At 38.9% G+C, this 288,358-nt stretch overlaps 4 protein-coding genes across 8 annotated transcripts; 2 read left to right on the top strand and 2 right to left on the bottom strand.

Annotated features, from left to right (window-relative positions):
* The first annotated feature begins 74,352 nt into the window (after positions 1-74,352).
* C4H3orf80 (chromosome 4 C3orf80 homolog) lies at positions 74,353-75,272 on the top strand. The gene has a single exon (XM_020915411.2). It carries the CDS (start codon positions 74,437-74,439, stop codon positions 75,178-75,180), a length of 744 nt encoding a protein of 247 aa, XP_020771070.2. The 5' UTR covers positions 74,353-74,436; the 3' UTR covers positions 75,181-75,272.
* A 24,081-nt stretch (positions 75,273-99,353) lies between these two features.
* IFT80 (intraflagellar transport 80) lies at positions 99,354-213,258 on the bottom strand. Of its 3 annotated transcripts, none has more exons than XM_070466504.1 (20): positions 212,884-213,257; positions 199,823-199,906; positions 197,199-197,421; positions 187,277-187,387; positions 185,451-185,519; positions 175,745-175,854; positions 172,038-172,127; positions 171,150-171,287; positions 148,232-148,411; positions 138,723-138,841; positions 135,857-135,931; positions 130,168-130,331; positions 126,202-126,266; positions 124,397-124,532; positions 123,867-124,014; positions 122,643-122,763; positions 121,585-121,674; positions 121,312-121,484; positions 107,506-107,629; positions 99,354-100,864 (listed from the first exon to the last, which is right to left on the bottom strand). In XM_070466504.1, the coding sequence occupies exons 2-20, from the start codon at positions 199,856-199,858 to the stop codon at positions 100,754-100,756; spliced, it is 2,283 nt and encodes a 760-aa protein (XP_070322605.1). In that variant the 5' UTR covers positions 199,859-199,906; positions 212,884-213,257; the 3' UTR covers positions 99,354-100,753. The 3 variants fall into 3 exon arrangements, with proteins under 3 accessions (XP_070322605.1, XP_070322604.1, XP_070322606.1); XM_070466503.1 differs by having other exon boundaries at positions 122,592-122,763; positions 212,884-213,256; XM_070466505.1 differs by lacking the exon at positions 107,506-107,629 and having other exon boundaries at positions 100,773-100,864; positions 122,592-122,763; positions 212,884-213,258.
* A 111-nt stretch (positions 213,259-213,369) lies between these two features.
* On the top strand, positions 213,370-246,112 carry SMC4 (structural maintenance of chromosomes 4). 2 transcript variants are annotated; one of them, XM_070466501.1, is made up of 24 exons: positions 213,370-213,488; positions 214,596-214,739; positions 215,572-215,750; positions 216,204-216,395; positions 217,881-218,057; positions 224,329-224,493; positions 224,743-224,870; positions 225,320-225,460; positions 226,140-226,290; positions 227,682-227,846; positions 229,316-229,549; positions 231,036-231,221; positions 232,663-232,824; positions 234,643-234,868; positions 234,954-235,033; positions 235,937-236,089; positions 237,190-237,316; positions 240,942-241,131; positions 242,179-242,323; positions 242,582-242,755; positions 243,373-243,555; positions 243,696-243,928; positions 244,444-244,627; positions 245,092-246,112. In XM_070466501.1, exons 2-24 carry the CDS (start codon positions 214,601-214,603, stop codon positions 245,242-245,244), a joined length of 3,867 nt encoding a protein of 1,288 aa, XP_070322602.1. In that variant the 5' UTR covers positions 213,370-213,488; positions 214,596-214,600; the 3' UTR covers positions 245,245-246,112. The 2 variants fall into 2 exon arrangements, with proteins under 2 accessions (XP_070322602.1, XP_070322603.1); XM_070466502.1 differs by lacking the exons at positions 214,596-214,739; positions 245,092-246,112 and having other exon boundaries at positions 244,444-245,005.
* Positions 246,113-247,508: 1,396 nt separating this feature from the next.
* TRIM59 (tripartite motif containing 59) lies at positions 247,509-261,474 on the bottom strand. Of its 2 annotated transcripts, none has more exons than XM_020914845.2 (3): positions 261,235-261,474; positions 260,264-260,337; positions 247,509-249,318 (listed from the first exon to the last, which is right to left on the bottom strand). In XM_020914845.2, the coding sequence occupies exon 3, from the start codon at positions 249,313-249,315 to the stop codon at positions 248,107-248,109; it is 1,209 nt and encodes a 402-aa protein (XP_020770504.1). In that variant the 5' UTR covers positions 249,316-249,318; positions 260,264-260,337; positions 261,235-261,474; the 3' UTR covers positions 247,509-248,106. The 2 variants fall into 2 exon arrangements, with proteins under 2 accessions (XP_020770504.1, XP_020770560.1); XM_020914901.2 differs by lacking the exon at positions 261,235-261,474 and adding an exon at positions 260,435-260,523.
* Between the last annotated feature and the right edge of the window lie 26,884 nt (positions 261,475-288,358).

Genomic DNA, 288,358 nt, shown 5'->3' with positions numbered 1-288,358 from the left:
TTATGATCAGTTTTAAGGAATTACAGAAAAAGAAGAAACAGCTCATGCTTTTAATTTATTCATGAATGTAACTTTTGTTCCCCCAGGGGTTATCCCAGCTGTGGAGGAAAATCACAGATGTGGATTCTAATCACAGCAGAATTGGCTTCCAGTTCCAACCGCATGTGTTCCTGGAACCCTCACTCTTCCTGCTACCATCACTGTCCCCTGGGGATGCCGCCAGCCCCTGCCATGTCACCCAAGCGTCCCAGAGGACATACTGCCAACAGCGGTCCCACACAGGAGAAAGCCAGACCCCCATCCCCAAGCATCACAGGTCTTTCAACCAAACTGTGGCCAGCTGGTCTTGTTTGGGCAGTGGGAGGGGCCAGTTCAGCTGAGAGACTCCTCTCCAACAGTGAAACTAGGTTTATATAAAGCAAATCAATAGAGACAGGAAATAGACCAGTGTTTGCCTGGGGCTGGAGGTGGGAATAGATATTGACTACAAGTGGAAAGAGTGTGCTGTTGTAGCATTAGAAAAAAAATTTTTAATATTTACTTATTTATTTGGCTATGCCAGGTCTTAGTTGCAACAAACGGAATCTTTAGTTGCAGCCTGCAAACTCTTAGTTGTGGCATGTAGGATCTAGTTCCCTGATCAAAGATCGAACCCAGGCCCCCTGCACTGGGAGTGCAGTAGTCTTTCTGCTGGACCACCAAGGAAATTCCAGAAGTGTTTTAAAATTGAATTTTTGTGACAGTTACACAGATCTATAAAGTTAGTTAAAGGAATTGATCTCCATACTTAAAATGAATGAATTTTATGCTATGGAAATTAAAATTCAATAACACTATTTAAAAAAAATTTTTTTTTTAAGAAACCAAGTCTAGAAACAGGGCCATATCTTTGACTTTCTCTTGCTTCTACAGAATTTTCCCTTTCGTTAGTCTCCTAAGGATCCCAGGGCCTGAGGCAGCCATTGTTTATTTTTCTTCATCTCAGTGCTGACTGTAAATTCCAATGCCCACTTACCTGTTATCCTAAGGAGTCCTCATACAGCTAGGAATTCTGGGTGGTAGTTGCTTTGTGTGTGTTTTAGTCACTAAGTTGTGTCCAACTCTTGCAACCCCATGGCCTGTAGCCTGCTCGGCTTCTTATGAGATTTTCTAGGCAAGAATACTGGAGTGTGTTGCCATTTCCTTCTCCAGATGGTTGCTTTGCAGTCCCCTAAAAGTGTGCAGATTTCCACTACCTCCAACTCTCTAACCAGAGAATAATCAACCTAAATTCAGTCACACTGAAAGCTAACTATTGCAAATGTGGCTAAAGAAGGATTTTCTTTTCTCAGACACACTGTCTATGGATGGGGAAATTTGTCTAGATATTAAACACTCCATGCTTCGGGGACTAATGGAAGCTAATAGACCTTATGTGAAAGATCCTTAGTTTTGGCACTTCATAATTTCATATGGCTTCCAACCCCTCCCCCAGAATCAGCAGCTCTCCTGAATGTTTTGGAAAAGATCCCCAAGGTCATCAGTTTCGTGACTTAGCTCAGAATGGATGGGGAGGTGGTGCCGCAGAAACAGTAGGTCTTGGTTTGTTATACACTGCCTTGGTCTTAGGCAGCTGTACTTTAAGGCAGTGGTTCCAAAACTGTGAGCCAAGGATCTTTTGACTTGGAGCATTAATCTCCACAGTATGTACTTTAGGGGCATGAATTAATAATTAAGCTGTGATCAATTTTCTTCTGATAGCCCTTCTTGGTGTCTCATCAGGAACACCACCACCCATCAGGAGAGCCTTTCTGTATCCACAAATAGGAGATTTGAGGGAGACTGGAAGGGGGAGAAAAGAAAAAGGAGCAGTCCATAGACTTAAAATGTTTAGAGAGACCTGTGACCCAGTGTGCTACACTGAATGCTAAGGCCTCATTTAGAGAATGTTCTAGGGTCATTCCTGGGGCTGGGTTCTGCAGGATTCACCACAGGCAAACCATTTTCCCAGCCTTGTTAAAAAACTTGGAAATAGCCACCATTTGGAAAATAACCACCATAATAATCACTGCAGTCCAGAATCATCAAAGGATGATAAAATCAGTGGACAGAAGTGTGACAAGAACCATCATATTTACGTATTCCTATAAGATGCTTGCTAATTACAATCAGCGTGGAGTGGGGGTACTTGCCAGAACCACCTTAACCAGGTGATAGGCATAAGAACATCATTAACAGCACATGTGGACATCGTGCATCTTCTGATGCAATGCACTGAGAAGGGTATTATTGGAAGAAATATAAGACCTGAACATAAGCAAGAGGAGACATTACACAGACCCATTTTGAAAGGCATTCTACAAAATAACTGGCCAGTATCTTTACAAAATGTCAAAGTCATGAAAAATATAGGCTAAGGAACTACCTAGACTCAAAAGCACTAAGGAGATCTTAGGCGACCTAGTATCATGTGCGATCCTGGATTTGGATCCTCATTCAGAAGATGGACATTAATGGGACAATTGATAAATTTGAATAGGTTCTGTAGATTGATTGTACTGTATCAGTGTTTACTTCCTGGTTCTGATCAATGTTCTATAGTTATGTAAGATGCTTACATTTGGGGAATCTGATTAAAGAGTATATGAGAATTCTTTCCACTATTTTTACAACTTTATTGAAAGTCTGAAACTACTTCAAAGTGAAAAGTTAAAAATAATTTTTAGGGAATTCCCTGACAATCCAGTTGTTAGGTCACTATGCTTTCAATGCAGGTGGTACAGGTTTGATCCCTGGTCAGAGAGCTGGGATCCCACATGCCTCATGGTCAAAAAACCAAAACATAAAACAGAAGCAATATAACAAATTCAATAAAGACAAAAAATGGTTCACATAAAAAAAAAGAATAATCTTAAACACAGACGAAGTATAGGAAAATAACCATCAGGGCAAATTTGATCAACAAGTGAAGATTTGAAATAGCACAGATATTCTTTTATTCAACAGACTAAGTGCCAACTAGGCCAGGGGCTGTATTTGGTGCTGGGATTCAATGAGAAAGAGAGTCTGCTATCCATGAGGCCTCAGTCTGGACTAGGAAGATACAGACAGTAAAGTTGTGATGAGTGTTATATTATAAACATGAACCAAGTATTATGGGAACACAGAGGAAAAGAAGTAATAAATTAGGGTGTGTTTTAAATGAACAAAAGCCAGCCTGAAGACATTACAAAAGCATGGGAAAAGAGTGATGCTGTGGAAGGGAAGAATGAGTGAAACAGGAGAAGAATCAGGGAGGCACAGAGGGTAGGGGAGAGTGGGAAGAGAAGCAGCAGGTTGGCAAGAGAACAGCAGAAGGATGTGGGAGAAGCTGGAGAGAGGATGGTGAGAGGGTTTGCAGGTAGTGCGACAGGCGGTGATTGGAGTGGGCAGCGACAGTGGAACAGGAAGAGCTTATCCCTTGGCATGGAGAAGCGAGGGAGTTTCTTCATTGGATTGCTAGGCTCGGGAAGAGATCCTGTGGGAAACAGGTACACCATGAGGCCACAGAGCTTGTGAGAGTGGGAGACTGGCAATTTCTTGGAAGGCAGAGAAGGGTAGCTCCCTCTCAGGCAGAATCAGTTAACTGTTGCCCTGCTAACAAGAAGGCCGAAGGGGGTAAAGAGGCTGACACCTTTGATGTAGAAAGGCAAAGGCAGGCTCTTTTTCAGCATCACCTTCTCTTCCTCTTGCCATGCTGACCTGAGCCACTGTCCTAAGCCATTCCCCTGCAACCTGTAGCAATGAGGGCTGCATGCCTGGTCGGTCTGACTCTTTGTGACCCCCATGGACTGAAGCTCACCAGGCTCCTATGTCAATAGAATTCTGCAGGCAAGAATACTGGAGTGGGTTGCCATTTCCTCCTCCGGGGGAGTCTTCTCAACCCAGGGATCAAACCTACATTTCTTGAGTCTTCTGCTTTGGCAGGCAGATTCTTTTACCACTGAGCCAGCAGGGAAGCCCTAAAGGACACATCCCTGGGTGGACTCAAACCACCACCCTCCCAGTTAACCTCCGAACTCGCCAGCCGATTGAGTCACAGAGAAAGAGCAGAATCTGGATTGCCACTTTCCTGCACCTCATGGAAAGCTCTGGTGAAATTCACTGGTCTCAGAAAGTTCAAGACTCAAAAGTCAAGACCTAGAGTTGTGATCGTGATTCAGTCTGAGATGACTTAGTTCCAGATGGAAGGTAACTAGAACTCTCCCCAAGCGCTCCTGTATCAGCTCTTCTTACATTTCCAAGCATGGAATGACCAATTAAGAGATTTGATTTTCCTGTTTAGCATTAATGATGGCTAGGAATACAATGCATGTGAGTTACATACCAGGCCTGTTGGTTCTTGTGGGTGAATTCACTGAGTCTTAAGAAGGAAAACAGGAAACCATTAGTGATAATCTCCTTCTTGGGACAAAGATCCAAGACTTGGGAGGCTAAGCCTCTGGGACAATCAAGCCAGAAAGGAAGGAAAACATGTCCAGCCTGCATTTAAGACAAGTCTAAATTCTAAACTGAAAAGAAATGTTTGCCTCAACTAAAAAAGTGTACGAACAATGAGCCAGCACTATGTGACAGGATGATGGTTGTTAGAGTGTGTTGTGGGTGGGTGAAGAAGAGAGAGGAAAGTGGTGTGCTCCCTGATGAAAAGATTCTACAAGTCACGGTAGATGCAAAATGAGATATTTCTTCTTCCACAACCATATTTGGACAGCCTTTTATTTTTAATTTCTGAGTGTGGCCAGCAGATGGGGATAGCTCTTTATTGGTAGGTAATACAGTACGTCCCCTACATACAAACAAGTTCTGTTCTGAGAACGTATTTGTAAGTCCGATTTGCCCATAAGTCCAACAGAGTTAGCCTAGTTACCCTACTAACACAATCGACTGTACAGTACTTACTGTGATAGGCTTGTAATGCTTTTCACACAAATAATATGGACATAAAAAACAAACACAAAAATAAGCATTTTCAATCTCACAGGACTGTACCTTGAAAAGTACAGTAGTACAGTACAACAGCTGACACACGGGTTGACATTGAGTGAACCCACAAGAAGAGTTACTAACTGGATGATGGAGAGGAGGTGGGAGATGGTAGAGCTGATAGATCATCAGCAATGGGAGATGGAGGGCAAGCTGCAATGTCTCTCATGCCTGATCTGCCCTCTTGAAAAAAATGATCAGTGATGTCTGGATAGTAGCCTGTTCCCATCTTTGAAAGTCTGAAACTTAAAGGTTCATATGTAGAGGACTCACTGTAATCAATCTCACCAATAGCCTATTTTGTAACTTTCTAGGATGAACCGAACAGAGAAATCAATTTAGCACTCTTAGGCCTAGATATTTCTTAGATAAAACCAAAAGGATACAAGATAAGTATACTCAAGTAATAATCACACTTATCCTTCTCTAAATATTTATTGGACACTATGTGCCAGGCACTGTATTAAACACTTTAGCCCTTGGAAGAGCCCTGAAATGTTAGATGCTCGGTCATGCCCGACCCTTTGTGACCCCATGGACTGTAGCCTGCCAGGCTCCTCTGCCCATGGAATTCTCCAGGCAAGAATACTGGAGTAGGTTGCCATCTTCTCCTCCAGGGTATCTTCCCAACCCAGGGATCAAACCTAGATCTCCTGCATTGCTGGCAGATTCTTTACTGTCTGAGCCACCAGGAAAGCCCATGAGTACATAATATACCAATTTAATTATCTAAAATGAGAGAGCTAGTGTGTGGCGGAGTTGGGATTTTATCTGTGTGGCTCCAGAGTCTATACTCTCACCCAATTAGATCCTGCTGAAGTGCAATTTGGGATCTGATGTCAGATAAATAAAGGTTGAGTCTGCTGGGGGCTAGAGGAAGGAATATAACAAAATATAGATTAAGGGCTCATAGCAAAGGAAGAATCACTCCAGAAACTGAAGAAAATGTCAGACAAGTACTTCTTCAAACTTTCAAAGATATTAGAGAAGATATGGACTCTTTGGGAAAAAATAAAACTCAAAGAAATTGGAGAGATCACATAAGATAACAACATTAGTTTAAAAATGAGAGTAGAGATTAGGAGAATAAAAGAAAAATAAAGAAGTAAACATAAAAATGGAAGACACATTTAAAGGAACAAGAATAGACATTGCTGGAAACAGGAAAAAATTTAATATAATATTAATGGTTTGCAGGAATATGATAGAGACATAAATAAGAAAGTGAAGAAAAAATAAAAATTCTACAAGGCTTCTCTGGTGGCTCAGATGATAAAGAATCTGCCTGCAATGCAGGAGACCCAGGTTCGATCCCTGGGCCGGGAAGATCTCCTGGAGAAGGGAATGACAACCCACTTCAGTATTCTTGCCTGGGAAATTCCATGGACAGAGGAACCTGGAGCACCACACTCCAAGGGATCACAAAGAGTCAGACGTGACTGAGCAACTAACACTACCACTACTATACAGATATTCAGGCAGAGAAAGCAAGTCACTCGAGAAAGGCCGAGTCAGGCCAGTTTCAGACTTGTCCGCACTATACTGCGATGTCCAGTGTCAGAAAACAAGGAACCAGTGTGTGTAGAATTCTGAGTGAAAATGTGATCTAGGAATTTTAAACATGCTGCATATGTCATTCACATTGAAGAAGTAAAAAGTAGACATTCTCAAATATGCAAGAACTTAAGACAAATGGCATCTATGAAGTTTTGTAGAAAAAGCTGTTCAGTGATGAAATCCAGCCTGCTGGTGGTATTGAGAGCATGTAAATACAATGTTAAATTCATTTCTATACCATCCCTGGAATAGTCAGAATAAAGTATATTTAAAAATCCAAAAAAGAAAGTATGAAGTAATATAGTTAGCATTACAAAATCAGTGAGGAAAGATGAGTTAACTAAGTCAAATTAGAACAACTAGTTACATATTGGAAAAATAAATCAGCTCATCTTCTAAGTCCTTACATTAAAATAAATTATAAGTAAATCAAACAGCTGAATGTTAAAATATTTAAAAGTTGTAAAAAGACTAGCATATATATATACACATCTTGATATTGAAGAGATTGCTAAGCCTGACTCCAAAATCCAGGAGCCATAAAGACATGATTGATAAGCTTAACTACACACAACATTTAAAATTCTTCATGGGCAAAACATAAACAGTTAAGGAAAATGACAATCTAGGGGAAATAGCTGTGACAAGTAGAACAGACAGAGATATATTCTTGACATAGGAGCTCTTAGAAATCAAAAGAAAAGGAGAAAACAAAAAAAGGAAGGGTATGAAAAAATGGCCAAAGGACATGAATATGAAGTTCTTTAAAATAAGTAATATGAATTGAAATAAGCATGTGAAAAGATGCTCCATCACATTCTAATCCAAAAATGCAAAATAAGAGGATGAAGGCTTCTGTTTTCAGTATGACCAGGAAGCTTTTTCTGGACCAAATTTCCCTCAAGCAACAACTATAAACCCTGGAGGAAATCACACACACACACACACACACACACACACACACACATCTGAAGGTGCTGGATAGTGAATAAAAGTTGATATGTTCTGGGCTTCCCTGGTGGTTCAGTGGTAAAGAATCTGCCTGCCAACGCAAGAGACGCAGGTTCGATACCTGTTCCGGGAAGATGTCACAGGCCCTGGAGCCACTAAGCCCAGGTCCTGCAACTGTTGAGCCTGTGCTCTAGAGTCTGGGAGCCACGACAACTGAAGCCCGAGCGCCCCAGAGCCTGCGCTCTTCAATGACAGGAGCCATTACAATGAAAAGCGTGCGCCCCACAGCTAGAGAGGAGCTCCCACTCACCGCAGCTAGAGAAAAGCCAGAGCTGCAGCAGACACCCGCCACAGCCAAAAGTAAAGAAAGAGAGAAAATTATTTTGAAAAGCTTATATATTCTGAAGGAAAATTAAAACTCAGGAGAAGGAAATAGCAAGTGTCTGTTTTTATGGCTTTAAGTCTGAGATTAGGCTGAAGTTGGTGTTAACACACGGAGAAGGCAAAGGCAACCCACTCCAGTGTTCTTGCCTGGAGAATCCCATGGATGGAGGAGCCTGGTGGGCTGCGGTCCATGGGGTCACGAAGAGTCGGACACGACTGAGCGACTTCACTTTCACTTTTCACTTTCACGCATTGGAGAAGGAAATGGCAACCCACTCCAGTGTTCTTGCCTGGAGAATCCCGGGATGGCGGAGCCTGGTGGGCTGCCGTCTATGGGGTCGCACAGAGTCGGACACGACTGAAGTGACTCAGCAGCAGCAGCAGCAGTGTTACATAGGGTGACTGAAACTCTGATAGAAAAAAAAAACCCACAGTCTTTTGGGGCTGAAGAAGCAAAGGACAGAGTTGAGAGCAACTGCGGACATTGAAAAATGAGATGGAAATTCAGAGAGAGTCTTAGTGGAAGGGGCCCCAAATTCTTGAGTGTAAAGTATACCTTGTTATCTGCATGAATGAGGTAGATTTAGATAGCCCCTGTAAAGATTCCACCTGCAATTCAAGAGACACAGGAGATGCAGATTTGGTCCCTGGGTCGGGAAGACCCCCTGGAGGAGGAAATGGCGACCCACTCCAGTATTCTTGCCTGGAAAATTCCATGGACAGAGGAGCCTGTGGGCTACAGTCCAGAGTCACAAAGAGCCAGACGTGCCTGAGCAGCTGAGGACCTGGGCCCAAGCACAAATAAGGACGGAGAGCTGAGCTGAGATTTGAGCTGCCAATCAAAACAGAGTTTGCAGCTCAAGTCCAGTAGGACAATAGATTAATTGAAATTTTTAATAAAAGAACTAGAGGAAATTCTAGAACCCCAAACAACAATACCTGATGTGAAAAATTCACTAGCAGAGATAAAAGTTTAAATTAAAACTAAAAATATATATCAGAATGCTTATGACAATGAAAAGTCAATAAGCTTGGATATAAATCAATCAAAATTATCCATTGTAGAGAACAGAAAAAATAGAAAACTTCAAAAGGTAAAAGTTAAGGAATCTATGAGACAATATTTAAAAAGTCAAATAAATATACCTTTGGAGTCCCAAAAGCAAAGGCTAGAATGGGACAGAAAAAATATTTGAAGGTGCAACTGATGAAAATTTTTCTAAATTTGGTGGAAAACATAAATTAACAGATTAATTTCAGTGAACTTCACAAAAGATAAATATGGAAAAACTACACCTAGGCACAACATAATAAAATTGCTGGAAACCAAAGATAAAAACAAAGAAAAGTAGCACATTTCAGGAAAACAATGATTCAAATGCTTAAGGATTTGAATCCTAAATTATGAGGGCCAGAGAAGGCAGTGGAATAACATTTTTATAGTATTAAAAGAAAAAAAAAAAACTAACCTAGAATTCTATATCCCAGAAAAATATCCTTCAAGATTGTAGGCAAAATACAGTTTTAGGTGTAAAAGCAAAACAGAACAAGATAATTTGTCACCAGCTACACTACTCCATGAAGTGCTGGAAGAAAATAATACCAGAAGAAAACTAAGATTACTGGGAAGGAACAAAGAGCATTGAAAATGGTAAATATGTGAGTAAATATAAAAGACTATTTTCCCCTTTCTTAGCCCCTTTGTACACTGTAATATTTAAAGCAAAAACCACAAAGTTAATTATAATAGTAAGGGTTTATAAGTATAGATATAATACATATACCCACTAGAATAAAAGCATGTAAATAAACCTCTATGATTGTGAAATGTTTACATTTTACACAAAGTGATGCAATATTAACTCTAGAAAGACTGTGCAAAGTTAAGGCTAGGTAGTATAATCTTTAGAACAATCACTGAAAAAAAAAAATACAAAGAGTTAACTGCTAAAAAAAACTGTAAAAACAACAGTTTTCCATAGAATTTGGCAAATTAATCCCACAAATCCCACATCTGAAAGAGCAGATCTCCAAGAAGAACCAGGACAAATTTGAGGGGCAGTATATTCATAAAGAAGGAAACCCAAATGGCCAAGAAATATTTGAGGAGTTTTTGAGACTTGGGAAAATGAAAATTAAGCCATGTAACCCATTTCCTGCTCAGCAGACTGGCAAAACAAGAGTCTGACAATGCCATGGTTGTAAAAGATGTGGGAAGATGGGAATTTGTATAATTGCAGGTGGAAGTATAAACTAAAACAACTGCCTGGATGAGCAAGGTGGTGGTTCCTAGTAAAACTGAAGATTGAAAGTGATTATGGTAAAACATTAACATGTATTTAATCCCAGTAGTGTGCACATGGTTCTGTATTAAATCTCTTGTATACTATCCAAAAAAAGCAGTAAAACAAGATTTATGCTCAAGGATGTTTTTGGAAGCAATGTTTTTAAGGCAAAAAAAAAAAAAAACCCTGGAAACCTTTTTCACATATAACAATAGGAAACTGGTTAAATAGACATGGTGCTATAAAATGTATGCAGCAGAGTGGGGTAATTTATACGTGTATGAAAAACACATCAAGTGTATTACTAATGGAAAAAAAGGTGGAGGGGATACTTTCCTGGTCCAGTGGTTAGGACTCCAGGCTTCCACTGCAGGAGGCATTTGTTCAGTCCCTCATTGGGGAACTGAGATCTTGTAAACCACAGTGGTGCAGCCAAAAAAAGTATTGCTACAGGATAAAACCAAGCTCAAAAGCAATAATACTCCCATCTACTTGTTTAAAAGCTAAATAAGGTATATGCTTGTACATGCACAAGCTGAGAGGATGCCCAAAAAACTGTTGATAGTTGTTACCATTGGGAATAAGCCTCGGAGGCAGACTCTTATTTTTCACTTTATGCTCTTCTAATAGATTATTTGAATTATTTTTCTTTACAATGAGCATGTATTGCTTTTGTATTTTTTTAAAAACACCTTTTAAATTTTTAATTTTGTTTCTAATAACAGGCTACTAGTTGATTCGCTGAGTCATTCCAGCTACAGGATTTTTAAAAATACTTTCCTCAGGTTTGAACTAGTGGAAGGAACATAAGGTTTTACCACCACTGTTCATCTCATTATGCCTTTATCCCCATTCATGTCTCCACAAGAATCCAAGACTCCAGGTCACCCCCACTTCCCGCACTCTGAATTGCACACAGCTCGGCATGGCCTGACCCACCAATCCCAAGCTCCTGACATCTCTCCCTGGGTCCCCAGGAAATCACAGCCTTCAGCAAAAAGCCCCTCTTCCTGCAGCTTCGTGGGCTTGCTCTCTTCTAGGAACCCCAACGTCCCCTGAGGACACTGCTGCTCCCCTGCAGCACCCCCCTCACATCATGCAGCCTCTCCCCCTCCTCTTAACTGCCTCCTTCTCCCCTCCTCACCGCCTACACTGCATCCCCCACCCCAGCATCTTTGAATCTCAAGTCATCAGCAGGACCACCCATACCTCTCCTTGTTACTGTCATCTACCAGTGCTGGGGGGCTTCCCTGGTGGTTCAACTGGTCAAGAATCTGCCTGCAATACAGGAGACCTGGGTTCAATCCCTGGGTTGGGAAGATCCCCTGGAGAAGGGAACAGCTACCCACTCCAGTATTCTGGCCTGGAGAATCCCACGGACTATACAGTCCAGGGGGGGTCACAGAGAGTCCGACGTGACTGAGCAACTTTCACCTTCACTTCCTTTCACCAGTGCTGGGACACTGAAGACTACCACTTCTGGCTTACTGCCACTCTCTTCAACTCTGCTCCTGCCTTAATTCTTGGCAACTTCAACATCCCTTCTGATAATCATCCCAAAGCCCTGGCCTCGTGCTTCCTGTCTTCTCATCCACCAGTCCTGTTATCTGCCCTACATTGGCCACCCAGGTTCAGCGTCACATTCCAGTCCTGTCATTAGCAACAACCACGACCCTCCCTCATCTACTCTCAGTCCCACCCTCTTCTTTCCATCTCACTGGTTCCAATTCCTCAGTTCAGTTCAGTCGCTCAGTCGTGTCCGACTCTTTGCGACCCCATGAATCGCAGCACGCCAGTCCTCCCTGTCCATCAGCAACTCCCGAAATTTACTCAAACTCATGTCCATCGAGTCGGTGATGCCATCCAGCATCTCACCCATCTATGTCTTGCCTTCCATTTGTTCCGCAGACGCCTCTTCCCCTCACTTCTCTATTTATCACAGCCTTAATTCCATGACCAGTCTCAACTCAGCGCACTCAATCTGTGCCCACACAGCTGAGTGAGTCTGGAGAAGACACACAAGACTTCCAGGAATTGAGTGCGTGGACCCTGTGATATCTGGAGAAAGAATATCCCAGAAACTAGGAACCGCATGTGCAAAGGCCCTGAGGCATGAACACGCACAGAAGCGTTAAAGAATAAAAGACGACCAGGCAGCTGAGCAGAGAGAAAATGACCAGTAGCTAGCCAGGTCATGGTTAAGACTACCTTTCCTCTCAGGGAGACAGGGAGCCCACGGAAGATTTTTGAGAAAATCGTGACATCAACTGACTTCATTTGCAGAGTGTCTTGTGGCTGAAGTGCTGAGAATGGATTATAGGGAGCAAGGGCAAGAGCAGGGAGACCACACAGGAGGCTGTTGTAATCATCCAGGTAGGAGACGGTGGTGGCTTCAGTCCATCTGGCAGCTGTGCTGATCCTGAAGAATGGTCTGATCCTGGATGTGATTCAAAGATAAACAGTTTATGGTGACTGATTGGATGTGGGGTATGAGCAACTAAGAGAGATTATTCTACATTGTTCATTTGTATCTGTTTCTTTGCCTTTTTTTTTTTTTTGCTGGCATAACTGATAAGGTAGCAATGCCATCAACTGGGATGAAGTGACTGTGGGTGGGTGGAGCAGGGTCTGTTTTGGGAGACAGTCTCAGGCAAAGTTAAATCTCAATAAGGCCCTTCTTGATCACCCTGTTTTCAATTATACTCCCACCCCAGCACTCTCCATCTCTGTATTTTTTTTCACGCATGGGCAGAGGCAAGTCTGCCTGACCCAGTGCCCCCTTCCCCCACCCTAGACTTGAAAGAACAGAGCACCTGGTTTTCTGTCTCTCAGACATGCAGTGGAAAATGAGTATCCCTAGAGGAAATGAAGGTGATGCTACCAGGAGCGTAAGCAGGAGCTGGGTGGGTAAATAAAAACAGATGTCCTTTACACAGCTGTAAACAGAAATCATTCCCTCTCCATTTACTTCTTTTTAAAATCAGTTACAGCTGCAGGAACAATACTTTCCCTTCCCTATCAAAGATTTAAACCTGAACCTCATATTGTGAGGTACTTGGATGCCACTACCACATCCTTTTCCTGCTTTCTCCTGAGACAGGTGACCTTAGCAAATTGGCCTCTTCCAGAACAGCAGGCTCCCTGCCTGAGGTGTGACTTGGCAAGAGGCCAATCGATGTGGTCTGGCCTTAATTTCATTTTGACCTTAAGAACACCAATTGGACCAAATGAATACTTTGCTCCATTAAGAATGATCTCAGGTCATGTATCTGTTCATTGTTTTAGGCATTCATCTCTCCGGAGACATCAGACAATGCTTTTTCACAATTAATATCCATGTAAGTATCTGCCTTTTGCAAACTGAGGCAACAAGTTACTCGGTTCTTCTGAGGCTGAATCTCAGCTCACCCTTTTTGACTCTATGTGCCTACCTGTCAACAGGGCTTCCCTGGTGGCACAGACAGTAAAGAATTTGCCTGCAGTGTGGATGACCTGGGTTCGATCTCTGGGTTGGGAAGATACCCTGGAGAAGGGAATGGCTACCCACTCCAGTATTCTGGCCTGGAGAATTCCATGGACAGAGGAGCCTGGTGGGCTACAGTCCTTGCGGTTGCAAAGAGTCAGACATGACTGAGCAACTTTCACACCTGTCAACACACCCAGCCCTAAAGGGGAAAGGACCCAAAAATGAATAACATTTTGAGGCCTTAAGCCAGTATATCCTCATTCTTCAGTTCAGTTCAGTTGCTCAGTCGTGTCCAACTCTGCGACCCCATGAATCGCAGCACACCAGGCCTCCCTGTCCATCACCAACTCCCAGAGTTTACTCAAACTCATGTCCATCAAGTCGGTGATGCCTTCCAGCCATCTCATCCTCTGTCATCCCCTTCTCCTCCTGCCCCCAATCCCTCCCAGCATCAGGGTCTTTTCCAATGAGTCGACTCTTCACATGAGGTGGCCAAAATACTGGAGTTTCAGCTTTAGCATTAGTCCTTCCAATGAACACCCAGGACTGATCTCCTTTAGGATGGACTGGTTGGATATCCTTGCAGTCCAAGGGACTCTCAAGAGTCTTCTCCAACACCACAGTTCAAAAGCATCAAGTTTTCGGCACTCAGCTTTCTTCACAGTCCAACTCTCACATCTATACATGACCACTGGAAAAACCATAGCCTTGATTAGACGGACCTTTGTTGGCAAAGTAATGTCTCTGCTTTTTAATATGCTGTCTAGGTTGGTCATAACTTTCCTTCTGAGGAGTAAGCGTCTTTTAATTTCATGGCTGCAATCACCATTTGCAGTGATTTTGGAGCCCCCAAAGATTAAAGTCTGAAACTGTTTCCCCTGTTTCCCCATCTATTTCCCATGAAGTGATGGGACCAGATGCCATGATCTTAGTTTTCTGAATGTTGAGCTTTAAGCCAACTTTTTCACTCTCCTCCTTCACTTTCATCAAGAGGCTTTTTAGTTCCTCTTCACTTTCTGCCATATGGGTGGTGTCATCTGCATATCTGAGGTTATTGATATTTCTCCAGGCAATCTTGGTTCCAACTGTGCTTCTTCCAGCCCAGTGTTTCTCATGATGTAATCTGCATATAAGTTAAATAAGCAGGGTGACAATATACAGCCTTGACGTACTCCTTTTCCTATTTGGAACCAGTCTGTTGGTCCATGTCTAGTTCTAACTGTTGCTTCCTGACCTGCATACAGGTTTCTCAAGAGGCAGGTCAGGTGGTCTGGTATTCCCATCTCTTTCAGAATTTTCCACAGTTTATTGAGATCCACACAGTCAAAGGCTTTGGCATAGTCAATAAAGCAGAAATAGATGTTTTTCTGGAACTCTCTTGCTTTTTTGATGATCCAGCAGATGTTGGCAACTTGATCTCTGTTTCCTCTGCCTTTTCTAAAACCAACTTGAACATCTGGAAGTTCACGGTTCACGTATTCCTCATTCGTAGTCATCTCTAAAAAAACACGTCTGGTTGACTCAGAGCATCGAGATTTCCCTTAATCCCTGGCAGAGGCTGGGATTGGGACAAAAGCCACCATGTTTGAGAACTTTGCAACCGGAGGCAAATGACCGAGCTGGACACTGCAAGCATGTGCTAGCTTGAGGCCTCAGGGAACCCAGCTGAGCCGTTGCTCCTTTGCATGTACACTCTCAGGACCCGTCCAGGGCAGACAGTCAGCAACAGACGCCACCAAGGACGCAGAGGACACAGGTGAACCTAGCATCCTCTTACCCGTAGCTTACCACTCAGTCAGCTAAGCCTCCATTGTCCCTGATACCACTTGGAAAAAGAATCAGGGCTTCCCCCCGGGAGGTATATTACTTATTTTATTAATCAGGGTTCTCCAGATAGAACCAATAGGAGATAATTACATATATTGTTGTTGTTGTCGCTATTTAGTTGTCTGACTCTTTGAGGATCCCATTGTAGCCCACCAGGCTCCTCTATCCATGGGATTCTCCAGGCAAGAATACTGGAATGGGCCGCCATTTCCTTCTCCAGAGGATCTTCCTGACCCAGGGGTCGAAGCAGCATCTCCTGCATTGCAGGTGGATTGTTTATCACTTAGCCACCTGGGAAGCCCCATATATGTACATGCTGTGCTGCGCTTAGTCACTCAGTCTTGTCCAACTCTTGTGACCCCCTGGACTGTAGCCCGCCAGGCTTCTCTGTTCATGGGGATTCTTCAGGCAAGAATACTGGAGTGGGTTGCCATACCCTCCTCCAGGGAGTCTTCCCAACCCAGGCATTGAACCCAGGTCTCCTGCATTGCAGGCGGATTCTTTACTGTCTGAGCCACAAGGGGAGCCCATATATGTATATACATATGCACAGAGAGATTTATTACAAGAACTTCAACCGCATCATTATGGAGACTGACAAGTCTGGAGAACTGCAGTTTGCAGGCTGGAGACCCAGGAGGACAGCTGCTATAGTTCCAGCCTGAGTCCAAAGGCCTGAGAATTAGGAGACCTAGTGCTGTGAGTTCTGGCTTCCTCAGTAGCTCAGTGGTAAAGAATCTGCCCGTAATGTAGGAGACACGGATTCTATCCCTGGATTGGGGAGAGTCCCTGGAGGAGGGCATGTCAACCCATGCCAGTATTCTTGCCTGGAGAATCCCATGGGTAGAGGAGCCTAGTGGGCTACAATCTACAGGGTCGCAAAGAATCAGACACAACAGAAGCTACTGAGCACACACACAGTGGTGTGAGTTCTAGTTTGAAAGCCTAGTCTCAAGACCCAGGAAGAGTTGATGTTTCAGGTTGAGTCTGAAGGCAGGAAAATGTCAGTGTCCCAGGTCCTCACATGTACTTATCTGCAGGAGACAGAGTCTTCCCTAGTTATTTTAAATGGAAGAAATGGTGATGCTTTTAATCGGCAAGTTAAAACTTGAGTTGCAGTGTGTGAAAAAATTTTCCATGGTACAGGGAGAAGGAAATACAAGCCTGTAGGAGGCCTATCACTCAAATGTTTGGTCAAACTTGACAGCAGAACAAAAGCTATAAGGGGAATAACGAGATGGCTGCTGCTTTTCCTTGTGTTAATGTCTCCGTCTGCTGGGGCTGCCATAGACTGGGTAGTTAAAACAGCAGAAGTCACTTTTCTCACAGTTCTGGAGGATGGAAGTCTAAGATCAGGGTACAAGCATGTTAGAGTTCTGGGGAGAGCTCTCTTCCTGACTTGCAGACAGCAACCTTCTCTTCCTGTGTTCACTTGGCCTTTCTCAGCGTGCATTCATGTTTTTTGCTGCTCAGTGGCTAAGTCGTGTCTGAGTCTTTGTGAACCCATGGACTGCAGCACACCAGGCCTCCCTGTCCTTCACTATCTCTCAGAGTTTGCTCAAACTCATGTCCATTGAGTCGGTGATGACATCCAACCATCTCATCCTCTGTCATCCCCTTCTCATCCCACCTTCAATCTTTCCCAGCATTATGGTCTTTTCCAATGAGTTGGCTCTTTGCATCAGGTGGCCAAAGAATTGGAATGTCAGCTTCAGCATCAGTCCTTCCAATGAATATTCAGGGTTGATTTCCTTTAGGATTGACTGGGTTGATCTCCTTGCAGTCCACAGTTCGAAAGCATCAGTTCTTCAGCACTCAACCTTCTTTATGGTCCAACTCTCACATCTATACATAACTACTGGAAAAATCGTAGCTTTGACTATACGGATCTTTGTCAGCAAAGATGTCTCAGCTTTTTAATATGCTGTCTAGGTTTGTCATAGCTTTTCTTTCAAGGAGCAAGCATCTTTTAATTTTGTGGCTACAGTCATCATCCACAGTGATTTTGGAACCCAAGAAAATAAAGCCTGTCACTGTTGCCATTTTATCCCCATCTGTTTGCTTATGAAGTGATGGGGCTGGATGCCATGATCTTAGTTTTTTGAATGTTGAGTGTGTTCATGGGGAGAGAGAGAGAAAGTAAGAAAGAAAGATAGATAGATAGATAGATAGATAGATAAATCTTTGCTATCTTATAAGGCCACTAATGTTATTGGATTAGGACCAAATCCCTATGACCTCATTTAACCCTAACTACTTCCTAAAAGCCCTATTGAAACTGTACATCTCAGGTTGGGACATTTAATGGTGATCACACACCTGGTCTCAGGACTTAATGAAGCTCAGGTTCTTGATATCTCATCACAGAGAGAATTCATTGAAAGACAAAGTGATAAGAAGTGGATTTAGTTAGAAACACACTTCACAAAGTGGGAGCCATCGGCAAAAGCAGCACCAGGGTATGGGGTTGTCATTTTTATAGGGGTGGGTAATTTCATAGGCTAATGAGTAAGAAGAGTACTCCATCTATTTTGGGGAAGGAGTGGGAATTTCCAGAAATGGGGCCATTGCCTACTTTTTGATCTTTATGGTCAGCCTTATAACTGTCATGGCACTTATGTATGTGTCACTTAACATATGCTAATGTATTACATATTTACTGAGGTTCAAGTTCTAGTGGAAGTCAACTCGTCCATCCACCATCTTGCAATTTGGTCCTAACCAGTTTATGTCATGTCCTCAGTTGTGTCATTCTTCTAAAGGTTGTGCCCTGCCCCCCTTCCCTTTTGTTTCACTATCTCCAAATATAGTTACATTGGGAGTTAAAGTGTCAACATATGAATCTGAGGGGGCAAGGAAACAATTATCTCTTCACAGCTTTCTTGAGGCAATTCCAGATATGTTATTTAAATAACAACAGACCAGCCTTACCAGACTACTGCACAAGGAAAATTTATTGTTTATTTCAAAAAACTCTTCCCTGAGATTATTTGGCTGATATACCAGGGACTTTTTGGGAAAGAATAAATTTGGATTTTCCCAGCTTTCCTCATCCACATTTTCATATTCCTGAGGTTTCTATTACCCCCAAACAATGCTCATTAGTTAGCAAGAGTTTGCTTTTCCAGGGCAGTCGGGTTCCAAAATGTTCCCTTATTTGTAAACTGGAGCCAAGATTTTATTAAACTCTGCCACTCTTTCAAAGCCAGCTCAAACCGAATCTCTTTTCTTAAACTCTTCTTGACTCTCTTGCCTTGAACTGGCCTCTCCATCTCCAAAGTTCAGAAGCAGTTATAGTGTAAACCTCAGAATTTAACACATAACCACATAATACAGATCAGAACATCCCTCTCTCAGTGATAACTCCCACTCACTCTTCTTTGGTCAATTCTATCCCCTTGGGATCCTAAGAGGGCCAAGAATTATAGGAATTCTTCTACTCTCCTCCCCTGAACCTCCAAATTTATCTTTAATTATCCTTTCTGCTTCTGCTTCCTGCCATAAAAGAAGCTATTGTCATGATTCCTTTGTAGGTAAATAACCCCCCTAGCTTTCTTGATCTTCTTCCTTCTGCCTCTTTCAGAAATTCAGGGTATCAGTTGTGTTCCTTCTCATATCTTTAGTCCCTTCTTCTCCACTCAATCTCCACTGTTTTAGATTACAAACCTGCTTAAAAACTTTGTGTTCTAGGAAGGAAAGAAAGAAGAAAGGAAGGGGAGAATGGAAAGGGAGACAAAAGAAAAGGAGTCACATCCTGTTTTGTGCCCTTCAACTCAGGCTTATGCCTCATCCTGTTCTTCCACTTCACTATCACTCCTCTTAAAAAATAATTTGCCACTTAATAACACCTTTCACCCATTGTGCATGCATGAAGCATGTCCAACTCTTTATGACCCTACAGGCCGTAGCCCACCAGGCTCCTCTGTCCATGGGATTCTCCAAACAGGAATACTGGAATGAGTTACCATGCTCTCCTCCAGGGGATCTTCCTTACACAGGAATTGGACTCATGTCTCCTTCAGCTCCTGCACTGGAGGCAGACTGTTTACCGCTGAGCCACCAGGAAGTCCTTTTCAACCTTCATCCTACTACAATCTTGCTTCTACTCCCATCAATCATTTGAAACTACCATTTGTTACCTCCTCCATTCCCTCCCACTTACCCAAGGCAGTGGCTTACTTTCAGCTCTGATTCTGCCCGCCACATGAAATGACTGATCACCCTCTCCTCTTTGAAATGCCTCTGTTGGCTTCAGCAACTCCCCCACCACCACCGTTTCCCAGGGCTTCTTTCTCCTTCTCTGACTGTGCTTTCCTGGGCTCATTTGTTGGCCCCTCTCCTGCCCATTCTTCCCCTCTGGGTAAGGTTGTCCTCGGGGCCAGTCTTGTGCCTCTCTCTTCTTTTCACCCAACAGGGTATCTCTCTGCACAAACTCCTCGTCTTTGCCCCTTGAGTGCAGATGAGTGATAAATCTAAATCACCAGCTCAGACTCCGCTGGTAAACTCAGGATAGGCAACCACATACTGGGTTTTCATATGTCCCAAATTCAAAAAGAACCACATCCTTCCCCAAACCAATGCCTCCCCTTAGGTTCTCTTTTTCAGGTAATGGCACCACAGTAGTGAATTTGTGGGAAGCTCAAGTGAGCAACTCAATGTTCTATAACAAATAGATTCTAATACACACCATCTTCTATAACAAACACATTTTACAAGCTTTGTGGACATCATGGTTAAAGGTTATGTTGTTGGAAGATTCACAAAAATCTTTTATCACTAATGGTTGAATGCCTTGAAGATCTTCTTAACCTTCTTTAAGAAAATATTATAGACAAAAAAATTTATTTTTTAATAAAAAATAAATTTAAAAATATTTATTATTATTTATCTTAATAAGAAGCAGAACATCCACAGATCTAACTTTAAATTACTGGATCACTGGACTAAATTTCTTTTTCTTTGTTCTTCTGAAGTCAATGGAGTACAAAGTGTTCCCCAACCCAGGCCAGACCCTAAAATTTGGAGTATGAATCAGTATTACAAACAAAGGTCCATATGTCACAGTCTAAATAATTAGAATTTATAAAACAAGATGACAAATTATAAAATAAAATATATCCTATCTACTTACCTTGACAAATAAAATGCCACAATAAGATTAAAAAATACATAGAAAGATATGGTTTTAATATGACTGAAATTTGGCAAAACATCAAAGATAGTCGAATTTAATTATTATTGCATAAGCCTGGATGTTCTGTGATTTGTCAGTAATATTGGAAAGAATAAAATAAACAGATAAGTAGTTCATGAAGTATTGTATGTTTTTTCCGCCAAATTTACTTGTGCCTTCATTTCAACAAAATCACCTAGTCACGTAGTGTCCTTTTCAACCCCGCCTTTCCTCAGGGCGTACCCTGTCCCCCTTCCCTTCTGGGTAGTGACCTGCTGAACAGTCTCATTCTGGAAGAGACTCTCCCACATGAAAATCTGTCGAAGTATCTTCCAATGAAGAGTGTGTGTGCGGCTGCCATGCCGTGAGCATCTTTTTCCTTGATAAACCCTCAAACTCACTTTAAGTGTCTCTCTGTTGTGTTTGTCTAATGTTTTCTCATGTTTAAACCCAAGTTATAAACATTTGGCAGAAATATCAGAGGAGCAATGCTGTGTTTTTCTCATTGTGTCATGTCAGGAGGCAAATAATGTTGATCTGAACCCTTTAAGTGAAGTGAAAGTGATTCAGTCATGTCTGACTCTTTGCAACCCCATGGACTATACAGTCCATGAAATTCTCCAGGCCAGAATACTGGAGTGGGTGGCTTTTCCTTTCTCCAGGGGATCTTCCCAACACAGGGATCGAACCCAGGTCTCCCACATTGCAGGCAGATTCTTTACCAGCTGAGCCACAAGGGAAGCCCAAGAATACTGGAGTGGGCAGCCTATCCCTTCTCCAGCAGATCTTACCGACCCAGGAATCAAACCGGGGTCTCCTGCATTGCAGGCAGATTCTTTACCAACTGAGCTCTCAGGGAAGCCTCTGAACCCTTACTTGTACTATTAACATTTATCATTTTATTAAAAGAGTGTCTGCAGATATCTTTACTGTGAAGATACTCCCTCCCCCAACTTTGTAATTAATATGTATTTGATTTGGAGCTATTTTACAACTATATAAACAAGTCATCCCTCATCCTTCTTTGGCACACTATTTTTAGCATCCACAGATGTTTCTCACTTAAATTAATAATTACTTTGATGGTTGCCACACTGTAATTTTTTTAACTCCATCATTTTTTCTGTGATTATTTATTGGCATTCCATTGTGATAAAGAACTTTCTCTTCTGCCTATTTGTTTACTCATCTGTTTAGATGCAGAGAAAGGCAAACTATGATTCATGGGTCAATCCAGCCTACCTATTTTTGTAAATAAAGTTTTATTGGAACATAGCCACTCATTCATTTATGTATTGTCCATAGCTGCTTTTGTGTTACAATGGCAAAGTTGAATAGTTGTGGCTGCATAGCTCATTAAGCCTAAAATATTTATCACCTGGCCCTTTAGAGGAAAAGGCAATTCCTAATTCATATCATGGGAACTTATGAATTCTTATTTTACTCCATTACTATCATTATTTACTTTGGGGTTCTAGATAGCCTAGATCTGGCCCTTGGAAGCCTCTTCAAGCTGACTCCTGTGTCCTTTTGACAGGTTTTCATTGTTCTTTGAACCCTTCCTTATTTTCTGGCACAACAGGATTTTCTAGGCCTTCCCTGCTTCTGCCAGGGAGTAAACCATTTCTCCAGGGAACACTAGCTCCTTTAGGTGTGTGTCTGGACACTAGGTGGTCATTGCCCTCGGAATGTTGCTAGCAGCTACAAGAAGGGTCATGGTTACAAATATAAAAGTGAAAGTTGTCGGAACTTCCTTGGTGATCCAGTGGTTAAGAATCTGCTTGCCAATTAAGGGGACACAAGTTCAAGCCTTGGTCCAGGAGGGTTCCACACGCCACAGGATAACTAAGCCCATGCACCTAGAGCCCGTTCTCTGCAACGAGAAGCCACCGCAATGAAAAGCCCAGGCAGCCCAGCGAAGGGCAGCCTCTGCTCACCACAGTAGAGAAAAGCCCACATGTAGTTAATGAAGACCCACCGCAGCCAAAAATAAATAAATATTAAAAAAAAATAAAGTTGGAAATTTTAACATATAGATGATCCAGAAACCTGTGAGATTACCAAAATCACTCAGGGAGGAGTGCAGAGAGAAGAGGACCCAGACTAAACCCAGGATCTCCAATATTATAAGAAAACAGTTTGAAAAAAGATATTTGGCCTACTGTGGTTCAGGGTTTTCATATCTATATCTACAAAGAGGTAAGTAGGTAAGAGACAACTAAGACTCCACTAAAGAGTGAAGGATCGTGTCAGACTGGCCACGTAATTAAAATGAGAATAAGTAAATCATCATGAGGAAACTGATGAATGAAATGAAAATTAAAGCAGGATACAGTTTCGGGTAGTTGTCTTGTTTGTTTTCATTTTTCAAAATTTTAGTTGGACCATTTCCATATAGTGGACGGAAGAGAATAACGAACATCTGTATACCCATCATCTAGAGTCGACATTTCTTAACATTTTGCTGCGTACTCATTTTCTTTCAACACACACACAGACACACACACACACACACACACACTTTTATTTTTTCCTGCTGAACCACTTGAAAGTAAGTTTAGACATTTCATCCCTAAATATTTCAACATGTGTCTTATAGAGGATTTTTTTAATATAAAAGTAACATTGCCACACCTCAGAAAATTAATTCCTAAAGGATTAGAAATTTTTCCAACTGTGGTTAAAAAGCACATAACAAAAATTTGCCCTCTTAACCCTTTCAAAATGTGCTGTTAAGTCGTATTAAGTACACGCACATTGTTGTGTAACAGACAGACTTCAGGACATTTCCATCTTGCAAACTGAAATTTTTATTCCTTAAACAACTCCCCACTACTCTTCCTCCTAGAAAATTAATTTTAATTCAATAGTATTAATATATCTAATATACAACCCATATTCAAATTTCCCCAGTAGTTTCCAAAAAAATGTTACATAGTCTCTAGAAACTGCCATGTCTCTTCATGTTCTCTTATTTTAGAACAGTCTTCCTGCCCTATACGGCTTTTCAAGACACCTAATTTTCTTACATAGAGGCTTCCCTGATGGCTCAGATGGTAAAGAATCTGCCTGCAATGCAGGAGACCTGGGTTCGATCCCTGGGTCAAGAAGATGTCCTGGAAAAGCGAATGGCAACCCACTCCAGTATTCTTGCCTGGAGAATCCCATGGACAGAGAAACCTGGAGGGCTACAGTCTGTGGGGTCGCAAAGAGTCGAACACAACTGAGTGATTAACACACTTTATGATCACATTCAGATTAATGTTTTTGGCAGGAATATGTCATAAGGGACATTATGTACTTATAGCATCATAGCACAGGGTTTATGCTGGTTCGTTCACTGTATGTGGTGCTAAGTTTGCTCATTTGGTTAAGGTTGTTGTCCGACCTCTCCTTTGTAAAGATACTCCCCCTTTGGAATTCACAAGTAACTGTGGCGATACTGTGAAACCATGTGAATATTCTGTTTCCCAACAACCTTTCACACAATTATTGTCAGAGGCTGCTGACTGGCTTTACAATTTGATGATTTTTTATTACCTGGCATTCTACTCCAGAGAAAATCTTCCCCTCTTTTTCCTTTCTTTTCCTTATTTGTGTATTATCATTAACTCACATGCATTTTTGTGTGCAGTATGTTATCACTCACTGCTACTATTGTTCCTTTTGATGCTCCCATTGTCAGATTTAGCTTTATGGACCACTTCAAGATGGACTTTTTTTTTTTTTTTTTGACATGATGTTAGTCTTTCTTTCTTTCTGTTTTACAGATATCTTTAAAATCTGGACCATTTTTACAATATTACCTTTGGATTTCTTTATGTCTTGGTTTTTTGGCCAAGAGGCATATGCTATCTTACCTCCCCGACCAGGAATCAAACCCTGAACCCCCTGCACTCCAAGGTGAAGCCTTAACCACTTTGTGGAGTCCTGCCCCAAGGCCACAGGTGCGAGGCCTTGTATGTACTAAGGCCGCAGAAGTGGAGCCCAGAAACAAGATCATTTCCAGAGATCACTGGTGAGCCCTGTTGTAACCACTGCCAAACCACCACCATCCCCCCGCCTCCGATCATCACCAGCAGGCTTCCTGACCCTGTATTAGGAAATACTGCCCACCCCAGGAGTCACCCTACAGTGCTAACCAATCACCTAATGCCACTCTTCCAGCAGGAATTTTGTCATGAGGCTATAAAAATTGGCTACAAACCCACAAAAAGCGTTGGCTCTCCCTTGAGCCAGCCCACTGCTCTAACAACATCGCCTCGGGGATACCCCACGTCTTCATTATCTCTGCTCTCTGCTCTTAATAAGCTCAGTCCTTTCTGAAATGCTCTGTGTCTGGAAATTCTTTTCCAATCTGAGCACAGTCCATGACACGCTGGACCACCAGGGAAGTCCCCAGTCTTTCTTATTGACACAAGAGAAGTTTTCAGGCTCACTTTATATTTTCGGTGCCCCTGACATGGAGTCAGCCATTTCCCCAAGAAACCCTATTCCTTTTTAGAGAAGAAAGGTATTCAGAAACTAAGATCTGGGCCCTAAGTGTGCTCGTATCTGCAGGTATGTATGCTTGTATCTAGGCCTTTTCAGTGTACATATTAGGAAACACACACAGGTTCATTTGATACCTCCAGTTCAAATCCAACAGCACAGTGTTCCCCAGCTTCCCTCATACCATGTTTATATTTCTCTCTTTACCTGTAATGAAGTCTGGCTCACAAAACACAAATATATTTATTGATTTGATCTGTCCCATTATATACCCAAAATTGTGCCAGAGTCACATCACCAATACTGCTACCAATTACAAAGGCACTGTGAGGTCCAAAATTTCCAAACTACCCTTTCTGTCCTTTGCATATACCCCACTAAGGATAGGCACAAGGTTTGTTTGAGCCCTCTGAGCGTCTCTGGTGGGTATGGGGTTTGATTCTAAACGCAATTTCACCCCTCCTACCGTCTTGCTGGGATTTCCCATTTGTCCTCGGAGGTGGGCTATCTCCTCAAAGTCACTCCAGCGCTGCGCAACTGCGGCTCCTGTGGCTTTATTTTGGGGGGATGCAAAATCACCGCAGATGGTGACTGCAGCCATGAAATTAAAAGACCCTTGCTCCTTGGAAGAAGAGTTATGACCAACCTAGACAGCATATTTGAAAGCAGAGACATTACTTTGCTAACAAAAGTCTGTCTAGTCAAAGCTTTGATTTTTCCAGTGGTCGTGTATGGATGTGAGAGTTGGACTATAAAGAAAGCTGAGCATGGAAGAATTGATGCTTTTGAACTGTGGTGTTGGAGAAGACTCTTGAAAGTCCCTTGGACTGCAAGGAGATCCAACCAGTGCATCCTAAAGGAAATCAGTCCCGAATATTCATTGGAAGGACTGATGCTGAAGCTGAAACTCCAATACTTTGGCCACCTGATGCAAAGAACTGACTCACTGGAAAAGATCCTGATGCTGGGAATGATTGAAGGCGGGAGGAGAAGGGGATGACAGAGGATGAGATGGTTGAATGGCATCACCGACTCAATGGACATGAGCTTGAGTAAGCTCTAGGAGTTGGTGATGGACAGAGAAGCCTGGCGTGCTGCAGTCCCTGGCATCGCAAAGAGTCGGACACAACTGAGAGACTGAACTGAACTGAACTAAAGGATATGCAGTTATAGTGCTGTCCACAAATGTTACTTGAATTTATTTTTTCTTTCCCAAGTTCTCAATATAATATGCAATTAGATTCATTTGTTTCTGTTCTTATTTAATCTTAGTGTTTATCACACCTTTAAGTTTATTTTTTGAATATGTAAAACATTCAGGAAGTTTTAACTATTGAAAAAGGAATACCTCAAACAAATCTTATTCCCATCATTTTTTCCTCCACTCTACTTACTCCTACACCCCAGAGGGAACAGTTTTAAATAATTTCTGGTTAATTCATCTGTATTTTTAAAAATAACCTGCACGCATATTTTTTCATGTGTGTGTGAAGTAACTCCATAGAGATTCCTAAAATCTTCCTCACATTAGACATTGTGCTTTAGGACCAAAAAGAACATAAAGATGAATGAGATGTGAACTGTGGGAGGGCAAGTACTTGTGATGAAAAGATTTGACATGCAAAACTTTTTTTTTAAAGTTAAAAAAATTTCTGATAAGAAAATAGATGAACCTGTAAAGATTCAGAGAAGTCTTTCAAGAAGGATGAAGTAGTCAACTGTGCCCAGTGCAGCTGAGGTCAAGGAAGATGAGGGCAAAGAACTGACCAAGATGAAGTCATTGGTGACTTGGACTAGAGGGTTGCAGAGGCTGATGGGAATGAAAGACTAATTGGAGTGGATTACAGAGGGGCTGGGAGGTAAGAGAGTGGACATTAGTACAGGCATTTCTTCTGAGGGGCATTTTCAACAAAGCAGAGCAGAGAAAGGCGGTCATGGCTGGAGACGAAAATTTTTTAAAATTAATTAATTAATCTTATTATTGCTGCACTGGGTCTTCGTTGCTGCACTAGGACTTTCTCTAGTTGAGGTGCACAGGCTTCTCATCGTAGCAGCTTCTCTTGTTGCAGGGTATAGGCTCTAGACACGCAGGCTTCAGTAGTTGTGGTACACGGACTTAGTTGCCTTGCGACATGTGGAATCTTCCTGGATCAGGGATTGAACCAATGTCCTTTGCAATGCAAGGCGGATTCTTCAGCCCTGGGCCACCAGGGAAGGCCCTGGAGGCAAACTTGATGCAAAGGAAGCTTTGTGGTTTTTTGTTTGTTTGTTTTATTTGTTTTTACAGGAGAGATACAATAGCATACTTGGATACTGATTGTGGGGCTCCTGTTGAGAAGAAATCAGTGGTGACAGAGAGAAAAAGACAGTTGCCACAGGCAAGTCTTTGAACATACAGGAGCGGGTAGGATCTAATGCACAAATGGGCCAGCGTTTAGTAGAGGCTTAACAAAAATGGTGAACAATGCACTCTTTCCTCAAGGTGATCAAGTCCAAAGTTGAGACAGTGGAGGGAAGCACTCATCAGAATACGAACAGCACCATATGAACCGTCACTTCATGAATACAAGAACTTTGAGGAAGAAGCAACACAGTCTTAATGATGAGGCTTCCCAGAGCAGGTAGCGCCTGCTGCACCTTCAAAAATGTGGAAGTGATGTGAAGGATTCTGAGGGAGAAAAACGATATCACTCCAGCCTGAGGAAACAATGCGAATAAACAAAAACAAGGAAAGATGAATTTGCATTATCCCTTCATAAAACTCTTACATTCACTACAGTCTACATCATACACAAATAAGGTTTTCTCCTAAATACTTGGAGCTAAAGTTGGATCATAAAGAAGGCTGAATGCCAAAGAATTGATACTTTTGAACTGTGGTGCTGGAGAAGACTCTTTAGAGTCCCTTGGACAGCTAGGAGATCAAACCAGTCAATCCTATAGAAAATCAACCCTGACTATTCATTGGAAGGACTGATGCTGAAGCTGAAGCTTCAAAATTTTGGCCACCTGATGCAAAGAGCCGACTCACTGGAAAAGACCCTGACATGGGGAAAGATTGAGGGCAGGAGGAGAAGGGGGCGGCAGAGGATGAGATGGTTGGATAGCATCACCAACTCAATGAACTTGAATTTGAGCAAACTCCAGGAGCCAGTGGAGGACCGAGGAGCCTGTGAGCTGCAGTCCATGGGGTCCCAAGGAGTCAGACTCAATTTAGTGACTGAACATCAACAACAAAGTTTTCGGATAGTACTCTTAACAAACAGCTGCTGGAGGAAGACCGTTGATCCTATTCCTATCTTTGTATATGTCATCAGCTGGCCTTGGAGAACTTAGTGTGGAATCTTCTCTCTGTGCTCATTTGGGATCCCTGAATTTCTTGATCGCAGTATATACAGGGAATGCTCTCATCCATCAGAGAGGGACAGCTCTTCTTTGACTGGTGGACAGAAACTTGCAGATTACTTAAACTTTTCAAAGTTTCAGCTTCCTCATATGCAAAGTGTGGCTGGCAATACCTAGCTTTTAGAGTCTGGGGAGGATTGAAGCAGACAATATATGTGAGGTGCCTACTCCACGTGTGAAACAGAATATATACTCAATAATGATTAGCAAGAAGATGTGGTACATATATACATGGAATATTACTCAGAGATAAAAAGGAATGAAATTGGGTCATTTGTAGAGATGTAGATGGACCTAGGGACTGTCATACAGAATGAAGTAAGTCATAAAGAGAAAAATATTGTATATTAATACATATATGTGGAATCTAGAAAAATAGTGTAGATGACCTTATTTGCAAAGCAGAAACAGAGACACAGACGTAGAGAATAAATGTATGGATACCAAAAAAGAAAGAGATGGGGTGGGAAGAATTGGGAGATTGGGGTTGACATTTATACACTATTAATGTTTTTGTTGTTCTTTAGTTGCTAAGTTGTGTACGACTTTTTGTGACTCTGTGGACTATAGCCCATTAGACTTCTTTGTCCATGGGATTTCCCAGGCAAGAATACTGGAGTGGGTTGCCATTTCCTTCTCCAGGAGATCTTCCTTACCCAGGGATTGAACCCACATCTCCTGCATTGGCAGGCAGATTCTTTACTGCCGAGCCACCAGCAAGCCCATACATTACTGATTCTATGTATAAAATGGACAACAGATGGGAGCATAGTGTATAGTGCAAGGAACTCTACTTAATGCATTGTGGTGTCCTAAATAGGAGGGAAATTCAAAAGAGAGAGGATGTACGTATATGTATGGTGATTCATTCTGGTCTGTGGTAGAAACTAACACAACACTGTAAAGCAACTATAATCCAATAAAAGTTAATAACCCCTCAAAAAGAAAAAAGATATGCGATTTTGAGTACTAATCACAATGATGATTACCAAAATGCTTATGATGTACCCAGTGCAGCTCTAAGTGTTTACTAGGTATTAGAAGAGCTATGATAAACCTAGACAGCACATTAAAAAGCAGAGACATTACTTTGCCGACAAAGATCTATCTAGTCCAGGCTATGGTTTTTCCAGTAGTCCTGTATGGATGTGAGAGTTGGACTATAAACAAAGCTGAGCACTGAAGAATTAAAGCTTTTGAACTGTGGTGTCAGAGAAGGCTCTTGAGAGTCCCTTGGATTGCAAGGAGATCCAACCAGTCCATCCTAAAGGAAACCAGTCCTGACTGTTCATTGGAAGGTTTGATGCTGAAGCTGAAACTCCAATACTTTGGCCACCTGATGCGAACAGCCGACACATTAGAAAAGACCCTGATGTTGGGAAAGATTGAGGGTGGGAGGAAAAGGGGACGACAGAGGATGAGATGGTTGGATGGCATCATCAACGCGATGGACATGAGTTTGAGCAAGCTCCGGGAGTTGGTGATGGACAAGGAAGCCTGGTGTGCTGCAGTCCATGGCATCACAAAGGGTTAGACACAACTGAGCGACTGAGCTGAACTGAGGTATTAATTCACTGAATCCCCATGTCATCTTAAGAAGCAGGCATTATACCTGGCCTTTGGTTTCACAGCACAGCACACTGGAAATAAGAAGCAGCAGGACTAGCATATCCGCTGAGGCAGGCTGGCCAGAGTCCTGCTTCTCATCCACTGAGCCATGTTGACTAACAATGAAAGGAATCACATCAGGCCCAGGACCAAGTCATCTGTTGTTTCAGGTCCATTTCCCTTGTTATGAATCCAGGAATTAAGACAGTGGAGTTGGGAACTGTTACATCCTTCACAAAGATGGGAGTTGGCAAGAAGCTTGAAAAATGATCTACATTTGTTACTGACATGCTTAAGTTTAACCAAATTTCCTTCACTCACCAATTATAACTCTATGATAAAAGATAACTTACTTGTCTCATTTTGCAGTTAAAAATTTACCATTATTCAAAAGCAGGCAGAAATGTGTAAGAACGTATACATCCAAAACACTTACACAAGCTTGCAAAGAAGTATGAACAAAAATATTCATTGCAGTGCTTTTTTAAAGTTCAAATACTAGAAACAAGCCTTTAGAAGTGGTTTAATTAAAGTGTGGTACAGCCATGCAAATACTTAACAAGAATGAGATAGATTTAAAGATGAGGAAAAATTCTCATATATAATGTTAAGCAGAAAAGCATGATTAAAAAAAGCATGAAAAAGCAGGCAGGACTCTGCATCTAATTTGGTTCTAAGTTTAAAAACGAATGCAAATATTAGTATTATGCAGAGAACGAAATCTAGAGAAATAATCAACAAATCCCTTAACAGTCATTGCAAGAAAAGGATAACAGGCAGCTTCTGACTTCCTCAATTATACGTTTCTGGATTGTTTGAATTATTTACAAGCACCTATTCACTTTTGATATCAGAAGAAAACAGTGTTTTGTTTAAGTAGGCAGAGAGGCAGAGCCTGTCAGAAAGGGAGCAGGAAAAGCCGTAGCCTGAAGCTGGGCTCTAATCCCGTGTCTGTTAACTGCTGCCTCATTTCCTGGCAGCAGAGTTTTATGACTGGCTGCCTCTCAACACATTCTCCTGCCAACAGGACATTGGCCAGCAGGGACATTAGAAATCTTCCTTGAGAGAACTCTAACAAAAGCCTAAGAGGCATTCAACTTGGAAATATGGCCAAAGGGAAAAATCCATTAAAAAAAACACCCATTCCCGCTGCCTCCCCCCACCCCCACATACTCACCAGCCTTTCTCTCTGGTAGGAAATGCGGCCATTAGGCCAATGAAAGGAATTAAGATCATTGTGAAATCACACTGGTTTGGCTGTGGAAAAAACAAGGACGTTAAGTGCAATCCATCTTTAAAGAACTCCCTTCCCATCAGGCCTCTGAATGTACATAACCAGAAAAGAAACAGAGATAAATACTCACTAGATAAATGTGCACTAGAATAGCTGACATTTTAACAGTGGTCCACAAATTTCAGTCTTTCACATCTATTTTATGCCACACTGTGTGTGCCCTTTCCAAAAACTCTGGGAAGCAGAATTTTCAGAAGAGGCCCTAGGAAGTGATACAGAGGAAGTAGAACCCGGGATGTCTCACAGCCACTAGCCAAGAAGATCAACCTGGAATAAACTAGAAGCATGAGTACCACTCATTTTTAAGCAAATGTATCTCTTCCTGAAAAGCTACATAAACAATGTATCCATCAAAGAAGAAAGATTGATGCACATAAACAAGGCAAAGGTGCAAAGGAAAGGGAGCCCGGAATGAAGTCTTAGGTAAAGGGGTACATTGGTCAACCTGGCTTCCCCAAGACCCTCGGGGTGCAGAGGAAATTTGTATGTGGTTACCGAGTTCTGCTGGTGACTCAATTGGGAAAGAATCCATCTGCAGGAGACCCTGTTTTGATCCTGGGTGGGAAGATACACTGGAGAAGGAAATGGCAACCCACTCCAGTATTCTTGCCTGGGAAATCCCATGGACAGAGGAGCCTGGCAGGCTGCAGTCCAGGGTGTTGCAAAGAGTCAGACACAACTTACCAACTACACCATCACCACCACGATGCTCTCCAGGGCCTCGATCCTATGGGCACTTGGCATGTGCCCAACAGAGGGCACTCTCTATTCTGGCTCCATGTCAACCATGCCACCAGCAAAAGGGACCGACCCAACATGCAGTGAGGAGAATGGGGGCTCTGGGAAAGCAGCCCCTCCCTCACTGGTCCCATCGAGAGGGCTGTGTGCTCCTCACAGGGGAGCCAAGAAGCGGGCACCATGGCCTCTGGACAGCCAATTTTGTTTCACTAAGGCAAAAATTCAGATGCAAAATCATTGTGCAAATTTCTCAAGGTGGTTCTGTGACAAAACCAACAGTAAAATTCACGTTTTCTCAACGCCACCTTCAGTGCCAGACCTCAGAATTAGACAGGAGTAAGGACCTGAGACCAGCCCACACCTCATTTTCATTCCCATTTTATATACTAGCACAAATCTTGCCACTGCTCTTTTTCTAATTCATCACCCTTTTTCACACAGAGCTGAGTTCATTACTCTGTTAAGCTAAAGAAGACAGAGGGAATAAATAGGTTGACAAAGTAAGGTTGAGAGAAAAATGATTCAAATAGTTTGCAAAATAGCTGGGCATCATACTTTAAGACAACATTGTCTCAATAATTTTAATGATTTATTATAGATACAAAAGTTTAGTTTCTAAAAACTAGCAAAATGCTTTTTAAAAATGTTTGACCTTGCTGCATGGCATGTGGGATCTTAGCTCCGTGACCAGGGATCAAACCCACACCCCCTGCATTGGAAGCTCAGCATCTTAACCACTGGACTACTAGGGGAGACCTGAAAAATATATTTTATTCTCAAATCTTTGACGGGCTCTGTACAGAGAAAAGCCTCTCCTGGGTGATGTTCTCAACTAAGGCATCAATGAATAGACAATCAGTTTGAAAACAAGAATAAAACTTATACTCAATCTATTTCTCCAAAGTGAATCCAAGTTTTTTCTTTTAATGCTTTCTTTCCAGCAACTGGGACAACCTAAAAACAGAGATACTGAGATATGCTATTCGATGAATGAGGACTAGATTCTTCCATAGTCAAAATCTATTATTTTTCCCTAACAGAGCAAGAACTATGGATCAACAAAATACTAATGTATATTTACACAAAGGAATACTACTCAGCAATAAAAAGAGAGAATACTGATAATGCTACAACATAAATGAACCTCAAAGACATTATATTAAGTGAGAGAATCCAGTCACAAAAGACCACATATTGTATGACTCCATTTATATTAAATGCATAGATAAATCTCCAGAGACCAGAGGAAGATTAACAGCTGCCTGAAGCTGGGGAAGGAATGGGAATCAACTGGAAGCAGGCATAAGAGATCTCACTCAGGATGAAAATGGACTAAAACTGGATTGTGGTGATAGTCATGCAACTTACTAACCTAAGTGAAGCCACTTCAGAGAAAATGATGTGCACGGCCTCATTTTTGTGACATTAAATGATTTCCTGAGACTTGCCACAGAAGAGACTCCAAAGCAAGTCCAAATAACAAAATTCTAAATATTTCTCATGTAGCAAAGTGGACTATCATCTTCTTACATACTTTCCCTCTGCTTACAGAAGGTGACCTTGGTTTATTTACTTTTTATGGGAAGCTTGCAATTGTCTAAATACTAGAGTTTCACTTGAAGTTGGCTGCAGAATAATTTACTTTGGGGTGGTCAGACACGATATCCAAATGTTAATCCACACAGGGTCAAATTTACTTAAGCCATGACGTTCAATCCTGTTTTCTCATTTAGCTAAAAAGGAATTTGAAGGTTCCCCCCCTCCCCCCCCCCGTCTTACAACACTTATGAATAAACCTTTCTTTGCATTTTACACGTACTTGTATTTCATAAAATCTGAGAGTCTCATTTCATCCTTTCCTTTTAAAATATCTTGCAGATGGATGTGTGTACAAGGATTTCAACCTTGTGGGTAACAACAAAATATTGCTCATAAACAGGGAACTGGTAAAATAAATTATTATACATCCAAACAGAATAAAGTATTATGTAGCTATTAAAAATATGGACCAAGGATCTGTGAGAATTGGTGTGGAGCTACCTATAAGATATATTGTTAATGAAAAAAAAATGCAGAACAGCATAATATTATGCTACCCTTTGTATTTTGTTTTTAAAAGAATATATGCATAAATGCTATATATGATTAAGTATCCAAGCACATATACACCATCTGGCAAGAGCATATTCTTTTAGGGAAGAGAATTGGGTAGCTGGGAGTTTACTGTGCTGTAGTTTTAGTCATTAAGTGGTGTCTAACTCTTCTTGAACCCTGTGGACCAGAGTAGCCCAGGAATTTCCCAGGCATGAATATTGGAGTGGGTGGCCATTTCCTTCTCCAGGGGAATCTCTCCAACCCAGGGATTGAACCCACATCTCCTACTTGGCCGGTAAACTCCTTACCACTGGGCCACCTGGGAAGCCCTTGTTCTGTTAGGGATGCTAACTTTTCAGTATATATTCTTTTAGCACCATTTGAATGTTTACCATGCATATTACCATCCATTGAAAAAAATTTCACGTTTTACAGCTTTATACTTAAATTTGGTAAACCTTCACTAAGATAATAAGTTTTTTAAAAATGGAATTAAAATATTCTAATCACTTTTGTCCAACTATAATAACAATGAAATACAATAAGAACTCTGACCAAGTTTCAATGCATAGTTAAATAAGAAAGTATTTGAAGTCTTCAGTCTCTCCATCTCTAAAACAGAGCTATTATGAAGATTGATGGAATAACTTTTGTAAGATGCAGAATCATTGAGATGGAGTTTTGCAGAAGTAACTCGCCCTTGGACAGAAGTAAAATGAAGTTCAGTTGCGAAAGCAATAGATCTCTTTGTCCTGGATATTTACTTACTCATCATTGGATCATTTAGGTTGAATTGGACTTGACTTATGGTGATCAATTATGTCATTTTGTATTACGGGACCAAATTCATTCTTGGATCCTTGGGGACCAAGTTTAGCATTAAATATGTTTGCAACAGCAACTTCATAATCCACCAGTCAATTTATTCCACTGCCTAGTCATTCTCCTGCCTGTACAATTACTTAGCTGAAGAAACAGTAATAAACATACCTTAAAATTGTGATAGCACATTTACAGTTCACTTACCACTTCTATCAACACATATTTCATCACATTCGACCCGCGACCCGCTTAGCAACCCTGTAGGGGAGGCAAGAGACATTACTATGTCTGCTTCAAACAGTCATAGTTAAATCGCCCAACCAGGAATTGGAGAACTGAGATTAGAATCTAGGTTGCCACATTCTCCTTTCACCCAGTTATACATATTTTACAGTATGTATGTAAAAGTTCAGAAAAGGGTGTGTTTGTGTATAAAATCTGTTTTGTTATATTAGAACACAAAGACAATGTGTTGACTTTATCATTTCTCAGTTGTTTTTTTCTTTTTTCTGAATGGAATTCACATGGGCATTGTTTCATCTGCTTTTCGAACTTACTTTGACAATTATATTACCTAAATTCACATGGGTAGCCGAAGAGTGTTCTTGTACAATAGGGGCCATTCATTTTCATAGTCTCATTTATGACTCATGGATTTGTGTGGGCGTTAAGAGAAACATCTAAAGAAAGAGGAATGGGAAAAGATTTCTTTCTATATTTAAACATAAGTAATAGAAAGAGGCTGAGTTAAGTTATAAATAACAGTAAAGTGCAATGTTCTCTGGAAAATCCATGGCAATAGCATTACAGCTGCCTGAGAAATTCGACCAGTTAAAACTCTGGTTTGAGAGGGATTGGGTGGAGAGGGAGGTGGGAGGGGGGACCGGGATGGGGAATACATGTAAATCCATGGCTAATTCATTTCAATGTATGACAAAAACCACTGCAATGTTGTAAAGTAATTAGCCTCCAACTAATAAAAATAAATGAAAAAAAAAAAAAGCTCTGGTTTGGAAAACTGGTTTGTTGTAAAACAAACGCTTTTTTTATTGTTATTATTCCATCAGATCATTCTCCTGAAATATTCCAGGTTTACAAGTGTAATAGTTGGTTTTATACAGTCCAGCGATTCAAGATGTGTGGTTTTTAACATGTATCATGCATGAGGAAGAGTGACTTGGGATATCATTCGGTGAGTTACCCTGGGTGGAGGTGGAGTCTTGTTATTTTTGGCAGCAAGATGTGAAGACACATTTATTATTTCAAACACTAACCAATTATTGTATGACAAAGAAAATATTATTCGGTTCAAATTGCCATCATTATTATTCTTACACACATTGATACAAGCATTAAATAGCACACTCAAGATCAGAATCTGGAAACTTGGACAATATCCACAGCACTGATGTGATTTTGTTGGAGTACATCTCAAGACTGACTGACGTTAAAAGTAAGTTAGCTCGCTTTTGGACATTATCCAACTTGTTAGCAGAAGAAATCACCTAATCTGGGAAGGAAACGGTTCACAACTTTGCGTAAGTGCTTCAATCACCTTTCTTCGGCTCACAAGGAAATACTTGCTCACAGGAAAATGTTTCACACGCCTTTTATTCAGTTCCAACTTGCAGAGTCATCTAATGGTTTCAGAGCCAGAGATGGGAGGTGGCCATGCCAGTAAGAAACTCCTCTTATCTTTGAATATGTGCCTTTTTAGAACTGGACCCCAACGGCGAACTGTGTAACTGCATTCTAAATTGTTTTGTTTCCATTAGATATATTTAGCAAGACTTAGTATCCATTTGAAGACTCCACAAGAGTTATTCTAATAATCATGCGCAGTGTTCATAAAAAACTTCCACCCCTCTGTACAGATGTTCTGAAAATACTGTCAGGAAGGCATAAAAGGACAGGTGAAGTGGGACTATTCAAATGTGAATAAACTCCTTCCACTTTTGTTTTCTCTTCTTCAAGATTGATTTAGCTAGTCCAAGCTAAAGGAAAGCTAATTATTTTGTGTTTGAGTTAATGTGAGAGCTTGAAATGTTAAGCAACATCTGGGATATTTACCAACCTATTATTGAACATATACATGTGCATATATGTATGTATAGGTATACACGTCTCTGGAGTCTTCTCATATTCTGTCCAGTCACTCAGTCGTGTCCGCCTCCTTGTGACCCCATGGACTGCAGCACACCAGGCCTCCCTGTCCATCACCAACTCCTGGAGCTTGCTCAAACTCATGTCCATCGAGTCGGTGATGCCATCCAACCATCTTATCCTCTGTTGTCCCCTTCTCCTCCCACCTTCAATATTTCCAAGCATCAGGGTCTTTTCCAATGAGCTAGTTCTTCGCATCCGGTGGCCAAAGTATTGGAGTTTCAGCTTCAGCATCAGTCTTTCCAATGAATATTCAGGACTGATTTCCTTTAGGATGCACTGGTTGGATCTCCTTGCAGTCCAAGGGACTCTCAAGAGTCTCCTCCAACACCACAGTTCAAAAGCATCAATTCTTCGGTGCTCAGCTTTGTTTATAGTCCAACTCTCACCTCCATACATGACCACTGGAAAAACCATAGCCTTGACTAGACGGACCTTTGTTGGCAAAGTAATGTCTCTGCTTTTTAATATGCTGTCTATGTTGGTCATAGCTTTTCTTCCAAGGAGCAAGAGCCTTTTTATTTCATGACTGCAGTCACCATCTGTAGTGATTTTGGAGCCCAAAAAAATAAAATCTCTCACTGTTTCCATTATTTCCTCATCCACGAATTCTTTACCACTACACCACCTGGGAGGTGCTTCCACATACATAATTATATATTGTATATAACTGTACACACTTGGCTTTTATCCTGGGAAAATGGGTTATAGTGAGCAGGACTTCTATAGGGAAGTATTAGCACTGAACAAAATTGGCAAATATTACGGAAATATAAAGGATCAGAGCCACAACATGCAAGAAATCAGAGGTAAAAGTACACATGCATAAAAGAGCATGCTAATGTAAAAACCAGGTAACAGTGGAGATCAGAAAGCTGAGTAGTTAATTCATAGTTTAAAGGGAAGTCAGGCACTAAATGTTTGAAAGTCAGGGCAGGTAGGTATGATCTAAGACCCACAGGACTAAAGCAGGGGCTGCAAATCTAATTCTGAGGGAAGATCTTCTATACACTCCCAGGAAGATGTGGACTGGACTCTCCCACGCAAAGCCTGTGATCCTTTGACTGCTGAGTAGACTTAAGTAGACCTAAATGAATTTTGTTACCAGGATAAATTGGATTACACATATAATGGCTGTTTGCCTATGATTTCTTAAGCTCAGTTCTCTGTCTTAGCTAGTAGCAAATGGGCAAACTGAAACATGGCTAAGGACAGTTGATGTCTTTAAAGGTCAGGAGAAAAGCACCCCACCCCACACCTCAGAGGTGGAACCGAGAGCCTGTGTTGCAGGAGCCTGGGGAGGTTGCTATAGCAATATGATCACATAGCTGGAATCATTTGTGTACCTAACAGAATTTGAATTTCAAAGTCCACAGGAAGCACAATTAAAAGGACATTCTTTGGCTTGCTGCATGTTTATAAGGCAGCTACTTAATGGATCAGATTGCATGTGTCTAGCCACCCCTGAGAACCAGGGTAGGGAGAAAGCTGATATTACTGGCACCCTGGTGCTTGGTCGTTATAATAAGAAGGGGACCGGGGCTCCTAACACTGAGGATGAGGGGAAGATGAGGAAGCATTTACAGACACTGAGCTCGGCCTCTCTGTGTGGGCCATCGTGGGGTTTCCATCTGTCCCGGGGGCCTGCGGTCAGAGCAGGGCTCACCCTGCGGATTCCAGATGGAGAGCTGTTGAGCACAGAGGGAAGGGAGGCTTCGTCAGTGGCTCAGCGGGTAAAGACTCTGCTTGCAACGCAGGAGACACAGGAGACGCAGATTCGATCCCCAGGTTAGGAAGAGCCCCTGCAGGAGGGCATGGCAACCCACTCTGGTACTCTTGCCTGGAGAATCCCAAAGACAGAGGAGGCTGGCAGGCTATGGTCCATGGGGTTACAGAGTTGGACACAATTAAAGCCACTGAGCACACACATGCACAAGGGAAGGGAGGGGGTTTTCAGAGTTGAAAACGAATGGGAAAGGAGTCAGAGGGTGGAAGGTAGAACAAATCCAGCATGCAGAAATCCAAAACGCAGGTGAGGTTCCCAAATCCACCTTGTAGGATAGCTTACACATCAGATGAGAGGCAGGCAAAGGTCAGGACAGAGGCAAGCAGATGTGTCAGAATCACGGTTCTGAGATGGAGCACTTGGGTCTGATCCAAGGATTGTCTCATCTCATCTCTCTGTTTATTCCCTGCCAAAGACTATTGCCTCCACATGAAGAAAGAGCCATACTCCACCAGCAAGAATGGATTCTGACATGTATCTACAGGTCTTTTGTTGTTCAGTCACTAATTTAGGTCTGACTCTTTGCAACTGCATGGACTGCGGCACACCAGGCTTCCCTGTCCTTCACTATCTCCCGGAGTTTGCTCAAACTCATGTCTATTGAGTCAGTGATGCCATCCAACCATCTCATCCTCTGTCATCCCCTTCTCTTCCCGCCTTCAATCTTTCCTAGCATCAGGGTCTTTTCCAGTGAGTCAGTTCTTCACATCAGGTGGCCAAAGTACTGGAGCTTCAGCTTTAGCATCAGTCCTTCCAATGAATATTCAGGACTGATTTCCTCTAGGATGGACTGGTTTGATTCCTTGCTGTCCAAGGGACTCTCAAGAGTCTTCTCCAACACCACAGTTTGAAAGCATCAATTCTTCTGTGCTCAGCCTTCTATACAGTAAAACTCTCACATCTGTACCTGAGTACTGGAAAAACCATAGCCTTGATTAGACGGACCTTTGTTGGCAAAGTAATGTCTCTGCTTTTTATATGCTGTCTAGGTTTGTCATAGCTTTATTGATGTCAAAATATGACCGATGCCCAGGGATTAGCTTAAGACAAAAGGGGGGAAAAAGCATGTCTGCATCCATTTCTATCAGCATCCATAGGAATTGCAGCTAAAACAGACCTTGGAAATTTCCTTAACGAGTTCTTTTTTTTTTCCCAGATGTGCAGTGTTACAGGCTGCCCCTAGCTGCATGGAAGGGTGGGAAAGCAAATATTTAGATTTTCCAGTATTTATAGCAGGCCTGGGCAGGGGAAAAGCGCTTAGAATGGGTATTGGGCCGGGCAGTCCGTGAACTTGGGACGGCAAGTGTCGGCAAGTGCTCCATGGCGCCACCTCCGTGGCAGACTAACCAGCTGCTCATCAGACGAGCTTGGATGTGGCCTCAAGACTCTTCCCCACAGAGTTTTCCATTCAAATCCTATCAATTAGTCAGTTCTGGTTCATGAGATAAAGCCTATTTGTTCTTGATTATTTTCAGCATTTATGGTAACTCTGAGGTATGACAAGAAAGCTCTTTTTTTTTAATTTTTAATTTTTTTTTAATTTTTTTTTTCATTTATTTTTATTAGTTGGAGGCTAATTACTTTACAACATTGCAGTGGTTTTTGTCATACATTGAAATGAATTAGCCATGGATTTACATGTATTCCCCACCCCGGTCCCCCCTCCCACCTCCCTCTCCACCCGATCCCTCTGGGTCTTCCCAGTGCACCAGGCCCGAGCACTTGTCTCATGCATCCAACCTGGGCTGGTGATCTGTTTCACCCTAGATAATATACATGTTTCGATGCTGTTCTCTTGAAACATCCCACCCTCGCCTTCTCCCACAGAGTCCACCAGTCTGTTCTATACATCTGAGTCTCTTTTTCTGTTTTGCATATAGGGTTATCGTTACCATCTTTCTAAATTACATATATATGTGTTAGTATACTGTAATGGTCTTTATCTTTCTGGCTTACCTCGCTCTGTATAATGGGCTCCAGTTTCATCCATCTCATTAGAACTGATTCAAATGAATTCTTTTTAATGGCTGAGTAATATTCCATGGTGTATATGTACCACAGCTTCCTCATCCATTCGCCTGCTGATGGGCATCTAGGTTGCTTCCATGTCCTGGCTATTATAAACAGTGCTGCGATGAACATTGGGGTGCACGTGTCTCTTTCAGATCTGGTTTCCTCGGTGTGTATGCCCAGAAGTGGGATTGCTGGGTCATATGGCAGTTCTATTTCCAGCTTTTTAAGAAATCTCCACACTGTTTTCCATAGTGGCTGTACTAATTTACATTCCCACCAACAGTGTAAGAGAGTTCCCTTTTCTGCACACCCTCTCCAGCATTTATTGCTTGTAGACTTTTGGATAGAAGCCATCCTGACTGGCGTGTAATGGTACCTCATTGTGGTTTTGATTTGCATTTCTCTGATAGTGAGTGATGTTGAGCATCTTTTCATGTGTTTTTTTGCCATCTGTATGTCTTCCTTGGAGAAATGTCTGTTTAGTTCTTTGGCCCATAGGAGGTTGTCTTTGGAGGGAGGGCAGTATTCATGAGGATAAGCCATTTTTCCTCCTCACCCTAAAAGGCAAAGAGAGTGGGTACTGGTTCATTACCATTCCTTGAGGACTCCTGGTTAAACACTGAAGATAAGAAAGGAGGTCCCCCAAACACTTTGTCATAAAGTTTGGGTTTTACTTCAGAAGGAAAGACTTGATGGTCTTGTTCCCTGTTTGGCTGTTGGCTGGGCCACTGGGTCCCCAGCCTCCCCATATGAAACTGACTGGTGGTGTTTTGGGGTCTCCAAAGAGATCCAGTACCATAGTCCTTTGTGTCCTAACACAGAAAGAATTCCGCTGAAGGGAAAGTTATGGATAAGAGGTGATTTATTAAAATAGGACACTCATGAGGTTTACAAGCAGGTGGATGAGTAAGCCATGACCCCAAAACTTACGGGGCTATAGTTTTATAATCAAAGGAAAAGTGGAGAGGGGGAGAACAACTTCTTTGTCTTTCTTGCATAGACATCATGTTTCCATCATCAGCTTCCCTTCCAGGTTGAACAAGGGAGTGTTCTTGTCCCTATATGGTCAAGCTAGTTCCACAAATAATTGTTTTCTGTGTGTGCAGAGAGCACGTCCTAACTTACTGGGCTCAAAGGGCAGGATGTGGGTTTCATGCCACCATTGTTTTATTGTTGGGCGCATGTCTTGTGCTTTTGTCGTATGGTTTTGTTGCAAAGCAAGACTGCTTGGTTTTGCAGTTAAGCAAAACTGCTTTCTGGAGTAATCACTAACTTACAGGGGTCTCCCATATTTTTTTCTACTTACAATCCCCTAGCGGGATTAACTATTTAATCAGTTACTTTGTCCCTTCACTCTGTCCCTATCACAAATGCTTGCCAATGGGCAAAGAACACTGGGGAGAGGAAGCATGGTAGATGGAGTAGGGGTGGGATGTGGGGGGAGGGGGGCAGGGACAAGAAAGATCTGATCCAAGCCCTCGGGCCCAAGGTTCGGAGGCTAGGGAAGACAGAGGAAATTGGAGCTGCAGGGATACGGGAACGCTGAACTTGGAGTACAGTTTACAGTTGAGGAGCATGGGAGGAGGTGTGTCTCCCAAGAGCCACCAAAACCAGGGGTGGCTCAAGTGCCTTGGGAGTGCTGACAATGGAACTGGATCAACGGTAACAATTGGGAAAGGGGACCAAACCTTGATGCATGCGCTTGCTTAAGGAAACAGCTTCCCTCCCCTGCAGAGCTCAGGATTAAGAGGTAAGCTCTGAGGAGGGCAGACCACCCCACTCCCCTACTCCAGGCTCCTACAGCCACAGGTAACCCTGAACTCAGGAAAGGAGGAAAGATTTGAATCAAACATGAGGGTGGAGTTTTTTAATTAGCAGGGCTGAGTTTTAATAACTGGGTCATGTTATTTAAATTCCTGAAATGAGGTGGATTTACAGAGTTGGACTAAGATAACATGAAGGAAGCCCTTGGGCCAGAGCAGCAGGGCATAGATGGAGACAGATATTGGGAAAGTAATGCCATTTCATGAATGCACCTGCATGGGTTGATTAACCCATCACTGAACTGGTCACACACTTAACTGGCCTTGGGGTGCAGGGGCTGGATCTCAAAGCCATGGGCGCAGTGCTGCACTGACAGCTGGGTGCCCTTCAGCATATCCTGTGAAGTCTCCTAGTTCTCAACTCTCTGTTTGGAAAGTAGGCTGCTAAGATATCTTATGTCACGAAGTTATGAGACTTACATGAAATAATATCTGTATATACTCAAAAATTAAAAGAAGTTGCTCTTTGCTGTTCGCTTTAGCCCCAGGGTTGCTGCCTCCCGGCCTGATCCTGACTGCAAAGCTCCTCCCAGCTCCCGTGTCCCTGACTGCTAATGGCATCAGGGCCTTTCCTGCCTCGGCATTCTCCCAGACCCCCCTCCACTCCACGCTGGATTTGTTTGCCCTTCAGGCCCTCAGGAGCGACCACCAGACACCTCTTCTTTTTGTCTCAACAGCTTTTCGTCTTCCCCTTGAATATCCTGGGCCCCTAGTTAGCACTGCCACTCCAGGACCCGTCCACATCCCTTAGCGGCCCTCTGGGAGGGGCCACTGCAGACCCCTACCCAGGTCGCTGACTTCTCAGCCACGTTAGCCGGGAAAGTTCGGGCCAGGTCAGCACAGAGCTCTGCTAACAGACACTTTCATTTAACTGAGATGTAGGGACTTCCCCGGTGGTCCAGTGGTTGGGAATCCACCTTCCAAATAGGGGACTCGGTTTGATCCTTGATCAGGGAACTAAGATCCCACGTCCAACAGAGCAACTAAGTCCGAGTCCTACAACTTCTGAGCCCCTGTTTCTGCACACCACAGCGAAGATTCCTCGTGCCACCACTAAGACCGAAAACAGCCAAATAAGTAATTTTTTTTTTAAACCTGAAGTATAACTTATCTAGGACCTTCCTGGTGGCTCAGCCATAAAGAATCTGCCTGCAGTGCAGCAGATGTGGGTTTGATCCCTGGGTCAGGAAGAAGGGAATGGAATGGGAGAAGGGAAGGAAGGGAATGGCTACCCACTCCAGCCTAGAGAATCCCAAGGACAGTGGAGCCTGGCAGGCTAGAGTGCTTGGGGTTTGCAGAGAGCTGGACAGGACTTAGCGACAATAACAAAATAACTTATCTGCAGTCAGGGATACAGAACATACGTGTACAGCTTGATGGACCTTCACATAGGCCAATACGCATGTAACCACTATTTAGGTCAAGATTTCTTTTAAAATTACATCACCCAAAAAAACTTCCCCATGCTCCTTCCCAGCCAACAAACTCTTCCACCAAAGGTAACCAGCATTCTGACTTCGAACAACACCACAGTTGTGTTTTGACTGTTTGCAAACTTAAAAGCTGAGCACCAAAGAATTGATGCTTTTGAACTGTGGTGTTGGAGAAGACTCTTGAGAGTCCCTTGAACTGCATGGAGATCAAAGCAGTCCATCCTGAATATTCATTGGAAGGACTGATGCTGAAGCTGAAGCTCCAATAGTTTGGCCACCTGATGCAAAGAACTGACTCGTTGGAAAAGACCCTAATGCTGGGAAAGATTGGAGGCAGGAGGAGAAGGGGATGACAGAGGATGAGATGGTTTGATAGTATCATCGACTCAGTGGACACACGTTTGAGCAAGCTCTGGGAGTTGGCGATGAACAGGGAAGCCGTGGGATCACAAAGAGTCGGATACAACTGAGCAACTGAACTAAACTGATAGTGCTCAGAACCATAATGTATATCCCCTTTAGTATCCAACTTGTTTTACTCAGCATACTGTCTCTGAGTTTCATCCATGTTGTTGCATGTACCAGTGGTTTTTTTCCTTTTCCTTGCTGAGTAGTATTCCACTGCATGAATATACTACAATGTGTGTGTCCATTCACCTTGATGGCCATTTGAGTTGGTTTCCATTTGGGGGAAGTTATGAAAAAAACTGCTAAACACATTCATATAATGTGTTTTTTGTAAGCACATGGCACTCAGTTCTCTTGAGTAAATACCCAAGAGTGAAGTTAGTGGGTCCTGCAGTGGGCTTCCCAGGTGGTGCTAGTGGTAAAGAACCCGCCTGCCAATGCAAGAGACCTAAGAGACACAGATTCCATCCCTGGGTCGGGAAGATCTCCTGGAGTAGGAAATGGCAACCCACTCCAGTAGCTTTGCCTGGAGAATCCCATGGACAGAGGAGCCTGGCAAGCTACAGTCCATGGGGTCACACAGGACTGAAGTGGCTTAGCAAGCTCCACAGTAGCTGTGTGTTTAGCTTTAGCAGAAACAGGGGCATTTAATGAATGCCATTCATTCCCATACATAAATGAATGGAAGAATGACACTTTAGTACCACAGCTAGCTTTCATACGCTAACAGAGGAATCTATGAATTTGGGGTTAAAAGGAGTTTGTCCCAAATAAAACCTTTTAGACAGGGCTGTCAGTGGTTTCAGGGCAGAGCATGAGACTTTCAGGGGCAGGAAGGGAAAGAAACTCCATTGAGAGACCCCCAGGGAGAGGCAGGTGAGAGCCCAGTGAGATGGGGGCTGGGAGGCTTTTTCACACAGAACTGAGAGCAGGGGTCTGGCACAGACGTGTGACCTACACACATCTGTGCCCACAAAGAGAGCAGTGGAATATGCTTCCAGGGATTCTCCGTCATGTTTCCTAATTGGTTGCCTTCACCTTGGGAGTCTTTAGTCATAAAACATTTAGCCGCCCAAACATTATCAATTCAGCCCTATGGGTAATGGATCAGCCATATAACCCACAATGAGTGCAGCTGTCAGTCAAGGCCGCCCTGGAGAACACAGTGGGCCCAGAGTCCTGCCCCCTCCCTCGCCGTTTCTGCCGCCCCACCTTGTTGACACCCAGGGCCTCCCTGCTTTCTCCAAACACGGCAGGCCCTGGGCTCCCTCAGTGGCAGCTGCACTCAATCCAGCTCTCTCCCACGACCAGGAATACTGGGGTATTTTCTGAATTTCAACGGGGAACTGTGGGAGGGGGTAAAGGGATTGTGATTAATGGTGGAATTTCAGACGCTGGGCAGAGGGGGAGTTGAGGAAAGAGCAAAGGAGACATACCAGTCTCCCCGGATCTCACCTGCTTTACCTTTGCAGGTGATGAATCCTGTTGATAACACATCTCTGCACTTTACGGTTAGTCTGAAATTTAACCTGCCTCTCATGGCTCTTTTTAAAATTTAATTGATTATTTATCTTTAATTTTTAACCTTTTATTTTATATTGGAATATAGCTGAGTAACAATGTTGTGATGGTTTCAGGTAGACAACAGCGTGATTCAGTTATACAGATACATGTATCTATCTCTGAGCAACAAGACTGAAGTTTACAATTTCTGTGCCCCAGTTTCCTCTTCTGCAAAATGGGAATACTAATAATTCCTATCTCACAGGATTATTGTGAAGATTAAAGAATCTAACGTGTGCAAACATTAAAGAATCTAATGTGTGCATAATCTAGGATTATAAAGATGATGAACACTTGTAAAGTCTTCGTGTACTATGATTTAAGAATGTCACTTTTGAGTCAAACAAATTTAGGTTCAAATCCCAGAGGTACGACCTTGAGGAAGTTACTCAGCTTCTTTAAGCTTCCATCTCCTCATCTGTAAAATGGGATGATAACAAGTGCCTTCCGAAGAGAGTGGTTGTGAGACCAGAGTGCTCAGTGTGGCCCTGGCATTTAGGAAGCAGCCAGAAAGTAGACATAGTTGTGGCTGAAATCATTATTGTTACACAGACCCCAAAGATTCATTACCTTGAGACCTTGAAGAGATGGCAAAAGGCTCTTTTGGAAATGTGGAACTCACACTCTGTACTGATAACAGACTCACAAGAAAAAGTATAGACAATGGCCCATAAAAGAAACATGTGCATTTAATGTTGGTTCCCGTTTCCTCCCACGAAACAGCATCCTTAGCTGGGAGGGGCTGGGTGAGCCATCCCAGCTCTGGTCCTGGCCAGCCAGCATGCAGGGAGGGCGCCTGCTGCCCTTGTGCCAAGCCAGCTGTTGACATCCTGGTTCGGAGGCCAGGGGCTGAGTCTTAGTCGTTGCTCAAGCTCCTGGTCCTCCGTTCTGGCAAAAGGTTGGGTTTTACTTGTTGACAGGGGGTAAGGGGCCTCGGAAGAGCCACTTCGTGCAGATGGTATCAGCTCCATGGCCTGCTGGCACTCTCTGCTCTCTCCCAGGATACAGGCAACATGAGATGAGCTTCAAGGCCTACCTGGGAGAGGAGGTGGCGGTGGCCTTGAGTCTGTGTGGAAAACAAGCCCCCGTTTAAGCCCAACCAGACACTCCCTGTGACTCTCATCCCACGAAACAGCCCCTCAAGGTTGCTGGTCACTGCTCCTCCCTACTTAGCTACTTCATGCCTAAGATCTAGAACAGTAGAACCCCACCTGGTCCTCCTGCAGCATGCTGAAAGACACAGGAGAGTTAGGAGGCAGCTGGAGTTCACAGGTGAGATGACAGAGGCCAGAGGATGAGCTGTGCTCAGCGTCAGCCAGTGAGTAAGCAGAGGACCTGAGCCTCAAGTCATTTTTCTAAGTCTCAGGTTAATTCTCTTTTCTCCAGGCCCTGCCTGGCATGGCCCCTGCCGACCTCCACACACACAACTCATTTCCCACTGCCACCAACCCTGGCTCCCTTACTATTCCTCAGACAAACCAGCCCTTTCCTGCCCCTGGGCCTTTTCCCTCCATGTGTTCCCTCACCTTGGCACTTCAATGTCATTGGATCTCAGCATACAGGTCACCACCTCCAAGAAGCCTTCCCTGATCACTCTAAAGTAGCATTTACCAATCACTCCGCAGCTCATCCCCCAGCTCAATGCCTTCACATCCCTTAGCCCAGTCATCTTGGTTTGTTTTTGTCTCCCTCATTAAGGCAGTTTAGGGATTGTGTTCACTGCTGCCTCTCAGCACGACCCTCAGCCTGAAGAAGCTGAAACCCTTGCACGGAGCACTGAACCAATGTCCCTGCAGCTGTGCCCTCGCCTGGGCTGAGGAGTCCACAGGGCCGAAGACATGCTCACCCGGAGCCCACTACCTCCCCTTCTAGGGGGAGCACCCAGGAGCTGGGCATTCCCCGGGCACACAGCCCTACACCCACTTCCAGGGCCTGCATGAACCTCGTCTTCTCAAAGGCAGATCACATCCCGCCTGCAAGACTCGAGGCCTGAGGGTGGCCCAGGGACAGCGTGTGCAGTTGAGGCCCCCTCAAAACACTGGGCAGATGCAGCAGGATGGGGGGGAAACCGGGGCGTCCAGCTGAGACCTGGAGGGCTGGAATAGGAGGAGCTCTCCATGCCCCTGAGTTTCAATGCACAACTCCAAGGAGCCCTAGTACTTCATTTGAACCTGTTTGTAAGGGTGTATTATTGAATAGTTTCTTAGTTTGATTTATAACTCAGAATTTAGACATAGACTCTGTGGGTCTCCGATTACTCTTTCACCCAGAGCCTGACAAATATTAGGGTGGATCTGCCAGCATATAGCAGACAACAACTAAACATCAGCTAAATAAATGTGTGAGCAGACAAAGTTTAGGCCCACACACCAGGCCTTCTAGGGCTTCCCTGGCGGCTCAGCAGTAGAGAATCCAGCTGCCAATGAGGGAGCTGCAGATTTGACCCCTGGGTCAGGAAGATCCCCTAGAGAAATGACAACCCACTCCAGTCTTCTTGCCTGGAGAATCCCATGGACAGAGGAGCCTGGCGGGCTACAGTCCATGAGGTCAGAAGAGTCAGACACAACTGAGCAACTGAACAGCAAAAACCCCCCCAGAGCTCTACCGGGGCAGCCGGGGGCGGTCTCACAGAGTGAAACTGACCCTCTGAGTCAGTCTGGATACACACAGCCCAGAGCTAGAGCCACGATGCGGCAAATCAGAAGCCTGGGGGATGACTATAGGACAGAATCAGCCTCACTAATGAACTCCAGTTAGAACTGTAGCCAAGATAACCAGCCATTTGCTAAGGTGGCTAGAAGGCAGCTTTGAGCTTTCCTATGGATTTAAGTCCTCCGCTCTGCCTTCAACCATTGACCACATACGTGTTTAAAGCAAGGCATTAAGGTACCCTCTGGCATATGGCCAGCTCCATCCTATTTTTCTAGAAACTCGGAAGCTTGTGCATAAGCCCCAGGAAGATAATAAATTAACAAAAGAAGAAAAAAAGAGTTAATTCCATAAAATGCAGAAACTGCTAAGTCAACTCCTTTGAAAACATTTTAGAGACTTTAGGTCAAGAATTAATGGTCCGCTTACTTCAAAGGAATCAATTTATTTCTCCAGCATTCACTTTCAGAATCAATCATTTTGCGTCACCTAGAGGACTTAAGAAATTGAACTTGAGAGCGCATTACTGTAAAAACACTCATCAGTCTACGTATGACTTCCAGCTACTACAAGTCTTTTTCACATAAATCCCAAAGATAGCTGATTCCGTGTTGCTTTGCTCTAAAAGTAACAGCTAGTGATAATGTGGTGCTTCAGAGGCATTCTAAACAATGGGGAGCAAAGTGAAGGGCTTGTGGGGATCAATTCAGACCCACAGACATCTAGAGAGAACCTACACAGGCCAGGCATGTGCTAGGTGCTGGCAGGCGCATTCAGTATCATTGAACCGCGCGGGCAGTCAGTTCAGGAAATGCATATAGAAATACACATTTCCTTTTCCCTCTGCTGGCTGAGTTACTCCTGCAAGATGGGTTTGTTTTGAGTCCTGAATTATTTAAAGATTTATGCTGAAAATTTAGAGGGTAATAATTATGGACCAGTGTACCTTTGGTCACATTTGTTAGGTTTCTGCTATGTAAAAATAATCAATTTAACCTAAAGGCTGGTGCTAATGACCCAAACTGCAAGGCAGAGTTTGGGTGACCTTGGACAAGTCACTCCACCTCCCCAAGCTTCTGTTTGGATGGATGATCTGTAAGGCTGCCTCTAATGCTAAGAGTCTGGAAAACGTCATGTGAATCAGCACCACCTGTTTGGCCTCAGAAGCCAGACCCTCTGGATGAACAAGGGGGCATTTACCACTGGGCTTGTTGGCAGTTACACATCCAATGAACAATGCTGGAAGCAGATTAGTAAGTGCACCTCAGATAGAGAAAGCTTTAGCAATTCAAGCTTTTAAGCATCCTATTTACAGAGAAGTGGCTCTGGATTAAATAAACATTGAAATTACACACTCATCCCAAATTGGATTTCCACGCTGAGCGTCATTACAGGAGTGGAGGAGAGACAGCTGCAGCTCAAGGTTACCTGCCTTCCTTAACCTTCAGTGCTAACTGGATCAAGGTTAAATTCCCCTAAAGTGTTACTTGCTTCAGTTGTGTCCTCCTCTTTGTGCGACCCCAAGGACTGTAGCCTGCCAGGCTCCTCCGTCCATGGGATTCTCCAGGCAAGAACACTGGAGCAGGTCGCCATTTTCTCCTCCAGGGGATCTTCCCGACCCAGGGATCGAACCCAGGTCTCCCTCACTGCAGGCAGATTCTTTACCGCTGAGCCACTAGGGAAACCCAAATTCCCCCAAACCACCACATAATTCACACGGCATTTGACTGGATGCAGCGGGAAACCCGAGTGGGCCTACTGCTCATTGCAGGGGTGGGGGTGGAGGGTCCAGTGATCTCACCCCAAATTTTCACTGACTCCATATTCGACCTTGAGAAAAGCTCATTCTGTGACCACTAAGGACCCCTCTCTAACACTTTATACAAATCTATTGCTTATTTCTAATGAGAATCAGGTCGAAATGAATGCTCCCATCAACCTCTAGAGCAGCCAAGGCAGAAATGCAGCAGTGGTTCCAGAGCTTAGCTGCAGGTAGGAATCACTTCCAGGTAGGAGCCTGACAAGTCTCGATGTTGGGTCCCACCCAGGGACTCTGATTTAATTGGTCTGAGGGTAGCCTGGGCTTTAATCTTAGGAGCTCTCCCAGCATACCAGTAGTGCACATTCAGGTTGAGAACCCCTGCTCAGGGAGAAAGTCAAATGGGGTATACTACAGACATTGTGAGCCACCCCAAAGTCATTCATGCTCCATGCCTTGTCTTCTCATAAAAAAACTAGAGGATTTATCCAGCGGTCCACAGTTAAGACTCTATGCTTCCAAGCAGGTTCCATCCCTGGTTAGGGAACTAAGATCCCAAATTCCACAAAGTGCAACCAAAACGTAAAAATCAAACAAACAGACTGAAAAACTAGCAAGATAGAGCATTTTCCTCCCCAGACTGCTTTACAGCTAAGAAGCCCATGTGACCTAATTCTAACCAAGGAGATGAAAGTAGAATTGGCTGGGTGGAGAACCCAGGAAAGCTTCTGAAGGAAGACTGCTCTTCCAGCCTCTGGCCCTTTGCTTTTTTTTCATGTCTTACTGCTAGTGATATAGATGTGACAAATGGAGCTGCAGAAGCCATGTTACAATGAAGTGGACAAGAGCCAAATGCTAAACATAAAGGTGGCAGATCAGGAAGAGGGGAGGTGCCTGAATCCCCACCACACCCCGCCTCAGCCCCTGGCATCTACCGATGTACTTTCTGACTACTCTAGGTAACTCATGTAGGCTTTTCAGGTGTAGCTAGTGGTAAAGAACCCACCTGCCAATGCAAGAGATATGGATTCAATCTCTGGGTTGGGAAGATCCCCTGGAGGAGGGCACGGCAACCCATTCCAGTATTCATGCCTGGAGAACCCCCTGGACAGAGGAGCCTGGCAGGCTATGGTCCATGAGATTGCAAAGAGTCGGACACAACTGAAGCAACTTAGCACGCATGCACAGTATTTCATGTAAGGGGACTCAAACAGTACTTGTCTGTACCTATAGACTTTAACTCTTAAACCAAGAGAAGCTATGTGTTTTTATTGCTGTAGGAGACTCTTCAAAAGGTCTGCACTTTGACAGAACCATCTGGAGAATATCTACTTGATCAAGGTGATGGCTCTCGGAACATTGTGCTAATATGTAGCTACCCTCCTGACCCAGTCAGCCTCACCAGAGATGGCTAGGTTAAAGGCCTGGTGTGCCCAAGGGTATAAGGGTAGGAGGCTGAAAACAGAGTAGTGTAGAACAGGGCTCCAAGAAACCTCAGGAGCTTTATAAAGAGATGTGACCTCAGAGGATGTGGTCCTAGTAGTCATTTACAACTGACCCAAAAGTCTACATGGCTGGGGTGGGAGTGGGGCAATTATAGCTTCTCATACTGCCTTGACAGCCTCACCTCTCTAAATCTCTACCCACACTTGCACACTAACAGTGAAGAGACAAAATATTAACGTTCTTTATGTTACCAACACCTAGCAGACCATCTGCGTCTGCTAAAGACCCAGAGTAGAGAGTAGGTGCTCACTAAATGAAGGAACATGGGTCCTCATGGTCTGCTCACTCTCGGCTACATGTACGGACCTCCTTGACCCTTTCCTGTGTGGTAAGAATTTTAAGTTGTTCTAGTTACTAAAGGCAGTCCTACTGCCTTCCCCACCCTGGTGCTGGTGTTAAGAAAGAGAAATGGGAAAGCAGCAGGGGAAACTTAGGGGCTGAGGGAGGTGGCTTTTTGTTTGTAAGCATATGTCTGTCTGCTGATGGCAGTAGTTCAGTAAAGAGGGAGAGGCTAAGGATTCAGAAGAGAAAGAGGGACCAGGTCCTGAGAGGATGAAAGGGGCCTGAGTCAGGGCATGAGTGGAGGCTGACCTTGGAGAAGAGACAGAGCCCTTCCTCCACTGACACAGGAGCTCAGATGGGCCCTGTGTCAGTAGATGTGTAAGTCTGGCTTCCATTTTCCCTATGAAAGTAGAATGTGATACCCTCAGCTGCGAATAATAGTAAGATAAGAGTACAGAAGTTTAAGAAAGAGGAGCTGGAATGAACTCACCAGGACTCTCTTCTTCTTTTTCTATTTACTTCCATGGTTCAGCCTTGTTCGTGACCTGCTGGCAGGCTTTTGATGACTGGCATGATTATTGACTTCAGCCTCCTCGGCCTGGATTGTGAGAGCTGATCAATCTCTCCAGCTGTCTTAGTTGTCGAATCCCACTCACCCAGAGAATGGGCATGGAGTCACTGTCTCAGACTGAATCACAGTAAGTTCATTCAGTTTCTCCCCTGAACCTCGGCATCACCTGTTCCTACCCTTATCCTGACAATGGCAAGGGAAGACCAAGAGGTTATTCTGGGCTGCAAAAGGTAAAATTTGGGAAATTCAGTGAAGTAAAAATAAGACCACCCAGATCCTGAAAATAGTGAAACTGACAGAAGCAAATACAAATTCTGGGGTCTCTACACATCTTTTGGCAAAGCCTCCAGTGCTTCTATTGATATAAGATATATACACACATACATATATATATATATGTGTATGCATTTCCTTTGGCCACATTGTGTGGCATGTGAAATCTTAGTTCCACAACCAGGAATCAAACCCATGCCCCCTGCAGTGGAAGCACACAGAATTCCCTTTATAAGACTTATAGTAGAAACAATAATCTTAACATCCTAAGATTATTGTAACTTTATCTTAGTTCACCTCAGCCCATTCTACACATTGACATGACTGGAGATGTCCTACAATATGGGGGTGGGAGTGTAGGACGCTGGGAAGAAAGTAGGAGGAATGAGGAGTGAGGTTTTCCTTTAGGCCACATACAGTTCTCCAGGAATAGCCCATAGAACACTGCTGGGAATCTCACTCCAGGCAGGGAAGCAGAGACCTCTGCAAAGAGGGGGTGAGTGGGAACCTTGCACCATCTTTCTAGAACCAAGAGTGGGGAGGGGCCTGAATATCCATCTAGTCCTGGAGAACCACAATTCTTGGCTTTAAACATAACCCAGAGGAAAGGCCATGAGGCTCACAACCTGTGTGCAGAACTGACAGAAAACTCTGACCAGGATCGTTCAGGAAAACCCCATGCCTCTCTCCTGCTAATTCTATGTCCACTGTAATTCCCAGCCTCTTGTCACTTTTGTTTATGTTCCTCCAGGGGCGTCTTCACCCTCCAACTCCCCACAGTCAGAGCTTGTACATCTCAATGCAAATTTCAAACGTTTGACCACACTTCTTGTTCCATCAAAGTGACTAATACTCATAGCACTAGAAATTTGGAGTTTTCCTTGAAAGAAGGTCTTGTGATGCAGGCCTTTGAAAAACAGTGACTTTAACATTATGGAATTTTACCCACAAAGAAGACTGCTATTTATTGAGGAGTTAAGATTAATGAGTTGTCATGTTCTTATGATGGGAAAGGGGATAGATGATTTTACAATCCATATTCAGCCTTCTTCCATTAAAGTATAAAATCATATGCAAGAGCATCTGGATAACCTCAAAACAGTGGGTGGCCAGAGCATCGGAAAAAATTAAAATGAGGATGTTGGAATATAGGCCTGGGTCTGTTGGAAAAAAAATTGCCTGGGTGACTTGACATGATGGGAAACATCCTACTTCATTTGGTAGGGGAAATCCAGTGTTTCCACCCAGGATAGTGAGAGAGAATTCTAAGGAATTTAAGTTATTTAAAAAAAAAAAGAGGCGGGGCAGACTTCCCTGGCAGTCCATTGGTTACGACTCCTTGCTTCCAATAGAGGGGGCACAGGTTGGGTCCCTAGTCAGGGAACTAAGATCCCACATGCCCTATGGCACAGCCAAAAAATTAAAAAAGAAAGAAAGAAAGGGAAGGTGAAAGCAGAAAGAAAGCAGCCAAGGTGTTGTAACCCTAAACATATACACCCTTGGTCACAAGTTCCTCTATCACTGGGCATCTAACCAATCTTCCCTTGTACATACATTTATCTTTGTTCACCCTTGGCTTTCTAATGATTTCCAGTGGATTTGGGTTAGAACCCTAACAGGTTTTATCCAGTGGTCTTCAGTCAGGATCACAATGGAAGACAAGCCAAAAACCCCATTTGCTTTCACTCTGTTTGAAGTACCTCCACATCAGCCCAACTTTCCACTTACTCTACTGACTTTAGACTTCTGCACGATGAACATAAGAAAGAAAGTGATTCTGTTATCAAGCATCCTACATAGCTTTTGTATCATCCCCAAGATCTGAAATCACGTGCTGTCCCATTTGTGAGCTCATTAATCTCTGTTCTCCAGTGGGAACTGTACAATTACAAAGAACTGCTCAGTGGAGGTCTGTAATAGCTGTCCAATGGTAGCATCACCAACCACAGGCATACTCGCCTGGGCAGAATGGGATTACATATTAGGGGGCAGGGAGGGCAGGTAGCAGGGGGTTTGAGCTCATCAAAGTACAGGCTTGTTTAGAATTTATTGACGTGTTGTTAAATGTGTTGCAGCTTTGCCTAGTATGATGGCTGTTTATTTATTGATTTTTCAAAAAAGCTTTCAATATTGTGGTTTGTTTATCAGGGAGCTTTGAGCTGTTAAAAGTTGACCTCAAAATTGATGTAATTAACTGATTTTAGTTTTCTCCGTTTAATTGATGTTGAATTACAGACAAAAAAAATGTGTGGGGGTGGGTGTAATTTTCTAGTTAGTTGGATGTCGGTTTTGGGTTTTATAGCCTTCTAGTTACTCAACAATAACTTTCCAAATGTTAGCTCTGCTTTGATTATTAGCTTTATGATGATTACTTTGCCATTATGCCTAATCAACAGCTGTGCGGAAACTCATTTGAATCATATTTTTCCTGCTTAGAAATTAGCAGATGAAGGATAATTACTGCTGCATAGCTCCAGAGTTCTGATTGGCTGCTTCCTGTCTAACACTGTCAAAAAATGGAAACTTAAGTGTAAAACCCTCATTTTAACTTCCTAAATAAACGATAAGGTCTTGGCCTTTTTTTGAATCCAAAAGGCTGAGAAGGAGTTGCTCATTTCTCTACCCTGAGAACAATCATCTTCCAAATCAGGGTAACTTAATTAACTAGATTATTTCAACTAGATTAAAGGTGCTCTTTACAAGACATGCCTTAAGCAGTCACGGAGTCATGAAGCATGGCAACATTTTTTAATCTCCAGAATTCAAGCATTAGACTTCTTTCCACATATTTCCAGACACATCAGAAGTTTCAATGAGGCCAGGGCTGGAATGGCCTGGAGAGACCATCTAATCCTGGGTTTGCCTGTGGACCTGGGGGTATACACATACATGGACGTATTTCTGAGAAAGAGAGTCCAACCCTCTAGAGCTTCCCAAAGGGACCATGACTCCTAAGAAGTTTAAAAGCACGGAACAAACCTGGCTCTCTCACTTTACAGAGATGGAAACCAACAGGTCTCAGAGTCAGTGATGGCAGAAAAAGGGTAAAGAAGCAAGCTGGTACCTCCCAGCACCTCCTTGCCTCTAAGAAAATCTACCACTTCCCCCAGTCTGGCATCACCGTTGCTGTTGTTCAGTCACTAAGTCACGTGGGACTCCTTGCAACCCAGTGAACTGTAGCATGCCAGGCTCCCCTGTTCTCCACTATCTCCTGGAGTTTGCTCAGCTTCATGTCCATTGAGCCATGATGTCAGTGATGCTATCCAACCATCTCTGTTAGCACCCCCCAACTGAAGGCTCAGAACCCCCTCATGGCACCGCCCTCTGCTCTGACTATAAACTTGGGTGAGACTGTGATGTACAGTGAAACCCATTGGAGAAACAGGCCCTTCTGACCCAAAACAGTGACAATAGAAGGCAATAGACAGCTGGTTGCTTCCGTGCTACAACTGCTATTGCACACAGAATCTATGAGCCATGGCTCATTCCGAAAAGAAACAGCAAGGGTATAAACCATCGAGGACCAACCATGCAGTTAAGTGCTGGTCTTTAGATTTAAATGCTTTCATGACCCCAGACAATATCATGCTATTAATAACAACAAATAACAGCTTGAAAAACTGTTGAAAATGTACCCATATAACTTCATTGAATTTATTTAGGTTTCAGATGTTATTGATATTTGATTGTGAAGTGCTCTTACAAAATTGTAATCAACATGGAAAGAATGGTTAAAATCTTCATAGTCCAGGATGCTTTACATGAGGAAAATCTACAGAGCTGATACGCTTTAAAGTACTGGTATGCCAACTTTATGTATTAGAATCACGTGGAGAGCTTGATAAAACACAGAGTTTATCATCCTGGGCCCCATCCCGGAGGTTCTCAGTCAGTAGATGTGGAAAGGGGCCTAAGAACTTACAATTCTAAGTTCCCAATGAGCCTGATGCTGTTGGTCCAGGGACCACACTCTCAGAATCATGTGTCTAAAGTTCATTCTTCACAGACATGGAGAACAGACTTGTGGTTGCCAAGAGACGGCAGGGGGAAGGGGGAGGGATAGAGTGCGAGGTCGGGGTTAGCAGATGTAAGGAGGGAGAGGTCGGGGTTAGCAGATGTAAGCTATTACATAGGAACAGAAAGATGACAAGGTCTGACTGTATAGCACCATACAGAAAACTATATTCAGTATTCTGTGATAAACCAGAATGGAAAAGAATACATGAAAAAAATATATGAAAAAAAAATATATAGGGGCTTCCCAGGTGCCACTAGTGGTAAAGAACCAGCCTGCCAATGTAGAAGACTTAAGAGACGTGGGTTCGATGCCTGGATCGGATATATATGTACATATACACACATACATATATTTATTTATATATGTGTGTATGAGTGTGCTGTGTGTGCTAAGTTGCTTCAGTCATGTCCAACTCTTTGAACCCCATGGACTGTACCCTGCCAGGCTCCTCTGTCCTCTGTCCATGGGGATTCTCCAAGCAAGAATACTGAAATGGGTTGCCATGCCCTTCTTCAAGGAGTCTTCCCAACCCAGGGATCGAATCAGAGTCTCTTATGTCTCCTGCAGTGGTAGGCAGGTTCTTTACCACTAGCATCACCTTACATACAACTGAATCACTTTGTTACATGGCAGAAATGCACACAACATTGTAAATCAACTATGCTTCAAGAAAATAAATGAAGTTCATGTTTATTAACTGTTTCTAGTTTCATAGTACCACCTTCATACTTATCTATACCACAAACCTTCAAATTAAACCATTATGAAAGGCCTCCTGTCATCCAGTGACCATCCATCTGCCTTACATTTCATTATACGCACACCTGCCCCCGCCCCTTTCTCCACCCAGCACTGTGGACTCCTTCAGGGCAGGGGCAGGGGCATGGCAGGATTGCATTCCTGTTTGTGTCTCCCACAGCATCATAAAGCTTGTTGTCTTGATTTCTAATGGAAGAAAGTTCAAAATAAGGGGGGTGGTCTACAGGACTTTAAGTTCATTCTGGCCCTTGGATTTTATGAGTTGAGGCTATCTCTTGGATCTGGCCTTTGCTGTCATCTCTATGGCAGGTACCAGCTAGCTGATCACTAAACCCATTTCCTCCCATCAATCCAGTGCACATAGCTGGGTTGCATTTCCCAGCCTGTCTTGCAGTAAGACGTCACCATGCAACTAATTGCTAGTCAATGGATGTCTATTACCTCCAGGGCTGGCCCACAAGAACCACCCACCCACGCCACCCATCCACAATCTTCCAGTCCTTTCTCCTGCCGCTGCTGCTGCGTTGCTTCAGTCATGTCCGATTCTGTGCGACCGAACAGACAGCAGCCTACCAGGCTCCTCCATCCATGGGAATTTCCAGGCAAGAGTACTGGAGTGGGTTGCCATTGCCTTCTCCGCTCCTGCCACTGGCTTTAGGCAAATCAGCAGATAAAGCGATGATGAAGGACCCTAAGGTGAAAGGAACGTGGGTTCCCAAATTACCCTTTTAGTCCTATCATCATGTAAATGGCTTCCGTTGTCATAATAAGAAATTCTGCCACCAACCTGTCACCAACAGACAACGCTTACTAGTGTTGGGCTTCCCAGGTGGTAAAGAATCCACCTGCCAATGCAGGAGGAGGAAATGGCAACCCACTCCAGTATTCTTGGCTGGAAAATTCCATGGACGGAGGAGCCTGACTGAGCGCCTAAGCACACACACACCCTGTATCATACGCAGCCCGCACCCTGTGTGTGTGCTAAGTCATTGAAGGCGTGTCCTATTCTTTGCGACCCTGTGGACTGTAGCCCACCAGGCTCCCCTGTCCGTGGGATTCTCCAGGGTGAGAATACAGGAATGGGTTGTCATTTCCTTCTCCAGGGGAATCTTCCTGATCCAGGGATCGAACCTGGGTCTCTTATGTCTCCTGCGTTAGCAGGTGGGTTCTTTACCATTACAGGCAGCCCACATCCTAGGACTAAGGAGAGATAAGAACTATCTAAGTTAAGTACCTCTTTGTACACATAACTGTTCATGAGACGCCCCCAAAATGCTTACACATGCTGAACTTCTTCAGGAGAAGGGTGACAGAGTAGTCTGGCTGCAAGTCTCTCCTGACCTGAGAGGAAGGTTCAGGCTCCCTGGGGCCCTTGTTCTGACCATGGGAGGTTGGGAGGTTTACTCGCTGCTTGTGTAAAGAAGGCCTGAGGTGCTAGGGAGAGCCTGATTGGTCTGCACTCTGAAGGGCGTCACTGAGATTTTTAGAGATCCTTGCGAGGACGAGGAACTGAAGAGGAACTAATTATTTTGCAAGTGTGCTATCTCCAGGTGCTGCAGTGGACGTTTTACATGTCTTAAAACTTCATGTAACATCACTCTTATAAGGACAATGAGATTCAGACAAAGTGAGCCTTTTACTAAGTTCTTTGGACTCCAAAACCAAGGTTTTTTCTAGCAAGCTGTTTCTGCTTAATCGCTCAGTCCTGTCCATCTCTTTTGGACAGCCCTGGGATTTCCCAGGCAAGAATATTGGAGCGGGTTGCCGTTTCCTTCTCCAGGGGCTCTTTCTGACTCAGGAATTGAACCCACATCTCCTGCTTGGCAGGTAGATTCTTTACCACTGAGCCACCTGGGAAACCCCTTTTCTAAGGAGCTTCTACTAAAGCTCCTTACAGCAAGTGCAGACACAGCTAGAATATACTTTCTGTTTCTTTATTTTGATGCACTTTTTATATTTTGCCCTTCTTTTTCTTCCTGCCTGAAATTCAGATGTGGTGTCTGGAGGTAGAGCTGATGTTTGTAACCATGAGGCATCAGGATGACATCACAGGACTGCTTACCAGTTCTGTGCTGCTTCCCACTGGATTTCTTTTACATGAGGTGATAACAACACATTTGTTTAAGCCACCATTTCTTCAGGTTTCCTATTTCTTCCAGTTAAGTGAGATTCTAAATGTGAACCAGTCTGAACTAAACTCTCTGAACCAGTCTACTACGGAAGTAGTAGTAGAATCCTGACTCCTCTCGCTAAAAATACAAATTGGATCTCTTGGCTCCTTTTGTGCCTCAAACCACATTCTCTAGAGTTTCCCTGGAGGGTCCCTAGAAGGATAGAGATTGTGGAGTACTCAGGCTGAGATCCTCTGCCCTAATGAGCACCAGCAAAAGGGTAACGTTGTCCGTGGTTTGTACCCTAAAGGGAGCTTCACTAGCTTCCCACTGCAACTGAATTCCCCTACCCCACCTCCAGCATGAAACCAGTTACATATCCAAAATGACCCAGAAAAGCACTTATATCTACATGCCTAAATCACCAAATCATGGCACATGTTATTCCTCTTTTAGGTAATGGTTTTTCATCTTCTCTCAACTAATCAAAATTCTCCAGCTCCATATGAAGTTTCCAAACGGGTCCAATGTGGTTCTAATCACACGAGTGCCCTAGCAGTAGTGACAACAGTGAGGCATTCTGAGAAGACTGTTTATGAGACGTGTTTGAAACACCCCCAGGGCTTCACCAGAAAACTGGAGTAAATTATCCCAAAACTCAGATTCCTAGGACAATAATAAGCATTTGTTACCTCGTGGTTCCTACAGGTCAGGAATTCAAATGGGGCACAGCAAAGCTGACTTGGTTCTCCTCCTCAAATTCCAGGGCCTTGGCTGGAAAACTCAGAGGCAGGGAAGTGGAATCATGGAACAATTCATTCTTTCACTTGTCTGGAGGTTGATGCTGGGAGCCCTACTAGGACCGTCAGCCAGAGAATTGACATGACGCTTCTCCAGGTGGCCTGAGTATGGTTCCAAGGGTGAGTGCTACAAGAGAGAGAGCCAGGTGGAAGTCACACCATCTTTTATGACCTACTGTTGGAAATCATCCAAAGCCACCTGTGCCACATTCTATGGGTTCAAGAGGAAGGACCATATACCCCACCTCTTGATGGAGGCATGTTAATGTCACATTATAACAGCATGTGAGATGGGAGATATGTGTGTGTGTGTGTGTATATATATATATATATATATATATATATATATGCACTTATCTTTGGAAAATATAATCTACCACAACGTTGAAATAATTTGGGTGCCTTACTTTTATACCAGAGGGTGGAAGTGGGGAGGAAAGGCAAGAGGTAGGAAAATACGGTTATTGTCATAGACCTGGGGAAAATTGAATTACCTCTCAAATTTACAGTTATATGTATTCTTAGGCTCTTGCTATCTTAGTCAGTTTAGGCTGCTATAGTGCAGCACCATAGCCTGCAGGTCTTATAAACAACAGAAATTTATTTCTCACAGCTCTGGAAGGTGGGAAGCCCAAGATCAGGGTGCCAGCATGGTCAGGTTCTAATGAAGGCCCTCTTCAGGGTGGCAGACTGCCTTCTTCTCATTTTCTCCTCATGTGGCAGAAGGAAGCCAAGAGAGCTCTCTGAGGTCCCTTTTAAAAGGCACTAACTGAAAAAAAAATTTTTCTTTTTAATTTAAAAAATAAATAAATAAAAATAAAAGGCACTAACTGTTCCATTCATGAAGGCTCTACCCTCATTACCTAATTACCTTCTAAAGGCTTTGTCTCCAATATCTTCACACTAGGCGTTAGGGGCTTCAACACATGAACTTTGGGGTGATATAAACATTTCCTCCATCACACCTGCATTTATTCTAAATCTTTAGACTGTAAGAACTGCTATACACACTTTACATTATAATGACCCACAGTTCTCAGTGTCTTTTTTTGTCCTAGCTCCTCCTTCAAGCTTCAGTTTATAATTCCCCTCCTTAGTAGAGTTAATCTCCCCTCCCCAGGGGAGTACTTCCTGATTCTACTCCTTGTCCTCCTTGCCAAGCTCACGCAATTCAAGACGTCATTTTTGTAGCAGCCAAATACTTATATGATTCCCAGTTGACAGTAGTTAATATCAAATGTTGGTGGGGCACTATTTAATATTCTATTCTCTGATGTTCTTTTAAGCATCTAGTATTTAAGTGTAAGTTTTAAATTATGTCTAGAAGTATCTATTGACTTACTGTAACTACAAACCCAAGATGTAGTAAACATGTTCAGAAGAGCTTGCCAAGATGTTACTTCTAAGAGCCTATTAAGGAGCTTTAATATTTTATTTTGGATTATGCAGATAAAGTTTATAAACAAGATTGTTAAAAAATAACAGGGATGAGAAGCCTTTCTATCTCTTTATATCTAAGTAGAGGGAATAAAATGGGAGTTTATATTTCCACCACATTGGTTGAGGACTAGGGCCATTCCTATTCTCTCCAGGTTAATATAGAGACCCATCCCCACCACACCCGCAACTACACATCACTTCTCAACAATGATCAACATCTACTGAGAGCTTATCATGCACGAGCCACTTGACATACATCATCTCACTGAATTCTCATCCTGAAGAGGACATCATTATCACGATTTCACTAATTGTGCAAACCGGTGGCAACACTTGGATTTGAACTCCTATCTGTCTAATTCTAAAACTCACGTGCTTTCAACCACCCCACACACTCTATCTACTATGCTATGGTAGGTCATGAGCTAGAGCCCTGCTAGGGTCAGCAAGGCGCGCAGCAGGCAAGCGTCATTACAGCTTCCCTACTAGGAATGGCAAGGTCAGAGTTCAAACCCTGGTTCTTTGTTTTTTTTGCAACTTTGAACAAGTCACTCTCTTCACTCTCACTTTCTTCTGTTTGAATCTATACATTATATAATATATAATGCATGCAATGAGCATTTACTCTGCACTAAGCACTTTGGATTAACTCATTTAATCTTCACATAAATTAGACCCTATTATTACTCCCATTTTATCGAGGAGGAAAAGGAGGCTCGGAGCAATTAGGTGACTTGCTCAAGGGTCCAGAACGAATGGTAGAATCAGATTTAAGTCCAGGTGTGGCTTACGTTCCTAACCATGCAGCATAATTGTCTCTGCTAGCACTTTTCTCATTTGTCTTGTTAAAATGAACAAAATAATATATGTGCAAGCATTTTTGTAAAAGTTAAGCATGAAACAAACATTGTGTTTCTGAGCTGTTTTTAATCTGGTTATGGTAGGAAAATTGTGCTGGAAGAGGGGCTCTGTGGGAATAAATGTCCCCATAAATAGAGGAATCTAGAATTCTGGCGCCAGCACCACTATACTCTCTGGAACCGAAGACAGGCAGCCAGAATGCTGTATTATTAGATAGTTCCACTTAACAGCATCCATTTTGTTCAGCTTTAAGAAAAAGTAAATCACGGTTAAATGTCTTTCCGAACCGCTTTAATTATAGATTAGCCTTGTCAATCTTAATAAAATTGTGCCTTGTGTTTGAGACTTACATATGGAAAAGTGCTCAAAAGTGATTACTTTTATTTCCCAAGCATGTCATTTAAAAAATTCTTATATTCACAGCTTGATCCCTTTAACTCTATTCTTACTCAGTTTTAATCTAACTCTTGTCTAAAACTAAATTATGGCTCCATGATACGGAACAGTTTATATGTCACATTAGTGACATGGTCATTGATTTTATATTTCTGTCCAGGTAAGTTGATTTTAAGCAGAAACAGTGAGGCCCCAGCACTAAAAAAAGACATTTACTTCCAAACAATCTGCTTTTATTATATAAGATGAATTTTTAAGAATTAAGAAATCTTCAAGATTCCTGATTCTAAAGAATGCTCTTACATTGATGGTGAACAGCCCTATTTTCTTAATTAGACTTAGACTTACTTAAAAAGTAGCACTTGCCTAACTATGTAGGGAAAATCCAGTCTATAGGAAATCAACTTATATAAGAGAATCCTAACTCCTCAAAATATTAACTGGAGTTTCAATTAAGAAGGAAAAAAAATTGCAGTGGAGAGAGTTCCTTGATTATACAAGTTGGGAAAATTATACTTTATATTGTTTCCTTCTTAGAGAATCACAATGAACCTTAATTCAGGCTCTAAAAAATCCTGAAGCAGTGAAACATAATTTTCTGTAACTAGGCATTTCCCAAACTTACTTGACCACAAAATGCTTTTTCCAAATAATAATAACATACCATAGAATTCATGCTCTGTAAGACTTTGGCAGTCTATTATAATTGATTCTGAAATAAAAATGACTGAGGCATGTTACCAAACCACTTCAACTTCCCAAGACAGGCCATGCTGAAAAGTTCAGCTACCTATAAATATAATTGTTTACCTAGAGATTAATCTCTTCATTAAAATTTATTTCATTGAAGTATAATTGATTTACAATATGTTAATTCCTTCTGTACAAAAAAGTGATTCACTTATACATATATATACATTATTTTTTCATATTCTTTTCCTTCATGGTTTATCACAGGATATTGGATATAGTTTCCTGTGCTATATAGTAGGACCTTACTGTTTATCCATTCTACATACAATAGTTTATATATACTAATCCCATACTCCCAACCCATTCCTCCTCTACCCCCTCCACCCCCCACCAGTGAATTGAGTGATGCAGAATAACATATTCAGGAAGATCCCCTGGAGAAAGGCATGGCAACCTTCTCCAGTATTCTTGCCTGAGAATCCCAAGGACCGAGGAGCCTGGTGAGCTACATTCATGGGTCGCAAAAAGTAGACATGACTGAGCAACTAACATACACACAGAATAACAAATTGATGGAAAACACACTTCAAAAACCCTACAAATTGAATTTAGTGTTATTTATAACACATCTTATTTATTTATCACATCTTATTCCAGAAAGAATTTGCTGTAACACATAACACTAATACAAATGGTGAAATATAATGGAATCAATCAAAAAATAAATTGAATGATAAAACCAAGGCCAAATTAAGTAGAAATAAATATGAGGCGGGGGGAAACAGCACAAATTATACAAGTAAACTTTAAATTTGGTTCTGAGCTCTCCAGCAACCAAAACCAAAAAGGATTCATGGCCATTTACATAATTACCATGATGAAAAAAGAGAAAGCTTTGACAGGTTCATAAGGAAAACAAGGCTTTGTTGGATTGAATTCTAAAAGGAATCATTCAAAAAGGAGAATTTCATAGAAGATATATGCTTCCAAACTGTTTTCCAAATTCAGTAACAAACTTATGTGGCTAATTCTGATAGCACTGCCAATGATAAAGCTCAGGCCAAATATTAAATTTTGTGAAGTTAATGGCTTCCATTTGCCTTTGGCTGATTCAGGAAGACAAGTTACAAATCTAATAAAGTCATGAAAATCCTACAACAAATTAGCTTTGTACTTCACCATTTTCAGAATTAAACTAACAGGCAAGAAAAGATAATGAGCTCTTTTTAGTTAAATAATAATAGTTAACACTTATATAGAGCTCTCTATGTGCCAAGCAGTGTTGTAAGCACTTTCCATGTATTCATTCATTTAATCTTCACAACTCTAGGAGGTCAATATTATTATACCATTTATTTTACAGATGAAGAAATGCAGACCCAGAGACTATGTGCCTAAGGTCACAGGGCAGTATTAACACTGTCTGCTTGTCACTTGCAATTGAGGCCAACTTTTCCATGTGGATGGAAGCCAGTCTTTGGCAACAGAGTGAAGAATACTATTCCCTTCGATCTATACAATCAGAGGAATCTTGCGATTTGTCATCTTTATGTCCCTAGAGCTGGAGAAGGTGGTTCAGTGGCACTCTTATCAGTCAAGTCCGACTGGAAAAACAAACCATTCTGGGGACTTAAAACAGAATGAAATACAAGAGACTGGTTACACGGCAACAGCTCAGAACCCTCAGGAGATGGGGAAGTAGCCTGGTGATCAGCAACAGAGGGAAGGAGGAAGTGTTCTTATGGGAGTCTGGGGGCTGGGGTTGCCCACCGCAGACCTACGGGAGCACGGAGAGCTGCCAGAGCCCCGACTCCGGCTTCTTTCAGCTGCTCTCCATCCTCCCGCTGCCTGAGCCCTGCCAGAATCCCACGAACAGGAAAAGGCACCCGCCAGGGATCAGCCCACCTATGTCACAAGGCAGCCTTCCTGTGATATAAGATGAACAATCCTGTAAATGTTGAGGAACGGACCTAAAAGCAAAAATGCCCATGACTGGCCCAGGTACTAAAGTTAACAGGTAAAAATTGTGTCTTTCAGTAGCTCAGGCTAAAGGGTTTCAGAAGGCAGGTCACTGGGTAGATACAGGCTTGTTCTCTAAATTCCTGGTCTAGAGACGCTAACAAGGGGGAAATATTCTTTTTGCTTCAAAGAATACATACGTAAAATACTCCATTCTGCAGGTAGCAAAACCATGGTGTTGTTACTCAAGAAAGGGCTACAGGTTGAAAATATAAACAGAGTCATCAGTTCAATTCAGTCGCTCAGTTGTGTCTGACTCTTTGCGACCTCATGAACCGCAGCACGCCAGGCCTCCTTGTCCATCACCAACTCCCAGAGTCCATCCAAACCCACGTCCATCGAGTCAGTGATGCCATCCAACCATCTCATCCTCTGTCGTCCCCTTCTCCAACTGATTCCATAAAAACACATTTAGCGCCTATGAGATTCAAGTTGCCAAGGCGGAGATTCCTAAATGATGTGGCCGTGGCTTTCTGGAGTGCTGAAAGCTCTTCATAGATGTGCTCCCAACTCTGACGGGTCCATTTTGTCCCAGTTGAGCCCCACGCATGCGTGGTGATGCCTGTCCCACGGAATGATGAATAGAATGGGTCCTATGACTCATGGTCAGCAGTATAAACGTTCCTGCAGGAAGTAAGAAGGGTGACCTAACAGCGAATCTCGTGACTATGGCAAGATGATGTGTTGACAGGAACAAGTGAGAACTCAGCAGCACGCAGTCAAGCAGACAGGAGCATAGCAGACACTCAAACAGCGCAGCAATGGGGGGACGGAAGTGTGTGAGCAGCGGGGACTCTTCAGGTGAGCTTCCCAAAGCACCAGTCAAAATGGCACCAGTGCACAGAGAGATGGAAAACCACGGCTCCACAGGTGCCCAGACACAAAGTCTACCGCCATGCACGGGTTTCTGAAATCCCCAGGATTAACACATGTACCCAATACCTAAAAGGAGAAGCAGAGAATGAGAATTGTCACAAATGAGAGATAATGTGAAGAGGATTCTGAGAAGAAAGAGATACTTTCCAGCTGGGGTCAGTGGATTCGGAGATGAAATGTATAAATTTTGGAGAAGAAGTGACATTGGGAGCTGTGTCTTATATGTATATTTTTAATTGGAATATAATTGGAATACAATTCACAATGAAGCGAATCAGCTATATGTGTGTGTGTGTGTGTGTGTGTGTGTATACACATATATTCCCTCCCACTTGGACCGCTCTCCTACTGACCCCCACTCCCATCCCACCCTCTAGGTCATCACAAAGCATCAGAGCTGAGCTTCCTGGGCTTTACAGCAGGTTCCCACAAGCTGTCCCTTTTACACATGGTGGTGTGTGTATGGGAATGCTAATCTCCCAATTTGACCTACAGAGATAGAAAAAGAGAATTACTGGTGGAGGGCACAGCAAAAGGAAAAAGGCAATATTGCTAAAGCAGGGGTCTGGCTGCTTGTCTCAGGCAGTCATTTATTGAAGCAAAGGGTACAGAAAGGAAAGACTGAAAAATCAAGATGAAAAGGAAATTTAAGATGACACCTAAGAGACTCTTTAAAAATTCATTGTTGCATAAATCTTCAATGAAAACTGTTAACAGCAATTTTGGATATTTGATTACATTCACTATATTTTAAGGCAAGTCTCGTTGAAGAGTTATCCCATGCCATTTTACATTAGAAGCAGAGTGCTGGGTCAGTGCCCCGGTCCTGCTGTCCTGTAACTATAAGGTCACATGCAGGATCCTGAGCCAAAAACATGCACCTCACACTATCTAGGGCTACAGAGAATATGTGGAAGGAGGTATTAACCACCAATTTCTCCTTGTAATGAAAGAGAAGTAGAGAATATATTACTAGCTTTGAATTAAAATAATGGAGTGTAAAAATGTTTCACCTTATGAAATTATTTCATTGTATGAAATAATTTCATGCTATGTGATTTTTCTGCCAGTGTGAGCATTTGGCTGGTACATCAGCTTACTGACAGATATATTCTAACTGCAACAATCTGACCATTTTAAAAAGTATGAGTGAAAAAGAAATTTATTCAGCTGACATAACTGCAATTCTAATTTCAGATCGTCTTGGCCTCACTAAATATCTCTCATATTTACAGTTTGATTTTTATATCTCCAGCAATAGAAAAGTTTGCCATGAGAAATTAACTGACGAACTGTTATAAAGCAAAATTAAATATAGAAAGCTAAGTCACTGACAGTTTCCTATATTCATTTTGTGTTTCAGAACCCAGTATATTCTTACTTTCTGAAGCATGTACCATTAGCATATCAATGTGAACTAGATGACTTAGTTCATGTAAAGAATGTTACAGAGTGAAGGAGGGGAATGCATTTTTTGTTGCTGTTTTCAGAAATGCATACAAAAATAGCTGGCCTATCACATTATTACCTGAACCATTATTAATGGGTTACCGAAAGTGGCCACAAAAATGACAGAAATAAAAGCTTTATGTCCTCAGAAGAGTCTCATACTTACGGTCTAGAACAGAGTCCAGCTCTGTTTTCCTTATAAATGGGCTCTTAATGCATCGGATGTAGGTGGAGGGAACACAAGCATCTCCTCCAGGGGTTCCTTTGCCTGGTGCAAGTCAGTGAGGTGGTATGAGGCTTCCCCATTCTTTGTAACCAGACTTGGATTCACAAGCCTTGGATCCCATTTTCAGCACTGCCAACAACTTCCTCTGTGATTCAGATGTTTTAACCTCTCTTCTCCTGGAAAAGGGTATAAATGATGATTTCAAACCATTTCATAAGAATGTAGGAAGGAGAGAACATAACAATGCAAGGGGAAATATTTTGAAAGCTGAAAGGCCAAATACAAATGTAGATGTTATAATTTCCCTAAGAGCCTGAATACACCCAACCTTTTATTTCTAGTTTCAAGCATGGCAGGAAGACTTCTATTTCCTTTTGTGCCTAAATTGAGCAAAAGATACAAACCACCTTGATACTTTTGAATTGTGGTGTTGGAGAAGACTCTTGAGAGGTCCCAGAGACAGCAAGGAGATCAAACCAGTCAATCCTAAAGGAAATCAACCCTGAATACTCATTGGAAAGACTGACACTCAAGCTGAAGCTCCAATAATTTGGTCACCTGATGCGAACAGCCAACTCATTGGAAAAGACCCTGATGCTGGGAAAGATTGAAGGCAAAAAGAGAAGAGGGTGGCAGAGGTGAGATGGTTAGAAAGAATCACTAACTCAGTGGACATGAACTTGGGCAAACTCCAGGAGATAGTGAGGGACAGGGACATGCTGCAGTCCATGGGGTGGCAAAGAGTTGGACATGACTTAGCGACTGGAAAACAACAATCTTATTTTGACTTCTCGTCTACTTCGAGCATTTGACTTGAAGAAGCCTTTTGTGGGCAAGCTGCCAACTCAAAGAGCTGAAAGGAAATCCAAACTTCACTCCAAGTCTGGCTAGTGGACATGGAGAGAAGAGAAAACAGTGCTGGAATTTCCAGTCTCCAAGGAAAGATTGAGTAGGACTGCAGAGGAAACTATGGTCACATGACCTGTTACAGACCCTACAGGGAACCGGATTTGGTTTAAACTTGAACAACATTGAGGCATGACTTGACTCTACTTAAAACTAATCTTTGAGAGAGTCTCAACTGCTGAGGCAGAAATTACACAGGCTTTGCCCCAAGCATAAGAGATGATGTGTGAGAGTCTTGCCACCTGGGGAACTGGTCCCTGTGAAGGTTCCTCCGCCTGGAGAACATGGCTTCTCCTATCTTTGCCCTTTCTTAAGGAGTTCTTTCTTAGGGAAAGCTTTCCAGCTGACACCCCCACCCCACTTCAATCCAGATCATGTCCAGTGTGAAAACTCACAGACCCTGCACTTTTTTTTTTTTTTTTGGCTGCACATGCAAGGTTTGACCTTAGCTGCCCCAAGCAGGGATTGAACCCTTGTCCCCTGCAGTGGAAGTTCAGTGCCTTAACCACTGGACTGCCGGGGAAGTCCCTGCATTTCTCCTTTATAATCATTGATCTTTGTTTGGAATTAGTGATTCATTAATTTGATGGATTAGCTCTGTTGTTCTCTCCCCCACCCCCAGCAAGCTCCCTAAGGACGGGGAAACGTTTGACTTTATAGTGCGCCCAGAACAGAGTAGAATGCTCAGTTCAGAGTGGGCCCTCATTAAATATTTATTAGATGAGTGAAGAAAGCAATATGACTTGAAAAGAATGTCAAGGCAGAATACTTCAGATCACAAATCATTTCTAGGTAGACACCTTTACGCAGATATACACTATTTACCATAAAACCCTCAATGTACTAGGCCATACTGCAGAGGAGGGAGACCATGAAATGAGGACATTAACAATCAACTTTAACAGCAAGTTAGTGGTAAGGGGAACTGCTGCACACCCAAAAGGGGGGTTCTTAGAAACCGGATGGTTTACAAGGTCCTAACTGGCCATGTTTAGACCTTTTAAAGGAGGGACGTGAGAAGAGCAGAGTTACTGCTTTCCAGGTTTAAAGGCACGAACTCACAGCAGACCGCGGAGAGAAATTCCCCTTGGGACCAGGTACCATATGAGACAACAGAAAGTTGCACGATGGGGCCACCCTGTCTTTTTCAAGCTGTTAGGACACTTCCAGAAGCATGTGAAACAACAGCCAGCCTGCCTGTGTTCTTCTTACTTTCTTCTGTTCTATAAAGTTGAAAAATGTGGCTTACTTGGCATTCATTCACATGAATGTAAATAACAAGGAAGATAAAATTTTCAGAAAATATTCTTCAAGCACCACAGCAAGATAAGATAAAGCAGTTACTTGTTCTTAAACTTGATTAAGCTGTACTCCAAGAGACCATGCTTTTTGGATAAATTCAGTTCCCATCCCCTCCATCAGTTTTTTTTTTTTTTTTTTTTTTGCACACACTTATTTACACAGTTTGGTGCCAATTTTCAACAAAATAAGGTTTCGTTTTAATTTCTATATTGTGATCCTTCCTTTATCTTTCAATTATTCTATGGAACATACAATTAAATTCCATCTTCCTCACTAAGTGGCTTGAATTTATGACTTCCTGGGAGCTAACACATTTATTTGTGTGTTAGACAAATATAAAAAATAAGGATGCTGAGTAGTAAAGATCATGGGGGTTTTTTGGTGCTTTTAAAGCTATAGAGTTTCTTTTCTTCCCTTCAAAAGGTTGTACACAATAAATTACATGGCAAACAAAAATGAATTAAGTGAGACTGAGAGATCAGAGAAGAAATAAAGAGGCGCCAGTTTCTGTAGAGGGTCTTTAATGGCTAATGCTTTGGGACTATCAATTTGGAAAGGAAAAAAATCAAATAAAAATCCATTCCATACTCATTTTGCAGACCTCATCCTTTTCTTTGTTTTCATAGAAGTAACTCTGCCAATATTCTATTGTATATAGGATCTATTTTGTTTTTCTACTGTGTCCTAATACGCTGCAAACAAATTCTAACTATCTTAAAGGCAGACAAAAATTAAACAAATTAAATGCTGTTTGTTAAGTAATTTCAAAATAAGGATAAGCAGGACACTTTCAGTTATGCATTGTCAACCATACAACTTCCCCTTTACTTTCACCATTGCTCCTACTATGACTAGCAGAAATCCTAAAAGATCAGATAATAAAAACCCAAAGAGGTCTTCACATTTTTTTCAACTTCATACTTAGAGCCCATCTCAAGCTATGGACTGCTTTCATCCTTGAGATTGTTTGAAACCCATTAATTCTTCCTTTGGGAAAGTAAGAACAAGCCATGATCAGACAGGAAACTGCCATTTGTTTCCCTCTGTGGAATATCTCCTTTACTCCATTTAGTAGCAGCTGGGGCTGAAGACATGGGTTTATACCAGGCTGGGGAGGAATAATTTATTTCTCCATAATGGTGTGTAACTAGCAGAGTTCCTTGAACACAGAAAATGTCCAGTGCAAATTTGGCAAAAGAATGGGTGAATGAAAGAATAATATAATTTTCATTGTTTTAAAATGAATCATTTCCACGCTGTTATCTTACTACAGTTCAAAGCCCCTTGTTACCCAGTCTTTACAAAATAGGTTTTAGGCTTCCCTATAGAGAAACAAGGGCTTCCCAAGTGGCACTAGTGGTAAAGAACCCCCACCTGCTAATGCAGACGATGTTGGAGATGTGGGTTCAATCCCTGGACCGGGAAGATCCCTTGGAGGAAGGCATGGCAATCCACTCCAGTATTCTTGCCTGGAGAATCCATGGACAGAGGAGCCTGGCAGGGTAGCAATGAATTAGACACCACTGGAGCAACTTAGCGGGCATGCAGGGTAAAACAAACTATGGCAGAGAACTATCGTAGCTTTAGAAAGGCTTAGAAAGAAGGACCTGTGCTCAACCAAGTTTCACATGAAGTAGCTTTGTCGGAGTGACACTTCAGAGCTTCTCCAGGAGGAGGGATTGCTTTGGAGTGTGAGGCAAAAGTAAGGTGCTCCCAGCTGCAGAAATATTGGGAAGGTTTTCATTTAGGAGGAGCAATGAAATGTCTAAATCAACCTTGCTCCATAAGGTTATTAGGGAGATACGGTGTGACTTGCTCTGAGAGAAATCTTGGCTTTTACTGACCTACAGTTGAGTTTTGCGTGTCTCTATATTTTTTCCTTTGCTTTTACTTTTTTCTCTCGATGACTACGGAATTTCCTGTTTGGTTTCTCCACAAGGGACCACGTGTTTAGGGATGAGGGAATTAATAAATCCTAACTCTACAAAGATGACTGTTTCAGACAACCTTAATAAAAGCACAAGTCCCTAGCTTCTTCATGGTGCCACCTTCTTTTAAGAAGCTGCTTAAGGCCACCACCCAGCAAACACACCGTGTCAAGGACCATGTAACTGCCATCCCTCCTTTTGTGCCAAGGTGCTTAACCAGGGAGGGAGTGGTGACTACGCGACCCCATGGGCTTAACTGGAGCACAGAGTCCCTTAAAGGCAAACTTTGCAAACAAGAATAACCTTGAAAAAGACCCTTTAAGGCTCAGATCAATGCTCAGGAACCTTGCCAAGTTCCCCTGACATTCCACGGACGTGTTACTTACGCGGGAGGAGAGGCCTCCTTCCACCCCAAACCCAAATCCCCGTTCTGTCCCTCCAGCGCAGTGCCTACTTGTCGGATGAGCCCTTGGGAAAATAGGGGCCCCTTCTCTCCTTTGTCGGCGTCAACTCGGGTCACCTTGGCCGAGTCCTCCCTGTCCCTCTGGGAATACTTCCGTGGTGCCGTGACCTTAGCCTCTCGGGAGAATGCTCTATGTCCTCTGGAGATCTACTGGGGGTACTGGATTCCCAGCCCTCTGGATCTGCCTGAAGGGAGAACCATCCTGCGGTCCCCAACCCCCCAAGCTCTGGGACCGCTGCGGGGCTGCGCTAGCCTTGATTGGTCATCATCCATTTTTAATCAGAAAGATCACAAGAAGGATGGTAAGCGAATCCCAGTAGCAAGTCAATTTAAATAACATTCCTGGGGAAATTCAATCACTTAAAACCGAGACACCTACGCTAGCAAGAGCCCCCGCCCGCGTGGCTGGGAAGAGCGCGACGGCTGAATTAATCAAGATCAGGGGGCTCCCAGGCTGCGCGCAGAGCGTTAACCCTTCCAGCCCCGGAGAGTACCAACAGGGGCTTGGACGAGCGCGGCCGGCCGGGGCCCAGATGCCCAGGGCAGCCCCGCGCAGGCTGCCTCTGCCATCTTGGGCGGTTCCGGACGCCCAGCGCCCGTCCGGGGCTGCTGGAAGCGCGGGGTTGAGGTCAGAAGCTCAGGAGGCAGTTCGGGCGGCGGGAAGCGGCCGCCTCCCGCAGCTTCGGCGCGCCTCGGGCTCCTCCTTCCGCCCAAGCGTGGCCGAGTGAGCACTGCTCCGGCCGCAGGTAGCAGACGCGCGCGAGGCGGCGCACAGGACCCGAGCGGAGCGCCAGGGGAGGGGCCGACGGACGAGCGGACAGACGGACCTCCCGCCCCGGACCCTAGCGACGGTCCGCGCCGGCCATGTGGGGACCCGGGATCACGGCCGAAGGCCTGTCGGTGGCGCCCGCGCCGCCACCGCTGCTGCCGCTGCTGCTGCTGCTGGCGCTGGCGCTGGTGGCGCCCTCGCGGGGCGGCGGGGGCTGCGCGGAGCTGGCGTGCGGCGAGCGGGAGCGCTGCTGCGACGCGGCCAACGCCACCGCGGTGCGCTGCTGCAAGCTGCCGCTGCACGCCTTCCTCGACAACGTGGGCTGGTTCGTCCGCAAGCTGTCCGGGCTGCTCATCCTGCTGGTGCTCTTCGCCATCGGCTACTTCCTGCAGCGCATCATCTGCCCCAGCCCACGCAGGTACCCTCGCGGGCAGGCGCGGCCGGGGCCACCGGGGGGCGCCGGGCAGCCGGGAGCTCCGGGGCCGCCCGACGACGAGGACGACGACTCGCCCGAGCTGCTGCGCGACGAGGTGGCCGCGGGCTCTCAGGACTCGCTGCTGGACAGTGGCGGCGGCGGCGGCGGCCGGGGCCGAGCCGGCGGCGGACGCTCGGCCCCCTCCTGCGCCTCGGAACACGAGCTGCGCGTGGTGTCGCCGGTCTTCCTGCAGCTGCCCAGCTACGAGGAGGTCAAGTACCTGCCCACCTACGAGGAGTCCATGCGGCTGCAGCAGCTCAGTCCCGGGGAGGTCGCGTTGCCGGTGTCGGTGCTCGGCCGCCCGCGAGGTGGCGGCGCCGGGGAGTCCGACGGCGGCGGCGAGGGCCGCTTCCCGCTCATCTGAGCACCCGCGGCCTCGCGAGGACCACGCGGACAGAACCGGGCCGGGGGCTGCGGGTGGGACGCCACGGCCCGGGTGGCCGCGGACGCCGCCAGTTGCCTGAGACCCCTGCCTGTCGCCCGGAGACTGGGTTGGGGCCACCCCCACCCCCGCTTCCCCAGGGATGTTAAGTTTCCCTACATTTCATTCGGTTCAAGGAAACGTTAGGCACGCGCGGCGGGGACGACCGCCGCAGACCGGGACGACCGCCGCAGACCAGTCCGGCGCGCAACTTTGGAGGACGTCGCCGCCCTCTGCCTCCCTTCGGCTGGCTTGTGTTCACTCGTAAGTGCCTGCTTCCCGAATGAGGAGACATAGGAGCCTCCGGAGAAGGGCAGTGACCATTAACGGATGCAGGGGAAGGGGCGCAGTGCACTCCTTTCCCTCTCGCCTGGACAGGTCGAGGTCTCCCAGGATGGGCGGAGGGCGAGGAGGCGAGCCAGGACTGGAGACTGCTGCGCGCGGGTCTGGGCCAGCAGCACCTAGGTATGGTCGAACCCTCCCTCGCCGAGAACCCCCCAAAACCCTTCCGTGTCTTCTCGGCGCGGCATAGTCACAGCTCACAGATTGGTAGGGGGAGAACCGTGATATCCGGCTAGTTGCTGTAATTAACACAGCAGTTACGGCCCATCCAAGAGCATACTCATAATAAGGTACAGTGGAACTTTTGGTTTTTCAGTAACTGAGAAGATATTTATATTTATTTGTCTTTTATTTTTATATTTTTACCATGTATTCAACGCATGGTATTTCTGCAATTCATGACAAGGTAATCGTCTCAGCGCCTTTTTTAGGCCTTAATGGCCCAGAAATTGTCTCACTGTCATTATTGTTTCATAAAATGCTGGATATTATTTCATTTACAACGGAGAAAAAGAAGAGGCATGGTCAAACAAGAAAACATTATGTGATTAAAAACATGAAGGATACCTTATTTTCACTATTTGAGAAAAATATATTTTATTTTTAGTACTGTGGCATAATATATAACTTTTATAATAACTATACATTATGTATGTAGTCTAGGTGATAGTTCCATGTAAAATGGATTGATACATGTATACCATACTACGAAGCATGATGTCATACACTTTCCCTCCATTTTTCATTTGGAATACACTTCACAACATAGTACAAAACTTAAGAATTTGTTGTGACTTGTAACTTTTGTTTAAAGCCATAATTGTGCTGTAAGATATTACAGAAGGATTCGGTCAACCTCTCTTAAGAAAAAAAGTCATTGTATCAGTTCTACCATTCTATGAAATGTCCTTTAAGCAAATGGTAATATAAAATAATGCATTAAAATGCATTATGTATAATGTACATATGCGTATTGTCTATGTACAGTACACACATTGTATATCTTATAATTATTACAGTTTGTGATTATCAAGAAAGGGAAAGAAGGAAAATAAATTTAAAAAGGTTTTTCTGCTTAGGGAAGGATGAATATTACATTGAGAAAAATTACACAATGGACCTCACACGTGTATTTAGAAAAGTTGTTCTTATGATTGAAAATTTCTGACAATCCTGAGAAATCTTAAAATATCTGTATTAGAAAAAATTATTTAATTACTTTAAACTTTTTAAAGCTGATTGAAAAAGTATGAGAGTTCTAAGAATCTTAAGATGTCTGAATTGTAAGAGAATGGTTTATTCTAAACTTCTAAAAGCTAATGACCCTGTCATTGAAGTGAATCATTTGAAGTGTATTAAAACAGAAAAACATTAAAATCTTTCTCTGTGTAAACTGTATTAGATGTGTAACTATATGGTACTGTTTTAAAATATGAAATGTGTGTCTTTATCATTTAAAAATAAGTAAGCTGTGAATTGGCAAAAGCATCAGGAGTTGAGACTGTATCAACTTTTACTAAGAATGGTATAGGGTTTAATGAAATCACATTATATTGTATGATCACAAATATTAATGTTACTCAAACACTGTACATTTTATTTATATTATATGTGATTGTCAATACCACCCACCATTCAGACAAACCAGAAAGTTGCCTTATTCCTTTAAGTGATTTATCCTCTGAGGGCACACTTTTAAAAAAATCACCCATATCTGAAACATCAACATGAATATCCAGGTACCAGTATATAAAATATATCCTCCATGTTGTTACTACTAATATCTTGAACTGTACAACAAAATCTTGTGAAAATACACGTGATATGACTCAAGATGCTTTTCTCGTGCCAGCTTATGAAACATTTCTCTCCCTAGAATTCAGAACGTGACACCAGTCATGTGATGAGATTCTACTGAATTTTAAAAGAGTTTTACACTTGTTTTTTTCCTACACATCATACAAGCCTTTATTCACATCCCCCAGTTCAGTAAAAAAAAAAAATGAGTTTGACTCTACTTTGGTTTTTTTCTTGTAATTCATTGATTTACCAAGCACAGTTCTGTTCAGGCATAATTTTGTGGAGGAAAAAAAATACTGAAGAGCTATTTTTATTAGTGATAAATGAACATATCTCATGGTAATGCACACACATATTTCACCTACCGTATTAATACACACAGAATCCATGTGTTCACAATACTAGAATATCCAGATAGGAACATTTTTAAAGCACTAATGGTAGTATCTTGGTGTTAAGTTTTATAGATTTCACCTGGAAGTTTTTTATTGCATAGAACTAGTAGAAAAATGGAAATGTAGAAAATAGCTTTATTCTTTCACCTGAAAATAAATCATGATGAAATCCTGACTCTACTTATTTTTTAATATTCTTCTCTATATAATGTAGAACACAGATATATCTAGAGATACAGACATATCTACATAGATACATAGTCTGTGACATAGTTTTTGCAAGGCTGATACATAGATGCAAACCTTAACCAAAGTACCTAGAAATGCCAGATTCTCCAGTACAAACTGACTTTTCCTCCTGATTTTCAGCTATCAAAGTAATTCACATACTAAAACATTTTTTATTTTCATTGACTTCACATGACTGGGGAAATAATGGCCCTGGATATGGTAAGAATCCATCTGGAATGAGAGAAAACATGATTGATTTTCTAAATCGTGTGTGTGTGTGTGTGTGTGTGTGTGTGTGTGTGTGTGTAATCACCGGTTGCTTAAAAGCAATTTATATTGGTGTTCAACATCATAACCAAGGGGAAAATGTCTTCTTGAGATGTAATGATAGTTTTAAGAAGCCGTTAATTGCCACGTTCTGCAGATATGCATGTGCTTCAATGAAGGAAAATGGCATTGGCAATTATGCCAAAGGGCATGAAGTGTACTGTATAAGTAAAACAAGATTCAATTGTAAAGGCCGAAGGGAACATTAAGGAGACGGCCTCAACAGTTTAAAAGGCAATATGGTAGGTATCTTAATTTTCTACTTTATGTATATAGTTTCTCTCAAGTTAAATTAATAAAAGAAACAATCCAGAACTGAAACTGATGTGTTATAAACATGAATATTGTGTTCAGATTTATATAGTATTTTATACTGACTTGTAAAAATTTCATGAATAATAATTAATTTGAATTTCAAGATTGAGAGACGCAATGATGAGTTGTTTTACTTTGAACAACCCAACATTAGCCATCTCTCCAAGAATGTAAGTTGCAGATAACCAATCAATAGTAGAATATTTGGAAAGTTTATGTTGAACTCACTGGTTTAAATTTATGTTCTCATCCTGATTTCATCCATTGGTGAAAAGGCTAACGTGGCAGGCTAAGGGAATGTATTTTATCAAGCAAACATTAAATCAGTAACCAGCTAATTGCAAAAAACAAAGACATCCTTTCTTCCATAGAAATGGGAAGGATGTCTTAATTCTGTTTTCTTTCATTTTGCCTATAAAGTAATAAAATCAAATAAAACCAATACCTTTGATTATACTTAAACCCATGGAGAACTTAATTTTACTTATTTATTCTCTTTTACTTACAGAATTCACTTAATTTTATGGTGAAAATTATTCTATGGAGGATATTTAGGCTTGCCATATTTAGGCTTGCCATTAAACTAAAGATTATCACTTTTTTCCCTTCTAGCTAAGCACCTTCATTGTCTTGATATCTTCTAGTTCTTATTTTCTTTCTTTGTGTGTTGTTCTTTGGATTTTCAGTAGATGGTTTCTCTAAAACTCCCTGGTGGTTCAGACGGTAAAGTGTCTGCCCACAATGCAGGAGACCTGGGTTCAATCCCTGGGTTGGGAAGATGCCCTGGAGCGGGCAGTGGCAACCCACTCCAGTACTGTTGCCTGGAAAATTCCATGGATGGAGGTGCCTGGTAGGCTACTGTCAATGGGATTGCAAAGAGTTGTACACGACTGAGCAACTTGACTTCATCTCTTAGAACTCCGGGTTGCTCTTTGCTATGATTTAATGTCACTCCAGTTATGCCTTGGCTTTTTGCATGAAGTTTCTTCTTTCGGTAAAGCAGTATTTTCTAAGTGTTTCCTTCGCATTCTATTTGCATCTGACTTCTGTAGGTTTCCAGTTTTGAACCAGGTGGGTTTTCCCTTTTATCCACTAATTGATTCTAAACATGTCTCCCTTTGTTCTGATCTACAGAATTTTCTCTTTCACACTGGGCAGAAGATCAAATCTTTGCAGCTCTCTAGCAAAGACTTTAATTTTTCTAGTTTTCAAACGCAGTAAATCTTGATTTACCTCTGTCTTATTGCTGCCCCTTGGTTGGCTATGTTCGTTTCATCAGACAAAGGATTAGAATCTTCTAGGTATACTTCTGTTTTATTTTGTTTTGTGAATTTTCTGTATTGACCAAAGATTTTTTTTTCATTTATTTTTATTAGTTGGAGGCTAATTACTTCACAACATTGCAGTGGTTTTTGTCATACATTGACATGAATCAGCCATGGATTTACATGTATTCCCCATCCCGGTCCCCCCTCCCACCTCCCTCTCCACCCGATCCCTCTGGGTCTTCCCAGTGCACCAGGCCCGAGCACTTGTCTCATGCATCCAACCTGGGCTGGTGATCTGTTTCACCCTAGATAATATTGACCAAAGATTTTACCAGATAAAATTAATTTTGATTATTTTCCTCGGCCTTCAAAGTATCTTCTCTTCATTCCACTTTTCTCTTGTAACCTCTTTGCTGGTTTGCCACATATCTCCATGTGCGTTAGCCAAGTTACCAGATTCCTGTAGATTTATACCAGTTTTACGTCTTCCCCTGATGTGATGGTCTCTGTTTTCTGTTTCATAACTCTATCTTCTGAGTATTTTTTTTTCTTTTTCGTGGCAGTTCTTCATAGTATTCTTCTCATATTTCTTTATTTCAATCTTTTCTGTTGATGTAAGCGACTGAGATTAGAGCTCTGTATCGGTTCCATATCTGTGTCTGGCATATAAGGATGTTCCCTGACTCAGCTTTTCTCGAAAATTAAGCTCATGTTTCTTTACATTTATCTCTCTTCACACATTAGCATTTTGACTAGACAAATGTTTAGACTTTTAAAAAAATCTTTTTGTTTCTTAGGATAGATATGGGCTTCCCTGGTGGCTCAGATGGTAAAGAACCCTCCTGCAATGCAGGAGACCTGGGTTCAATCCTTGGGTCAGGAAGATCCCCTGGCGAAGGGAATGGCAACGCATTCCAGTATTCTTGCCTGGAGAATCCCATGGACAGAGGAGCCTGGTGGGCTACAGTCCATGGGGTCGCAAAGAGTCAGACACGACTGAGCAACTAACAAACACAACAGGATGGATACAGTTCTTTCCCCTGGTGGCTCAGACGGAATCTGTCTGCAGTGCAGAAGGCACAGGTTCTTTGACTTACTCTCTTGCATGTTCTTTGGCTATGTGTCTTCAATTTCAGAGGCAATAGTTTAGATTCATATTCACCAGGCTTACAAGAGGAGTTTTCTCTTTCTAAATAAATTTCTTTATTTATTTGTACCAGGTCTTAGCTGTGGCCTGCGGCATCTTCATTACAGCATGTGGGATCTTTCATTCAAACTCTTTATTAGTTGCAGTTTGTGGGATCTAGTTCCCCGAGCAGGGATCGAACTCAGGCCCCCTGCATTGGGAGCACAGAGTCTTAGCCACTGGATCACCAGGGAAGTCCCAAGAGGAGTTTTCTTGAATGAGATCTCCTGGTCTAGCCTTGTTTTTGTTCACTGGATCAAAAATATGTCTTTAGATCCACTCTGGTCCACTCCCAAGTGTGTCTTCTGCTTGGATTCTGCCATAAGTGTGTGCAGTCCAAAATCTTTAACTGCATTTTTCTTGATTCAGTGAAATACTGGTAGCTGTTGGCTGCAGATTTTCTTCTTATTTTAAGAAAAAGTTTTTTGTGGTTTTCTTTTTGTGTTTGTGTAATTTGTATTTGTTTTAATTTTGGCTGTGCTGGGTCTTACCTGCTGCGCAGTTTTTATCTAGTTGCAGAGAGCGGGGGCTACCCTCTGTTCGCTGTGCATGGGTTTCTTGTTGTTACAAAGCACAGGGTCTAGGGCTCATGGGCTTCAGTAGTTGCAGCTCCCAGCCTCTAAAGCACCAGCTCAGTAGTTGTGGCATACGGGGTTAGTTGCTCCGTGGCGTATGGGATCATCCCAGACCAGAGATAGAACCTGTGTCTCCTGCATTGGCAGGCAGATTCTTTACCACTGAGCCAGCAGGGAAGCCCTACCTTTTCTTTTAATTGAAAAAATATACACTCTGTAGTTCTATTTTTTTTTTTCTATTACTTGGTTTTCATGAGTAGTATTTTTCACATCTAAAAAACCTACAGATGTTTGAGGTTTTCCTTGTAATATCTCTGATGTATCTGACTCCTTCCTAAGGGTTTCCTTTTGACAAGTTTTTAGGATTTGGAGTTAGCCCTAAGTATTGTAATGTCGGCCAGATCTCCTTACTTGGATACACCTTGGGGGTTTTCTTCATGCCTGCAGGATATCTACTTTGGAGGTGTCCTGAGGTGAGTGTCAAGAGTTGCATTGTATTAGTTTTACAAATTGTAGAAGACTTGTCAAGTTTTCTGCTCTGTTACCTTTTTCTTTAGGAGTTTTGTCTGTTGGTGCCTGTCAGAGTTTTCTGTGGGCACAGTCTTTTCCACAGAAGTTCTCAGAGGTTTCTTGGTTGTTGACAGGAGTTCAGCTGATTGACATTTCTCCCAGGGAACTATCCCAAGTTTCTTGTCTTATCTTCTGGGTCTACAATTTGCTGTGAAGTTTTCATAGGGCCGTAGTTTTCTGTTGGGTCTTCCATTGGTTCTGCCCCTTTTTTGAAAGTGAAAGTCGCCAATCATGTCTGACTCTTTGTGACCCCATGGACTATACAGTCCATGGAATTCTCTAGGCTAGAATACTGAATGGATAGCTTTTCCCATCTCTAGGGGATCTTCTGAACCCAGGGATTGAACCCAGGTCTCCCACACTGCAGGAGAATTCTTTACCAACTGAGCCACAATCTTTAGGCATCCTAAACAATCTTTTTTTTTTTTTTTTAAACTTGTGAGATTTTCCCCTTTTATACATTTCCTCTTGAATAGGGAGTCCTTTTATTCTCTGGCTGTATTGCACCTTTGGTGTTTGTATAACCTCTTTGATGCCTGTTGGATCTTTTTTTCTGGAACAAATAATTCGAAGGATATGTATTTTTCACTTATATTAATATCTCCAGATTGCTCTTTGTTTTAAAAAATTGTATTCGAGTATAGTTGATTTACAATATTGTGTTCGTTTGTGCTGTACAGCCAAGTATATCAGTCATACTTATATCCACTCTCTTTTAGATTCTTTTCCCATAGAGGTCATTACAGAATATTGAATAGAGCTCCCTGTGTTATACAATAGGTCCTTATTAGTCATTTTAAATATAGTAGTGTGTATTTATCGATCTCAGTCTCCCAAATTATCCCTCCCCCTTTCCCACTTTCCCCCCAGTAACTCTAAGTTTTTCTACATCTGTGACTATTTCTGTTTTGTTCATTTATACCATTATTTTTTAGACCCCACACATAAGCAGTATTATATGCTGTTTGTCCTTCTCTGGGATGCCCGTCAGATCTTCCAGTGTCTTCATTTTTCCTTCAGTTTTTCCAGGTGGTCTCTTGAGTATTCTTAGATTTTCTGCTGGTTCTAGCTTGTGCTTTGAAATGTTCCTAAGCATTTTGTGAATGTCACCGGCATTTATTCCTTTGGTTCTTCTGGTGTTTGCAGGAACTCTCTGATACCTGCCACATCTTCCAGGGGTTCTGGTTTTACTTTAGACATTCTCAGCAGCCTCCTGAGGCCTGTTAGATTTTCTGCTGGTTTTGGATTCTGCTTCCAAGTGTTCCTTAGCTTTCTGTAAACATGATCATCACTCATTTGTTCCTCTGGTTCTTTTGGTGTTTACAGATGCTCTCTCTCAGACACTGTCTGAGACCTGCCGGGTTGTTCATCAGTTCTGGTTGTATCACAGTGTCCTCAGCATTCCCGTGATATTTGCTGGGTCTGGTCTGTGCCTTGGTGTGCTCCTATGCCTTCTGTGGACATTCTCTCCATTTATTTGTCTCTGATTCGTTTGGTTTTGTGGGAGCTCTTTGACATTGGCCAAGTCTTCCAGGAGCTCTGTATTTTTGGGTGCTTTCTACAGTGTCCCAAAGTCCCTGATCCTGCTCTGGAGTGCACCTAAGCCTTTTGTGGACATTTAATTTTGATAAGCATCTGTCATCAGTCTATAATTAATAATTTTGTAAATTAATTCCTGAAATTTATAGTACTATGTTGGCGTTCTGGCAATTCACCTTAAGTTAAATATCCTTTTTTTTTTTTTTGTACCCTCTGCTTTAAAATTTGGTAGTTTACATTTTAGCCTTTCTTCCAAAGAATAAATATAAGCATGCACACCATTTTAGGTATAAGCTTGGCAGCTGCTTTGGGGGCGATAGTTTTCATTTGCTATCATGATGATTAGCATCATAATAGCTATAATTCATTGAATGCTTCCATATGCCAAACACTGCTAGACATTTTATGTGTATTGTTTCACTTAAAATTCATAACAGAAGGAGCTAAGGATTATTAGTCCCATTTTATAGATGAGAAAGATGCAGCTCAGAGAGGATGAGTGGTGTGTCCAAAGCCATGCGGTTGATATGTGGACGATTCAGGGGGTAGATCTAGCCTGTCTGGGTCCAGAGCTTGAACTCTCAATCATCAACTTCTCAACATGCTCTCAACCTAACCCTTCAGAATATCTTATCAATAGAGCTATGGCTTAGCTGCATAACATTATATGGCATCCCCCTCTTCCCCCGTAAGCTAATAAGGTATCTGAAGTGAAGAAGTGAAAGTTGCTCAGTTGTGTCTGACTCTTTGTGACCCCATGGACTGTAGCTCGCCAGGCTCCTCTGTCCGTGGAATTTCCCAGGCAAGAGTACTGGAGTGGGTTGCCATGCCCTTCTCCAGGGGATCTTCCCGACCCAGAGATCAAACTTGGATCTTCCACCTTGCAGGCAGATTCTTTACCATCTGAGCCACAGGGAAGCCCAATAAGGTAGCTATTATTTATTTGCTATTTAAAGGAGATATTATTTAAAATACAACAGAATCTGGGTTGGGAGTCTTTAATGACTCAACAATTATTTGTGGGCATGCAGAAATATTTCATGGATAAAACCTGAAATGATCCACAGGAAAACACAGATGCTGATTTTTTCCATTTCATTCATCCAGTTCCTTCAGCGCCACGTGTGCCCCCTTCCTGGTCTGGCTTCATTAACTTTAAAAAAGCATTCCTTTAAAACAGCTGGTAAGTCATTTCCAGTGTTTATAAAAAGAAACAGATTTTTATATGCTCAGCTTAAAATGAGAATCATAGAAGCTGACATTACAACTAAATATCCAGTGCCAGCTAATATCAAAGTAGGGACAAAAATAGCTTCCTAAGTGAAGATTTTGTTTATATTCTTGTGGTAGAATATGATTGTCAAGACTTCATGTAGAATAACACAGTGGTTTAGAGGGTGACTACCTGGGTGAATCTCTGGACTCCAGATTTACTAGTTATGTGACCAGGAGCAAGTTGCTTAACGTCTCTAAGCCTATTTTCTCATCTACAAAATGAGGAGAGATGGTTGTAATGAATATTAAGTCAAAACCAGACAAACAACTTGAGAGAAGCACAGTTCTTCCTGGTACGGAGATCTAGAAGCTTCTCCTATGAGTTTTCATAAAGAAGCTGCTGTAATGTCAAGAATAGCATAGTCAACCATCTTTAAGCTAAATATGTTCCATAGATCTTCTAGGAATGAGATCCTTCATATAGGCCAATGGCATAACATCATAACTCACTACAATTTTTCAAGAGAGCTAAAAATATCTATTACCAGAACTCTTAACTCCTGATGTTTTTCCAGAGGAAAGCATATCCTTATCTCAAAAAGATGTCTTCATCCTCATATTCATTGCATCATTATTTATAATAGCCAAGATATAGAAGCAAACTAAGTGTCTATGAACAGGTGAATGGATAAAACAATTGTGGTATATATACACACAGTGGTAGAGCAGGAAATGACAATGCACTCCAGTATCCTTGCCTGGGAAATCCCATGGACAGAGGAGCCTGGTGGGCTACAGTCCATGGGGTGGCAAAGAGTCAGACAAGACTAAACAACAACAACAACAACACTACACACACACACACACACACACACACACACACACACACACACTGGTATATTATTCAGCCATGAAAAAGAAGTAAGTCTTTCTATTTGCAATAACATGGATAGACTTTGAGGTCTTTATGCCAAGTGAAATACAGACACTAAGAAAGAAAAAGATACGGTAGGTTCTCATTTATATGTGGAATCTCAAAATGTCGAACTCATCAATACAGAGAACAGATTGGTGGTTGTCAGAGGCAGGGATGGATTGGTAGAGTGGGGGACGGTGGTTAAAGAATACAAACTTCCAGTTATAAGTTAAATAAGGCCTGGGTGTCTAATGTACAGCATAGTGAGTATGGTTAGGAATACTGTGCTGTATATTTGAAAGTTGCTATGTGTGATGATGGTTAGGTTATTGTTATGTTGTCACTTCAGTAACGTCCGATTCTTTCAGACCCTATGGACTGTATTGCACCAGGCTCCTCTGTCCACGAAATTCTCCAGGCAAGAATACTGGAGTGGGTTGCCATGCCCTCCTCCAGGGAATCTTCCCAACTCAGGGTTTGAACCCATGTCTCTTATGTCTCCTGCGTTGGCAGGCAGGTTCTTTATCACTAGTGACACCTGGGATGATGGTTATAACCTAGATTTAATGTGGGGATCATTTCACAATATATACATGTATCAAATCACTATGTTGTACACCGAAAGGTAATACAATGTCATATGCCAATTATATTTCTTTTGTTTCTCCTTTTCTAAAATTTATTTTATTCAAGTATAGTTGATGGTTATATTTCAATGGAAAAAGAAAACAACCTTCCCAAGAAGCAGGGGGTTGCAATGGATTCTAGGACCAGGTTGTTAAGGCTCCTGACCCCAGATCCAGTGCTTGTTAGAGCTGCGATTCCAGTTGCATTGCTTAACTTCTCTGTGCCTCAATTTCTGCTTCTAAAAAGGAAGCTAAAAGTAGTAGCTTCAGAGGGTAGAGCTCTGAGATGCTGGCACCCAGGAAGAATTGTATATGAGGTGGTTGGTGTTCCCACTGTGAATGGATTTGAGGGAGAGGAAAGGTCGAGGTTGACTTCCAAGCCATGAAAAAACTTTTCTGCATTGAGCTCTGAGGAGAGCCTGGATTCCAGAATGTGTCAGAAGCAGATCCTTGGTACTGATCAATAGCCCTAAAATGTACATAGCTCTGAGTCGGCAGTTGATCTGTTCCACAGAAATAATCAGGGTCCAAGACAGGATTACAAAGACATCCATCAAAGCACTGCTCAAATGGTGAAGTATTGAAAATTACCTAATTATCCAACAGTAGGACACTGATTAAATAAATTCTGCTCTATTCATGCAAAGAGATGCTCTGCAACCTTTAAAATGATGAGATAAAATATCTATTAGTATGGAAATACGTTTATGATATCATGTCATTAAATGAAAAGAACTAGCAATAAAATTATAAACACACACACTGGAGAAAATTCAAGTTTAAAATCCATCTTTTATGTTGTCACAGTGAGATATACCAACTAATGTATAGAAACTTCCATCTATTTTTGTTTCACTTAAATTTTCAATTACATGGGTAATAATAAATACATCTTCCTTTTAAAAAAAGAAAACATTACATCCCTGGGCACTTAATCCCTACTCACTCATCCAATATCCTTCCAGAATATTTTCTATGTGTTTTTTCTACACATAGATATACCCACAGTAAATAAATATGAAGTGCCGTTTTGCACCTAAGGTTTTTATTTCCATGCAGTTTCGTCATGTATGGCTTCATGTAACCACTACGACACTCAAGATACAGAATGGCTCCATCATCACAGAGCTTTCTGATGCCACCCTTTGCAGCCTTGTAGCCACTACCTGGTGGCTCAGACAGTAAAGAAACCTGCCTGTAATGCAGGAGACCTGTGTTCAATCCCTGGGTCCAGAAGATCCCCTGGAGAAGGGCATGGCAACCCACTCCAGTATCCTTGCCTGGGAAATCCAATGGACAGAGGAGCCTGGTGGGCTACAGTCCATAGGGTCGCAAAGAGTTGGACATGACTGAGAAACTCACACACATAACCACATCCACATGCTCCCTCTCACGAATCCTTAACCCCCAGCATCCCCTAATCTGTTCTCCATCTGTATTTTGTTATTTAACGGATGTTATATAAATGGAAGCGTACAGTATATAATCTTTTCAGATTGCTTTTTCACTCACCACAATTCCCTAGAGATCTACTCAAGTTGTGTGCAGCAACACTTTTAACAACAAAATCATCCCATGATATAGATGTACCACAATTTGCTAACCTATTAACCCACTGAAGCATGTTTGGGTTGTTTTCAGTTCTTGGCTTTTGTTTGTTTGTTTTTTCACCTCGTGGCATGTGGAATCTTAGTTTCCTGATCAAGGATGGAACCTGTACCCCCTGCAGTGGAAGGGCAGAGTCTTAACCACTGGGCCACCAGGAAGTCCCAGTTCTTGGCTATTATGAATTGAGGTCCTGTGAGCATTTGTGTGCAGCTTTTTACATGAACATAAGTTTTCATTTTTCTGGGATAAATACCCAAGAGTGCAATTGCTGGGTTGTACGATTACATGCACATTTAGTTTTGCGAGAAACTGCCATACGCCTTTCATTAGTGGCTGTGCCATTTTTATATTACAGAATCTGCCTGCCAATGCAGGAGATGCAAGAGACATGTGCTCAATCCCTAGGTTGAGAAGATTTCCTGGAGTAGAAAATGGCAGCCCCCTCCATTATTCTTGCCTGGAAAAATCCCACGGACAGAGGAGCCTGGCAGGCTACAGTGCATGGGGTTGCAGAGAGTCCGACAGGACTGAGAAGCACGTACACACATGGGCGATGTATGAAGGGTCCAGTTTCTCTTCATCCCTGCCAGCATTTGGTGTTATCACCAGTTTTAATTTTAGCTGTTCTGATCGTTGTAGCTTCAATTTGCATTCCCCTATTGGCTAAGATTTTGAACATATTTTCATGTGAATAATTTGCCATCTGCACATTCTCTTTGGTAAATGTCTGTTCATGTCTCTTACTCATGTTCTAATTGGACTGTTTTTTACTGTTCAAACTTGACAGTTCTTTATATATTCTAGTGCAAGTCCTTTGTCAGATATGTAGTTTGCATATTTTCTTCCACTCAGCCACTTTTTAAGAGTTAATTTTTGTTCTTATTAAAGTCATACACACATATTTAAGTAAGCAAATCGTCCTATGAGACGTGTGAAAAACAATGAGACTAGACTCCTTCTCAATCTCTCTCCCCTCAAAGCAACCACTTTCAGCTCTTTTGTCTGGCTCTTTTAGTATTTACTGCCATATCACTAGATAAAATGTTTATTATTTCCTGATTTGGGGGGGTTGGGGGGACATTGTCTATTGCCTTTCCATTATGAAACATGAAGATCTAGTTCTTTTTCACCCTTCCATTTAACCCCATCCAACATATGCACACCAATTCCTCCAAAACAAATCTACAATCCCATTCCACAGTTCTAAACCCAAAAATGTTTTCATAATTGACCCAAACTGAACTCATTTGGGAGCAAAACCTGGTGAGAAACTACTTCTAATCTTTATTCATATTGCTTAATGTAAATGTCCCCGTGCTGCACTGCAGAAATTGTTAATATGTTTCATTAGGAAGTGTTAGCTGAGACCCTTCTGGAGTTTTTCTGTAATAAATGATCTATGAGCTGTATTACCAAAAATTTTTTTGAATACCCACTGTTTTTCTTAAACAAATTTGAATTCTGAAACATTTGGCCCAAGGGTTTCAGATATGGAATTGTCGACTTGAATAATTATAATTTGATTAGATAAATATTCAGTGTTTCCATTATTATGACTATGTAAATAAATTCTATTCACAGGTAAGCCATGTTTTGTATGATGGTAGCTATTAATGTCAAAACATGTAGAATTATTTTTGTTGATGAGAACATTTTAAATTGGGTTAAAAAAGGATGACATAAGCTCATTTAGTAGGAATTCTATTTGGTGGTTTTCCTGTATGTTATTTAGCAGTAGTCGAAACTGAGCATCCCTTCCTTGGAGTATCTGTGTTTTGTGCAAACTGTACCTTTTCAGAGACAGCATCTCATACACTCTACTGAAAATCACATTCCTGCCATCATCTTTATCTCTTTTGTGCTTTGTCTCTACTCATTTATATCTAAAATACTATGTATGTTTTTGCTTATTTGCTTATGGTCTGTCTCCTTCCCATTTAAATGTCAGCTTCACCAGAGGTCAAGAATATTTCTGTCTTAATCGCTACAAGGCCTCTGGTACCTAGAACAGTATCCAGGCCACTATAGGTGCTCAAGATTTTGCTTTGTTTAATAAATGAATTTTGTCATTTGAAATGCAGGTAGCCATTAAGAACGAGGAAAAAAGACTTTATTCTGGGAAGACAAGCCCTACAAAGGAGGAATTTTGTTGACTTAATTATGATTTTTTTTTTCAATTAGAACTAATTCCCGGAGCTGACTGCCACAGACCTCAGGAGAAAATGCATCTTGCTTTTGCAGAGATCAACATAGTTCAGCAATGCCCAAGCTCCTCTTTCAGAGAGGTGAACCTCAGCTTAGAGGAAGGGCTGAGGAGGCTTCCACGCTGAAGGTGACATGGAGAAGACATAGTAATCACATGGGAACCAGTCCAGGAGCAAACCGAGTGCGTGGCCACCTGCTGCTTCCCTGTGCCCTGCCAGGAGAGCGCTGCAAAGCAGAGGCACCCGGGTTCCCAAGCGGGCACCAGCAACACCTCCAAGGCAGACCTGAGGAACCTGGGGATGAGGTTCCAAAAGCAGTCCTTGCGGAGGCCAAGAGTCTGATCAGGAATAAAGGTAGACGGGGGTGGGGGCGGGGTGTGTATGCGTTCAGTCCTGTCTGACTCTGCAACCCCGTGGGCGGTAGCCCACCAGGCTCCTCTGTCCATGGGATCTTCCAGGCAAAAATACTGGAGTGGGTTGCCGTTTCCCTCTCCATTAATTATGATTTTTAACCTATAACTATTTCTCTAACAGTTTTGACTGAATAATGTCACTAGATTTACAAGATAAAAACTTTAGTTTCATTGCAAATACTGTTTAGTATCTCCTCTTAAGTCAAGGACAAATTTATTCTAGCCCTGAGTCCATTAATATACTCCTTTTTAAGATTCCATTCTTGTGACACAAGACAGCTAATCAGAACAGGTAGCAGGTGTGCATCTTGTTGTGTGTACTTTCATTTACATTGAAAACAGAGTCTGGCGGTGATGACCTCCCCATGAGAATGTACCTCTCACAAATGTCTCCTTCATCCCTCTCCAGAAAAGGAAAAGAGGAAGCACAAGAAGCATCTGGTGCAGAGCCCAGTTCCTACTTCATGGACGTGAAATGCCCAGGATGCTAAACTATCACCACCGTCTTCAGCCACACCCAAGCAGTAGTTTTGACTGTCGGCTGTTCTACTGTCCTCTGCCAGCCTACAGGAGGAAAAGCAAGGTTTACAGAAGGATGCTCCTTCAACAGAAGCAGCACTAAAAGTACCCTGTATCAAGGTGAATCAGAAACCATCCCCATAAACATATTTTGGATTAAAAAGACACGTAAAACTAAGAGAAAGTAATATAGTGTTAATGGTAGATATTGAAAGGCAAGAGAAACAAACACTGGAAAACTGGCTGTGGATTCTATTATCATGGGTATAAAATTCTAATTTAATCCTCTAGCACATTATAAATTTTACATAAATCTCTATTTGATTACATTCTAGCATTTAATGCTAGACATGTGGATACTTAAGGAAAGGCAAAATAACAAGAAATATACCAAATATACAATCCCATTGCTATCTGTAACTGCTACCATCAGAGTAAAAGAGAATGCTGAGGTGGATCTTGATTGAGAATCAAGTTCAGGGCTATGGCCACTAGCCTCAAACCTGTTCCCAAAGGAAAAATTATGCTGGGACAATGGAAAGTGCCTCCAAGACCTCTGATTACCCAAAAGGTGGTCCATGTGGGGGAGGGGAGGACACAAACCCAAGAAACTATTGAAAAGACAAGGTCCAGTGTGAAGCAGCTGTCTCACTTTGTGGATAGTTTTCATTGGCTCCCTGCAGAAGTTTTACTAAAATGGGTTGTGACAGTGATAAATTCAGGGGCAGAATCTTTGGTTTTGGATACTACAGAGTGGATGAGCACCTTCAGATGGACACAGGACCCCAGCTTGGGATAGGACAGTCATAGATGGCTAGATATGCCACAGACTCACAGCACGTTATTCCCAAGGGAATAGCCAGCCCAATGGACTACAGAAAGGCTGCTGTAAAGTGTATTTACCCTGAGGAGGCCTTCCCAGTTTCCCATATCAATGCCAAGTGGAATACCCCAGATAAAGCAGCTGGAATGCTTCACATGCAAACTTTGTGGGACTGGCTTTGTGCTGTCGGGGCTGTTCGTCCACCCAGTTCATGGTAAGTGCAGTGATTAAGGGGGCCCCTTTTCCACGGACATCCCATTTCATCCTTCTCCTGCAGAACTGAACAACAGTCTGAGAAGCCTTATGAGATTTGTTCCCTCAGCTTCCTCATGTGGGTCTTAAAATGCCAAAAAACATTAAAGAAAGTGGGAGAGACAGAAGGGTGAATTGCGGGACTTGTTCCAGTGGGGTGGACATCTTTGGCTAGCTATTAAGAAACAGGATGAATAAAATGGACATTAATGGAATTGAAACGAAAGTTTTATTACAGCACTACTGAATTCTGGGGGGGACCTCCTGCTAGACCTCCAACATGAAAGATACCCCCAGAGTCTGCTTTATTTGTCCCAATTTAGATGAATTTTAAAACTGGAAGGCAAAGATTACAATGAGAAACTCATCTTGAAAATATGTGAAATACTGGTAATATTGTAATACCCTACAATAGGGAGATTAATCAAGAGAAAGATTGATAAAAGAGCCTCAGTCCCTTGGCTCAGCCCTTCTCTGGGAACCAGAAGTCTTATGAATGTGAGTATAAAGGTTAGAAACTGTGGAGGTTTTGGGGACACTTTGACCTGGGAGCCTTGTGCACTGTAGGACTAAAATCTGTCAGTGAGGTTCTAATGGGAGGCAGGGTATATCGAGAGGATATAGAAATGCAATAGTAGATAGAATTGAGGTGAACAAGATTATATGAAGTGGTTATGACTTTTCTATCTGAATGTATTATGAGGATAGGTATCATCTCTGGCTGGGGAGTATTTCCCCTACCTAGTACTGTAAAACAGAAGACATGTAAATCCCTCCTTTAAGTCATATTAATTTGATATGCTGAGTGGGAATGAATATGATTGCCCAAACCCATACTTTGTAGAAGCTGGAGTGCTTATCTGGACAAATCCTCTGCGTAATAGCCCTGTGTGGAGTGTATCTGTGGTTTAAGGAAAAAGCCGGTAAGTGCCTCCCAGCGATGACTATTGGAATTGTGGACTAGCAAATTTCCATTTGAGTGGCAATTTACTAACCTGCTACCAGATATTAACTGGAAATGCCCCTATGACTGAAAGGCCTAAAATAATCTTGAAACTTGAAATACCCATGATGTCAGAGAAATGCTCGAATCAGGAAAGCAGTGTCCAGAAGAATTCTATAATAAAATAGGCATAGGCATGGTTTGTATAGGAATATGGGCTTCCCTGGTAGCTCAACTGGTAAAGAATCTGCCTGCAATGCCAGAGACCCCGGTTTGATTCCTGGGTCAGGAATTTCTCCTGGAGAAGGGACAGCCTACCCACTCCAGTATTCTTGGGCTTCCTTGGTGGCTCAGATGGTAAAGAATCTGCCTGCAATGTGGGAGACCTGGGTTCGAGCCCTGGGTTGGGAAGATCCCCTGGAGGAGAACATGGCAACCCACTCCAGTATTCTTGCCTCGAGAATCCTCATGGACAGAGGAGCCTGGCAGGCTACAGTCCATGGGGTCAAAAAGAGTCAGACACGACTGAGCGACTAAACACAGCACAACATACAGGAATATGCCACTGGGGAATGCAGTGTATCCATGAATAGGTAGACTCTGCCCCTAGGACTGACGGGAACGAGGAGCTGCTGAATTCTGTCATCACCTGGGTGGTGCCCTATAAACACCTCTCAACTGACCAACAAATAGGTGCTCAGTGTATGGATGGTAGTTTCAACATGAACAGACAACATTCTGTTGGAAAGCTACCACTCTGATGGGAAATGGTAAAAACCTATCAGCTTGGTGAACTGCTCTGCAGGCTGTTTATCCTTGTTTGCATCTTTACCTACTCAGAGTGGCCAATGACCTGGCCACATGATCAGGAAGAAGGGCAATGAAGACTGGCTTATTAAAGGGAGGCCCTTACAGGTCATGGTCCTGTGGAAATCATTATGGGAATTAGAGGGGGTGGATTAAAGTAGGCCATGTGAATGCCCATCAGAAGAATCTCATTCTTGCATTGGATGGTGATTAGAATCAACAAGCAGACACCCTAGTAGTGTGCTCACTTGAGGTAACCACTTGGGTCTGTGAAATGTGGTGGGGTTGGTGGGGGAGACCTGCAGCAATACAGAGATGGGCTGAGACCATATGGATTCCTCTGGTATCCTGTGAGGCACAAATCACCAACAAGAACTGCTCTGCCTGCCAACAAGAGACAGAGATTACAGCCGGCTCCAGGGCCGAGTCCCTAGGGGGAGTCCGTGCACAGAGATGGCAAGTCGGGCTGATGCCTGGAGCCCTGGGGGATGGAAAACAAGTGGGTCCTCACAGGAATGACCCTGACCCTGGACTGGGCTTTGCTTTCCCAGGGTAGATGCATGTGCTCGGAGTACTGCAAAGAACAGAAAGAATATACCGCACCCACCTGGACCATCGCGTCATGTTTCTTTAGACCACGGAACACTATTTACAGGCCTTCATGTCCAACAACAGGCAGAGAGATTTCTTCTTCAGAGTAACAGCTGGTAAAGAATTAGAATGGGCAATAAAAACATTGGTTGTCTAAAACGGGGGAAGAGGGACTTCCCTGCTGGTTCGGGGGCTAAGACTCCGCACTCCCAATGCAGAGGGCCCAGTGTGATCCTTGGTCGGGGAACGAGGTCCCACATGCTGCAACTAAAGATCCTGTATGCCACGACTAAGACCAGACACAGCCAAATAAATAAATTTTTTAAAATAAATAGAATAGGGGGAGATGGAGGCATGAAGGACTGGCTTATATGCCCTCATGGGTGTGTGCTCATATGCAACATGAGCAGGGCTAAGGAGTATCCTCACTTGATAAATTCCTCTGCTATTCTGAGTGTGAGGACAAGGATACTGGTGTGACAACTATAGGTTTTTTTCTTTCCCACATCATTCAACTTATTAAAAAATATTTTATTAAAGTATAACTGAATTACAATGTGGTGGATTACAATAATTGCCGCTATACCACAAAGTGATTCAGTTATATACACACACACACACACACACGCATTCTTTATCATATTCTTCTCTATTATGGTTTATCACAGGATATTGAATATAGTTCCCTGCTCTGTACATAGGACCTTGTAGTTTACCCATTGTACACACACCAGTTTTCACCTGCTAACCCCAAACTCCCACTTCTACCCTCTCCCTCCCCCTTGGCAACCACGAGTCTATTCTCTTATGTCTGTGAGTCTGTTTCTGTTTTATAGATAGGGTGCATCTGTGTCATATTTTAGATTCCACATATAAGTGAGGAAGTGAAGTGAAGTGAAAGTCGCTCAGTTCAGTTCAGTTCAGTTCAGTCGCTCAGTCGTGTCCGACTCTTTGTGACCCCATGAACTGCAGCACGCCAGGCCTCCCTGTCCATCACCAACTCCTGGAGTTTACTCAGACTCATGTCCACTGAGTCGGTGATGCCATCCAACCATTTCATCCTCTGTTGTCCCCTTCTCCTCCTGCCTTCAATCTTTCCCAGCATCGGGGTCTTTTCAAATGAGACAGTCCTTTGCATCAGGTGGCCAAAGTATTGGAGCTTCAGCTTCAACATCAGTCCTTCCAATGAACAGTCAGGGCTGATTTCGTTTAGGATGGACTGGTTGGATCTCCTTGCAGTCCAAGGGACTCTCAAGTCTTCTCCAACACCACAGTTCAAAAGCATCAATTCTTCAGTACTCAGCATTCTTTACAGTCCAACTCTCACATTCATACAAAACTACTGGAAAAACCATAGCTTGGACCTTTGTCGGCAAAGTAATGTCTCTGGTTTTTAATATGCTATCTAGGTTGGTCATAACTTTTCTTCCAAGGAGCAAGTGTCTTTTTAATTTCATGGCTGCAATCACCATTTGCAGTGATTTTGGAGCCCCCCAAAATAACGTCTGTCACTGTTTCCACTGTTTCCCCAGCTATTTGCCATGAAGTGATGGGACCAGATGCCATGATCTTAGTTTTCTGAATGTTGAGTTTTAAGACAACTTTTTTTCACTCTCCTCTTTCACTTTCATCAAGAGGCTCTTTAGTTCCTCTTCACTTTCTGCCATTAAGGGTGGTGTTATCTGCATATCTGAGGTTATTGATATTTCTCCCGGCAATCTTGATTCCAGCTTCTGCTTCATCCAGCCCAGAGTTTCTCATGATGTATTCTGCATATAAGTTAAATAAGCAGGGTGACAATATACAGCCTTGGCATACACCTTTTCCTATTTGGAACCAGCCTGTTATTCCATGTCCAGTTCTAACTGTTGCTTCCTGACCTGCATACAGATTTCTCAAGAGGCAGGTCAGGTGGTCTGGTATTCCTATCTCTTTAAGAATTTTCCACAGTTTGTTGAGGTCCACATGGTCAAAGTCTTTGGCATAGTCAATAAAGCAGAAATAGATGTTTTCCTGGAACTCTCCTGCTTTTTCGATGATCCAGTGGATGTTGGCAATTTGATCTCTGGTTCCTCTGCCTTTTATAAATCCAGCTTGAACATCTGGAAGTTCATGGTTCATGTATTTTTGAAGCCTGGCTTGGAGAATTTTGAGTATTACTTTGCTAGTGTGTGAGATGAGTGCAATTGTGTGGTAGTTTGAGCATTCTTTGGCATTGCTCAATCCCAATCCATTGCTCATTCCAATTTGGGATTGGAATGAAAACTGACCTTTTTCAGTCCTGTGGCCACTGCTGAGTTTTCCAAATTTTGTGGCATACTGAGTGCAGCACTTTCACAGCATCATCTTTTAGGATTTGAAATAGCTCAACTGGAATTTCAACACCTCCACTAGCTTTGTTCATAGCTCAATTGTGTCTAACTCTTTGTGACCCAATGGACTATACTGTCCATGGAATTCTCCAGGCCAGAATACTGGAGTGGGTAGCCCTTCCCTTCTCCAGAGGATCTTCCCAACCCAGGGATCGAACCCAGGTCTCCCACACTGCAGGTGAATTCTTTACCAGCTGAGCCACCAGGGAAGCCAAGAATACTGGAGTGGGTAGCCTACCCCTTCTCCAGCAGATCTTCCTGACCCAGGAACTGAAGCCAGGTCTCCCACACTGTGGGTGAATTCTTTACCAACTCAGCTATCAGGGATATCATATGGTAACTTTCTCTTTCATACTTGATGCAGTGGTCCCTAGACCAAAACTACAACTACTAATGCATTGTAGGAAGCAGGGATGATTCCTGGGCACTAAACCATAGCTGTTTTAAAATCTTTATGTCAGAGTTCCTAAGGGCCTGATGGGGTGGGTTGTGCTTTCACTCCATGCAGCAGTATTTGGGCTAACATTGAACACAGTTACATTGCCTATTGGTAGAGATAGCCCACTAACTCTGTACCTATGTAACCCTTTCCTACATGGATGAGAGTGGACAGAGTGGGAGGCACTTGCTAGACTCCTAGTGCTGCCTATGATCTAGACCAGGACCATGGCCAAACCTAATGTCTCTTCTAAGGTGAAAATGTTTGGATACAGAGAGGAGAAATAGTACGTAACAAAGGGTAAATGAATGAGTAACTGAGTTATGCAATGAGAGAAGTCCAGTGATAATGCTTGGAAGAAAGCTAAGAGCAAGAAAGAATATTGTCTCTCAAGCCCAATTATACCAAATGCCTGAGAGCATGAAGTCATCTATTGCTGACACCACTTCTGTTTCCTGACAAGATCAAATGGAAGCCCCGAGACATCCTGTCATACAATATGATGATGGATGGGGCTATCAGACTGACTGGATGGGACTCCAGTAAATGTGTATCTTTGACTCTTATTTTTCAGGTTACATCTACCATAATGTTATGTGCTAGAATACTGGCGTTATTGGAAAGATAATGCCAATGTTGATAATCAAATGTATTGGGACATTGAGTTTAATAGCTTCCTATCCTTACCCCACATTGATTCCTCCAAATGTTGCTGTCAGGTCCCTTTTTCTATAAAAGATCCCATGATCAAAGACCAGGGAGTGGCCTAAGATGTAATAAAGGATGTATCCAGGCTTGGGGAGGGGGACTGGTATAGAGTTTCCAAAACCTTTGAAATTTCCTGAATGAAAGAAGTATCTTTGTTAATGCTAATGAACGTGTGTGTGTTGTGTTGGGGGAGGGGCATGACTAGAAAACGTTAGGATAAGGGCTGGTCACCAGAAAAAACACATGATCAGAGGGCTAAAACTTTTAACCACCTGACCTCCAGAGAGAGGAAAGGGGCTAGAGACTGAGTTCAATCACACTGATTTAATCAACCGTGCCTACATAATAAAACTCTGATACAAAATTCAGGACAGCAAGACCTAGAGGAGCTTCCTAGTTGGTGAACATACTGATGTGCTGGGAGGATGATGGATATGCCTGGGTTCCATGAGGAGATGGTGTGGAAGCTCTGTGTCTCCATTTCCCCTGACACCTCTCCTTCCTCCCAGGCCTCACTCTATGCATCTCTTCTGTTTGGCTGTTCCTACATTATATCTTTTATAGTAAAATTGTAATAGAAAATGTTTCAGTGAGTCCAGTGAGTCATTCTGGCCAATTATCAAACCTGAAGGGGGCTGTTAGGAATCCCCAAATTTGCAGCCAAGTCAGAGGGGTATGAGTATCCTAGGGTCCCCACTAGCGGACTGGCAACTGAAGTCATCTAGCTGAGGATCTTGCCCTTTCATTTGTGAGACCTACAGTAACTCTGGGCTTACCAGGTGGCACTAGTGGTAAAGAATCTGCCTATCAGTACAGGAGACACAAGAGATGTGGGTTCAATCCCTGGGTCATGAAGATCCCCTGGAGTAGGAAGTGGCAACCCACTCCAGTATTCTTGTCTGGAAAATTCCATGGACAGAAGAACCTAGTGGGCTACAGTCCATGAGGTTATGAAGACTCAGACGTGACTGAGCAACTGAGCACACTCTCTGGGTACTATCAACTGAATTGAATGTTAGGGCATCAAGTTGGCTATCAGAGAATTGTTGTTAGAATGCAGAAATATTTCATTATATTTTTTGACTTTTAAAATTACAGTAAAATAAACATAAAATTTACCCTTTTGACCAGCTTTCTTTTTAAATTTTTTATTGTAATATAAGAAAACAAAATAAATGTATAACTTACAAGTAAGCCACTCAATCATATTTCACAAATTGAACACACCATTGTACCCAGCATCTGGATGAAGAACAGAACATTACAACATTTCAGCAAGGAAAAGGAATATGTTGAAAAGACAGGAACATTTTCATTAAAAAAAAAAAACTAAACATATTCATTAAAATGAGGGTGAGAGAGGGCATCACTTTCCCATGTATATGCACATGCCCACTCTATAATGTACCATTTCCAAATATGGTTTCATGGAAGAATTTCTAAGGATTATTTGTGCTATGTTAAAAAGCTTTTGTGGTAATAATAATTTGGGGACATACTGAATGCAAGCTAGTCAAATGGGTTGATAATTCAAGGAGATTTTCACAAATTCAGACTCTAGAGTGTAATGCCTAAACATTCTCAAGTCAGAAGAGGAATGAGAAAAATATTTCTTGCCTGTTCTAGATATATTTCTATAGTTATGATAAAATAGATATAACAAAATTTACCATTTTGGCATTAAATACATTCACAACGTTGGATAACCATCATGACTATCACTTTCCATTCAAGTGGCTTGAACTCATTCAAGCCAGACAGGAATTCTGAACTTATGAAACAACAGCTCCTCAATTTTCCCTCCCAACAGTCCCTGGCAACTACTGTTCTCCTTTCTGTCTCAATGAACTTGTCTATTTTTATACCTCATGTAAGTGGGATTCTACAATATTTGACCTGTTGTGTCTGACTTCTTTCACTTAGCACAGTATTTTCAAGATTCATCCATGTATCAGAATTTCATTCTTTTCAAAGGCTGTATAATACACCACATTTTGTTTATCCATTCATCGCTGATGTATATCTTTTTTTGTCCACTACTTTGCTTTTGTGAATAATGTTGCTATGAACATATACAAGTATACATATTATTATATATTTTCATAAATCAATCTTCATTTTTTTGTTGTGTAAATAAACTGTTGGAGCACTTTACAATTTAGAGCTCAAATAGAAATGAATGATAACATACATTTTAAAAGAGTACAGTGTTTTATTATTAGCATTAATATTTGTTCATACTGAAGATTCAGGGATAAAATAATGGACAGAAAACTGGGATGTAAGCAATATGACAGGGATGTATCATAAGTATATAGGAATATTTGTTAATTATTGGACTAAAAAGATACAAGATGAAATTACATCAATTATTTTGTGCTCGTCTTTCTGAATGTATTTTTGGTATTAAATACACAGCAAGTGCTTATACTTGGAGATTCTGCCTTTTTCTTTAGCAATGAAAACATGCTTATCCTTGATTAATCAGAATCAGTTTCAAAAGGTAAGACTTCTTAAAGGTAATCATGACATTTAGTGCTTTAGACCAGTACTCTTGGTGGGCTGGCTGCCAGATGACCGCTCTCGCTCTTTAGTAATTTCCATCTCAATTTTGGCTTTGATTTTCTCCCAGTCTATTTGGAGCTGTGGTAGAAGAAAAGAAGAAACACACATATATAGTATAAGACCTTTTTATTTAATTCAAAGTAGCTAAGAGTAAACAAAAATAGAATGTATGACTTCCAAAACATTAGAGAAAGACGGTGGGAAAGAAAAGTTAAGAGGAAATAATGCTCCCCTGCAAATGACATAGTGTTAAATAATTTCTAGTAGAACAATTATCACCATAAAAAGCAAAGACCTTCACTGTGATGCAAAAGACCAAAATCTAGTTGTAGTTATTTATAAAAAGCACATCTCAACTATGGAACCCTAGGATTCTGCTCAGGTATGAGGTGGGAAGGGCAGGTAAGGTGGATTGCTCTCCTCCAACGAGAGGGAAAATGGACAGAGCCCTGGTCATCAGGCCGTGTTTCAAGTGCGTCAACACTCCAACACTCATACTGAGGTTTCCATCAGGAGCCTGGCTATGAAGAAAGACAGGGGAGCATTTGCTTCACCAGGGCATACTCTGCAAAGGGGCTCCTTTGCATCAACTCTTAAAATAATACGAAGACTTGGTGGTAAGACAAAGATGAAAAGATATTAGATGAAATAGTGGGAGAGCAAGGTTGAAAGACAACTAAAAAGAATAACTGTAAAGTGATAATATTTCTATCTATTTCAGGTCAACCATTGATCCCCAACAAGATCCAGCCCTGCCCCTCCACTATATCCCTTCCCTCCACTAATGCAACAGACTTGGTGTTAGGAGTGGACTCTACCCCGAGTTCCACAAACAAGTTCTTTAGAAAAAAGCATTCAGATTTTTTTTTAAGTCTGGAGATCACTAACTTAGAAATGTGTGTCCTCTCAGGCAAGACATGGGAAAAAATGGGGTCCCAGCTTAAACTTAACTCTGATTTACTCTGAAATAAACCCAAACTCCTAAGACTGAACCAAAAGTAAATAGGTTTTTACCTCCATGTAGGGGAGCTCAGTAGAATAAGCAGTATTAAAGCAGATTGTGGTGGTATGTGCTGCTTGAACAGATTTATCTTAACTGAGACTAATTTAACCTTAACACAAGACTTCTTGCCTCTTTTATTTTGTGCTGGAAGTAGGCAGAATTAAGTATTTGGTTCTTTTTTATGCCAAAATCCTTTCTCTAATTTCTGTGAAGTAATTTGTGGATATTATTGGTCACCTTTATTAAGATAATCATTCCACATATTTGTCTATAATATATAAAATAGATGAATTAAAAGAATCCCTCTTACTCATAGAAGATGAATGTCTAGGCTAAGATGGAAGTGACAACTCAATGAAAGGCAGAGCAAATGTTAGATTATTTGAAAGGCTCATTTTTCAATCTGGCCAGAACCTGATATTTTTTAAATCGCAGAACATTTGTCAAAGAAAACATTTCAAAGAGAAAGACAAAACTTGATGAATACCTTGTCCTTCTTCCAGCTTTAAATTGACTTACACATGTTTCTCGAATCAATCACAATAAAACCATATATTGATGATAAACTAAACAACTGTTGCTTGGCTTCACCAGAAGTATATCAAGTAGACTGATGACATCTATATTAGTTACTTGTTATAGTACAAATGAGGGTGTCAGTTGATAGCTATCCTACTGAAAATAAATGTTTCACTTTCACTCTGGCATCTGTTCAGCTTTAGAACAATGTTCTCCTGATAAGTTAGTCTCTGGAATAGAGTATTTTTAATAGTGGGTTTCAGATGAGGATGTACTCGTGACAGCTGTCAAGTGCCGTCTACATGAAAACACACCCTTCTCTCTCCCAGGGCGTGTTCATACCCTTTGGCACTCATTCTAGTCCTGCACCAGTCAATTCTTCATATTCACATAGAAGTCATTTCAAAATCCTATCAAATGGCTCTCCATCCTCTGCCCCACCTCTCTTACTCTCAACTGAAAATCAGCTTCCTACTTCAGAGAGAATATAGTGACATTAGGCAGAATTCACTTAATTTCCTTCCTTTCACCAAAGTACGTACATCTTTACCCACGCCTACCTCTTTCCCTTCTGTCTCAGGCCAGGACTCTCACACAAGTCCCTGATCTCATCTCAGACTCCTTTAGGACATCGGCCTTCAATTATTACCTACGTATTTCAATTTCCTTCTCTTCACTGGCTGCTCCTTCTCATCCTTCCTTCTCTATTCTGTCAAGCTACCTTCTCTATTCCTACAAGCTACCACCTTCATTCTTATTTTCATTCCTGACTTTCATCCTCTTCCCAGACCACTGTGATATAACTGTGTTCCCACTACACTTCAGAAACTTCACTAACGCCACCATTAAGTGTGTTAATTCCTCATCCTATATACCTTCTCTGTATGACTTAATTACTCATTCAATGAATATTTAATGTTCACTCTATGCCAAGGATTGCTATAGGTGCATGGATTTAGCAGTGAATAAAAAGATAAAAATCACTGTCTTTATAGAGAGATAAACAGACAAATGATAGTGGTAAGAGTTTCAGAAACGGGAGGGAGACAGTACCAAGGGTAAAGTTGTGGGGATGAGTGCTGAACCTCAGATAGAGTGATCAGAGAAGGCCTCCCTGAGAGGTTGAAGTGAAAATCTGAAGATTAATGAGTCACTCCATGAGTATATCTGGGGAAGAGCACCTAACAGAGGAAGGAAAAGGCCTTGATGTAGCAGCATCTCCTGGACCTTGCTGATTCCATTCCAGCTCTTCAAAATCTCTCAGTATATCCTTCCCTTCTGGTTTCTGCTCTCCTTTCTAATGTCCTCAATCTTTTTTTCTTTTTCTTCTATATCCTTCTCCTTGGTACCCTCTTCACTATTAGCATTCATTGGTGTTCCAAACAGATTTTTCATACTTTACCTAAGAGATCTCATCAACTCACATAGCTTCAACTATACCTAAATTGCCATGATCATAGATTTATTTATCTAGGCCTTATTCTTCATCAACACCCTTCAATGTTCACATTGATATTTCCAACTGCTCACTAGACATCTCCACCTAGATAGGGTCTATCCCGCAGGGACTTCTAATGCAAAAAATGGACTATTTTCATGTATTCAAACTAAAAAAGGTCCACAACTCGTATACGCTCATGTTTCTCCACCAGTCACCCACGCTAGGAATGCTGAAGTTGTTCTCAAACGCCTTGACTTACCTCACTGCTCTCCTCCTACCTCTAACCACAATGTTCTATTAATTTTTCTGATTTTTTTTCTTACATTAATCCTACCCCTTTCCATCTCCTGGTGAAACTATTGTAATAACTGGCCTCCTGGTCACCACCCTCACCTCCAAACCATCTTCCACCTAAGAAGCTATCTTTCAAGTCATTCTCTCGATTACAAACCTTCAAGTCTTTGCATTGCCTTCATTATGAAATCTGTTAGCACAGTATTAAGATGTTTCTATGTCTGGTCCCATAAATATTCCAGTCACCCAGAACCCAAGGCACTCCCTCTGTACTCCTTCACCATTCTTTCAAGATCCCATGCATTTGCTCTTATTATCATATCCTTTAACTGACTGACAAAACCCTACTCAAGATAATTTTGTTGAAAAAATAAAGAAATTAAAACTAACAAATGCTAAGTATATAATTTCCAAATGGGGAAAAAAAAGAATAATTTTGTGAAAAATTCTAAGTTTCCATTTCTACTTAGGAATTGGGATTTTAAAATGGAAAAGTGACCATGTCACTTCCATTCAGTATCTTTACATTAATCTTAGGGTAAATCCAACTTACCTAATGTGCCCTATGAAACTCTCAGGTCAACCTCCCCTTTGCTCATCACTCTTAACCACTTAAGAGCCTCCCCTATTCTGGAATGTGTCCATCCCCACACCCTGTCCCCTTGATCAGTTTCTACCCATCCTTCAGAGTTCAGCTCTAACATCATTTGCTTTCCTTTGAAAAATCTTTGCTGATACCCGCATCCTAGGTCAGGCTCCACATTCATAAAGTCTTATAGCACTACGCACAGTACCTTCAAGGCTATCATCACAAATGAAATTAACAATTAACTATATAATTATCTATCGCCTTTATTTGAATACAAATTTCAAAGGGTCAATGTCTGCCAGGTTTACTATTATATCCCAACCACCGAGAAGAACACACTGTCGGCAGGAGGTACTAAATAAATATTGAATGAATAAGAGATCACTAATTATCCAGCAAATGAGCTACCACTTAATCTCTCACTATTTTCTCTCCTATTTATCACTCCTTTTTTCTTTCTCCTAGCATAATGCTTTAAACATTTCCTGGATCTTCTACTTTTCTTTCTGCACAGAGTATATATTCAGTGAACTGAATGTATTCCTCAGGTGGATTTTATTTGCCAGACTAATGAATTATTTTACAAACACTTGCTTGTAGACCAGGTATAATGACTCTAACGGAGTTCTTAGAAGACAACACACCTTGTATAGATCTCAGATTTCCACATTTTAAACTAGAAAGGCCCAAATAACATTTCAGGGCTCATAAATATGAATGTATGTCAAGCCTCACTTCTTATAAACTTTTACGTTATGCATTGTGAAGCCATTTGAATTCACCAGCTATCTAGAATAAATTTCTCAAGGTTTAAAAAAATGATATTTTTCTATTCAATTCTTAGTTCTGAAATAAAGTTTATATAATCACAATTTTGGTTAAGAAATTTTAAGTCAAAGATTATTCTCATCTTAAAATACAGCTTTATGATTTCAAGTTAACTTCCAAATTACATTTATGAAGACAAGTCGGAAACTAGAACATGGTGCCATGGGGAGTCAAAAAAGGGAAACAAAATACCCAAGAAAAGTCATGTCGTTCTGATTATCCCATTTTGAACATTTCGGCTACTCTTATGATTGAAGTATTACATGTTATTTATAGTTTAATATGTATATAATGAAAAAGAGGATAAGAGTTTTAAGTTTTCAGAATCTGAAATATAACCTTGAGGTAAAAAACTATATTTTCTATGTTCTCAAAAGCACCTAATGTGAACACAGTGAAAAAAAAAATTGATAATAATATGATGAAGAGGAAACAGAGTCATATTAATTTGCTTCAAAATTATATAGTAAAGGAAATTTAAAGTGGGTGCTCATTTTCAACATACTGTCGTATTTTCAAAACTGAGACAAAAGAGATTAGCTGACCAATGATTTTCTGGGCTGTTTTGCACCACAGTGGTGGTGGCTGCTGTCATATTCCGTGAATTAAAAAGTACAGCCCTCAGAACTCTTACGGAAGCCTAATAGCCCAAACAATTAATTTCTGAATCAAATAAAAAAATTGTGAAGCTTCTATAAAATATGTCCCTTTCTATCAAGAAACCCACAACTGTGTCTATCCTGGATCCAGATGATGAAGTTACATTGCAGAACTAAGAACAGCTCCAAAGTCTTCATTACCCTGAAAACTGTTCTGAAGTCCAAAAATGTGACTCATGACACTCAATATTCTAGTAGGTGCCTCTGTCTACATCCTCTTTCCTCTTCCAAAGAGGATGGGTTAATATATTTTAGCCACCCCCACAATGAAGCAGAACATTCCATTGTATTCTGTCTCCACCGAGAAACACTCCTACACGGTCTATGAAAGAAAGTGAAAGTGTTAGTCACTCAGTCCTGTTCAACTCTTTGGGACCCCATGGACTGTAGCCCACCAGGCTCCTCTGTCCAAGGGATTCTCAGGCAAGAATACTGGAGTGGGCAGCCATTCCCTTCTCCGGGGGGATCTTTCCGACCCAGGGATCAAACCTGGGTCTCCTCCACTGCAGGCAGATTCTTTACCATCTCAGTCACCAGGGAAGCCCCTACATGGTCTATAGGCTCCATAAAGACAGAAGCCATGTCTGATTCAACACCTAGTGTGGTACCTAATCCAGACTGAGTACCTATAAACACATTTTGAATATATGAATACCTAAAAGGATAAGGAAATCAACTAGTTTGCAGAGCTGGGAGAAAGGTTAGTCCTGTCTTGGCTTTACACATTGGATCTCCCATGGCTAGAAGTGAGCTCTATTTCTGCCATTTGAATCTAGAAGTGTCTGGGCAGGTGGCCACAATCATTTCTGTTCTAGGCACTGTCTTTCCTTGTTGCTGATATGGCTAGAATGGCTTTTTTTATAACTGGATTGACAAAACCTTAAGTTCTGGTAGGAACTTAAGAGGCAAAGGGTCAGCCTTCTTTGGTTCTAGGTGGTGAAGTCTACCAGGTGAGGCACCTCTTTAAGTGCAACCAGGGTCCCTAGAATCTGCAAAGTGACAGAGTATCCAAGTTCTGGCCACTGCCCTCTGTGCTCATGTACTTCCCCTGGAACAGAAAGGGCAGCTGGTGGAAAACAAAATTCAGGAGTTAGAAGCCTTTATCTTCACATTTTATGTTGTTTATCTAAAAATATCAGGACACAACCTTAACACAAATCGGAAATTATAAGAACAGACTTGAGTTAAGCAAAACATGGCTGTAAGAGTCCAGAAAAATGTTCTGTAATATAATTATATAGTCAAAATAAAACTGCAACATCGAAAGACAAGAAGCAGTTATTTTTAGAGATTACGGTAGGAAAGTTACTCAATTTTGTCTCATTGAGACAAATAACATACACTTGTAAAGCATATAATTATTATCAAATACTGCGTAATACTTACACCTTCTGCATACTGCAGGTATCGTTTATTAGTTTCCTGTTTACCAAATGTCTCCAAAAATTTTTGACGGTAAGCAAGAACTGTGTCAACATGTGTTTTGTATTTTACAGCCAATTCAAGAGCCCTATAATGAGAAATAAAACATTATCAGCACTGATATGTTGACCTCTATGGGCAGTAGAGTTCTGGGGTGAGAGGGTGGGACAAACGGTCTATGTTTTTCCCTCTACTCATCCTTCAATGTGAAAGGTATGTCATAGCCCCTACCTTATCCACCTTGTAAATTTCTATTTATACTTCAGGGTCCAGACCAAACACGATCTATTCTCCCTGACCAGCTCTCCTTGTAGAAATAAATGATCATTACATCTTTCCATGCTACAGAACATTCCTTACATACTATTATTATAGTCCTGCTCACAGTGTATTGTAACTATTATGAATTTGTTCCCTGAATTAACCTATACATTTATTAAAGGGAGATGTGGGTTTCATTTCTCTTTGGTGAGTATTACTGAGTAGATGTATGGTAAATGCTCATTGAAAAGTTCACTGAAATCATAAGAAAATTCAAGTGAATTCCCCAAAGTAAGGGTTCAACTATCCTGACCATTTTATAAGTCTGTAATGAATTTATTCTGTTCAATATTCAACTAAATACTGATATCCTTACATTTTTAGTATAGCAAATTAAAAATATTAATATTTTGAAAATAAAATTTGAGGATAAAAGTCTGACAAAATGCCTTTTGCCATCTGATTCTTACAAAAAATTAAAAGCCATTTAAATTTTATAATCCAACTAATATCTATTTATCTATGTAACTAAGTTATTTTTAAGGTACTATTTTATTTAAATAGCAGATAAGAACTAAATTAATCACTAAAATCAGAGGTATAACACCAAGGCATAACATCTATATATTGATAATACAGAGGGAGATGAAAATATTATTCTGCAGTTCCAGATCTGTTTTTGCATGTAGGTTTTGGATGCACTCAGCCCATCATCCTATGCATAACTCATATCAGTTGAGCCAGGAACAACCTAGTACAGTATGCTCTCCTACACTGCTCACTGGATTTTTTTAAATTGTGAAAATATGACAACACATTTACAGGAGGCTTGGAAAATACAGAACAAGGTGACATATAGCTCCATTATATATTACAATTAGTTTTTTAAATAAATATTTTTTTGTTGGAGTTTCAATATAAACTCTCAAATATTAATAAAATGAATATACGGAGAAATAGAAGGATATAGTAGAAAAGCACTAAGAACCATTCAACTTAAGATTTATACAATTTTCACACAACATATACTGTTCATTGTTCCCATGTTTCAAAGTATGGGAAATGATCATCATAATAATCAGAGTATATTATTTCTCAAGTTGTCTTGCTTTCTAATATGCCATATGACTTCAAAATAGGTGGCCATAGTTTATCAGAGCCAACTATTATGAACTTGTTTTTTAGACAACTAGAATTTTTTCAACATGGGGTTGCTTAGTAGGAAAATCTGTTTGGTTCTTGACATGCTTTGGTTTAACATAAATAGTAACTTTAAAAAGTATTTTAGATATTATGTGTGTATTAACTGATGAATAACAAATGAGAGATATTAAAGATAATAAGAAAAATTATGAATATAAGTCACGTATAATACAAATGATAATGCCAAAGTCTAGTACAATGATTTCTTATAAAAATATATTGGCCCAAACAATATTGCTAAATGCAAGGGTCAATATTTGCTACCCACCACAAACTCCTCACAAAGTTTCCTTATTTTTCTCTAACTTCAAATCTTTCAGAGAGAAAAAAAAAAGATACAGAGAAAAAAAAATTAGAGAGGTACTAGAATATAGAGGAACAAAAGCAGAAAACCAGAGCGGGCAAAAAGCAATTTGTAGAGGCTCAAAAGAGGAGAAACAGAAGTAAAGATGCCTTAACTCTTCTAGGCCTCTCTCATTTTATTCCCCTCTAAATTCCTAAGGCTCTGATTCCAGTGGGGTACGATGGGTGGAGACTCCAGTGAACCACCTCTTTGGCATCTTAGAATTCCATTTCCCATTATTTCTTTATGATTGTACAGGACAGGGGAAGGAATTCTTGATTGCTCAAAACTGGAAGAGTTCTAAGCAGGAAGTACAGGAGCATCTATTCTGGATTGGGACTTTCCAAAAATTCCAAAGAGATACTTTGTTATGGAACATCAATACATTTAATTATGTGGAAGGTATAGAATATGATGTCTAATCCTGCATTTAGATACTAGATACTAAGTATTATCTATTATAATAGTTTATTAGTATTATAAAATATGTATTAATTATCTGACTAAAAACAATGCTAAAGGTAAACAGTCAAATGATATGTGCTATTTTAAATGCTCTCTAAAAGCACACACTGAGTAAAAAATGTTTCTCTACCACATTTAAGAGGGAATTTACTCCAAATTATGTAAGAGTTATGGGAACAGTATGTCTCCAGCTTTAAAATGGTTATTTGGCAATGAAACAAATTTAACATTAGATTATGGGGCTGGAAAAAATCCATGTATCCTCTCTGATTTTAAATAGAAGGAAGTTATATAAAAAGATGTTATAACTTCAAAGTATAATTTTTGCATAACTTGAATGAAGAAAAATTACTTTATGTAAGTGATTTAAGTAAAAGAAACTATTTTTATTAATACTTACATAAAGGATCAAAATGCATACATGGAGTTTCTAGCTTCTACCTCTCTTAACTTGGTTTTGAAAACAGACCACCACCAAATGTCCAGGGGGAACAGCACATGGATAATAACTTGCATATCTACAGCCCTCAAGGGCTGCATCTTAGTAAATTGCAGGCAATTTTCAAATTCAAATATAAATGATAGAAGCACAAAGCAGCAAGATGATGCTTCTCAAATAGAATAACACATACTAACAAAGTAAAATCTGTTCCCAGGCTTCCCCAGAGGTCCAGTGGTTAAAAATCCGTCTGTCAATGCAGGGGACATGGGTTCAATCTTTGCTCTGTGAAGACCCCACATGCCACAAGGCAGCTAAGTCTGTGCACTGTAACTGCTGAGCCTGTGCTCTAGAGTCCATGAGCTGCAACTCTTGAGCTCACATTCCAAAATCACTGAATTTCGCACTCTAGATCCTGTCGCCTGCAACAAAAGAAGCCACTGCAGTGAGAAGCCCTCGTAATGCAACTAGACAGTAGCCCCTGCACTCCACAACTAGAAAAAGTTCTAGTGCAGTAACAAAGAATCAGTGTAGCCAATTAAAAAAAAAAAGTTTTCTTCTAAAGTATGTAAATAAATATAGAAATTCAAGGATCCTAAAAGGAATCTAATATATTTATCAGCCAATACTTAAATTCTATCATTTTAGAATTTTGGAAGGATAGAATTAGAATATCACCATAACTGATTAATGGATCAGAGCAAAAACTGTCAATGGCTAACATCACAAGAAAGACAGATGACCAGTTATTACAGACATACATAATACCAATTCTGATGGATCCTTACCAAAAGGAAGGAAAAATTTAAATCTAAACTTAATCAAGTTTCTATGGCTTTCCAGGTGGCATAGTGGTCAAGAATCCACCTGCCAATGCAGGAGCTGCGGGAGCCCCAGGAGACATAGGTTCTATCCCTGGGCTGGGGAGATCCCATGGAGGAGAAAATGGCAACCCACTTCAGTATTCTTGCCCAGAGAATCCCATGGACAGATGAGCCTGGTGGGCTACAGTCCATGGGGTCACAAAGAGTTGGACACGATTGAGCGTGCAGGCACATATGTCATCAAGTTTCTACATTCAATACCAAGTCACAGCAAATTCAGGGGCACGGGAACATGTTAAGTGACAGCACAAAGATGCAATCAACAAAGTCTAGACTATAGAAGTTCTCTAAGCCCAAATAAAATACAAAAAACAAATAGAAGAACCTATAGGTTTAAAGAAACTTAAGAGTGCATCAACCAATCATAATGCATGTATCTTTTCTGGATACTGCATCAAACAACATAAAGCAAAACAAAACATTTATGAGACATCAGAGAAATAAGAACACTGAATAGAATTATTATTAATTTTAAAGGTGTGATCATAATATTATGGCTGGATTAAAAAAAAACCTTTTACATACTGAAATATTCATAGATAAAATAATATGATGACTGGGATCTGCTTTTAGAAAATGGTGGGGAGGGGTAGAGTGTGGGTAGAGATTACTCACAAATAGCTAACTATTGAAGCTGAATGATGGGTACATGAATATTCATTATACTGTTCTCTTACTTTTCTATATATTTGAAACTTTCCATAATAAGTAGCTTTTAAATTTCATCTTCTTTGGCCCTTCCTGATCTCTTTTGCTGAATCTTCCTCTTCAACCAGACCATTAAATGCTGAATTCAGGAGAAATCTGCCTTATTTTCTTTTTCCTTCTTTAAATTCTAGTAGGTAATCCTAGCCATATTCGTGGCTGCAACTATTCCAAAGGGCCGACAATTTCCTCAGGGGTTTCCCTCAATGTCCAGGAGCTCTCCTGAACTTCATGCCTGTGTATCCCAGCCCCTGCTGGCCCTCATGAACTGAAAAGATAAAAGTAATTAAAACTCAACAAATCCGAATTGTTAGACAGCTTAATAATCAACCACTTTCCCCCCAACACATACAAAAATCTGTCCTCCAGTATAGCTCTAGTCTACACAGAAACCAAATGTGGGCTTGTTGTTGCTTAGCCGTTAGGTCGTGTCTGACTCTTTTGTGACCCCATGGACTGTAGCCCACTAGGCTCCTCTGTCCATGGGATTCTCCAGGCAAGAATACTGGAGTGGGTTGCCATTACCTTCTCCAGGGGATCTTCCTGACCTAGGGGTCAAATCCATGTCTCCTGCATTGCAGGTAGATTCTTTACTACTGAGGCAACTAGGAAGCCCTTTTAAATGAGCCAGACTTCCTGGGATATATGCAACACACAAATTCTTCAAGAAAGACTCAAACTACTATTTGATAATATAAACCAATCCTAGAAGTCCTAGTTTATGAGACCTATTATTTACTCACTCCCAGAGGAAGAGGGAAACACATGTGGCCAAAAAAAAACACATAAGCTTTCTTTTTCCCCCAACCATGTGTTGCTTGTAAGGACTGAACTTGCACCACGGCAGTGAAAACAATAAGATCTTTTATAAGAAGTCACCATCCATATGGGCAGGCAGGCAAAAAGTCTATTGTTAGTCAATCACATAATTTTACCATTCATCCTGTGTTTGAATATCTTTGTTTAGTTCAGTTCAGTTCAGTCGCTCAGTCGTGTCCGACTATTTGCAACCCCATGGACTGCAGCACACTAGGCTTCCCTGTCCATCACCGATTCCCAGAGTTTACTCAAACTCATGTCCATTGACTCAGTGATGCCATCCAACCATCTCATCCTCTGTCGTCCCTTTCTCCTCCCGCCTTCAATCTTTCCCAGCATCAAAGTCTTTTCAAATGAGTCAGTTCTTTGCATCATGTGGCCAAAATATTGGGAGTTTCAGCTTCAGCATCAGTCCTTCCAATAAATATTCAGGACTTATTTCCTTTAGGATGCACTGGTTGGATCTCCTTTTAGTCCAAGGGACTCTGAAGAGTCTCATCCAATACCACAGTTCAAACTATCAATTCTTCAGTGCTCAGCTTTGTTTATAGTCCAATTCTCACATTCATACAGGACTACTGGAAAAACCATACCTTTGACTAGATGGACCTTTGTTGGCAAAGTAATGTCTCTGCTTTTTAATATGCTGTCTATGTTGGTCATAGCTTTTCTTCCAAGGAGCAAGTGTCTTTTAATTTCATGGCTACAGTCACCATCTGCAGTGATTTTGGAGCCCAAGAAAATAAAGTCTGTCACTGTTTCCATTGTTTCCCTATCTATTTGCATGAAGTGATGAGACCAGATGCCATGATCTTACTTTTCTGAATATTGAGTTTTAAGCCAACTTTTTCACTCTCCTCTTTCACTCTCATCAAGAGGCTCTTTAGTTCTTTGCTTTCTGCCATAAGTGTGGTGCCATCTACATATCTGAGGTTATTGATATTTCTCCCAGGAATCTTGATTCCAGCTTGTGCTTCATCCAGCCCAGCACTTCTCATGATGTACTCTGCATATAAGTTAAATAAGCAGGGTGACAATATACAGCCTTGATGTACTCCTTTCCTGATTAGGAATCAATCTATTATTCCATGTCCAGTTTTAACTGTTGCTTCCTGAGCTGCATACAAATTTCTCAGGAGGTTCGTGACATTGTACAGAAGGCAGGGTTCAAGACCATCCCCAAGAAAAAGAAGTGCAAAAACGCAAAATGGTTGTCTGAGGAGGCCTTAAAAATAGCTGTGAAAAGAGAAGCAAAAGGTAAAGGAGAAAAGGAAAGATATACCCATTTGAATGCAGAGTTCCAAACAGTAGCAAGGAGAGACAAGAAAGTCTTCCTCAGTGATCAATGCAAAGAAATAGAGGAAAACAACAGAATGGGAAAGACTAGAGATCTCTTCAAGAAAATTAGAGATACCAAGGGAAAATTTCATGCAAAGATGGGCACAATAAAGGACAGAAATGGTATGGACCTAACAGAGGCAGAAGATATTAAGAAGAGGTGGCAAGAATACACAGAAGAACTATATAAAAAAGATCTTCACAACCCAGATAATCACAATGGAATGATCACTCACCTAGAGCCAGATATCCTGGAATGCAAAGTCAAGTGGGCCTTAGGAAGCATCACTACGAACAAAGCTACTGCAGGTGACTGAATTCCAGTTGAGCTATTTCAAATCCTAAAAGATGATGCTGTGAAAGTGCTGCACTCAATATGCCAGCAAATTTGGAAAATAAGCTTTTTTTATGTCATTATGTCAGCATTGGCCACAGGATTGGAAAATGTCAGTTTTCATTCCAATCCAAAAGAAAAGCAATGCCAAAGAATGCTCAAACTACGGCACAATTGCATTCATCTCACACACTAGCAAAGTAATGCTCAAAATTCTCCACGCCAGGTTTCAACAGTACGTGAACTGTGAACTTACAAATGTTCAAGCTGGATTTAGAAAAAGCAGAGGAACCAGAGATCAAATTGCCAACATCCGCTGAATCATCGAAAAAGCAAGAGAATTCCAGACAAACATCTACTTCTGCTTTATTGACCAAAGTCTTTGACTGTGTGGATCACAACAAACTGTGGAATATCTTTGTAGATGGGGATTATTCTACTCTCTAAGCAGGCCATTCTTTGGACTATGTTGTTATAAGTTGATTTCTATACTGGATCCAAGTATTTATATTTCTTATTCCTACTTTTTATATTAGTCCTAACATTTAATATCAAACTGTCATCTCAGACTTTATCAGTTTTGTTCATTGCTGTATCCCCAGTGCCTGAAACCTGGCACATTACAGACACTCAATAAATATTTAAAGAATGAATAATAGCTACCCTTTATTGAAGGCTTACTATGTATCAGGCAGTAAGCTAAGAGAGTTTCACATGCTATTTTACTTAACACTGACAACAAACATGTGTTTCTTGTAATTATCATCATTTTAAACAAGGAAACTGAGGCTTACGGAGCCTCAGTAACCTGTCCAAGATCATAAGACTAATATGTGCAGAATCAGAAATCAAACCCAGGTCTTATCCCAAAGGTCCCAGTCTTAACCACTATACTTGTCTTTGTCCCATTCAGCAGGCTTTTCAAACAAGTCATTAAAAATGACCATACATTTTTACCAAAAGACTGTATTTGTTGTTGTTTTAAATGGATTTCCATGTAATATCTAAATATCCGTAGTATGGCAAACACTCTAAATATCTGCTGAATGAATGAATATGCAATAGGAACAAATATTCCAACTGATTTCAAAAATAGCTTTAGAATCTGGAAATGAAGACAATACATAAAGTTTCTTGAGAGTTTTGTAGCAATTATAATTACTTCTGCTGATTATTTGAAGTCATTCTTACCCAGTCTTTGATATTTTGCTAAAAGTAATGGGAAACTAAGGGTTTCATTTAAGTGAGTCAGGGGTCAAGAGTAACATGATCAGATTTCCACTGTGAATAGAGCACTGTGACTATAGTGTGACCAATGGATAGGAAAAGGACAAAGTAGATGCAGAGATAATGTTATACCAAGAAAAACTTGGATCAGCTTAGACAAGGGTGCTGGTAGTAAAGAGGATGAGTGCTACAGGCTAAGGAAAATGTCAAAAGTAACTCCTAGATTTCCAGCTTTGGATAGATTGAAAAGATGACAGATTACTTTGGAAGAAGATCAAGTTTATGAGGGAATAAATATAAATTTGAACTCAAACTTATGAGACATCCATTGGGAATGCTGAATAGGCAGGCAGATAATTGGATTCTGACAGCAAACATGGGCAAGGTAGAGGGCTAGGAGAGATACATATTTGGGAGTTTAAGTGTGTAAATCAAGGTTTTGCATTCATTATGTCAGCAAATCTGGAAGACCACAGTGACTACAGGACTGGAAGAGGTCAATCCTCATCCCAATTCCCAAGAAGGGTAGTACCAAAGAATGTGCTAACCATCAGACAACTGCACTCACATCCCATGCTAGTAAGGTCACGCTTAAAGTCTTGCATGCTAGGCTTCAGCATTATGCACGAACCAAGAACTTCCAGATGTCCAAGCTGGGTTTAAAAAAGGAAGGGGAACTAGGGATCAAATTGCCAATATTCGCTGGATCATAGAGAAAGCAAGGGAATTTCAGAAAAACATTATCTCTGTTTCATCAACTATGCTAAAGCCTTTGACTGTGTGGATCATGACAAACTGTGGAAATCTCTTAGAGAGAAGGGAATACCAGACCATCTTATCTGTCTCCTGAGAAACCTGTATGTGGGTCAAGAAGCAACAGTTAGAACCCTGTATGGAGCAACTGATGGGTTCAAGATCAAGAAAGGAGTATGACAGGACTGTCTGCCGTCACCCTGTTTGTTTAACCTATATGCTGAGCACATCAAGAGAAATGCTGGGGGATGAGTTACAAGCTGGAATCAAGATAGGCGGGAGAAACATCAACAACCTCAGATATATGGATGATACCCCTCTAATGGCAGAAAGTGAAGAGGAACTAAAGAGCCTCTTGATGAGGAGAGTGAAAGGGCCGGCTTAAGACTAAATATTAAAAAAAAAAAAAACTAAGATAATAGCATCCGGCCCCATTACTGCAAGGCAAATGAAAGGGGGTGGAAGTAGTGACAGATTTCCTCTTCTTGGACTCCAAAATCACTGCAAATGGTGACTGCAGCCATGAAATCAGAAGATGATTGCTTCTTGGCAGGAAAGCGATGACAAACCTAGACAGTGTTGAAAAGCAGAGACATTACTCTGCCAACAAAGGTCTATATAGTCGAGGCTATGGTCTTTCTACTGATCATGTACAGTTGTGAGAGCTAGGCTGTAAAGAAGGCAGAACACCAAAGAATTGATACCTTCGAACTGTGGTGCTGGAAAAGACTCCTGAAAGTCCCCTGGATAGCAAGGAGCTCAAACCAGTCAATCTTAAGGGAGATCAACCCTGAATATTCACTGGAAGGACTGATGCTGAAGCTGAAGCTCTGGTATTTTGGTGACCTGATGCAAGCAGACAACTCATTGGAAAAGTCCCTGATGCTGGGAAACATTGAGGGCAGAAGGAGGAGAGGGTGTCAGAGGGTGAGACAGCTGGATGGCATCACCGAGGCAATGAACTTGGGCAAACTCCAGGAGATGGTGAGGGACAGGGAGGCCTGGCATGCATGGGATCGCAAAGAGTCGGGCATGACTGGGTGACTGAACAACAACAACAAAAAGTGTGTAAATAGTAATCAGAAGCCTTGAATAATGCTTCTTGACCTCTATCAACTTATCAGGCAGGCACAGAGGTCTACCAGCATTTGACCAACCCACTGGTTTACAGTTTAGATAAAAAACATAAAGGAGAAGCCGAGTAGATAGGAGGAACAGAGGAGCACCAAGGGTTTGTTTTTCTTTCCCCATTACATCTCTCTGCCCCTCTTGTTTCCCTTCTCCCTGACACCTAGTATCTTAAAGCAGGGTCCTTTGCTGAAAACTAGAGCAGGGGAAGGAGCAGCATGGAGGGAAGGATATAGGGATAGTAGGGAAGATGTGAAATTAACAGCAGAAAGAATGGTTACATGACATGTCTCAAAGGATCAGAGATTTTTACCAGACAAGTAAAGATGTTTGCATAGGTGTGCTAAGTCGCTTCAGTCATGTCCAACTCTTTGCAACCCCATGGACTGTAGCCTGCCAGGTTCCTCTGTCCATGGGATTCTCCAGGCAAGAATACTGGAGTAGGTTGCCATGCCCTCCCTCCTCCAGAGGATCTTCCCGATCCAGGGATCAAATTTGTGTCTCCTGCATTGCAGGTAGTTTCTTTACCACTGAGCCATCACTCACATCCAGACCTAATAAATGTGGAGTTGGAAAGAATAAACTGAGTCCATTTCAGACGTAGGCAAGGAGGGTCCTTTGGAAAGATGTAATATTCACTTAGGTCAAGGAGGTACAAGAAATGTTCAGAGGGCTGTATTACAGACCATCAATAGAAACCATCAGAGGCAAATTGCTTCATCAACCTGCTCTGACATTTGCACACTGTGTGTATCTACATTCAGCGTTTGCAGAGGAAATGCATGGCAAAATGACTGAGTACTGCATAAAGACTAAGAGCATGAAATTAAGCACCCGCTATGCTCATAGTTAATATAAAATGATAAAATGTTTTTATCATTCAAGAAGTATATAATCTAAAATCTTTGTAAATGTAAAAATTTACAAAGATAAATAATAAAAGAGACAAATATCAATCCTACAGACAATGTAAGTAGTAATATCAGCAGTATATATTTTATTGCAGTAATAATAGAAAATTCAGGCCCGCTTTGATACTGGAAGGCTCAAGTTCACATCCTAGAGCTGCCACTTACTTACAAATAATCCTCAACTTCTTCATTTGTATAATATTGTGATAACCAAGTGAGATGATATATGGAAAGTGTTGAACACAATTCTGACACATCATAAGCATTAATAAGTAGAAGCTTCACTATTATTAATGATAATAAAATGGAATTCTTAAATAGGTTGTAAGCTTTCTAAAATAAAGATGATTTTTAAAATATTTGTTATATTGTATGGTGTTCAGAATGCTGTATAAATAGTAATGCTTAAAATTTATCAACATAAATATTTTCTCAAAAGTATCAGTTGAGAATATGCTATAAACACTATTCTTCCCTATTTCTCATGGAACTCATAGTTTAGTAATGATACGTACAATTTTCCATCAGTTCTTTAATGTAGTTTTAAAAATATTATTCATATTGTCTCTTTCTAAACTACTTAAATATTTATGAATTATGACTAAACTGAGCTCAAGAAGAAAGGTCTATTCATGTTTGTAAAACCTAAAATAGTTTTCACAATCCTTTGTATAGCTAAACAATGACAACAGATTTGTGTAGGTAAAGTATTGAAATAGAATGGCTGACCTGTATAAATGTACAAATTAAATAAAGAGACCTTAGTATGTCCATACCAAAATCATTTGTTACTTTTGTTAGCCATTTTTATTATTCCTATTCAAGAGGAAGATAGAGACAGAGTATCTATAAAAATTCTAATCTAAGGGAATTATAAGGGGCTAGTAATTAAAAAATTAGTGGGTTATTTTTAAGCACAAAGAGAGAGACAAAGATGAAAGACATTTCAAACCTGAAAAAATCAACATGTCAACTTTATAACACAGTAACTTCAGGTGTATATAAGCACTACAACCTTGTTCACTGAGAGTTATATACCTGAAGAAAAAGAACAGAGAAACAAAATATGCCATAGAGAAGAGAAGCTTGCCACTCAGTCTCAGAAAGCAACCTATCCCAACTCCTAAGCTGGCAGGGAAGGTTACTGATGGTTCCTTGATATAAATCCTTTCATTTGTCTTCCTTAGCTTAACAAATTTTTCCTGGATCCTCTCTCTGCCTGCCTAATTGCTTTATCCCAATCTTTCAGTGAATTTCTCTTCTTTCACCCATCCTGCAAATAGAGTTGATGTGTTCTCACTCCACACAAGCCCCAGGCAATTGCATCCATCCTTCTGGCTTCGACTACCATCCGTTTGCTTATGACTCTTAATCTACATCTCTATTTAAAATCTTTCCTGAGCTTCACGTCTAATAATCAACTATTATCACATATCTCTAAACAAATATTTCAAATTTAACATCCCTTCCAAACCTGCTAATATTCTTACCACCATCTATCCAGTTACTAAAACCATAAATTCTGGAGCCATCTTAGACTCCCTTTTTTTCTTCACAGATAATATCTAATTAATCATGAGTCAGAAATGGCAAAAATCTTTAATGGCAGGCTACTCACAAATATGTTCAAGCTGGATTTAGAAAAGGCAGAGGAAGCAGAGATCAAATTGCCAACATCTGTTGGATCACTGAAAAAACAGGAGTTCCAGAAAAACATCTACTTCTGCTTTACTGACTATGCCAAAGCCTTTGACTGTGTGGATCACAACAAACTGTGGAAAATTCTTCAAGAGATGGGAGTACCAGACCACCATACCTGCCTCCTGAGAAATCTGTATGCAGGTCAAGAAGCAACAGTTCTTGAACAGTTCTGGTTCAAGAAGCAACAGAACCAGACATGGAACAATGGACTGGTTCCAAATTGGGAAAGGAGCACATCAAAGCTGTACATTATCACCCTGCTTATTTAACCTATATTCAGAGTACATCATGCAAATGCCAGGCCGGATGAAGCAAAAGCTGGAATCAAGACTGCCAGGAGAAATATCAATAACCACAGATATGCAGATGATACCACCCTTATGGCAGAAAGGGAAGAACTGAAGAGCCTCTTGATGAAAGTAAAAGAGGACAGTGAAAAAGCTGGCTAAAAACTCAACATTTAGAAAACTAAGATCATGGCATCTGGTCCCATCACTTCATGGCAAACAGATGGGGAAACAATAGAAACAGTGACAGACTGTATTTTCTTGGGCTCCAAAATCACTGCAGATGGCAACTGCAACCATGAAATTAAAAGACACTTGCTCCTTGGGAGAAAAGTTATGACCAACCTAGACAGCATATTAAAAAGCAGAGACATTACTTTGCTGACAAAGGTCTGTCTAGTCAAAGCTATGGTTTTTCCAGTAGTCATGTATGAATGTGAGAGTTGAACCATAAAGAAAGCTGAGTGCCAAAGAATTGATGCTTCTGAACTGTGGTGTTGGAGAAGACTCTTGAGAGGAGATCTAACCAGTCCATCCTAAAGGAAATCAGTCCTGAATATTCATTGGAAAGACTGATGCTGAAGCTGAAACTTCAGTACTTCAGCGACCTGATGTGAAGAACCAGCTCATTTGAAAGACCCTAATGCTGGGAAAGACTGAAGGTGGGAGGAGAAGGGGACGACAGAGGATGAGATGGTTGGATGTTATCACCAACTCAATGGACATGAGTTTGAGCAAGTTCCGGGAGTTGGTGATGGACAGGGAAGCCTGGCATGCTGCAGTCCATGGGGTAGCAAATAGTCAGACACAATTGAGCAACTGAACTGATTCACAAATATAAATGTAAATAAATTTTTATATGATATCAGGAAACTCTTAAGTACAATGGAAAATGTAATTTACTAAGTGGTAGATAGAAGAATACATTAATATCAGTCAGGTTTTGGAATTGATGAAAAATGGTTTTATTACCTTTCCCAGTTGTACAGATTAATATTGATCTGAATTGCTTGATAAACAAGGCCAGCCTGAAGAAGAACAGTTTCAGCCTCCTGTATGTTCCCACTAAACATTAATATGTGGGCCATTTTTGATTCTTTAGATGGAAGATTTTTTATAGAATTGATATATTGAACTTTATCAATCTAAAAATGAAAGAAAAATATTTGAAGTATATAGTAACAAATTACAGTTAAAAACACACATACACACACAAACACATAAACATAAGTAAACACTATTTACTTCACCGATTGCTGCGTAGGCTATTTCTGCAGTAGTCATATCTCGATTAGCAACTGCCATGGCAGCTAGGCAAGCCCACATGGTTTGCTCCTAAAGTGAAATATGAGAACAATTATTTCAACTACATAGCTGAACTGCCTTAAAATAAACAGTGAATTAAAATATAACAAGGTTATATTTTAAGATTATATTTTAATGTAAAATAAAAGATTGCTGAGCCTGGCACTGAAAAAAATAGTAATTTCATAAATTAATGATGTGGAAATTTCACTGTGGCTATGTTGTTATAACACATAGGGAAAGTTTTGAATAAATTTTTTGTGAAATGTTCATTTCTAATTAAAAAAGGTTTACTTTTGAACTTATGATACACATTAATGATAACTCATAGTTACAAGCCCTCTAGTCTTTTTGAAGAGATGTCAAAGAATGCAACTGCAGGGAACCAGAGAAAAAGTGAGGTTTTCAGACAATGCTGTGAGAGCAGACTGTCACCAATAACCCATTGTAAGGAAAACCACCTAAAAGTCCTTTTACAAAAGTGTATTCTAAAAGAATTAAATAATGTAAAATAAAAGAGTTCTGTGGTCAAACATGCTTAGAAAATACTTAATTCAACTAAGTTGGAAAATGCTGATCTAAAGTACTGAATGGTTCTTAACCTTAGCTATACAAATCATCTGAGGAACTTAAAAATATACCCAGGCTCACTAGATTTAATAAATTAGACCTTGGGGATAGAACCTGGGAATGTGACTTTTAAAAAAAGTTTCATGAAATGTTTTTATATGTACCAGCAAGAAGAAACTACTCACTTCTTCAGAGAATAAATCACACAGCAACATCTATCTCTCTGTATCACTCATGACATCACTTATTAAAAAAAAATATGATCTTGTTTACAATTTTTCCAACCCTTAGCTCTTATTATTTCTCATCTTGCGAAAAGATATTGTATAAACTAATACACAATATACATACAACTGTGGGTCTGAAATGTAAAGTACCTTAACAAAACGACAAAGTCTTACAGCATCTTCCCATTTTGAACTGCTTACATATTCGTGGAGAATAGCAGGATATGGTGATATGCTGATGTGAACCAGAGAGCCATCAGCTCTTCTTATAGTTACTTGATTTCCAACAAAACTCACAATATGGGGGTTTTTACTAAATTCACTGTTGAAAAAAGGCAAAGTGAAATTTATATTCTGAGCAAAAAATTTCATACAATTTAAATTTGGGAGTTGACCCCAACATACATATGAAATCTACAATCTCCAAAATGCATCCCAAGAAAGTTAATTCCAGGGAGAATGTATATCTTCAAATAAATATTGGAATCGAACTTGCTATGTACACTTAGAGCAAACTATACAAACATTTTAACATGACAAAAGTTATTACATATTTGACAATTATGCCTAAAAGCATTTGAAATGATCTTTTTTCCTAAGAATTAAGGTAAATCACACAAATGATTAAAGCACTTAGCTTCAGCTTTTGAAAGTACAAACATTAAAAAGTTGATTCCAAGATTATTTTCTCATAATAACAGGAGGTGAACTTTAAGTAAAGAGACTAACTTCTCTTCATTAGTTAATTTTTTTATATGATGCCTCTCTGGTTTTGCTAACGTGAGCTTGAATATTAAAAATGAACTCAAAATAGATTTGAAAGTCAAACTAACATTTGGCGTTGAGAAGCCTTTGCATTCCTAGTTTGCCAAGAATAAGAGATCTCCCTGCTATTTCTTAGAGAATTTAAGAATATAAATGCATTTGATTTTCTGAAGAATGTAAAAAAAAAAAAACAAAACAACTTTTTAGTAACTTTATGTATTTTTTCTATATTTAATATCAATTTTAAAATTCAATTCTCAAGAGACATACATTCCTGAGAGTCTCAAGGTCAATGATAAAATGGGAAAGAGTAAAGGCTGTCATAAAATTGTATATCACAGAAAAATATTGAGTGCTTAAAATAAAATAATTAAACCACACTGAAAAAACTACCTGAGTTACCATTAAACAACAGTAAACCTGAAAATCATATAAGAAAAAATTATATTCATTTAAGAAACATATAAATAAATAGTATTACATCAATACAATACTTTCAACTTGATTCTATCACTTAAATATCATTAAATTAGTTTTAGCTGAATAATTTAGTTGACTAAATAACATAAAAGATTATTTTGTAGGAATGAAATTAGAAGAATACAACACTCTGTTAGTTTTACTAATGACAATAAACAATCCCACACAGTAAAATGTTACCTTGCATCCCTTTCATATAACGTTTTAGGCAAAATGTCTCTGTCCACGTAAACCGTATTGGGGTAATACCAGACTGTAAATCGAGTATCTTGCAGTCCACAAAGGATATTGCACGTATCACTCCACGCCAAAGTATGCACCATTGTTCCTTATTTTAAAAAGAATGTTAATGTAATGTTAATGTATTAGTTCCATTATGTAAGTATTAAAAACATATCTTTAAAATCAGCTGATGTATAAGACCCCAACTAACTGCTGGTAGGTATGAGTATTTTCTGATGGTGAAAACATGTGTAAACATTCACATAAAAATTTATGCAAACATTTGAACATTTTACCCAGAACCATTATATTTTCAATCTGCGTGTCTTTTTGCTATCAAAATGGAATTAAATAGCTAAGAAATGTTAGGAGACCAAAGCATTATTCACAGATTCATTCAAGCAAGTAAGCTATTTAGTATAATACAAAGAGTAGATCTAAGAATACTGAAAATAATAAAAAATTTATATGTATTACAATTATTTTACCAAGTTTGATAATCTGTTCTTCCTTCCCAAATCGTTTCACTGAAGTGATGTAGAGATCTCTATTTTTATCAATGAAAGCAATTTTTCTATCATTGGTGAGTCCCTTTTGATCCAGAGCAATTTCCAAAACTTCATTCTAAAATTTTTAAAGAATGAAAATTCTGGATTAGTTTCAGTGCTTACATCAGATTATTTTAATTGTTTACTTACAAGAACATATGTTTATTTAAAGATCAATTAAATATCATTTACCTACTTATAATGGTAAAATGTCCCTGCTAAATAACTTAACCGCTAATATACAAATAATTCAAAAGTTAAAGTATAATTACTTGTTTTTTAATTTACAAGGGAAAAATGCCCATTAGAACACCATAAAATAAAGTAATCTTTGAAACTCTATAAGCTGAAATACACTTCCATTTGTGTCCATCATTTGGGCATAAGTTAAACAAATTGTGATACATCCATAAAATGTTATACTTATGGCAGGAAGAAGGACTGCAAAAGTACTTTTATCTATTGATATGGAAAAATTTCCAGAAATAGAATGTTGCATGAGAAAAGCAAAGTACAAACTTATATGTCATCTTTTTGTAAAAGAAAGAGAAAGAAACATATACCCATTTTGTTCATGTATGCACTAAAAACCTCTGGAAGGATAAAAGAAGATTAATAATGATGGCTACTTATTCAGTGGAAAGGAACTATACTGACAGGTGCAGCAGGAGTAGTTTTTCACTGACTGCTTTTCCATTTCTGAACCACTGAATGTATTTGTTATTCAACTAATAATTACAAAAAGAAGAAAATAAAATATAGGGTAACACTTCACTAGTAGCACTAAACAATAAAGTTAAAAACATCCTTAAACCCTAATATATCACTTATTGGAGGATAACTCAATGGAATGGTGCCATTTGTTTGTTCTAAAGCTAAAAGTCAGAAACTAATAAACAGCTCGAAATTCAGGAAATTTTTTTCCAGTTTCAGATTTTTTTTTTTTTTCAGTTTAACTACAGTCTTAAAACCTAAAAAAAAAAAGGGTTAGAACAGGTCAATGGGAAAAGTGTAAGCTGTATTGATGTATAAACACATTTTTATTTACTGATATTATATGTGCTAAAAGTTTAATCAAGATAGAATATTCTATTGAAAAGCAGTAAAGAGGGACTTCTTGGTGGTCCAGTGCTTAAAAATCCACCTGCCAATGCAGGGGACATGAATTCGATCCCTGGTCCAGAAACTAAGACTCCACATGCTGTGGGGAAACTAACTCACAACTACTGAGCCCATGCACTGCAATTACTGAAGTCCATGTGTCTTAACTGGAGAAGGCCCGTGCACAGCAATGAAGAATGAGCACAGTCAAAAATAAATAAAACAAATAATAATTTTTTAAAAAGGAGTAAAGAGCTTGAACAAAAACATACGTCAGATTTCGTTCATTCAATTAATTTACATATATATAGCTTTCCATTACAGAATTTAATAGTGCTTAGTCTTTAGGACATTTTTAGGCAAAATACTTTGTATAGAATGCACACTGGTTTTAAACATAAAACTAACCTCCATGTTTTCCTCCTTAAAATGAAAACATTAATTTTGCTCTTAGTGTTTTGTTTTTAATTTTTGTTTTCTGGCCTCACCATGGAGCACATGGAACTTTGCCAATTAAGGATCAGATACATGCTCCCTGCAATGGACGTGCAAAGTCTTAACCAGACTACCAGGGGAGTCTGAAAACATTAATTTTGAAAAGAAGTAAATAACTATTTACATTAAAAATAGCTAATATCCATCACCTTATGAGAAAGAAACTTCCCGTCTCCCATTGGTTTTCCAGTTGATGCCTCAAAGAGGAAGATTACTTGAAAAAAAGTAAAGCATTAATTACATTAGCATATTAATTAGCATATTACCATAATTAATTACCACATTATTATTAGAATTTTTACTGGCAAATTTCTATGGAGCTATCACAATCCCAATGAGAAATTATTTAACTCTTTGGACCATAGCATACCTATCAGCACCGCAGAGCAGCAGCATCAAATTCCTAGTTAGTAATAAGGTCATATTTCTCAGTGGAACCAAACACATCTTCCTAAAATATACATTCTCTAATTAGAATTATTATTAATGGTATGGAATCAATGTACCATAGGATCAAAAATGGTAAGTCCAAATCTGGATGTAGTTTATAATTTTCATAACTCTGATTTAGACCAACATAACAACCCAGACAATCATTTCACAAAGGAAAAATACATTGAGTGCCTACTATACTACCAGGAAATTATGTAGTGAGGAGCTCCCTGTGGTCAGTACACTACTGTGTGATAATCTGTGTGGTCTTTGTCTTTGGTTCCTGACACAGGTCTTCCACAACTGAGTCACAGGAATGTCTTTGTTATGCTAATACAGAGACTCTGGGTGATTCCCTAGATAGCTTCAGGATAGCTATAGGGTCACCAGAAAGACCAAGCATATGATTATAGAGTTTGGACTTTCAATTCCCTGAAATGGCTTTTTGTGTGCTCAGTCTTGCCTGACTCTTTGCAATCCTATGGACTGTAGCCCACCAGACTCCTCTGTCGATAGGATTTTTCAGGCAAGAATACTGGAGTGGGTTGCCATTTCCTCCTCCAGGGGATCTTCCTGACTCAGGTACTGAACCTGAGTCTCCTGTGTCTCCTGCATTAGCAGGCGGATTCTTTACCACTAAGCAACTTGATGTTCAACTTCACTACACTGATGCAAAGGCTCTTGCCTGGATCATCAATGACTCATATGCTGCCAAATCAGAGATTCTATTTTTAGTCAAGAATCTACTTTTAGTCTTGACTTCCCAGGAGCACTGGATACTCCTGACCATCCTCTTTCTTGAAACTCCTATGTGAGCTACCAAAAAACACTGTTTTCTCCTGATTCTTTCCTATTTTGGACCATCCCTTATTCTCTTTTTGCTAGTTTTTCCTTCTTTGGTGATCCCTGTTCCTAGGTTTTGTTTTAGGCCACTTATTCATCTATATACTTTTCCTGGATTATTTTCATGACATCAATCATTATCTAGAAAATGATAATTCAAAGTTCTTTATTTCCAATCCCATCTTTCTCAAACATTCTGAGTAGGCCAAGTTGTAAAAATTATTGGAGATGTGTACTGAAGAAGCCAGGAACAAAAGCTGCCTCTGCCCCTTCTGTTTCATCAAAGGCTTCTCCTAGTGTCGTAAGTGACAGAGATATTGCCCACTATTTTTTGCTATTTGAAGACTGTCAGCGCTTTAGTGATTCTCTTTAAGTAACTCCCAAATTACTCCAGTTTGCCTTCCTCTACCCAGACTTGTTTCAAAGAATCACTCACAATGACATCATAGTGAATCCATGCAAGGTGGAGGAGGAGAAGCAAGTCAAAAGCAATACTCCTACTCCTTAATCATATGTACCTCTACTCCTTAATCATAATCAAATGCACTTAACACGCATTAACTGAGCACTACGAGGCTTGGTTCAAAGAATCCTGCCTGTAAAGGAACTCCCAAGTCAGGAAGGAACCACTGATTTCATACATGAATGGTCCCCTTGAAAGAAAAGTTTTACAGGCTAAAGATTCCAGGTACTTCAATTGTGCTTTCTATTGTTAGTGTATATCTCCATCTAGCCTTCAGTAATTACTAGTTTCTTTAAACATAAGAAAACTACTTTTCTTCTCACTTTTCTATCAGTTCTACAATAATTTTAGTTTTAGTTTTTAAAATTTTCTGTTTATGGCAGGATGGAATAACATGATTATTTTATTCAACAAAGTTTATGTAAGGAAAACATAATTTATTTGCATGTAAATCCATAACTCTGAAAATGTTCATAATTCTTTTTGGCTCTAAAAGTCTACAAATTATCAACGGCTTAAATGATAATGAAATATGTTTCAGATGTGAATTAACTATAGGAAAATTCAGAATAAGGTATTCAGTTGGAAACATACACATCTTATTATAGCTTCCATCTAAAATATGTGATGTTGAATAAGGAAAGTATAGAAACTTCATAGTGATCTCTGGGATTTTCACATTTAAGTTCACTGAAGACAAAAATCTGACTTCCAAATTATTAACAATTACACTCCCATCTTAAAAATGTCTGCTGTCTAGATTCTGCTTTATTTCATTTCATTTCATTCTCTTTCCTCTCTTTTAGACAGGAAAGAAGTCCTTTAAAAACAAAACAATTACCAAATGTCCCCTCTCAGAGAAAGCCCGAGGCATAGAGAGAGCAATAGCTCTGTTTAGGAGAATTATCTTTCCTACCAGAATGAGAGGTGATGCTATCTGAAAGTACTGAAAATTTAAAAGTGGGACAGTTTTCTAGCTCCAAAATTAGATGTTCCATGAACTAACAAAATTAACAGCCAGGTCATACCTTTTTTTAACATGTCACAGTAATGAATAATGTTTAGTAGTTTGTATTACCAGAGAAGAAAACAATTATTCTGTATCTCACCACTAGGCTTTAAGGGTGCCTCACTCTCACCACTCTTACCTCATTAGTTCTTTTTCCTCTTACTCATCTCTAAATACTGATGTGCTCAGCCACTGGTCTTCTCGATGAAGGTGACTTCATCGAGCCATGGCACCATCTACACATCAATGACTCCCAGATTCCTATCTCATCTCCAACTCTCTTCTGAGCCCTGGATTCCTTTATTTCATTGTTTCCTCTCCAACCCCTCTTGGACGTCTAGAAAGTATTCAAACTTATCATGACAAAAAACATAACTCTGGGTTTGTGTGACCTACTCAAAACGTCCTCGTTCCCCACCCTTCATTCACCCAGGAAAAATTTTAGGATAATGTGCTTGTCTTCACGCTCTCAGGCCAGCATCTTTATCATGGCCAAGTCTTTACATGATCTGACTACTCCTTATCTAACTGTGTCTTCTCCCATCACACTCTGCTTAGTTCACGCTGACTGAGTCCTAAGGCCTTGTTCCCACCCTTGCATTTGCTTGTCCTATAGTCACTGCCCTGCCCCAGCTCTAGAACTCTCTATGCCCTTATCCTGCATTAATTTTCTTCACAGCATGTATCATTAGTTGACTATTTTCGCTTGATTACCTTTTTTTTTTTTTTTTGCACTTTTGTATCCTCAACTTCTAGAAGACTACTTGGCACATAGGAAGCACTCAATATATTTGTTGGATACATGCTATGATACAGCATTGCCTTAAAAAATTAGTTTTATTCATACTGTGACATTCCAAAACACCTGACATACTTAAATTTATTTATAAACACTAATGTGGCCTAGATTTTTATATGAAAATCAAAAATTATTTGTAACCTTCTCCTACTTCTTTAGTTTAAAAATATGTAAGTATAAAAAATGCATGAATATATATAAGCAAAATAAATAGTACAATGAAGCACAATATTTACTATGTTACTAAATGAAGAAAAAGGAAATACTTTCAATAAACTTAAAAATTAACATACATTTTTAGGACTCACAGTCTTGAATTAAAACTATACTAACAGCTACTAAATATATAGATTTACTTCTTACCACTAAGCTTTGATGTTGTGACAATATTTATTTATTCCATCAACTGGAAATAATACGACAACTTTAGTTCTTTAATTCATGATTAGGACAAATTAGAAAGCTCATCATTCTTCCTTATAAAGTCAACATATTAATAGATGAGAAAATGAAAATCAATTGATGAAAATTTTAATAAATTTCATTGAAAATTATAAAAATGCACTTACTTTTTTCATCAGCTTTGTCTTTTATTGCTATGGTATCATTACTCAGAGAGACAGTCTGTGCATTTAGAATATCTGTTCTCATTCCAGGAAATTTTGGAGAGGAAAGGAAGCGCCCTTCATAAGAATATAAATAGATACCACCACCATCTACAAGAAGAAAATGTCTAAAAAATACAGAATAAAGATGTATTCTCAAGTAGGATTTACTATAATTTTCTTTTCATTTAGAAAATATTTTACGCTTTGGAAATATCTAAATCTTACAATTAAAACAATAATAAAACATAGATATATAAAAAATGAAGTATAAAAACAACCTGAAAAGTCAACATTTGGTTGTTTTGATTTGTTTCCTAGGTTTTTATTTTCTGATGGAGGTAGGAAAAGAAAAATGAAAATGTCCATAATCACCACCCTATAAAGTTTTGAACCCTTTAATATCATAATTATAATTCATTTCCTTTCCTAAAGAAGCATATCTATACAAAAGCAATAAAAATCATGTAATTTACAATTCAGTGAATCTTTTAATGACAGATGCTATTTGTTTTATGAAACAGTATTAACACATATTTTACAATTAAAGATTATGCTAAGGGTCATTAAATTATAGTATTAAATTAGATTAAATACTAGGCAGAGTCCTAAAGAGTGAAAATGACTAAAAAATTCACATCACAGTGAGCATTTATTAAAATAAGAAGCTTTGATTTTAAAATAATATAGTAACCATGAAGAAATGTATTCATATCTAAAAATCTGTTTTTTTAATATCAGGTAGTTGGGTTCATTTGCTGTGATGACAGCTCTATTCAAGGCATAGTATCTTGTGTTGTTTATTTTTTAAGTCAAAATATAAACATTTTATGGCTGCTATTTTTTCCTTTGAAATTTTAAGAATACAAAAAAACAATTCAAATAATACAGAGAAAGTAAAAGATCTCTTGCAATCTTCTTACCTCCATAGAGATAACTTGTGGCAAAGTATGCATAGAACTTAATTAACTCTTTCCTGATGGACATTTATTTTATTTCAAATTATTCACTCTTACAGAATGTCTGAGGTATATACACATCTTTGTATGTTTACATTGCTTATTTCCTTTATAAATCCTAAAAATGCAATATTTGGATCAAAGGACATATACTTTTAAAAATTTAACATATGTTGTTAAACTCCCCTTTAAAAGGTCTATTGATTTACACTCATACTATTGCTATATCAGAGAGTCTGCTTCTTCAAAGCTGAACATATTATTACTTCTTAAAACTTTATGTTCAAGCTATTAATATCCTTGATTCAGATTTTTTTTTTTTTGGATCACACCACGCAGCTTATGGAATCTTAATTCTCCAACTAGGAATTGAACCCGGGCCCTCAGCAGTGAAAGAGGCACGTCCTCACCACTGGATGGCCAGGGAATTCCCCAGAACTATTTCTTGATTCAAGAATTGCTAACTGTTCCTTTTTGCTCTGGAAACCATTAGGAAATAAACATCAAGATAAACAAAAGTTAGTATACAATGAATACCAAAAATGTACACTTGAATTAAATGAATACTTGAGTACTGCTGTGTGGCTTTTTTAATTGAAGGATTTGGCCCTTACACATTAGTGTATGAAAACAATATTTGCTAATGTTGACAAGTGACATATCATACTAGTATATATTCTTTTTTTGTCTCAGTAATAAAAGCATTTCCTCTTCTAAACAACACCTAAAGCTTTAACTTCCTGTGAATAAACACTATTCCAAGGGGCAAACATTTCTAATGTACATATATGGCCAGCAATGGTTAGTAAATAAAATATTCTAAAAAAAAAAAATTCTTTAATTATCTAGTAATTTACACTATTAACATATGACTTTACTAACAGCATATTCAATATACATTTATAAATACTATATAAAGAAATAAATTTATTTGGAACTATTCAAGTAAAAGAGAATTTCAAAAATACGGTTTTTTAGATAGCTGACATCTTACCTTTTACCTGGCAAAGATGTCTTTTTGTTTGAAAAGTTTACGATATCAATCAATCAATCAATCAATCACTGGTTCAATATCACTAAACAGCTGGTAGACAATATGATACAATTATTTTCTTGATCACTCAGGATCATCAATACGATGATCATACTCTTCAGCAACTGTGCAACTGATAGCTTTGATACTTAGGAGAATCTGCTGGTGCTATGCTTCTACCATCTTTCCAGCCCTTAGTCAGATGGGCACAAACACTTCTGGAAGTAACACTGAAATGGCTGCCCAAAGAGAAGCCCAAGTTCAGTTCAAACTTGTTTTGGTTGGTGATGGTGGTACTGGAAAAATTACATTTCATGAAATGTTCTGACTGGTGAATCTGAGAAGTATGTGGCTACCTTGGGTGTTAAGGTCCATCCTCTTGTGTTCCATACCAACAGAGGATCGATTAAGTTCAGTGTGTGGGATCCGGCTGATCAGGAGAAGCTTGGTGGACTGAGGGATGACTACTACATACAAGCTCAGCGTGCTGTTGTAATGTTTGATGAAACATAGAGAGTGAATTACAAGAATGTGCCCAACTGGCGTAGAGATCTGGTATGCGTGTGTGAGAACACCCCAGCTGTGCTGTGTGGCAATCAAGTGGATGCTAAGGACAGAAAGGTTAAGGCAAAGTCAACTGTCTTCCACTGAAAGAAGAACCTTCAGTTCTATGACATTTCTGCCAAAGGTATCTACAACTTTGAAAAGCTCTTCCTCTGGTTTGCTAGAAAACTGACCAGAGACCCTAACTTGGAGTTTGTCACCATGCCTGCTCTTGCCCTGCCAGAAGTGGTCATAGCCCCAGTCTTGACAGCACAGCACGGGCACAATTTAGAGGTTGCTCAGACAACTGCTCTCCTGGATGAAGATGATGACCTGTGACAAAGTGAAGCTGGGGCCCAGCGTCAGAAGTCTAGTTTTATAGGCAACTGTCCTGTGATGTCAGTGATGCAGCGAGTTTGCCACTTTATTATATAGCTAAGAAATGTTTAATCTTTGGATGCTGAAGGAGATAGATGGGCTTTTGAGTGAATATGGCAGTTTAGAAAAAATACCTTCATTTTTTGGACCTGCACATTTAGGTGTTTCGGAACACAGTTGTTTCCTCCTTGAGTTTCTAACACAAGACTGCTATAGTCACATGACAAGATTGAGAAGTGGAATCTTGTTTGTTACTGTCATTCCCACTCCTTTTCATTTAGAATCAGAATAAAGTTGTGTTTCAATTAAAAAAAAAAAAGGCTCTGTGCCATTCGTTTTTCTCCATGCTTCCTTGCCAGCAGTCACTTTCTTCCTGTCATTGTGCCAGATTCTAACAGCCACCAGCATTCAGCATCTGGCTATCTGTAGAAGGCTATGGGCCTCCCAGGGAGTGCAGTAGTAATGAATCCGCCTGCCAGTGCAGGAGATACAGGAGACACAAGTTCAATCCCTGGGTTGTGAAAATATCTCAGAGGAGGAAATGGCAATCCACTCCAGTATTCTTGCCTGGGAAATTCCATGGACAGAGGAGCCTGGCAGGCTGTGGTGCATCAGGGTAGCAAAAGAGTCAGACACAATCTAGCAACTAAACAACAACAAATGGGCTAGAAAACCTGATAATAACACTCTCAAGAGCTGCCTAAGTGGTGAGTAAAGGAATGAGGTAATAAACTAAATGGTTTTAGTGAAAAGATTTCATGGGCATCAATCTTAAGTAATTGTAGATTATATTTTCATGCTTTATTCCTGGTTTTATCAAGTTTAACTTTCTAACTCTGACCTCTGATTTAGTAGGGTACCACTGTACGTGACAGATTGGTTGATCATTTTCATGGAAAAATGTGGGTACCTGAGTAATAGCTATTACTACTTTACTCCAGTTAACTGGCCCAGAGTTTCTCAGTCCTGTATACACAAAGTATTGATAGAGAATATTGTTTTTCAAACTCCAGATCACAGCCTAGTAGTGCCTCATAAAATGAATGAATTTCAACCAGTATTTTAAAACAAATACAAGACAGAAAATATGGGAACAATGAGGTCAAAACTATGTTATAGTAATTTGCCTGTTTCACTGTCATTCTCTCATTACTCTGATGTTTACTTGTAATAAGTTTATTCTTATCATTTATAATTGATATATTGTAAATCTCTCAATTTTACTTTCTAGTATTTTGTCCTTGTTCAGTTGCTAAGCCGTGTCTGACTCTCTGTGACCCCATGAGTTGCTAAGCCATGTCTGACTCGTCTCCCCGAGTCTGCTCAGATTCAGGTCCACTGAGTCAGTGATGCCATCCTCTGTTGCCCCTCCTCCTTCTGTCCTCAATCTTTCCCAGCTTCAAGGTCTTTTCAAGTGAGCTGACTCTTCACATTAGGAGGCCAAAGTATTAATAGTTTCAGCTTTAGTATCAGTCCTTCCAATGGATATTCAGGGTTGATTTCCTTTGGGATTGACTGGTTTGATCTCCTTGCTGTCCAAGGGACTCTAAAGAGTCTTCTCCAGCACCACAGTTCAAAAGCATCAATTCTTTGGCACTCAGCCTTCATTATGGTCCAACTCTCACATCTGCACAAGACTACCGGAAAAACCATAGCTTTGACTATATGGATCTTTGTCAGCAAAGTGATGTCTTTGCTTTTTAACACACTGTCTAGGTTTGTCATGGTTTTCCTTCCAAGGAGCAAGAGTCTTTTAATTTCATGGTTGTAGTCACCATCTGCAGTGATTTTGGAGCCTAAGAAAATAAAATCTGCCACTGTTTCCATTTTTTCCCCCATCTATTTGCCAAAAAGTGATGGAACCAGATGTCAGGATCTTAGTTTTTTGAATGTTGAGATTTAAGCCAGGTTTTACACCCTCCTCTTTCACTTTCATCAAGAGGCTCTTCAGTTCCTCTTTGCTTTCTGCCATTAGCGTGGTATCATCTGCATATTTGAGGTTGCTGATATTTCTCCTGGCAATCTTGATTCCAGCTTGTGATTCATCCAGTCTGGCATTTTGCTTGAAATACTCTGAATATAAGTTAAATAAGCAGGTTGACAATATACAGGCTTGATGGACTCCTTTCCCAAATTTTAAACCAGTCTGTTGTTCCATGTCTGGTTCTAACTGTTGCTTCTTGTTCCGCGTACAAGTTTCTTAGGAAACAAGTTACGACGGTCCAGTATTCCCATCTCTTTAAGAATTTTCCACAGTTTGTTGGACTCCACACAGTCAAAGGCTTTAGCATAGTCAATGAAGCAGAAGTAGATGTTTTTCTGGATTTCTCTTGCTTTTTCCATGATACAATGGATGTTGGCAATTTGATCTCTAGTTCCTCTGCCTTGTCTAAATCTAGCTTATACATCTGGAAGTTCTCAGTTCACATAGTGTTGAAGCCTTGCTTGAAGGATTTCTAGCATATTAAAGGCCAACATATATAACCCACACATAGACCTCAATAACTTTAAGGATGTAAAGAAATTCTGAGACCAAAAAGTTTTAGAAGTACTGATCTAAGAGTTTATTCCCTTATTTTTTATTTTCTTTTAAAATTAATAGAAGAAACAGATTGATTCTGGTGTACCAGTGATTTCAGAACACACCATCCTGTAAATGGCATGCTTTAAAGAGTACTTTACTGCAATTTAAAATATTTTAATCCCCAAATTCAATAGTGAAACACGATAAATAAATTACCGTTCTGCTTGCAGAATTAAACTAACAGTTCCTTCCTTGAGATCAAATATAAGTGGTGTATTCCAGTTCTTCGTACTGAAAGACAAATAAAATGGATACTTATTTACACTTAAAATACTTAATAAGTAGTGGGTACTCATTTTAAACAAAGCATCATTAGTTTCACAGTAACTCTGTATATGATCCTATTATAGCACTTGGTACGTTGTTCTGAAATTATTCATTTGCACACCTGTATACCTGACTAGAAAGTGGAGTCTGTGTCCCCAGCATCTAGCACATAGTAAGTACTTAATAAATGTTTATTCTAGGAACCACAACATGTGAACTGAGGAATCATAAGTTCATGTTCTGTCATTTATTAGCTCTGTGACTTGAGCAAGTCATCTAATGTTTCTCTTTTGAAAAATAGTAGCAGCATAGCTTAGTGAAAAGAGGATGGATTTTTTTGGTCATTATTATGTAATATTTTATTGCATGGATATGGCACAGTTGTTTATTCTAATGTTGATGGACATTTGGTTGATTTCAGATTTTGATTCTTATAAATGTGATGCTATGAACATTTTTTTAAATTTATTTATTTTTAATTGAGAGATAATTGCTTTACAATATTGTACTGGTGTCTGCCATACATCAGCATGAATCAGCCGTGTAAGTATACATATGTCCCCTCCCTCTTGAGAGGATGAGGTTTTGGCTAGACAGATCAGGATTAGAAATCTGGTTTCACCACCTGTCAGCCTTATGATCTTAATAAGCTTAACCTCCTAAGCAACAGTTTCATTATTCGTAAAATGGTGATAATGATGTCTTACCTAAAGTATCTAGTTAACTGCCTGTTGTGTAGCAGATACTGAACAAAAACTGTAATAATAATAATAACATGATCACTTTTCCTATCAGTCTCCCAGTGTAAGTGTTGAGCAAATGAAGATTTCTGTGAAACATTCTGTAAACTGTAAAATTCTATATACATGTTAAGCTATGACTATGCTTACTGAACAAATGGATAAAACGAATGAACAAATAACTCCTATGAGTTTCATGATGTAATATGATTCAAAGATAGGGATGGGTAGAAAGGACATTTACAACCTGAAAAACCCATCCTCAAATAATCAAAGTTGCTCGATAGTTTAAAATGTTTTATTATTCCTATATATTCTAAACTTCTAAACTTCTCTCAATTACTTTCATAGAACAAATTCTTTAAATCTCATATGCAGATCCGGAAGATGGGGGAAGGGAAAAGTTGCGGTAAGCAGGCACATTGCTGGAAATTAATCGTGGTTAACGCAGAGCCTGATACCCATTTCAGTAAGTAAATGCATGCATAAAGCCAAATAGTGAATAAACTGTTACTAATAATCAGCAAGTCTGGAGTTCACAGGTATGATAAAGCTATGTACTTTTGTACTTTAGAAAAAATATCACACATGCTTCATTTATGCAATCATTAGGATTAACCTTCATTCTTTGTCAAGAGAGTTAAAAAGAACAGTGAGTATGAGGGGTTTTTTTCCACATCCCCTTACAAAATATCTGAGATTCTTGACAACTAAGATATACACACATGTCATGGAGATATAAACTCCCTAAACTAAGTGTTGATCAGAGGAAGGGAATTTTCTATACAACTATTTGAGAAATTAAGTGAAAATTTAACATAGAATGCTCATATGTGATTTTCTTTGGAACTTCTTCCCATATAAACCAGTATATTGTTTGCAGATTTATTTTTTAAATTATATTTTTATTACTAAAAAAGGAACAACAGTTATTAGGAACTTGGATTCAAATCTCAGCTCTTCCTTTAGAAAAGAAGTTAAGTAGTGTGACCCAGGGTATTATTTAATTACCTCTGCATCCTTCAGCTTCTTCATTTTGTAAAATGGGAATAATAATAATATTCAACACACAGAGTAAATCAGATCATGAACATAAAAGATAGTATAACAGTGCTGAGTAAAGAATAGTTGTTATGATCTAAAACACCAGGTATTTTTACAATAATTTAATGAAATATACTTTGGTATGATGGCTCTTAGCACTACTTCATTTCCACTACTGCTCACTGGAATTCCACTTTAATAAATATTTTGTACCGTAGTGAATGTCTTGCCAACAAGAGAGGGGAAGCAATGTTAACTCAGAAAAGAAAAGCAATTTAATATTTTGATAACGTATTAACTAGTATGAGAAAGGTAGAGTGAGAAAAAAACTAAATAACAGCTTCTAAACCTTTGGTAAATATTTTAAAAAGCAACCGCTCTAATACAAGTATCAATCCTTCAGATTCAAACATTATGTCTTCAATTTCAGTAATTTTGCAATTTCCCACCAGGGAAGCCCAACACAAAGTATACTGAATGTATTTTCTTTCATCATTTCTGGACAACTCTGGATCATCAGTATGAACATTCATGATTACCTGGGCCTGAACACCTCCTTGTGTCCTTACTGAACGCCTTTCAGCCTGCTCTCAGGCTGTAAGCTGTCCTCTGCCAGTGGTTAGGCGGTTCCTTTTCACACCACTTATCAGGTGCTCCTAAACTTCTCTGGGCTTTGCAATAAACGTATACTAAAGTCCTTGGGTTATGAGTAAAATAAGAGCAAGCATTATCCCAGAGAAGGTATTTTGTATTACAAAAGTGATTATTAACCTTTGATGCACAACTATTATATCTATTTTCTCTGCTCATAGCTCACTTTTTATCACTTCTCAGTTAGGAGTAAGTTCAAGATAGGTGACATTTTTGAGAAAGTTAAGTTTAAGCCAAACCATGTTAATATGACAGCTGGCAAATAAATTTTTTTTTTCATACACAAAACTCTAGATTTTAAAGAAATGCAAGATGCTTACGAGAACACATAACACTGAAGAGACGTTGAAACAACTAAGTGTGCATAGTTCAAAGAGGCTTTAATGACTCGATCACGGAATTCCAGTAAATCCACTGCATCATTAAGAACGTTACGAACCTAAAGAAGGAAACATGAAATACCAACGAACAACATTAAAATACAGCAAACTTTTAATTAGATAAGTTAGCAAGATTCTGAAATGCACCAAAAAAGAAAAAAAAATTAAAAGGCATTCTTGATTATCTAACCATAGAAAGAAGAATTCAATAGGAACCAGGCATAAGATGACATATTTGGGTATAAAAATTGACCAACAAAAGTACAGATACAGAAAAGTGAGAAATCAGTAGAAAATGATCTATAAAGATTTCTAATCTGAAAGCCAACCTGTATGAGGCAGCAGTGGTGCAGTTTTAGAACAGTGAGGTATATAGTCAAAGGAGTATGGCTTCTAGGAGCTGGAAAGAGATCACATGATTTCTGTTCAAAACAGTAGGAATATATCTTTCTAGGGCTAGGTTTTACTTTAAAATTTAAGTTTCCAAGAAAGAGATATAATAACTTCAAAAATCAAAAGTGGAGTAGGAGGTGTTAGTAAAGAAACTGACTGCATAGTGAAGAAGCCAAGCTGCACAGAGGGGTGGAAAATGTTTCCACATGTAAAAACATAGAGATAACATATAAGAAAACTAAGCACCAACTAACAAAAAGAGATGCACCCATGATAGTCAAAACTGTTATAAAAGTTTGTTAACTGAATAAAGTTTACAAGGATTTTAAAGTTTGGAAATACCAGCCAAAAATTTTGAAACTGATAGATAATCTACAACAAATTAAAAATACATTGGTCAAGACAAATTTATGAAATCTCTGGTTAATACCAGAAGATATTAAATAAAGAGGTAAAAAATTGAGAGATTAATTATACCTAGAAGTTAATACTTCTCTAAATTTCCATCAAAATATTATCATCTTTCTAAATTGTTATGACAATTATAGTATTAATGAAGAATAAAAGACTATGGAAAGAAAAAATAGGAAGATAAAGTCAAACTTCTTACAAGTACTTCCTCAAAGTACTTATGTCTATAAGGCATATATTTTTATTACCTATTCCCTAACTCCTATCCCTATCAGTCATCACCATGCCAAGAGACAGCAAAATTATATACACATATAATCCTTGACCTAGCAATCTTATTTCTAGAATTCTATACCAAAATAAACAGGCAAAATTATGAAATAACATACAAATAGACTCTTACTACATACATCACTACTGGTATTAGCAAAAGACTGGAAACAACCCAAATGTGTATCAATGAGGGACAGACTGAATAAACTACATTCACAGAGTAGAATAACACATAGCTCTAAAAAGGACTGAGTAATATCTATGGAGTGATCTCCACAATACATTGTAAAATAAAAAGTGCAAGATGCAAAAAAGTATGTATAGTGTGATACTTTTTATCTGATAAAGAGAAGGCTATGAAGATATATAGATTTATTCATATTAAAAAAACAAAAAATGTAAAACAATATTCAGCAATAATATTGAGATTATTATTTTAAATTATATTTTAGGATATATGCTAGAATACATTAATGTCTTTAGGAACCAAAATTTTCTTGTAAGAGAAAAGAACTGCAAATAAAACAAATCAGGAGTAAAACGCCATAATCTTGAATTTGAACTTGAAACAGTACATACTCATGATATATTTTTATCAGTTAAAAAGTACATTTTATCTAGGAGTAATGATCAAACCAATAGCAATGAGCATACCTAGAACTTGGATCATGGTCTCTAAGTAGCATTCCCCTCCAAAAGGAACAAAGCCTTCTTAAAAAAATGACTGATTCCAAGTTTGGAGCAGGAAATGTATAAGAAACCTAGAACATCTTATCAGAAATGCAAGCAAGCTATTGAAATTATCCCAAATGAACACAGGAGTCAACTGGGCAAAGATGGAACCATTGGAGCATTAAAGAGAATAATGACTGCAATGGATTGAAATATACCAAAATTTCTAAATCTGCAAGTTTATAATAACATCATCATCAACAACAACAAAGAAACTCTTTGGGCATGCCAGGAAATGAATTCATTATTTGAAGACTGATAAATAAAGGAAAATAAATCAGAATTTGTCTTACTTCAGGGTAACAAATAGTTGATTAGGCAAAGTCTATTATAGAAGGATTTTAGCTAACAAAAGTAGACGGAATGATAGAATCACAAGATGCAACTCCTGATAAGACACGGTTCTAAATAAGTACCATTCTTGACTGCTAAAAATATTAAAGTAAAAACCTAATGGGCAACTATATGACAGGTGAATCAGACTTATAACACCTGAACACACTGATCAATCTCATCATAGTTAAGAGATAAGAAGACATGTGTCTCGAGGCAACAGGAAGTACACAGCATCACGCACAAAGTATTCTTTATATATTTACCAAGTCTCTAAATCTAATCACGAGTATACAGGAAATACAGAAGCTAAATAAAAATGTTACATGTAATCAAACCACTAGGATGCAAACAGAAGACGGGAAATCCAAAAGAACAAATGACTTGGTTTCTTAAACAAACAAATAAATGAAGAGGAATTGTTCCAGATTTTATTTTTTTTTTTAGTTCTTTCAAATACATTCTTTAATTTGAAACTGCTAAAATCATTGTGACTTAGGGAGGTAGACTGTTCTCATTTTATAGGTTAAAAAGTAACATTATTATATAAAAGAAGTAATTGGTAATTTTTAATAATCACTATCTTTCTATAATTTTCCTATTTCTTTTACATAGGAACTGAGATCTCACTCTTGGGTTTTTTGTTTTCATTGAGACTTTAGAAGAGTTTTCTTTGTAAATTTAAGGAGTTGAGAACTGATGTATATTTATTGGACGACTTGACAAAAGCATTCTTTGCTCATCTGAGTTGTTTCTCAATTCACCTTTAGTAGAAATAAAACATGATAAAGTTGTTTATGGACAGTATTATATTAATGTAGACTGGAAGGAGAATTTGAATAAAACCCATAATGCCCCTCTGATTTCCACTTGAGTTGTTAAGTTTATAAATTTTATTTATTCTCTGAGATAGATCTCAATACTTGGCTTTTGTGTTTTGTTGTTCACCGTCGATACCTGCAGGTGTGACCTCAGAATTGTTCCAGATTTTAAAAGACTGAAGAGAAAAATGAACTAAATGTAATGTGGGACTTTGTTTCCTAATACAAAATAAACTAAATGTAACGTGGGACTTTGTTTCCTAATACAAACCAACCAACCATAAAAGTATTAGAAAACAGTTGAAGAAATGGGACAGACTTAGGAGACAACTAGAGAAATGTGAAATATTGACTATGATTATGTTAAAATAAAAACAGTCCTTATCCTTGAGATTTTTTTTTAAGTCTTAATAAAAAGAAAGAAAAAGACTCTGATAACATTTGCTCCACTCTTTGATGAATGTGGGAAACGACTGAAAAGGGAGTAGCAGTCTGACGGCAGGTGCTTCAAAGGAGCTGGAATCCTTTAAGAAAGAAGTAGCTACTACGGTCTGGGTTCAGCAAGGAGGGGTTAGGAGACACCTATATGACCCCCGGACTGAGTAATTCCTGGCATAAAGAAGAAAAACGCTTCTACTTGCGAAGGCTGAGGGAGAAACACTGGTCTCTGGAGTCGGTCAGTTTTCACTTAGAACAAAAATGTGAAGTGTACTTTCAGTGAAAAGGCCGAGCTCTGTCAGACCACAGGCAGGTGCTGCAGGCTGTGTCCTGCACAGCTCTAGGTCCAAGTGACGGGCCCCCTAGAACCAAGAGGGCCGTGACTGGAGCTGGTGACCCTGTGGGTCTCTCCTTATAGCCTAGCGTGTTCTGGGTTTCTCTCTCAGCAAGGGGAGGAGAGAGCTACCCCCAGGACCCAGGCTTTGATTTCAGACAGAGACCTGCCTCAGGCCCCTGGCCTCTCTCCGAGTCCTTTCCGCTCCATTAGTCTACAGGAGCCCTCTCGGCTCTGCTTCTGCCTCCCAGCTTCTGCACCAGGAGTCAAGCAGGTTGGAGACTTGACTCCACACTCTGCTTTCTTATTCCATTTCTGGCCCACAGAGATGTTTATCCTGTTTTTGAATCCAGATAAATCTCTTTTTAAAATATATTTCATAAATTATTGATCTCCTTGGAGCCAAATGTATGCCTTATCCTTCCAAGTATGAACTGATGACACCATTTTCACCAGAAGTCTGAGCTCCCAGAGACTTTTTTAAAGGTCCAAAATGCCATCCTTTCCTAGAAACATTTGAAAGCTAATGGAACGAAATAAAAGTTTCTAAAGGAAGTTACATGGAGGTTTCTTTACAGCAACATGATATCCAGTGAAATAAACTGGCTGTTAACACAGGTTTAGGACAATTAATTCAATATTTTAAAAATCTGATTGTATGAGCTTCTGTCATTATTCAAATTACAGACAGATTTCTTAAAATTCACGTTGGCCTAAAGCTTCACATGGGGGAATTCTCTTTTTTGTGAATCTGGAACACTAGAACAGCAATAAAACATCTTGGCCATAATAACAAACAAAGGCACATTGATGATTGCTGTTATAATTTCAAAGTAATGGTGAATCCTACATCAGAAATGTCCTGTGATGAATTTTAAATGTACCCATATTTGCTCTGTTCTATTCAGGGCAGCTTCAGAATTAACGTGTTCATACTTTTATCACCTAATACTTCCACCTAAGCACAATATTTGACCCCTCAGACTGACCTAAGTCTGAAAATTCTGTTTCCACATTTCCAAATACATATTTAATCCTAAATATAGCCATAGCAATAGATACCATTTATTTTTGTTTTACATACAAGATCTCATTTAATCATCAAAAACACTCTCTCATTAACTTTTATCTTTACAGGAGATAGAGTGACTAAGAATTAAATAATTCTGAACTATGGCAACGTTCAAATTGTGTAGAAGCCATATCTGAGCCCCAAGCTAAAGTGACAGTGGCAGGAAAGAGCAAATGGGAAACTTGAGACCTGAGGAATGCCTCGTCTCTTCCACCCGTACCCTCTTCCCTTCTAGGCCCTTCCTCCCAGCAAAGACATCAACTCTCCTTTTGGAAAGAAATATTGCTAGAATTTAGCCTGAAGACAAGGCACAAATGAGGAAACCTTCTCACTCTTGGTTATTGTATCACATAAAAGCTGAGGTCCAGGGAGACAGGTAATGTCTTAGGGCAATGAAACCTATTACCAGGTAGCAACTCTCAGGTCAAGGTCTAAAGTTAACAATTAGGGCTCAACATGATCTCTGGTTTCTGAGTTAATGAAACACAAATCAACAGTCTACAAAGCTTCTAAGGAAACTGTGAAACTCTAAACCAGGCAAACAAAAAGTTGTGGCTATTGTCCCTATTGCTCCATCTATGGCTCCATCTTAACAACATTAAGTGGGCTGTTAAAATGTAGACTCCAGAAAGGAAATCCTTCCAAGTGGGAGATCTTCCCCAAAAGGCAAGCTAGAATTGCCAAATTAACCAAGCAACTAACTTCAGTGGTAAAACAAAGAATTCTCAGGATATTCCTGGCCAGCTGGGCTTTTGTTATGGACCTCATAATCACAGTGTGCTGTTTTTCCTTCCCCCATTCTCCAAATTGTTTTCATTCCAGGTGTATTCCCTTCACCATTATATATTGGGAAGATGGGGAGGAGGAGGAGAATAATTAAAACTCATATTTATTTAGTTTTCCAGACCAAAGAGTTAGAGCTGGAATGACTTGGATGAGTTTAGGTTATCATCTTTTAGAGAGGGGATGGGTTTGTTTTCAAAAGCAAAAGGAATAGCTGCATTAGTTAAGTAGAGCATCTCTGAATTATACGTATACATGAATAAGGGTAAGCATTAATATGTGTTGTGAGTAGACTGTAAAGGGGTTAGTGATTTCCACCTACTGGTATTCACATCCTTATGTAAGTCTCTCCACTTGTGTGTGAATTAGACCTCATAGCTCACTTCTAATGATCAGAAAAAAGGCTAAAACGATGAGATGACACTTCCAAGTTGAGGTTATAAAGAACTGTGACTTATGTTTCACTCACACGCTCTGTGCCCTTCATAATTGCTCTCACAAAGCTGCCAGGTTGTGAGCTGCCCAGTGTGGAGGCTACATGTAAGGAACTGAGGGAGGCCTCCAGGCAACTGCCAACAAGAAACTGAGGCCCTCAGTTCAATAGCCCTTGAAAAATGGAAGCCTGCCAACAACCATGTCGGTACGCTTGGAAGCAAGTCCTCTCCAGCTGAGGACGCTTCACGTGCTACTGAAAACCCTGGCCAACACCTTAATGGCAGCCTTGTGAGAAACTCTGTGTCAGAAGATTTACTAAGCCATGCCTGGATTCTTGACCCAAAGAAACTAAGAGATAATAAATATTGCTGTTTTAAACCACTGTTTATTTATTAGCCAGTCATCAATAACTAATACAGTTACGGTTGCTAAGTAGCTAAAGGATAGACTATAGTGGATAGCTGTTGGTTTCTGTCTGCCCAGAATCAAATGCTATCTTTTCTGGTAACTATGCCTTGGTTTTTCTTTGGGGAAACATACCCATTATTCTAAGTGACTAAGTGGTTTTGATGGGGTTGATTCCATTCCAACTCTCAACTAAATATACCTGACCCAGACTTGGCACAAGAAATCCAATGCTGAGACTTCTGCTGAAATTACTAGGGGGCTAGAGGGAAAAGCACTCTTTCTGTTGGGCTTGAAGTTGGTAGAATGTAAGCCTAGAGATACCATGGCCATAACAGAGAGACAGCCTTTGTGCAAATGAAGCCAATACAGAAAAAAGGAGACTGCAGGAAGAGAAAGTGATGGAAGTCCAGTTGACCTTATTTAAGCCCCTGGATCCAATACCACCTCATCAGTCTATCTCTTGACTTCACATGGACCAATAAATTTCTTTTGCTTTTTTATTCTTTACTTTCATTTAATCAATCTGAGGTAAATTTATGAAAAGAAAAATTTCAACATATTAATCCAGAAGGTCTCATGAGAACAGGAACCAAATCTGTCTTATTCAAAACTGTATCCCCCATTGCCTAGCTCAAGGCATTGCACGTAGGTTACCGAATAAGTAAATGAAACTGCTGTAAAAAAAAAAAAAAAAAAAACCTATGAAAAGATAGACCCAGCTTAGCAAAAACGCAAAATAAATGTCTTACAGTCATTGAGAGTAAGGTCCCTTTACAAAACTAAAAAGAGTGTTCTCGTTCCAAAGCTTTGAAAGATTATCTGTAAACATTATTTTAAGTATAGAGACAATTCAGTTTAGATAAGCTATTTAAAAACCTCACTGTTCACCTTATCTGATATAAAAATCCTCTAATGCTAAGATGGCTCTTTTTTTATGAAAGAAAAATTTCTCTTTTTAAATATATTCTCATCTTAGGGCACTTCTGAAATGAAGGCGATATTATATCAGCTAGCCCCCATGCCCTATGTGAATAAAACTGTGTCCCCAAGCCAGCTGACTAGAACTCACAGTGCATTCTTTATCACAGACACAATACTATAAATAATGTCTTAGTTCCCAGGCTAACTAACCAAAATATATATTTATACTATCAAATAGATCTGACTACTCATTTACAGGAAATACAGAAGACAGAGAAGTATGTCAAACCAAACCATGGGGACACTGTCAGCAAAAGTCCAGACTCTGGAGACACACAAACTAATTTGGTGTCTTCAACAGATAAACCGCAAGAGGAAAATATAAAGATACTTAAAATATATATCAACCAATGGTAACATGTAAACCATTTTGGATCCTAATTCAAACAAAAACAAACCTTTAAAAATGTGATATGGAGGAAACAATTGAATTTGAACATTTTTTGGATATTCCTTTGATAATATTAAGGAATTAGTATTTAAATATTAAATAATTAAGGAATGGTATTGTGGGTATGTTAAAAAAAAAAAGAGTCCTTATCTTTTAGTTGTATATACTGAAATTTTTGCAGCTGAAGTGATATCTAAATTTTCTTCAAAATAATTGGGACAGGGGAAAAGTAGATATGGACACGGATGGGGCAGGCTTGATCATGGGCAGATGGCTGTTGGGGCTGGGAAATGAGTACAAAGAGATTCATTATACTATTCTCTCTTTGTGTGTTTTAAATTCTCTATAATAAATTTAAAATTTTTTAAATAAGAAAGTAGAACAAGGAAAATGTATAAGGTACCTAATTATTACCACTAATGACCCTACTATCCAGATTTTAAAATCTGGATACTTAGCCTAAAGCAGATCCAGCCAAGAAATCACAAAGTATGTTTTCAAATTTTTATAGTACTTACAATCATCTAAATTGTAATTACAATCATCTAAATTCTGAATGCTAAAGATAGAGACAACTGATAAGGACAGGAGAAAGAAAAGGGAGAAGGTAAAGCTCCCTTTTCTTTGGCAGATGGTTTGCCATCAACACATCATCTTAGGCCACTCCTCCTTCCTTTCATCAACTAACTTTTAAAGTATTTGTCAAGCTCTTATTACATGTGCGGCACTGGGCCAGGCCCTATAGAGAGATAAAGATGAGTGAAATATAGTACCATGCCCTTAAGAAGCTTACAACTGATTAAATAACCCCTCCCACTGACGTTCTCTGATCTGTAAAACATTTCCCCCGAACTCCAGTGGCCACATTTCAACCTTTCTGTCTTAATCTATAAAGATTTTTACCCCAAAAGTATCTGGTTTTCTCCCTAAATCTCAATAAGAGATGGTGAAGTGATAGAGGGATGTTTCTGGAATTTCAACCTTCTGATTTCCAACCAGTCTGGGGTCTACAATGCAAGCGTGGAGTCACCATCCTCCGCTTGGGGAGGGGGGGCGGTCTTAGTTTCTGTAGAACAACTCAAAAGATACGGGCTTTGGTACTAAGGAGGACCCCTCAGGGTCCTGCTCAGTTTCAACCCCCCTTTTCTTTGATAACTCTCAAACTTGAAGGGTACAGGTAGGGGACAAAAAGGGAATAATGTTTTGAATAGAGAGGTTAATCATAAACTTGGCAGAGAAACTCAGGTTTAGGGGAACTCAATTTCATCCTTGCCTTAACCCCATAACTTCAGGAGCTGTAGGCACTCATAGTCTATGTCAGTGAATGGTTCTTACTTTATGTCATAAAAAAGTCACTAATGGTATAGTTAGTATCTTTCTAATATGACTGAATTTTAATAAACATAATTTAAATATAATCAGTTCAGTTCAGTCACTCAGTCATGTCCAACTCTTTGTGACCCATGAACTGCAACACATCAGACTTCCCTGTTCATCACCAGCCCCTGGAGCTTGCTCAAACTCATGTCCATCAAGTCGATGATACCATAATAAACAAAGATAATTCCATATTCTGTATTGTAAACTGAATATGTGTGTGTGTGTGGGGAAGCAGATTTAATCAACTATGAAACATAATCATACCTGCATGGTCCTTCTTTTAGTTAATGTTACTTGAAAATTCTTCCACTCCCAGCGTTGTTCCACCACATGTGCAAAAACAACATGTCCATTTCCACAGGCTCCAGCAATCTGGGTACCATCAATTGACCACGCGATATTAAATATGCTACCAGTGTTGGGCTTTTCTAAAGCATATGACCACTGGGGAAGAAAGAACATAACAGAATCAGTTTATTTTAAAATATTTTAAAGAAGTTTTAAATTGGGCATATGTTAACATAGTAAGATGATTTTTTAAAAGAACATGTCTTTATTCTAGAATTATTAAGGAATATTTTTCTTAATTAAATGATAGTGTACTGAGAGGAAGATAAAGACATGATTTTTTTTCTAAGTACATACTAGAATACATGACGTGATAAGAGTATAAAATCTCTCAAGAACTGTAGAACACTCACACCATTTCGATTTACATCGTTTGATTCACTTTTAAGCAGTTAATACTCAACGGGTAAACATAAACATCCCATAGGGAAAAAAACAAAGACATCTTACTATTAATTCATAAGGGTCTCTATAGGCCCTACACCTAAAATTTTACTACAATATTAAAGTAATTGTCATATTGAAACTAAACACACAATATGACTGAAGCATCTCTAATACATATCTTAAACCATGAAAATACAAGTAAACAGATTTTTCTTCTTTTTTTATTCACAGTGAAGTAGGTAAGATTTTATAGAATCTGTCTGAGAAAGCAATATAGCAAAATCAATAAGCATCAACTGGATAAAAAACTCTTGTACATGTCAGTGTGTGAATAAGATAGTAAGAAAAAAAACTTTTACAAAAATGATATTATATGCATTTTCTTTCATTCTTCAGATGAAATATACACTTACTAAAAGGACAATTTGGCTAAATTTACTTATACTTTCTTTCAGTTCTTCCAATCTTACTATGATTTTAAAAATACACAAAAACCAACCACCCAGAAAAATCTTACTAACCTTAGTTTCAGGTGTGCAACATAGAGATTCAAAATTTTTATAAGTTATATTCCATTTAAAATTTCTATAAAATACTGGCTGCATTCCCCTTGTCATTTGTGCTTTTAAAGAGATTAAAAACTCTAAGTCTCTTTTCTTCTCCAAATAAACCATGGAACACTGGGTTCATATTTGCATTTCTAACCATGAGAAAGAAATGAGGCAGTCTCCCTGGATGTAATTTACTGATGCTAGCAGCAAGAACCCTGAAGATTATCCCTCTCACATGCTTATCTCTGTCTTTGACCTAACTATCCCTTCTTTGAAGGTAGTATTACTCAAAATGTGCTCAAGCCAGCACCATCTATATCACCTGTCATCTTGTTAGAAATGCAAATTATATGTGCTATACCATCCTATTGAATCTGAGCCTCTAAGGGAGGAGGACCAAGAAACTTTTTGTTATTATTAGTCTATTCTTTAAAATATAGTTGATTTGCAATGTTGTGTTAATTTCTACTGTACAGCAAAGTGATTCAGTTATATATGTATACTCTATTTTTAATATTTGTTTTGATTATGGTTTATCATGGCATACTGAATATAGTTCTCTGTGCTATGCAGTAGGACCATGTTGTTCATCCATTCTAAATGTAATAGTTTGCAGCTGCCAACTCCAAACTTCGGTTCTTCCCTCTCCCCGCTCCCCACCTCTGGCAACCACAAGCTGGTTCTCTGTGTCTGCTTCTGTTTTGTAGATATGTTCCTTTGTGCCGTATTTTAGATTCCACATACAAATGATATCATACAGTATTTGTCTTTCCTTCCTGACTGACTTCACTTAGTATAATAATCTCTAGTTGCATCCATGTTTCTGCAAATGGCATTATTTTCTTCATTTTTATGGCTGAGTAGTATTCCACTGTGTATGTGTGTATATATATGTATACACACATACACACACACACATTGATATATATATACACACATATCTTTTTTATCCATTCATATGTCGATGGACATTATGTTTGTTCAGGAAACTTTTAACGAGCACTTCAAGAATCTTAAGCATTGTAAAGTTAGGACACTGGTTCTGAACTCTGGTTGTATATTAGAATTATCTGAGAAGCTTTTTGGGAAAAAAAACCAAAAAACCAAAACCCAGAAATGCAACCAACTAAACCTAGAATTTGAGGTGGGGCCTGGATATGTTCTTAAAAGTTCTCTAGGTGATTTTAATGTAGAGACACTATTCTAAAAGAAAAGCAAAACTCGTGATTTCCTTTAAGACTATCATTAGCCGCTGGCTCACTATTAATACCATGATAATTCATTTGCTAATGCTTGAGAAAATTACATGATCTTCGCTTTATCCTCTAAACTAGCTTCTCTTTCTTATATATGAATTTATTTTCTTACATTCATCAAGCTTTTTCTTTGAAACGTCTTATTAGAATTTCAAATAAAGTATATTAGGAAGAGTTAATAAAGCAGAGGTTCTCAAACTTTAATGTGTATTATTATAGAATTACCTAGAGTCCAAGGGTTGCTAAGAGTCAGACACAACTGATCAACTGAACTGAACTGAAGAGGGATTGTTAAAATAAATTGCTGGGCTCCACCCCAGTCTCTCTGATTTAGTAGATCTAGGGTGAGGCCAAAGTACTTGCATTCTAACAAGTTCACAGGTGGTGTTAAAGCTTCTGGTCCAGCAACCACACTTTAAGAATGGCTGGTATAATGAACACCCATTACTCAGCTTCCAATACTTAGCAACTAATGGGTAATTCTTATCTCATGTGTACCACCATCATGGCCCAGATCTTTCTGAGCAATCCCTGATATCATTTATCATTTCATCATGAAGACCGTCAGTATATATTACTAAAAACAAAGTTTTTTTTAATTCAACCTCAATATCATTATTAAACCTAAAAACAACAAACAATAACTCCTTAATATTATCAAAGTACCTTAGTCAGTGTTCAAATTTTTCGAGGTGTCCTCTTTTGTCTTCAGTTTGCTGTAATTAAGATGCAAATAAGGTACAATCATTTTGATTGGTTAAGAAGTCTTTTAGACTTCTTTTGATCTATGTTCCCCTTACACATGTTCTTTCCCCTTGCAATTTTCTGTGGTTGAAGAAACTGGGTCATGTCCTGTAGATTCCCACAGGTTTGAACTTACCATCTGCATTCTTGTGGTGTTAACATGTTACTCTGTCCTCTTTATTTCCTGTTAACTGATAGTTAGATCTAGAGTCTTGATCAGATTCAAGTTTGATTTTTTTGGCAAGAAAACTTCATAAGTGATGTTGTGTACTTCCAGCAGGAGGCATTTAACATCCGAATGTCTTTTTATCTTATTCGGAAATGATGATCGTTGCCTAGGTGAACTAATTCATGTGCAGTTGCAAAATGGCAATATTACAATCATTCTTGGGATTCCCTGGTAATTTACAATCTTTCTTTCTTTACTTACTGTAATAGTTCTACAAAAAGAAGCATCTCCTCAACTATTTGGTTACCTTGGGATATAGTTCATATATCAAAGTGCAGAATAAAATCTTGACTGTTTCCCATTAATTATTAGTTTTCAAAATACAAATTTGAATAGTGACTGGATAATTAATAGTATTAAGAAATTACTGTTAATTGTTTTTAGGCTTAACAATGGTATTGAGTTAGGTTAAAAAGTCTTTGTGTTAAACTTTCAGTCTAACTTTCAGTTAGATATCCACTGAAAAATTTAGTGATGAAATGATATGTCAAGGATTTGCTCAAAAATGAGCCATGGAGAAGTAGGTGATGGTATGGTGAGGCAAGAATCGACCGTTATGTAATAACTATTGGGTAATGGGTAAGTAGATTTATTACACTAGTTGGTTCCCCTGTAACCTCCAAATGTAACCAAGAAATCTGATTGCTTAGTATCATGAACTCATTAATTTTAACATATTTGATGTGTTTCAATCAGTATAACACTCCAATTAGCTCAATATCAGCCAGTGGGATCCTCTTTCAGTTAGTCTTTAGACTTTTTGACAAAATCCTGTAGTCTTTGATCACTTTCCTTACTTCCTACAATGACAAAATGGTCCAGACTCACTTTTATATTTCCTGCCCCACACCTGGCATCCATCTTTTCTTCAGCAAGTCATGGTTTACTTTATGGAAATGTGAAAAATGGTACTGAAAAAAACCCCACAAATGCTAAGGGTGTCCACTGTTACTGAGTTGATCATTAAAGTCTTTTCTAGGCCTTTAAAACACTTTAAGACAGCATTAGGACATTTTTTCAATAACTCAAACTGAAACTTCCAATTCAAAGCCAGGAAATTAATGTAGGATTTTTGTTTACCCTCTCCAATCTTACCTCCATATCTCCTTTCACCTGGCCAAAAATCCCAGTTAAGAGCATCAATGTAAGTAAATACCCAGGATAAAAATATCAATACCACAAAGCAAACAGTTACAAATGAGCTTTAAAATTTTTCATTCTTTTGCTCTTAAATTTCCATTTAAAAAAGTGACAATTTATTGAGCTATATTTCATTTATTATGAAATTCACCCTTTTAAAGTATAGAATTCAGTAGATTTTTAGTGTAGCCACAGTTCTAACCATTACCACTACTAACTTCAGAACATGTTTATCACCACAAAAAGAAATCCATACCCATTAGCAGACATCCCCATCCCCCATCCCCCTCCCCAAGCTCCTGGCAACCACTAATCAACTTTCATTTCCTATTCTGGCCATTTCATGTAAATGAAATAATACACTATGTGACCTTCTGTGATTGGCTGATTTCTCTTAACATAATATTTTTAATGTTCATCCATGTTTTAGCATGTGTCAGTATTTCATGACTTCTTATTGCCAAGTAATATTGTATTGTATGGATACATATTTTGTTTCTCCATTCATAATTTGAGAGGCATTTGAGTTTTTCAGCTTTGTTTACTATTATGAATAATGATCCTATGGATATTTATGTATAGGTTACTGTGTGAATATGTTTTAATTTCTCTTGGGCACGTAACTAGGAATGGAATTGCAGAGTCTATGGTAACTCTATGTTTAACATTTTAAGGAACTGCCAAAATGTTTTCCAATATGGTAGGATAATTTTCTGTTATGTCTCCACTGTAAGCACAAGGAACAGAAAATTACATCATTTAAAGTCACTTGAACTAGCTCCTCTCTAGGTAGGTATACAAATGACTGAGTACACAATTAATTTCACTTTTTTTTTCACTTACTTTGGTTTTAGGAATTGCTTTCTAAAAATTTAACTTTGTTTTATAATTATGCAACATATTTACATGGTTTAAAAGTTCAATTTACCAAGAAATATATATAAAACAATGTATAATCAAGGAAGTCCAACTTCTATCCCTTTCCTCTCTCCCATTCTCTCCTCAATATAGATAGCTATTTTATGTTTTATCCTGTTTTCCTTCATAAGTGTGCATGTGCAGAGTTAACTGTGTGTGTGTGCATGCATGCACATGCACCAGCATTTATCTACGAAAAGGGTAGAAGTGGTGGTACAAATATGTCCAATATTAAGACGTGATCTACTGTAGTATAATATATGGATATAGATATTCTTTTATAGCTACTGATAGTATGATCAATATGTTTTTATGTACTCTGTATATGCATCCATGTGAGTTTCGGATTGTTAATCTGAAGCTAATTCCCCTATAAACTCCTTAAAACACTAATGGGAATAACATTCCTTGAGTTCTTGCATGTTTATACCAGTATGCTTATGGACCTTTATACTAAAAGTCAGAATAGCTGTAGTATCCTATGTTAACCATTGTACAGTGACACTATTTAAGCCTGATGGCATTCTGAGTTTCCTCCCTTTATGAGTGATTTGCTCTTTTCCTTGTATGCCACAGGACTTTTTACTTCTTTAAAGTCCTATAGTTTTATTAGCATATACCCGGGTGTTGGCCATCTGGGTCAGTTGTCCTGGATATATCTGGTATGCCTTTTCAATATCAAATTCAAATCTCTTATGTTTGAAGAAATCTTTCTGGAATAGTGGCTTTTAGTATTTTTCTGTTCATTGCTTTGGGCTTCTCCTTTAAAGATGCTTATTATATAAATAGGCATATTTATATAATTTAATTTAATATAAATTACATCAAACTTCCTCTATCTTCTGTATCTATTACTTCCTATCAAACTTTATATCTCTTTTGCAATTTCCTTGCTTCCATTTCACATTCTATTTATCTTAAAGTACCATCCACCTTGTTCATTTGCTCTTATACTCCTTCTAGTTTGGTCTTCACTGCTGTAATAATTTTTCCTTTTTAAAATAACTCCCTCCTAAGTTCTGTCACCTCTCCTTAAAAATCTCCCATTTTCCCATCACCTCATTTCTTACTTTTTCCTGGTAATGATTTACATGATTATTTCATAGCTTTTGTCATGTTTTTAATATCCTTCAACTTCTGAATTAACTGGTTGCAGGGCTTCTGTTTATGGCATGCTTCTGTTGTCTTTGGTAACATTATGACTTGACTCTGGCCCTGATCTGCTCATTTTCCAGTGACAAGGGTTTTCCTGTACACTCATGGGAGTGAGGAATGTCCCAGCAGGACAGCTCTAGCGCTCTCTTCTGCTGCTTTCTTGTGGTGATTAAAAATAAAGCCTCCAGTTTTAAAGACGAGCATTTTCTGCTCCTTCCCAAATTTTATTTGGATCCATCCTCATCTTTGCTCAATTGCCTCTGTTGTAATCAAACTGAATTTTAATCTCAGCAATTTCTGTAGTGCATGGCTTTGTACCAAGAGGAAGCTTGACTTGTTAGTTTCAAGAGTACATTAGACCCAGACATTTCCAGCACTGCCAGATCCTGTCATGATCCCCTAGCACTTAGAATTGGATTTTACAGAAATGTCTTTCCAGTTTCAGCTGCTGTTCTCAGATTGGCCTGTCTCACTTACAGGCCTTTGTTGGTGATTTGGGAATTCTTTTTTTATGATCTTAGAAGCCTGGCTACCTTTCCTCTGCTTCCCCCCACACAGATGCTGATACCACATTTACCTATCAGTGATACTTCTGGGAAAATCACTTGACCATACTGGTGAGGTTTTCTATTTTTTTCAGAATTTCAAGCAATAAATTGTAGCTAACATGGTTTTCTTAGAATACAGAATATGAAAACATAAACATAAATTACTTTTGACTTGGCTAAGTGAAAATAATTTATAAAAAAATAACAGTATGAATGAGTAAAAAACAGAAGAAAAGTAATAGAAATAGTAGTTATTGTAAAAGAAGTTTATGGAATACAAATGTGATCTGCATTTATAATAACTCATCCAAGTAAAACATCAATGTTATTTTGAGCTGTCTATGAAGAAACTCTATGTCACTGAACAAGAACACAGTCAGCTGCTGTCACACTTTTGAGAGATTTAGCAATAAACAAGCTTACTTTGTTTTGCTGCACTTTACTTTCCTGCTCATTGTAGATGCTGTATTTTTTCAAAAATTAAAGATTTGTGGCAACCTTGTGTTCACCAAGCCTATTAAGCAACGGTTTTCCAATAACGTTTGCCCACTTCATGTCTCTGTGTCACATTTTGGTGTTTTTAGCAATATTTCAAATTTTTAAATTATTATGGTATTTGTTACATTGATCTATGATCAGTGATTTTTGATGCTACCATTGTAACTGCGGATGTGGTAGAAATAGCAAGAGAACTAGAATTATAACTGGAGCCTGAAGATGTGCCTGAATTACTACAATCTCATGATAAAAGTTTAATGGATGAAGAGTTGCTTCTTCTGAACGAACAAAGAAAGTGTTTTTTTGAGATGGAAACTACTCCTAGGGAAGATGCTATGAAGATTACAGAAATGAAAATAAAGGGTTTAAAATATAATATGAACTTGTTTAATGAGACAGTAGCAGGGTTTAAGAGGATTAACTCCAATTCTGAAAGAAGTTCTACTGTGGGTAAAATGCTATCAAACAGCACTGCATGCTACAAATTGTTTGTGATGGAAGAGTCAATTAATTTTTATTTTTCAAAATTGCAATAGCCACCCCAGCCTTCAGTAACCACCACCCTCATTAATCAGCAGGCATCAACATTGAGGCAAGACGCTCCACCAGCAAAAAGATTATGACCACTGAAGGCTCAGATGACGGTTAGCAGTTTTTTTAACCAACCAATTAATATTTAACCAATTACTTTTTAATTAAGATATGCACATTGTTTTTTTAAAAAAATAATGCTCTTACACACTTAATATACTATAGTATAGTGTAAACATAACTTTCATATGCACTAGGAAACCAAAAAGTTCATGTGACTCCTTTTATTGTGATATTTGCTTTATTGTGATGGTCTAGAACCAAAGTTGAAATATCTCTAGCAATATCTCTGAGGCATGCCTGTATTTTTTGTCTAAATGCAGTCTTGAAAAGTTGTGAGGCTAGCCAGTTTAGTTTTGTCTTGGGCAAGCATCACTGGCACCTCCCCAAATATCCAGGACCTTGACAGTGTTCTATGGCTATCCCCAAAATTCTCCCCATTAAAACCCATCTCCCTGGTAATAGTATCCATGCCTCTCTTTTCACACTCTCATCCAAAATCTACTCTCAGCTAGCCAAATTACTCAGAAAAGATCCTGATAACAATAAGTTCAGTGTATTACTCCCATGAAACTACTTCAAGAAATAACAAATTGTTAAAGCAAACCAATAAAACTAATAGGAGAAAGTTTGTCATCAATAAAGAGGGGGTGAAAACCTTCCCCAAACACCACTCACATAACTCACTGCTAAGACTGGCCTTGTGCCACAGTTACAAACGTGGTTTTCTAGTACTGCTGTAACAAACTACCATGAACACCAAGGCTTAAAACAACACAACTTTATTATCTTACAGGTCTATAGGTCATAAATCCCACACGGATTTCACTAAACTAAACCAAAAGAGGTATTGGCAAGGCTGCATTCCTCTTTGGAGGCTTTGGGGGAGGATCCATTTCCTTGATCATTCAGGATGTTCGCAGAATTCAGTTTCTTACAGTGAGTTGTAGGACTGGACTCCCCATTCCCATGCTGAAGGTTCTAGAGGCCACCTGCATTCCTTGCCTGTGGTCCCCTTCCTTCTTTCTTTAAAGCCAGCAACAGAGATTGAGTTGCTCTCACTTTGAATGTCTCTTCCTCCCTGAAACACTAACCCAGCTAGGAAAAATTCTCAGCTTTAAAGTATTCGTATGATTAGTTTGGGTCAACGTGAATAATCCAGGATGGTGTTACAGCTAAAGGTCCCTTATTTGTATCTGCAAAGTCCCTTTTGCCATTTAAGGTAACATTCAGAGGTTCTCGGGATTAGGGCATGGGCATTTTGGGGAACCCCATTATCTGGCCTACCACAAAATTACAGTGGTCAATTTGGGGATTTTAAAGACTTGTTCATTTTTTTCTTAAAGGTTGAAAATATAAGCATAAACACATGAAACAGTATTTTTACCACTTTTAAAGAGTAGTTTGTGGTCTGTGGTTTTGACTTTCAAAAGGTTTATTCACAACTAGAAAGAAACTAAACTAATTAGATGACATTGTGACCAAGTGATAGTAGGATTTTAGTATTATTCATGTGGTACTAATGGATTAAGGATATGTATATATATAAAATATTTAAAATTTTTTGAACAAGTTGCTTTTAGAAAGAAAAAATAATCAAAATGAGTTTATAACATTAAGCAAAATATGCATTTAATATCATACCATGTAAACTATACAAAAAGCACTGAGATTGTATTAAGAAAAAGAAAGCTATCATTTTTCACGAATATTTTCCAACAGTATTAAAAATTAGACTAAGAGAGTCTTCCTTGCAGAAAATAAAGATAATCTCAGAATACTGGGGGGAGGGGTGGGGAACGTCCTCAAGGAGCAATTTTAATTGTCAAATCTATAGCTCCTAACAGAGGATAGTGTAAATAATTAGATATGGACTAGTGGCTGAAAAAAAAACTATAGAATTATTTAAAAGAAGGAAAAGTAAAAAAGGAAAGGTAATTTCACTGAAGGCAATGAAATAAAAGGAAATGACATCTTTTCTTAAATCAAAATAAAGGATTCTTTACATCTCTGGCAGTGACTAATCGGAATGTGTGAACATGGATGCTTGATTTATGAAGTATTTACAAGTAAAAGAAAATATGAGAGAGATTTTAGGAAAGGAAACTACCAATTCTACCCAAAGGGAGGGTGGAGGAACAATGACGCACTGCACAAGGAGCCAGAGCTCGAAAGGTCCAGGTGTAACAGGCGCTTTTGCATGATTTTAACACACAGGCATCTAGAGAACATTTGTCAAACAGAAGTTCTGTGCTTCTAGAAATAGAGAATTATATTTAGATTTTAAGCAACAAAATCAGAAAAAGCTAATTCATATTTGTGCTTTTTGGTGAAAAATAACATCAACACCACATGATTTATTGGTCATTTTAAAAAAAGGGTTTTTTTTTTTTTTTAATGTTTTAAAGTTACTCCACCAAAGAGGAAGTTTAACCAATTTAGCTTCATCCAAAATAAGTAGAGACATATCTAAAAATCCACCATTATTCTATTCTTTATTCGTTCTCCAACAGTTATAAGCTTTGCCACTAAATAACTAGTTATTTTATTACCTGTTTACACATCAGTACTCAGAAAAAGTGAGCACTAGAGGACTCACTGAGCTGTGCTCAGCGGCTCGGGCGTGTCTGACTCTGCGACTCCATGGACTGAGCCGGCCAGGCTCTTCTGTCCTTGGGGATTCTCCAGGCGAGAATGCTGGACTGGGTTGCCATGGCCCTCCGCAGATCTTTCCAACCCAGGGATCGAAGGTCTCCCACATTGCAGGTGGACTCTTTACCATTTGAGAGGTATGGGTATTATTATTTGAAGAGTCAAGAGTATCACACAGAACTCACACACACAAATATCTGCTGAATGGATGAATGAAGGAATGTGCCTGTGTCCTTAAGCAAGCCTTCCTTCCCAGAGCTTAAACCATGACTTCAACCAAATATGACTTTTAAAATAAAAAAATAAAAAAAAAATCAAAGGAACAAATTAAAAGCCAAAGATTTACAAATTTTAAACTAGCTTTCTCAAAAACATCAACCAAACTGACTAACTGGGTCAATTCTAGCAAAACTAGTCAAAATGCTGCAATGTGAGCCATTAACTGAATTACATCAATTGAGTGAATGTAAGTCATTAAAAATGAAAACATTTTGTCTGTACAATGATGCATTAAAATGCAACATTTATGGAACACCTCCTACATGTTAGGTACTGATTTTTAAACGATTAAAAGTAAATTCTGTAATACACTTCTGATTTCGTATTGCTTACTAAATTTCTCAATTCTGGACAACAGAATGTAAAGGCAGCTCAGTTCCCTTGATGGTTTATACTTTACGGTTTCTAGCAAAGTTGATTTTATAGCAAATATGAAAATATAACTCTCATTATAAAAGCAGAAATTTATTCATGTAAAAATAAAAACTCTCAGAGGATTAAAACTGAAAATTTTTGGCAAATATGGCTAAGGAGGCTTTGAAACACAAATGGAAACCTCCTGGGTTGGCTGTCTCCCTCCCCCATTTTCTAGGATCTGGCCCTCTCCAGGGACCCCTACAGTTACTGCTAGACTCTTGACGGCCATTCTTATATGGCATACCCTAACCTGCCTAGATATGTCTGATTAGACCAGGCTGGGCCAGTGACTCCTTCTCTAAAGGTGTTTAAAACCAGGACTAAGCTTATTTCAGCCTGGCTGCTCTCTTGGATAGAGATGGACACTTGAGACCTGTTAACAGTGATCACCTTCAAGCAGGTAAACCAGGGAGGGCTGGGGAAGGGGTTGGTTTGCTGGGAAAGGACAAAGAGGGATAAGCAGAGAGAAGCAAGAGGCAAAATGCACAAAGGGACCATGTTCTGTGTTTTCTTAGCACTCCAGTTTCCTGAGGTCTGGCTTCTGGAAGATAACTCTGTAACCTTAGAGAAAATTGTTCTTTTTGATCAATGGTTTCTGCTACTTGCATCCAACTATAATAAAATACAGGATAAACAGTCTGAAGTTACAGGATCAGCCACACTTCTCTAGCACTGCCTGAGTTCCTCCCACTTCTGGACATCATGTACAGCACCACCTCCTCTTATGCCTGAGTACTAAGTCGCTAGAGTTGTGTCCGACTTTGAGACCACATGAACTTGCAGCCCACCAGGCTCCTCTGTCCATGGGATACTCCAGGCAAGAGTACTGGAGTGGGTTGCCCTGCCCTCCTCCAGGGGATCGTCCAGACCCAGGGATCAAACCCACGTCTCCTGCACTGGCAGGCAAGCTCTTTACCATCAGGGACACCTGGCCCACCTCCTCTTGTACAAACCTTATATTAAAAAACAAAGAAGCAGCACACTAATACTGCTCCTAAGAGGAAGCAAGCAGTATGTCCGGTGCCCACAGGAAAGGTGTCATAGAACTGTGCAGCTGAAAGGAGAGAGAGGATCACTTAGCCCCGCTCATCTATTTTACTTGAAGAACATGAAGGTCCAAAAAAAGCCTTTAATTTTGTAATTTGTAAATTCACCACTGGAGTCTAGACTCCAGGGCTCTACAAACGTATCAATACTATTTCTGCATTAAAATAAAAAATAAGCAATTGTACTAAACAGCACAAGGCAGAGAATAATTGAGAACTTGTCTTTAAAGCGTTATCCTATCAAAAGATATTATGTACCTTTGAGGGAAGATACCTTTTTTTTTCTCCTGTATTCTGTCAAACTGCTCAGGCATGGGAGTTATTTCCCAATAGGGAAACAAAGAGTTAAACTAAAAAACATGACTTAACTATAACAACTTTTAAAAGTACCTCTGAACTGTCAAACTCCTCTTCTCTTTACTGCTTGTGTATAAATATACTGGGCTTCCCTGGTGGCTCAGACAGTAAAGAATGCGCCTGCAGTGCGGAAGACTTGGGTTTGATTCCTGGGTTGGGAAGATTCCCCAGGAGGAGGGCATGGCCACTCACTCCAGTATTCTTGCCTGGTGAATCCCCATGGATAGAGGAGCCTGGCCAGCTACAGTTCATGGAGTTGCAAAGAGTCAGATCTAAAAAAGGATCCTCAAAAGTACATATCTTTAGCCAAGCTGGATTAATTGAATACCTAAAATTATGTGTCCACAAATTAAGTTTAGATGGGAAAGAAAACAGATGTAAAGTTTCTTATTTTTCTTAAGGGCACATTAATAATTTTTAAGATCAATGTTCTAATATACCAGGAATTAGCAAATTTCATGTCAAATTATGTGTTGACATATGTAATTGACAAGGAAAAGTTATATACAGCAGTAAGACCAGTTACTGAAGATGATGAATCATAACAATTATATTAATTGAATGGGAGAATGAATGAATAGAGGGAAGTCTTATTATTGTAATGACTGATATTCAAGAACAGAGCAAAAGAAAAAAGTTCTCTCTTACACAAGCAATAGCACCACCTACTGATAAATAAAAGCAACAACATCAGTTAATTTAAAATCTGGTCAAAAGAACTTTACATGTTCAGCTCTTTTCCCTTGAATTCTGTTCCACTTAACGTAATATAATGCAATTCATTAATATATCCTGTGTACTTATTTATAATTTATAATGCATGCTAAATCGCTTTAGTCGACTATTTGCGACCCCATGGACTGCAGTCCACCAGGTTCCTCTGTCAATGGAATTTTCCAGGCAAGAATACTAGAGTGGGTTGCCATTTCCTCCTCCAGGGGATCTTCCTGAACCAGGGTTCGAACCCAGGACTTCTGCATTGGCAGACGGGTCACCACTAAGCGCCACCTGGGAATAACTTATAATAACTAAAGTTTTAATCTTATATCTTTGAATCATGCATTTTTATAAATTAATAGTAAAAATAAAATTTATTATGGAACATAACGGGAAATTAAAGTTTGTACCTGATATTCCCTGACCACTTCTAAAATGATGCCATCTCTCTTTCGTAGCTTTATTTTTTGTAACATTTATTACATAATATGTATCTATCTTGTTTGTTTGTCTGTTTGTTTGTTTTTTATAGTCCTGTCTGCTGGAGTAAAAACTCTTTAAGAGCAGGAAATGTGTTTTGTTTGCTGCTTTTTCTTTAACACCGAGGGCAAGTGCCTGACACGTAATAGACAACAAATATTTGCAAAGGAATTAATGAATATGTAAATTTTGTTGTTGTTGTTCAGTCACTCAGTCATGTCTGACTCTTTGTGGCCCCATAGACTGCACCACACCAGGCTTCCCTGTCCTTCACCATCTCCCAGAGCTTGCTGAAACTCATGTCCATTGAGTCGGTGATGCTATCCAACCATCTCGTCCTCTGTCGTCCCCTTTTCCTCCTGCCTTCAATCTTTCCCAGCATCAAGGAGTTTTCTAATGAGTTGACTCTTCACATCAGGTGGCCAAGTATTGGAACTTTTCAGCTTCAGCAACAGGCCTTCCAATGAATATTCAGGACTGATCTCCTTTAGGATGGACTGGTTTCATCTCCTTGCAGTCCAAGGGACTCTCAAGAGTCCCAACACCACATTTCAAAAGCATCAATTCTTCAGTGTTCAGCCTTCTCTGTGATCCAATTCTCACATCCATACATGACTACTGGAAAAGCCATAGCTTTGACTATACAGGGGCTCCTCTGATAGCTCAGTTGGTAAAGAATCCGCCTGCAATGCAGGAGACCCTGAGTTGATTCCTGGGTCGGGAAAATCCACTGGAGAAGGGATAGGCTACCCGCTCCAGTATTTTTGGGCTTCCCTGTGGCTCAGCAGGTAAAGAATCCACCTGCAATGCAGGAGACCTGAGTTCAATCCCTGAGTTGGGAAAATCTCCTGGAGAAGGGAAAGGCTACCCACTCTAGTATTGTGGCATGGAGAAGTCCATGGACTATACAGTCCATGGGGTCGCAGAGTCAGACACGACTGAGTGACTTTCACTTTCACATTGACTACATAGACCTTTGTCGGCAAAGTAATGTGTCTGCTTTTTAATACGCTGTCTAGGTTTGTCATAGTTTTTCTTTCAAGGAGCAAGCGTCTTTTAATTTCATGACTTCAGTCACCATCTGCAGTGATTTTGGAGCCCAAGAAAATAAAGTCTGTCACTGTTTCGATTGTTTCCCCATCTATATGCCATGAAGTGATGGGACCAGATGCCATGATCTTCGATTTTTGAATGTTGAGTTTTAAGCCAGCTTTTTCACTCTCCTCTTTCACCTTCATCAAGAGGCTCTTTAGCTCCTCTTTGCTTTCAGCTATATTGAAAATAAATGAACAAATAAATATGCAATGTGTTTTTAAACTTCCTTGAAAGTATAATAGCTGTGTCAAAGACTTTGAGGATCTTGATAGACTCTGCCAAGTTATACTTGAGGAAAGTTGTAGGGACAGAGGCCCATTTCCACCATTTTCTGATGAACAGGAAATAGCATTACATTGTAATTATCTGCATGATACCCATTACTGAAGAAATTGAATATACTTGGGATTTATGGGAGCATTTACAATGCACTTCTTTTATTCTTTGCTCTTTTTTTTTTTAAGTTAAAGATTTTTATTTGGTTCTTTTTTTTTTATAATATCTGTAAGACCTCATTTAAAGTCTGTCTAATAAGTCCAACAACGGGCTTCTGGAGGAACAGTTTCTATTTCTTTTTTTCCTATGAAAGGGCCATATTTTGTGTACTTTGCATTTTTTTGTTAAAAAGTGGACCTTTTTGAATATTAAAATGTGGTAAACTCTGGAAATCAAATTCTTCCTCCCTCCCCAGGGCTTGCTGCTGCTGCTTTTTGAGGACAGTAGTCACCTGTTCATTTAGTGATTTTTCCAATTTATCTTTGCAAAGATTGTACTCCCTTTATGTACAGGCACTGAAGTATCCATTCTGTTATCTCAGTGATCAGCCAGTGACCTGACAAAGCCAAAGAGAAAGAAAAAAATACTCTCCCATTCTTTCCCAATCGGCTCTGAGCTGAGGCACTGCTTCAACACTTAGCCAGGCCACCTATAATTTTGCCTAAGCCTTCACCTCCTACGTGTGCAAAGCTTAAAAGCCTGCCAATGACACACCTCTAAAGTCTTGTGTGTCTAGCCATGAGCACGTGTGTTGAACACTGATATCTCAGTACACGTGACAGCTCTCCAATGCCCTTATTTTTCCATCTATTTTCTGTCTCAGCCTCTTCCTTCCCAGGTTTTTTTGGTCTATCTGCTGTTTGCCCCATTCACCAACCCTTGTTCCAAGTGGTTGTGCATAGTATGTCTTCACATGCTTTCAACAGATGCCATACGGGTAGCCTTTCCAGCTCTGAGAGATTTCCCAGGAAGGTAAAACAAAGACAAGCCCTTATGCTGGTCTCTCAGGGGAACCACCAAAAGGGTCAAAAAGTACAACTATAATTTTTTAAGGACATGGTCCTCCTTAGAAGGAAAGCTAAGACAAAGCTAGACAGCATATCATAAAGCAAAGACATCACTTTGCCAACAAAATTCGGTATAGTCATTGCTATGGTTTCTCCAGCAGTTATGTATGAGTGTGAGAGTTGGACCATAAAGAAGGCTGAGCACTGAACAATTGATGCTTTCGAATTGTGGAGCTGGAGAAGACTCTTGAGAGTCTTGGACTGCAAGGAGATCAAACCATTCAATTCTAAAGGAAATCGGTCCTGAATATTCATCGGAAGGACTGATGCTAAAGCTGAAGCTCTAATACTTTGGCCACCTGATGGGAAGAGTCAACTCATTGGAAAAGACCCTGATGCTGGGAAAGACTGAACGCAAAAGGAGACAGGGCACCAGAGGACGAGACTGTTAGATAGCACCACCAACTGAACAGACATGAATTTGAGCAAACTATAGGAGACAGTGAAGGACAGGGAAGCCTGGTGTACTGAATGGGGTCACAAAGAGTCGGACACAACTTAGTAACTGAACAACAACAACAAACCATACTGACACCAACAAGCTATACGAGAACACAGGCTTCTGTTCTCAAGGCCGCTGCCAAGCGAGGAATGGCAGATGGCAGGCAGGCAAACAAAAAAATGCCACAGTGCTTTCTTACCAAAATTCAGCATCCTTGTTCTTTTTTTCATTAAGCATTACTCCTGGTTGCTATAAGTTTTTGATGTTGGTATACAATTTATGTAAGTGAGATCACAAAATAAAATCTGTTTTTTTTTTACTAAATAAATTACCATATATAGCTTTCCAGGTTATTAAATATAATCCCTCTTCCCCACTTTTAATGAATTGAGGATATTCCATTTTGGGTATACAGAATAATAACCTAATCAGATTCTCACTTGTGGACACAACTTATTTCTGATTTTTACTATTATGATACTGTGATGAGATCATTATGCATACATCATTGTGTACATGTTCAACGATCTCTTCAGATAAATTTCTAGAAGTGAGAGGGAAAAATGATGGAAGTAATACGAACAGAGCCTTACCGACCTGATTTTTAAAAAAGCAAGCGTCTAAAAAATTTTTAATTGCACCTCCAGCAGGGAAGGAAACAGAATGCGGCACAAAATTTGAAAAAAATAATGGCCAAAATGTCCCTATTCAATGAAATCATAAATTTACATATTCAAGAAGTATAGAGAATCCCAAACATGACAAATACCAAGAAAGTCATACCCTATCAAACTGTTGGAAAGCAAAGACAGACTGAGTATCCACAAACGAGCCAGAAGTAAAGGCCACCTTACACCCAGGAGAGCAATGATAGCAACCGTCACCTGTTTCTCCTCAAAAATAACACAGACCAAAAGGGAGTGGAACAATATCTTTAAAGCACTGAAAGAAAGGATAAAAAAACTCTGTCAGCCCAGAATTATAAATCTAGTGAAGAGAAATATAAAAACATTTTCAGAAAAACAAAAAGAAAATTCATCACCAGCAGTTACTATGTGCTGTGTTGTGTGTGTGTTTAGTCGCTTGGTCGTGTCTGACTCTTTGCGATCCCATGGACTGCAGCCTGCCAGGCTCCTCTGTCCATGGGATTCTCCAGGCAAGAATACTGGAGTGGGTTGCTATGCCCTCTTCCATGGATCTTCCCAACCCAGGGATCGAACCCAGGTCTCCTGAATTGTGGGTTGATTCTTTACCATCTGAGCCACCAGGAAGTCCTATGCACTATGAGATAAGCCTAAAGGAAGGTTTTTAGGTTGAAGAAAAATTATATTGACTGGACATTAGGTTCTTCAGGAAGAAATGAAGAGCACTAGAAATGCTAAACGTTTCTTTCTTTCCTCTCTCTCTTAATTTCTTTAAAATGAATAGCTTTTAAAAATAAAAATTATAACTTAGTGTGATACGTGATACAACTATAGAGGAGAGGTGGGTCAATGGAACAACATGCATGCGAGGTTCTTATATTTTATATGAAATGGCATTATATTAACTCTAAGTAGTATATGGGACAAAACAAGCACTAAGTACTGCTTATTCTCTGGTCAAGGGGCTGCGGAGCGGGATGCAATGCAAGACGGAACTCTTTGGACATAACAACCCTTCTCCAAACACAATGAAAGAAGTCATGGTACTGCATGTTGTGGAGACAGTGGCATTGAGCCCTGTGGAACATTCCTGCTCTGCACTCCAGTGAGCAGAGGGAGCACCTTTCTCCTCCCCACCAGGTACTGTAGAGTCTGCAAACTAGAGCCTCTCAGACCACCCCGGCCCTGTAATACCGAAGCAGAGGCCATCTCTAACAAGTACTGTGATGGCTGTCCAGTGGGGTCCTGGTCTACCATCTCTGATTTACACTAATGACAGCAAAGAGGCAACATATAACTCCCTCTATGCACAATCTGGGGTAGGATCTGGAGTGGAAGAAGTTAGAGACTGGTACAAGGCCCTTCCCTGTAGCTTAGATGGTAAAGAATCTGCCTACAATGCAGGAGAGCCGGCTTTGATCTTTGGATTGAGAAGCTCCTCTGGAGAAGGGAATGGCAACCCACTCCAGTATTCTTGCCTGGAGAATCCCATGGACAGAGGAGCCTGGCAGGTTACAGTTCATGGGGCTGCAAAGAGTTGGACACAGCTGAGCGACTAACCTACTACTATCAAGCCCTTGGAACACACCATCAAGCAGCCTATACATGCAACTGACTTGAATCAACACAGTAAAACCATGACACTAACTGCACTGTGGTATACCACTTACACTAAGGTCTCAGGTTTGCCTCTGGGTTGAAAACAAGTAGGGCAAACCAGAATAGTGCTGCAATGACTTTGAAAATTATATTTGAACCACAGTCTGTAAAAGTTAGCCAGGACGTGAGTTCTGAACCAATATAGGTTAACTTGCCTTCCTAAACAGAAGATGTAAATAGGAACCAGAGTTTCATATCAGCTTAGTGAGAGTCTTTTCTAAAAAATTCTAATCTTATGATGAAAGTTAGTGAGAATATTAGATTTACTATATAACAACTGAGTTGCAGTGATGTACCCAGACAAAAATACAAAAATTTCTGCTTTTTCAAATATTTCTTTCATCAGTTTGGTTACATACATGCATGCTAAGGAATACATTCAAACCAAAACCTACAATTTGAGCATTTGATCTTTTTTCTCCCCATTACAAATATTTCTTGAAAAACATTAAAAGAAAATGTTTACAAAAACCACATTTTTCTTGGCTTATTATTTCACAGATAACCAGAAAGTTTATATCAACATCACACTTTAAAGCTTATATTATAAAATTACTATCTAATTTCTCCAAGAAAACCTAAAAAGAATTTTTAAGAAAACGTTGATTACGAAAACTGCACTCAACTAAAAATTTGTGAAGAGCTCTCAAAACAGCTCTCAAAATAGAAATAATACAATTGTAGCAAATGCTAGGATACATATCCTTCCTCAGATTTTTATAATCTCTAACACTGACATTCTTCCACAGAATCTGGCCCTGGATAAATGATTACTACTATTAGGTATGCAACTTTAAGTTGCAGGTTGGGCTTCCCTGATAGCTCAGTTGGTAAAGAATCTGCCTGCAATGCAGGAGACCCCAGTTCAATTCCTGGTCGGGAAGATCCACTGGAGAAGAGATAGGCTACCCACTCCAGTATTCTTGGGCTTCCCTTGTGGCTCAGCTGGTAAATAATATGCCTGCAATGCAGGAGACCTGGGTTTGATCCCTGGATTGGGAAGATCCCCTGCAGAAGGGGAAGGCTAGAGAGCCTCTTGATGAAAGTAAAAGAGGAGAGTGAAAAAGTTGGCTTAAAGCTCAACATTCAGAAAATTAAGATCATGGCATTCGGTCCCATCACTTCATGGCAAATAGATGGGGAAACAGTGGAAATAGTGACAGACTTTATTTTTGGAGGCTCCAAAATCACCACAGATGGTGACTGCAGCCATGAAATTAAAAGACACTCCTTGGAAGAAAAATCATGACCAACCTAGACAGCATATTAAAAAGCAGAGACATTACTTTGTCAACAAAGGTCTGTCTAGTCAAGGATATGCTTTTTCCAGTAGTCATGTATGGATGTGAGAGTTGGACTACAAAGAAAGCTAAGCACCAAAGAGTTGATGCTTTTGAACTGTGGTGTTGGAGAAGACTCTTGAGGGTCCCTTGGACGGCAAGGAGATCCAATCAGTCCATCCTAAAGGAGATCAGTCCTCAATATTCATTGGAAGGACTGATGTTGAAGCTGCAACTCCAATACTTTGGCCACCTGACGTGAAGCTCTGACTCATATAAAAAGACCCTCATGCTGGGAAAGATTGAAGGCAGGGGGAGAAGGGGATGACAGAGGATGAGATAGTTCGATGGCATCACCAACTCAATGGACATGAGTTTAAGTAAACTCCGGGAGGTGGTGATGGACAGGGAGGCCTAGAGTGGTGCAGTCCATGGGGTCGCAAAGAGTCGGACATGACTGAGCTATTGAACTGAAGTTGCAAGGTTACGAGGAAAAAAAAACACAAGGAGCTACATTTAAGAGTGACATTTTCAGGCTGATGAGAATATGTACTTCTTAAAAAAAACTTTAGTAAGGTTTTTTCAAGAGATAAATAACTGTGTGAGAAAAGTATTCAGCACCCACTGACTTAAATTTTAGGCTCTAACTTGACACCACTTACTTGGTAAGTGAAAAAGGTGAAGAATCTCAATAAGTATTGCCCTTCTTACCTTTCACCACACGAACTTGCCTTGACCCCCCAAAGATATTAGTTTTCATCACTAGGAGAAGCCTGTACCTTCTTGTAAAATTTATTACAACTGTAATTAAATAACTGAGTGGGTAATTAATCATTTAATACCCATCTTATCAATAAGAAAGTAAACTCCAAAGGGACAATATTTGTTTGGCATTTTTAAAAAAGATATACAGGAAGTACTTATACAGGTAATTTAGTTTTGAGGGTTTTTGTTTGTTTTTTAATTTTATTTATTTATTGGCCACACATTATGTGGGATCTTAATTCCCTGACCAGGGTTTGAACCCATGCCCCCTGCATTGGAAGCATGGCATTTTAACCACTGGATTACCAGGAAGTCCCCAGGTAATTTTGTTTTGACCCAAAATGCTTATAGCACTTATATCTCAATGAACAGAATTATCTTCCAATAAAGATATATATGTTCTATGTCTGTCACCTTAAAAATAATTTTCCATCTTTTATCACGTATACATACAAATTAAATAGCTCCAAAAATCAATGTTTTTTAAAAAAGGAAAGAAAGCTGAATTACATGATTAGAGAACCCAATGAATTCTGCAAGCAAATTAAAATTAAAAAATAAATCTAGCTTTGTTCCCCTCTTCAAAAGTTATACAAAGCATATCTTTATTTGAAAATTTTAGAAAATGCAATTTTCAAAAAACATCACCTACTACTTCAAACTCCAAGAACAACCACTGTTAAATGTGTTCTATCAAGAACTCTACTCAATACTCTGTAATGACTTGTATGGGAAAAGAAACTTAAAAAGAGTGGATATGTGTATCTATATAACTGATTCACTTTGCTATACACCTGAAACTAAGACAACATCATAAAATTAACAATGCACATCTAGAGAACATCTGTCAAACAGAAGTAAAGTTCTGTGCTTCTAGGAATAGAGAATTATATTTAGATTTTTAGGTACCCAAATCAGAAAAAAGCAAATTCATATTTATGCTTTTTGTGTTTATAAAGCTCTAAGAATTCTAAATTAACTGTTTTGTTTTACATTTGAGGAAAATAAGCCACAGAAAAATTATGATTTTCTCACAGTCAGGAACAATATGGAATAGTCTCTCATATAATCCCGCTGCCTTGGGAGCACGTTGATAAACAATTCATCCTCTAAGTAGAATGGTAAACGCTGCTGAGCTGGGTTGTTTGCCTATGTTTTAAACAGAATTTGTATACAGGGCATACTCTCTTATGAGAGAAAAATCATACCTGCATTCAAATATGAAATCTTTGGTATTAAAATGACCATTTAAAAAATTTACTACCAATTCTTTACCAAAAATATGCAACCAAAATTTTTGTATGAAGCATATTGACAGTTTAAAAAAAAAGTTCAAAACTCAACTCTCTATGTTGATTGGGTATAAATTTTAACACTTTACTATCTTTCACAAATATGCTTAAAATAAGTATTTTCAGAAAGACGATAGTAGAGAAAATACTCAGTCTTCAAACTGAACTTAAAGAGCTTGGATGGTCCCATAAATCTGAAATTGATTGAACCAATATATTAAGAAGACAAATCAGAAAGATGCAGTCAAATGCATCACTAAAAATGTTTTTTAAAGACTAAAAACTAGGTGTGTTGTGCATTATCACATTTATGACAGCACATCTGTGATTGCTCACCACAAAGACTTACCCCAGTTTTATCGCACAAGCGTAAAGTATGAAATGATCCAACAGCAAATAATTCTCCATCTGGAGCCCAGGCTACTGAGGTAATAGGATGCTCATGAGGTTGAGAACTGTAGAGAGGGCGGCCGTAACTATCCCATACCTACAAAAGTAAATTTAAAAAATCTTTTATAGCAGTCACCAAATTATTACAAACAAGTCTGCCTTCCAATAAAATATCAAGTAAAGATTTAGAAATCATCACTTTATAATATTAGCAATTACATGTCTTTACTATCTACAAAGGTTGGGGGGCTCGGGGTGGGGGGGGAGCTGTATTCCTAGAAACCTAAATATTTCAAAGAAAAAGTTACAGTAACATTGTGATAATTTTGGATTTTACTAAGTCTTTAATTAATTCTAAAACCTACCCACCGTAGTCCTTTTAAATTTAATAATAACGTTTTGAGATATTCTGTTTTTTGCTTAAATTTTTTTGTTCAGTAAGTGCTCTATCAACTTTCCCTGAAAATATTTATTTGAGCCAAATTTTTTCCAACTATATTTACCATAAATCTTATTCTTCCTCACAAATTATTTTTGTCTGGAGTTGATTAACGTTTAATAAACCAGTATGGTTGACTTTTTAAACCTTAAATTGATTTAAATAGTCACTAAAACAAGGCATTGTATTCATGTTACTACTCATTAAATCAAATTTTATAGGTCAATGAAATAGGCCAAGGAGAAAGGCAACACTTCAAAATACCACTGAAAATTATAAAATAACAATTTCCTAAATTGTTAGATTAAAAGATATGGCTAAAGTAAAGGACTTAAAGAATATTCGTATATGCTAAATACTTTTCACCAAAATTAGATTCTTTCAACCAGTTGATAAATTCAAACATACCTTATATTTACAGTCTTCGCCAGCAGATAAAATCAAATCATTGACAGAGTTCCAATCCACTTTTAAAATAATGCCATCATGAGCCTTCCACTAGGAGAAAAAATAAGATATAAATTATAACTGCAAGGGCACTGAAAACTTTCTAAGACTTTTTTTTTTCAGCCTCTTTCTAGTGTTCTCTAGTCTTCTTTGAGAAAACTCCTATCTTCCTTTCACAGCCATTATGCACAAGCTATTTGTTTGTTTCATTTCTGATTTAAACTAATGAAAAGCACCTTGCGCTATGACATCCACTATATAACTTACATCCTTATAAGTCTCCTCAATAGCCTGGACCCCAGATGGAAAATCACTTGCTGTTGAACTGTTACAAGCTTGAAGTTTGTGTGATGATAATGGAATGAATATGAACATATGTTATGTACTCCAAAACTTGGTTAAATCCAAGTTTTTCTCCCTTTGCACAGCTGATGCTGTTATTGATACTGCTTTCATTTTTGTTTGCTAATTCTTTTCTTTTTTTAAAAAATCTTCTACTACATGGACATCCTCTTTATTACTCTCTTTATTCTCTCCTGTTCATTCCCCTAAGATTCATTCTCTTTACCTTTATGTCCTTAGAATAGACACTAACTACTCTGAGAAACTTCTGCTGTATTTACTATATAAAAAAAGAGGCTTTCTACAGAAATATATATTCTATACATATACAGAATACATACATATTTGTGTATATATCTACATAAGTCACCCCAAAATTGGACAATCTAGAAAGTAAATATGGATGTCTTATCACTCTTAAATATAATTTATGTGCTCATTTAGCTATTACCACACATGTAATTAAAAGCCATTAATCTTTCACTATATTTGAATAATATAACTGAAAAAGAATTTTTCTTGAAGACTATAAGGTATGTTTTAATGTCTGAGTCAACTAAGTTTGCATCAAAGAGTGACTGATTTCAAGGATTTTCATTCTATAGATCCTTCCCAATCTATTGTTCTTCATGTATATGGAATAAAAAAAAAAAACACATCAAATTAGGGTCAAATAAGCAGCAGCAGCAAGCCCCAAGAATAAGCAATAATTCATAACTTGCTTTATTCAAAATACATAAAAATATACACTGTCAAAAACAAATGTTTTGAAAGCAATAATTTTCACAAGTTATTTTAAATTAAGCCACTGTCCTGAAATAAACTGCTAAGATAAAAATTTCAATATACAAACATAGATATATAAAAATACACACATGCAGATATTCTCAAAGAGTTTTATTTTAAAGTTAAAAAATAAAATTTTCATATTTAAATGTTAGGAACAAAATACGGTTTAAATTTTCCTTGTAATTTAGGATATCACTTATACAGTACATATATTTACACATTATACATAATGCATAGTTTTCAATTATTTTTTAAGGTATTAGGCATTTTGTGAAATTCCTTTCAACCATGAGCTCCTTGAAACCAGAAACTATGTTCTGTTTCACTTTGAATATCTTATAGTACAAGGCTTATACTCAACAGAGTGCCTGAGATATAGTAAGTATGCATCACATTATCACTGATTGACTAAATAAACAGAAGTTTCTTCACTGTGAAACCAAGTTCTGGGCCTCTAGAAGAGTCCCTAAAGCTCTTAAAGGAAATGAGGTGTACACTTTTGAACTGTATTCTACAAGCAAGAATTAAGTAAGCATTCTTTTTTGTGAACAATCTAAAGTTGAATATATATTTATACCCAAGGAGAAACTGCTGGATCTTTAATTTTCCAAAAGGAATAGAAGATTTGCATTAAATTACAAATTCTATTTAACTCCTTTAACTCCTTCACTCTAGCTGAATTTTTCCCTCCACTATTTCCTGAGTCAAAGGTTTCACTGAGCCACAAAACCAGAACTTTATCAATGGTGACATGATCATCTTCCCGAGTTTAATTTATATATGCTAAATTACAGGTGTCGGAACAAATCATGGGCTTCCTTGGTGGCTCAGACGGTAAAGAATCTGCCTGCAATTCGAGAGACCTGGGTTCAATCCTTGGGTTGGGAAGATCCCCTGGAGGAGGGCATGGCAACCCATTCCAGTATTCTTGCCTGAAGAATCCCCATGGACAGAGGTGCCTGGCAGGCTACAGGCCATAGGATTGCAAAGAGTTGGACACAACTGAGTGACTAAGCACAGCACAGCACAAACAAATCATATATTTATAAATTAAAAGATTCATTGGGCCTGCTTTTGCTGTATGATTTCAAAGAACATTTTCAGGGTATAGGTGGTATGGAAGGACTTTGACTAAAGGCAGGAAGAACCAGTCCTCTTCCCTAGCTTCTTTCCCTTCTGTTGTTTCACAGTTCTTAGCAGAGTGTTCCGCATGCAGCAAAAACGTAAATACACGATGACTGTATGGAATATGTATAGCATAATTCTACACAGAAGCGACTAATATGTAACCTCAAAGTCATTTCTATATCCTTACTCTCCAAATTCTCTACCTACTGAACGGTTAAACACGATGCTTCTTGGGAATTCCCTGGTAGTCCAGTAGTTAGGACTCTGAGCTTACACTGCCAGGAACCCAGGAACTAAGGTTCAATCCCTGGTCCAGGAACTAAGATCCTGGAAGCCACACAGCATGGCAAAAAACAAACTAAAAACCCTGATGCTTCTTCTTAAAACACTTTTATCCCTTCCGTAGCCAGTGAATCTCCAGCACCAAATCCCTGACCTATTAACTGGCCTCCTTGGCTCTAATTTATTAGCGGCTGAATAAAAGTTACAGATGATATAATAACACCATAACATCAATAATAACAACTGCTCTTTATTGTGTACACTCAATATTTTTATTATATGCATGTCCTACGTACTTTGTAATTTAACTCATTTAATCCTCACAACAATCCTATCAATTAGGTATTAGGATCACATGTAAGAGATGAGAAAGCTTAAGCTCTGAGATATTTTATAATTTGCCTAAAGTTACATATAAGTAATAAACATTTGAACCTAGGTGACTAACTCAAAAACCTATATTTCTATTACCTATACTATACTGTGTTACTATCAAAATATGAAGAAAATGATTCTGCCTCTTCACACTGAAATCAAACATCAAAATCTGAGATAGGCTTAAAGGTTTTCCATTAATTTGTCCTACCCTGACCTGTCTTAACTGCCACTATTGTTCTGCTTCCCTGTAACTGGTAAAATTATATATACCCAATTTGTTCTAAGCATTACATTGACTACCCCCAACCCACTTTAAATAAATACTAAAAGAATTCTAGGGTCTCAGAGAAAGTTCAAGGGTACTGAACAGACAATGGGGAGGAGGGGGAAGAAGACACTAGAGATGATAAAAAACAGTCTAAACAAGTTCTTAAAGTTTTACGATTTAGTCCCATCCTGTCTCAAATCTATACATGTGAGGCTGACTGTGCTAATTTGAATTTTGTGCCAAATCATGTAAACATATTTATGATTTACTGGTATAATGAGAGTTGGAATAAGAGCAAAGTGAACCTTGTTGGAAACATCAACAGGTATTCCCTGTTCTATAGTAAAGGCTGATAAAACCACATACTTAAAAGCCTCGACTATAACAAGACCACCCAGAAGAAAGGGACTCCTAAGAAAGTGACCTCTTACTGAGCAGTCTGGCAGATCCTGATAACAATTTACAAATGCCTGAGAAGTACCTGTAAAATTTTAGCATTTGGTTGAAGTGGTTTAATGATCAGCTGCTTGCCTGCTGTGTAAAGAACCTTTTCCGAATCAGGGCCCCATGCTACCGAATACACTGGTGTTCCTGTAAAAAGGGAAAAAAAAAAAAAAATTATCTTGCTTTATAAAACGGAGATTGTTAGGAAAGTCAAAAAATCAATTTGAGGTATCATTTCATTTCCTCCTTATTCAATGGCCTATCCAAACCAGAGTATATAGCCTGATACTGAAACATAAAAGGCAAAGTAAATATGAGGGTAGGGAAAGTTTTGCTGTCTATCAAGTGTGGCTTTGGCCTGGAAGTTAGGCTAAAGTATTGCCAGGATAAAGTTGACTCCACTTCCATAGGAAAGGTACAAATTTTATTTACCCACCATACTACAAACATTAAATTTCATACTGTTTTCAATTTCCTAGAGCAGGAATTTAGTGATTCCTAGGATAGGAATCCTAGAGAGAAGATTTAAGTGTTTTTTAATTCAATTACTTTGCAGATTACCTGATATCTTCTGGAAGACTATGCTTTGCTTGAGCCTATCTTTTAAAAAATGAATATCATATCAACTGAGAGCATTGAATTATCTGTAATCCACTGTCTGACCCAGTTACCTATTCAGTAGAATTTATTCATTAGGGAAGTGAATCAAGGTTATAAAATTAACCTATAAAATATTAACCCATTTATATTTATAAAATCAAGCCTTTAAAAATTGTCTAGGATTCCTAAGTCAGGCTAACTTTATGTGAATGAGTGAATAAATCCTTCAGGAATTTACATTCACAGTAAAATGAAATCTAAATCTAAGGATTTATGAGCAATCAGTAAGATGTGTTTATTGAAATGGAAAACCCAACAGATTGAATCAACAGGGAGCAATCAGCAATCAACGGGAGTAAATTTCAGTAAGAAAAGTGCTGTAATTGGGTTTCCCAGGTGGCACAGTGGTAAAGAATCTGCCTGCCAATGTATAAGATGCAGGAGACTTGGGTTTGATCCCTGGGTCAGGAAGATTCCCTGGAGAAGGAAATGGCAACCCACTCCAGTACTCATGCCTGGGAAATCCCATGGACAGAGGAGCCAATAGCCCATGGGGTCACAGAAGACTTGGCAACTAAAACAACACTCAGTGCTTTATAGGGCTTTGCTAAGTCACGTCTGACTCTGCAACTCCACGGACTGCCAGGCTTCCCTGTCCATCACTATCTCTGGGAGTTTACTCAGATTCATGGCCATTGAGTCGGTAATGCCATCCAACCATCTCATTCTGTGTCATCCCCTTCTCCTCCTGCCTTCAGTCTTTCCCAGCATCAGGGTCCTTTCCAATGAGTCAGCTCTTTGCACCAGGTGGCCAAAGTATTGGAGCTTCAGCATCAGCATCAGTCCTTCCAAAAAATATTCAAGGTTAATTTCCTTTAGGACTGACTAGTTTGATCTCCTTACTGTCCAAGGGACTCTCAAGAGTCTTCTCCAACACCACAGTTCAAAAGCATCAATTCTTTCGCACTCAGCCTTCTTTATGGTTCAACTCTCACATCCGTACATAACTACTGGAAAAACCATAGCTTTGGCTATATGGACCTTTGTCAGCAAAGTGTTGTCTCTGCTTTTTAATACCCTATCTAGGTCTGCCACAGCTTTCCTTCCAAGGAGCAAGTATCTTTTTTAATTTCATGGCTGCAGTCACCATCTGCAGTGATTTTGGAGCCCAAGAAAATAAAATATGTCACTGTTCCTACTTTTCCCCCTTCTATTTGCCATGAAGTGATGGGAACCAGACTGAGAGGACTTAGAAAATCTGATTTAGACCTAGTCCAAAAAACTCCATAAGCATTCCTTCCATGGTATAGGTTAGATATTATACTGGGTCTAAATTTCCTGGTCAGTTGGTGACAACTAGGATTGTTTTGATTCAGAGGAACCTACAGATGGCTAATGAGATGGCTCACCTCAGAAGGTACTTCTTCTATTCTTAGTAACTACATTCTCTTGGAACATTATCTGGGAGTAGCCAGGAGCTGACCTGGGCTTCAAAGTAAATCTCCAAATGAACAGAGTTCAACTCTAATAAACTCTCCAGAAAATGTAAATCAAAATTTCATATATTCCAAATGTGATTCTTGGTAAGCACTGTAAGGAAATGAGGGAGTAAATTACAGGTTCCTTTTTATTCCATTATTATAGTTGTAATTATTGTGCAAAAAAGTAAATTTATATATTTTAATTATCAATTATCAAAGCTTCATGAATACACTCAGTAAAATTACACTTTCCTCAGTGTATACAAAACTATGACAAACATCTACCCCCAAGGAAATAATTCAGTAAATACAACTCCCATTGAGTTATACAGGATGTGACTCTAGCCCTTTAGTTGTGGTAAAAGACATGGTTTGGGGTATAGGATGAAGAGTTAGGGACTCTTTGGCCTCTTTCACATTGAATCTGTGGCTCCATTAAGTCAGCTGTGTCACCATTTCCTTGTTTATAAACCTTATAAATCTTCAGAATACTTACCTCCCATGTTGGGATGTGGAGATCATTCATTTCCTGCTTATAAGATAATTTTTTAAACAATAATACTGTCAAAGACACAGGTATAGTAACTTAAAGAATAAAACAAAATAAACTTATAAAGGAAAATTTAAACAATTCCTTTGTTAAAATATGTGGTTTTTAACCACATTCCTTCAATCCAAAAACAAACAAGGAATTTTTTATGATAAATAAGCAATCCTAAATAAGATCAATAGCTGCCTTATTAGTTACAGCTTCCTAATCAGCAATATTCAAAATGTATATAACATCAAGAACTAAGAGAATGCATCTTTATATTCATTCTTTACATTTAGAATAAAATGTTGTGTGAAATTCCTATATATATGAATGTCTATTGCTATACAACTTTGATTTAGGTGGTTCTGGAGAAGATTATTGAATGTGGATGAATTAGCTTCATAATGAAAACAATGGTTTCTATTATAAAAAATCCATCTCACTAGCATTTAAACAAATCTCTAATATTTTTAAATGTTTTTAAAAAATATTTATTAAAGCTACACTTCACCTTGCAAAGTCAGTATGAAAATAATAGCCTTCAGGTTAAAAAACTTTACAACAAAAAATTTAGCAAATCATGTAATGAGATGTTATTAATTTCATCTTTAACAAAAATGGACAAAAAACGTAAATAGTTTTGAAATAATTGATTTCTTGCTTTTTATACTGGGAATTTTTATTTATGCTCCATTTCAGTTAAGACACCCAAAAAGATCTTGTTTTTCTGACTTTGTACACTAAGATCATGTGATCTTTTTGACATTTTTTAAGAAACCACACGCACCTGGGGTTGTGTTAAATGTCAGACCCTTATCTCTCTGTAAAACAAATTATCTAAATTCTTTCAACCTGTTGAAGGCATTTTAAACCACAGGAGACAAAAATGTATTTCAATTGTTTTAAGGAAGTACATAGTCAAACATACCATGTTTTTCACATTCATACTAAAGGTATCCCCTAAAATGCTGTTTTTGCATGTTTTTCAGAATGCTTTTGAAACAAACTCTTCACTATTACCATGAAGCATTAGCTGCCTTTGTGTTGAATGCAGTGTAGGTCTGCACCGAGTGAATGTAAGAAGGCAGAGAAGAGTTTGGCACTACACAAGCACTACCTATTAGTAACCACTATATAAGCACTATACAAGCACTACCTATTAGTAACCACTACTACTACTTTGTAATGAAATAAGCAACCATTTGTTATTGTGTTGCTCATGGGAGTAGGCACTTTATCCTTTAAAACCTAGTTAAAATATGCTGCAATATTTGTCAGGAAGCTTTTCAATTTTTTTGGTGGCAAATCATTAAGAGTTCAAAAACAAAGAATTATCTCCCTTTCATTCTATTTGTAGAGACATGTACTAAAAAATAAGTAACATCAAGTGGAATATATTCCCCAAAATAAAAAACAAACAACTTTTTGGCTGTGTATGTCGCCAGGTCAGTATAGAGAAAAAAAGCTAAAATGAAGGCATGTGTTTCTTTACTTTCTATCCTCAGTCACCTCTCCCTTGAGGATCTCAGCTTCCTCCATAGCTTCACCTTTCACCTTTCTGAGGCAGACTCTCACATTAATATTTCAGCCTTTACTTCTGAGTTCTAACAAATTTCCATCTACCCCAAAGACATGCCAAAACTTCAAACTCTACATATTTGTATATTATCCCTCCCCATGTATTCCCTCATTCATTCTTCCTCTGAATTCTTCACCTCTTACAGGGTGATTCATTCCTCTCAGTCGCTGAGAACTACGCACTTTTTCCAACCACTCTCATCACCACCTCTGTTCAAGCCTCACTGCACACTAGCAGAGAACACCTCAGTAACCTCTGTACCAGTCACCCCAATGTAACCTCTACCTCCTCTAATTGATCCTACATCCTACTGCTAAGGTAATCTTCCTAAAGAGTTTCCCAGGTGGCACAGTCGTAAAGAATCCACCTGTCAAGCAGGGGATGCAGGTTCAGTCTTTGGGTCAGAAGATCCCCTGGAGAACGAAATGCAACCCACTCCAGTATTCTTGCCTGGGAAATTCCATGGACAGAGGAGACTTGCAGGCTACAGCCCATGGGGTTGCCAAGAGTCAGACATGACTGAGTGACTAAAACAACAACAAAATCTACCTAAAGAAACAGGCTTTATCTCTTACTCTCCTGCTCATCTTTTAAAGATTTTTATATGGTTATAGAACAAAATCCAACTAGACTTCCCTGGTGGTCCAGTGGCTAGGATTCCCTGCTCCCAATGCAGGAGGCCCTTGAGTTCAATTCCTGGTGAAGGAACTAGATCCCACATTCTCCAACCAAGACCACAGTCAAATAAATAAAAAGAAATATTTAAAAAGAAAAAGTATAAACTCCAACCCCCTTCATTTAATGTCTGAGGCTATCTGTGTCTTAATCCCTCTGGCAGTAGCATCCCTCACACAGCCTACACTCTGGCCCAAGGGGTCTGCTCCCACTCACCTGACTCCCAGGCCTTATGCTGGTCTGTCTCTGTGCCTCTGATCATCTAACTTCCTCCAGAGCGCTGCTGCATTGTCAACAAGCCCTTTTCCCTACCTAATTTCTTTATCCTTCAAAGTCTAGTTAAAAGATGCTGCAGTATTTACCAGAGAAGGTATTCTGATACCTTCTCTCCCCTCAAAGCATTCATCTCTGCCTTCCTGTCTTCCCACAATGCCTTAAGGCAACCAGCACACTCTGCCTTATGTTACAGTATTTATATTTCCTTTACTAAATTTATTATACGGAGCTTCCATGTTTTGTCATCTCTTTAATCCATTTGAATACAGTAAGAGAAATGTCCTTAAAGGTTTACAATATTTCTTCCAGTTTTAATTTATAATTAAAATATACAATGTAACACAAGATAGGGCGTCATTATAATTATTCTTGGCCTACATATTACTTTTCTCTAATAAGGAAAAATAACTCTTGATAGGCACCAGTAAGAATCATTTTTAAACATAGTCAAATTCTACCCCTATCCCACTAAAAAACAGAATTAATGCTTTTTCTGCATTGGAGAAGGGGATGACTATGACTTTTTCCATCTTTATGACTGCCTCTAATTATCAAGAAATGAATTCAGGAATTTTTCTATTCATCAAGGAATAAGTACAATTAACATGAACATGTAGTAAAAAATCATAAAGTGCTTTCAATATCGTTTACATAATTCCAAGTCTTAGAGTAATTCAGGCTTATGTTATTTCATTTTTGAAATGAAATTTAGTTTTTCTCCTCAAAGGGGCTCTGAGCCCCCCACCTCCATCTGCCTTGGTCATTTTACTTGAGACTTTAGCATTTAGCTCTCAGTAGATTACATTTATAACTATCCTCAAAATTTGTAGCCTACAGTAAATCAAACAAACCTTATAAATAACTATGGACTTTTCCTTCAGGGTTAATGTCATTACAACTTAACTTCTTCAATGATTTTTCCCAGAAATAAAATGGGAAAAGTCTATGCTTATTAGGAAAGTGTGGGTGGCAACAATGACCAAAAATTCATAAATTAAAATCACAGTTCTATAGTGAATTTATAATTTTTAACCTAGAAAAAGATACTAGTTATTAAGCTGAAATACTAATGGGTTAAATAAAATCTACCTAATTTAGTTTTGCTCATTAGTCTCATAATTAACATAAACCTTGAGTAAGAAGAATAACAAGATTCAGATAGGATAAAAATGATCAGCAATTTAATAGCATATGATGTTAAGGAAATTGGAGCCATTTGGAATGCTGGTGTAAAATACCATTACGTGATTCAATGAATACATAATAAAATTACCTATCCTATATGACATAATATGTAATTTAGCTTTTAAGAAAATCCTATTTATCCATTTATCTGGAAGGAATGAACAAAAAAAGCACCATCCATCCCTCTCCAAAATAAATACTATACACAAAAACTAACTCAAAATAGATCATAGACCTAAATGTAAGCACTAAAACTATAAAACTTTTATAAGAAAATACAGATAAAAGTCTCCATGATTTTGGATTTGGCAATAGTTTCTTAGATATAACACCAAAACATAAACAATCAAAGAAAAAAAAATAGATAAACTGAATTTCATCAAAACTTTCGTGCTTAAGAGACTTCGCTGGTTGTCCAGTAGTTCAAAATCCTCCTGCCAATGCAGAGGATAGGGTTCGATCCCTGGTCCCACATGGACCAGGATGGAGCAACTAAGCCAGTGGCCACAATATCAAGTCCACATGCCCTGGAGCCTGTGCTCAGCAAAAAGAGAAGCCACCAAGATGAGAAGCCCATATACCGCACAGCTAGAGAACGCCTGACGAAGCAACGAAGAGCCCATGTGTCACAACAGAGACCCGGCACAGACAAAAGTAAAATAAATATTCAAAAAAACTCTGTGCTTCAAAAGATGTCATCAAGAAAATGAAAAGGAAACCCACAGAACAGTGAAGTCATATATTCAAGTTGCAAATCATATATCCAATGGTCTATTAACCAGAATACATAAAGAACTCTTACAACTCGATAATAAAAAGACAACCCAATTTAAAAATGTGCAAAGAATTTTAATAGATATTTCTCCAAACAAGATCTACAAACAGCCATAAAGTACATGAAAAGAGGCTCAACATCATTAGTCATAAGAGAAATGCAAACCAAAACTACAATGAGATACTACTTTACAGTCACTAGGATGATTATAATAAAAATACAGTAACAAGTTTTGAGGATTTGGAGACACTGGAACCTTCATATATTTCTAGTGGGAATGTAAAATGGTATGTTTACTTTGAAAAAAAAAACTTGAAGACTTTAACTTACTGATATGAAACTATACCCAATGCAGTTCACAATTCAACTGAAAACAAGTAAGGAGCATATTGTAGTGGATGCATTATGCCTCTGGGAATGCTTGCTGGGTGGCCAGAAGACAGGGGTAATATGAAAGACAAGGGTAGTACTTAAGAGATAACTTTATACCCTTTCTTACACTTCAAATTCTGAACTATGTGAATTAATATCTATTAAAAATTTATACTTTAAAAAGATGTAAGCACTCCCTGCAAGGCATATACTAACAATCAAAATTTTATGGTCACTATTATTGAAAATTGGGAGTAGGAAATGGCAACCCACTCCAGTATTATTGCCTGGAAAAGACCAGGGACAGAGGAGGCTGGCTGGCTGTAGTCCATGGGATCGCAAAGAGTCAGACACAACTGAGCACAAACACATATTATTGAAAATAGGAGCTGCAAACTCAAATCCCTTCAGAGGTTTATGTTGTGTTCTACCATGTAATATAAATGAGTAAAGTATTATATGTGGAATCTAAGAAAACTAAGAGAAGTTTAAAATCCAACTAAAAATGGCACAGCCACTACTGAACTCCAGCCGATTGTATTTATTCTGGAAAGCAGACTTAATGTTGCCAGTTCTTCCAATTTTTCAAGATACCAAAGAGATCCATAAAAGAATGTAAAATATCCTAATCTCTAATGCTGGGCCTGGACCATGCTAATGGGCTAGATTCAGGACACAGGCCATCTGTGACCTCTGATGAATGAAAAGTCCTTAATTCATGAATATACTGGGCTTCCAAACTTCCTCTGAAGGTTTGGGAATTCTAAATGCATTTTCTGTGTAAGAGTGAAATAAGCAGCAATCTGTTTTCCATTATACAGATAAATGACAGCACTGAACCAAAAGTACTATGTCTTCTACCCTCTATCATTAACAATGTTTATGTTAAGCAATTTAGTCTAAGTTTCAACTTTAGACTTTGGAAAGTCCAAAATGGTAGACCCCAGGGGTAATCAAAGGGAAGGAGATGACTAGGAAGAATTTAAAGAAAGAAAAGGAGCCTTAGGATGACAACTGGTAAAGAATCTCAGGCAAAAATTCAGATTATTGTAATGGTAATAAGATAAGCTTTCAAAATTTCTCTGAAGATCTGTGTCTTCTCTAGACAACATATTTAGTAAAAAAGAAAAGAAAGGGAAAAATGGTATGTATCAGTAGCAGCTACAGCTTAAAATAACTGCAGGCTCAGCTCCAAGGGGGTGGTAATGATCTCCAAAAGAATTCTGTAGTTGCTTGTAAGTCAGACATCATAAGGTAAGAATGCCAAATAATTAGCACTAACAAAAATTATAAAGCCAAAAGTAAATGCCTATTCTTATTAGCTTAAAATAAAATTTATTTTCTAAAGGTATCCTTTATTACTAAAGAAACAATAAATTGATATTTTTTTCCTAACTGAAATTTACTCATGAATGTTTCTATGAACTCTGAATTTTCTACTCATTGCTAAATATTCTATTTGGAGATCATCTGTACCAAAGACTTAACCTCAGGAGATAATCACTACATATCACTTATGGTTACTTTTGCTAACATTTGGTTAATGTGTAGCTAAAGAAATATAGCTATTTTAACACTATCCTAAGAGTTAACATAATTTAAAAAATGAAATCTGAAAATTTTTGGAAGTCAGTTGTTGGAGATGCTTCACAATATGACTTTATCATATAATTCTGAAGAACAGTCTGCAAGCTTTTTGGCAATCTCTCTCTGAAGCAGATATGTGCTCAAGACAACATTAATCTGACTTCTGGATTGATTTTATAGGCACTTCTTCCCAGTGAGTATGGAAAACCAAGCTGCTGTTGTAAGCAGTTTTATTTTACCAAGTTTTGGATCATGAAAGTGTCTGTTCCCCTTCATTAGTACTGAAATCAAATGTGCAACACAATTCAGAAAGGGTGCTAAATATTAAGAAGTCATTAGAATTATTAAGTACAGAGATTGAACGTACTCTATTATTATTAGACACCCCATGCTATTTCAGATAGAATATGCACATAATGCTTCAGAGTTATACTAAAAAGAATCACTAGCCTATAACTCTATTTTATAGATTCACTAACAAAGAAAAAGTCCTTGAGTATTTCTTACATTTCTGGGCTCAAATAAAAGTCACCATGGCCCATCAGGAAACATGAAAGTAAGAGGAAAAAGTTTAAACAGAAGTAAGAGATTTCAGGTTTTGAACCTGACCAAAATCAATCTGAGGAACTACATTAGATTATTTTTATAGGAAAATGTTAAGACATTTATAATACATACCTTGATGAGCTAAAGTTGATCTTAGCATTCCAGTCTTTGACCATATTTTTATTTGTCCATCTTCTCCAACTATAAAAAGAAAATAATAATTGACATTTTACCTATAGGAAATATATGTAAACATTACATATACATACAAAAATCAGCTCTGTCTACACTAATGCACACTTAAAATTCAGACACAAGTTTCTCTAATTATACATCAGTGCTTCACAACTAAAAAATTTACCTGAAATTACTTTGAAACAATTTTATCAAAGTAGCCTAACTTTCATGACAATAATTGTTTTTCCCTTAATCTTAGAAGATTTATAAGTATATTATTCAAATAATGCTCTCATTTTTACTGACATCTCCCTCCGAGAAGCACTCTAAGAAAACTGCTTTCAGTGTGAGTTACAGCCAAATTCCAGGGAATTGGGGACTGAATGGAGTGAAGTAACAGACTACGCTTTTGAACAGTCTGCCTGAAAGGGAAAGAAAGAGGAAATCGTAGCTAGAGTTATTTATTAAAGGAAGGAGTTTTTTATTTCTTTTCCCTCAATTTTCAAGATAAATAGCATCTAAACACATTTACATGTTGGGAAAAAGAAAACAAACAAACAAAAAAAACAAACCACTGGAAAAGGAGAAGTTGAAAAAACAGGCAAGACAAGAGACAACTCACTGATAAAAGTCCTACAAAAGGCCCAGGGGACAGGTGTCATGGTTTTCAAATATAACTACAAACTCTCTGTTATTCTCTCTTTTAAGAAGTTAAGCTTAATTTCTCTCTCCTTCAGTTTGGGCTATACTTAGTGACTTGCTTCTAATAAAATATGGTGGAAACGATGGAGTATGACATCCAAGGCTGGTTGCAGCTTCCAACCTTCTCTCTTGGATCATTCGCCCAGGGAGAATCTCCAGCAGTCACGCTGTAAGAACATTCAAGCAGCCCTATGGAGAGGTGCACGCTGTAAGGAACTGCTAGGCCTCAGTCATAGAGTCACAGAGGAAGTAGGACCTCGTGCCAACAGCCACGTGAGTGAGCCATCTTGGAACCATCCAGCCCCAATAGGGCTTCATACGACTGCAGCCCCATCCAACTTCTTGATTCTGAGACAGAACCACCCAGCTAAACGTTCCCTGTCTCACAGAAACTGTTAGCTAATACATGTTATCTTAAGTCACTAACTTTGGGGATATCTGTCATAGAACAATAGATATCTAATATAACAGGTGAAGATGAGAAATGCTCGATATGGCAGGAGATGGAAGAGAGACAGAAAGGAGTAAATTAAATGAGAAAATTTTGAATTTTGATGGCTCAGATGGTAAAGAATCTGCCTGCAATGCAGGAGACCCAGGTTTGATCCCTGGGTCAGGAAGATCCCCTGGAGAAAGGAATGGCAACCCACTCCAGTATTCTTGCCTGGAGAATCCATGGACAGAGGAGGCTGGCAAGTTATAGTCCATGGGGTCGCAAAGAGTCAGAAGCAACAGAGCAACTAACATGTGCATGTGCGCGCGCGCAAACACACACACACACACACACACACACACACACACACACATTTAAATGAGAATATTTTGAAGAATTAAAACTTACATTTACTCAATATTTGATTATTTCAAAACCTTCTTGACAGAATGCTCTCTGCTAGCCATGCAAGAAAACTAATATGACACTCTGAATTATAACATTACATAGCAGTCTAGATCAATACTGTGCTAATTACTTGCTATTAGACAAGGAGAGACACTACTGCTAAATTAAAACATTCTGTTCCTCCGGAAATTTTTCTTTAAAAAATTCATTTTAAATGTCACTTCTGCAGATAACTTACCTGTAACTAATGCTGTTCCTTCATAATTCCATCGTCCTGCAAGCACTGCTCCACAGTGAGCTTCCACACTTTTTTCTACTCTTCCTAACTTAGAAATCAGATGAAATTTGCCTAAAAGAAATTATACTTGAGAAATCTATTTTATTAAATTAATTTATCCAATCAACAAGCATCTGTTGAGTACCAACTATTAGATTAGTCAGCATGGTGCTAGGCATCAGAGATACAGGGCAAATAATATAATTACTCTTACTCTCAAGGAATGCACAAATCTACTGGAAAACAGGCACAAAGGCAAAATTATAAACCCTTGAAACAAGCGGTGTGACAGAATATATATATGATACTATGACAGTTCAGAGGGACAATAAAATTCTACTGGAATATGGTCAAAGGAACCCAAGAGGAATATCAACAAAGCCTTCTGTTTAAGCAGCATTTTGAAGTTTTGCTTTTTTTTTAAAACGGTTATAGAAAAGCTAGGAAAAGTTATATAATCTGCTTTTTTTAAAAACAGGTTGTAGAAGGAATTATGGAGAAGAGAGGATCTAAATAGTTGAATGCTGTTTTAAAAAAACACAACTGAGGCATATTAAAAAATATTGAGTTTATTTGCACAGAAATCAATTCCAATTCAGCAGTGCCAAACCTTAAGTGGTTAGGAATGCTCCACTGACAGGAGATCAGGTACAGAAAAATGACAAAACTAAGGATATTACTGACTGACTATAGCTTAAAGCCTAGTTGGCTGTCTGTGATTGGTTGCCCTTTGGTTTCAATTTTGTAACCTTGAAGCATTCATTTAAAGGCTTAGATTTTGACTTGCTGAGGTATACACTATTAAGAGTCACCTCAAGTCTAAAGGCCTCCTTTAACTAATTTAACGGATAATCCCAAATTTTTGAAATCCTTGCCTTATTTTACACTGTACCAGGCACCAGGTAGACAAAAAGAAGCAGGTTATTTGGTTGCTGTCATCGAAAGTTCACACATTTATAGGCAAACAGCAGAAGACTTACAACATTACAAGACCTAAGCAAAGTATATAAGAGATGTCAAGGGAACTAATCAACTATACAAAGAATAAGTACTACAGGAAGCCAAAACAATTGCAGTGTTGTTTTGAATGATCATCAAGTCTAGTAATATATAGTTTGTAATAAAATAATTAAGTACAGGTGGTCCTCCATATTCAAGGGTTCTGAAATCCTTGGACTCAACCTACCAAAAAACAAACAAAAAAGCCCACAAAGCTCCAAAAACAGAACTTGAATTTGCCCTGCACCATCAACTATTTACACAGCATTTACATTGTATTTACAACTATTTACATAGCATTTGTATTGTACTAGGTATTATAAGCAGTCTAGAGATGTCTAGAGATGACTTGCTTCCCTAGTGGCTCAGAGGGTAAAAAGTCTGCCTGCAATGCGGGAGACCCAGGTTTGATCCTTGGGTTGGGAAGATCCCCTGGAGAAGGAAAGGGCAACCCACTCCAGTACTCTTGCCTGAACAATCCCTTGGACAGCGGAGCTGGTAGGCTACAGTCCATAGGGTCGCAAAGAGTCCCATGAGGCTGAGCGACTTCACTTTCACTTTCAGAGATGACTTAAAGTATATGGGAGGATGTGTGTAGGTTATGTGCAAATACTATGCCATTTTATACAAGGGACTTGGCCATCTGTAGATTTTAGTATCTACAGGGGCCCTGGAACCAAACCCCTTGGATACTGAGAGCCAACTCTAAGTGGAATTAGAAATTTTCCCCAAATTAAAAAAATATATATTTTTTTGCTGTAAAAGAATAATGTGGCTTGCTTAATCGGAGTCTGCCTCAAAGGATTTGTTTGAATTCATTTTTAACTTAAGACTTCTCAAGATTCTTACTAATATTAACAATTCATTAAAATATATTTAAGTCAGATGCTTTAGGTGGCTTTAAAACGTTTCTCTGGAGAATTCTAATACAGATGGTTTTCAAATATTTTATACCTAGCATCTTGTGGTTATTTCACTGGCCACCAAACCATTTCCATCAACAAAGGCATTCCTCCTTTCGACACACATTGCACATTATTTGTAGCTCTGTTGCAGCATTTTTTACTGGGCTATGATGCTTTTCAAGGGGCCATGTCTTAGTCATAGTTTTATTTGCAATAGTGCTTTTACATAAACAGCATTCATTAAGTTTAACCAACTCAGTAACCATACTTAGCAACTTAAGAAGACTTTGACATTCTTTTTTTTTCTCATTCAATCTGATCACTTATTTTCTAGGCCCTCATCAATAAACTACCCCTTTCCTTCATCTAACCACCCACTAGTGCCATCTACTTTTCCTCAAACCTTCCTTTTAATTTTATATTTGCCTCTGGGTCACTTTTCAATGTAATAAGATTACTTTGAATTCAACTGTACTTTCTTTATGAGACTAAAAAAATTAAATTGGATATACTTTTTTTAATGCATTGCTTTATAGAGAAAATATGAGGGCGGTGGATTTCAAAAGAGGAAACTAGAAAGATGATATATACTGAGTGGCCAATATTTACTTTATCCAAGTCTATTTCACTAAATGTTAGCATGCTGCCTAACACAAAATCCACATACTAAATTGCTACATGTCATGTATGAATCTATCATCAAATAAATTAACCAAGCAACTCCTGAACCATGAATGAAAGGTCCATAAATTTCTTTTCAACCTATTTAGAAATTTTATGTACTTTGACCACTGATATTTCTTATCCTAAAATATGTGATCTGACTTTCTGACAAATGCTGAACTCTTACCTCCCACAACTTCACAGAAGACACACACAGAGACAACTAAGGCCAGCTCTTTGCATAGACTTGGCACTCAATAAACCCCTGACCTTTGTAGTTTGTCTGATTGTTACACATTGCTTGAATAGAACAACCCAAGTAAAGCCTAAGTATAAAACTATATATATATCAAAAAAAAATTTTAAACATAATTATTCCTTTAACGATTTTGGTTCTTCTTCCCTTCAGCTTTTCTATAAACTTTTTAAAATGCTAGACCAAAAAACTAGAGACCAAATAAATTACCTCTAATTATTTGCTAAGGGTAGGGTTGGGAAGAGAATATAAACAACTTATTTATTTATTTAATGGATAGCAATACATTGATTAAACAGTGGATGATTTGGGTAAAAAACATGGTTATTTACAGCCAAAGGTAAAAAATTTATCTCTTATTATTAAAGATAAACTAAAAAGAGGAAAATGCTATTTAAAAGAACAGAGGAAGTAGATTAAAATTATATGAAACACATTTCTTAAAGTTAGAAATGCCTTAGGAAATGTCCATGGAAACATGAGAAGGCTTGGAATAGGATATTAGAAAAAGGTCACATGAGCACTTTTGCAGACTGCTTTATAGCAGAAATGTTTTGGCAGATGGTTGTAAAAAGCCAAAGAGATCAGTAACCACTAACTTCTGATAAAAAGAAATGAATACAAAAATTCTTTTTAAAGTGGGATTTTAAATGTACTTATTAACTAATAAGAGAATAAAAGGCTTACTTTAAGATATTTAACACAATGTATAAAAAATTCAACTTTCACTAAATATAATTTAAGGAGTATTTATTGGATTTATAAGAGATTTTATACCAGAATTCCTTTACAAAGCAGTTCCCCTAATGCATTTCAAATAATTCTTCTTTAAATATAAATCTTTTAACACATTGTTAAAGAAATATCACCTCTAAAAAGTAGGATACAGTTGCATGAAATATTCAAAAAAGAGGTAATAATGGTGAAGAAAGAATTACTGGTGAGACAAAATACTTGGCAAGAGTCTGCTTTATGTACTTCAGGATGTGCCCCCAAATCCCACTTTTTTTTTTTAATGTTACCACTAACACAGAAGATGGAGAGGGTGTAACAAAGGGAAGAGTGATGAACTCCAAAATCTGTAACCTTTTCTGCCAGCCTGGGAGGAGAAAAGTCAACAGAAGGAAGTTGGTGCCAACTACAAGAGGGAAACTCTTAAGCAATGAATTAAATTTTGAAGAAAAAAATTTTAAGCATTGGGTTAACATCATACAAAGTGAAAAGGTCTAGCGATCTGCTATAAAACATTGTGGTTACACAAAATTATATAAGTATATATATATGTATATGTTTCTCCAAATTTATATGTTTCTCCATGTTTTTATATATATAATATATATAAAATTATTAAATATTGTACTATATACTTAAAAATGTGTTAAGAGTGTAGATCTCATATTACATGTATTTTCAAACCAGAATAATACTTCTTTTATACCATCTGATTAACAGAGAATACAGCATCCATATATAAAATGATCTCAAATGCTTATCTGGCAGGAAACCCTCGACCAACCACCTCCCGGTGGCATCCACTTTCTTCTGTTTTTGAATATTTCTTTTTCATTTCATTTTTCATTTTTATATCTGGATTCTGTTTCCAGTCTCACTCTTCCACTTTTTTCCTTTGAACTATCCTCTTTTGCTTTCTCTTTCACAAGATCCAAGATATTCCTAATCCCACCTAGGAGAAAAGACTCAACTACTCTGCTTTGGTTCTCTCTTCTTCCCACATCTAGTTGTGCTGGGCTACCTTATTTTTTTTTTTTTTTGTAATAAACCTAAAAATAAAATACAGTTTCTCATGGAGAAGGAAATGGCAACCTATTCCAGTATTCTTGTCTGGAAAATTCCATGGACAGAGGAGCCTGGAGGGTTACAGCCCAAAGGGTCACAAGTCGGACAGAACTAAGCACACAAGCATATAAGCAAACGTTAAACTTTCATTTCTTTGGAAACTGTACAGATTAGCAATTCTAAAACCACCTCCTATGTATTGCGGAACTGAACAAGTGAGTAAACACACTGATGATAACGGCAGCCAAGCTTCCACACTGTTTCCAAGTATTGAGAAAAAAGACTAGAATGAACCCCGCAGTGCTGAACTAGAACTGACAGTACCAGAGTCAGCTTATGGCTTCTGTCACTGTCACGGACGGAACCATGGAAGGAAGAGAGGGAGGAAGTGTAGGAGGAAGGGAGAGGAAGTAAAGGTAGAGAGGGAGGGAGGGAGGGAGGAATATATATGTTTTTAACATATATTTCTTAGCTCCATCCGATGAGAGGGCCTTGAGGCAAACATATCCCACTGAAATGCACACACCTAGCAGTCTCATCGTGGCTTTTAGATATCATTAGGCACACAAAAAAAGAACACGTCTCCTTGGAGAAACAGCTGATTTGGAAGTTGGGACTGGGAAAGTACGAAATGAGCCTGGAACATCTTGTGCCAGCAAAGTGCTCAAAAGATGAGGAAACACACCCCCCACGGCAAAACAAAAATTCATTTGACCTTGCTTCAGGGAGTTCCCACTGGCCAAATCTGGGGCAATTTTAACATTAAAAATTGTAAATGATAGTAATAGGATGCTCAAGAAATAAAACAAGGGATGGGATGGGGGGTGGGATGGGAGGGAGACTCAAGAGGGAGGAGAGGGAGAGAGAGATATACATACATAGTTAAAATTGATTTATGTTGTCATATGGCAGAAACCAACACAACACTGTAAAGCAATTATCCTCTAACTATAAAAAATAATGAATAACTTAAAAATGAAATAAAATAAGAATCTATGACTCTAATCTGATGTAAGTAAACAAACAAATGGGCGGAAGACAGAAGGCTCTTCCTTGAAGTAGAATACCAACTAATCAATATAAAAGATATTATGGCATTTTAAAAAATATCACTTGGCAACCATCTTAGTAATAAATTACTCAGCCAAGAGTCTTAGATGCTAAGATAGTGGGAGAAAATTTGACGAGGAAGAGAATATTTATACATAGTCTGAAAGTATCTGTTTAGAAATTATTTACTAAAAGGAAAAAACATTAACTTTACAGTAGATTACTTTAGTGAACACAACCTTTCAAAGTAATCAAAGTGAACGTCATCAGTAAGGGGTCAAACCAGAATTGTGAATTTTTCACTCTGATGCCTTAAGTATTACTGCTAAAAATGTATAGCTGAATTTAATCATAAAGAAACATCAGACAAAAGTGAATTGATTGGACATTCTATAAAAATAACAGGCCCGTATTCTTCAAAACAGTTGAGATCATAAAAGAAAGATGGAGGATTTGCTCCAGATTAAAGGAAGCTAGTGAGATATGACAAAAACAATGTGTTATTCTTTACAAGAAAAAAAAATTTCTATAAAAGACATAATTAGGACACTTGCTAAAATTTGAATACAAACTGTAGATTAGATAACAATATTATATCAGTGTTAAATTTCCTGATTTTGATCAATGTATTGTGGTTAAGTAACAGAAAAATCCTTATTCTTAGGAAAAGGGTTGAAGTATATATGGTTAATGACCCAGATAATCACCCAGATAATCAATGGTGTGATCACTCACCTAGAGTCAGGTACCAAGGGAACATTTCATGCAAAGATGAGCTCAATAAAGGACAGAAATGGAATGGAACTAACAGAAGCAGAAGATATTAAGAAGAGGTGGCAAGAATACACAGAAGAACTGTACAAAAAAGATATTCATGACCCAGATAATCATGATGGTGTGATCACTCACCTAGAGCCAGACATCCTGGAAGGTGAAGTCAAGAGAGCTTTAGAAAGCATCACTACGAATAAAGCTACTGCAGGTGATTGAATTCCAGTTGAGCTATTTCAAATCCTGAAAGATGATGCTGTGAAAGTGCTGCACTCAATATGCCAGCAGATTTGGAAAACTCAGCAGTAGCCACAGTACTGGATAGGTCAGTTTTCATTCCAGTCCCAAAGAAAGGCAATGCCAAAGAATGCTCAAACTACCACACAATTGCATTCATCTCACACGCTAGTAAAGTAATGGTCAAAATTCTCCAACCCAGGCTTTACCAATATGTGAACCGTGAACTTCCAGATATTCAAGCTGGTTTTAGAAAAGGCAGAGGAACCAGAGATCAAATTGCCAACAACAGATGGATCATCAAAAAGGCAAGAAAGTTCCAGAAAAACATCTATTTCTGCTTTATTGACTATGCCAAAACCTTTGACTGTGTGGATCACAATAACCTGTGGAAAATTCTGAAAGAGATGGGAATACCAGACCACCTTACCTGCCTCTTGAGAAATCTGTATGCAGTTCAGGAAGCAACAGTTAGAACTGGACATGGAACAACTGACTGGTTCCAAATCGGGAAAGGAGTATGTCAAGGCTGTATATTGTCACCCTGTTTAATTAACTTACACATCATGAGAAATGCTGGGCTGGATGAAGCACAAGCTGGAATCAAGATTGCCAAGAGAAATATCAATAACCTCAGATATGCAGGTGACACCACCCTTATGGCAGAAAGTGAAGAAGAACTAAAGAGCCTCTTGATGAAAGTGAAGGAGGAGAGTGAAAAAGTTGGCTTAAAGCTCAACATTCAGAAAACTAAGATCATGGCATCCGGTCCCATCACTTCATGGCAAATAGATGGGGAAACAGTGGCAACAGTGGCTGATTTTATTTTTGGGGGCTCCAAAATTGCAGATGGCGACTGCAACCATGAAATTAAAAGACACTTGCTCCTTGGAAGGAAAGTTATGACCAACCTAGATAGCATATTAAAAAGCAGAGACATTATTTTGCCAACAAAGATCCACCTAGTCAAGTCTATGGTTTTTCCCGTAGTCAAGTATGGATGTGAGAGTTGGACTATAAAGAAAGCTGAGCACTGAAGAATTGATGCTTTTGAACTGTGGTGTTAGAGAAGACTCTTGAGAGTCCCTAGGACTGCAAGGAGATCCAACCAGTCCATCCTAAAGGAGATCAGTCCTAAGTGTTCATTGAAAGGACTGATGTTGAAGCTGAAACTCCAATATTTTGGCCACCTGATGCAAAGAGCTGACTCATTGGAAAAGACCATGATGTTAGCAAAGATTGAAGGCAGGAGGAGAAGGGGACGACAGAGGATGAGATGGTTGGATGGCATCACCAACTCAGTGGAGATGAGTTTGAGTAGATTCCAGGAGTGTGGACAGGGAGGCCTGGTGTGCTGTGGTCCATGGGGTCGTGAAGAGTAGGACACGACTGAGCAACTGAACTGAACTGCACTGATACATGATTAAAGTGGCATGTCTGTAAATTACTCTCAAATGTTTCAGGAAAAAGTATGTGTGGGGGGCAGGAGAGAAAGAAAAGAGTAGCAATGATAAAGTACATGGGACAAAATGTTAACAATAAGTAAACATGAATAAAGAATATGCAGGAATTATTTGTACAATTCTTACAACTTTTGTATAAATGTGAAATTATACCAAAATTAAGTTTTTTTTAAGTCAACCCTTCATTTTATCATCAGAGGTAAACAAGTCTAGCTCTTTCAGAGTCAATCTTGTAAGCGCTAGGCACTGTATTAAACACTTTCACACAATATTTCATTTAATCCAGATTCAGGAAGTAAGTTTAAAAACTGCCATACATTCTGCCTGTAAAAGAACTGGGATCTGATGTGATTGTTTGCCTTAACATCCCTTTCTTCTTCTGGCTACAAAAGCCCTCTTCTCTTTCCCTTTCCACAGTGACCGAAGGCCTGCCGTGCTCAGGCAATCATTGTCCCAATCCCTTGACTAAAATGATTCACTCAGTGATGGGCACATGACCCAAGCTTGTCCAGGAACCTTTCTGCAAGCTGACTGCAAGAGGGACTGAGGAAGAGGCACTGTGTCTGATGACCTTCCTCTTCTTGTAAGTTAAGCCTTGGGCTGCTGGCTGCCATTGATGCTCACCTGGGGAGAGTCTGTCCAAGAGACGGTAAGGATCAGGGGCCTGCTGCCTCTGTGCTTAAAGATCTTCCCCAGGAGCTAGGTAAACCAGAAAACTCCAGCTGTGCCTAAGCTGTTAGCCTAATAAGTTTCTGTTACTTTGATGAAAGCACTCCTAACTGACACCATAGATAAAGTGTAATACAGATGGAAAGGGCTTCCCAGGTGGCACTAGTAAAGAACCCGCCTGCCACTGCAGGAGCCGTCAGAGACGTGGGTTCAATCCCTGGGTCGGGAAGATCCCCTGGAGAAGGGCATGGCAACCCACTCCAGTATTCGTGCCTGGAGAATCCCTAAGGACAGAGGAGCCTGGCGGGTTACAGTCCATAGGATCACAAAGAGTCAGACACGACTGAGGCGACTTAGCATATGCGCATGCACAGAGAGAAACAGTTCAAGTTATTTCTAAGAAACAAAAACACTTCCTTAAAAAGTAGAAAAATGGTGCTTTTCACTCACCAATAATAAGACTATGATCAAACTACTTTCCAGCTCTGTAAGTGAAAATAAGTGTGCGTGCTATGTTGCTTCAGTCCTGTCGGACTCCGCACTGTAGCCTGCCAAGCTCCTCTGTCCATTGGATTCTCCAGGTAAGAATAGTGGAGTGGGTTGCCATGTCCTTCTCCAGGGGATCTTCCCAACCCAGGGATCCAACCTGCATCTCTTACATCTCCCACGTTGGCAGGTGGGTTCTTTACCACTAGTGCCATATGGGAAGCCCAAATAAGCATGTACTAGAAAATAAAGACTTTATTTAATAGAGACCTTACTAAATGAATGTGTGTTATACCTATTTTTAGTGTGGTTATGTTACACAGTAAAACTTTTAAGAAATCAGAAACCAAAACTGTTAAAAGCACAACAATATCTGTGAACACAGAAAAAGTAAAGCCCAAGGTTCACATTCAATCCCAGTATATGCCAGTTTCACTCACTTTCTTCTGTGACAGTGGTCTTACAGTCTATACACAGACCAACCGACCACATAGGAAATGGATAAACAACTCAAAACATAAGTCATACTAAGAAAGCAGTGTCTTTTAAAAACAAAGATGAGCAAATAATGTTTATTAAAAACTTACCATCAGAACTTGTGAGGACAAAGATTTCTGCTTGAGTTTGTTTCTTTACACCTAAACTTTTTGGAAACCAATGAAGGTCTATTGGGTAAATATCATCAGGCAGCTTTACTATTTGACTTGTTTCACCGGTTAACAAGTTCCACTTCACTATCTGGTGATCATCACTACATGAATACAGTTCTTCAGCAGTAGTCCAGCCCACACAGCTTACTAATTCTTGATGTGTCACCATATTAAGGAGACATAAAACACACAAAAATCTTCAGTTTTAACAAACACAATATCTTGCAGATGCAGATTATAAGAACAGTATAAAATAGGGTCAAATGTTTCAAGCTTCAAAACCTATTTTTCAGTGTATGACTTTCATATTTTTTCCATATAAGGAAAGGAAAATAAGTATCTATCAAAACAGTTGTAAGAAGAATGGAAAGCAGGATAAAAAACCCAGGTGCCAAAAGAGAAAAAAAGAAAGATTTAATACATGAAAAAATTTTAAATGTGTTACAAAATATTCTATAAACAAGGCCAAAAGATGCAGAAAGACATCTAACAGGTTAAAAGGAATGAAAGATCTACTCTAATCTGTTGTAGGATAAGTGGGGAGAAAAGGGAAATATGTATTTTTTTAATTTACCTATATCTGTATTGTTATTAGAATAAGCATGTATCATTTTGATAAGTTTTTAAAAATCAACTGTTAAAAGAGCACTGAAATCTAACAGTTAAATACCTGCTTAAATAACATAATAATTTACCCAGGAAAAAATTACAGCTTAAGAGCTGAAACTAAAATCCTACCAAACTTCCTGACATTAAATTCAGGAAGTAATTCAGTTACAATTTACTGCCCATACAAGGTGATATGGATAAGATATAAACCCTAAAATTCTTACTTTATTTTTTGGTCTCTGATTTATCAAGTAGATTTCTATAAATTGAGGTGCTCAAGTGGCCCTTACTTCCTATATCAGAATAGGCTCTTACCCTAGCAGAGTGTGTATTCTACAAAAGGAACTTTAGATTGTCTTTTATGAGAGATGCTTTCTCCTATTTACATATGGATTTCTATATTACCATATCAACCTAGTTGGGTTGTTTGCTCTTTTGTTGTTATTATATAATCATTTTACTTCCTTCTCTTTTCACTAATGCTTTCTATTGGCTTACCCAAGCAATCAATAAACTCTAAGAAAAAAAAGAGACTATGTGCCATAATTATTCTGCGATGTTCTAAGATTTTTTTTTAAAGATTTTCTTAATATTTCAAAATATGATTAAGCAAATAACCAGAAAGGTAAAAAATGAAGTTATAGAAGAGTCTGAAGAGTCTGTACAAATAGGTAACAAAGTGGCATTGGAATACTCAGAATTCAAAGCAAAATCTAAACAAAAGAACCTTGATATCACTAGACAATTACTAAAAAAAATTCTTCCAGTATAACTGTCATAGCTTAAATAGTGTTAGTTAAAACCTTTGTTATCCAAAGGGAGAGTATCAGCTAAAACCTAGAAAGAAAATATACACACACACTCCAAAACAAAAAACATTAATTTTATCCTTATAAAAACTGATGTAAGTACCCAGCAGACATATGTGAGGTGTCTTCAAACTAGTAAGTCAACTAAAATTATGGGAGAAATGAGAGGACTGCTAGAATAAGAAAGTCTAGAAAGATCATTATTCTTCAGCTTGAAAAGGTAAAAGCAAACACTAGACAGTCAAAATCTATAAGACTGTAAAACGCATGAACTTCTGAGGGCACACTTTGAAAAAGAATAAAAGTGATTCAATGAAAAATAAAAGGAATTACATCGTCACTCAAACAGTAAAAATATATATATATATATATAAATTCAAAACATTTGATCAAATGTCTAAAATACTGCTTTTCTATCACTGAAGGATCATATTTTTCTTTATTTCAAATCTGTTGAAGAGCAACATTTTGTAAGGTAAAATAAAAATGAATTACTAGGAAAATGATCTTACATTGGGATGTTGTGACTGTCAAATTGCTACAAAAATTTCTTCCCTCTTACTTTCAATTTCTGTTCTTATCATTTTACAGGCCTGTAGTAAAGTGAAGATGATACTTCTAGAAGCACTGGTCTAAATAACTACCAATGAAGGTAAAGGGGCCTACCATAGCTTTCCAACATATAATTGGGAGTACTTGCTGACAAAATACAGGGTCATGCATTTGATAAAGTATTTATAATTGCCACATTCACACATGAAATAATAAAGGTCTGACTGCTCAGACTTTCCCAGCTTACCCTCCATTTTATCATGAGTATGAAAAAACAGAACAGAATTCAGTGAAAACATACTAGGTCTTACCAAGAGCTACTGTTTTTTATGTACATAAGTACAGTAGTACTAAAGTAAAGTAAGAAAAAATTTAATAAATATTTGAAAGTAAGATTTAGAGCGAATAATTTGCTTTGGAAAAATACATGCAACATATGACCTCAAATATTTCAGAAATAACTTACAAAACTATCATTAAAGGAATGAAGAAAAAATCCATTCTGCAACTAGACTACAAAACAGAAGAAAACTTTTAATAATACCACAATAAGGAGATCACAATAAGGTTTATAAGTATTAAAAGGATATGCTTTGGTTCTTTTAAAAGAGATATCTTCAGTCTCATGTCTCCACCTTCCAGCAAAATTTTTTAAATGCCGCCAGATTGTCTTCACTGTAAAAATAAAAGGAGGAAAATACAGAATACACATTAAGAACATATATACACAAAAAATTAAAAGCAAACAAAATATCTTAGCACCCTGATGACGCTAAAGCACTTTCAATCCTGCTGGCATCAAATACATGGAAAGAGTAAGAAAGCCAGTCAGAGGACTAATTCAGCCAATGGGTGACTGGAGGCTTTAGGCTGGACTCCAGAGGTTCTCTACAACCTGCCTAAAACAGTCCTACAAGCACAGAATGTCAGTAAAACTGGCCAGGTAAATAATTTCCAAGGGCTGTCCAAAGACCTAATCAAAAGATTTTTTAAACTATGGGAGCTTCAACTTCAGCATCAGTCCATCCAATGAATATTCGGGACTGATTTCCTTTAGGATGGACTGGTTGGATCTCCTTGCAGTCCAAGGGACTCTCAAGAGTCTTCTCCAACACCACAGTTCAAAAGCATCAATTCTTCGGCACTCAGTTTTCTTTATAGTTCAACTCTCACATCCATACTTGACTACTGGAAAAACCACATCTTTGACTAGACGGACCTTTGTTGGCAAAGTAATGTCTCTGCTTTTTAATATGCTGTCTAGGTTGGTCATAACTAGTCTTTAATTTCATGGCTGCAATCACCATCAGAAGTGATTCTGGAGCCAAAAAAAATAAAGTCTCTCACTGTTTCCATTTTTCCCCATCTATTTGTCATGAAGTGATGTGACCAGATGCCATGATCTTAGTTTTCTGAATGTTGAGTTTTAATCCAACTTTTTCACTCGCCTCTTTCACTTCCATCAAGAGGCTCTTTAACTCTTCTTTGCTTTCTGCCATAAGGGTGGTGTCATCTGTGTATCTGAGGTTATTGATATTTCTCCAAGCAATCTTGATTCCAGCTTGTGCTTCATCCAGCCCGACATTTTACATGATGCACTCTGCATAGAAGTTAAATAAGCAGGGTGACAATATACAGCCTTGATATACTCCTTTTCCTATTTGGAACCAGTCTGTTGTTCCATGTCCAGTTCTGTTGCTCCTTGACCTGCATACAGATTTCTCAGGAGGCAGGTAAGGTGGTCTGGTATTCCCATCTCTTGAAGAATTTTCCACAGTTTGTTGCAATCCACACAGTCAAAGGCTGTGGCATAGTCAATAAAGCAGAAGTGGATGTTTTTCTGGAACTCTCTTGCTTTCTCGATGATCCAATGCATGTTGCCAATTTGATCTCTGGTTCCTCTGCCTTTCCTAAATCCAGTAAACCACACTTCATGTATTTTTGAAGCCTGGCTTGGAGAATTTTGAGCATTACTTTGCTAGCATGTGAGATGAGTGCAATTGTGCAGTAATCTGAATATTCTTTGGCATTGCCTTTCTTTGGGATTGGAATGAAAACTGACCTTTTCCAGTGAATGGATATACATTAAAATAAATTCCAAAGATCTGATCAAAGGCTAAGATACATTTTTATGGCATTTAATTATGGAACCCACATGGGAATACTATGACATCATCAACCTAGTGATCCAATCTGAGATTTACATTCTATTGGAGGTAAACAGACTGCCCATCAGTTATGGCTGCCATGTGGCAAAGTGAAAAATAAGCAAATTATCTAAGAAAGAGGTAATAAATCCCTTATAAAAACTATATAAAAATCACAATGTAACTGGCAAACAAAAACTTAGAAAAACAAGAGTTACACTCTCACAAATAACCATGCTATCAAAAGATACAAATGAAGAAAATGCTAAAATTGTTTGAATCCAACTTACAGTTATAGGATTCTTTGAATCATATTACTAACCTAGAGAAAAAAAATAAATGAAAGTGTAATTAAAGGAAAAAATCCTCTTCACCAAGTAGAAAATTACTGCTAACTACATCAAAGAAGGTGTTTAGTAATAGGTAAGAATTCAGTGGTCCTGCCTTAAATAACTTCTCCCAAATTGAGAAGACTTTTAGATTAGCAAGGTGCTAAATACAGCTTATCTCAAAGCACCTTTTTCACCTACTCTATTCATAAATTTGTGAGGATGGGTAGTAGAAAGTTGTTAAGACCACAGAAAAAAATCTGAAGTTTTCTATCCAGTTAATATGTACCGTTAGGTCAGAAATCCCTCTCTCCCCTCCAGTTCACTTAAGGAGATTTATGTATAACTTCAAAAGTATGAATCTGTGTATAGCAGCCAGAGCAAGAAAATAATCTTAGTCACACTTCTAAGGCTCACTTTTGGTCCTTAGGAGTTTTAGCACCTTTCTTGAAACTACTTCCTCCCTTCTATCAAACCTCCTTTAACTAGAGGGGGAAAAAAAGTAAAAACAGGCTGCTGTTTCACAATAATTCAAACTCACCCAGCTTATAGGGATTTTAAAAGAATAAAGGCAGATAAACTGTTGCTTCTTGAAATGAGAAACAACATAATAGACAAGAATACATGTATGTGAATTTACAGTTTTAACCAGAAACTTTAAAGATCTTTAGCAAAGGCATGGTGTATCCTACATCAAAATACCTCCAACTGCAATGATTGAAATCCATAATAATTAGGAATCATTCCTTACCAAAAGAAATTGTTATCCCAAATAGATAGTAAAGGCAGTATGTTTTTCATGAGAAAGTAATCTGCAACTGTTCAGAAATACAAAGTGAAGTGCCTCAGTCATGTCCGACTCTATGCGGCCCCATGGACTGTAGCCTACCAGGCTCCTCGGTCCATGGGATTTTCCAGGCATGAATACTGGAGGGGGTTGCCGCTTCCTTCTCCAGGGGATCTTCCCGACCCAGGGATTGAACCCGGGTCTCCCGCATTGTAGGCATATGCTTTACCGTCTGAGCTACCAGGGAAGCATCAGAGAAAGAGGAGGGTGGCATCCTAACACTGGGAAGATTCTCTTTTGCTCAGAAAACACTTCTTTGTACATCTTATTGAGCGGAGATCATCTGCATAAAGCACATGTGCATTCTGATGTGAGAATGAATAGAGAAATAAGTGAATAGCTATGGTTTTTCCAGTAGTCATGTACAGATGTGAGAGTTGGGCCATAAAGAAGGCTGAGCGCCAAAGAACTGATGCTTTTGAACTGTGGTGTTGGAGAGTCCCTTGGATTGCAAGGAGATCAAACCAGTCAATTCTAAAGGAAATCAACACTGAATATTCACTGGGAGGACTGGTGCTGAAGCTCCAATATTTTGGCCACCTGATGTGAAGAACTGATCTCATTAGGAAAAACTCTGACGCTGAAAAAGACTGAAGGCAAAAAGAGAAGCGTGCAGCAGAGGATGAGATGGTGAGGTAGCATCACTGACTCAATGGACATGAAGTTGAGTAAACTCAGGGAGATAGCGGACAGGGAAGACAGGTATGCTGCAGTCCGTGGGAGCCCCAAGAGTAGGACACAACTTAGCAACTGAACAACAACAACAAATTAGAGCACAGCCAATTCCGGGAAGTGCAAAGCTGCCTGAGGGGTGCATTGGGGTGTTTTTAGCTGCCCAAAGGGATGACCAAGGATCTGACTAGTCAGTGGTAAGTGGCATGGCACGGGAAATAACAGAAAATTTCTAGAGTATCAAATAATCTATTTTGCAACTTTATACAGGAAGCAGACAGGAGCAACTATGCTTCTGCTACTAAAAATCATTTATAATTGTCTTTGATCTAGCATGAGTCAACTTTCGTGGGGCTTAAGAGGAAAAACTGTCAAAAAAAAAAAAAAAGAGGAAAAACTGTCCCCAGGAAATCCTGATCACCAAACTACCAAAACGTACTCCAAACTTGGCCACTTCTCAGTACCTCTAACGTAAGTCTAAAGCCGCCATCATCCTCAATTACTGTCATAGCTCCAAAACTAATTTTCCTGATCCTACATTTACCCTTCAAACTCTGCTAAATATAGTAGCTAGTAATGCTGTTAAAGCTAAGTCAGATCATAAGGCCAGTATGGCCAATACTGAGTGAGTGAAGAGAATGGCAAGAAACTGGGGAAGAAGAGAGAGGGTCACACAGAACACATAAAGGATGGAAAACCACAATAAAAGTTTCTCTTTTTTCTTCTGAATAAACAGAGAAGCCAGTAGAATGATGTTATCTGACATACAGTTTTAAAATATCACTATGGATGACACTACAGATGGTATAACAAGAAAAAAAAAAAAAGCAAAAATGAGCAAGACTGGAAGCAAAGAGGCCAGTTAGGATTTCAATAACCCAGGAGAGAATGAAAGTGGATTGATGACAAAGGCAGTAGGGGTACAAATGATATGAATGAGTCATATTCTGAATATATTTTTAAAGAAAATTCCACAGAATTTGTTGATGAATTCGGTTTAAGAGAAAGAGTAACCAAAATGACTCAAGTTTCAACAGGTACAATGGAGTTGCCACTTTCTGAAATGAAAAAGACTAATGGAAAGCTATGACCAACATAGACAGCTTATTAAAAAGCAGAGACATTACTTTGCCAACAAAGGTCCATCTAGTCAAAGTTGTGGTTTTTCCAGTAGTTATGTATGGATGTGAGAGTTGGACTATAAAGAAAGCTGAGCACTGAAGAATTGATGCTTTTGAACTGTGGTGTTAGAGAAGACTCTTGAGAGTCCCTAGGACTGCAAGGAGATCCAACCAGTCCATCCTAAAGGAAATCAGTCCTGTGTATTCACTAAAAGGACTGATGTTGAAGCTGAAACTCCAATATTTTGGCCACCTGATGCAAAGAGCTGACTCATTTGAAAAGATCCTGATGTTGGTAAAGATTGAAGGCAGGAGGAGAAGGGGATGACAGAGGATGAGATGTTTAGATGGCATCACTGACTCAATGGACATGAGTTTGAGTAGACTCCAGGAGTTGGTGATGGACAGGGAGGCCTGGCATGCTGTGGTTCATGGGGTCGCAGAGAGTCTGACATGAGTGAGCGACTGAACTGAACTGATGAAGGGATGTAAAATTTCTGTTTTGGGTTGGCTAACTTTAAGGTGACTTTAGATATCTGAATGACGAGTTCAAGGAGAAATTAGATATACAAGTCTGGAGGTAAGGAAGAGGGCAGAGCTGGAGATATCATTGAGATCTCAATTTGAGGGTTATCAGCACAAAGGTTACATTCAAAGCTATGGGATGGGACTACCCAGCAGAACCTGAACAGGTGGTAGCTTCAACAGCCTAGAAGTCCTATGGAAGTCTGAAGAACTGTCAGCATTAAGATTCTAGAAGAAGTAAGCTAGAGCAAAACAAGTGGAGATAGGCAGACAATGAGATACTTAAAACAGATTTTGGGAAAGTATAGATATTGGTATTGATGAGGTAGGTAAAGATTGTCAAAGTGGGTGGCCAAGGTGAAGAAACCGAGAGGACAGAGAAACAAAGGATTGATTTGGGGACGTTAAATCACTGAGAATAATGAAAGAATAGTGGTGGAGAAGACACAGTGCCCAGATGCTAAAATACTATTCACTGAATGAAGAAAAAACAGCAAAGAGATCTGTAGATGATTGCAAAAAGGCAAAGAAGAGAATGGTTCGATCTCGGAAGACTTGTCTCAAAGGGACAAGAGGAAAGAGAAACACAATCAATTGTGCAGAACCCTAATGAGAAACATGCTCCTTTGACACATGGAGGTCTGAAATGCAAAACTGCCTCCATTTGCAACAGCCAAGAGAAAAGTAGTTTCCTTAGGAAACAACCAGATTTAAGTTAGACTAAGAAGTTAAAAGACAAAACTATAACATTTACTCCAAAACACTGAGAACATAGATTTGGTCAGTGACATACTGTGAGTTCCAAAAGGTAGAGTGGTAGGATTTAGATGGGGAAGAGCTAAGCCTAGGACAGAAAGGTGGGAAATGGGAAAAAAGAGCCAGCTGTCCTTCTTCACTCCTCCCTGCCTCTGTGGTAGAAGAATCTGAATTTTTGCTGCATTCCTAGCCATCCAAAATAAAGATTATGTTTCTCAACTGCCCTCAAAAGTGGGTGGAGCCACATAGGACATTAACAATTCTTAAATCCAATGGGGATATTACAAAATCATCAACCTCATGGTCCAATCTGGGATTTATATCTTGTGGTGGGGGGCAATAGATAACACTACCCAGCAGTAATGGTTACCCCACAGTGACAATATGAAAAATAAATGAATTACCTCTTATAAAAGCAATATAAATCAACATAATTGGCAAATAAAAACTTGGAAAATAATAACACACTCCCTGCCATGCATCAAGACCACATATAATGCAGCAATAAAACAGAAGGAACCAAGATTCTTGACCTTATAGCGAGTCCTACCAGTCCTATCTAGCCTTTAAGTGATGGAAAATAAAGTTTTATCATGTTTAAGTTAGTGTCATCAATAGTTAAACTTAATAGTGAACTAATGCAGGGAATTAATAGTCTTGAATGTGGAAACTGAGGTAAACAGTGATGTAATGAATGATGGAATAGTCCCCATGGGCGAATAAAGGAAGGCGGGTAATCAGTTTAAATGGCCTTCTTCCTGGAATGGTTTTCTTAGGAGGTTTGTGGTGCTGAGGAAAAGTTCCATAACAGAGAAAAGGGAAGTCTTGCTAGGAGCACATGTAACTCTGCCTAAGTTTCCAGCTCTAAGACTACAGGCTTCAACATTAACCCCTCTTTCTCCAGAGAGTCCTAATAGACACATCATTTCTCTAACCTCATCTCGTGTTTCCTCTTTTCACTCAAACTGCTCCAGTTACACCAGCCTCTATGTTTTTCTTCTTACATACCATGTTAAGAAGTATGTTTGGGGGCAAAGGAGAAGGAACCAGTGGACAGGGATCGATGGGCAGTACTACGGAAACAGAAGATAACTGAGATAGCATGGTCCCAAGTCATCTGATCAAGGACACTGATAATGGGGTACTTCCATTTGTAGACTGACAGTTCACAAAAACATAAATAAGGATGTTGAGTGGGCAATCAAAAACATGAAATAAGGCACAGCCTTAATTTTAATTAAAGAAATGAAAAAGAAAAAAACTAGATACCATTTCCTGTTGTCAAAGTGACCAAATACAAAACACCCAGAACTCAGCACTGGCATAGAGAAACATAGTCACATACATTAGTGAAGAGCAGGAAACTGGTGCTAATGGTTACTGATTCTTTTTTCTCCCCACCCCTCAACACTTTTGATTTCCTTCTCCAGCTCCGGGGAATCTCCTACCTTACAAATAAAAAATTATTTCCTCTGTAGCCCTCCTTATAGCTAGGACACAGGCAAATTACGTAGGTTTTGCCAATCTAACACATCTATGCCATATTTTGAGTTAGCAGATACTGATTTGAAGTAGGTATATATAAGGAATTTACCCTGGGAAGAATTCTTAGTCATAGGAACTTGTCATATATCAGTACATGTAAATATATACCAAGATACATATACAAACTATACAAGCTTGTTTATTACAGAATTCTGTATAGTACCATCAAAAACTAGAAATTTTAAATATTCATCAGAGATTATATACTCATATTCTAGATACATGTGTTTTTAATGTGGAATAGAATTAAGAATCAGTGTTAAGAATTAGACTTAATATTATGCTAAATAAAAACAGTCACAAAAGGGCAGATACTATGTAATTCCCCTTATATGAAATACCTAAAGTAGTCAAATACAGAGATACAAAAAGTAGAATGGTGATTACCTGGCAGGAAGGAGGACTGAGGACAGAGATTCAGCTCTGCAAGAGGAAAAGAGTTCTGCGGGCGGATGGAACTGAAGGTAGGACAACAATGTGAATGGACGCAATGCCACTGAATGGTGCACTTAAAAATGGTACGGTAGTTTACCAAAAAAAAAAGAAAGAAAGAAAATTAGATTTAAGAAAGAAAACTAGAAGGTGAAAGCACTAAGAAAATGAGAAAAATTTTAGGAGGGAAAGAGGGAAGGTATGACTTGTCAACAAGAATATAGGTATAGATAAGACATAGCAGAGAGCCTCAGAAGTGAATAAGAATATGAAGGACAGATAACAAATGCAAGCACTAGATCACAAGTTTGTTCCCAACAGGTTCTGTTTGGGTCATTTGTATACTTGCTAACCCATGGGTATTGATACTAATAGTTGAAATTAATGGTTTGCTGATGATTACCCAAAGCTCTGTTTTTAAAAGTATAATTCTTATCAACAGTTTTCTAAATTGATACCTCTGATGAGACTCCTAAGTCTCTTTTCCAGTAAAGACAGGAGTGAGAGAGAAGCAGACTTTTACTCAGATTGGTTCCATCACAGAACCACTTGTAGACTAAGCTGGGATCTCTTATATAACAGCGAAGGCAGGGGAAGATGCACCATTTCCAGGGATAGATAATAACACCTAATAACAATGGAAACAGGCTTGGCAGTATAGTTCAATTACTAAAGACCTCCAACCGCCACCCTATTCCAACTCCTGTACGTATTTGAAGTGTATGTACTGGGGCTTCCCAGGTATGTATAGGGAGTGGTATTCACATTTCCTTGCAATTCTAGCTCTAAGTAGAGCTAGCTATACTTTAATCTTATTCATATTGGTTTTATTTATAATCCAGGATGGCCTAATAACTTTGAGCCAATAAACCATGTGATTCACAAAATTAAAAATAACTAGTCATCTTTAATTCATCCTTTTAATTCAACTAGCAGAGAAAAAAATCACATTCAACTGACAAACTAGAATGCTGTACAGTTATTTAAAAAATGAGATGAATCTATATGTATCGATACAGAAAGATGTCTATAATATCTTAAATGACAAAAACAAAGTATACGGTAGTATTATGTAACTCAAATCTATTTTGTGTTAAAAAAAAAATGAGGGGGGAGGAGATATATACTCAAGTTAGTGGATACTAAAATGTTTTTCTCAAAAGATGTGCAAGACACTTAATGGAGACTTTGTAAGGGTAGAGACACTGGTGTGAAAAGGGAAGCTTTTAATCCTCATTTCATACTATTCTATACTGTTTGAAGTTATCATGTTCATAATATTTTATCCATACATTTATAGTTTTAACATAGGATTATCTGAATGATATATTCATGGTTTAGTTTTGCTTTTTTCTTTAAGCATATCTGCATTAAAAAAAACCTAATAAATGTTATTTTTTCATAAGATCCACCATTCTCATTCTCTTTGCAATTTCTACTGCATTTGACACACTTCTTACTGAAACCTTCACTTGGTGATCTTCCAAACACTGTACTTTGTTTTCTTCTATATATAAAATGAGAGTAATAATACCTACTTCACAGGTTGGTTATGATGTTAAATGAGATAGAGTAGACATGAGATTGGAAAAAAAAAGACATCTTACTAATGTCCAATAGATTGCCTGAAACATAGGAAGAACTCAACTATTAGCTATTTGTAGTGAAAGCTGGTATTTCATTATCCTTCATATATTCACTCTGTTCTGAGCTACCAAGAATTTCTTCTTGGAATACCACTTACTCCCTCTTAGCCCAAATGGCTTCAATGGAGTCAGCATGAGACCTAGGCATAAGTCAATTAGAGCTTTCTGAAGGAAACTTTTATTCAACTAAAAGAGAGGGAAGAAAGACTCTTCTTAACTTTCCAGGCTTTCCAGTTTAGATTCAAGGCTAGAGTTACTATAACTATCTTACCACAGCAAGGGGAGAGCATGGTGGTGTCCCAGGCCGCTATGTGAGGTCTGAGAATAATGCCAAGACAAGGGAACATAAAGCAGAGCAAAGAAACACAGTCCTAGTTCTTTCTTTGAATACTAAATCCAGTTATACAAAATCACTGCAGATGGTGATTGCAACCATGAAATTAAAAGACGCTTACTCCTGGGAAGGAAAGTTATGACCAACCTAGATAGCATATTAAAAAGCAGAGACATTACTTTGCCAACAAAGGTCTGTCTAGTCAAGGCTATGGTTTTTCCAGTGGTCATGCATGGATGTCAGAGTTGGACTGTGAAGAAAGCTGAGTGCCAAAAACTTGATGCTTTTTTTTTTTTTTTTTTTAAAGACCATTTCAAAATTTATTTTGGCAGACTAGAAATTTACAAGATTCTAAGGAAGGCAAGTGGGTAGTATCCTTTAATCTGATCTTGATGCTTTTGAACTGTGGTGTTGGAGAAGACTCTTGAGAGTCCCTTGGACTGCAAGGAGATCTAACCAGTCCATCCTAAAGGATATCAGTCCTGGGTGTTCATTGGAAGGACTGATGCTGAAGCTGAAACTCCAATACTTTGGCCACCTCCTGTGAAGAGTTGACTCACTGGAAAAGAGCCTGATGCTGGGAGGGATTGGGGGCAGGAGGAGAAGGGCGCAACAGAGGATGAGATGGCTAGATGGCATCACCGACTCAATGGACATGAGTTTGAGTAAACTCCGGGAGTTGGTGATGAACAGGGAGGCCTGGCGTGCTGCAATTCATGGGGTCGCAAAGAGTCGGACATGACTGAGCGACTGAACTGAACTGAACTTCTTGCTTACGGAAGCTATTTTTTTTTCCTCAAGACAATTTGGATTCCGTCTTCTGTCACATATTATTATAACGATGACAAAACTTAACTATGCATTTAAAGAACTGCAGATGTTAATTTTAATTCTATTCCAATTTTTCCCCTTGAACTTATTATTTCTTCCCGTGGGGTACAACTTTTTAAAATACAAAAAGTAAGGTTCTCTTCTCGAACTGCCTGAAATTATAGATAATGGCTGTTAGTAAATGATTTGGGACCAGAAAGATGAGACTTGGTTATACTTTTCAAGATGGTTTTAACTTGAGTTCATCCCAACAGAACCAGCTTCTTTTTATGCAAAGTACTGGCAAGGATCAATCAAGAGGGAGTAAGTCTACCTCTTGTGACCCTAATCTCTTCTCAGATCACTTCTTCACTTATTCTGAGTGTCCTACTTTCACTCTAGAGTTGTCTCCACTGTAGCTGTTGGTTATCAATGTCTGTTCTACATTATCAATCTGAGTTAAGCCTGTTTAAAAAGTATTTATTCTGTTTAAAAAATATTTATGGTCAGGTTCAACTAAATCTAAAGCTATTGGTCACTTTATTTACTTTCTGAAATTACATTTCTTATCAGTCACTAAGACCAAACATTATTTACAACAACCATCAAAGGTAGTAAAACTAAGATTTATTTGTGGCTTATCTTTCTTATCCCCTCATCACTAATCTAGGGATTCACAAAGTATACTATCTGACTAACTTTAAGGGCTCAGACTATTAACTGTTAAATGTGTCCAAATTTTTACCATTCTACTGCATAGGCGCCTCTCGCCTCCTACATGGAAAAGTGGACAGTAACGATCTAAGCCATACTTGATCTCAGTCTCTTTCTCTTTTTACACATCCCACATAACTGTTAACTTTTTTTTTTAACCAAGTCACTCCATAGCTCAAAATTTTTCTAATATTTTGAAGATTTATCAATCTAATATCCTTGACCTGGTTTTCGAGACTCTTCATGAACTAACCTTCTTCTAACTTGACAGTCCATTATTCAACCTTAGCACATACCCTAACAAGGTCAATGTTATAAACACAGCAATATCAAATGCATGCAGTGTGTATGCTAGATGAACAATCATAAACGATCCTACGCAGTAGGTATTATATGCTGGTTTCATAATAAACAGTTTGACAAACTGAGTACATGGTCTAAGTAGGTAGCTTTAAAAAAATGATGAGACTTGGGATTCTGTTATCTGTTACATCTTTCTACTACATGGTGCTCTGTCTCCCATATACATTACTCAATTTGGTCTAGTCTTTGCTTTTTTTCAGGGTTAATATCTCTCCAACTTGGGTTTAGTAGTGTTTTACAGACTTGAAAACTCAAAAGATTCCAGATGATTTCAAACAGAACTGATGTTTGTTCTGGTACACCTACCAACCAAATTTTTCATTGAGCTTTATTTTCTGTAGTTCGTCTTATGAAAATAATTTTTTACAACTACAAATAAAAAAAGTATATTACAATACGGAGTCAATGTTTATTCAAATCACCATAGTCTCTCAACCTCACCGAATTCTTACACTTCAGGGGAGTGTCTTCCACACCTTCAATTCTTGAGAATCACTGAACCTTAATATGATGTTCCTCAGGGCAAGAATCATACTTTCTTACTTAGAATGACAATGTAAATTCACTCATAAAGCTGATTTATTAGAGCCTCAGCATGCCAAGTCCTAAGTATGCAAAAGTTAAAAGGGGGAATAAAAAAGACTCCCAGTTCTCAGTCAAGTACTTGAGAGTCTCTGAATAAATGTTTGTTGGACTTATTCAGATCAATGAATGGTTAACAGTGAGATGGGATAGGACCAAGTTTGAGAATCTGATCAAAGTTCTGGAAAAACTAACTCCCCAGAAAAATTCACAAGCACACAGAATTTTGTACTCAATTCCGGGGGCGGGCAGGGGCTGGAGTAGTGGAGAAGTGGTATGAACTGCTCTGAACCCCAATCACCTACTACCAGATCCACAAACTCCTAGTTAAAAACCCATTAACAAAACTAAATTATCTGGGAACAGGAATACTTGCTCAATAATCCTGATTATGCCTGAGAGTGCAGTGTATACAGAAGCTACTTAAGAAATATCTGCTGATTAATAATTTCCTCATAACCAGACGACACCAGCAAGCAAATCGTTTCTTCCATTACAGAGTCTTTCAGTCGAATGATTTAAAAAACTCAAAACCCCCTTTCACTAGTGACATTAATGACCTAACACCAATAACCCGAAATCATTATTTAGTATTCACTACACAATCATTCACCAATCCAGATCTTTCCTCCGTGTTGCCCCTCTGCTCCCTCCAAATTCAAGGCTTCCTCCTTCGCATCCCAAAAGCTAAGTCCAGAGCGCCCAGTGAGACGGGAAATAACCGATGCTCCACGCCGCACACACTGTCAAAGCAGGAAAGGTGAATACAGTAAAGGCCACAACTTCCAAACCCTTTCCTCACCTCTCTCTTGGAAGTAAACAGACTTACCTTAAGTTCCAGGAAAACGGGATCGATCTTTCTCACAGAACTGGGACCAGTTACCAAGAAGCAGCGGACCTCCCTGTCACCATAGCGACTTCTAAGAGCTAAGCTCACTCCCTCTTCGCGCGATACTTCCCCTCAGCGCGTCACCCGAGCGGGCCTAAGACCCCGCCCCTCAGTGGGCCCGCCCTCTTCTAAAGGGACGTTATTGGATGACTGATCTTTGACTTAAACTGCAGGGCGAATTCCACTTTATCTTTCTCAAAATTCGCAAGGTTTTAAAAAAAAAATTATAAGAGTGCTATCGCCGTAGGGCCATGGAAAACACTGTTTCGCCTTTTTTCACTTAGTAAAAAACGTTCCCTGCATCGTGGATTCCGCCAGGAGTTCGCGCATGCGCATAAGGTATCAGAAGATGGCGATAATCGCCGCATTTTTTTCAAATTAGTGGTTCCCAGAAAGCATTGCGCGCATTTGTAACGAATTTCCGTTCGAGTTTGTATTTTAGGCGCCATTTTCGAGTGAAGGACCCGGAGCCGAAACACCGGTAGCAGCCGGTGGGGGGGCTATACAACCGTTTCCAGCCTCGGTCTGAGAAGACTATCCCGCAGGTAAAGTACTTTTTTCCCTGATCGGTTGTCACACTCTCACTTCCTGCCCGGTCCGCGGGCGCCTGGAAAGAGGCCTTGAGCTGGAGCAGCCGAAGTCTAGGCTGAGGCTGCCTCGGGGAGATTTCGCTCGCTGTCACCCCTCCCCCCTCAGTCGCTCCCCGGCGGTCGAAGCTCCCGCGCGCTTCTCCCGGGCGCCCCTTCTCTGAGCTACTTAGGCGTCGATCGTGGGACTGGGGCCACGGGGCGGGGGGCCCTCTCAGCCCGCGCGGACCTTTTCTCAGAAATCTTGGTCGGACTACGACATCGCCCCCGTCCCGGCCCTCTGCCCGTTTCTCTTCTCCCGAGGGACTAATCACTGAGTCTGAGCCCTTACTGGTGGCCTTTCGTAGTTTATTGTCCAGCGGAATTCGCCGCGGACCTCAGAGGGACAAACCCCTGCCACCCCAGGGTGATGGAAGCGGAGCTGGTGCTGCCGGCTTCCGATTTGAAAATCGCGAGCGGTCGACCCCAGCCGCAGGTCCCCGGCTGGCTTTGAGGAGACCTCAAAGCCCCCGGGCCGTCAGCCGCGCCAAGGGCTAAATGGCGGGGAGAGGAAGGTGGGCGGCGAACCGCCACTTCGTTCCCGACTGCTCTGGGAAGTGTTGAGAACCCCTCAAACCTAAAGCTAGAACGGACTCAGAGACAAGAATCTGTGCGCTTGGATCCCTAGCCCCGAGAGTGTGGGAATGTCTGTAAATGTCGGCGTGCGGGATATAACTTCGTTTAGAAATGACGTTACAGTATTCTTACACATTTACACTGTGGGCGGCGGGGGGGTGGGCATTAAAAAAATAAAAAGAACTTAAGCAGTTGCTCTCTTCGCTGGCTCCGCAAGCACGTCTAGGAACTTGCTTAGAACTTGAGCGAATCCCGCCTTCTTGGCACTTGTTTTTTTGTGCCTTTCCCGAGGACTCGCTGGCGTTGCGCGGGGTTTTTAAACGGAGCCCTAGAAAACGGGTGGACGCAGTTTTTCCTCTAATGGGACGGGTCGCGGGCCGGCGGGGAACTTGCCGGCAGGGCCGGCGGCCCGCACGGGCTGACTTGCTCCCGGCTTTCCCTCGGCTCCAGCGACAATGCCCCGTAAAGGCACCCAACCCTCCACTGCCCGTCGCAGAGAGGAAGGGCCGCCGCGGTCCCCGGACGGCACCAGCAGCGACGCGGAGCCGGATCCGCCGCCCGGCCGCGCGAGGAGCCAGGCGCTGGCCACCGCAGGTGAGTAGCCCTTCGTCACGCCGAGGGCAAGCGCGTGGAGACCCGGCACCCAACCCGGGACGGTTGGTATTCCAGGGCGCGGACGACAGGGGTTGCGGGGTTGACATCCGAAGGTCAAGAAAGCGATTTTCACAGATTGGAGAGTGTGAAATTTCGGTTAACGGTGCTGGAGGGATGGGGGCTAGTAAGTAGATTCAATTCTGAACTTCTGGTCATTGCCTTATATTTCGCGGAAATCGACATGGTCAGCCAGAGTGGACTTTTTTCAGTGTCAGCTTAACTATTTGTTAATATGATGAAAAGTTGCTTGATCGTACAACTTCACCTCGGTGATCTAAAATTTCAAAGAGGAGATAATTTGCTCCCACGGCCGCAGGCGCCGTAGGTTTTGTGAGTCCAGGAATTGAGTGAGTTGAAACCCCTGTAACTGTCACTGGAGCTCGCCAGTGTCCAAAGTTAAGGTTCCAGGTGCTTAACGGATACTGAGAGTTGGATCTAGAGCCCTAGGATTTGACCACCTGTTTAGGCAGGGAGCAGGGACTCAAGTGATGATGGATTTTCCAGATTTTCATTACGATGTAGTGTATTGACTCCTAAAAGGTATGTTTCTATAGAATTTTGTGACTGATGGCATCTCTTTCAAAAATTTTCTTTTTTTATAAGACAAAGCCTAAAGGCTCTCATCTTTTATGAATATAATACTGTATTTGAGTAAAACATAGAGATTCCTAGGTTCCGTAAACGACGTCTCTCGAAAGATTAGCAGGCTAACAAATTGACTGATGCAGGCTTACCCTCTCCCTCTTTTTATTCTTTCCTTTGACTGACTTAGAAACTCCAAGTGAGGAAATTGATAATAGAAGTTTAGAAGAGATTTTGAATAGCATCCCTCCTCCCCCACCTCCTGCAATGACCAATGAACCTGGAGCTCCTCGTCTTATGATAACTCATATTGTAAACCAGAACTTCAAATCTTATGCTGGGGAAAAAATTCTGGGACCTTTCCATAAGGTATTTGACCATTTTTAAATAGCTGTTGTAAGGTATTTGTTATTACAAACTGTTTCAGTTTTGTAGTTATTGTATTTATCCTGATTGATACATACATGGTGTGGTTTCTATGCTTTTAACTACTGAAATTAGCTTTTGTTTATCTGGTTATCTTTTGGTACCTTTCTTTATAAAATTTTCTTCACTGAATAGAATTTGTGGGTTTTATGTTTGAAAAGAATTATTTTCTCTTTAACTGTAGAAATGAATTTTGTAAAAAGTCTGAGTCAGAATTAGAATATGATCTTATTTAAAGTGTTGAAACTTGTAACATACAAGATATGATGTATGAAAACGATCTTCTAGCAGCAAAAGCTTTTTAAATACTTGTAGATTTGCTGCAAGTTAAACCATTTTAAATTAAAATCAGTAGTACAACCTTTTTAACTTTTTTTTCCTGTTCTTTTTATGCAGCGATTTTCCTGTATTATTGGGCCAAATGGCAGTGGCAAATCCAATGTTATTGATTCTATGCTTTTTGTATTTGGCTATCGAGCCCAAAAAATAAGATCTAAAAAACTCTCAGTTCTAATACACAATTCTGATGAACATAAGGATATTCAGAGTTGCACTGTAGCTGTTCATTTTCAAAAGATAATTGATAAGGTAAGGGATTTTGTTTCGTTATTTGTATCTTCAAGTAAGGAACACAGGATTTCATTGCATTACACATTTTATTATTTGGGGCTTAAATTAGCTTGTAAAAAATAGTATGTGGTTAAAGCAGAACTAATATTGATTTCATTGCCTCCGTGATCATATTTTCTTTTTGAGGTGTGATGGTGGCTGTTAAACTTAAAATGTTAAGATTTTTAGCCAGGGAAATGAATTATAAGTAGTTTATAATAATACCTTTTTGAGCAGTTCTAGTATCTTGAGTACCAATTTGGCATTCTTTTATTATAAATTTTGGATTTGTTTTTAAAGTTATGTTTTCATTGCTTTCAGATAAGTTACCTAAACTTGAAAATGTAACAGTTGACTAATTTTACCATCTCCTTATTTCAATTCACATTAAAGTTAGTAGGAATCTATATGTGTGATATGAAAGAACTTTGCTTTCATATCAACTTTTAAAACAGTAGAAGGATAAACTAACTTTTTTTTTTCCTCTAAAAGGAGACAGTTGTACATAAAATGCATATTTGGGTTATTTACATGGCTCTGTTGGTACTGGGGTTTTTTTCTCTTCTGTTTAAGAATCAGCTTTGGGAATTCATAGTTCAAAACTGGCTGGAACCTAAAAATGTAGAAAACTAATTACATAATGAAATGAGGATGTGATTTGGCCTCTAGGTCTTGTTGTTTTTAATTTTAATATAAAGAGCTTTAAATAAATTTTCATGGTAGTATATATTTTAATTTTGTTTCATATTGCTTTTCTGTTATACAGTTTGGGTTGGAAAGTAGATAGCCAGTAAATCTGATTTGATTTTGTAGCTTATTAATTACACTTGATTTGTGTGAAATTTAAAAGTCATGGTTTCAAAATGACAGTTTTTAAAGGAAAGCAAGTTTTAATGTTAAAGCAGATTTGCCCTTCATTTCTTTTTGTTTGATTAAAAAACAGGGAAATGTAGTTGTCAGTTCTTTGCAGTTCTTTTTACCTTTAATTAATAGCTTATTTTTCACCACCACCACCCTCCAAAAATTAATCTACATCACTGCACTACTATCCCCTCCCTTTTTCCTTGAATCATCCCTTGCAGCTTTTTTTAATGAACTAATATAATCTATCAAGGTGGTTTAATATTTTGGGTGAGTTTGTTTTGGATACAGTGGGATTTTTGTTTCCCTTCAGTTCTTTTCTCAGTTATGTATGTTTTTAGGCTTGAAGGTGTAGTTAGTTGGTTTGACTTTTTGGTTTTTGTGATCTGTGAGGAAGGAGACCAAGAACTCCATAGAAATAGAAAATTATTTCTATTCTTTGCTAAGATAATTAATTCTTAGAACTATTGTCAGCTTTTGTACATATCCAGTTAAAGTTCTTAATCCATAGAATTGGTTTCAATATGAATTGAGTGAAGTTTGAAGCAAACTTATGACTTAACACCAGCAATTGTTTTCTGGTTTTGTTTTTCCTCAAAACAGGAAGGGGATGATTATGAAGTCATTCCTAACAGTAACTTCTATGTATCCAGAACGGCCTACAGAGATAATACTTCTGTTTATCACGTAAGTGGGAAGAAGACTACATTTAAGGATGTTGGAATTCTTCTTCGAAGCCATGGAATTGACTTGGACCATAATAGATTTTTAATCTTACAGGTAAGTTTATTAAGACATCAGAGGTTCTCTCTTTTTTTCTTTTAATAAAAGTGTAAAGAGGTTTTTTTCCTGTTGGATGAATCCTGTATTTTTGAAGCCTTAAAGTACTGTAGCAGCACATCATGGTTTACATACTACAGTCAAGATGCGAATCATTATTTGCTGCTCTAGAAATTTAAGGAAATGCATTCAAAACTGTATTTTCATCATCATATGCTCATTTTGTTTGGATGGACTGACATACTTGTTCCGCTCTAGCAGCACGTAAATATTGGCGTAGTAAAATAAATATTAAACACCAATATTATTGTGCTGCTTTAGCGTGACAGGGACATAGCAACTATTTATCATTTCTGTTTGTATTTCTCTTTATGATAACATTTTAAATAAGATTTGTTACCTTTTAATAGTTCTTTTACTTTTGTTCTTATTTGTAATCTCTACTAATATATACGCCAAAAAAAAAAGAAAAAAAAACACTCTGAATACTAGGTGTTTGACAGACTTCTCTGATTTAATTTTTTATTTTTTTTAAACAATATGGTCAATTAAAAGCTCATACAAGCTCTTTGTTTTGGTTTAAATGGCCTATTGAACCACTACTACTGGAAAATTAGAAAGTGATATTTCATTCTTAAGTATCATACTGTTAAAGTCTTTTTAAGGAGGTATAACATTAAGAACTTGGTGTTAAGTTGATTTTTATTAGAAACTCTTTTCTTTATTTGAGTAAAGATATTTTCTACCAGATTTGCTTGGTAAGAAAATCCTTTATCTTCTCTGTGTTTTATCTTGCAAGAAATTTGTTAGTGTGAAAGCATGGCTTAAGAGGAGAACTGTTGTGATGTAGAAAGAGCAGCTGATATTCTTTAGTGTCCTGCACTACGTTTGAGAAAGTTCTGTTAGTGTGGCTGAGTGTTCCCAGTAAGAAACTTACAAAATGTTAGCTGCTATTTCCATTTTAGTCTATATTTTTCAACTATTTTTAAAAAATAAAAATTATTTATACATAATGTATGTGGAAAGTAAATAAATATCATTCTGGGATGACTTATGTTAGTATCTTACTACCAGTTCATTTGTATACTTCTGTAACCCAAACTTAATTTAAAATGGATGTTGGGAAATCATTAGCAGATATATTTCTAAATGAGATTTGAATTTACATAAATGTGGGGTTAAAGCTATGTGTGTTTTTTAATCAAATTTAACTGTTCTGGGATTTGATTTGGTTAATTATGGATTAAAAAGTTATGCCCCATTAGAAAACTAAATTTGATAATGATACCATTTTGCAGGAGCTTATTGTTGTGTTTATCTTATTATTTGCTGTGTATTTACTATCACCCTAAGATAAAGTTTTATACCTGTACATAGACTTATCAAAATAGACTGCATTTTAACTCTTGTAAGGGTAATTTTTTTTCTTTGGTATAGCCTTTCTACATAATTCAGTGAATAAAGGGAATTAAATAAAGTAACATCCCAAAGAGGTAAATAAGAGTAGTTCTTAAATTGTAAATTTTGTATTCAATATGTGCTTCTAAAGTGTCCAGGATGCTTAAGCCCTTTATCCCCATAATCTCAACTTGTTTTTAATCATCTTAACAGTTACATTGTTGAAATCATTTTTAATACCAAGGTAAACTTTCCACATTAACAAATTGAATTCCATTTGATTAAATTTAGAGATAAGAATCTTAAGGGCTCACCTGTTAGGAAGAAGAAACAGGGACTGGACTAGATAGATAATTTAAAAGTTTGAGGGAAAGTATCAGTGGTTTTTATGGATTTTTATTTAGTTCCTTATCAAAATCTTAGACTCCTGCTCTAGAGATATAAAACATTTGAAGGTAAGTAAGAATACAGTTTTCATTACCTTATCTCCCACTAAATAACATTATCTTAAAAACTAACTAGTTTGGGAGACTGGGAACCTGGGACCATCAGAATATCATCATCTAAGACATAGGTGGTTGCTTTGAATAAAATGTAGGCTCTTTGGCCAGTGGTAGTGATTAACAGGCTAAGTGATACAAATTCAGCTAAAGTGAAAACTTACTTTTTAGACTAAAAAGCACTGAAATTTAGAAGTCCATAAGGATAATTTTTTTATAGTATTTATAATGGTATAGTAGGTTCTTCAAGTAGGTATTTCTAGTATTTGAAATCATTTAAAATTTCATCGTTGGCTATTTTAATGAGTTCCTAATGAGTCACTAAACTGAGATACTATAAATGATCCAAAGATGGTAGAAGTCTATTTCTTGTCCTTACAGGCATTTATACATGCCTTCCAAAAGTGTTAGGTTATAATTGCCATTGTACTTTGTACATTTTTGTACATTTCCCTGTTTATACCTTGTTGGAGAGCTGGTTTCCCATTGTCATAATTCTTGGTATGAACAAGTAGAGTTTTTATTAGCTGAAAGATTTCACAGTAGCTCATTTTGTCACAGTTTTCAACTTCATATGCTTTTTGTCTTCATATTTTAAAATATAAACTAAAATTTAAAAATAACTAAGATTTTTTTTTCTTATTTAGTAATTTGGAGATTGGATTAACCAAGATCTGAGTTACCTGTTCATTTTTTCTTTCCAGTATACTTCTCCGCCAGGCATAACATATAAGCTTACTTGAATTCTGATCTTTTATCTGTAGAAATAAGACTGTGCTGTTTCAAAAGAAGTTGTTTTAGTTTTATCAGTAGTACTTCAGTTATCCAAAAGTGTCTTGTTCAACACCTCAACTATATGAAAGAAACTATCCCTAAGCACCCAAAATAAATGCCAATCAGTCTACCTCCTAAAGCATTGTCCTTTCTGTTTATGCACTTGTTTTACAGGTACTAACCTCAGTCGTTAGCTTCTTAGCCTTTGTTAGTTCACAAATTAAAAATTTATTAGAATAGCATAAAAACAGTAACTTTAAAAAAAAAAAACCAGTAACTTAACAGTAAAGTAGAAAATGGAGAAAATAAAAATACAACCAAGGCAAACTGTCAAAGCCTAGTAAATCTGGACCATTTAATTTTGATGCAAACACCCATATTTACCTTAAATCTTAAGGCCTTCCTTATTAGGAAAAAACATTTTATTATGTATGTACTATATTTGAATCTCCTGTGATTCATGCTTGGTAAAATTTGGATTCTGTTTCAGTAAAGATAAAGCATCGTACCTATGTATTCCTCTTAGATTTTTAAGCTGTATTATTGTAAATTAGATTATTGAGGAATGCTGTAAATGAGTCACAATATCTTGGTTTTCTGCCCAGATCAATAAGTTAAGGTTTAGGCCTTGGATATTATAAATATCCTCTTGACATATTCTTGCTATTTTTATGTTGCTTTTAAAAACCATAAATGGTATTTTCCACAGTTGCTTAATATCTCTGATAGAGTGTAAATACAAATTAAAACATAGGAAGTTAGTAGTAAACAACAGTGAAGAAATTTGTTTAAAACCTTGTTTAGTATATTTAAGCTATGGAAAATAGAAATAACATTGAGGAGGCCTATAAAACTGTCAGCTTCAGATGCTAGCTTTATAGCAACTTGAAACTTGTTTGTTTGGGTTTTTGTCTACCATACTACCACTGTTTGTGATTTGGAGCTTTGAAGGTGACTTTAAATTCAGGTTTTAGATTATTTCTAAAATGTACTGAGCTTGAAATTAAAACTACTTTGTAATTTCATTTTGGGATAGGTACGTTTTCTGAAATGGGTGGTCCTCTAAGCCTAGACTGTCAGCCCTCAGATTATACATGAAATGACACAAAATGGAAAAACAAGGAAGAAAACAAATAGTAGCAAGTGCTAAGGCAGTCAGAGAACATCAAGGAACAGAACCACAAGAAAGGTCTCAGGTTGTTGTTGAAATACCACAGCAGTCCTAATAGTCACCTGACAGGCAGAGGCCTAAATGTTCTAATAACCTGTTGATTCAGTAGTGTTAATTGGTAATAACCGTTTTTTAATGGATCCCATATAACAAATGAAAACAGTGTTACATGGGACTTGATGGAATTGTTGATTCATAAATGTCCTTGTCTTTGACTTGAAAATGTTTTTTTCTGCTGGGCAACCTTGTTAGAATGAAAAGAAATCAGAGCTATATATCTTTCATTTTAACTGGAAAGGGAGGAACAAGTGACCAAAAACAAGCAACCACTATGCTTTGTTTTTATTAGGCAGTCTCCTAATAGTAGTATTCCATCACTTCAATAAATAATTTGGCCTGGAAAAGTATGATGCCCTTAGGAATATTTTTTATCATTGTTACACCAAATCATAACTTCTGGTTATCTGAAAAATGTATGCCTAAATAATACCTTATGTGATTTGACTCAGATACGTAAGTTCTCTTGACATGAATTTTCATTTATCTTACAGTAAGTGTTCAGCTATTCAAATCGAATTAGAATATTAGACTATTTGGTGTCAGATATTTGGATTATAAACACAGACATAAAAAAGTTAAACTACTTCCGGATTAGTGATTCTCTGCTGGGAGTAGTTGTTGCTTTCTCCCCCAATACATTTAGCATTGTCTGGAGACAGTTTAGGCTGTCAACAGCTGGGGTAAGCTTCATGCTGGCATCTAGTAGGTAGGGTCAGAGATGTTATTCAACATCTTATGCTACCCAGCATAGCTCCCCACAACAAAGTATTCAGCCCAAAATGTCAGCAATGTTGCTGTTGATAAACCTTGTTTAGATAAAAACTGAATAAGTCTTGGCTTGTACGATGGCTAGAGTCTCACCTGTTGTGATCCAAAGCTTTAGATACTCTTCCAGGCTTAAGTTCTGTCTAAAACTTAAAGCTTACCTAAAATATTTGGAAAGAACTGATAATTGAAAGCAGAACAAAATACTTTATATAAATGTCTACATGTTTTAGTTTAAACACTAATATTTAGCTAAATCTAATTCATACATACCCAAGGTTACAGAGAAATTTAAACAATGACAGGCTCTCAGGATAACATTTCCCTTGTGTTTTATAATCATGTGCTGTTATCAAAGTACAGAAAAGGGGTCATCTATAAAATTGTTTTTAATTTTGATTTTGAGTAGATTTTTTTCCCCCCTATTATGGGGTCTTAGATTCCCTACTGGAGATCAGTGCCCCCTGCAATGGAAGCGGAAGTCCCTAATGAGTAGTTTTTAAAGGAACTGTTTTATCCTTTCTTGTTTGGTCTTTAGTTTTTTTTCTACTGTGTATAATTTTATTGAAGATTTTGGTAATATGATGCTTTGTCATTATAACTGTCATTATATATAACTTTGTCATTAAACTGTCTGTTTTAACCCAGATTTTTAAGTTTCATTTATAAATACTGTAGATATTTAAATTGAGAAAGAATATATGCCCCCTTTTAAAAAATTTTTTTCAGTCTTAGCTGTTTTGCAGAAATAAAGGGATATGTTTTTATTTTTCTACTTGTGTATCCCTTTTCTTCTCTTGTAATAAAGAGTACATGCAGGCTATTGGTATGTAGTAAAGTAGCATTTTGCCTGAGCATATTCAGACAAAATTTTCTCCCCCATCAAGCTAAATGGCTGCCTTTCAGTCAGCCTTGAAAGTTACTGACTGGATTTTTTTCTTTTCTCTTTGTAACTGAACTGCATAAGTGCAAATATATAATGTTAATTTTAGATTTTAACTATAGTTTAAAAGTTGTTATAATAATGATTGCAAGCAAAAGTTTTCAGTGTATGTACCAAGACCTTTAGTTTACAGTCAGTTGGCTTATTCCTATTATTACCATGAGAGAAAATAGTATTTCCTTTTTCATTTAATTGTTTGTTTTTAGAAAGTTAGAACATCTTTACTTGGAATTTTATATAGTTTTATTTATTTATTTTTGGCTGTGCTGGGTCTCTGTTACTTTGCACAGGCTTTCTCTAGTTGCAGCGAATGGGAGCTAGTCTAGTGTTGTGCAGACTTCTCATTGCAGTAGCTTCTCTTGTTGCAAAGCTGGGCTCTGGAGCACAGGCTCAGTAGTTGGCAGCACACGGACTTAGTTGCTCCGAGGAATGTGCGATCTTCCAGACCAGGGATCGAACTCGTCTCTGGCAGGAGGATTCTTTACCACTGAACTATCAGGGAAGTCCTATTTGCATCTTACTAAATCTTTTTATGCTACTGATTTACATCATTTAGTTCTAATTAATGTTGGATTTGTTAATTGACTTGTTTCTAATTCTCATTTGAGGCTGATATAGCCAAACATATATAGTGAGTGTGAAATATTACTTTTTTTAAAGGGTGAAGTTGAACAAATTGCTATGATGAAACCAAAAGGCCAGACTGAACACGATGAGGGTATGCTTGAATATTTAGAAGATATAATTGGTTCTGGACGACTAAATGAACCTATTAAAATCTTGTGTCGGAGAGTTGAAATATTAAATGAACACAGAGGAGAAAAGGTGAATCTTCTGTAGGCTTTTGTAAACCAGAATGTTTCATTTATTGATTAACAGATTTTACTAAGCCAGATAATTCAAGTTATGGTAGATCATAATTGTTTAAGCGAAGTTTTATGTTTTCCTTATGAACATTTCAAAGAAACACTTTTCGTTAATGTAGTTTGTTTTTATCTCATGTTGGCATATTTTAAATTGAGACTGTTCAAATACACTTAATATGAACAATTTCTATCCTTTTAACTTTTGTAGTTAAACAGAGTTAAGATGGTAGAAAAGGAAAAGGATGCCTTAGAAGGAGAAAAAAACATAGCCATTGAATTTCTTACCTTGGAAAATGAAATATTTAGAAAAAAGAATCATGTCTGTCAATATTACATGTAAGTACCTTAATTTATCAACTTTCGTATTAGTTTCTGACATTAAAATCTAATCTGTTCTCTCTCCCTGTATTAGAGAAATGTGAAGACTGAAGTAAAAAAAAATTCTGCAAGTGGTTGTGATAAATTTATTAAATTAGAGTTTTTTGCCATAGTAGTGAAGTTAATTTTTAACTCTCCTACTTGAAGTTGGGTTCACAAATATCACTGTGCTTAATACTTAATAGTTTTACTTAGAAGTTCTTTTTAATTCATCTAATAGCAGATCTAATTGTGTTTATATGGAACCTATTTTGTTCCTAATGCTAGCCTTGACCCTGGGTTGGTTTCTTCCTTCCCCCTCCAAAGACCTAGATAACTTTAGAAACAGTTGATTTTACTTAAAATAGTTTCAGAGTTTTAGAAACGGTACTTTAGGATCTCTGATAGCTTTTTCTCTCTCTCTCTAGTTATGATCTGCAGAAACGAATTGCTGAAATGGAGACTCAAAAGGAAAAAATTAATGAAGATACCAAAGAAATTAATGAGAAGAGCAATATACTGTCAAATGAAATGAAAGCTAAGAATAAAGCTGTAAAAGATATAGAGAAGTAATAATCTTTTGGAAAGTACTAAAAGTAGATTATTTTATGACATGTATGTGTGTGTGTCTATATATAAACTTAATACCAGCATATGAGGGCAATGTATTTGCCAGCATATAAAATATTTTAAACGGTTTCTTTTTGCAACCAAAAAACTGAATTGCCTTTCATCCAGTTGATGATTATCACAGGTTTGAGTGCCCAACTCTGGTCTTAAAAATAATGGAGGATGCTACCCCCTAGTGGCAGAACTCAATAATACAAAACATCATTGCAAAAATAGGCATTTAACCTGACAGGTTAGTTGTCTTAAAGTTTTATCATTACTTTTTTCATGGCAATCTTCAGTGACACCAGTATCCCTTACCTATGCAGTTTTCTTTTTTTATTCTTTAAAATGAGTTTTGACTTTTTTTTTTAATGGTCAAATTGTTATATACCTAGACATCATAGTCACTATTTCCAATCTAGCTTTGAAAGACAAAATAACTCATAACCACACATTTTAACAACTCCTTCAAATATGGATGGAGGGGGGAGGGTTAGCTTGAAGCAGGTAGTATTAGGATCCTACCTTATAAGAACTTGGTACATTTACATGGTGTTTCAGGCAAGGTATGTAAGGTCACTTTGAAATATCTGAATATCCAAAATAGTGACTGATACAATTTTCTTACTTTGCTAGGAAGCTGAATAAAATCACAAAATTTATTGAGGAGAACAAAGAAAAATTTACAAAACTAGATTTGGAAGATGTTCAAGTTAGGGAAAAATTGAAACATGCTACCAGTAAAGGCAAAAAACTAGAGAAACAACTTCAAAAAGATAAAGAAAAGGTAGGTTATGTGGGGGAAATTCTTAATATTTCATGTCTGTCTGATGTAGTTGTTTATTATTTTTCACGAATGTTCTTGCCCCTTAGAGAATGAATTAGAATTCTGAATGTTAAGTGCTTCAGGATTTATCTCTGAACCTAATTCCCCCCAACCCCACCCTTTATGGAAATCCTGCATCCATTGGCTTTGAGTTTTAGAGCTTATGTATGTGATATACATGATTGGAGAATTGTTTACCAAATCAGTAATTCTGTTTTGGTGGCAAAATAATCTTCCTGGAATATATGGTTTAAAAAGAGGTTTTTAGTTACATATCATAGACTTTTAAAAGTAGTACCTTTGCCTACAGAAATCAAGTTAAGAATATCAGCAGGGGTTTCCCCTTAGAAAGGAGGGAAGGGGAAGCCATAATTTATAGCAAGGGGTTGATTAGCTAGTTTGAAGTTTTAAAAGACCAGAATGAACTTTAGACCAGAATGCCTAATTTGCTGGGAGCCAGACTAATAATTAATTTGGAGCATTTCAAACTATATTCACAGTTTAATCAGATATTCATAGAGGCAACACTGAAAGCCCCTCCCCTCAAAAAAGTTTTGTACCATATATTTACATGGTACTTATAACATAGGCTCTGCTTTACCTTATAAGCAAATGCATTTGTTCACAAAATACTTTATGTGTGTACAGTAGTAGCACATCTTATATGAATCAGTGTTTGAGGGATAACATTTTGGAAAGTGTTTAATTTCTCCCTAATTATAGATAACCAGGATAAACAAAATACCATGGATGTCATAGTAACCCCTAAATTGGACAGAGTAAGCCAGATGTAACTTGAGTAACAGTTATTAGCCTTTGGGCATCAACTGTGGAAGAGTGATTATTACTGGAAGGTATTAATGGAATAAAATATTAGTCCCACATCGTGACTCTGAAAGGGTAAAGTTGGGAAAGATCTTAGGATTTGAGAGAGACTGGGGAGGTGTAAAGGTAATATGTGGTAGGTTGTAATGTACCGTGAAGGATACTTTAAGGAATTTCATGTACTCAGACCATGTTTGTAGGTGAAGAAGGTTAATTACAGCATAAAGTTACAGCAGAAGGAAGAAAGATACAATGCCCAGCCAAGGAGAATTGTCTTTTGTAAGGAATCAAGGATTCATAGAATTATCTTTACCTAATTCTATGAATTAGACTGAATATAGAAATTTCAGCATATAGTTAAGGAAGTACACTTGCTAAAGCTAGCTGGTTCAAACCTAATTACAATGAAAACTGCAAAGGTCTAGAAGATCTTGAGAAATGCTTTTAAGTAAGTTGGGTATTAATGGTATTGGATAGCCTAAAGGTACATGCTCCTAGTAACTTTTTAATTTGTTTTATAATCTTAGGTTGAAGAATTTAAAAGTATACCTGCCAAGAGTGAGAATATCATAAGGGAGACAACAACTAGAAACAATGCCCTTGAGAAAGAAAAAGAAAAAGAAGAAGAAAAATTAAAGGAAGTTATGGATAGCCTTAAACAGGAAACACAAGGCCTTCAAAAAGAAAAAGAAGTAAGATTTCTTTATCAGTTGGTGTTTATTTTGATGGCTTTTTCCCCCTCCTATCTTAAAGATTGTTTTTATAGTAATAGTAAAAAATGAACTGTTAGAATGAGAAGTTTAGGCTTTTAATATCTAACATCCACGAAAATAGCCAACCTAGACACTCTCCTTTTTTGTTTTCTGCTTTCTCATTTTAAAAAGATGTTAACAGAGAATGAGAACTTAAAGTGGTAGAAGAAACTGTATATCAGATACTTTGCTTTATGTGCTATTCTCTGTTCATGTTGACTTAATCATCACGTTTTCTCTTCTCTTAAATTATTTTCTTGGTAATTTAATTGGTTACTACCTATATATGCTTGGAACCGCACTAACCATAGGTTGACATCTCCCTTCTTTACTTTTGTAGCTCTTGTGTAATAGTTTTAAAGCTATGGGTCTTGTGTTAATTCTTGGTTGCTTAAGTCAGTTACATATAAGATCTTTGTAAATTATACCTCAGTGAAGTATTTTGGGGTTTCTCGACAGACTAAATTGATTGTTTTGAAATATGGACATGTTCTAGTATCATCTATAAGAGTTTGTAAGTAGGATGCCTATGTGATAAAGTGGCTAAGTATCATACAATCATTTTCCTAATAGAATACTTTATAGATCAATTTTTCACATTTGCTCATCTCATGTATATCAAGTGATCCCGTGTGCCTTGGCATTCTAGGTTAGTAACAAAGCCAGGACTCATACCTAGGTATCTTTGGAGCTAAAAACAGGCTCTGCTGCTTACGAGTGAGTGCATGACTTTGAACAGGTTATTTAAACTCTGACCTCAGTTTCCTCAAAATGGGCATGATGATGATCGTAGGATTGTTGCGTTAAGGAATTCATACATACAAAACATTCAGGATAGTGCTTTGAACATATTCTACAGTGGTGTGGGTGTGTGTGTTGGTGGTCATGATTTTTTATCATATTAGTCTCTAAATTGAAATACAAGGAAATGGCAACCCAGTCCAGTATTCTTGCCTGGAGAATCCTGTGGACAGAGGAACCTGGTGGTCTGCTGTCTATAGGGTCGCACGGAGTCAGACGGGACTGAGGCGACTCAGTATGCATGCATGTGTTGGAGAAGGAAATGGCAACCCACCCCAGTATTGCCTGGAGGATCCCAGGAATGGAGGATCCTGGCGGGCTGCCGTCCCGTCTATGGGGTCGCACAGAGTTGGACACGACTGAAGCGACTTAGCAGCAGCAGCAGCTACCTCATTAAGCTGTTATTAAATCAGTTGGGGAAAGACTTCATATACCATGAACATTCACAACTGAGCAAAAACTGTTAGTCCATTCACTTATGACATTTATTTCTGTATATTATGCTTACATAATCTATGAAGTTAAATTTAAAATGTATGGTTTTCTCTTTGGTTTAGGTTTGAAAACACATATTTCAGATTAAATGGGGGTCTATCATATTTTAACAGAGTCGAGAGAAAGAACTTATGGACTTCAGCAAATCAGTAAATGAAGCACGTTCAAAGATGGATGTAGCTCAATCAGAACTTGATATCTATCTCAGTCGTCATAATACTGCAGTATCTCAATTAAGTAAAGCCAAAGAAGCTCTAATGGCAGCTTCTGAGACTCTCAAAGAAAGGAAAGCTGCTATTGGAGATATAGAGGCAAAACTCCCTCAAACTGAACGTGAGCTAAAGGAGGTAAATCTTTGCTTCTGTGTTTCATATGAACATTGTTTGTCAACCCTAGTTTTATTTGTTTTCATACATATTTACATACTTATATTTTTTTAATCTCAACATCTGGTGTGACTGATAGATTTTGATGCTGTTGTTTAGTGTAATCTTCCCCAAAAGAATGGGGTTAATATTTCAGTACTCCATCTGATACAGATTAAATTGAGACTGTCAAGAAACTTTGTTCTCCCCTCAAGTGTCAAACAGCATATAATATTGCTATCACCATCATTATTTCCCATGGAAATAATTTAAACAAAAGAAAGGTTTTGTTTCGCTAAATGTAAATGTAGACAACTTATGCAGTGATACAGGAAAGTCTAATAAATGTGTGTGTGTGAACAAATATGCAAGTCAACTGTTGCAGTGTATTTTTCTATTTTTGGATTTAAGAATATACTTTCTTTGTTGGGACTGCAAGTTGCTGAACTAATCAAGATATCTTACTTAGTTCATCAATCTTCTCTCCTCTCCTTGAGTAAGGAATTTCATAACTTTAATTTCCAAAGCATCATTAGGCAAATTTCAATAGAAGATGCTCTTTGAAGCGTAATGACACTGAAAATAAAGTAAAGTCTCTTTCATTTTAGTAAATGCATACTGATTGGTCATCAGAAAACTTCATGGCCATGTAGAATTTAAATGTAAATTTAGGTTATATTCAGTTATGACTTCTGTCTTCCTGGTGATTCAGTTTATTTTTGGGTAAATTGTGTTTATAACTTGAGCTTCTACTTGAAACCAGTATGACTGGTAATAGAGGTAATTTAAAACCAGGAAATGAAAGAGAATGTCAGTTGGAAAAATGACTGCTCCAAATTGGTAGACTGAGAAACTGAGAATTAGGATTTGTGTGTACATGTGTGAGGTTTCTCCTTTGTTGGCAGCCTGACATTTTTGTATAGAAATAGTACTGTTCACTCATCATGTTTCCCTTTGTTTCAGAGCTGTGCTTTTGTTTTCCTTGGTTTAATTAGAATAATGAATTATGCTATATAACACTATATAATTTAACATATATTTGATATATAATAAACTAAAAGATTTATTTAGAAAGCAAACCACAGTATTAATCATAGCCATACCCAGTCGCCCATATCTAGAAGCCTATATTGAGATCTATTTTTGATTAGTGTAAGAATATAAGAATTAGGAAACATTTATGCATAATTATGTGGTACAAAACTGGGATTTCCACAACCCTAGGTCTACTCATTCTATCAAATCGGTGCACTGCTCCTAGGACTATATTGAGGTTGTTCTTATTATTGACCCAGATAATTTATGCCCCCTTTAAAATAGAAAACCCATCCATATTTTTCAAAATCAAAGCAGCAATTACAATGTGACGGCATAGTTCTGGTTCAGGTGTTTATTATTATTGGCCTTTTCCTATGTTGTAATAAGGGTGTCTGCTTTGGGGATTCATTTTCCTTACTCTCACCTTTAGAAAGAAAAAGAACTTCAAAAACTTACACAAGAAGAAATAAATTTCAAAAGTTTGGTTCGTGATCTTTTCCAAAAAGTTGAAGAAGCAAAGAGTTCCTTAGCAATGAATCGAAGTAGAGGGAAAGTCCTTGATGCAATAATTCAAGAAAAAAAATCTGGCAGAATTCCAGGAATATATGGACGGCTGGTAAATTTATTTATAAGTAACTATACATTTTTCTCAAATATTGTAATTTTCTTAACTTTAAAATAACTGTATATTAAGTGTTTTTTAAGCATTTTGCTCTTACACTCAGGCATAGTAAAATTCTTTGTTATGGATCCTTTCACATTAAAAGTTAAGGAAGTGCAAATACAAGTCGCTCAATTGTGTCCAACTCTCTGAGACCCCATGAACTATACAGTCCATGGAATTCTCCAGGCCAGAATACTGGAGTGGTAGCCTTACACTTCTCCAAGGGATCTTCCCAACCCAGGGATCAAACCCAGGTCTCCTGCATTGCAGGCAGTTCTTTACCCCTGAGCCATAAGGGAAGCCCATTAAAAATTAAGTTTGGGATAGTTAAATAGTCACTTTAAGAACAGATGGCGCAAGAGTCCTTCCCAAAGAGGCATTTGGGCATTGAGTAAAAGGCCATAAATAAAATCTCTCAGAAGTCAAAAAAAAAAGAAAATGATCCAATTCTATTGATATACTTAACTACTTTTTTCTTTAAAAAAATAAGAATTTGATAAATTATATTCTGAGCTTTATACCATTATACTGAGGGTTGTAGCTAGAGTTTAGGAAAATCGCAAAGGATATTGTCAAAACCTAAGGCTAGGGATAGTGGGTACCTGAAGCCTGAACTCCTGAACCTGAAGAAGGAAGGGAATTTGGCCATGGCTAGAGGTAGCTGGAAGGAAGTGAGGAAAATAAATGTTTCAACCCCCTTCATCTATTCTACCATTTCTGGCTGGTACCTCAGTTTGTCTTCAGCTGGAGAGCCAGAAGAACCAATTAATGCACTCCCTGAATCAGCCGTCCAGAGAAGGAAGCAGAAGAAGGTGATTGAGAAGGGCAGATGAAAATTACCCAGCATAGTTGCTTCCATATCTTCATGTCAAGGACTTCTGCCTTAGTTTTTTGAAGATACACAGTTTGGTCCTGTTCCTCTGCTCAAGGAAAAATGAAACTAGTTGGTTAATGCTCCCTGATAGCTAAGTTATTAATAGACAAACAGATTTACTTAGATGGTTTTCAATAATTCAGAGTTTTATTATTCTATGTTATTTTGCTTATAACAATTATAGGTTTCAAATCATCACATTATAAATTTTCACTTATATGCAGGGAAAACAGTTCTGTTCATTTTGTGCTCATTAAAATTTCAGACTCTGTATATCCATAAGTTTTTTTTTAAAAGGTGGATAAAAGCCCTGGTAGTGATTGCCTCTGCAGAAGAGAAAGATCGAATGTGAAGGACACTTAAATTTTTCATTGTATACCATTTTTGTACTTTTGTAAACTGTATGTAGGTATAGTTCTTCAATTAAATGAAAAATCTGTATAAATAGAAATGATCTGTGCCTAATTCCCTGCTAATTTGATTGTGTGTTCATTTCCCCCCCCGCCTCTTATTTATTAGGGGGACTTAGGAACAATTGATGAAAAATACGATGTTGCTATTTCATCTTGTTGTCATGCATTAGACTACATTGTTGTTGATTCTATTGATACAGCCCAAGAATGTGTAAACTTCCTTAAAAGACAAAATATTGGAGTTGCAACCTTCATAGGTTTGGATAAGGTGAGTATTTATAATCTACCTGTATTTTGGTTTTTAAGTGCCAGGTGTTGATTGATTTTGAATCCTAGGTCTTTCCTCATAGTTGCTTCAGTGAACCACCTAGTAGGTCTTGAGGATTATATTAGGCTCTAGGGGTTACATTGTTGTGAGGAAAAAAAACTTGTACTGCCTCCCCTAAAGTAATATGCATTCCTATGTTGGAGTGACTGGTAGTTTGCTATGCTAACTTCCATCTTCGATAACTACTTTTTTAAAAAATAGAGAGAAAAACACTTAAATATAATTCACAATCGTAAAATTCATTATTTTAAAATATATAGTTCAATGGGTTTTAGTACATTCACAGAATTGATTGTTCTACCATGACCACTATCTAATTCTGGAATATTCATTACCCCAAGAAAGGAACCCTATACACCCGAGCAATCACTACCCTTGTTCTCCCACCCCCCTGCAACCTTTAATTGACTTTTTGTCTCTAGGTTTATGTATTCTGGACATTGTGTATAAATGAAATAACACAATATGTAGCCTTTTGTTTATGGCTTCTTCAACTTGGTGTTCAAAGTTCATCCATGATGGAACTTCCCTGGTGGTTCAGCAGTTAAGACTCTGTTTCCACTGCCAGTGGCAGAGATTTGATCCCTTTTATGGGACCTAAGATCCAGTTCTCTGTCTGCTCTTTTTTAAAAAAAAGTTCATGTTGCATCATCAGCACTTTAATCCTTTTTATTGCCAAATGCTCTTCCCTTTTCCATTGTGTTCTGTAGCACATTTTGTTTATCCATTCATCAATTGGTGGACATTTGTCTTGTTTCCGTATTTAGGCTGTTTATGGTTAATACTGCCATGAATGTTCATGTACACAGGTTTTTGTACACCAATTTTTCATGTGCTTATTTATTGGCCATTTCTTTATCTTCTGTTCAGATTCTTATTCATTAATTGGTTTGTCTTACTGTTGTTAAGAGTTCTTTATATATTTTGGATATAAGTCTGTCAAATACACAGTTTGCAAATATTTTCTCCCATTTTGTGAGCCATCTTTTCATATTCTTGTAATGGATCCTCTGAAGCACAAATTTTAGATAGCAGTCTATTTACTTTTGGTTGCTTGGGTACTGGGTGTCATATCTAAGAAGCTACCATGTAATCCTAATGTCAGGGTGATTTACTTTCTCTGTTTTATGAGCTTTAGAGCTTTGGGTTTTACATTTAGTTCTTTAATCCATGTTAATTTTTTAAAGTGGGGGGTCCAGCTACTCTTTTGGGTACTGGGTTGTTCTTACACCTTTTATATTCTTTCCCCATTGAATTTTCTTGGCATGCTCGTCAAAAACCAACCAATCATAAATGTAAGAGTTTATTTCTGGTCTCTTATTTATGTCTGACTTTGCATTGATGTCACACTGTCTTGATCACTGTAGATTTGTAGTAAGCTTTAAAATCAGGAGTCCTTTAAGTTTGTTCTTTAATCTCTTTTTTTAATATAAATGGGATTTTCTTAATCTCATTTTCAGAGTATTTATTGCTAGTGTAAGAAATACAGTTTCTACATATTGATCTTATGTTCTGCAGCTTTGCTGAATTCATGTTAGTTTTAATAGTTCTTTCATGTGAGGATTCCTCACAATATATATAAGATCAGATCATCTGTGAATAGAGATAATTTCACGATATCTTTTTCTTAAATAACAATAATGTTATGTAGATAACTAAGAACTTTGTATACATATCCTTATGTTTAACATGTGTATTCTATAATGTGTAACGTGTATTCTATAAAGGATACCTAAAGAAACATCTTTTTTTTTTTAGATGGCAGTGTGGGCAAAGAAAATGACCAAAATTCAAACTCCTGAGAATACTCCTCGGTTATTTGATTTAGTAAAAGTAAAAGATGGGGCAATTCGCCAAGCTTTTTACTTTGCCTTACGGGATACCTTAGTAGCTGACAGCTTAGATCAAGCCACACGAGTAGCTTATCAAAAAGATAGAAGATGGAGAGTGGTAACATTACAAGGGCAAATCATAGAACAGTCAGGTAACAGTTTTTTCCTTTGCTATTGAGTCTACTTAATCCTGTTGGGGGGAGACATACCTGTAAGTCTGACTTCTCTGTTCTCCAGGTACAATGACTGGCGGTGGAAGCAAAGTAATGAAAGGAAGGATGGGTTCATCAGTTGTTGTTGAAATCTCAGAAGAAGAGGTCAGAAATTAGTCGAGACATTTTTGTTAAAGCAGCTTTATTGATACATAACATACTATAGAATATTCTACTGTTTTAAATGTACTGTAATCATATTTTCAATTAACAGGTTGAACTTGCTATAAATGGCTAGTGTATAACCTGTGGGATTTCATATGAAGCCTGTTAAAGTTCTAAAAATATGTTAATTAAAAAGTATGTACTCAAAAACATATCTTTTTCTGTTACCACACTTGGATCATATAGTTTATTTCACTATTAACTTACTGTTTGACATTTGTTTCTTCACAGTTACTACTGTATTACATAATTATCTTTTGTATTTCAAAATAATGACTTAAATTGTAAATATAGCAAAGACTTCTGATATGTTTCCAGATTTTTATTTCAAAATATTTTGTTTTCAGAAGTAAAATAGAATGTCAAAATGCCCAAAAAAACCTATGTTCCATTATCACAATCAGAACACTATACTACTTTCTTCCTTAAAGTTCTGAAGTAGTTTATATTCTTCCTCTTAAGTATTTGGATAGTAAGCCTTCACTATAACTATAATTGATTATACAACACTTAAAATTGTCTTTTCACCTGGATCTGTGATGCAGAAATTAGTTGACCATCTCCTAAGCATTAGGTTTTAGAATTGAAACTGGGGTGTTTGGTGTGTTTCTGGTCTTTTTTTTTTAATTGGAAGATAATTGCTTTACAGTGTTGTGTTGGTTTCTGCTATACAGCAACATGAATCAGCAATAGGTATACATATGTCCCCTCCCTCTTGAACCTCCCTCCCTGTTTCTAGTCTTTAAGATCAGAAATTTGGGTTTTCATCATTTCATACATTGCTGTTAATCTGAAATAACTCTTGTTGGAGTAAACTTAATTCACTAGTATTTTTCTTTGTAGGTAAATAAAATGGAATCACAGTTGCAGAGAGACTCTCAAAAAGCAGTGCAAATTCAGGAACAGAAAGTACAACTGGAAGAAGCAATACTTAGGTTAAGGCATAGTGAACGAGAAATGAGGAATACATTGGAAAAGTTTTCTGCAAGCATCCAGGTACCTTTTTACCAATATTAGCTGAAACTGTTGGAATTCAACAGAAATTTGGCAGAAGCATTTTATTGTTTGCTTATAATTTTTAAAATATAAAGGGGAGGGGGAGGTTGGGTTAGGGTCTGTTGATTTTTTTGCTTCCTTGAGTACTAATGATAAGTGTCCTGTCACAATGTTGCTCCAGCCATAGCTATTTCTGGTTTCCATTTGGACTTGCCAGAAATGTGTCTTCCTGTAACAATGACCCTTTATTTTATTCTCCTTATAAAGTGGAAAGTTTTCTTAATTATACAAAAGCAATGCATACCCACAGTCTTTTTTTTCATGCCCACAGTCTCTTTAAAAAAACCAAACCAGGAAAGTTTTTAGAAAATACGCAAAAGATTATCACCTTCAGTTTTTGTGTATGGCCTTTAACTTTTAGTGGCAGTATCTAGTTTGCTTGTATGTGTTTATGTATGTGGTAGATGTTGATATACCTACTAAATTTGCATATGGATTTTTATAGTCTTATAGTAACTTTTCTTCACTCAGTAATTAGTTTCCTTTTCAAGCAAATGTAAGTTTAATTTGTGTGCAATTATATTGACATAGTTTGTACCACAGTTTGATAAAGGTTTTTCTGTGTTGGCTGTGTACACCACTATGTTTTAAATATTCTTGTTAGGCATACCTTAATATGCTCATCCAATTATTTCCTTAGTGCTAAAATTATAATTAACAGCCAGTATGTGTACAATGTTTTTAAGCATTTGGTGCATAACACCAAATTGTTCTCCAAAAGTTCTCATTTATTTACTACTGGTAGCATATGCAAATAATTTTTCTAAGTGAACACTAAGTAGTCTTCAATATTTTCTAAGTTTGCTACACGGATGTACTAAAAAATAGCATTTAACTTGTCTTTGTAATGAATTTATACATTTCATGTGTTTTGTTGGCCATTTTCAATTTTTGTATTTATTGTTTGTTTTCTGCCTTTTCTTGTTAGTTTTGTGTTTTTCTTAAAGATTTTAAGAACCTTTTTAAATTTAAAATGTTTAAAGCAAATATTATTTTTTGTAAGTTAAAATACTGGCCTTGAATTTTAAAACATTCTGTAGCGTTTATCAGAGCAAGAAGAATATTTGAATGTCCAAGTTAAGGAACTTGAAGCTAATGTACTTGCTACAGTCCCTGACAAAAAACAGCAGAAATTGCTTGAAGAAAATGTTAATGCTTTCAAGACAGGTATGTTTAAATACAGACTTTTTCCCCTATATTGTCAAAAAACAGGTTTGTAATATTTGTAATGTTTAAGATCACAATTTGTAGAATAAAAAATAGTAGAGTATATATATTACATTCAAGTGACCACTGTTACACGGTTTTTATTTTTATTTCGTCCTCAGACGGTTATAAAGTGAGTACTAATAAATTATGTCATTTGACAGATATGAAAACTGAGGCACAGAATGGTTTATATAATTTGCTCAAGGTCACATAATATATGTTGGTGATATAGGAATTCAGGATGAAGGCAATCTGATTCCAATACCTGTGCTGTTAATGAGAACTTAAAGAACATACATTTTTCTTTCCAGAATTTCTTTTTTCCTCTGTATATATAAACATGTAAGTGTTCTACCAAAGTTACTCAACAAGAAAGGGAATTAGTTCATAGGCTTATAGTCAGAACTGGCTTTGACATTAAAATCCTCTGGCCGTGTACTTGAGTAGCCCACTTCTATTTCCATGTTCAGGTCATCTAGTCACTCAGTCATATCCAACTCTTGGTGTGACCCCATGGTCCACCAGGCTCCTCTGTCCGTGGGATTCTCCAAGCAAGAATACTGGAGTGGGTTGCCAGTTCCTTCTCCGGGGGAAGGTCTCCTGGAAAAGAGGTCTCCAGGGAAACCCACTTCATGTTGGCTTCAGTTAAATGTACATAGGTATCATCTTAAGCGCAGGAGGAGGTAACGGTGAGTTTCTCAGTATTTCAGTGACCCCAGGAAACACAGCCTTCATCACATCAAGACAGACCCTTTTTACAGTCTGGTTCATGAGCAAAGGAAGACAAATACTGATTGTTCATCCATAAGTATTAGATGGACTGGAATTGGAGCAATTATCCAAATGTTAAAAAAATAAGGGCCTTTTCTTGCAAAAGAAAAAGAAGTGAAAAGATTGTAAGCAGACAGATGTCTACTGTGCACATTGCATATTAATGTAAACCTGTATTTTTTATTTTTGTAGTCATATTTATATATTTTTTTATTTATATTTTTAATACTGAGGTATTCACTCAAAAAAGTATCTGCTACTGACCAAGCTTTGTTTTAGATGCTATTGATCAAGCTGTGAACAAAATAAAGTCCCTCTTTTCAAGGAATTCACCCTTAAGAGATAAGGAAACTAAACAAATAGATCACATACTATAACAGGTGGTACTAGGTGATAAAAGTAAAACCAGGAAAATGGTACTGGATGGGGATTCAGATAGACACAGTGGTTAGACAGGCTACTGCTAGAGATTTGAGCAGAGACCCAAGGGAAGTATGAGTGCAAATGTGGGAGAAGAGCATTCCAGGAAGAATGTAGAGACCCTAGGGCAGAAAGTAGTATGTCAGAAGTTTCTAGCAAGGAATCCCTAGAATTAACTGATAGAGTAATCCAGATAATGTAGAGCCTCATAGGCCATGTCTCCAGGGGAAATCAAAAGCCACTGCAGAGTGATACACAGGGAGGTGACATAACCTGACAAGACCTTTTTTTCCCTTGCATTTATTTTGGATTTGTGTTTTGTTCTTGCAGACACAGACTTCACCCTACTCCTCCTTCCCCAGGGCTCCTTCCCCAGGGTACCTACAGTATTTGTTACTGCTTTGATGGAACCTAGTGGTCAAACAAAAAATAAATCTTTATCATTCATAACAACACTCTCATTGAGAGACTACAAGAATTTGTAGTTTGAAAAGGACTCCTTGACTTTATTAGGAGCCATCTCCTCTTGTGGAAGTACTGGTTATTATTAGTAGACTTTCTTAATGTCTGATATGGAAGCCCACTTATGCAAGCATATCTTTAAGATTAAATATTTCATTTTACATTAATTTAGATTTTTAAAATCTGGCAAATGTGTGGAGAATAAAAGGAGCAAGCTGGTATGAAATGGTGACTTTGAAATTAGAAATTACATTATGTCCATTTTCCCCTCCTATTTCTAACAGACATGCTACTATAAATAGGCAGGGAAATTTACTGCATGTTAGGTACTTTAAAATAAGGAAAATGATGTTCTGAAGAATGGAGCCCTTTGCAGTTGCGTACTTGGTCCATCCCAGTGTAAGTCATGACGCCGTGACCCCACAGCAGCTGGCACTCTACCCCACAAGGGAGCTGAGCACAGACTCGCCACTGTTAGCAAAACAATTCTTTCAATAAATCTAGTATCTTTAAGGGAGAGGGGAGAGTTAGACTAAAAGGGGCAGGGTTTTGTTTAGCTTTTTTTTTTTTTAAATCAAGTGGTGATCTCAGAAATACAAAAAATAGACATTGTAATTAATTAAACTCACTAGATGAGCTTTTAAAATCAGACTAAAGAATTCTCTGATAAATGTGGAACAAAAAGATAATTGTAAAATGTGGAGAATATTGAAATTCCCTCTTACCTAACAGAGAATAGACAGTCAAGAGGAAACAACAGTTAAGTCTTTTCCTCTCAGCAAATCCTACCTGCTTTCTTCTATGCTAAATGCTACATACCTCCCACAGAAGCTTTATGGGAGTTTGTTTCTATAAGTTGGCACGATATCTGCTTCCTTTCTAGACATAGGTATAGATAGCTTGAACCCCTTACCTTTTTGCCACCTTTCATGTTTTCTACGTCATATAATGATTAGGGTTCAGGTATGGAGAACAGAATCCACTCTGGCTAGTGTAAATAGGATTTTTGGTGCAGGAGTGTGCATTTAAGAGAGAAAATGATTGTTTATAGGATCATTGTGATAACTTAAATTCTATGTTAAACGCTAAGAATAATTTCCAGCGCTACTCTGCAAAACCGTGAAAGAAACTATACCGCCTCTTCTACAATTGAAAAGCCGTCTCTCAGAGTAGGAAGATGACACTATAACTGCCAACAGCAGAAGCACATTGTTACCTATTATAATCCACCCCATCAAAGTTAATGCCATTGCCTGTCAGTTTTCACAAAACTCTTGACAGAACATCACATTCTCTACTGCCACCAAGAAAACTTTTCCATGACTTCCAGCAGAAACATGCTCAGTTCATCACTTTTGCTATCCAAATTGTATGAATTTTTCTTGATAGAATGGACTTAAATTTATGTCTATTAAACACTAGGTCCAAGGGAATCTAGGAAGTGCAACTTAAGAGCCTTCTGTGCCACAGAGAAAAGTGCCACTTTATTCTATCTCCCCCACTTTGTTATAGAGAAGAGAATTTGAGGGTTAGCAGAATTAAATAACCACAGCTTCTTCACCCCCAGTCTGTAGTTGGGTACAGAGTCTAAGGGTAAAAAATCATTATAAGACAAATAGTCAAAGTACTCTATAAACTTCTGTAAAGAGCTTCACAGTATGAAGCCATTAAGAAATATGGGTTATGTTCACAGCTGAGCCAAAGAATTAACTATATGTTGTTGTAACACCATTTGTTTTCATATAGGGCATTCTGGTTTTGCGTTTGGGGTTTTGCTTTGTTTTTGAGGCCCTTTTCCTCAAATGTTTAAAGTTTCTTTTGCATGTATCAGGTTAAGTTGTATTGACTGAAGAAATTTATTGAATGCATCTAACAAATTATGCTTATTAGTGTAGAAACACAAATTAATTTTACTTTTTTTATCCCCCAGAGTATAACAATGTGGCTGAGAGAGCTGGTAAAGTGGAAGCTGAGGTTAAAAGGTTACACAATATCATCGTAGAAATCAATAACCATAAACTCAAGGCTCAACAAGACAAACTTGATAAAATAAATAAGCAATTAGATGAATGTGCTTCTGCTATTACTAAGGCACAAGTGGCAATCAAGACTGCTGACAGGTAGAGTTTGCATACTACCCTGTCTTCCTCTTCCCCACATCACACTGAAAAGGATTAATATTTAAATTTAATGTCTAATAAATGTTTCCTGTTACTTATTAAGATCTGACATTGTTACCTAGTAGGATTTTAATAGGTGGAGGCCAATAATAAACATTATATGATTAGTTTGTGAAAACTGATAAAACAGGTATGGCTTACCAAAATGTGGTTATGTAACTCCCTAGTTGTGAGGACACAGAAGTTAAGAGTTTCATTTCTCTGGTTTAGAGGATTAGATGGTGATTCATTTAAATAGATCTAGGTCTTAGGAGAATAAGAAGGATGAGATCTATTAGCATAATTGTTTTAGTAACTGAAAATTTTAGATTATTCCATTGTCCCAAAAAGTTTTTAATACATTCATAATACAGGTCTTGTTTTAAATTTTAGAGTATTAAAGTATTCTAAAATAAAGCACAGTATGTATACAATGTTGAAATGTAAACAGCTGTTTGTCTTAGAATTATAAATTGGTTGCATAGTGTTTATCTGGTTATTCAGTTATTGTAGTGTCCTTTGTTAAAAGGTGCTAATTAATAAGCAGTGTTTTACCTAAACACAGGTATCAGTCACAGGGGAAAATAGTTGTGTGTGTGTGTCATTGTCATCCCTGGTGTCCTTTGCCCATTTCCTCCCTCTGCCCAAAACACTTATTTTCCCTGACTTGAACCAGGAAGTAATTTACTTGAAGATACAGTTTCAAGAGTTAAAGATTTAAGAACCTCCAGTCTGACAAGAAAATGACAAGACTATAATAATACAGTGGACAATTTTGCTTCATAGTCTTAAGATTGAATGAAACGAAAATTTTATATAAGGAAGTTTCATTAATTTGAGAGTTTAATAAAATATACAACATCCCACAAATGTGTGTACAAACATAAAAATCAATTGAAAGATTTTTAGTAAAACATAAGTTTTTTTAAACATTTTTTTAAATCTGTGATCGAAAACTGTCACATTAATGTCATGAAAAGTTTTTAATATAAGATTTTGCTTGTTTAGAAATCTTAAAAAAGCACAAGACAGTGTCTTACGTACAGAGAAAGAAATAAAAGATACTGAGAAAGAAGTAGATGACTTAACAACAGAGCTAAAAAGTCTTGAAGACAAAGCAGCAGAGGTTGTAAAGAATACAAATGACGCAGAGGTAAGATGGGGAGAGGGTGCTCTTTGAAGCAGTAGAGAATTATGGATGACATCAGTACCTTGTGTAGTAAGCATTCAGTAGGTTACACTTATATTAACTTCCATCTGTGTAATAAAAAATGACTATTTTAACTTACTGTAAATAAAAACATTTTCTTTAAAGTGAAAGAGGCATGAGGCGAGAGTGCTGACTTCATCTTTGTAATGTGAAAATCCCTATTCTGAGATCATATCTATAGCAGCTCTTTTTGTTTTCTAGGCATCCTTACCAGAAATTCAGAAAGAACATCGAAACCTACTTCAAGAACTAAAAGTAATTCAGGAAAATGAACATGCTCTCCAAAAAGATGCACTTAGTATTAAGTTGAAACTTGAACAAATAGATGGTCACATTGGTGAACATAATTCTAAAATAAAATATTGGCAAAAAGAGGTGAGAATTGTTAGTCAAGTGTAAATTTAAAATACCCTTTATGAAAAAAGTTGGGGTTTGTGTTTTTGAAGTATGTTGTAATTCTTAATTTCAGGCTATATAATCATATCTCAGGTTTATAGGGAACAAAATGAACAGTATATAGGAGTTATTATATACAGAAAAATAAGAGTAATGGTTAGAATTAATCAACATTTTCATCCCAGGGCTGATACAGAGGTTGAACATGAACACTTGAGCACTACTACTATTTTTTTTTTTAAGTCCTTTGAAAAATAGTTGATACACTAAAGAGTCACCACTTATTATATGTCATTCTGGTAATTTGTCTTAAATTTGTGTGTGTGTTTTTTTTTTTAAATATATTTGGCTGTCAGGTCCTAGTTGCTCCATGCAGGATCTCTTATCACAGTGCATGAACTCTCTAGCTGTCGCACCAGGGCTTAGTTGCTCTGTAGCATGTGGAATGCTAATTTCCCAACCAGGAATCTAACCCACATCCCCTGCATTGCAAGGCAGCCTCTTAGCCACTTGACCACCAGTGAAGTCCCTGGGAGGTTTTTTTTGAAACAATGAATTGTAACACTGCATTTTCCAATATTCATCCAACTTTATAGATTTCAAAAATATCACTGCATCCCATAGAAGATAATCACGTTGAAAAGGTTCCAGTTCTAAGCCCAGAAGAGCTTGAAGCAATCAAGAACCCAGATTCTATAACCAATCAAATTGCAGTTTTGGAAGCCCAGTGTCATGAAATGAAACCCAATCTTGGCGCCATTGCAGATTATAAAAAGAAGGTACAAGTAAACGACTCATGTGTAATGGTCAGAAAGTCTCTTCAGTCCTTAGCCTAAATTGTTAAGCCTTTATTATATAATTAGCAGTTTTAATTCTCATGTCAAATGTATACCGTGTTTTTCTCATATTCTTTTCATAGGAAGAATTATATTTACAACGGGTAGCAGAATTGGATAAAATTACTAATGAAAGAGATAATTTTAGACAGGCATATGAAGATCTTCGAAAACAAAGACTTAATGAATTCATGGCAGGTTTTTATATAATAACAAATAAATTAAAGGAAAATTACCAAATGCTTACTTTGGGAGGCGATGCTGAGCTGGACCTTGTAGACAGCATGGATCCTTTCTCTGAAGGAATCACGTTCAGGTTTGTAATGATGCCATATACCAAGTTTTGGATTTTTCTGTTAACATCTCTGTACATATTCCCCAAACTTAGTATTTTTTAGGGGTGGGATATGACAATTAAGTCTACAGCGTATTTTATTTGATAAATAACTAGTTTGCCTACAGTTTTCCTGTGTAGCTCAGCTGGTAAAGAATCTACCTGCAATGCATGAGACCCTGGTTCAGCTCATTGGTCAGCAAGTTCCCCTGGAGAAGGGATAGGCTACCCACTCCAGTATTCATGGGAAATAGGAAGACTAGCAAGACTGACTTACTGATCTACTGTTTAAATCTTAAATTTTCGTTGGGTGTTCTTATGTGTTCATCCTCCAATAATATTTTTATAAAATAACCCACCAATAATTTATATTTATGAAAAAGCAAGTTAGGTATTTCCAAGGAAGGTGGTAGAAGCCAATTACAGGAAACAAATCATGGAGTCTTAATTTAGTTTTACAAGTAATTTAAATGACGAGATTTTCTTAATTATTTCAGTGTTCGACCACCTAAGAAAAGTTGGAAGAAGATCTTCAACCTTTCAGGAGGAGAGAAAACACTTAGTTCATTGGCTTTAGTGTTTGCTCTTCATCACTATAAACCCACTCCCCTCTACTTCATGGATGAGATTGACGCAGCCCTTGATTTCAAAAATGTTTCTATTGTTGCATTTTACATATATGTAAGTAATCATCTAGAGCTTTTCATTCTGAGAATTAATGTGTTCCCTAAACATTACACATGGAATTATTTGGATTCTTTCAAGCTTTTGCCATTCTCTACTCCCATGGTATTAATAGAGACCACTTTATTTGAGCGAAATAGTTCCATTTTGGTAAAGTAAAATATAAATGTAAATTAGTAGCAGAAACACAGGTAGAACTTTTTTCTTTTCCCAGATCTTTTTTCTACTACAAGACTTCTACTAGGCAACTATCCTTCCAAATACCTGAGTTCTTCTCTAACCCAGATACTATCTCATGAATTACCCATGTTGTCATTCTTGTTCACATTAATTATCAATGTCATGTTCAATTTATTGCCTAAGAAATATTTTAGGTAAGTGAAGTTAGATCTTTATTATGATTCATACATTTACATATATATGTATAATTTTTCTAATTTATTATGTTTTTTTCTCTTTAGGAACAAACAAAAAATGCCCAGTTCATAATAATTTCTCTTCGAAATAATATGTTTGAGATTTCAGATAGACTTATTGGAATTTACAAGACATACAATATAACAAAAAGCGTTGCAGTAAACCCAAAAGAAATTGCATCTAAAGGACTTTGCTAAATTTGCTTAATCTGAAGATTTTTCAAAATCTTACCATAGATTCAACATATTGTATTTACTTTCTATTTGTAAAGGATATAAATTATATAAAATACCTATTAAATTGTATCATAGTTTCTATTTTATGCTCTTAAGAGATGTTACAAGTTTAATAAAATATTCTCCATATGCCTGTTTCTAGGAGATTGTAAGAATCTGACAATTTTGTACTATGGAGAAAATAAGATGCCTGGACAGTCAGATAACTTCCCCTTAGTTCCACAGTGCTACCTGCAGAGTTAAAAGTACATTCTTGATGAATAGTACAGTTGTAAACTAAATCTTGTTAAACCAGTCATTCTGAATTGTAAGAATGAGAATTTGAGTATTATACATTCTTAAACTAATGTGCTTGACTGTTTAAACACTTGTGAAAGGGCCAGCAAATGTCTGAAATAACTTGAGTGGGTTGAAAAGGAAAAATACCCACTATAGTTGCTTCAGAAAAAGAATGATTTAAGTGTATAAGGGTTAATTTCTTTTGTATAAATGGAAATTAGGTTGCAGTACTGTTTGTCCATCAAGTTGTCAGAAGGCTTTCTTGTTATTGTTACACTGCATTAGCTCAAGAATATACTACTGGAAATATGATGGCAACCACTTCATTTTCAGAAAAAAATCCTGGTATTGAATCAGAAGTCTGGTCTAAGCTATTCAGTTTCTAGATAGCCTGAGAATTAAAATTTAAAATAACCTTGTAAAAATAACCTTGTTATTCATAGTGCATTATTGTTTAGGTACTGAAACCCAACAAAGACAGTCTGTATCATAATCAGTAAGATGTAAATACATTAGCATGGACTTAAATAAAGTAAGATCTAAAATTCAAGTATGGTCATTTGTTTATAAAGTCAAGATTATACAAGAAAGGTAACTAGAAAAAAGTGTCAGTATAATCAAGGTCTTTTCATTGGTGAGAACAGAGATGAATTTAATATTTTCATAACTAATGGAAAAGTGTAGTGCTTTTAAAAAGTTAAAGTAGATAATGCCCATAGCCCGTAAGAAAATTCCAAAGCAACCTCTGAGTTTCAGCACCTTAAGCCACTCAATAAATGAGTTTATTATAATGTAAACTTTTGTTAAACATAAAAACTTAGAAATATTTCAAGATTATATACTTTAAATTTTACAATCCCATCCTCAAAAATACAAAACAGAAGAGCATGGAAAAGAGTCAGTTATTTTGTATATTGGATTATTCATGCAGCCTACATAAAATTTATGTAAAAGTGTTTACTAAAAATTGGCAAGTTATTAAAAATGAATGTCAAACCTAAAATGTTTCCATTTCTAGCTGTGATTCATAGACATGTTAGAAATCCTAGTAAAAATCTTGGTTTAAATTCTTTAAAGGTAACACAACAGGTGAACTCTTAAAAAAATATATGGGTCTCATACTAAATAAATGGCTTTGGACAATTTTGTGTCTGTTTCCTAATACACAAAAAAGCAAGGATTAATACTTAATTCAGAAATGTGAGATTAATTGTATGTATTGCAAAAAGTATGTGGCGTTTCTGTGTCTTAACTTTGATCAAGTCAGTGCAACTCCAGTCTTCATTTGGTGTGTAGCTGTATACACATCTTCTACCTCCAAATGTTCTTTGCCACACAACAATAATAGTTGTGCTATTTTGATATTCTGATCATGAACTGAGTATAACCAGCCATCTTTAATGTTCAGACTTGTTCTCAGCAGATAAGGTCTAAGTCTTAGGATATTCTGGAACTGGTGCCCTGATCACAGCCACCTGTAGGACAGTGAGCAGTCAGCTCCTAAACACGCTGTCTAAAACTACAGCCAACTTGGAATTTGGGCAAGTGAGCTTGTACTTAGGGTTGCATGGACAAAAGTGTCAATAGTCCTACCAGGACCACAATTCAGTCCTTGTTGACAAAAAGGGAACTACATCAAAGGGATTTGACTTAGGTAGCTAGGCAGACGCCCCTTACAATTCAAGAAAATAACATCAAATTAATTATTGGTGCTTTGCATTAGCGTAAGAGAACTAGGAAATTTAAGACAATTTTAAAGACATTGTTAACATGATGCCATCCAAACATAATGAGGGTGGGACATATCAATATTTCCCAAGAACTGATATGACTAATAAGACAAAAACTACACAAAAGTCAAATATCAATACAATCCTAAAATGTACATGAATCATAGGACAGTAAGTGCTAGGAAATGTTACTGTTTTGTCCCTAAAAACACTAGATTTCCAAAAGCAACAGTTTTATTGGGAATGAATGTTACAGAAACTATAGGCACTTAAATCTAAAACACACTATATGTGTGGATCAGGTACATTTGATCAAACGTATCTTTAACATAAGAAATTCCCTATCACTTTGACTTAGCTACTTAAATATAAAACCTCTTCTCACCATCTTTATTTGCCCATTCAAAAGTGTCTAGTTTATATCTTTTGGAATTTTGACATTTTTAATTAAAAACTATACACAAAGAACTGCAAAGCCAACCACACTGCAATATATGATGCTAAAACACTACTGGTATGAGAATGTTATAACAGTAAGTCAACCTTACAAACCGATAAAAATGGGATAATGTATTAATACTTAAGTAATCACTAGATTTTGTTCTGGTTTTCAGAAAACCAGACATTCTGTCTCATTTCTAACTTCTGATGACATGTTTTGTATTCAACAGAAGCATGAAAGGGATTATTTTTGCTGCAATTCTAACAAACTTTAGCTTGCTATTTATCCACGCTGCCCCTATATTCCTCTTGCGACGGTCATTAGCCTCTGCTGTACAGAATAAGCCTACTTAAATAATCCAGATTAGAATGTTCAATGAGAAATTATTTTCCACATGAATTCCTTCAGTAAATACACAGTGTGACATAGTATATTCTTTAAATTGTGCACATTCTTAGATAAACTTTGGTAAACAGAGAGAGAGACTTCAGAAAAACATATTGAAGTGATTTCATTTAAAAAGGTTATTATGGGTTGGTTAAAAAAGAGGATCAGCATCAGTATCACTGAAATTAGTGTAACTATAACAATGTTTAGAATCTTAAAAAATTCAACTTTTTCCTCTTTATCAGGCCAGGCACAGGGAATCCTTTTTGAAGAGATCTTCATTTCAGGAATGAGAAGTTTCTTAATTTGTCCAATTTCTGTTCTGCTCCAATCTTCTTTCAACACTTGGCTTACTCGAGGATAAATTTCAACAGGTTGGACCTTAGGAAGTGGTCTTTGTTTCAAGATCTGCACACGTTGACGGACATCGTCAACTTTTTCAAGAAATTTAAGTGGAGACTCTTCTTGTAAAGATGTTGTCAGTGTCACTAATTCAAGCTGCTGCTCTCTTATTTCTTTCATTCTTTCAATCTGTGGAGTATATTCTTGATTAATCAGATTGCCGACATCACAAAGAGCTGTTAGGAAAATTTTTTTTTTCTGTTCTAATGTATCACTAAGCTCCTTAAAATACTGGAGAACAACTTCCTTATCACCTTGGACCATTTTCTCTGAATGAGATTTTTGTTCTTCCAGCTTTTCAATAAGACAAGTAAGATCTGTCCAGTGTGCGTCAGTTAACTGTTGAAGCAGGTTTTGAGGGGTGTCCTTTTCTTTCATATAGGCACTCTGAAGGTCGTCTATAGGATGACCGTGATGCTGACCTATGGTAAGGCAATGACCACAAACTAATTTTTTATCCAGGAGACAGTAAACATTTAAGGGCTGCCTGTAATGCTCAGGGCAGGTGATGATATCTGGATGGTCTTCTTGCTGGTACTTTTCAATAATAGCCCTTAATGCAAAATTAACAGGTAAAGAGTCAATACCACTTGGAGCGATTTCAATAATACTTCTGCAGTTAGGGCACTTGAGTGGAATGCGTAAAGGTCTCCATATATAAAAGTTACCAGATGCCTGTAGCACATTTTCCAAACAATTTCTACAAAATGTATGAGAGCATGGTAGTACACGAGGATCTTCAAAAATACTGTAACAAATGGGACATGTTAACTCATCCTCAAAATTGTGCATTTCCTGTCGAGAGAAAAAAGTATTTTAATTCTACACATAACAAAGACATATATGCACACATATAAAGTTTTAAGTGTTAACCTACAAACTTAATATATTGCACTTGTCATTTACAAGAGGATTTCTAAAAAACTTTTCTATATAATTTAATTCCTAATAACTGATTATTGATAACCTTTAAGAGTTACTTTGGGGTGTTCTGTTGGAAGTCTACTTAATGATTATAAATAGTCTGAGCAACTTTTTACATTCTAAGATGCCAAAATCAAAACTATACACAATTGATGAATAGTTAAAAACTATTAAATAACAAGTTAATTCTCAGCAAAATTACATTCTTCAACTCATATTCCCAGTTGACTCAACCACAGTTTCTAAAGTAAGTTACTAAATTTCTAACTGTTCTATAAATTTTTCAGGTTCTTGAATTAGAATACTAGTGTATGTGCTTAAAGCCCTGAATCAGCACAGTGTAATATTCTAAAGTAATGTTAATTTGAAGATTTGGAAAGGAAAAACATTTCTGAATTAGTCCTGGCAATAAAGTTTGAAAGATGAAGTGTTGATAGTGGTAATTATGAATTACTGACCACTAGAGCATTAGTGCTAAAGAACACCATCAGTCATCTTTCCTTTAGGAAAGAAATCCAGCAACAGCTCAGAGATCTTCTCTGACATAAGTAACTTCACTTCTTGGCAAGCTATTACTGGTTATTTCCAACAAGCCTTCCAAGTGCCATTCTGGTAAAATCTAAAGCTTACCAAATCCTCCTCTATAAAAACTTAAAAGTTTCAATAAACAACATCTACAAATAACTAATTGTACTTTTAATAAACATAAAAACCTCTTCAATCTTTATAGTTCTATGCATCCCATCTTCACCATGTGCCAAACCAAACTCCTTCAAGCCTGAACTTGAGTCCCACCTCCTTCCCCAGATTTGGTCCCCTGTTAATCTCACTGAACACTGCACTTCTACTTTCTAGCACTTAGACGGACTTTATTTGAAAGACTTGTGGGGATTCCCTGGTGGTTCAGTGGTTAGGACTTGGTGCTTTCACTGCCAAGGTTCATGTTTGACACCTAGTTGGGGAACTAAGATCATGCAAGCTGCGTGGCATAGCCAAAAAAGCAAACAAAAATAATAAAAAAGGATTTTATAATCTTTTTCTATACATTAGAATATAAGCCTGCAGTAAGTGCAGGCATTGTGTCTAAGTGCAGAACCTGACACAACAGGCGCTCACTCAATACTGGTTGAGTAAACACTGCCCCTTAAGAGACCAATGCAATAAAATGTCAGACCTTAGTTTTAGGGTTCTTCTATTTTAAAACAGCAAAATTTCTGCTTAGGAAACGTTCTATCAAGAATACATCTGAAAACAGAAAATACGCCATTCAGACTAACAACATTAAGAACTATAATGAGCCAAGATGTGCGATACTAATAAGCCTGAACTGTGAAGCATTCCAGGAAACAAAAGTAATTGAGCAACAGAACAGAAGATGACATTATTCACTGCAGATGAATTCAAGTGCCTACATGTTGGGAAGTCTATATGATTATCTTGTACCTACAGAGAGCTCTGAAATTGAAAAACCACCCAAGAAAAACAAAACATTTTTCAATTTAAGTGGTGTCAGAATTCATAATGAAGAAATAAACAATAACATTTTGCAAAGGAATAAAATTTAAACAATGGACATATATTCAATTTAGATTTAATATTAGAGTTATTTAATGCAAGTATCAAAAAGTAACCCTAAAACTGAACAATCTTTCCCTCCAAAATCCTATACTTGTTAAAAAGTTAGAAAACATTTTCCCTGGGAACCCATTTAAGGATCCCAAAAGTTCAACTTTTTTTAGAAGAAGGATATTCAAAATAACCATACTGTAAAGAAAATATCCCTTGAACTTACATAAAATGGAAGCATTAGATATCCTGGTCTTAAAAGTTACTTCTATAGCAAATATAGAACACCTACAATACTTTCTAGAACTAACACCAAAAAAAGATGTCCTTTTCATCATAGGGCCTGGAATATAAAAAGAAGAAATCAAGAGATAACTGTAGTTAACAGGCAAGTTTGGCCTTGGAGTACAAAATGAAGCAGGGCAAAGGCTAACAGTTTTGTCAAGAGAACATGTTGGTCATAGCAAACACCATCTTCCAACAACCCAAGAGACAACTCTACACATGGACATCACTAAATGGGAAAAGCTCTATACAGTCAGCAAAAACAAGACCTGGAGCTCACTGGCTCAGATCATCAGCTGCTTTTTGTAAAATTCAGGCTTAAACTGAAGAATGTAAGGAAAACCACTAGACATTCAAGTATGACCTAAATTAAACCCCTTATGATTATACAGTGGAGGTGACGAAACTGTGTTAGTCACTCAGTCATGTCCAACTCTGTGACCCCACAGACTGTAACCCACCAGGCTTCTCTGTCCATGGAATTCTCCAGGTAAGAATACTGGAGTGGATTGCAATTCCCTTCTCCAGAGGAACTTCCCAACCTAGGGTTCAAACCCTGGTCTCCTGCCTCACAGGTAGATTCTTTACCATTTGAGCTATAGGGTAGTCCGTAGAGGTGACGAATAGATAGAATCAGATCTGGTAGACAGGGTGCCTGAAGAATATGGATGGAGGTTCACAACACTGTACAGGACGCAGTGACCAGAGTCACTGAAAAAGAAATGCAAAAAGGCAAAGTGGTTCCTAAGGAGACTTTACAAATAGCTGAGGAAAGAAGAAAAGTGAAAGGCAAAGGAGAAAGGAAAAGATATACCAACTGAACACAGAGCTCCAGAGGAGAGCAAGGAGACAGAAGAAGGCCTTCTTAAGAGAACAACGCAAAGAAACAGGGAAACAACAGAATGAAAAAGACTGGCAATCTCTTCAAGAAAATGAGAGATATCAAGAGAACATTCCATGCAAGGACAGACACAATGAAGGACAGACATAGTATGGACCGAACAGAAGCAGAAAAGATTAAGAAGAGACGGCAAGAATACACAGAAGAATGACACAAAAAAAGGCCTTAATGACCCAGATAGCCACAATGGTGTGGTCGCTCACCTGGAGCCAGACATCTTTTGAGTGTGAAGTCAAGTGGGCCTTAGAAAGCATTACTATAAAGAAAGCTAGTGGAGGTGATGGAACCCCAGCTGAGCTACTTAAAATCCTAAAAAATGATGCTGTTAAAGTGCCGCACTCAAAATGTCAGCAAATTTAGAAAACTCAGCAGTGGCCACAGGACTGGAAAAGGTCAGTTTTCATTTCAATCCCAAAGAAGGGCAAGGCCAAAGAATGTTTGAACTACCATATGATTGCATTCATTTCACATGCTAGCACAGTAATGCTCAAAAATCCTTCAAGCTAGGCTTCAACAGTACGTGAACTGAGAACTTCCAGATGTACAGGCTGGGTTTAGAAAAGGCAGAGGGACCAGAGATCAAACTGCCAACATCCACTAGATAATAGGAAAAGCAACAGAATTCCAGAAAAACATCTAATTCTGCTTCACTGACTATGCTAAAGCCTTTAACTTTGTAGATCACAACAAACCGGAAAATTCTTAAAGAGATGGGAATACCAGACCACCTGACCTGTCTTCTGAGAAACCTGTATGCAGGTCAATAAGCAACAGTCAGAACCAGACCTGGAACTGACTGGTTCCAAATTGGGAAAGGAGTACGACAAGGGATTGTCACCCTGCTTATTTAATTTATGTGCAGAGTAAACCATGCAAAATGCCAGACTAGATGAAACACAACCTGGAATCAAGACTGCCAGGAGAAATAGCAACAACTTCAGATATGCAGATACCATGCTAATGGCAAAAAGTGAAGAGATACCATAAAGCCTCTTGATGAGGGTAAAAAGGGAGCATGAAAAGACTGGCTTGGAACTCAACATTAACAAAACCAAGATCATGGCATCTGGTCAAACAGAAGGGGAAAACATGGAAGGAGTGACATATTTTATTTTCTTGGCTCCAAAATCACTGTGAATGGGGACTGCAGCCATGAAATTAAAAGACACTTGTTCTTGGAAGGAAAGTTATGACAAACCTACTGCAAGCATGTGTACTCAAGTCGCGTCTGATTCTTTATGACCCCATGGACTGTAGCCCTCCTCTGTCCATGGGATTATCCAGGCAAGAATACTGAAGTGGGTTGCCATGCTCTCCTCCAGGGGATCTTCCCGACCCAGGGATCAAATGCAAGCCTCCTGCACTGGCAGGTAAATTCTTCACCACTGAGCCACCTGGAAAGCTCAAGACAAACCTAGACAGTGTATTATAAAGCAGAGACATCACTTTACCAACAAAGGTCCATACAAAGTTATAGTTTTTTCAGTAGTCATGTATGGATATGAGAGTTGGACCATAAAGGCAGCTGAGTGCTGAAGAATGGATGCTTTCAAATCATGGTGCTGGAGAAGATTCTTGAGAGTCCCTTGGATTACAAGGAGATCAAGCCCGTCAATCCTAAAGGATATCAACCCTGAATATTCATTGGAAGGATTGACTCTGAAACTGAAGCTCCAATACTCTGGCCACCTGAAGTGAAGAGCCAACTCATTGGAAAAGACCCTGATGCTGGGAAAGACTGAAGGCAAAAGAAAAAGGGGGCAAAAGAGGATGAGATGGTTAGATAGCAACACCAACTCAAAAGACATGAATTTGAGCAAACTCTAGGAGACAGTGGAAGACAGAGGAGACTGGCATGCTGCAGTCCATGGGGTCGCAAAGAGTCCAACATGACTTAGTGACTGAACAACAACAAATAGCATATATTTTTAACAAAATTAAATCAGAAGTGTGTAGATAACTTGAAGATACAGAAACCAAATCTACTCTCAAATTACCCTCTTCTAGATGTTATGAAAAATTGATTTTAGCTAACACATTCGTGAGAAGTGAAGACTGGCTAACAGAAGTAAGCCTGATTGAAAATAACTATTAATATGTAAGGTTAGGAACTTCCTAACTCTGGGTGCTGCCTGAGAAACAGAAGATAAAAGTGGCTATCAAGCTTAAGGGCTAGTTCTCCCAGAAACTAGTATGAAATTTTATGTACCAGGAATCTTCCATAACCAGTCTAGACTCTTGAGGGGAGAAAAGGAGCAAAAAACTTTTTCAATGAGTACTTTCTGGGATGAGGATCTTGGATTTAGCTATGCTGTGTGTAACAACAACATTGGAAACTGGAAGACAATGAAGCAATTCTTTAATAGGAAAACATGGCTTCCAACCTAAAACTGTACATCCAGAAAAAGTAAATTTTGATAGTAGTCTAAAGATAGTTTGACACAAGAGATCTCAAAACCCACTACCTGGGTTTTGAAACACCCACTACCTGCCATTTCTTTAAAAAAAAAAAGAAAGAAAGAAAAACTACTGCAGGAAGACAAGAAAAACAAGAATCCTCACCAGAGTAACTGTGAAATGGAATCCTAGACAACTGTGCAGCAAGCCTAGAGAAAAAGTCTAGAGGAAGAAGACAGAAATCCAGAAGAAATGTCTTTAAGTAAATGAATGGAACAGACAATATTTCATGTGTCTGAACATACTGAGAGGTAATGAGAAAACTAAGTGTAGGAGAAAATGATGGAGTCATGAAAAAAGGAAATATTACAGCACATTATATAACTCAGTTGTCCCATTAATCATAACATTATAAATATTAATACTGATTTTACCAAAAAGCATGACTGTTATGGATTGAATGTGTCTCCTGAAAATTCATATGTTAAAATCTTAACCCTGAATGTGATAGTATAAATGAGGCAGAGGTAATTAGGTCTTGAGAGTTGAGCCCTCATGAATGAGATGAGCCCCTTAAAGGAAGAGATGCAGAGCTTGCTCCCTCTCTGTCTCTGCTCTCTGCCATATGAAGGCACAGCAGGAAGAGCTCTGGCCAGAACCCAACTGTGCCAGCATCATGATCCTGGACTAACAAGCCTACAAAACTGCAAGCAATCAATGATTGTTGTTTAAGAAATCAATGATTGCTATTTAAGGTAGGTTTGTTGTAACAGCTCAAATTAAGAAAATGAAAAAGTTATGTAGGGGGGAGGGAATAGGGAAGGAAACAGTGTTTAAGAATTTATCTTAATCTTCCCTTATAAGAAGTCAATACATACCTAAAAATGAAAAATCAAGAAATCCCATCAAAAGCCAATTATTTAAAAATATAGAATACCAAAAGAAATATTTAAATGGAATGAAATGACTGCTTCTGGAGAGCAGGAATCAAGACTCAGGAACATGAGGGCAGGAGGCTGCTGTTTTCCATTATAAACCTAAATTCTCTTTTACTTTCAACAAATTAAAAGGCCAATTTAAAATGCTAAAATTTTAAATAAAGAAATAAAGACAATCCCACATGCATCTAGGCAGAAAAGACACTTTAAAAAAAGGAAAATAAAAACATAATGATCTCAAAATTCTCTGGGAGACTATAATTTCTAAAGATGGCCACAAAAATTATTTCTCAGATATATTATTCTGAGATGTGACTTTGCTGGTATTCTCTCAAGAGATGAAATCTATTCTCCCCTCAAAAAGATCTGGGCAAGACGTGTGACTGCTCTGACCAACAGGATACAGAGCGACAGTATGACAGTTCCGGATATAACCCTTAGGTAGCCTAGCAGATTGCTGCCTCTTTGCTATGTAAAAATTCTATCCTGCTCTGCTGATGAGGCCAAGTGGAGGAGCAATGAGGTGCCAGACATGTGAGTGAAAAAGTCATCCTGGACATCAGGCTTCCAAACCTTCTATTTCTTACACAGCAGTAGATAAACAGAATACCTTCAAAGCAACTAGAAATGTTAAAAGACAATGCAGCAGTCAATACCCACAAGGGTCAGGAAGGAAAAGGATATGACCTAAGGATTCTCTACCCAGCCAAGATGCAATTCATTCGTTAATAAATAAAGAAGTAATATAAAAAGGGCTCATCTTTTTTAAAAAGTTGGGGGGGAGGCGGAGAAAATGAACCTAGGAAAAGCAAAAGAAAAGAACAATTCTAACTCATGAAGAAAACTGTGAATTAGAAAACAGAAAACTGTTAGAATTGATAAACCCGAGGCCTGGCTCTTTAAATAAACAAACCTTTAGCTATCTATGATAGGAAGCTTCCAAGATGGACCTCTACCTCCTACTTGTCACATCCTTTTGTAATTCCCTTCTTTTTTTTTTTTGTAATTCCCTTCTCTTGAGCATGGGCTGGACTTAGTAACTCCCTTTTAAGAAACAATACAGCAGATGTAACTTTACGATTTTTTAATAAAAGACCAGGCTTCTTTCTGGAATGCTCTGGCTCTCTCCATCTCTCTTAGATCACTCTCACTAAGGGAAGGAGGATGCCACGTTGCAAGCAGACCAAGGTCCACCGCTGTGGCAAGAAACTAAGACCCTTAGTCTAACAACCCCCAAGAACCTGAAAACTCAAGCAACTACATAATGAGCAGATACTTCAGGTCCAGTAAAATCTGGCAATACTGCAACATCATGAGAGACCATGGGCCACATAATGAGAGACCACAGGCCAGAAGCAGACTGCTAACCTGCTCCGAGATTCCTGACCCAAGGGAATTGTTTTAAATTTTAAGTGCTAAAATGTGGGACTGGTTATGCAGCAATAAGGGGCTTCCCTGGTGGCTCAAATGGTCAAGAATCTGCCTGCAATGCAGGACACCGGGGTTCGATCCCTGGGTTGGGAAGATGCCCTAGAGTAGGAAATGGCAACCCATTCTAGTATTCTTGCCTGGAGAATCTCATGGACAGATGAGCCTGGCAGGCTACTGTCCACTGAGTCACAAAACAGTTGGACATGACTGAGCAACTAAGCGTGCAATGCAACGCAAACAAGAGGATTAAGAAAGAAACAACAATGTACTAAGTTTAGCATTAAAAAAAGGAAATAAGCCAAATATGGGGAAAGCCAAAATTACAGAGAATACCTATGCTACTATATTTGAAAGTCTACAAGAAATTAACTATTCTCTACCGTCAGTTCCAATACCAAAATTGATCAGAGAAGATAAACCAAATCATGAGAGAAATTCACAAGCTGGAAAAGTGCTACTCTGGGGAAAAAAAAAAAAAAAGGTGGGAAAGGGAGAAAGCTTCTCTGGTGGGTTCATCCAAGTGGTTAAGAAACAATTACTTGTACTACTGCTCAGGAATACAAGAAAGCACGTTTGCAAACTGTTTTGAGGATAGTATAACACAACTGCAAAACCTAACAAAGACAGCTCAAAACTAAAAATAGAACAATTACAAAAATGGATACTGATGTAAAATCCTGAACACAATATTAGCAAAAACAAATCCTGATCACATTAAAAGAATACAGTACAGAACCAAATACAGTTCTTTTTGGAAATGTAAAGTTAACTCAGTAACAGAAAATTACTCACTTAGGTCAATGGAGAAAAAAATGTATGATCACAATAGACGTGAAAAATGCACATAATATAAAAGCCAATAAGCACAGTCTACAAAGACAAAGTAAAATGGTGGTTGCCAGAGGCTAGGAGAGTTGAAGTGTTATTGTCTAATGAGTGCAGCTTCACTTTGGGAAGATGAAAATGTTCTGGAGATAGATGGTGATGGCTGCACAATAGTGTGAAATGTACTTAATGCCACTGACTATACACTTAAAAATGGTTAAAATGGTAAATTATATATATGTAAGTTTCAAAACAATAAAAAAAAAACTTTAAAAATGTTTAAGTGTCTTGCCTATTACCCAGCCAGGCTCACCCCTGCCTAATTAATTTTGGAATCAATTTCTATTATTCTATAATTTTAAAAAGCAAAAAAATTAAAACGACCCAAGTAAAATGTTATTTTCCTCCAGCGGGGACTAAGAGACAAAGGACAAACTGACAACTTAGTTCAAGATTTCCTGCTTCCCTTTTAAGTCACCAAGAAATATAAAAAAGAAATCTTTTCAGAAACAAACCTGAAGCTAAATCATCTACTTATAAATTATTTCTCAGATTTCTTGTGCTTAAGTGTCAAAACAAACACATTATTGAACTTCTCAAGTTTTTATGCAGTCTCTCTTCACAAAGTTAATTTTCTATGGAGTCTCCACAGTGTCTAACCAGCTTATTATGTATGGTCAGCACTGACAGAGGATGGAGAACTGGGCATACCAAAAATATCATTCTCCTGGGTAAACTATTTTTTAAAAGCCTTAATTCCCTAATGCATTAGTCTTTCATCTCTAAACATGAATGGTTATAAAACATTCATTACAGTTTACCACCTCTGAAGAGAAATTTGCTACATCATAGAGTTAGATGACTTGCTCTAGGACTTAAGACAGTGAGTCAGCTATACATCTGGGAAAATTCAAGAAGTGCCACCACCCAAGCTGGGTCTCACGTCTTTGTGGCCCTAACTGATTAAAAAAAGAAGAAGAAGAAGAAATGTACAAAAATAATGAAGGATCACCTAACTCAAAACAAAACAAAAAAATTTCTATGGTCAGATCTGATTTTTAACTCTGCCCATTTGTACTGTTTTCCTGCATTTTGACATCAACCTGTTCCCTCAGACTAAAAAAAGACCAGGCTCCTCTGTCCACAGAATTCTCCAAGCAAGAATACTGGAATGGGTAGCCATTCCCTTCTTCAAGAGATCTTCCCGACCCAGGGATCAAACCCAGGTCTCCTGCATTGCAGGCAGGCAGATTCTTCACCATTTGAGCCACCAGAGGAAGCCCATTAATGCAATTTAATGAGCAACTGATATGAGGAGTCAAGATTTTCTTTGCCTTTTTAAAAAATATTTTTCAAAGTGAAAATACATACTTGGTGGAAAATTCAGCAATATGTTTGCTGAAAAGCAACGTTAAAACTAACATCAACTAAGATCAAAATTTCATCTTGCCAGAGTAGCTAAACTATGGTCTCTTACTTTAAGGGATAGCTGCTGTTATTGTTGTTTAGTCACTAAATTGTGTCCAACTCTTTCACCACCCCATAGACTGTAGCCCGCCAAGCTTCTCTGTCCATGGGATTTCCCAGGCAAGAATACTGGTACAGGTTGCAACTTCCTTCTCCAGGGGATCTTCCTAACTCAAAGACTGAACAGTGTCTCCTACATCACAGGCAGATTTCTCTCTTTTTTTCTTTTTCTCCCTCCACAGCTGGGCCACCAGGGAAGCCCCAAATTACAGCTACCTGGTGATTAAAAAGAAATGCAGTGGGGGAATGAAAGGATCAAGAGGGAGTGTGTATGTGTACTTACACACATACTTACGGCTCATTCACACTGTTGTATGACAGAAACCAACACAACATTATAAAGCAATTATACTCCAATTAAAAATAAAAATAAATAAAAAAGGAATGCAGGGTCTTCCCTGGCAGTCCAGGGATTAAGACTTTGCCTTCCAATACAGGGGATGCTGGTTTTGATCTTTGGTCCAGGAGCTAAGATCCCAACATGCCCTGGAGCCAAAACCCAAAACATAAGACAGAAGCAATATTATAACAAATTCAACCAAGAGTTTATAAAAAAGGTCCACACCAAAAAAAAAAAAAAAACCTTAAAAAAAAAAAGGAATGCAGAAAATATGTAGATGCATGGTAAAAAGGTACTCCAACAACTTAATAAATTCAACTTGCAGATCTCTAAGTGTTAAACGTGTGTGTTTGTATTAAGATGCACACATTCTTGTAAAATTTCCAGCAGCAGGGTAAACAAGGGTTAACAGTGACTAACTTTAAGGTATAGGTCAGATAAGAGAGTTGTTTACTTTTCATTTTATGATCCTTCTACATGCTTCGAATTTTACATACCACCAACATGCACTCTTTTTTAAAAAAAGAGTCAAAAATTAAAATCATCTTACAGTTTAAAATTTTACTGAAAATCTCTTTGGTATTCACTCAATCTCCCAGAACTTACCACTTAGTTGACTTTCTGGTTTGGAGACTGAATATATATCTTCTTTAACTTTTTCGGATTCTTTTATCTTTATTCTGAAATGAAATTATTTTATCTTAATGTTCTAGATTCACATTCTCAAAAAAAGTTAAGTACGACAGCATAGGAAGTATCACTATCTTTGACACTTACCTTCCCTAAGCCTCACTGTGTGTGTGTGTTTTTTAAAGTAGTGACAAGTATCAATAGCTGCGGAGCAGCAGGAGAGGTATCACTGTAACTTGAAAATCCCCACCAATCTGTGACCAAATAAACTGTCACAAAGGACCTCTTTTTACAGAGTCAAGTACCTCGAAAACATTAGCCAACAATGGTGATGACGGAGCAAACCTTCACGGTCATGCTGGACTGCTGAGTGTTGGAAGGCAAGCAGCACTCATAGGAGTGAAAGATTATGCCAGTTAAAGATCACAAATCTTGATTTAGGTTATTTCCATCAGTACGTGTGTTCATCTCTCAGTTCTGCCACGTAAATGCTGAGAGTCCGGGGAGGTGTTTTATCTAGCACCTCTCACAACTGCCGTTTCACATCCGTAAGATGGGTATAACAACACCTACCCTGTTAATTCCGGTGAGAACGTCTGCCAGAGAAGGGGCTCAAAACACCAGAGCCCTTCCTTCACCTTCCCTTTCTCGAAGGTTTACGACAAATCCTTCCGGGCCTCTCTCCCCACGCGCCTCGGCGTCCCCCACTCCGACCCCCGAGAGGTCGCCCCTTTCCCCACCCCACCACAGAGGGCCTTCTCTCTCACGGAAATGCAGCTCCATCCCGGCGGGAGGGAAAACAAGGTTCCCCCAACTCTTCACCCGGGACAAGAGGGAAGAGACGCAGGACCCATGCCAGCCCTCTGAATTACCAAGCCTCAGACACAAGCAAAGAGGAGGGCACCACAGCCGCCTTTTCGGACCGAAGAAAAGCTCCTTAAACTCACCGTGAGGACGGGAAACCGGGCAACTCCACTAGCAGCGGCAGAGCGGCACGGCCTCCGGACGGATGCTGAGGGCTGCTTGGCGTCCCCGCCCTCCTCCGCCCTGAGGCCTTCAGGTGCTCAGAAGAGGCGGAGCTCGGGCGCCTCATGACGCAGGCGCAGTCTCCCGGCAACCTTCAATTGCGTAGCCTCAGCCAATGAGAAAGAGCGCGGGGCCGTGGTTCAAAAGTAAACTGCCCACAGCTGGGGCTGAAGCGGGGGCGTGGTCGTTGGGGCTCCGGTCGAGGCCGGCGGCGAGCGTTCCGCGCCTGCGCACTAGGAGCGGGTGCAGCTCGGGAGCGGGTGCAGCCCTGGCGCTGCCGAGGCGTGCCTCAGGGTGGCTTCAGTGGGCGGGGGCGCTTCTGGCTGCCGTGAGTCTGGCCTGGAGTCCTTGGGGCCTCTGGATGGCGTCCCGGGAGAGGCCGGGCCTGGCGGAGGCGGAAGATTTCTACAAAAGATTCGTAGAACTACTTCTATTTTTTATTTTAACGTGGAGCCAAGTCGGCACGTCCTAATTCTAGACCTTAAAGCGCAGCGTCTTCCGTCGTGACTTCATAGGTTCCCAGCACCCTGAGGCGTCCTGAGTGCACAAGCACCCCAGTGAGCGAGCGCCATCCTCGCCTGAGCTCGGCTTTGCTTTTGTTTACAGCATCTGGAGACACAAACCCATCAGAATACTTCTTTCCGTATAGGAGAGGGCTTCTGATGACTGGGAATTTTCTTGTACTTAAAGAGAACTAACTCTGAGGGGTAGTGGGACCTTAAGACTCATAGGACCATTTCCCTCCATCTTGGCCTACTCCTCTTCGTCTCGCCTCCGCCGCCTCTCCACGATACGAAATCGTTGTCTAGAGGTGACTATTGCACAGAATTCCTGATTTCCAATTTAATTTCTCCGCCAATTCCTATTTCACTTTCTTAACCCCTAGAGTCACAAAACAAACAGTTCAGTCCTTTCTCTTTTTCTTAAGAAACTTTATCCAACTATATCTCAAGATACATCCTCATCACACTTCCCTCTAAAATGTAGTTAGAAGTTTTTTACTGTGGTAAGTAAAGCTGTGAACCTCAATATACTCTGTATTGCTAGTACTTTCAGATCTTAGACTCATATAGTAAATTACAGAAAAAATATTAAACAATAAAATTTAGTATCAGTGAGTCCTGAGTTAATCTCAGATGTCTTCACCAGTTTTAACTACTGAAAGGGTTACTTAGGTTGTGTGAATTCCAGTGCTATCCAAGCTATCTGCTGTTACATGGTGACATATATCCATTTAAACTTTGCTATGTACATAGCTGAAGTTTCTCTTGCAACGTTGGAATCATTCTGATACAGTTTTTAACTTGCTGTGGAAATAATATGTTGTGAATATTTTTCCATGGCTATAAATGTAACATATTTCTATAAAACTATTCTCTTTTGGAAAAAAAAGTGTAAGGGTGATGTTAACAATGGACTTTGGGTGATAATGATGTGTCCTTGTAAATCCACCACTTGTAACAAATCTACTGCTCTAGTGGAGGATGTTGATAATGGAGGAGACTATGCATGAGGGCAGGGGGTCGGGGCGGGCAGAAAATAATAATATATGGGAAGTCTCTGTACCTGCCCTTTGATTTTGCTGTGAACCTAAAACTGCACTTAAAAAAAGATAGTCTTTTTTTTTTTTTTTTTTAAAGTGTAATTGTTTCTGCTACTGCTGCTGCTGCTAAGTCGCTTCAGTAGTGTCTGACTCTGTGCGACCCCATAGATGGTAGCCCTGGGATTCTCCAGGCAAGAACACTGGAGTGGGTTGCCATTTCCTTCTCCAATGCATGAAAGTGAAAAGTGAAAGGGAAGTTGCTCAGTCATGTCCGACTCAGCTACCCCATGCACTGCAGCCTACCAAGCTCCTCCGTCCATGGGATTTTCCAGGCAAGAGTACTGGAGTGGGGTGCCATTTCTTTCTCCTATAATTGCCTCTAGAATGAATGAATATGACTGATTAATGCTTTGAGCTCTAATTTTTTCCACTTGTGTTTTCCCCTTCCCTTCCTTACCTAAAGAATTATGTATGTAGCAAGAAATCGGAAGTAATCTCTCCCTCGACTTATCTGGCTTTTGTTTTCCAAAAGCCTCAATCCACTGAGGTAAATAACATTTGAGAGAAGAGGCTGAATGTTTGGGAGAAGTAAAAAGAAGCCCCCAAATAAAGATGAATCAGGTCCTAGTGGAAGGAAGGTATGAAACCTGAAAGGAAGGGCTACTTCTGTTTCTACAAAGAGACTGGCTTAGAGGCCCGTGGATTCCCAACTTGATCAAAGATTTCTATAACCAGCATGATCAGAGAGATACAGGAGCCTACAAAAACAGTGGCAGCCTCAGCAGCACAGTCCACTTGATATACTGTGGTTTGTGGACTGTGATACATGCGTGTTACAGAATATAATGTTTGCCTGGAAAGGATGGACAGAAAGATAACTCTCAGATGCAGAAGTACATGCTCAAAATCCATAAGGCTAAAAATCTGAGGTGCTTAGGACATGGAAGCAATGTGGATGTCCATCAACAGATGAAGGGATACAGAAATTGTGGTACATGTATATAATAGAGTATTACTCAGCTATAAAAAAGTGCTTTTGTGTCAGTCCTAATGAGGTGGATGAACCTAGAGCCTATTATACAGGGTGAAGTAAGTCAGAAAGAGAAAGACAAATGTTATATATTAATGCATACATATGAAATCTAGAAAGATGATACTGATGAAACTATTTGCAGGGCAGCAGTGGAGACATAGACATAGAGAACAGACTTGAGGACACAGTGTGGGGAGGGGAGGGTGGAGCAGATTGAGAGGTTGGCGTGGAAACCTATATGTTACCATATGTAAAACGGATGGCAGGTGGGAATTTGCTGTGTGATTCAGGAAGCTCAACCCAGAGCTCTGGACAATCTAGAAGTGGGGGATGGGGAGGGAAATGGGAGTGGGGTTCAGGAGGGAGGGGGCATGTGTATACCTGTGGTTGATTCAGGTGGATATATGGCAGAAACCAACACAATATTATAAAGCAATTATCCTCCAATTAAAAAAGGTTTAAATAAGTCTGAGGTGATAAAGTGCTCAGCTACCCCAAAAAAAGGTGGGGAGGGAGAAAGTTCAGCTGCTTTGGGTGTATGCTTATATACTTGCAACAATCTCCTTTTGATAGAATATAGGGAAAGGGTAAAAGATGAGAAATTTTTTGCAGTTATTCACCGGTGATACAAAAAGGAGGCAATAAAGCCCGAATTTTATGACAAACGTTGGTGCTCAGGTCAGACTCCTGACTTAGACATTCTCTGTCTCAAGAAACAAAAGAGGAGGCCTCAGTGACAAGAACGTGCCCTGTAAGCAAGCTAAACACTCTTTGATTTGGGGTTTTAATAGCTACCAAGTTTAAATACCCCTCTGTTGTCTCCCATCACGTCGACCTCACAGAATCATACAGTCAAGAGAATGTAAGGCTTTCCGAATTATAAGGCACCTGAGGTTGTTCATATCTAGGACATCAGAGAAAGCACAGCCACTGCTGGTGCCGTGATTACAGTGGCAGTGAACAAGGGCGATGAACTAAGAGAACTTAGCGAACAGTTTTGAGGTCATTCTATCTGGAAATAAAAAAGCATTCAGGGGGCTTTCCTGGTGGTCCAGTGGTTAAGAATTCACCTTCCACTGCAGGAGACAAGGTTTGGGAAGATCCCACAGGCCTCAGGGCAACTAAGCCCATGCGCCACAACTACTGAAGCCCACGTGCCTGGAGCCCTTGCTCTGCAATCAGAGAAGCAACCACAATGAGAAGCCCACGTACACTGACGAGAGAGTAGCTCCCACATGCTGCAACAAGAGAAAGCCCGTGTGCAGTCACAAAGACCCAGTGCAGGCAAAAAAAATTTTTTTCTTAATGTAGTTCCATTTTTTAAAAAATGTCCTAACTAGAGACAGGAGGGACTGAGGTAATAGGAGTGTGGGGGTGGGGGGAGCAGAAAAGAAGCAATTCAGAAATGGCCAACCTTGTACCTTCCCCAGGAGTCCGCAACCCTCCTGTAGCAGGCCTTACCTCCTTACCTGAGGGGGAGGCAGTACCGTGGCTTCAGCAAAGTTAGAAGCTTAGACAGTGGGACTAATTTCTAAAATGAGACTGTGTTCTGCAATTTAAAGAAGTCTCAGGACTTTGCTGCGTTCCCCAACAGTGATCAAAGAAATCAGGTCTCCTGGCATTGTTATCCAGGATCAAGGGAAGAACTTTCTGCATGGAGTATATTATAAAGGAACCATGGAAGAACAGAATTAAAGATGCTATGGAGTTGATATGTTCTTGTCAAAATTACCAGTTATATTGTGTTGAAAACAAAAGTCCCAACCTCTACCACCTGCCGATGAACAGTGGGAGATCTATTATTCTTAAACAAAAAGATGTTTGTTATAGTGAGACAATGTTGGCAGAGATGGGGCCCAGCTCGTGACGGCTTCAGCAGACGGCCACTGTTCACCACTGCCCTGCCTCGTTTCACAGACCCTCTCCTCTGACTCTTCTCCCAATGGAGCCAAACAGTCTATTCACGTTCCTGTGTCAAGTAGCTTAGACATTTCTTATTAGATAAGCTCCTGACTTCCCTACTCACAGGGTCAAGTTATTTTTCCTAAAATGAATAATAAAACATTCATTCTCTACCAGAGATTCTGGCATCAATTGAAGAGACTCTATACTTTTCATTCTGCACCCACTTGATAGCAACCAAAATGAGTTGTGCATTTATAAAGATAATCTGCTGTGTGCGTTTAGAATGATAATCTTTTCAGCAAAAATTTCGTAGCATTCAAAAACACAAAACTCACATGGATGGTGAGAATTTTGCTTGACTACAGTTCAATACTTCTGGCTCCTAGTGGTTATTAGGCAGTTATAAGTTTCATATTCACTCACAACTTCTGAATTCGTATGCACAAAGTTTACTCAGTTCAGTTGTAGCGCTGACAGAAGTAGGTGGTGTCAGGTCAGCAGCCAGATTACCAACAATGATTTATGTGGTGACATTTCCAACAAGACAAGGCTCTGTGTTTCATAAAACTGGGAAGCTTTCTATAACTTAAAATTATTCAGCTGAAGAATGTTCCACTAAGTAAGTCAGAAATGAATGGTGGGGTTATCTTTATAAGTCTAGTGATCCTAGATTATGAAGAATTATGTGCAGTTGACAACATAGTTATCACAGGCAAAAAAAAAAAAATAACCTACAGAAATAATTCCTAGTTCTGATTGCAATATTCCAGAATATTTCAAATTTTCTCAAACATGATTATAACTTCATTTTCAAAATATTTTCTCAGCAAATATTTTTCACTTTACTTTTTTTACATAGTTATTGACTCTGTTCCCCACACTTTACATTTCATACCTGTGGCTCATTTATTTTGCAACTGGAAGTTTGTAACTCATACATCTCTCTCACCTATTTCTTTCCTCTCCCTGTCCTTCTCCCCTCTGGCATCTACCTGTTTATTCTGTTTCTATTTTATTATGCTTGTTCACTTCTTTGGTTTTTTAGATTCCACATGTAAGTGAAGCCATACAGCAGTTGTCATTCTCTGACTTATTTCACTTAGCATTAATATCCTCTAGTTTCAACCATGTTTTTGCAAATGCTAAGATTCCATTCTTTTCTATAACTGAGTATACGTGGCAATTGTGTCATATTTTCTTCATCCATTCATTTATTGATAGGCACTTAGACTGCCTGCATGTCTTGACCATTGTAATACTACTGCAATGAATATAGGAGTGCTTTCATTTTCTACTGATAATACCCGGGAGTGGAACTGCTAAATCATACGGTAGTTCTCTTTTTAATTTTTTGAGGATTCTCCATACTTTTTTCCATAGAGGCTGCACAGTTTACATTCCTACCAACACAGCACAAGAGTTCCCTTTTCTCTGCATCCTTGCCAATATTTGTTATTTGTTATCTTTTTTATCATAGTTATTCTGACAAGTGTGAGGTGGTATCTCATTTTTGTTTTGATTTGCATTTCTCTGATGATTAGTGATGTTGAGCATCTTTTCCTGTTGGCCATCTGTTTGTCTTCTTTGGAATAAAATGTTTAATTAGATCCTCTGCCCATTTTTTAAATCAAGATATTTATTTTCAATATTATGTGAGTTCTTTGTATATTTTGGATATATCCATACTGATAAAAATGAATATGTGAATAATTAAATAAATAGGAGAGAAGCAATAGCTCTTCAACACAGGAGAATTCCAATTCATAAATGGAGAAGAAATAATGGAGACAGAAAATCACCTTTTGACAAACAACCACAGGAATAATTGCTACAGGCAAAAAAGTCCTCAATGTCTGCTAAAATTCAAGTGGAAATATGAAGAGAAACAGGGTATTTTTCCCAGTCTGAAAGTCAATTTACAGTGGAGAAATCTAGTGGGCCTCATTAACCTAGTGATCAAAATTAACATCACAGGAACGAGACTGCAGCATGTTGGCTGCAGTCCACTGAGAAGGGCACAGGCTCATTCTGTTCGTCTCGCCCCTAAGAGAAAAATCAGACAAACTCAACGAGAGACGACATCCACAATAACTCTACTGTACTTGTCAAAAGTCACGGTTATAAGGGAAGACAGGAATGGTTAGAGAAGGCAGACTGAAAGCAGTGCGGGATCCCGGGACAAAAAGAGAGCAGTTGTGGGAAGAATGGTGACATTTGAATAGAGATCTTTAGTTAACAGTTAATACCCATGTTAACTTCATGGTTTCAATCATTTATACCACAGTCATGCAAATATGTTAACATTAGGAGACAAAGCGGGGCAAGGGATATATGGACATTTTTTCAACTACATTTTTAAAAGTCTAAAAATGTAAACTTTTATCTGTAAGTCTAATGTTAACTCAAAAACAAAAGTTAAAAATATGTCAATGTCATAAAAAAACAGATTGGAGGAGACTGAGAAGACAAGTCAGCTTAATGTTTCTTATCTTGATTTTGATGATGGCTTCATAGGTACATACATTAAAACATCAGACTGCATCCTTTAAATAAACAGTTTACTGTATTGGGTTTTTTGTTTGTTTGTTTTGTTTGGCCTCATGTGTGGCATGCAGAATCTTAGTTCCCCAACAAGGGATTGAATCCATGCCCCCTATAAGGGGAATGTAGAGTCTTAACCACTGGACTGCCAGGGACATCCCTATTCTATGTAAACTATAAAACAATAAAAATCTGAAAAAAAGATGAAGGAACTAGCTGGAGGCAATGCACAATTCATAATGAAATACAGAATGAATTCAAGAACTGTGTTTATTTACCTCCCATGTGTACTAGAACAGATTTGAGACCTGGGCCTGCCCAAGCTGAGCATTTCATCCTCTGCCCCTTAGAATCAGACTCATCAGTTCAAGTACAAGCCCAAGAACCAAGTCAGTTCAATCAGAATCCCCGCCCCAGGAGGATTCTTGTGCCAGAGTTATAAGAAAAAAAATCCCACCATCCCCCACCATTGGCATGATAGAGTCTTGAGGTGCCTCTATTGGAGCCTCCATGAGAATGAAATCACTACAGAAGAAAGCAGAATGGGAAGACAGAATGAATGACATTATTTTAATTTTTGGATCCAGTTGTTCCTGAACTGCATTTGTATGTCAGTCAGTTATAAAAACCATCAGTTTACTTCCCCCCCTGACCCCCCGAGTTCCTGTCACTTACAACCAAATGAGTCCTGACCACAAAATAACTCTAAAATCAGTGTGGTAACAAATGTCATAATAACCCTCCTTATCCTTGAATACCAGCAGTGTCCAAAACACAGTTTTAGAAACTAGAACTGTTTAAAGAAGACAGCTAACCCATGATTATTACAATGCAGTTAAGAATTCCACAAACAATTCATTGGGCATTATCAGATCCTGGGCCCTGAACTAGATGCTGACTAATGAACGGAACAGTCAACTCCTACCTTCTTCCAGTCATCCAGAGTTGATTATCTACAACCAGCCTTCCTCTAAGTCCTAAAGAACATAAAGAGAACTAGAATTCAGAATCGTATCGTGAGGTGAGTTTTCCCTTCGTTCTAACTCTAGCACCTCACCCCTGTGTTTAGGCCCACAGTGTTCCTGTCTTTTTTTACCCTGAAGCCCTGGCTTGATAACACATCAGGGTTCCAGTTCCGCAGAGAAGTTCTGCTTCCTACGCTGCTGACGCCCTTGAGCTTCCGTCCTGGGGCAACCCAACTCGCTACTCAGCTTCCGGGCCGCAACGCCCTGCCTGCCTGGATCTGCATCTACTGCCTATTTGCAGTCTCACTGCTGTGACACCCAGATGGGACTCGAAATAAATTAGCAATTATTTTGGTTGCACATAAAGAGAAAACCAGCTCCCAAGCAAGGACTAACAAGAGTTAGATGAATAAAGGTTTCATTTTCTCACAGAACAAGAAATCTGAGGTGAGTGGTCCTCCGCTGTTTGTTCACCAGCTCAGTGATAGCAGGACCTGCTCTCTGCAGTCCCCTCAGCTTCTCCCTTGGGTAGCAAGGTGCCTCAGGCTCCAGACATAAAGTCTCCCTGCCTTTTAGAAAGGAAGAAGAGAGGAAAGGAGGTACCAGCCTCAGCTGCCCCTTTCATCAGGAAAGAAAAGCTCTTCCAGCGACTCCTCGGCATTCTTCTTAGCCAGAATGACATCAAGGGGGCTGGGATGGGCCCTAATAGCCCTGCCAGAATTGCTTTTTAAAATATATATATATACACAAAAATAAATCCTATAAAGGCAATGAAGTACCAGTGATTCTTGAAAGAAGGCTTTTTATTCTATGAATGAGACGTCATCTGGACTTTTGATAAAGAAACTAAATATGTAATGAGGGTCTTCCCTGTTGTTAAGTGGTTAAGATTCTGCACTCTCAATGCAGGGGGCCCGGAGTTTGATCCCTGGTCAGGGAACTAGACTCCACATGCCATACCCAAGAGTTTGCAAGGTGCAATGAAGATAGAAGATACTGCATGCTGCAACTAAGAGCCAGTGCAGACAAATAAATAAAGACAAATATTTTAAAAATAAACATGTAATGAAGCAAATGTTGTTACTTATAATAAAACTGAAAAGGTCAATTTGAAGGATGTGGAAATACAAAGAGAAAAGTCAGCATTTGTCCCTGCTTGAACTGGATTTGTACGCTGTTAACTGCCTGATGTTACAGCTACGTTGAAGGTTCTGTGTGTTTGTGTGTGTGTGTTAGTTGCTCAGTCGTGTCTGACTCTTTGTGACCCCACAGACTGTAGCCCACCAGGCTTCTCTGTCCATGGAATTCTCTAGGCAAGAATACTGGAGTGGATTGCCATTCACGTCTCCAGAGGAACTTCCCAACCCAGGGATCGAACCCTGGTCTCCTGCATCGCAGATAGATTCTTTACTGTTTGAGCTACAGTTGACAGTTTTGAGCGTTACTAAAATGGCCTGTCTTTGTTAGCAGGTGACCAGTGTCTTTGTTACCTGTGACAGGATGAGAAGATGTCCGTGTATGGGCTGTGGAGTGAAACAAAGGCCAGAAGGGCAGTCTGTGTGCCCACGTGGCTGCATTTGTCACAGGTTTCTGTCGGAAGCTTGTTAAAATAGACTTGTTACCAGACAGGTTAGTTCAGTTGAGTTTCAAATACACACTTGCAAGGGATCAGCTATACCTGTTGAGTATCAACACGGTAAATTTAAATTTTATTTCAATATCATCATTACAAGAAAGTTGTTTTTATCCTTTTTCCCCTTTTCAAGTGAAAAAATAATCGGGATCATGAACAGTTGAACTATGAAATAAATCTGCTTTCTAAAAATGTTCACAAACATAATTCAACTCCCTATTTTAAAAAAACTAGTACGGAAATGGAGAAAGTGGAAAATGTAATAATCCCACTGTTAACAATGTGGTAAGCTGTAATGTGACAATGTAAAAAGTTGCCTCTTTCAAACTTCCACAAATATGGGAGAAAGATACATCAGAGTAAAAACCTTCATTGTCTCTCCCAGTCACCAAGGGATGGAGTTAGTGGACACCTGCATCGTAATGTCACCTTGGACTTAATGAACACATGACCCTGTTAAAAGGTTTTTGAATCCTTTCTTATTACGCAGAGCAACTTCTATATTTTCCAGGCGTTCTGTGTATTTGCTAACATTTGATGGATTGTGAACATTGGCTTTATCACATTCTCCCCAAGAAAAGATAATGTGTAACGTTCTCTCTCAGAACCTTTCTTTCTCCCCAGAGAGTACTATTTCTCAGAAGACACCCAGTGTAGATGTCAGCCGGAGTGTGAAAATCCAGGCCCCCAACCTTTGAATTTTATTTACTTGTTTGGTTATCCATCCCTTGAGTTTCCAAGTGCAATTCCTCTGGACTTCCTGGTGGTCCAGTGGCTAAGCCTCTGTACTGCCGATGCAGGGAGCCTGGGTTCAACCCCTAGCCTGTGAACAGGATGCCTACCGCATGCTGTCACTAAGAGTTTGCATACTGCAACAAAGATCAAAGATCCCTTGTGCTGCAACTAAAATCCAGTGCAGCCAAATAAATAAACCAAAAAATAAAAAATAAATAAAGTGCAATTCATTTAAACCACCTCTCACCCTCCACTTCTATCACCTGGGGAAATTCTCAAGCATTCTCCTGAGATTTCTGAAACATTCTGTGGGTTTAAAGTCCTTTTGCCTATGGGTGATGTCTCTATTTCACCCTCATTTCAACCCCAAATGCAGAGGTCAACCTCATGTCCAGTTTCCACAAGAAATCCCTTTGCCCCAGGCGTGTTATATTCAAAAGGTCTTTAGCAGAGCCTGGAGAATTCCAAAGAACAGCACCTAGCCTCACCATCCCCTTTGCCTCTGTCTTCCCTCCTCCTGGATCTCTCCTTTCCTCAGCCCCAAATTCTTCCTCTTCAGTTATCCAGGCAATCTCCTTTTTCTTGTAAGCTAATGGTTGCCCAAATTTGATCTCCAAATTAGCAACATTGCACCATCCAAGAGTATGTTAGAAAATATTAGAAATGCAAGCTCTTGGGTTCTACCCCAGATCTACCAAATCAGAAACTCTGGGGCAGGGAGCCAGCAATTCAGGGATTTAATAAACCCCGCCCAGGGGTTCTGACATCTGCTAAAGTGTAAGAACTTCTGCACCCAGATCCAAGATTTAAACTCTGCCCCACACCTGCCTCTGAAGTAATTCTGTGAAGAAGCACCCCATACACCAAAAGAGAAATCTCACCCACCTACTGAGAATATGTCCTTATCTTACTGCACACCATATCCACTATACTACATTTGCTTCTTGCTTTTCTTGTCGTTCCCTTCTAATCAAACACTTCCTCTTCCTTGTTATGGACCACTGAGGTGGAGCCAGGGGCCCGGCCATCCCCTTGACCACAGCCTGACTCACTGAGTTGCCACGCCACTCCAGAGGCACCTGGGTGGGCCCAGCCTGTGGGTGTCTGATAGGCAAGGGATCACAACAGGACACGTAGGTCCTCACGTGTAAACGCGTGTGAGAACCAGGTGTGCAAGGAATTAACTATGTGCATGCTCAGTCACTCAGTCCTGTCTGACTCTCTGTGACCCCATGGACTGTAGCCCACCAGGCTCCTCTGTTTATGGGATTTCCCAGACAAGAATATTGGAGTGGGTTGCCATTTCCTACTCTGGGATCTTTCTGAACCAGGGTTCAAACCACTGTCTCCCACAGCTCCTGCATTGGCAGGCGGATTCTTTACCGTTGAGCCACCTGGGAAGCCCATGGGATTAACTAGCAAAAAGCAAACTCTAAGATGAGAGGTCGAAAGGTTAACAGAAACCACAGGCACTCTTACCACCAATAGGTAGTTAACTTAGAGGATCTGAGTCACTTTGGTCGACAAAGGAGACACGGGAAGGGAAAAGACATGCAGCCAACCCTCAACCTGCCTTGCAAGTCTACAGACCAGGTCATGAATAAATTCTCCCCGGAAAGAGAGGATACCAGATTCCCCAGAGTCTGATGTCTTTTTCCAAGAATGGAGAGACACTGAGACTTCCCTGGGCTGAGGCCCTCCTGAAAGTATGGCTGGCTCTTTGTGAGATCTGAATTCACTTTCCCACCCCACCTCCAAACTGTCTCTCCCACCCTTCCAGTCCTGATTATCTTTAGTCAGAGCCATTTCTCATCACACTCCCCTTATTTCTCCGGTCTGTCTTTCCTTGACCTAGTTTTCTACCGTTCCACTCCCTCCTGAACTTTTCTCCCCATGGAGGCCTCTAAAAGTTGTTTCCAAGAAAACAAACTCCCAGATATCCTCTATCTTTCCTCTGAAACCTCCTTCCACTTTTGAAAGCTGGCCTTTCCCTGAGGAACTTTGCCTCTTGCAGCTCTCATTAAGAATGCTGCTCTTTCTCCCACACTCAGGTAGACCCCAATCTTACAGTGTGCACCCAGAGAAAACATTCTGTTCTCGCTCCTTCATCCACCCCACCAACAAAACTTCAGCACTGCCCCCAGTTTCCCCAGTGTTTTGCTGTGGCCCCAGAGAAAACTCACATGTACTCCTGCTCTTCTCTCCAAGATCTTAAATAGAGATCACTGCCTCTTTAAGCCTGCAGAGGCTGGTCCTGATGCTGCCCCCAAGCTGGGCCCTCTGCTTGTGGGCCCAGCCGGACAGTGGTCCTGGTATGGCATAGCAGTGAGACCCAGGTCTCCAGTCCTTTATCCCTCAGACCCAAAGATTCACAAGATCTCTCATTACCCAGTCCCTGCAGCTTCTGACTGACCCTCTCAGGGTCTCCTTTTTCCTTATCTTTCTCCTTCTCTCCCACACACCCAGGCAAAAATGCGTTTTCCCCCTTTATTGAGACATAATTGACAAATGATGTGTAAATTTAAGGTGTACAAGGTGACAGGTGACATATGTGTACTTTGTGAAATGATGACCAACCATTCCAATGATGACCTCATCTTTTCAATTTCCTCATAAGGCTAGTTGACATACATCACCTCATATGGTACTGGTTTTTTGCCATTTTCTCTTTCCAGTAGTCTCATGCATATTGAGAATACAAATGCACACCAGGGGTTAGAGGTCATTTACAGCCCCAAAGAGGCAAGCTTTTATAGCATTTTATACCCCTAACATTCCCTATCTTCTAGAAGGCTCTATTTTTGACTTTCAGGACACCCCACGCTTTGACCTTCTTCCTTCACTCTGGCCACATCTTCTCTTTTGGAAGTCCTTTCTATAAAGAAGGCTGAGTGTTGAAGAATTGATGCTTTTGAATTGTGGTGTTGGATAAGACTTTTGAGAGTCCCTTGGAGTACAAGATCAAACCAGTCAGTCTTAAAGGAAATCAGTCCTGAATATTCATTGGATGGACTGATGCTGAAGCTGAAACTCCCATACTTTGGCCACCTGATGGGAAGAACTGACTCACTGGAACCCTGATTCTGGGCAAGATTGAAGGCAGGAGGAGAAGGGGTCGACAGAAGATGAGATGGTTTGATGACAATGACTCAATGGACATGAGTTTGAGCAAGCTCCAGGAGATAGTGAAGGACAGGGAAGCCTGGCATGCTGCAGTCCATGGGATAGAAAAGAGTCAGACACAACTAAGCAACTGAACAACAACAACAATATTTTGGGGCTCCTTTCTTGGACCCCATTTTCCTCTTACTCCATACATTTCTCTTGCCCAGTCTTATTCACTGTCGTATCTTCAGTTCTCATAGACAGGCTGAGGATCCCCAAGTCTACACTGTAGCCTAGACCCCTTCTTTGCTCCAGAGCCACAGACTTTCCTGCTCACTGGATATCTCTTCTTGGATGTCTTTCAGGTACCTCATCAGTGTGCGTGTTAGTCACTCATTCGTATCCAACTCTTTGAGACCTCATGGACTATAGGCCACCAGGCTCCTTTGTCCATGGGATTTCTCCGGGCAAGAATATTGGCGTGGGCTGCCCTTCCTTTCTCCAGGGGATCTTCCCAACCCAGGGTCTCCTGGAATCGAAGCCAGGTCTCCTGTATCGCAGGCACATTCTTTACCAAGCCACCAGAGAGGCGGCATGTCCTGAGGCACAGTCCTTCCCCACAAATGAGCTCCTTGCCTGAGTTCTCCATCTCAGTGAAAGGCACCATCACCCTTCCAGTTGCCCAAGGCTAGGCGTTTCTTACTCCTACTTTCCCCTCACTCTCTACAACCAGAGTCTGGAGTCAGGTCCTCACCTCTTGGTCCAGATCAATATGTTTATCTCTCAGATTTCCTATCTAAACCACTCACTACCGAGAGTTTTGTGCTCCTCCTTGACAGTGTTTTGCAGTCTGTCTCTCATCACAGTAACACAGAAAATGACAACTTTTGTACAGGACACTGGGACAACCATTCGAAGCTGCTGGGAAAAGCTGTCAGGTCCTGCCTATTGACCCGAGGCTAAAGGTTCATAATCTGGGCTTACTTTAAAGCCATTCATGACACATCAGACAGTGCTGGAGTAATTTCTTCATCCTTTTGCTGCCAGAGAGGCCTTTCTAAACACAGACTTTACCATTTCGCTGGTCTCAGAATCCTTGTGTGCCTGCCCCCCGGCTTCCACAGCTCTTCAAGAGCTGACCCTGCCTCCCTCGCTGGCCAGCTCACTTCCTCTCTCCTTCTCCTCATGTTCCAATCACACCAAAATGACTTGTCATTATTACCTAGAAGTCTACCTCTAGATTTCCTTACCCCGTACCCAGCACCCTATACCTTCCTGAAGACAGCACTCTTCACCATCCAACATGTAACTTCACTGAGGAAGGGGACCAAGCCCAGAACTGTGCATGGGACTTCCCAATAGCTAAGACTCAGTGATCCCAGTTCAAGGAGTCCAGGTTCAATCCCTGGTCAGGGAACTAGATCTCATATGTTGCAACTAAGACCTGGTTACATGTTTAAAACATGTTTAATATCTTTACAATTATATCTATTAAAATTATAACTATTTTATTATTATAACTATTATTTAATATTTAAAATATGAAAATGTTTAATATTTTAAAAATTGTTTTCAGAAAAGAACTGTGTCTGACACATAATAAGAACTCAAATAGTTATTGAAGAATGAGTCAGCTTTCATGATGGAGCCCTGAAATTGGGGAGGAGAAACTTGGGTCCCAGCCATGCCACTAACCCACTGAACCACCTCAGTCTTCTCATCATCAAATGAGAGCCCTGATCTTGGCATTCCCTTCCAGCTCCAGAGGCTGGTACTCCCACGGCTCTTTGGATCCCAGCAGTTCTGCAAAGCCAGAACAATTCTTCTCCCTTGCAAATGATGAAGGTTCAAATCTATAACAACTACTACAAGTGCCTGTGTTAGAGGAAAGGAGAATGTAACTAAATATAAGTAGTGTCTTTTTAAAAATTCCAAATTTGGAGAGGGCAGCAAACCTGAATTCCCCCACTCCTAGTATTTGGTGTTCAGCAGAAAGAAGTGAGGTCCAGAGGAGGGAAGGTCTCAGGATCCCTGTATCTCCTTCTTTCTTGACTTCAGTCCATTTTCATCCCTCTTCCACCCAAGTCATTTGGTCCCCAGAACAAACAGGTACACTGTTTCCTTCAAGGCTGACTGTGAAATAGGCCCAAGTAAAGGAGGTGGAGATATGGGTAACACAAGGTCTGAGGCAGGCTCTTCAGTAAGTGCTTTCAAGATTCTACTGATCTTCCCAGACCACAGTCACCAAACAAAAAGCTTTAGTCATCATGAAGAAAATGGGTTACATTAATGTTACACTTTATATTGGGCAATGTGACTCTAAATGAAAAAGATGCTAATAAATGACCCAATTCAAGAAGAAAGGAAAATGTCAATCTTTCCATGGAAAAGAACATAAGAAACTCAGCCACTGTTAAGGATCTTTCATCTTGAAATTCTATCGACATGGTTAGGACTTACACCAAGTCTCAAACCAAAGTGATTGTTCTTTCTGGGGTTTCTGCCAGGTAGAAACTTTATAGTTCAAAGGCCGTGCTAATAATAATGCTCACCACAATAATGGCAGCTATTGAATGCTTACCCACTGAGTTGTATCCATTGTGGGCAAACTGAATCCTACGCAATAGTATTGTTGTTCATTTATGAATTTGTTTAGTTTGAGAGAAATTATCACAATAATAACCACATACACATAACTACCCTTCTGGTATATAATCTAAATCTATTAATAATTATTTTTATTTCTATAGTACTTTGAATTTTGTAGGTTTACATTTATTTCACTTTCACTCACATTTGCTTCTTTTAATATCTTCTAGTATACCCCATCGGAGAAGGCAATGGCACCCCACTCCAGTACTCTTGCCTGGAAAATTCCACGGAGGGAGGAGCCTGGTGGGCTGCAGTCCATAGGGTTGCTAAGAGTCGGGCACGACTGAGCGGCTTCACTTTCACTTTTCATTTTCATGCATTGGAGAAGGAAATGGCAGCCCACTCCAGTGTTCTTGCCTGGAGAATCCCAGGGACGGGGGAGCCTGGTGGGCTGCCGTCTGTGGGGTCGCACAGAGTCGGACACGACTGAAGCGACTCAGCAGCAGCAGCAGCAGTGTTCCCCACTGAGATTTGAAGGACTGAGAAACCTTAGAAACAAGACAATTATTGGGGCTAGGGAATGAGAATGAGGAATGATAATTGAGTAAAGTGACTGAGGAGAGGTGTGAAATCTAAAATGAGTTCCTGGAGCAGCAGCTTATCTGCCATATGTGTCCCTGCAGATAAAATGACTTTTCTTCCAACTTTACAGCGAGAGATGCCAGAGTGGTCTGGAGATGCCTGCTTCCGAGTGTGGCTGTCTGCAGGAAAGTGGGCCCAGAACACTGTGTCTAGGGGGTTAGGGTAGTCCGTCCGCTCTGCTCCCAGAGAAAGGAAACTGAGCAGCCTGGGAGGGAGTGGGGGCAGTGGTTTTGGTCCCCAAGAGGTGAATGCCAGAACCAGCCATGACCCAGCGCTTCCACGGTGGGGGTGTCCTGCCCTGGGCTCACCCCACTGGATGAGGCAAGGAGAGTCCTGATTAGAAGGATCACTTTAGGCCTGGGTCCCACCCAATCTGTGGGGTACAGTGACTCGTGGGCAACCATGACCACCTGCGACAAGGGAGGGCCAGCCTCAGAAAAAGATACAGAACGCCAGTGAGACACAATGGCAGCAACAGGCAGAGCGGACAGGAGTGCGTTCCTGACCAGACCCTTGCCAACAGGGTGAGCCCTAAGGTATTTGCAAATGGGAAGGGAGAAGATTGACACACTTCCAAATCCTTTGGTTCATGTGAAAGCCCTCTTCAAGAATTTAAAGAACTAAAGTTCCAGGGGCATCTTGTCTGTTGCCCTGCAAACATCCTATTTGAACACTCAAAAGGGTGTTGCTGGGACTTGCCTGAGCATCCAGTGGTTAAGACCTCACCTTCTAATGCAGGAGGTGTAGATTTGATCTCTGGATTGGAAAGATCCCCTGGAGTAGAAAATGGCAACGCACTCCAGTATTTCTGCTTGGAGAATTTCACGGACAGAGGAGCCTGGTGGGCTACAGTCCATGGGGTTGCAAAGAGTTGGACACGACTGAGCGACTAACACAGACACACACACAGCTAAGATCCTGCACGCCTCACGGCCAGAAAAACCAAAAATGTAAAATGGAAACAATATTGTAACAAACTCAATAAAGACTTTAAAAATGATTCACATAAAAAAAAAAATCTAAAAACAAAACAAAACCCCACACCGCTGTGGCTGACCTTGGTGTGGGCTGGAGGTGAAGGAGGAGCCGGAGAGGAGGCAGTCTGGAGTTGGCTTGCTTCTTATCATGGTTACCATTATGTTTAAAAGAGGAAAAAGTGGGATAAGAGGTCTGAAGAGAATGCTGTGGCCACCTGAACCCTGAGTTGGCCGTTTGGGGTCTCAGAGGCTGTCAGCTCGCCTTTACCTTCTCTCCCTCCAGTGACTAAGTCCCAGGGAAACCACTCGCTGTAACAAAGACACGAACTTTATAAACAGTGAAACATTGTCCTGAATTTCTCCCTGTTCTCACCTCCCTAGTATTTTTTGGAAAGGGGTTATTAATCAGTTTTTATAATTCTGTTTGAATGTAAGCAATTGTAAAATAACTTTAAACAAAGCTCTTTTTTAAAAGCTCAACTGGATTCTTGATATCATACCTGTGAGGTGATTGTCCTCATGGAATTTACAGACTCAGGTCTATAAGGATAATAAATAAATAAGAATACTATATATGTATTTACTAGAACATATATTAATTCTTTTTATTTTTTCATGTGTTCAATATCTGCAGGTGTAAAAAGATGACTAGAGGTATACTAAAAGAAATAACATTGTGAGTTCCTTGAGTCTAGGGAGAAAATTCTCAATTTCTTTAGATGTTTGCTTTTAAATCATTTTAAATCATTAATTCAAAATGTGCTTTCCCACAGAAGTGGCAACAATGAGAGAAATGAGGAAGAGGAACATCATGGGGGTAAAAAGTGTCTCTAGGTATTTGAATTAGCTGGCATTACAACTTCCTGCAGTGGAATGTGAGGAAAAGAAAGGAGACAATGTGGGAGCTATTCTCAGGGTATGTCTTGAAGCACAAGACAGCTTGATTACTTTCCAGAGTAATGGCCTTGCGTGGAGCCTCTGTGAGATAGCGTGTGGCCGTCTACTTTTACACAAAAGTCTTTTATAACTCAGATTTGTGTCCCTTGGTCATCACTGCATAAACAATCCAAAGTCACCATTCTGATCTCCAGGGCAGATACAGAATCTCTTCTCTAGCTCCATGCATTTCCCAGAATCTTCTAAAACAGTTTTCTGTTAAAATCAGTTTGAATATAAGGTCCATGAGAGAAGGGACCTTGTCATTTTATTTGCTACTCAATACTCCTAGGGCCTAGAGCCAAGCCCAGCACGTAGTAAATGGACAGTGTTCAAAAAATATTTGTGGCCTGATTAACTGATTGAGCTTCCTGCAGGACCCTGGACAGACATCTATTAACCAGAATGTAGATGGTAAAGAGTCTGTCTGCAGTGCGGGAGACCCAGGTTCGATCCCTGGGTTGGAAAGATCCCCTGGAGAAAGAAATGGCAATCCACTCCAGCATCCTTGCCTGGAAAATTCCATGGATGAAGGAGCCTGGCAGGCTACAGTCCATGGGGTTGCAAAGAGTCAGATGCAACTGAGCGACTTCACTTAACTGATTATTTTGTGCTATGATGAAACTCTTTTCTCAGCATATCCTATACTGAAGACAACAATTCTATAGTGTATTGGCTTACTCAAAATTTTTCTATGTAATAGTTATATTTTGGAGCTGTACTATAGATATATAACAACCTTTACTACAACACTAGTTTCCATCTATTAAAAGACACTTTTCTAGGATGTGTGTGTGTTTCCCATAATCAAGAGATGCGACTGTGCATTTATGGCAAAAGCATAAATGGTCATATTTGAAATACCAAATAAGGCATTAAGCTGAGAATAAAGTTACTACTATTGGTTTAGTCTACTGGTGGAGTATATTGCCATTTAATTTATCAAGTATTTATGAAGCCTGAAATATTTGACACTTAAAAGATATGAATCCAGGTCTTCTAGTTGGGAAGCCAGGAACCTACACTCTAAAGAAATAGCAGAATGTCAGCACAGTGAACATGTGATTAAAAGCTGAGATGAGTGATAGCAATGTTGAATGCTCTGGGAGCATCAGTGGTAAAGGCAGGATCACTATGAACTCTCAGAGACAAAGGAGGCTTCAGGAAAAAGTATAATCTGAACTGGACCAAATAGCTTCACTTTGGACCCACGTGGATCCCCTCCGGTCCTTCTCCGGTTATATACCCCACACAAGCAAGGAGTGGGGGAATACATTCCCCCCTCTTCTGGACCACGCTGTGTACTGTGGCCCCAGGATTCTGGCCAAACGTGGAGCCACTTTCTGACCTCATCTCCTGGCAGCCACAGGCAGGCGAAGGGTTAAGTAGAAGGTAGAAAAGCAGCAGAGTGGGCCAAGGCCTGAGGCTGCGGACTGCTGCTGGTTTATCGTGTACCATCACATCCTGGGCAGAAAAAGAACTCCAACTGAGAACTCAGCCTTCCAGATTACTAGGAAGGTCAAGGGAGGAAGACAGAACACATTTTTTAAAATTTTAGGATAATTTGTAACACTTAAATATTTAGACATAGCAATATTGATTCAGATTTGTACTTTAGCCCCAGGCCTGACAAATTTCAGGGGCAAGCCTGACTAGAAAGGATAGGGGAAGGGGAAGGAGGAGGGGAGTGGAATGAAAAAGGGAACATCTAGGAGACATGCTATCCGGTGAGCTCCACGCGATAGGTAAAGGGGACCTCTCGGCGCAGGAAGGTGACAGGAGATGGGCTCTTCTTCTCCATGACTAAGAGGAGAGAAGCCCTTACCTGAACTTGTGCATACACACATAAATAAATCAGAAGTTCCCTGTGATTTATGGTAATTTTTTGGGATATCTGCTTTCCTTTTAATAAATTCTTCACTGTATAAATCAGAGTACAGTTCTGAGCTGCAATTAAGACTAGTATAAAAACACAAAAGAGGGGCCTCTCTGGTGGTCCAGTAGTTAAGGATCCACCTTCCAAAGCAGGGACATCGGTTTGATCCCTGATTGGGGAACTAGGATCCCACATGTCATGAGGCAACTGAGCTGCAACTAAAATCCAACAAAGACAAATAAATATTAAGAAAGAACTTTAAAAAATTAACAAATAAAAAATCAAAGCACATAAGAAAGACTAGGGGTGATAGATATATTCTATGATAACAAATTAAGAAACAAATAACCCTGGAACCAAGCAAAATGGCCAACAACAGAATTAGTAAGTGAATGATGGTCTATCCGTATTGTGAAGTACTATGTAATCAATAAAACCATATCAGAGAAAATCATTTAGTGATTTGAGAAATTGTTTATGATACAAATGAAAAGAGCAGGATATAAAATTATACTTGGTATAATATTAAGTCTGTTTTTAAAAATAGATCATATGCATATTGAAAAGACTGAAAATAAATACAACATGATGGCAACTAATTATTTCTGCTTGGTGAGTAATAAACATTTTTTATTTTCCAATATTTCCAAATTTTATATGATAACATGTATCAGGGTTGCAAACTGCTGCTATAAACACACACACATACTTATACACATACATGTGCACACACACCATCTGGGGAAAAGAGAAAAAAGCAGAACTAAGTATTCCAGTTCAATATGGTAGTGGAACATATGTATTCCCATATAAGCACTTGTTGAAATGCTGAAATTAAAATGACCACGTAAAAGAGCAAAAAGAAACAAAGCTTTACAGGTAAGGAGGGTAAGTGAAAGTGCATCATGAGAAGAGGGGCATCAAGTGATTTCAAGAAGATGAGAAGCGGGAGCAGGTTAATCAGAGTGGAGCAAGGCCACAGTGCAAGTCTAAAGAGACTGAAGTGGAGGTGAGACTCAATGCTCGGGCAGAAATCTGGGAGACGCTAGGCCAGCAACTGGGATGGTGGAGAGAGAGATGTGGGGGTTCTGAAACAAGGGTACATTGAAGGTTAACATTTGGCCACTTAAATGCCCTCCCTACGCCTATATGCAAGTAAAACAATTGACATTTATCTTGAGTGCAACAAATTGAAAACAAAAACAAGCGGGCACTTACCCAAAGATACAGATCTGCTTGGGAAGAACTAAGGCTTCCTCCTCCTTAGTCTGAAATGTTGAGGCTCTCGATGGATGATCAGCATCTTAGCCACACACTTTAAAGCAAGTCTGCAGTCAACAAGATCTCCTCAAATCATGCAAAATTCTCAGCCTTGTCAGTTTAAGAAGAGATATCCTGGGGAAAAAAAAGACCTACAGTGTAATAGTAGAGAAAACACATCAGTGACCTAGAAAAACCAACCTGATCCTTCAGTCTTAAAGATGAACAGAACACCAAAGATCACTGTGTTTAAGTACCAATGGCAAGAAAGATAAGGATCCAGGTAAACAAAGCACATGATCACAGAAAAAAAAATATAATTTGGGGAATAGAAGGGTATATGGCTTTCTAGTGAAGACTTAAAGAGATTTAAGAAGTCAGTAATCCATAAAACAAGAATAGAATGCAACGAAGAAGGAACATTCAGAACTATAAATGAAGCTGCTGAAATGAGAAACAAAAATTGCCCAAGTGAAAAAAGAAAATTAGAGAACTGGTAATGAAATATACTTCTTTGGTGGCTCAGTGGTAAAGAATCTGCCTGCCAGTGCAGGAAATTCAGGTTCAAACCCTGGGTCAGGAAGATCTCCTGGAGAAGGAAAGTAACCTACTTCAGTATTCTTGCCTGGAGAATCCCATGGACAGAGGAGCCTGGTGAGCTACACAGTCCATGGGGTCAGAAAAGAACTGGACAGGACTTAGTGACTAAACAACAACAGTGTTTCCCTGAGGGGTAATTTACAATTAACCAAATAACAAAGTAAAAAAAAAAAAAAAAACCTCCCAGAATGTCAAGAAAAAACAGACAAGGGATAGGATGAAAAGTAGCGTCTAAGAGTCCTCCACCAAAAGAAAAAAAAAGAGAAATAAGAAAATGGAGAAGAATTTACTTTTTTTTTAAAAAAAGGACAAAACATTCCCAAGATCTGAAGAAAGACATGAGTCTGCCTAACATGATAAATGAAGCAAAATTCATGCTCGACACCATCATCATTAAGTTTCAAAACACCATGTATAAAGAGATCATAAAAAGATTCAGACGGGAAGGAGGATAAACAGATTACCAAAAAGGGAATGAGAATCCCACTGTTACAAGAACTACATCAGTAATATTAGGTGCCAGAAGATGAGTGATTTCTTCAAGGCTCTGAGAATTCTAGATTTGAATGAAGGATTCTATACTTCATTATAGAATTATATGTCAAATTAATGGGAAAGTAATGTAGAGATATCTTCAGATATGTCAAAAATTTATCTCCATCAACTATTTCTGAGGATGAATGACCTTAAAGCAAAAGTAATAAACAAAAAAGAGAAAGACATGGGAGCCTGCCAGGAATTATCAATCCCCAGATTACCTCTTGCAGTAAATCTACATTGGGGCAGACAGTGGAAGACTCTGGAAGAGATGCTTCAGGGAGATAAAGAACTTTGTGATGTCAGTTTTGTAGTGAAGTTAATATAATCCTAGTGCACTATTTGGCTCTTGTAGTGAGCAACATATACACAATAATATAATCATATTCATTATGTTTGAATGTTTAGAATCAAACTATAGGCAAGACAGACAAGATGATTATAACACATGGTTAAAGACAGATTTACAGAATACAGTTAGAGAATAAAGTGAAAAATAAATCTAATAGTTTATAGCAACATTATTCATAATAGCAAAACAAAAATGCAAATGACAAAAATGCATATCAACCAAGATGGAAAGACAAAATGTGGTATATCCACACAGTGAGGTGTTATTCAGCAATAAAAAGAAATAAGGTACATGCTTCAAAAACATTTTGTGAAGTGAAAGAAACTAGTCACAAAAGACTACATATTGCATGATTTCAATTCCATGATGTGTCCAGAACACGCCAATCTATGAAGACAGAATGCAGGTTAGTGATGCATAAGGTTGTGCAGAAATGGGGAGGGAGAGCTAATGGAAATGGGGTTTCTTTTGAGGGGTCATGAAAATGTTCTAAACTGAGATTATGGTGATTTTGCACAATTGTAAATACACAAAAAAATTTGAGTTGTACAGTTTAAATGGGTCAACCTTAAATTGTAAATTATATTTCAACCAAGTTTTTTTTTTTTAAAGTAAAGCTAACAAAAGCTGGGAGGTGGACGAGAGGAGTGGAGATAAGAGCTGAGATGGTAACACCCTTATCTAATATGTCAGGAGGTTAAGAGAGGATGTTGAAAGTTGACAAGAACTGGAGACTTAAACAAACAATTTAAAGTATAAAGGTAACCAACAGGAGAATTCAAAAATAATTTATCAAAAACTGGTAAGAAAAGAAGAGAAGTTAATTTTAGGGAGTAAAGTTTGTCTTTCAAATATAGGAAGCACATATTATCTAACACTGGTAAAATAAAAACCAGAGATATACGCATACTATGCAAAGTTTTGTGTGTGACCCCAATTATAATAAAGATATCTGTCCCTGGGGAATGAAAATGGAATGGATATTAAGTCCTTAGACTTCCAATTGAAAAGAAAAATAAATACTACTTTAAAGAGTAAAAAAAAAAAAAGAGAAAATGGAATGGAGAGGAAGACTGAAGTTTCATAAAAAGCCCTTTTGTTCTATCCACTGTTTATTTTACCAAGGACCTACAGTGCTTTGATTAAAGCAAAAAGAGAACAAAATTGACTATGATTACAAAACTAGGAAACTCAAGGAAAAATACTTACATGACTCCAAAAATAATTGTCTTGTATGAGAATACATTTTATATATTTTCAACCCTCTAGTTAGAGCCTAAAAAATTACAAGCCAAATAAAAATTTGTCACGAGACCAATTGCAAAAGGCTTTCACAAAGCCTTTTCCACACTGCCACCTTGTGGCGGAAAGAAAAGGGAAAGTGTGTTTATGTAGAAGTTACATATTAATGTTCATTTCTATTACACACATGGCGTGTCAGTGTTGCGCGTTCAGCCGCTTCAGCAGTCTCTGGCTCTTTGTGACCCCAGGGTCTGTAGCCCGCAAGGCTCCTCTGTCCATGGGATTCTCCAGGCAAGAATGCTGGAGTGGATTACTATGCCCTCTTCCAGGAGGTCTACCCAATCCAGGGATTGAACTGGTTTTTTTCCTGCAACTCCTGCATTGCCCGTGGATTCTTTACTGCTGAGCCACCCAACAAGCCATTTGGTACACATGCTACAAAATTCAACAAGAATTTTTAAAAAGCGTCATGTTTTAAAAGGTGTCTCTCCAACCATGTCCTTCAGGATTCCAGTTCCTCTCCAAAGAGAATCCAGTGTTGATATTTTCTTGTGCATTTCCTTCCGGTTTGAGCAAACTCCGGGAGATGGTGAAGGACAGGGAAGCCTGGTGTGCTGCAGTCCACGGGGTCACAAAAAGTCAGACAGGACTGAACAACTGAACAAAAACAACAAAAATCCTTCCAGAGATATTTGAAACATATTCAAACAAATATGTTTATATATAGATATACACACACACAAAATACAGTACACAGTTATATATTTTGCTTTTTCAATATTTTGGAACATTTCTGTATCAGTACACAAAGAGTCTTCCTTAAATTTATTAGTAAGTGTAAAATATTCTGTTATATGAATGTTGCTGCTGCTTCTTAGTCACTCCAGTCGTGTCTGACTCTGCGCGTCCCTATGGACTGTAGCCGGCCAGGCTGCTCTGTCCATGGGCTTCTTCAGGCAAGGATGCTGGGCTGGGTTGCCATGCCCTCCTCCAGGGGATCTTCCCAACCCAGGGATCAAATCCCAGTCTCCTGCACTGCAGGCAGATTCTTTACCACTAATACCACCTAGAAATCACCTCATTTTAACTTGACTATATTTTTATAGAACCTCTCTCTAAATAAGGTCATATTCTGAGGTACCAAGTGTTAGCCTTCAACCTATGACTTTTAGGAGGACTCAATTTAAGTCAAAATAGACTTTTATGTTATATTTATAGTTTTATATTTATATTTATAGTTTCTAAACTGTCCATATATTTTATCTATTTTCCACTGAACCTTTAAAAACTGATTTGTAGGATCTTTTCATGTTAGAAAGATTGGTTCTTCCTCTAAGATGATTATGAATACTTTTCTCAAGTGTTTTTCTTTCGAAGTTTTCTTTCTTATGAAGATTTTCCTGCAGAGATTTCTTTAATTATTATGCAAGTAATCAATTTCTTGTTTATGGTGTTTCTGAGTTTTTGCATTATACTTGAAAAAAAATCCCCCCTTGAGACGTAAATATTTGGGTGAGTGAATGAATGAATGAGTGAACGAACAACAGCAATAAAAACTCTTCCTTTACACTTATAAAATAACCCTTTCGTGGCTTTCCATCAGCGCTTCTGTAGTATCAGCGTTTTGGTTTTTTTCTTTTTTAGTTTTATTCATTTGGGTTTTTTCCTGATATGCAGTGTGATATATAAATCTATTTTCTTTCCAGATGGATACTCAGTTTTCTGTTACTATTTATTGAATAATTCATCATTTCCCATTTATTTGAGACACTGCTTTCAATATATAGCACTATATTTCTAAATGTGTTTAGATCTATTTCTAGACTTTCAGAAAATTTGCCTCTTGTAAATTATTATTAAGCAAGTTCTATACTGTTTTAATTAACTTTTAATATATATTTTACAACATAGCAGAGCTAGTAAGTGTTCCATATTTTTTTCTTTAAAAGATCAACTCAGCAGACGAATGGATAAGGAAGCTGTGGTACATATACACCATGGAATATTACTCAGCCATTAAAAACAATTCATTTGAATCAGTTCTAAAGAGATGGATGAAACTGGAGCCCATTATACAGAGTGAAGTAAGCCAGAAAGATAAAGACCAATACAGTATACTAATGCATATATATGGAATTTAGAAAGATGGTAACGATAACCCTATATGCGAGACAGAAAAGAGACACAGATGTACAGAACAGACTTTTGGACTCTGTGGGAGAAGGCGAGGGTGGGATGTTCAGAGAGAACAGCATCGAAACATATATATTATCAAGGGTGAAACAGATCACCAGCCCAGGTTGGATGCATGAGACAAGTGCTCGGGGCTGGTACACTGGGAAGACCCAGAGGGATCGGGTGGAGAGGGAGGTGGGAGGGGGGATCGGGATGGGGAATACATGTAAATCCATGGCTGATTCATGTCAATGTATGACAAAAACCACTGCAAAAAGATATAAAGTAATTAGCCTCCAACTAATAAAAATAAATGGAAAAAAAAAGATCAACTCGGGAGAACTGACATATTGGTAACTTAAGAAATTTTCGACTTTTAATTCAAATTCCGCTTGT

Source organism: Odocoileus virginianus, chromosome 4 (assembly GCF_023699985.2).
Source record: "Odocoileus virginianus isolate 20LAN1187 ecotype Illinois chromosome 4, Ovbor_1.2, whole genome shotgun sequence".
NCBI lineage: Eukaryota > Metazoa > Chordata > Mammalia > Artiodactyla > Cervidae > Odocoileus > Odocoileus virginianus.
This window is presented reverse-complemented; position numbering and strand designations above follow the sequence as displayed.

What these genes read in the sequence shown, in the direction of transcription:
- TRIM59 (XM_020914845.2), bottom strand. Translation starts at nt 249,315, where the DNA reads ATGCACAATTTTGAGGATGAGTTAACATGTCCCATTTGTTACAGTATT.
- SMC4 (XM_070466501.1), top strand. Translation starts at nt 214,601, where the DNA reads ATGCCCCGTAAAGGCACCCAACCCTCCACTGCCCGTCGCAGAGAGGAA. An exon ending in GCAAATCATAGAACAGTCAG is followed by an intron (nt 234,869 to 234,953) that starts GTAACAGTTTTT and finishes TCTGTTCTCCAG; the next exon opens with GTACAATGACTGGCGGTGGA. An exon ending in TAAAATATTGGCAAAAAGAG is followed by an intron (nt 242,756 to 243,372) that starts GTGAGAATTGTT and finishes CCAACTTTATAG; the next exon opens with ATTTCAAAAATATCACTGCA.
- IFT80 (XM_070466503.1), bottom strand. Translation starts at nt 199,858, where the DNA reads ATGAGACTGAAGATATCTCTTTTAAAAGAACCAAAG. An exon ending in TTAATTCTGCAAGCAGAACG is followed by an intron (nt 130,332 to 135,856) that starts GTAATTTATTTA and finishes TGTATTTTTTAG; the next exon opens with ACATTTTCTTCTTGTAGATG. An exon ending in TTATATGAAAGGGATGCAAG is followed by an intron (nt 122,764 to 123,866) that starts GTAACATTTTAC and finishes TTTTTTCAACAG; the next exon opens with TGAATTTAGTAAAAACCCCC.
- C4H3orf80 (XM_020915411.2), top strand. Translation starts at nt 74,437, where the DNA reads ATGTGGGGACCCGGGATCACGGCCGAAGGCCTGTCGGTGGCGCCCGCG.